General features: G+C 40.9%; 8 protein-coding genes across 14 annotated transcripts; 5 read left to right on the top strand and 3 right to left on the bottom strand.

Annotated features, from left to right (window-relative positions):
• Positions 1-4,949: 4,949 nt before the first annotated feature.
• On the bottom strand, positions 4,950-24,473 carry kcnk12 (potassium channel, subfamily K, member 12). The gene is made up of 2 exons (XM_030070687.1): positions 24,134-24,473; positions 4,950-6,072 (listed from the first exon to the last, which is right to left on the bottom strand). Exons 1-2 carry the CDS (start codon positions 24,471-24,473, stop codon positions 5,180-5,182), a joined length of 1,233 nt encoding a protein of 410 aa, XP_029926547.1. The 3' UTR covers positions 4,950-5,179.
• A 31,211-nt stretch (positions 24,474-55,684) lies between these two features.
• On the top strand, positions 55,685-63,440 carry msh6 (mutS homolog 6 (E. coli)). 2 transcript variants are annotated; one of them, XM_030070014.1, is made up of 10 exons: positions 55,685-56,066; positions 57,054-57,256; positions 57,403-57,578; positions 57,724-60,307; positions 60,945-61,228; positions 61,418-61,535; positions 61,855-61,944; positions 62,064-62,218; positions 62,876-63,075; positions 63,259-63,440. In XM_030070014.1, the coding sequence occupies exons 1-10, from the start codon at positions 55,798-55,800 to the stop codon at positions 63,338-63,340; spliced, it is 4,161 nt and encodes a 1,386-aa protein (XP_029925874.1). In that variant the 5' UTR covers positions 55,685-55,797; the 3' UTR covers positions 63,341-63,440. The 2 variants fall into 2 exon arrangements, with proteins under 2 accessions (XP_029925874.1, XP_029925873.1); XM_030070013.1 differs by having other exon boundaries at positions 57,051-57,256.
• Positions 63,441-64,570: 1,130 nt separating this feature from the next.
• Positions 64,571-83,487, bottom strand: fbxo11a (F-box protein 11a). 2 transcript variants are annotated; one of them, XM_030070015.1, is made up of 22 exons: positions 83,143-83,487; positions 80,527-80,654; positions 80,258-80,339; positions 78,608-78,752; positions 71,883-72,012; positions 70,611-70,694; positions 70,392-70,524; positions 70,202-70,308; positions 69,918-70,029; positions 69,702-69,808; positions 69,295-69,432; positions 68,768-68,985; positions 68,480-68,660; positions 68,128-68,250; positions 67,582-67,667; positions 67,359-67,435; positions 67,114-67,257; positions 66,286-66,396; positions 65,969-66,076; positions 65,710-65,818; positions 65,518-65,616; positions 64,571-65,403 (listed from the first exon to the last, which is right to left on the bottom strand). In XM_030070015.1, the coding sequence occupies exons 1-22, from the start codon at positions 83,228-83,230 to the stop codon at positions 65,274-65,276; spliced, it is 2,640 nt and encodes an 879-aa protein (XP_029925875.1). In that variant the 5' UTR covers positions 83,231-83,487; the 3' UTR covers positions 64,571-65,273. The 2 variants fall into 2 exon arrangements, with proteins under 2 accessions (XP_029925875.1, XP_029925876.1); XM_030070016.1 differs by having other exon boundaries at positions 78,608-78,749.
• Positions 83,488-99,265: 15,778 nt separating this feature from the next.
• On the top strand, positions 99,266-123,251 carry foxn2a (forkhead box N2a). 2 transcript variants are annotated; one of them, XM_030070359.1, is made up of 6 exons: positions 99,266-99,409; positions 113,470-114,047; positions 115,889-116,013; positions 117,185-117,234; positions 117,932-118,000; positions 119,307-123,251. In XM_030070359.1, exons 2-6 carry the CDS (start codon positions 113,484-113,486, stop codon positions 119,729-119,731), a joined length of 1,233 nt encoding a protein of 410 aa, XP_029926219.1. In that variant the 5' UTR covers positions 99,266-99,409; positions 113,470-113,483; the 3' UTR covers positions 119,732-123,251. The 2 variants fall into 2 exon arrangements, with proteins under 2 accessions (XP_029926219.1, XP_029926221.1); XM_030070361.1 differs by lacking the exon at positions 99,266-99,409 and adding an exon at positions 99,553-99,915.
• Positions 123,252-126,018: 2,767 nt separating this feature from the next.
• Positions 126,019-143,333, top strand: ppp1r21 (protein phosphatase 1, regulatory subunit 21). 2 transcript variants are annotated; one of them, XM_030070070.1, is made up of 22 exons: positions 126,019-126,691; positions 128,309-128,377; positions 128,954-129,100; positions 130,188-130,289; positions 130,393-130,557; positions 130,680-130,738; positions 131,232-131,326; positions 131,560-131,612; positions 133,139-133,288; positions 133,751-133,852; positions 133,938-134,026; positions 134,134-134,270; positions 134,428-134,520; positions 135,137-135,264; positions 135,862-136,014; positions 136,108-136,200; positions 137,233-137,487; positions 137,928-137,963; positions 138,711-138,827; positions 139,614-139,712; positions 139,851-139,979; positions 141,696-143,333. In XM_030070070.1, exons 1-22 carry the CDS (start codon positions 126,638-126,640, stop codon positions 141,723-141,725), a joined length of 2,355 nt encoding a protein of 784 aa, XP_029925930.1. In that variant the 5' UTR covers positions 126,019-126,637; the 3' UTR covers positions 141,726-143,333. The 2 variants fall into 2 exon arrangements, with proteins under 2 accessions (XP_029925930.1, XP_029925929.1); XM_030070069.1 differs by having other exon boundaries at positions 130,179-130,289.
• A 1,369-nt stretch (positions 143,334-144,702) lies between these two features.
• ston1 (stonin 1) lies at positions 144,703-152,532 on the top strand. The gene is made up of 4 exons (XM_030070071.1): positions 144,703-144,836; positions 148,930-150,882; positions 151,025-151,227; positions 151,345-152,532. The coding sequence occupies exons 2-4, from the start codon at positions 149,013-149,015 to the stop codon at positions 151,408-151,410; spliced, it is 2,139 nt and encodes a 712-aa protein (XP_029925931.1). The 5' UTR covers positions 144,703-144,836; positions 148,930-149,012; the 3' UTR covers positions 151,411-152,532.
• Positions 152,533-157,230: 4,698 nt separating this feature from the next.
• gtf2a1l (general transcription factor IIA, 1-like) lies at positions 157,231-164,038 on the top strand. 3 transcript variants are annotated; one of them, XM_030070073.1, is made up of 9 exons: positions 157,231-157,670; positions 158,300-158,401; positions 158,545-158,668; positions 160,346-160,395; positions 160,772-160,865; positions 161,220-161,755; positions 162,178-162,417; positions 163,112-163,201; positions 163,305-164,038. In XM_030070073.1, exons 1-9 carry the CDS (start codon positions 157,647-157,649, stop codon positions 163,410-163,412), a joined length of 1,368 nt encoding a protein of 455 aa, XP_029925933.1. In that variant the 5' UTR covers positions 157,231-157,646; the 3' UTR covers positions 163,413-164,038. The 3 variants fall into 3 exon arrangements, with proteins under 3 accessions (XP_029925933.1, XP_029925935.1, XP_029925934.1); XM_030070075.1 differs by having other exon boundaries at positions 157,610-157,670; positions 158,325-158,401; XM_030070074.1 differs by lacking the exon at positions 157,231-157,670 and adding an exon at positions 157,984-158,110.
• A 999-nt stretch (positions 164,039-165,037) lies between these two features.
• Positions 165,038-178,511, bottom strand: LOC115372843 (lutropin-choriogonadotropic hormone receptor). The gene is made up of 11 exons (XM_030070998.1): positions 178,210-178,511; positions 177,740-177,811; positions 173,064-173,138; positions 172,675-172,749; positions 171,638-171,712; positions 171,243-171,320; positions 170,975-171,043; positions 170,430-170,504; positions 167,218-167,406; positions 167,005-167,061; positions 165,038-166,898 (listed from the first exon to the last, which is right to left on the bottom strand). Exons 1-11 carry the CDS (start codon positions 178,371-178,373, stop codon positions 165,746-165,748), a joined length of 2,082 nt encoding a protein of 693 aa, XP_029926858.1. The 5' UTR covers positions 178,374-178,511; the 3' UTR covers positions 165,038-165,745.
• Positions 178,512-288,358: the final 109,847 nt, after the last annotated feature.

Raw genomic sequence — 288,358 nt, 5'->3', positions numbered from 1 at the left:
AAGATAACATCTGCGGCGTAGGAAAAACTACTCCAAGGTTTTGACAAGACACGGTGAAGTATTGAGCTTTCCTGCCTCCACTATGTGTCAGGCAGGTCAGCTGAGCAACAGCAGATCAGTGGAAAATTAGAAAAGAAACCAGCCTTTTTTTTTTTTTTTTGCAGTTTTGCTTGAGGCACAATTGAATTCTTAAACAAGAGAGATTATGTTATGTATTTCAAATAGTCTAATTACAGCCATATCGTATGTTCTCTCTCTTTTTTCCCGTCACTCTCCACATCTGTAACAGATTGCCCATAAACAGAATTCAATAACATTCATATCACATTAAGACAGAATAACGCTCAATTAAGAAAATCAAAGGGAAGCTCAGAGTAAATACCACAGTTTAATGTACCTCCTTTTCCTTTTATATAGGTTTTACTTTTAATTACATAAATATAAAAGTACAATCATTAGTATAAATGTGCAACTTGCAAACAGAATTAACTTGCATACATTAACTCAATGTTACACCACGATGCAAGCAACATGAGACGTACACCAAGGTGTATAATTATGCTGTTGTCAGTACAGCAAAAGGTCAGCATAGCCCTGGATCACAGATACCTGAAGCAGCTTTTAAATGCAGCTCTTATAGCATTAGTCTTTATGAATTAAAAAAAAACAAACAAAAAAAAAAACGAGGCCGTCTAACTACCGGGGCTCACGTCCAAGTTCCAGATCAAAGCTGTGAGTGTTTACCTTGTGAAGGATTAGAGGCGGTCAAGCAGGCAGCAGTATGTCATTCTGTTGGTGAGGCACTCCGCTGTTTACCTGACCGCAGTTGCACTTAAGTCGTATTAATTGTAAAGGACTGTGTTATCAAAACTGGCAGCTTTAATAGTCCAAAAAATGGGCTCTTAACAGTCACAAAATGCACTCTAGTTTGTGTGCTATTTGTCAGATGAAATTACAAGGTGTGTGGTATCATCCTAATGTAATGTACCATAATATGCTCAATAACGCACTGTACCAAGTCTCTTTAAAATAGAGGAGAGTCTCCGGTGTTGTAACTCTGCTGAATAAATGATACTGCGCTCATCATGCTACATGACCAGACTCACCTCGATCTTATTAAGACAAACTCTAAGTATCTTCAGAGCTCGTTAAAAGAATTTGTGACTTTCACTGGCGGTGTTACTGCAGACCTTAATCCCTTGCAGGATGGCTAGTGTCATCATCACAATCCCACATGTTTAACACTAACAATATAACCAGCCCTCAGTGATATAAATCAAATAGTTGGAGCTTGTAGATGCTGTCAATCCTTTCCTCTCACATGAAACTGTAATGGTGCTTTTTCCCACTCAAAGTGCTGTGGTGTAGGTATGTATCTAGAACATCCAGTGCTGTGATCCAAGTCTGCTATGCTGACCCATTTTATGTACAAATTGTGTGGGCTTGAAAATTTTGCATCATTTTGATGTGGTTTGGATTTCATGGTTGATGGCAACATGAGAGGAACTAATTACACTAAAAGAGAGGAGTCAGTGATATCACATTTAAGAAGCATTTATGTTGATAACAGGTACAAACATTCAGTAATTCCTAAGACCACCTGTCTCCTCTTACAGAAGATACAGAGGACAGCAGGGCAGTTAAAACCATTGCAATCAATGGAGATCAATTTTGCAAAATGCAAAAAGGATTGTATATTACAACACACAAGCTCTACTCACTATATTCTTTTCAATAAGGAATCATTTTTTTGTAATATGCAAGGACAAAAGTAAGGCAATTGATTTCAAGCCATGCATGCATTTTAAGTGAGCAAACATTACTCTAAATACTATGTTCAATGTCTTAAATGCTTGATGTATCTCAGGCTTAAGGAAAATACATTTTAATCGATAATGTATTGTATCGAATAACTTCTGTGGGGCCTATAGTAAGGAAAGCATTTTAAGGTACATAACAAGGAACATATCACAGTCCTTTAACGCTCATTTTCAGTCCTTTACACGTCAGACTGTTTCATTTTGGATGCACAAACATGCATGCATTCGTACACACACTCTTCTTGTCAAAGGTGAGTTAAGAAATTGTTGTTTAAGGATACAATTTAGGTCTGCCGCTATTGCTAGATAGATCCCAGGGGGGAAAGGGGCTGCTCGGTCAGTAAGAAATACTGGAAGCCTCTGCCAATGAACCGTATGCCACCACAGGGAAAATTAAAGTTCATATACAACATCATTGGGAAATAATCATGTCAGAGAAGTCTCAGCCTATACGGCCCGTTTTGGTGACATATTACAGAAAGGGAACAGTATTAAATTCAAAGTATGTTATTTGCTACAGTATCCCAATGTTCCTGCTTGCATGGTGTTTTCGTTGTGTAATGCTAACAGCGTATGGCAACGTATGTAGCCCATGGTATTGCAAGCTTCACATTACTGTCATTATGTTAATTGCACTGATTATAACAAATTCTGTAAGGAGGCATACTCAGAAGTTTTTGGGCAAAATACCATTTTTTCAACCTACCCAGACTGAGACAAACTGATCAATACCATTTTCACCTCTGTATGTCCAGTGATCCGGTTCATATGGGTAGCATTTCCTGTTAGCTTAGCATAAAGACTTGAAGTCTATAGGAGTCATTAGCCTAGGTCACTCAAAGTTAAAAAAAAAAAAATAAACGTACAGAGGCGAAAATGGTGTCGAACATCTTGTCTCAGTCTAGGCTAAGTCGGAAAAAGGGTATTTTGCCCAAAACGTTGGAGTATTCCTTTAAAGGCTCAACAGCCTGTGCTCACTCTGTAACCGTATAGTCCATGTTTTTCGAGTGTGGTTAAGTCATGATTCTGAATTCTGCATCTTGCTCAATCAGTCCTCTGCGTAAGAGACACGTGACAGTGAGACACATTCATATTCAATCATTCCTTATATTTGTCTGTAGATATTTGAAAGCTACGTAGAAAAATATACTTTAAAGAGTCCTCTGTTTTATATACAGCTATCTTGTATGGCTTTACCATAATGGCATGCAGGAGACTAAGACAAGCCTGAAGTTTCAACTACCTGAGTCATTTTCTCTATTCCTCGCGAGGAGGCTGGGGAGTAAAGGAAATTCACACCTATGCACGAAAAGCATGGAAAACAACCAAGGGTGGATCTAAATCTAATTCACGCCTTATTATAAAGCGCTTTTTAGGACATTCCAGTACTATATACAGTTATGGCGTATTTTTTATTCACAGTGTGAAGGGGTGATGAGCGTGAGGAGAGAGCCGAGGTCTGCAAGAAAAAGGAAGCAGGAGTGTATGGTGCAGCGTGTGTGAATTGAATGCAGATATTGACAGAGCTATAAAAAGGAGTGGGTGGACTGGGGGGATACAAGATGTTAAAGATGGACGCCAGGAAAAGTTGAGCCCTTGGCTTAGATAGGCTGTAGATTTGCATTTGGACGTGGATTCGAATGTGTGGGGTTTTCTTTCACTCTGTTTTCACACTACTGCTACTATTACAATGATTCAGACACGTATGCCGGCAATTTCAGCGAGTCTCACCAGCCCCTCACCTCTCTCTGACTCTCATCTTTGCACTTTCTGTGGGACAATTAAACTACCGGCTTCCTCCTCCCTCTCTGTATGAACATCTAACACTATCACACCGCATTGACTCACTGAAGAGATATTTGGCAGCAACAAGGCCATTGATCGTGCAAACTGACAGCGTAGCACCACATCCTCTACAAACACCTGCCATCTATTAAACCGTGCCTACACATTTGTACTGAAATCAAGAGGAAAAGCAACCTCCACGCGCTGCTGGATCACGCTTTGTTTAACCGAGCTGTAACAGCGAAGCCGGCTCTCTCGTGGAAAAAGTGTAAATGTCTGCTAAAGACAAATCGATGCAAGTGAGAGAATCCTTTGCATGAATGGGTAGTTTTCCACTCCCAGCATCTACAATTGACTCTGCTTGTGCCAACATTTTACATAATGTGCCCAAATCATCCTCAGTTTCCACTCCCTCATATATATTGCGCTTCAAACCAAAGAAATATAAACATACACTTCTCCTATACTCCATTCTAGTTCAGAAATAAGCATATATCCTAAGTCTAAAGTGTATTTGTTAGATTGCAGGGCTTCATATTTTTTTCCTCATTTGCAGACAGCTGTTGGTTGAGAAAGAGAGTTGGAAGGTGCCTTTTTTTTACCCTTCAAGTCAAAGTCTTTGGCCACTGAAACATGTTTTGAGCTGATAAGAGGCCCAGTTCCTCTCTCATGAGAAATGGGTTTTCATTCTCCCACTCTGCTCTTCTCTCCATCTCAAGCAATAAGAAAATTACTGTTTGAAGCCCAGTAATGTGGCGCACTGCAAAACTCTGTTGTCACTCCAGCCTTGCCTAAATCGGCTACATCATAGCAATGCACAGCAACTGTACTTTCCACCTGCCCCCAGAAATCAATCACCTGAGGGTAAAACTTGACTCGTGTCAAGGAAAGTGGGTTGTGCACAATCAATGGAAGGTCTAGAAATGGTGCAAATAATGCATGAGGAGAAATATAATGCATAGTTTAATATGTGCTATATCATCCAGTTATTATATTTGTCTTGAGATGTCTTACATCAGCATTCAGCAGGTACATTCAAATATACTGGCAAAACCTCAAAAGCAATAATGACTGCACTACCATTTCAGTCAAATAAATCTGATATATGTTAAGCATGTAGAGCCGACTAATTCTTCTATTGACTAACACTGATATTTCAGGGATTTTCAGTGATTTGTTCTTGGTTGGGTATGAGTTAGGTAGAGTAAAATGGGTGATTATGGCCTCCATGCTTCCATATCAACATATAGTGCTGTTACTTGACTCTGTGGTTCTCTCTTCATGTCATCAGCATCATATAATCTGGCATCATCATCATCGTCATCATCGTTATCGCCATCATCATCATTATCATCATCATCATCATCATCATCATCATCATCATCATCATCACCACAGGTTGTTACTTCCAGCCAAAAGTATCCAAATTTCATGCATATCATGCATACAAGAGTGATACTGACAATCCATTTCAACAACCGTGTTTTTGTCTGAGAAAATCAACCTCAGGCTTTGTTATGGAGGGATAAAGACCTCCCAGACTTTTCCCGCTGTCTCTAAAACACTCAAGTCCTCTACCTGGAGTTACTTGTCTCTGCCAGCCTGTTGTTCATGATACCAAGTGCACCGACCCCTCCAGAGAAACCATTATGGCAGGAGCTGCTGCACACTGTCCTGGGATATCCATTAGCAGACTCTGACAGCTGCTTCTGCATGATGGCCAGGGACACCTTGTTGGAGGCTGTGAGTTCTTTCATGGAGATCATCTCCCCTGATAGTCTGCGTCCCTCAGTATCACTATCACAAGGCCCATCTGAGTCTGGCGGCCGTCCAAACCGACCTTTGCGGCTCCGGGAGCCTGGACGGATGGCATTGCGTCGGCCAAGGAAGGCATTGGCCTTATTACAGCGCTGACAAAACAAGCAGCTCATCTTCTGCAGCATCCAGTTGAGCACCTGCTTAATGACAATAGAGATGACGTTGAAGAGTGAATAGATGCAGCACACGCCCATCAGCATAAACAGGAAGTTGGCTAGCCTGTATAAGCTTTGGTATTCATAAGCTCCATTCTGGCTGCTCACAAAGTCCCCAAAGCCAATGGTACTGAAGGTGACAAAGCAAAAGTAGAGGGAGTCCAAGTAGGCCCAGCCCTCCACTGGCGTGTACATAGCTGAAGCACAGCAGGAGATGGTGATGGCTGACAGTCCGAGGATCAGCATCACATGGTACACCGAGGGCTTCCAGCCCGGGAGGGAATAGGCTGAGAAGTCATGGTGGATGCCTGGTGGGAGGAGGCCGCTGTTCCTGATTCGCCGCTCCCTCACAGCCTTCATCACCACAGCCAGCAGGGTGATGATGCGTTCCAGGAAGAGGTTAAAGAAAAGGATGGTAGCGGCACAGCCCAGAAGCCCATAGAAGATCAGGAACACCTTACCTGCCACCGTCACAGGAGTGGTCATCCCAAAACCTGAAGAAATAGAAGGAAGACATCAAATATTTAAAGTCCCCTCAGGCTGAAAATAGACATTCACTGCACTAGTAAAGGATATTTTGACTGGTTTGAGATCAGGTAAGTAACAAATAAGTGATGATTAAACCAATATGAGGTGTTACAAATCACAGAGTTTATTTGTAAATGACTGTGTTTGCTGTGAAAAAGTCCTCTGAGAGTTTTCAAACTTCTTCATCTTCTCGACACCCAAGTTGACTTTCATTAAGCCACGGAACCCCATTTGCAGTTGTTTTGCCTTGGGGACCCTGTTATGAAAAGACATATTGGTTTGTGTTGAGTATTAAATTATTTTGATGATATACCTGAACACTGACATTAAAATATAATGTTATTATTCACACAATTTTGGTATTGGCAACAGTTTCAAGTGAATTAATTTCTAGTGGAATTAAACTATTTCTCATTTTGCTCATGACCCCATGGACACCCCTCAAGGACCCCTGGGGGTCTGTGGACCCCAGTTTTAAAATTGCTGTTCCAGTAGCTGACATTATAGGGAGCTTAACAGAGTTTGGTATACCTGAAATCAGAAATACTTTATTGATCCCTGAGGGGAAACTGGATAGAACATAGCTGAAATATAGAAAAGTACTAGTTAATAGAAAACACAAGCACTGCTAAATGACTTTTATTGACACACCTACTCAGACCAGACTGTATGTGCTTTCTTGACTGGAAAATATGGCTAGAAGAGAGGAACAGAAAGGGGGGAAAACAACAACAACTATGGACAATTTGAGCAGCCAGAGAGAATGCTGATTTAAAGCCATGAGAATCAGAGGAATCTGAATCGTCTGATCTCTAAATTCAAGGAGATGTTTCCGTCGTCCAAAAAATCAACACAGAACCAAAACAAAGAAAAGCACTTTTATACATTATAAAAGGATCCACTGAGACTGTCTGGTCTATTTGGATGTTATGGGAATTAAAAAGAGATTACAACAATTCATCTCAGTTTAACAGAATATATAGACTTTATTATGCTCAGTTTTATTTCTATTAAGTAATTTAGAGTGTATTTACACAGTAAGTTAACATATTAACAAGTATACTGCATCCTGTGTCCTACATCCTACAAAATGTCTTGGACGCTGCTATACTGTTCGTAATGCCACAAACCAATGCAGTTTATGATACTCCACTGTATGTATCTGTTCAAATGTATAGATTATTGTTGCATTGTTATTTGTGGATATGCAAAAGTCCACACAAAGTGAAATATGCCAACACTTTGATCATTTTCAGTTCAAGATGATATCACACATTGCACATATGCTTCAAGACAAAATGTGTTTGAAGATAAATATTGGCATATTTACTTTCATAAAATCAACAAAATGACAGCTACAAAATCTGCAGTGCAGTCTATTTGACCACCAAAGCAAACAGGCAGTCAACACTTGCTTTAATAGTGTTGCTGCTGAATCAGTTATGGGCAAAAGATCCCAGTGAAGAGCTTATGTTTTTATGTAACACATTACAGTATTTGGCATTGTTGTTTAATTTACATTGAAGTATCCATTTACATAATCTCTCTGGACTAAAAAATAAGGTCATATGGTTATATTGAGGGGAAGAGGGTGCCAGGATAAGCTAAGATAAGCTCTCAGCCTGATTTTTTTTAATTTTTTGGATGTGTAATTTGGCTTCCTGCTATCTTCTGATTTCTTAGTCAATTAGACTGCCTGTTCAAGCTGAGGAGAGGAGAGGAGAGGAGAGGAGAGGAGAGGAGAGGAGAGGAGAGGAGAGGAGAGGAGAGGAGAGGAGAGGAGAGGATTAGATGTTTATGGTTTCTGCTGCATTTTGAGTGAGCACTAATCTTGAGGAGTGTCACAGGTGCAGGATTGAGTCTGCAGCTGCACCACAGCCCTGATGCCAACATTACCTGATGAGTGTCTGGGTACGCTGTTTAATTCCCTCTATCATATCCTACCATATTATTCATTCATTCAGCACTGGTGGAGCATTGCACCATGAAAGGTGTCACCAGCGTTCAAGAGAATTAGGGAAATAATTTGGCTCAGTCTCTCTCACAAAGAATAAACACATATACGTGTGCGCGAGCACAAATTATGCTTTTATCACTACTGTGTATCCAGATAAGAATAGTGTAGAGCTGCAACCAACAACAGCACCAAATGTGGTACCCAAACAAGGCTGGCTGTGGAAATAAAACCATGAAATTACCCCACAAGAGGGCACAGGCTACATCAGTTCTGTAATATAGTTACAGTGGAAACACTCCAGATACACTATGTGCATTTGGAGGCTGGAGGCAGCCTTCAAATGCACGCACATGGATATTCATTACACATGAGCGCACCTGTTACACATGAACACACACACATACACAGTATCATGCCACAGAACAGCATATGGTGTGGTATATCAACAAATAAAAGCATGCTGACAGATCAACAAGATCACTTCTGTGCCAAGGTTAATTGATTTTTCCATCATTGCCACCTCCCATTTCTGTCTTCTCTGAGCGTTAGAAGCATTATTTTCCCTTTTCTTCTAGCACCCTTCTATAACTGCCCCTTCACTGTCATGTAATAAATGACATCAATATTGAGACAATACCTCTTTTATGATGCCCAAAATGGCTTTTTTGACCTTATCTCTCAAATTGAAAACCACTCTCATGTGGGCTTTCTGTTGACATGCTGGGCCATTTAGATCAACGCTGATTGTTACAGATTGTTTGAGATATACATGAGGGAATATCACCAGTCTTGTCCATGTGTCCACACACGTACATGCACCTCATGTCCTTGCACACAGACAGGAAAATTTCTACTTTTATCTACTACAAAGCTCAGTAGCAGACAAGAAGGGCACAAGTGGGTGAGAGGAAGATTTGGGGAGATCTGTCAGAGAAAGCATAGCTCAGTGTTTATTGTTAATTAATTAGCGCTCCAATTCACTCCAGCCCATCTGAAGCAAAGAGAGACCAGATTACATCTTCTCTGTGTGCGGAGAGATGGCCCTCCGCACCGTCTCTCATTACCAAGTAAATTACCTAAGAGAGGAAAAGACACCAGGCATCGATTCAGTGTCGCATTTCAAAGCCATTACACCAGACCACTGTATCAAGATGCATTAGGAACAAACACAACAATAATAGAAAGTAGAGAACAGGCGAACTAAAGCCAAGACGCTAGCACCGTGTGACTTTATTCATACAAACAATTATGCTACCTGAGGAACGGAGAGTACATTTTACAAAGTGTGGTGCCCCTTTGTGACATTTTTTCACTTATCTGCTATTTTATTTTCTGTTTTTATTATTTTTTGGCCCTATTTATAACATTAATATTAATGTATATTATATTATATTATATTATAGACGTTTTCTTTGTATTGTTTTGTATTGTTGTATTGCTACAATTTTAATGTTATTTATCCATAATTCAGGACATATTGTCTGTGTTCAGCTGTGGTTGTGTGTGTTTGTGTTTGCGTGGGCAGATGGATGGGTTGTGACACGACTGTGAAAGGAAGAACAAAAAATTCTTTCCCTGTACAGTTACTGTTCTATTTATTATTGACAATCCAAAAAAACAAAACAAAACAAAACAAAACAAACAAACAAACAAAAAAAAAACTATTTGAGCTTTCTTTTTGACATGATTATAAAAATTTAAAGTTGCACTGAAGGCAAAACTCAGCAGCAACAGGATGTGATCTTGACCAAAACACTTTCCTTAAAAATGGAGATTGTACAGCCAGATTTACCCGCCCTGTCACTCACACTCCCCTCTTCCCCTCCCCCTCCACAAATGCCCCCTCATTGCTGATTGGCTGGAATGGGGTTGTCTGGCCCGGTCCAAGCCACTGTGTTTGTTTCCCATTTCCAAACAGCCGTGGCCCTTTTTTTTTTTTTTCAGCGCACACACACAGAACGAACAGCTAGTGGATGGTGAAGAGAATTTCACTGAATTTGTTGATTTCAAATATCACAAATCTTCCTCCAAAACTGCTGACTCCACCTCTAATGTTTCCACTCGGCCCAGACCAAGATGAGAGCTTGATCAGGCAGAAAATCACATATGCGTTAATCCAATAAGATCAGAGCTGTGGGAGAGTATTTATTCATTAATATCAAATAAAGTATGCTCATCCGTATGTAGAAATGATGCTTTGCTCAAATGGCTGATGATGGTTGCACACATAATTGCACACTAGAGATTCAACCAGAAGGAAAATAATGGAAATGGTGCCATTAGTATTCATTAATTACCGTTTGACAGTTTTAAGAGTAGAAGAAGATGCTCTAATGGTTATCAGACTGGAGGGAAACAAAGTCAGGCAGCGTAAGGCGAGAAAATTATAGCGTTGTTGTTATTTCAGTGGTTAGGCCCCCTTTTTTTTTCACTATTAGCTGATTTTAAGCCACATGTGCTGAACAGCAATGAGAGGGTTGACACAATTTATACTGAGTGGCACTCATTACAGTCTAATACCAAATAACTATGCCTCACTAAATAGTCTCGTAAAATAGGGACCTAAACAAATAGCACAAATTACAGAATGTGTAGCTAATAGGTGTATTGATGGACTTTGCAAATTCTCTGCAATGCGTTTGTTAAAATTGGCAAACTGCTCCCCTTAAAATACTATTATATTCAGCCAATTTCTAAAGGAAATGGCAGAAAAAAACATACACAGCCAGCATCATATTATCAATATCTGTAGCACAAAGATATTGAAGGCGTTGATAACAGCTATTAAGTGTATAACCTATAAAGCACACTGCTTACATTCTCTTAAGCTGGAGGAGAGATAATTCCCCTGGCAACGAACTATATTGAATTGTGCTTTTCTATAGTATGCTTTGTGTATGAAAACAACGAAGCAATAGAAAGAAAAAAAAATCAGCGCAGGGCATGCAGATAAATCTCAAATGGGCACATTCATGAACGAACAGCAAATAGATATAGATTGTCCCATATGATGAAAAAATGAAACAAGGAATTTAATATTTACTGTAAAGTGTAGGTTACTGTATCTGATCTTTTTTTTTTCTTAAATCTTAGCACCTTCTCAAATGTGTAGCACATCTGGTGAAATCGTTGCTGTCACTCTTTGGACAACAAATGCTGCGAGAGGCATATTGATCCGTTTTGAGGGGAAACAGGCTCACAAGGTCAGTCCTCTGAAATGACACCATTAGGCCTCGAATCAGGTCAAGGAAGCCTGCATTTACTGATGAGCCAGGTTATAGAGAGAATATGTAGGGACAAAGGAACAGACAATACGACACAGAATCAAGAGCGGCTAAAAGTGTTTGGAGCCATGTTTCCATGTTTGAATGGTGGCCATGCACTCAGTGGCCACCTTATTAGCTCCACCTGCACAATAAAGTTTCTTTTTCTGCTGCCTATAATGCTCTGGTTTTCTTTTTGTCACAGTAATAGAGGTGTTCATTCAATTCTATGTTTGGCATTGAGCTCATAGTTAGTGGTGCTGTTACACTGGACTGCATTTTATTGAGAGCTGTTTCTACTATTCTGTCCCCCTCATTGTATATAAGTGGGGGGGGGACAAAAAATTAGAAACACCTCTCAATATAATGTAGTCCAGTACAAGACCCCTGCAAATTACAACCTCAGTAATAAACATAGAATTAAATTTACACATTCTCCACAGTGCTGACAAAAACTGAACATTATAAATTTTCTTAAAAGGTAAATTTTATGGCAGAGCTGCTGCACTGAGCGTATGTATTCATTTGTGTGAGCTAAAATAAGCACTGTTGAACCTTAAGGTCACTGTGCACCACCACAGACAACAACCCACCAGAAATAAACGCCCACACACATGCTGATGTTCTGAAAACACACTGAACGGGTAATTTTGTGACTGATTTGCAAAAAAAAAATAAATAAATAAACACAAATAAAATAACCCTCTCTATTGCCTTCCCATATCTACAATTAATATGCCACTTTAAAAACAATCTCCCAGCCAAACCAACTGTGTCCCAGGAGTGGCAATGGCCTCAAATTGGCCTGATAAGAGCGGCAGCAGAAAGTGCCATGCAAGCCCATTTCTCTGATGACTGTGTTTCTGTGACGAACAGGAAATCATTAGTCATGGGGCGGCGTGGCAGGGGTCTGTGGAGAGGACACGGGGCTGAGGAAGCAGCAACATGGCCAGTCCTCAGACATCATCACCACACCATCTGCTGAGATGCTGCCAAGATAACTGGCGGACCGGATAATAACAGGCGTATTCAGACTATCAACAAAAACCACGCTGCCGGTTTAACAAAATGCAGATGACAGAATGGACTGTATACAACAGGGAGTTGCAAATTTTGTTGCGCAGCTATGTCGTAAAACCACGTCACGCACAAATTAAACAAAGGCTATAATATATAGTTACTGCATGAGATAAAACACTCAAAGCCAACGTGTACAACAATGATATTTCCATGATACCCTGAGGCATAGCTGTGTGACTTTGAAATTCACACACAACTCACCCACTCACAATACAGGCTGTATGTTAATGGTATCTGTTATGCATGTCAGAGCATAGATAATCAGCGTTATTGTGCTACACATGGTTGTGCAGTAATTACAAATAATGGACTGAGGAAATCATAATGGAACATGAAGCTAACAATCATTAAAGCAGGTCGACTCAGACATAAATTACCAGAGAATAACAAATCAGCCGTACGTGCATCAGTCTTTCTCACTGTTGGGCATTGGGTTTTCATAAATCTTGTAAGCCTAAAATGTGCAAGGTTACATGCACAAGTTGCAGCTGCCAGCAGCAAAGAGCTCCTTATGACACAGTTGGCAACACCAAACCCCCCCCAAAAATGCTCTTTCTAATTTTGTGATTAGTGTGGCTTCGCTCCTCCAACACTGAATCAGTCCAGCGTTTTTCAATTGTATCTTGTATTTAATTCACTGGCAAAGAGAACCTGGAAGATTGATGACTCTGGCCCGGTCTGTATTGATTTATTGTCAAGAAAATCTGCTGCATCGCCTTTGGATCTACCCAGACATTTATTCTCTTTGCTTCATTTTTTTGATCCGTTTGTCGTCTTTAGAGAATTTTAAAAGCCACATAGAGGATAAAAAAAAAAAAGACTCAAAACACAAAGGCTCATGTTAGACAGTGGCACAGAAAGGTTACACAGTTCAATCAAACAAGATTAGAATTAGGATAAATGTCGCCTCATTGTCCAATTTCAAACAGTAACAGAGATTTGTCTTCTCATGCGACCGGAGTATCTGATCTCTTATCAGATTCATATGCTCTCCACGATGGATCTCAAGGCTGTGTCCTTGCAGTTCCCATTATCTTCTGGTGTATGCACAGTCAGTGTTTGAATAAAGGCTTAGCTCCATAAAGCCCTCCTGTATTATTCCCCAGAGTAAACACACCTGTCACAGGGAGGTTCTGAAACACTGACTATGGCACTCAGCTTACAATGAAAGGCCTCAGTGTCCTGCATATTATACCACACAGATATGGTGCTGCTACTCATCACAGTAAGGGTACATTAAATATATGTCTGTCATCTCCTAATTGTTTAGCGTCTGAGAAGGCCACAGGCGGTTCCTGATTTGTAACAAACACATGAAGGCACATGAAAATAACCAGATTAGATGACAACGGGATTTGGAGCACTTGAGATTCAGCAGACATTCAATTTAATGGTTGTTCATTAGTGCTAATGTGAAAGCAGGAGCCCCTGAAATTTAGAGCAGTGGAGAAAACTCTGCTTTGGTGTGGGCCTGTCAACTTACTGACAGCCTCAATAATGATCTTGGTTCCTCTCTACACAAACCACAGCCAGCTGCCTCACAGGAGCGCTAAGGTTACATCGCTCTGTCGCTCACAATTAAGTGAAGTTTTATTTTTCGATCAAAGAGTGTGCCAACCATAAGCTTCTTGCGTCTACAGCTCTAGACTGCCAGACTCTTTGCCAGAGGTTGCACTTGAATAATTTGGATTGATTGTACTATGAAACTAAAATAAAGCCATTTCACCAAATCCAGTTTACTGTAATACTGTGATCCTGGCATTTTCTGTGGATAATAACAACTCCGGCTTTGTTTTGTTTGCAGGAAGAAATCAAAATGCAGACCAAATCGATGCATGAGCGAGGCGAGAGGCTGAAAGTCAAGGAAGTGGATTGATGTCCTGAATGTCACCGGTTCCTCAAATCCTCAAACCAGCATGAAAAGAAAAAAAAAAATCTCACTTTTTTTTTTCAGAGGTGTGTTGGAGCAATTCAGTCAAGCTGAAACTACTCCAGTGAAGCTGCACAATGTCCAACAAAAGAGGAGAGTGGATTTCATTGAGCAGCTCTCAGGTCTGAATGCACTGTATGTACCTGTTATATGAGTGTGAAACAGAGCGTTAATGACAAGGGAAAGTATGTTATTCACTGGATAAACAAAGGTTTAAAAAAAAAAAAAGAAAAAGAAATGTTTTTCATTCTCAAATTTGGATGAAGTTCTAAGCAGAAATTTAGCCCCTAATCCTGGATTGACTTTTATTTTTGTTATGTCCCAAGCAGCATTGTGCCACACATACATACATACAACGTGTGTTACAGCTACTTCTTACTTCTCTCAAAAGTAATTGGATTACTTTACCAATTACTGCATAGAAAAAGAAATTAGTTACTATGGAAAGTAACTTTTGTGTTACTGCTTTAATTATTAGTACACACATAGTTTTATTATTTTAGTGTTACTGTGGCACAGTGTGGGACAAAAAAAAACTGCCAAATTTTATGTGTCAATGTACATATTATCTCTCTGATGAAAAATGCTGGAACTTTTTTTTTTTTTTTTTTTTTTTTTTTTTTTGTCTTGTTTGTTTCAGTCGAGTTTTAGTTGACTAAATCTACAGTGGATTTAATCAGTGAAAACAAACAGGTTTCAACATTGTCTAATGCGTCATTTTTACATTTCGCTGGACTTTCCAATTTAGTTTCTGTAAACACAGATTATTCCACATCCCCCTGTTGTGTATGATTTGTGTCTTACCATTAGTTTTGGTTTTCTCCCATTACAAAAGAAAAAAAAAGTCGAAATTACCCACTCTGCTGTTACTTACTGCTGTTACTCTGCTCTGCTTTTGAAAAACTGTCCAAACTTAATGAAACCAACGAGGAGAGGAAGAAGGGGAGATCGTAAAATTATAAGGAGCGAGATTTTAATTCATGTCCCAAATGAATTTTTATGGACACTTTTAATTTCACCAGCGGTGATTACCCATCAGTCCAGTGTGGTGAGTGTGTGTATGTGTGTGTGTGTGTGTGTGTGTGTGTGTGTGTGTGTGTGTGTGTGTGTGTGTGTGCATGTGTGTTTGTGCTAAGTTTTGCTTATTTACATGTCTGGCCACGTTTTGCCCAGGAGTGACATTAGAATGGAAAATTAGATGGATGGGCTTCGTGTGTCTGCTATTTTCTGCTGCTGCCTATTAGCCTGCTATTTTTGCACATCATTAAATTATGTAATTGCATTATTTAATTTGAAAAAGTAAGTAGCTACATTTGCGGTTACTGTCAAAAGTAGTGGAATTACAGTAACGCGTTTCTTCCAACGCTGGTTTCAAGTCTGAACCAGCTCTTCTGTTTGAGTTGCATGTTAATTCTCCTGATGACACACTGCTGTCCCATAAGCAGCTGTTTGACTCCCAGTGTAGGTCCAGGACTTCAAACTCCAGCGTGAAGCGATTATAGTCAAAGGGATTAGTCAGTTTTGTCAGCGTATTGTGCCCCTTTTTTTTTTTTTTTGGATTTTTTTAAAATTTTATTTTACCTTTATTCAGCCAGCAAGGTCCTTGAGATAAAATCTCTTTTTTGAGGGAGACCTGGCTAAGATAGTATACCATTACCAGGTTAGAAAAATAGCTAAAAATATAAAAATTGGGGGAGGGTACACCACACTGTTATGGTAAAAAATGAAGAATGTTTTAATGGACATTTGATATTTAAAAAAAATGAATTCAATAGGCATTTAAAAGTCTCACATTAATCGGCTTTGGTGTCAACATCTTAGACGACTTTTTTTTTTACTTTTGCCCAGCCGTGTTCTTTACTTTAGTAAACAAATTGGCGTGTCCTCCTCTTTGACGCTGCACTCTGCCTTTAATCTAAAGTTTTAATCATTTGGCTTTTCACTGATGTAAGGTAACGCTCTACTTGTCTCTTAATGTTCCAGAGAACATCAGATCATCTCTGTGTCTTGTTATTTGTGCAGTCTCCCATGAGATGAACTACCTCAGCATCTGGAGCGTTTATGAAAATTTTGACTGCGGTTCAAAGGAGAGCACCGGAGGCATCGGGGAAACTTGACATTGGATCACTGAATTTGCACATGTAACTTCATTTGAACACTGAAGTATTTTCTTTAGCTACTTGAGAAATGCAGTCACAGAGCTTGTCTGACTCCTGTCGTCCTGCCTCTCTGCACCCCTCTGAACTCTTCCCACAGAGGCAAAGTGAGTTTTTATTTCTAGGATGGCAGTGAAATTAAATGAAATGACTACATTTCCTTTTATTCCCCCCGGTCCACGTCTGAAATTTTCATAGCTTCCTATTGGATGTCATGCCACCAATCTGGCACTGAGCGTTGTGATTGGCTGGGAGCTACACACCCGCTGCCCAAAGGCCGACACCCAGAAGAGTCCCGAGCTCAGCAAAACAAGAAAATCAGGAAGAGGGCACAGTCTCACACACCAGATACACACACCAACACACACTTCTAGTGAGTCATAAGTGATGATTGACAGGGGTTATTTTTATATGAGTCTATACATTGTTTTGTTATGAAAATCCAATTCATTTTCCCTTTAAATGTTGAATGAAATTAATTACTTGTTAGTCAAGGATATATCCATTTTAGTGAAAAAATCTAAAATGGCGGCCCAGTTCATCCTGGAGAGAGACACCAGGTCAAGGAGATGCGGAGTGCAAAGAGCGCGGAGAGTTTATCATCTCCTTGCCCTGCCGGCGCAGAGAGCAGAATCAGTGAAATGCTAATCAGTTTAAGGTGATTGGAGCCTGGCAAATCTGCTGTGTCGGACGCAGCAGACTGCGTCCTCTAAAATGATCTTGATAGCTCCTCGCCGTGATGATATGGGTCCGTGAGTTACAGTATGTAGGCGGATTGTGTGCCTCAGCCCCTGTCTCAGCACAGATTTATGGCCCACTCTGACAGAGCGTGGAGGTGTGGAGACGCTGCGTACAGCCGGCCCGGACAGCAGCATTTAACCAAGATGGGGATTTATAGAGGCCTGCGCTTCTGAACAGGCTTGTTCTACACACACAGACACACACTCTCGACTCCCACAGTAGCACCCAAGCTGAAAGAGGGAGAGGGGGAGGATGGAAAAAAAAAGTGATGGAGGAAAAGAACATCTTCCATTTTTCAATGCATCAAAATGTTTTGTAATTTGGTACTTAATGGGATGGAAAACTCTTCATTCTCTGTCATTCAGCTGTTGGCTGGTTGAGTCTTTAAGAGGATGATCAATTGATTTATTACCAATGATGTTATCAGGTTCACTTGTGCAAGTATTTATTTATCTTTTAATCAAATATAATGAACCTTAATGAATGAATGGTCAGAAAGGACTCTGAGAGAGTTTGCATCCATTTCACCATGTTCCACTTTATACAGAGGAATATCATTGAATATCATGTAGAGAGTCTCATGCTGAAACAACCAATTGGCAGGGTTGTTCAGTCTGCGCATTCGCAACCTTCGCTCTTTCACATTTTACTCCCACTGCAATTAATTCCCCACCAAAAACCAGTAACAGCATGTTTCAGATTTCTTTCTGGCAGATTTAAGTTATGTTATGCAACACTGAGCGCTCCCCTCGTTTAGGCAGAGGTGTCACAGGCTTTCTATGCAGCGCTGTCATAGACCTCGGCTCCCCCTCTTCATCGGGGAGACAATTTCTGGGCTCGGCGTCACTCAGCCACAGCACGCAATCTAAAGAGTGCCTTTCATGTGATAGAGGGCCCTCTGTTTTCCATTTTTAACACTGACATTTCCTCCGAGCCTATGATTTCACAGAGCAAGCCAGGAGATCTAAAGAGAGGAGGAGAGGGGGGTTGGTGGGAGGGGGGGCAGGCAGAGACAGGAGCAGGAAAAAGGTAGAGGGGGTGCAGAGCAGGAAGCTGCATGGGAAGAATAGGGAACTGCACTGGCCAGCTTTAAATAGTTCTGTAAAGGAAACTATAGAGCGATCTCTTTCTAATTATGTAATTCTGAAAACACATGCAAGTGCTATTCGGTGAGATAATTACTATGTACCCCCAGAAAAAAAACTGACATGTAAACAAAGTGAAGTGATGACTGTAATAGGCGTAAAAAGAGAAAAAAATGTTTGAATATTTTGAGATATCTGAGGCGATACTTCCAGAGCTGGACTGAAAACAGACCACACTGACAGGAGACACAGATAGAGAAGAGAGAGAGAGAGACTCTGTTGGAGTAAGAGACAGAAGGAAAGAACTAAGAGCTTGGTCCTGTGTTTTGCACCTATAAATCTGCTTTCACAGAGCACAGCAAACATTTCCCACCCACCTCCCCCAGCACATTCATAACATATACCGACAGTAACGACAACACAGATGGTTTTGATCCGGTGTGGCGGCGCAGTGTAGTTAATCTAAATAAAAACATGGCATCAAAGAGAAAACACAGCGTGCCTTCAGGAAAACCGGGCAGCCTATAAAGTGACATTTCGCTGCACACGACTGCCGAACACACACTCCACCAGTCTGACTTTGTATCGTACCTTTAGTCAGACACCTGAGTTACACAGTGTGGTACAGTGAAGAGGGCAAATTTGGCCGGCAATCCCACACCAGATAAATGGGCTCTGGTCAGACAGGCGTGTAATAGCCCCGCAAGCTTCACCAGTGTGGTTCAACGAGACTCTCATCCCATATCAGCACCTTTTCAACCAGTATGAGAAAATAAGGATTATATTTTGCAAAAAAGCCCCAAAACACAAAAACAACATGTCTGCTAATTAATGCTGTAAAGGGATTAGTTTAACTCCCACGCTCATTAGCTCGATCTGGATTCTGAGTCGCCTCCTTTCCATATTTGAGCAAGGCTGGCCATCTGTCTGTCAAACATGACATCTCCAGTGACACAACTGATTCAAATTTTTATGGAAACTGGAGGAATGCTTCGTGTTGGCACTGTCCTCCAGTGTTTAAAAATGCCACACTGAGTAGATTCATGATGTCACAATAATTACAAATCAAAGTATCGAACATGACACGGATAGTTCTGCGATGGAGAGTTTGTGTGTTGATCGCCGAAACACTAGACAGAAGGGTCAAGTTTTTTTTTTTTTAATTTCATGCTAATGAAGCACAGATTAAAAAAAAAAAGGAAGCAACTGTGTTCACATGGCCTACTCTGAAACAGAAAGTCCACTCTCAGACACACTGATGGTGGTTAAACTGATGGTCTTGGATATGTAATCTTTATAATTAGCAGATGAAGCAGCATGCAAATTAGTGCAAGCCTCTTTATCTGGTCTTTCCTTAGCCAGCTCCAAACTGTCTGTGCTGTCAGTGGGCCTTAACACAGTTACAAATCTGAAGTGGCAGTGGCAGTCCCTGCAGGCTACTCAGGAGCCACAGACACTGACAGTGTAGCTATGGAGGCATTTTGACGCAGAGGTATAAACTGTCCTTAACTCAGGCATCATAAGTGCAAACGACATGAAACTGACTGGCCTAATGTGTGTGCTATAGGCAAAGGTCAGCATTTTAAACTTTGACAGGAAATAACTGCTACTTAACTCGCCCAGTTTTGATGTAAGTTGGAGGGATGATGCATCTTGTCACTGACTGGCCCAATGACGCCTGCTTTATTTGTGCTGTATGACTTCCTAAAACCTACACTTACTAAATGAGTGTGCATGGTCATGCATGGTCTTTTTCAGCAACACCCTGCTCCACACTCAGAGTTACACTCATCGGCCTTTTACAGTTTGCAAGTGAGCAGCTCCACTAGAGCAGCAAGAGGTCAAGTACCTTGCTCAAGGGCACATCCAAAAATCTCACTGAAACCTCACTGATTCAAACCCACAGTATTCATTTTGGAAACAGTGAAGATGAGTCAGACTCATGCTGGAATGGTATAGGCAGGCTATCAGAGCTGCTGGAATAAGTGATTTGTGGTGGGAGAGATGACACTTCCCCCAGTGTATCCTGAGGGAAGAGCGCTCCGTCATCTGGCTGCACAGCCAGGGCTTAGCTGGATTTCACTTTTTTTTTTTTAACTCCTTCCCTCTCAGACATTTTCCCCTCATTCTGCAGGTTACAGGCTGCGCTGAAGTTAAGCCAGGTCACATCTAACAGCAAACTGTGTGAGGATGTGTTGTGTTGTCTGTGTAAGACTGTCCTATTTTCCTTCTCTGCCCATCTGACTTCTGTGAGTGGGTGGATGTTGATGTGATGGAGCAGGCAGCTGTGCCTACTAGGGCCAAGAGGTAAGACAAAGTGTAGTCCAGGAAGAAATAGTCTACAACACTGTCTAAACTCACTGCTGAAAATCACATGGAAAAACACTTCAAGGAACACACCAACTTTCTGGGAAAGTCGCCTTTTGTCTATCTTACCCAGAGTCAGACGAGAAGATCAATACAGTTTCATCCTTCCACATCCAGTGTAAAGATAGTGACTGGCTGCCTGTTAACTGCAGGGGGAAGCCTCTAGCAAGTTATTTAACTGATACATCTTGTGTCTCAAATGCAGCCACATTCATTCAGCTATATATTTTTGGCAAATAACCGTTGATGCATCTGCTGGGTGCAGTGATTACAGCTGCACCACTTTAAATGTGAGTCGGGGGTTCAAGGTGTGAACTGTGCGGCCTCACACCAGATCAGGGCTGTTAATAACACCCAGGTGACCGAAGGTGTGAGGTTTTACACTGTTAGAAAACCAGAGACTTTGACAGAGACTGTGAGGAGCATTTCTTCATTACAGACCCAGATTCAGACCTGCATCTACTTGAGCTTGAATATGTAGAAGAGAAAATGCTACTTATGGACAGTGGACAGACATGACGGTAGGCTGAATCAGCTGAGCCAGCTCACATGTTTGACAGGCGATGCACAGCTAGTAATCACTGCGCCCAGTGTTTGGATAAATGGTTATTCTAAGATATTCAAAAATAATTCCACATGCAGCTACACTTAGAACAGCTAAGATTTTATTTTTGTGTTTTTCATTTCACTTGGAATAAAGATACAAGATTATCACTTAAATTACTCATTGGAGATGCTGGAAGAGGTGTTGCCCTCACTTCACATGAGCTAGGCTGGCGGCTTCCCCCCTGCAGCCATTCACCGAGCTAACTCACTTAGCATGCAACCCATCCCTGTCACTGTGCAAGACAAGCTCTCTAATACTGAATCTCACCAGATACAACACAAAGGACTTGCAAAAATAATCAAAAAATAGTCTTGATATGGCAGATTGCTATCCCCACTGTTCATTGGTACTTCAGTATTTGCACATTATTTGTCAAAAGAGTCCCAACAGCCTTACGATGAGACCGAACTCCCATTTTCGGTGACAGACAGACCACAAATGGCCAGAGAGAGCTGTCCTAATTGGCTGTAGTCAGCTGTCAATCAGCGCTGTCTAGTTATAAATGGAAGTCATATTAATAGATACCCTGTTTGTTAAGCAGACTCAAGTGCCCTCTTTAACGAGCAGTCAAACAGTAATGGTGCTCCTGCTGTGTCTAAATAATGCAGGGCAAGACAGCAACACAACTAAGAGTTGGATGCCGACAACACCAACAACAAAAATACTCTTTCCGAGTCTTCAATAGTTTCATCACTACAAGAACTTGACAGCCCTAAAAATAAAATGTCACTTCTACTGGATGCATTGGATTTGCAGAGCAATATAGCAAAATGGCATAGATCCAGCACAGTTGCACATCTTTACAGAGTTAAATGCATTTTAAAGTGGTAAATTCACCCCTTTATTTTATATATTTGCCTGCAGCATTGACTGAAATTGTTAAAAAAAAAAAAAAAAAAAAAAAGAACACTAGGCATGGTTGGTGGACTTAGCACGTTGAAATTAAAATGCCTCAACCAGTTATGGTTCCCCTTTCATTCTCCCGTCTGGAGGGACATCAGAGGGGAGGGAGCGTTCACTCCCGATATCAAGCCTCCACCACAGCAAAGTCAGAGCCAGGAAGAGTTTTGGAGGAGTGTCTGGAGCAGCAGGGGGATACCGCTCTGATAAAGAGATGTGCGGGGAGGCCCAAAGTCCCTTTCATATCACAAGCTCACAACCACGCTGAAAAACTAGCACACAGGCGGGAGGCGGGAGGAAGGAGGGGAGGACAGCTCACTGAGATCAAAGCAAGATGGAAATTCAGACATAAATCCGTGCAAGCAGGGGAAAAGACAAACACTGTGGAGAGATTCTCACCATCACCTTTTCTTCAGCATGCCGCTGAGTCAGTTTATATAATGGCTTGTTGGGGATGACTGCTGCCTCATGACATGCGGACCGGAATACAAAGGATCTCAATCTGCCAGACGCATGCACACACACACAGACCCTGTGATTCCCCACAGTGACTGGGTGAACAGAACACATTGCCTCCCAGGAGCAGTAGCTGTGCATTTGTCTCCTGGAGTGTATGCGTGTGTGTGTGTGTGTGTGTCTCAGAGAGAGAGAGAGGGAGAGAGAGCGGAAGAGAGAGAGACCAAGGCAGAGATGGGGGAAGGAAAAGAGACAGATGCAATAAAGCTCTTATAACAGGCATAAATAAAGTCCTGGCTTTGACAGATCCCCTGCCCCTGTGATCCCAGTTCTCCCTGAGCACATGTGTACACCCATTATTTTTCCTCATCATTTCCTTTGCCACAATTTTCAATTATTAGCAGGAGCCAGAGGGTGTTACAGTGTGTGTGTATGAGTGGACATGGGTGTGTGGACAAGGTCAAGGATAGAGCTGCTGTCAGTTCAAATTATTACCTGGAGCTCGTTTGCTTGCCTGTTTTCTTTCTCACTCACTCACTCACTGACTCACTGACTCACTCACTCACTCACTCACTCACTCACTCACACACTCACTCACTCACTCACTCACTCACTCACTCACTCCTATCACTGCCTGCTGTGGATGGTCTCTAGCTGTCCATCATTTTTTGCTACTATCAGTGAGGGAGGGGCGGTGGCGGCTGTCCAAACAGAAACAGGAAGGGTTCATACCATCAGGCATGCAGTGCGCCACACGGCTGGCCCTTAGGGTGGCCTGGGAGGGACACTTGCTCTTTTCTGACCTATTGCACAAGTAAATGTTAAATGAGGGGGAGCAGAAGGGGTTTCTCATTGACATTCTTGTTGGTTTGAATGAAAATGTGGCAAAGCGTACACCCATGGGTGCTGTCCTATAGACAGGATTGAGTGAGCCGTTCCAAATGGCAGGCAATTCTGATATCACCCCCATGCCAAACTCGCCCACAGCCAAAGTGTAACACATGACTGGGAAAAAAAAGTTAATCTGCTATTCTGTATGTAAGCCAGAGGAAAGAGAGCAGTCTGCAGGGATGGTAACTCGGGTCCCTTTTACACCCTAGGCAATCACTAATGACTCCTGTGGTAGCAGCAGGCGTGATGCTTTGACATAGAGAGCTAAAGAATTTATTTTGTATCTTTTAAGACATGGCAAGTTTCTCCAACTATTCTCCTAAATGTGCTTTTATTAGGGCAGGAGACCCAAATATTAATTTGATCGTTATTTATTTATCTCTCCACATCCCTTGAATGTCCCCATGATAATTGACTTACTGTTAAATTCACGGATATATTTGGTATCTGCACTTAAATGCACAATTAAAAGCTTATCATCAAATACCAAGAGGACACCTTGCCTGCAACCGCCGGGATGCAAAGGTCAGGGAAATCACTGAATGCTATTTCATTGCATTAGTGAGGCACTTAAACGCGGCATAGATCACCCACCTATAGTCGAGACCACAGTTCCAACAAAATAAAAAGCCCCTGTAAAATCCCATCGTGGCCTCAGAGCGTCAGCTCGGATCCCAGCGGCGATGGCAGCCTCGTACTCCCGCAGGAAGGAGTTGAGGTCCTGCAGGCTGATATTGAAGGTCTCACTGAAGTTGAGGAGCGTCCCGTTCCAGCGGCCGTGAGCCTGCAGCTCCGAGGGCCTCTCTATGGCAGAGAAGACCGCAGCGCCGCACAGCAGGTACAGTAGGATGAGGATGGCGAGCAGCAAGAAGCGGCCGTTGTCTTCGTTCAAGTGCAGGGAGCGGCAGCCTTGCAGTCGCTGGCCAGGCATCATCCAAATTTCAGCACCACTCGCGCGTCGGACAGCGACAAGCTCCACATCGGAGACGGCATTCACTCCCCTGCAGGTTTCCTCTGGAAGTCACAGCCAAGTGCCCTCTCAGTGTGTTGTGGGTGACTTCTACACAAAATTATCCTCTAGTTACCACACCACGTTTTCTCATTGTAGTTGTGAAGTGGTTTTATCTGTAGCTGAAATGAGACTGGCGGAAAAGCCCCACTTGTGGATATGCCAAGTCTGCAGAACCCCTTTGTTTCACAAAATTGTGGCTGATTAAAAAAAAGAAGAGTCCATCAGCAAAGCCGTCAGCCACAGCCTAACGGCTGTGGCAATGCAGTTGAACTGAAGTAGACTGCAGCTTAAATCCAACCAGACGCGCTCAACCCTTCTTTGCGCAAAGGCTGAGAATGGAAACGCGAGCGGTATCCTCTGGGTCGCTGCACCAAAATGCCCGTCCCGTATCTGTTGTACCACAGAGACGCTCGGATTCTTACAAGTTATAGTGGCACATTTAATTGCCCCAGGAAAATCCCGTGTCGATCATTACTGAACTCATCTCCCTTCAGTCGTCCCCTGACTGGTACGGAGATGTGCGGAGCTGCAGTCTTCATGTTATGGTGGATATGAGACACTGGTACATCACATCCAGTCTGTGTGTCTGGTGAGATCATCCTCGGCTATCCCGGAGACTTCAGTGTCCCACCACTGTCGACGAGGGAGCGGACGAGTTAAATAAGCGCTGCATTTGTCTGAGTTAAAGGAGCATCCGTGTGCATCATTTGTTGGTGTAGCGCGCCGACAACAAAGGATTTCCGTTTTCCCATTTTTTGCTGTGCGTGTTGCCTTGTGTAAGGACCCATGCGTACTCAGGTTGACTGGACTCACTGAAATCTGTTCTCACACACTGAGCCGTGGGCGCAAATACAGAAAGGACAGTGCACTCGCTGATACAAGCTGCTACAAAAGTTTTTCAAAGTTTAGGAATCGGAGCCAATTAAGTCAGTCGCGCATTACTTTATCAAACAAATAGTTTCCACAAGGAAGACTATATAGACCTTATATAGTCCACACTCTTACGACTACACATGGCCACGCTCCTCGGCGATATTGCACATCGATTATGCAGTAGTGGATCCAAGCAGAGGTAAAGCGATAAAGCGTCGATGAAACACAACTGGCCAGATAATCGGTCCCAACTATATCTGCGGTATCACTGTCATTACACCGCACACATGTCAGCCTTATTGAATCATGTGGTTTCATACTCAGTCTTGAGACTGTGTTTTCCATTAAAGTACAAATTGTTCAAAACACTCATCTTGTGTCAAGCACTTCAGTAAACACAGCAGCATGAGACAGGTCGTTATGAAGTTGAGTTTCATTTGGAAACAAGTGAAATGGTCTCACTCCTGGCACCCACACCCACACCCACACAAACACACACACACACACACACACACACACACACACACACACACACACACACACTTGTTTTATGAGAGTTAAGCGCTAAGCATTGCAGTGTACCCACACGGAGGCGGGGACGCGGTGGTGGGGAGGGATGAGCTGCGGCCGTCGCTTGTGCCAAAAGCGATAAGGAATGCGTAAAACACAAAGAGGGCAGTGCTTTCAGTCTCTGCATCTTTAACCATGCGGGCAAAGCCACAGTTTTCAGACCAACAGGACACGGGCGAACAGGCACTACACAACTCGAATTACCGTTTACAAAAGAGCAATGTCTACTTTTCAGCAGACGCGCATTGGAAATTCTAAAAAAATCAATTACAACCTGGAGTTGCTGATCCATAAAAACATCCTTGAAAAAAATCGACTGATCCTTTAAAAATGACACGTTATCCAACTGCACCGAAAGCAGCTGACCTCCGTTACAACAGTGTTTGGCCTGCACCTTCTGGCGCATATTGGTGTAGAGTTCAAAAATTATGTTTTGCAAATATCACAGTGTATTTTAAATATCACCGGATATTTGTGTAAAAACACGTCGAACTGTGTGCTTGAGGGAAAAAATTACTCTGGCAGTAATTAACACTTAGTTTAACAGTTTTCTTTTTCAATACAGAGGTCTGAGAGCCATGCTGTGACTTATATTAGTTGTTTCTCAAATGAGAAGATAATTACCGGGGGAGCTGAGCTGTATAATAGGTGACTGTATTAATGGTGCTTTCTAATCTAATTTGCTCACAAAGACCGAGGCAGGATGCAGAACAAAGACATGCTTAGCACAATTTCCATGGCTGCACATGGTCTGTCCTTGTCAATTCATTTCAAGAAAGCTGGAGATAGAGAGGTAATAGAGTTCAAAAAGTCACATAAAAACTTGAGTCCACGCTATCGATACTAGGCAGCCTCATATAAAGCTTGTGCTTTTACGTCAGCTTGGCTAGTGGATTATGTATCACGCTATCCGGCAAAAGACTTGGAATCAAAACATAAGTTAAAAGTGCTTTTGAAAGGGAGCGTCAGCAGCAGTGAATTAATGAATGGCCAACATCAGCGATGAATCCTAAATCCTGACCATGATGATGAGAAAATTAAATGATAAGAGGTATTTAAGGGAAATATAAAATAGATCTTTCTTATTCCCATGCCTTAAGACATTCACGCATTTCTCTACCCACTTAATCCTGTTGAGGGTCACAAGGGCAGATGGGAGGGGGCGGTGGGGATGTTGAAGTCTATACATTGGAGGGAAGACAAGGAAACACCCTGAATAGGGTAGATACACAGACACTCTCATCCACATTTATGAGCTATTTAGAGTGTTAAATTCATTTAATTGACTTGCACATTTGTGACTGGCAGGAAACTGGAGCTCCTGGAGAACATGCAAATGACACGCAGAAGGGGCATAAACTGAATCCGGATCTGTCTTGTTGCAAAGCCACAACACTAACCACTGAGACACAATGCAGCCATGCCTAAAATGTGTCACATGTAGCATTTTATGCATTTATAATACAGTATCATTGTCAAGTTAATTGTCATTGTGTGTAAACAAGTAAGGACAAAACCAGTGGTAGCATCTTTCTCATGTCAGTGGTATTTTTAATGCTAGTGTTTCCTCCTCTCCCTATCTAACCCCTCCTCTCTCTGCAATTTCTTCCCATCTCAACCAATTGTGAACTACCTAAAAAAGAAATACTTTTAAAAATGCATCAATGGTGTATTAATGCTAAAATGCTACACCTAGCACTTTGAAGACAGTTCAATCCATAGATGATTCACTGTGGCCAGAAGAAGGGTTTATCCTACCCTCTAATCTGTCATGTCCACAATTTCAATCCTTTGAGACTAAATTGTACATGTTCACTAGCAATGGATGCACAGTCCTAACAGCATGAGAATAATACTAGTCAATAAGTGGTGAACCCTTTTAAATGCCAAGGTCATGTGTTGAAGCAATTAGTGTGAGCATGTTGAGGGGTTAAGTGTACTCGAGCCATAACACCATACACACCTTATACAGCCTATCACAGGAGATACAAAGGACATGTGGGAGAGACAGAGGAGAGACAATCCTTCAGAGTGTAGTGAGGAGGGGATCTTCAGTGAATAAAGATGAGGAGAAAGGGGAGGACACACAATCACTTACAGCGAGATATGGAAGGGGGAGGGATTTCCTTTCACCCTGCTGAGCCAGAACCGCTTACACTGACTGAGAGCATATGGTGAGATCAATCATTTTGTCACTTTGAAAACACTCAGCACAAGGTACTTTACTGTTTAATTGCAGTATGATGCATTTTGCAAGGTCTTGCATGTAAGGTTAAAAGACGGGCCAATTTATGCTCATTGTCAGCTCTTTATTTTCATTCTGGGACTCCACTAGAGTAGCTTTGCATGATTCTCAGTTTTAAAAAATCCTCATTTATCTCATGCTTCCCCTTTATGCAGCCCCTCAGGTTGTCCGCTGTCTGAAACAAGCTACTGTTGCCCCTGTCTCTTTAAGGATCCCCCTCCCAAAAAGCCAACTTTCCTCTGATTGGCCAACTTCCAGCAGCCTGCCATGGTGCCAGTGGCCTTTTTTTTCAAAGAGGGTGGTGAAATTTTTTACCTTTTGGGTGGTCATTTTGCCTTATTGGTTAAGGTTAGGGTTAAGGCTAGGGTTAGGCATAAGTTGGTTATGACTTGCATTAGGCCACAGAGAATAAATGTAACTTCATTAAAAATCCTGTCACCCATGGGAAAAAAACTGCCGGTGTGGAGGTTCTGGAAGAAAACTGTAAACCCACTAAGGCCGCATTTCTTACTGAATCCAGATGTGTGTTTGTTTGTGCTCTAAAATGTAGCTTCCTTTACAATTAAAGTAACAATTCATTTCTCGGATTCACTGCTTTGTTCTCACTATCGCCACTCTCTCTCTTCATTCACTCTCTAGCTTGCTCAACCACCGCTGCTCTCTCTCTCTCTCTCTCTCTCTCTCTCTCTCTCTCTCTCTCTCTCTCTCGCTAATGCTCTAAACTCGCTTGTGTGCTGTGCCTGGAACAGATGACCGTATAAAATTCATTTCCAGCTGACATCAGCTTGTCACAAAACCTACTATTCAGCGCGTGTGTGACACCTGAGCTTTTCACCTGAGGATTACTTTTACATATGTTTACCTCATGATTTGACAATTCGACCACATTTCATACAAACCTACATGACAGAAAATAAAGAAACGCATAATAGCCCGCCCTTTAAAGCGGCAGGTGTAAAGCACTGAGTGTAGTGAAGAAAATATTGATTTAGATCTGCAATGATGAAGCCACTCTGGCAGAAATGGTCCTCTGAGATTATGCAGAGTCCTCTGAAATCACATCATCATGTGGCTTGTGGGCAACTGACTTACAATAGCTACATTTGTGCTCCAAGCGAAAGGTCAGCCCTTGAATTTGTGTCAGTAATTATTTTGTGGTGTGTGCATAATTTGAATGGATCAATAAAGATCCAGGGTACATTTTCAGTTTTCTCTCAGCTTTGCTTCACCTGGTTAGAAATCACATCTATCCCCTCAAGCTCTGTCCATGGTGCTGAAGGCAGAACCTGCTGTATGTTATGCAGATATGCAATACTGTATCTCTGAAGGTTTAATAAAACTAATCTGATGATGCAGAAGATTGTCTAAGTCTAGGCTGCATGCAAAATTTAAGCTGCATGTAGCTGTGGCCTATATCTCATTATGAATCTGAGATTTTTCCACTTAAAACACATCTCACAGTAATCCCTGACACAAGCACAGACAAAACCATGACACAAGCAGTACTTCTGTTCCTCAAACTTCATCCAGCTCCTGTGTGTGTGCGTTTTAATGAAAACTGTTTTCCCATTCCTTTCGCTGAGGAGGATTTGCCACCAAGAATCCAATTAGATTTACAGTCCAACGACAATAGTGCTGCCACCAGAAAATCCGGGGAGGTAAATTATTTGGCGGAGGTAGGTTTAAGGTGCTTCATTCAGTTCTTGGAGAGTGCATTTTATTCTGCAAAGAAATACATCCTGTCCAGCTTCATTCGCAGACCTGGCCTGAGGTGAATCCTCTTTGACAATGCAACGCCTGCTTGTCGTTTTGTCAGTGCAAAAATTGTGTTGCTGGTGATACAACAGTGGAAGGATGTTCAACACTTTGCCAGCTTAAGAGGAATTACAAAGTGACACATAAAAACATGTCAGGTAACATTCCCATAGTTGGGCTGCAAAGTTTTACTTGTGCTTTTATGACATGATTAGGAAAGGCTGAAGTTACTCTAACAGGTAAATATGTTGTCTGCTACCACTGATCAGACAAGGGAGTCTTAAGATTCTTAAAGAAGTAAGCTGTTGAAACACAGCATGATACTTGTCAGGATATGAAGCATTCCAGGCTGTGTGAAAGTTGTGTCATATATCATTGTAAAAGGAATGTAAGACGGCATTAGGGTATTAAAATTATTTCAGTATGTGTACTCTGAAATAACTATGAAGTTGAAGCAATAAAAGAATGAATGAAACTCTGTAGAGCTAACACCTCTCTGTAATAATCTGTAATAAAGAGCACAACCAGAGGTGGGTGTGGCCAACACATTGAATCAGAGGACACCACACCCTTTTGGAGAATTTGCATGGGAAAAAATGAAGAGGGCGTGGTCATGGCAGTGGTGGATGTGGCCCAATCAGTGTGAGAAATTAATATGCTCTTCTTTAGTTCATGACAAACCTTGCATCAAAATTTTGCGGTGTTAAACTAATGTGTTGTGAAGTTATGTTACTCTCTGTAGCAGGCCATGCCCACTACCACACCCACTTCTGACTGCCCCTCCCACCCCCAACACCCTATTCACCCCCTCCCCGAGATAAATGATAGTCCCACCTACTGTATCCCATCTCAGTTATGCTTGCATTACTTTTCACAAGCTGAATTATGTCCATATGACCTCACCCTTTCCTTCAACTCCTCAGCCTCGGCCTCTCTGTCTGCAGGATGGAACAAAACTTTTTGTACGCCCTCTAGACTATCATCCAGTGTTTTGAGAGGCTCTTCTAGTCCTGAACATATTTCTCTTATTGAAGCTCTAGTGAGAATTGTCCAGTCATAAGCTGGCAGTGATCCAGAGTGAGAGCCCTGGAGGGTCAGTGGCTTGTAGTTCGCCTTGGTTCCTCTGCATCATTATACCTTTTAGACCCACTCCTCTTCTCAACAGCTAACAGCTTTCAAGGGCAGCCAGAAGAGTGGAATTACAAACAAGCACATCGTAACTTCCTGACAAGCCAAATGGCACGGGGAAGAGAGAAGCAGACTTTTAAGTGTCTCAGGGGTATTTCAGTCAACATATTGCTAATACTTTCACTGACATAATCTCTTTATCAAACAGCACTTCAGTATAGGAAGCTGTTATGCATAAGGTGTGCCTGACAGTGAGTAAGCCTGCTCTGAATGCTTATCTCCCTGAAACATGCTCACATTACTACTGGGTCCTCTGCCTGCTACAGTCTAAATGACAATTTCTATTCTTTGTATGAATGTATTGTTAAACTTTGCATTACATATGCATCATATAAAAGTAGCTGTATTTAATGAATAGCCAATAAGACACCATGAGACATATCATATTTTTCCTTTTTCAGATACAATATGTATACACAGAATTGTATGATGTGCATAATATCAGTGAAGCAAAGGAGCCACGGTTATGAAAAATGTCAAATTGACAGCCGACATATGAAGGTTCTGAGATGTTAATTAATGAAAAATGGCTGATTGGACAGCCTTACATCCACAGAGCTACATTCCCAGGTATCGGGAGTCCCTTCAAGCTGCAAATTTCATGGTTCAGTGGTTCTATTGTAAACCCACTGCTTTCAGATAAAGCCAGCAGCTCAGCAAAGCCGCTCTCTTTGCATCTTTATGTGTATGTTTATTTATCCACAAATGCCAATGCTCAATTACCCCAGCAATGACTTATAAATTCAGCAATAACACCTAAGGCATTCATTTCTACTCCTGTTTATTACAGCTAGACGAGGGAGGATCACTCTAAGGGGAAAAAATGACCACTGGAAAATACTGATTCCTAGCCATGTCCCATGAGTAGTGATCCCTCAAACAGAAATTATTTTTGGCCATTCGAGATTTTAGGCTGTATAGTGAAGGAAGTGTGACTCCGCTTGGTTCATTTATCATGGTGACAGCAGCCTCCTATAGGTTTTACCTCCCTCCATACACCCCAGGTCATCTTTTCTATCTTTGTCGCACTCAGACTACTTTCCTACAACTTTTTAATTTAGATGTGAGCAGAAGATACCATTGTAGCATGAGAAATGAATACCATTTATAGCCTTCCTTCCACCAGATAGAGTGTGTCACGTATACCTGCGCTCGAAAATGCACACAAAGAGCCAGCACTGTCTTGCTACTGTGCCAGCATTTTAAAGTAGTATGAGCAAGCAAATATAATCTGACTTCTCTAGATAGGTTATAAATTTGTTTTAATTGGATTTTTTTTTATTCTGGTTGGGTTCTCCAATCACTAATATAATTGGATAAGAGTTTAACAGGCAGTCTGAATGGCTTAGTTCCAATCACTGCCTTAGCCAGCCTAATGGACAATATGGACATTTTAAGATGGCTTAATCCTTGAAAGAAAATGTAAAACAAATAACATGTGCTAATAATGAACTTCCCAAACAGAGTTAACACACTAAATGAAAGCAGTTGAGGGAGAGTGAGAAACTACTGTATGAAAAAAACAAAAAAAACAAAAAAAAAAAACAGGGCAGAGTCGTTAGTAAACTCCGTGTCTGCATTCAGTCACAGCCTGAATCTTCCCTTTAGCGGTAATCCCAGCTTCTTCTGATCATTCTGGCATCTCGCAAAATAGCTCACAGTATCATTCAGGCATGACAGTGACCACAGCAGCTCAAAAATGCTCCAGTCACACACCGGGTGTTCTGCAGCAGGCGCAGTGAGGGGTAAAGGAATTATTCAAGATACTGTGGAAGCGAAACCAAGAGCAGGAAAAGTATCTTCGAGGTAGATTAAACACAGTTCAGCTTTGACAAGGTGTGCAGGATTCTCCACGCGGCGAAGAGAAAGACAGCTTAATTATAGACTGGTGCTTTGTGAGAGCTTATTGGTTGCGAAATCTCTGTCTTTTTCAGGGCGATTTTAAAGACTGCATGTTAGCACTTTTTCTTGATGCTATTCAGATGCTATGGAAACAGCTGCCTAGAGGTCATAGTTGGGACTAATGATGTGTGAATATGTTCCACCTACACATATCCCCATAAAAGTGTTTCTTCCACAGTTCCATACCAGTGGAAATGAAAAAAAAAAAAAATTGCATCACACCAGGATGATGATTCTGCATTTGCTGCCAATAAGTAACAGCATGGCCGAAGTTACTGATCTTACAGCGAATGCCATTCCAGATGATGAGCTGCCAGTGTGATGTTTATGATTACGTGCTGCATGTATTGATGAATGGTTGGATACACAAAGTTAACTCTGCCGCCTACGCTGACATACAAAGGTACAAAGACAAAGTGGTCTGTGGATACCATGACCATTGGTGACCATATATTGACAATATAATTAAAGGAATCAGCAAATTTAAGAAAGTCAGTGCAACAGCTGAGCCAAAAACAAACAAACAAACAAACAAACAAAAAACAATATAACAGCATGGGCATGAAATCTCAGTTACTGTAGTGGCCAAGATTTAATGCCCAACAACCACACTGTTTGTTGTTGTTGACGTTCAGGTCCATTTAACTGGAATCAAGGTAGCTTTTACTCTAATTGATGGGCTTTTTGTAAGATGACTGAGAGCTCCTCATCTACAGATGAAACTCAACTATGTTTGAACCTGCGTGAGATACTTTGAGTTGTTTGTTTGTGAAAATTGGGATGAATCGGTGTAAGGGTGTTAATGGATGTGGAAGTGGTGAGGAGTTGTTAAGATGATTTTTTCACTAGCAAGTTAAGTTAAAAATTAAAAAAAAAAAAAAAAAAAAGGGTTGGAGTTTTACAACAGCATTGGCAGCACTTTGTAAAAGTCCTTAATGTAAATGGATTACAACCCATTGCAATCATCAGCGACTGTGTCTTCCAAGGCGTTCATCCAGCACGCAATTTACTTAATGAGCTTATCGCCACAGGGCCAAACCATGAGTCTTTCTGCCCAGTCAGGTGAAGTCAGAGGTTATCATGATGGCACAGACACAACACACGCTGAAGATCTCATCTGACATAAACACAGAGCAAGTGGCCATTTATTTTTGCTCCCAGGCAGCAGGTTGAGATTATGGCAAAATGTGACTGATGCTCGGCCCGTTCCTATAGGACATGATCAGATTACAGCTCCTTTCTTCTTCTAATGGTTTCTCTGTCTCAGCCCCGCCTCCGACAGGGGGAACCGCAGTTATCACCACGACTGCTTTTATCCACTGCCATGGTGCAACATTTTATTACTATTGGCACAGTGATAAGCAAGTGGACAGCTATTACCTCTTCCCATTATCCAACAGAAATTTCCTGCCTGTGTGCGTATTCAGGGTGTGCGTGTAGCTGCCCAGCTTTATCAAAGTCCACTCAAGTTTTCACCCTGACAGTGGTGGCAATAGCCAGGAGACACTGGAGATGTTTTAAAGGGCCGGTATGATGTTTGTCCAATTGCATTGTGAGCGACAGATGAGCCTCTCTCAGAAGTGGCAGATGCCTTGAAGCTTGTTTGCACGGAACAAAAGTGGAACTAATCCAGAAACATCTAAGTGTGTCTAATTAGACATCTATTCATATCAGTGTTGAGGCTAATTGGAACACACTCGATGGGACTCATGGAGATAAGTGACACGCTTCCTGCTACAGCTTGCCAGTGATTGTGCATCACTGTTTCCCCTTGTCTGATAACTATTAACAACAGGTTCCTGCATAATAAGGCTGCATAATAAGGCTATGAAAATGTTACAACAGTAACACCTTAAAACAGTGTATATCACATATTATGACTGTATGTTGACCTGTGTTACATGCATCCAATCAGTTTACTGTTCTGCCTTTTCATGCCACTCCCTAGTGTTCTCCGTAATCAATATTAGGCATTTATGAGATTTGTAGATGAGAGAACTCTGAGTGTGCTGTTCCATGTACCAGACTGTCCCTGTCATCTAAAATTATACATGGCTCTGGCTGCACAGGATGGCCATCCAGCTGCCAGCATTGAAATAAACATATTGGGTCCGACAGAACCCTTTGGAAAAATGACCAGAATAGCATTCATTACCTCTGGAGTGGTGGTAATGAATGCCATCATGTTTATCAAACATGGAAGTACCTGCAGGCCTAAATGATTACTACTAAACATTTCATTGAAGGCTCATCTGCTTTCGGCGTTAGCTCCCATGTTCAATTTCCCTTTTCGTGATTTCTAAATGTGTCATAAGCGGCATAGGGGAAACAAATTGCTGCAGTGGAGTCAATCCCTCCAAAGGACAAAATTCATCATTTCTTGCTCCCGCAGCGATTATGGGGAAAGTTATGTTGCACTGAAAGATGAAACAAAAGTAGGAGATTAAAAAAAAAAAGGAATTATCTCCTCAGGGTGAATGTGTAGTTTTGCATGAATCTTCCGCTGTAGGGAATGCCTTGTAATTGGCTCTGTTTCCTGGGGAAACTACAATTTAACTTCTTGTCGTTGGACATTTGGACCAACTTTACTATCAAGTGTTACTGGTCATGAGTAGTACTGACTCACCACTGACCTTGGCTGTGAGTGCAGATGCAGGTTTCCTATGATGATTCCTTCTCCTGGTGCCACAAGGTGGAAAAATGGGCTGTTAGTTCTGCACAGCTGAAGAGCCACATAACTCACCTACACAGTGGGGACATTCACATAACTCTGCTCGCTGTATTCATCACATTATTCAAAGACTCCAGATATAATTTTCTCCAGGGGGATACACTGATACACTGCACTAGCAGAAAATTTATCAAGCATGATTTAAGATTATTCTAACCCTTTGCCACATATGAAAACTGATCTACAAAGCTGTACAAATGACTGCAGCAATGGCTGTAAATCCACTCCCAATAACCCTCAAAAGTCACTAAAATGCCAGCCTTTACCCTTGACACTAAAACCATGAATGTTGCATTAGTGGAATTCATTAATTCATGCAAAGGCCACTTAAGAAGTCACAGGGTACAGCTTACTTGCTAACAATGTTAACGATCTCTCTTGATGCCTGTTAGTATTACAAAGTGTTTTAGCTCTTACCACATCACTGACTGTAGAAACAGCAAAATTTATTGAAGATGAGATGGCAATTAGAAATAAATTATGTTTATATGTTGTTTTCAGGCATAACAGGGATACATTTGTACGGGATATCAATCAGTGTATGTCCCACTTGCATGACATTCCATGTTGTTTTTGTTGTTTTTGTTATTTTACTGTTTGGAGTGGACACAAAACAGCAAGAACAGAAAGTTGAAAGCAGAATACCTGCAGATCAAAGTAGTACATTTTATACGATATAAAAAAATGCCTTTGAGTAGCTTTGTGATCACATCAGAGGGCGTTTGTGTTTCTTTTCTTTTTTCAAAAGCACTCTGCATTTAGGCCAGCCTTGACCCTGCCTCAAAAACCTGCAAATTGCCTCCCTTTGATTTCTTGGACAGCTATTGCTGACTTTGGCATTTGGCCTCAGCACACCTCCATTACAGCATTACGGCTTCCAGCCTCAGTGCTGACAGGCCATTCATTAATAAGCTGTATAAAAAGGTAAGAAAGTAATCAGCTACGTCTGTGTTGGACAGGCAAACAGAGATGGTCTTTATACCTATGCCATGTTTATTCCCATGCCAATGGCAAGACATGTGCCATGGAATCACGTTTCAAACAGGCTCTCCAGCCTGGCACAGCTTCACTGCGACAGGAGGCATGGGTACAAAACGGCCAGATGATGACACCATGGGAGGTGGGAAAGGGGCAAGAGCTCGTCATCATACCAGTTCTTAATCATAGGGTTATCAATCAGTGTCCAAACTAGGAAATTGTGAAGTCATTACATAAGCGTCAACACCAAGTAGACTGCTGCTTTTCTAACTGCCAGGATGGGCATATGCATAATCATATGTAAACCCTGAACCACATGACTTGCTGAGAAAGAACTAATTTGCTCTTTTGCTTTTATGGCTTTAAAAGTGGGCATGAAAGAGCTGCTCCATTTGCTTCTTGCACTTTAAAGGTCTTCCATGTTTCCATTATTTCCATAATTATCTGTCTTCCCTTGGGCTTTGGATCCTCCCCTTTATTAGCATAAAATCTACCCTGATCATTACACACATGCACACACACAGACATGCATATAAATACATACATTAACATAAAACACAAAGTGTGCATGAAAGCAGTTTGGTGAAGTGTGCTTTGGAGGACTTATTACACCCCTTAATGCTCTGTATTGTAAAATGAAAGGGTGGAAATCTATATGTCTGGCTTGCTTCACGACCCCACTGCTATGTAAAGGTGAAATAGTGTGACAGATAAATGTTATGTTTAGAGAGCTTCGGTGTGTGACAGAATCTGACACATAAACATGTTGCTGTCAACATCCACTGAGCTCCTGTGAAAAGGACAGTTCAGTCGCTTTGTGGAGGTGATCACGTAGCGGCAAGGGTCTTATTTGGCGTGGCGAGAGGCACAACTACAAGACAGGACCGCACAGGGCAAGTCAAGATAAACACTTTGGTATCATAATTCCATAAAATTAACTGTCATCCAAATTTTACTCAACTGTAACCCTTAGGTTTGTATGTGCCGCTCAAGTCCCCGAACAGCTTAGACTGGAATAAAAGACCCAAAGAGACTCTTATCAGCTACAATTATGGAATTAGATGTTCAGTACCAGAGGGGTGTCTGAAATGTTAAGGTTTCATGCAGAGAAAGGTCTGAGGAGTGATAAAAGAGAGATGGCTTTTAGGAGTGCCACTGTAGAAAGGAGCTCCTGGCACTGTTGGGCTGTATTGATTTCTCCTCTCAGTTCGGTGAGACACCAGCAGTTTAATGTCAGTATTTCCACTCTGTGCTCACTAACTCTCTCTCTCTTGCTCTCTCTCTCTCTCTCTCTCTACCTCCTGACCCCTCTGGTGTCCGCGTCTATCCTTCGTTCCCATTCCATCCTGTCTTTCCTGTTGAGTGCCCTCATATTTGGTGAAAAAGGATGTCTGTCTGGATGCACCCTAATTCTTCTCTCTCAAAAGAATTAGGGTCAGGTCTACACTTGCAGAACAGCAAGACCCTGTTTGCACCGGTAAAGTCATCCACCATGATAAACTTGCCTCCAGTTTTTGTAATTACTTTGAGAATTTCCTTTTTACACTTCTGAGTGCTTGATGGGCACAGCCACTTTGGCCACTGCTTACACAGCATAATCCTGTTAGAAAGGTACTTTGGCCTGGGAAAGCAATTCAAGTTCATATCCAGAATTAGAAGACTGCATTTATGTCTGTTCTGCAAAGTCTCTATGGTGACTGTTTAAGTGCATTTTATGTGAGCGCTCAACTACAAAATGTTATAAAGTAATGCTTAAATTTGCTTTCTCTTCAATACAGACGTAGGCCCAGTCCAGTGGTTTTTAGTCATGTGCCATCGTAAGCCAAAAGCCATCAAGTTTGCATCTCAACCCCCTGAGTAGCACACCTGAGCGCAGAATAAGAACTAATCTGTGAAATCAGCTGCTGAGTGTTTAGCTGGAATAAAAACTGCAGACCCTTCATTATCTCTGCCAGGCATCAGCCTAGAGGGGATCATGCATTTAGTTGTGTGTATCTGTCTGTGCATGCATGTATCTGTCCACAGCTGATCTCATATACTGCTAGCCCTGTCACCCTAATATATTAATCATGTCTTGTTGCCACAGATTCAAACCACTCAGAACCACTGATAGTTCACACGGCAGTGGGGAGGTGAAATCATAATTCCCACAAGAATGTTGATTTATATTAACACTGATTAATTATAATCATTTTCTGGTGGTTTAAATTGCTGGGATCAAATTATAGCCAATTGATAAAAAATGTTAATAAATTTTAAGATAACAGGAGGGTTAAAAGGGGCTGTGTGGTGTGGCACTGGTGGGGGTGCTTTTTGCAGGTTTGTGTATAACAATGATTGATAACTGATAATTTTATGTGAAAATCAATCAAAAAAAACAAATTCAAATGTGTATCCCTACGTACAATCATTGCTCAGTCACTGTCCACCCTTCCCTCTCACTTACGGTTGGGCTTTAGAACACCAACTATGCTCTTAGCCTATGGATCATTTTGAAATTAAAGTGCAGGAAAGCCAGATGAGTGATCCACACCTTAGCATCTTTCCTGTGGTGGAGCCACGCAGCGTGCTCTGATCCAAACAGAGGGTGAACTGGTGCCCAGGGTGGTGAGACTGGAGGCTTGATGCAAGACACTCCCCCTCTGTAGTTCTGGACTTCACCTCAGGCTGGGAAAGGCCAGCCCTCTGTTTGATGTACTTGACGGGAGGATGAATGGGAGTAAAAGATTAAGGGTATGCATGAGTGACCACCCACCAAGGGCCTGCGACATACTTTCAAAACCCACTTGCCACTGTTGGTTCAGACCTGTGGGTCTTTTCAGGTGAGGTCAATGAGCAGCCAGGGCTGCACCATGTCATATTATTCACAACAATACCAGTATAAATTTATATGTGAAAAAAATGGTCATATCATGATATCAATGATATAGCAGCACAATAACATATTGACTTATTTGCATACCCTACCATGTAAACACAGCTGAAAGCCAGAGCAGCCTCACCCTCTGACAAGGAATTAGTTCAGTGTTTTCCACTCCACCCCGGTATATATACATAATATTATTTTAAGGCTGTACCACCGACCCCTACCAGCCAGCTGTGTAAACATCATCCATGTAGGCTCTGGGGTCTCATCGAGCAGAGAGCAGATGTACCCAGAGCCCAAGTGATACCCACAACTCCTTACAGAGAAGGCTCTGTCCAATTGCAGAGTTCTTCAAGCTGGCTATAAGCCCCACGTGCATCACGGACTCCAGATGCTACTGTCAGCTGACAACATGGATGATGAAGTTGTCCTTATGGACCTCAGAATATCAGCCATGAGGATGCACCACCTTGCCCATGAGTCATTTAAATGAGGAAAGTGCCTGAACAGTTCGAATAGTACAGTAACAAACTGGCACAAAGTATTCTCCTTGGATTCTGGTGACAGGGCATCTGCTAGTGGCGTTTGATCAAATCCAGTGTTCAGTCAAAGCATTTGGTGCCTAACCAATCCATCAGTTTGACAACATGGGGCTCGAGGTAAGCCTCTACACTGCATCCGTCTTGTAGTTGTCTAATCAGAACCATACAGTGGCATGAGGTCTGAGCACAAACACAATGGGACTACACGAGTCACTGTTGGACACATTTAACCCCGTTTCCACATTTTCCCCAGTTTCCAAGAACAGAACTAGTGGTAAAAGTATGTCTGAACAACCTTGCAACTATTAGAGGCAGATCTGTACCACTATCCTAGGGAGAGTTGTACTGTGGTATATGAGGTCATTGCATCCTGGCACAGATAAAAACACTTCAGCAAAGCTGCTCTGTAAAGCCACAACTTCTGCTCAGTGTACCGGAGAAAAGTGGCCATCAAAAAGGATGGACTGTCTGATTTTAGAACTTCCAGTCCTAACTTCTATGTTAGTCTCCTCTCCTCGTTCCTCTTTCCTTGTGCTGTTGAAATCTCTCAAACACTGCTCATATACAGACACTGTTAACTTTATTTGCCTTCCGAGCCAGGAAATGGAGTTGGTCGCGGGTCACAAGCCATATAATTTCATTATGACTGGTGCTTGGACCGACTTCCAAGCTTTCTTTAATCAGGCCCTTTACACCCCAAGGTTTTCAGCCATGCCGCTGTTCAAAGGGATAAAATCCTATGGAAGCCTGGGGCGGCAAACAGCAGCTGATCCTATGGATCGCTGCTTTGAGGTTTTTTCTAAACTGCAGGGACTCGCTCAGCAAAACATGCACCGCCTTGCCTGATGTAAACACTCCCATACACATCACTCATCCACTTTTGGACCCAGACCATTTCATACCCAGGTGATGCAAAAGGAGGGAGCTTACTTTACTTCTTTGGTGGGATTTATTTTCTACTGGCAAAACAAGGTACTTTTGAATTTCTCACTGCACACACTGTATCGACACTTAGGATGCCTCATCTAAAGTCCAAAGTCCAAAATGGTAGTGATGGATCAGAGTCTGTGAGCAGCCCGAATCCAACAGAGACTGGTGTGTATATCGCAGGGTGAAAACTGCATCTGGATGAAGAAAGGAAGTGGACACAGTGGTAATCTCAACAACCTTCCTCAGCTCCATAAATGGACAGTCGTCATAAAGCTGTGTTCCTGTCCCAGCCAGTAATAGATTGGAGGATGACTGAGGATGGATCAATGGATGACAGGCAGGATGTGAGGAGACAAATGTGAACATTGGGAGAACTGGGAGACACAGGGGTGGGAGGACTTTAAGCAGAAAGTGGACCCAGGGAGGTGTGGGGGATGTCAAGGCCTTCTCCCAAGGCACCACACATCTTTCTGTCAGCTGGAAGGACAGATGTTTCTCTGTAAGGGCCACAAGCCATTATAGAGGGCTGGCACTGTACCTAGGCAGCCATTTCTCTTGTAGTGCCAAAAAACAACCCCCCCAAAAAAACAAATCCAACCACACCAACTCATTCTCCTCAGGGTTAGAAATCCCCTGCTGCCGCTACCACCTGCCTGCATCAAAGAGCTGCAGTGTGTGGGATAATGGGTGGCAAGGGAGAGCACGTAGGTTTGCTATTTTCAAGATTAATTATAAGCCAAAGATATATAACGATTTTTGTAATTGTATCATTGACTGTGCTGCTTGCTTCTCAGTCTTATCATATTTCATTGCACTGCTCAGTGGTTAGCCCTTGCAGCATTGTCTAATGTGTCTGGCGGCAAGAGAGAAAGAGCTTCCATATCTCCGCTTTCCTTGACTGCTCCTCCAGTCTCATTCCATGTGGATAACCATCGGTCATTAGCCAATATCAATACTTAATCATTTAGACAGAGCCATTTATTACATGATTAAACAACAGGACTGAGATTTGACATGCCAACTGGCCCTGTATAATACTCAAATAAATAAACATCACAGGCCTGAGTGCACAAATGCATATGTGTATGAACAAATAATGTTCAAGCACATAATGCCTGCCCACCAGTAAGCATTTCCATTCATCACCGCTGGCCTTTGCATCTTTTTAATTGTCTTCATTAAGTAATTGAGTCATAAACTAATAAACCTCAGGACAGATAATGTTTTAAGCCTCTGAAACCTGAGCAGATTCGCCTGATTTCTTCCAAAAACACGAGAAAAAGAGATGAGCAACTTAACAAGACATGGCCCAAAATTAGTAAAAAGTTATGAGAAAATTATTAATTAATTATTTAATTAATTTATTTATTATTAGGCCATTTTCTTGTAACATTTTACTCCTTTTGGTATTTTTTGGGGTCAATTGATATTGATCATTGTTTTTTCCCCAATGTTTTTGACAGAAATCAAGTGAATTTGCTCAGGTTTCAGAGGATGAACAGGGAACATATTTTGAGAAACTACATCTCTAATTAGAACCCTACATGTTACACGATGGTGCAGTATGAAAAATTGTCTATGGTCAATTTAACTGAGGGCCATTTAAACCCAAATGAAAAAAAGTGGACTAAGTATGTAATTAAATGGTTGAGTTATCAGCTCAACTCACTGGTAAAATATACGCGTTTTTGACTTGAGTCCAAGCAGTCCTCTTTCTTTCCAGCTCCTTTAATTTTGCATACAAATCCTAAAATCTAACCACCACAGGTATGATATACATTTTATTGAGTAGGAGGAATGACTGCTCCTTTAACGAAGTAAAATGATTATCATTTTATGAACATGTCCTTGAGGTAGCATAGGGAAGTATGAGGCTTATAGGAAGCAGCTTCCCATCCTGAAATGATAAGCAAGGAAACCTTGTCCCTGGACTCCTCCTCAAAAACCTCCTAACAGGGATCATATCAGTGAGCTAAATTGACCATGGTACAAAGACAAGCTGTCACTGGTCGGGAGCTGTAGAGAATCAATTATCACTCCAACCTTCAACCTCCTGACAGATACCTCGTGTCCAACTTGGTTCTCTCTTCAAGCATGAACCCCACTGCCTGACACCGCCTAATCACTCTGTGTAGAGCCGACCACCTGCTGTTTGCCAGCGGGCCCTCAGGTACCACGGACAGCAAAGACAAACCCACCTTTACTGCTGACTTTAAAGCAATTTTAGCCATTTTTGAGCACAAAGAAAGTAATTACTCTGCAAAACACTGCAGGAGCACAGCAAGGGACACTGTAAATCCCATCAGGCAACTGAGCAAATTGCCTACAACATATGAGTGCATGCACAGCGCACGCACTGTTCAGCACAGCATGTATACGAGTGCGACAAGCTCCCATATCCTTCACCCGTATGTCATCCACCTCCACCTCTTCCCTGTTTTCTCCAGTAATTGATGAGGATTTGTAAAACCCACTGAGGAGTGTGAGGGATCAGGGAAACCAACTAACTAAATCTCAGGGTGAGAAAGAGGTTTTGCCGTCTACAAGCATCTGCTTCGTCGCCTCTAGCTGCGTCTCCAAAAACAAACAACTAAGAGTTTGCTTGTCCTTACATAACTTCTAGTCATTCATTAGCATATAGAGGATCTACAATTGTTTTGTGGACACTTACTTAACTTCAATCAAGTCTGTAAGCTTTCCAAATAAACATTTTTCTTCAATCAACTGTGATGAAGTGAGGCGCACCACAGGACAATAATAATTGTAAATGAGCATACGGATTTAAAAGACGCCTTTGTTCGTATAACATCAGATTTTATTCATGTCAAGGCTGGCTGCTGCTTCATTGCTACCCAACACTTCAGAGGATAAGAATATATGTATTTTTTTTTTTTTTTTAATCCAAAGGAGCATTAAAAGGTAAATCAGTTTTGAAAATCAGTGTTACAAAGTGCTCCACAAAGGCAGCAAAAAATAAATTAAAATAAAATAAAATGAATAAATCAAATCATAAAATCAACAGGTTTTAAAAAATAATTTGGAGAAAACCAATAAAAGACAACGAGAAAAATTTAATGAAACATGTAAAGGATGTTGAGCGTCCGAAAAAACGATCTGCGGCATTCCTTCAGAAATAAAAAATAAAACACAAAATCACAAGTGCAGTTTGATTGGCTGATGCACTAAGATAAAAAAAAAAAAAAAAAAAAAAAAATCAATTACCCTACTACAATTCAGCAGGGATTCCACTGACTAACGTCCAGTGCTGGTGCTGTGCTGTGTAACACGCCAAGAAATCTCTTTACACTGGCAAGTGAACTCAGTGATGCATGAAAATGTATCCTACACACTAACAGATAATAACCAGCTCACAGTAATTAGGCGGCGCTCCCGGCCTCTGTGAGGCATTGTGGGCCTTTTCATCGGGCGCTGGGGGATTTGGAGAGTGCAGCCCGAGGGAAGAGATCAATAGACCAATAATGCTCCTCTACTCTAACAATCAACCGTCCTCCCCATGTCGTCCTCTCCTCACCAATCAGCCTCAACTGTGCCTCCCCACCTACACACTCAAGTGCTGTATCTGTTAATGAAGCCCCCCTCCCTTTTCAATTGTGATGAGTAAATGAGAGAGGAACACTAGATTGAGCTCTGATTCCCCGAAATGGGCTTAAAAATGATTTCTTTTGCAACACTTCCCAGGACAAATGGCAGTCGTAACAGTCAACTGAGACCATAAAAGGAAAAGAAAGTATCCAGAATTAAAATGCTGATAAGCAGGAATGTGAGGCAGTTAAATAAAGAAATAGTAATTTTGTGGCTTATAACCTTCTTTGGTCTGATCTATCACATCTGTGTGGCTATACCAGACGATGCTTAATTATATTGCAAGTAGAGCTTTCACTTTCACTTGAAAAAGAGTAGGAGCAAAAGTTTCTATATTTAATTTATAAAGTGAGCATCTCTCTTTCCTTCGGCAAACAACAGGGTGACTCAGATTTATACACAAACACAAACACACACACACACACACACACACACAAGGGAGAGTGCACACACAAGTGAATGAAAGAGACACAGAGGGCAAATAATAGCACACTGCTGATGTGTTTAAAAAGAAAAAAAAAAAGTAAGTACACCTGGGTCACCTGCCAATTTACAAAGAAAAAAGGTGAGAAAATCCCCAGTCAGCAGGAACAGAGCTTTAAGATGAGAGATATGTTATGATTTCAGCATTATTTCCACACAGTTTCCACAGGCAGCGGTGGAAAGTTCAAGCAGGGACGGTTCTTTAATTGCTGTGGGAAGATGAGAACTTGAGGGCTCTGGATGAGAGAACACAGTGGCAAAATGGGAAATGGGGTGGAGAGGCTGGGGGAGCAATCAAACTCTCCATTCCTGAAAGGCTGCCTTTTGGGGACCTGGCGACACTCCTCCTCTCATTCCTCTGTTTTTTTCCCCCCCATCCACTCTCTGAAACACACAGGCCCTAATAATAGCTTTGAGACGAGCAGTCTCCACAGCATTTGTTCAAGGCCCCGATAAGAGCTCTAACATGGTTTGAATGTTGTTGTTGGATGGTCTCTGTGTGATTCTTGGATGCAAATTTCCCTCACTGTCTCTTAAGCTTTCTGAAGCTAAACAGTTACTAAAATGCCAAACACAATGAGCAATGTGTATTATGGATTTTTTTTTTTTTTTTTTTTTTTGTAATATTCCCCAAATGAGAAGCTTGTCTTTGTACTTGAGAGTGCAGGATTTCCTTTGCAACATCGCTGCTGCAGGGATTCAAAGACTTTAGCAGTTTCAGGGGTTAAACCCAGGATTTGTTGTCTCTACTCACTGTAGAACAATGCTGCCATCGCATACTCTGAATGTGAGTGGGGCACTGCCGCCTCACAACACTTGTCCACTGAGCCACGTTTAAAAAAAAAACATCCTTAATTACAGCACTTAGAAGAAATCATTACTTGTTTAGATTTTTCCCTAAAGAGGATGAGAACAAGACTGATCCATGCAAACCTTGGAGGGCGAAGAAAAGTGGTTGTTTTTAGCTTGTCCTCAATTGGACATTCTATGTTAACCTATTGATTGGCTGCTGAAAGCGCCGCTGTAGCCGGCAGCCATGGAAAGCCACTTAGGCAGTATAGATGAGTGCAACTTGTAGCTTAAACTCACTGATAGAGGGAAGCTAAATGATTTTACTTCCAAAGTGGTTTAAATATATATGCATGTAATAATATATATATGAGGGAAAAGATAGCTCAGTGACTTTACTTCTGCTGTTGTCTAAATATGACTTACATAATAGATGGTAATTCAATGACATGAGCCAATTTCAAGGTCACGATCAAATTTTATTATCCCATCAGGGGATGTAGCTTGCAGACAGGCTTTACAGTAAAAGTCAATAAAACCACATTAATAATGATGAAAGCTCATAACGTAAAAGCATAGCAAAACTCGTAACAAGCCACCACGACACACACTGTTATAGTTCAGCATCAGCTGGGAGACAATCAGCCTGGCAGCCTTTTGTTTGGAGCCGGCGCAATATTTTATAAACCTGATACTTGACGTATGAGTTAAGCCTCTCGATAGAAAACAGAATAAATGAAAGCCCAGCTCTGTTTGGCCCAGTGCACCACATGTGATTTCAAAGTCACATCTATGTTTTATCTCTCATACTACCCAGGATCTCTCTGGCTATGTATTGCCTCTTTTTACCAGACAGTAAATGCCTTATTGTATGTGTGACTGCAAAAAGAAAAAAACAAAATAATTACAACAGTAAACACAAATATGCCCCAGAGAAGGATATATGTGCTAGGCTAAAACCTATATGTCTACTAAACTTTCATTTTCATTTTTAAACTCCAGTGAAAGTTAATTAAAGCCTCAGTTGCTATAAACATAGACATCTTTTTCACAGATAATGACCGAGAAATTGCTCCAGATTGTCCAGACAATTTAGTATTGCTACATTTTTTAGTACATGCTGTTTACGAACCACTTCGACTGGACTGTCTAGTATCTAGTCTGTTCAAATCAGCCAGGTTCAAATTTCCAAACCACACAAAACATAAAAACTGAGTCCTCTGGAAGTGTGACAGCATTAAGTGTGACTGTATTGGATTATTAGCAGGCTTCAGATTGTGGTGTGACACCCAGTCTTTAGAAATAAACGAAACAATGCTCATGCATTGTTTGTGGAGACATGTTTCAACGTGCAAAGCTGTAAGGGGAGCAATTGTGATGTGATGCTTAACAACCAGAAAATAGCATCTTTTGTTCCAGCAGTGGATTGCCTTTGAAGACAACAGGACCAGAACCGGACAAAGCGGAGGGTTGATAGCACATATCAGGGAGCACAACATGTTGCTTGGGGAGCAGCTCTTATTTACAGCCTATTTGAAAATCCTGCCAGTGTGCAGTTAAAGATAACAAGGACAAAGTGCCACTGGCGATGAGCTATCCGAGTAACATGCAGCAAGCTGACCTGTCGAATTGTCTCACTACAAATTACAATATTTGCACTCTTTTATTTAGAAATCCAAAGTGCAGTTTGTTTTCTACAATACAATGGCAGGCTGATTACATGATTGTCTTGGTCTGACTGATTTTAAGCCGCTAAACATTCAGGTTTCCTTGAGCCAACACACATCACCTCCATACAAGACTGACACCGAGCTGCGAAACAGCTTGATGCATCAAAGCCCCATCAAACTATAACAAATAAACCCTTTTAGCGTGGGCTGTGATCACTGACTTTTCCTGTTACGCTCATGTCTTTTGCCTGTGATTTCATCAATGCCTTCCATCCCATCCCTTTTCACTGTTTTGCTCTAACTTGTAAAGTGTGCATCAATTTTGAATCGGCCTGGCATATTTTAGCACTCTGAAGTGTAAAAAGGTAATAGTGAAAAGCGGACTGTTATTCCTAAATGAGAAAATCAGCCTGATCAACTTTGTCAACACACAGACTCAAGTGTGTGTGTGTGTGTGTGTGTGTCTGTGTGAGTGTCCAAGAGCAGCAAAGTTTTTTTTTTTTTTTTTTTTTACGTTTTTTACATTTCTTGGTGAGGGAGAAGGTCTACAAGGTAAATTAGAAAAAATATTTCTTATAGTAATATTTTTATTTAGAAAATCACTTTTAGTTTCTAAGCTGCTGGGTAATGATGTGAAGGTGATCAACGTATTCTCATGAAACGGTTCGTATGATATCGTACGAAAAATAATGCACAAATTTCCGTGCATATTCCTACGAATTTCCAGCAGCACGAGCGATCAGCGCGCCTGCGCGAGCCCCGAAGCAAGAGCCTTAAGAAAAATGGCGGACATTCCTTATATTCTCAGTGGAAAATGCAATATTTTAAGAGAGCTTATGCATTCAAATGCGTTTTGATAACATTTCTAGCGGGAAATGTGCATTTTATTTCCAAAATCTTCGTTCAGTTAGTGTATATAATGTTTTCTTTGTTAGTTATTACGAAGATTCTTTCAGTTTTCTATCGTTGCTATGGCTGTTGCTATGGACGCTGCTACCACTGTCGCTGATGTAGCTTCCGCTCGGAAGTCCCTTCCTCACTGACTGTCACCGTGGAAATCTGGGGAGGGAGGCGTGGGGTTAACCTGCTCTCACAGAAATCTGAAATGAGCATGACCTCCTAATAACGCATTGCGTGCTCCTCGCATGTAACCTGTTTTAATCGATTTCTATGGTTTTAATTCCGTGTGATCACCACACAAACGGTGTTCACTGGAAGTCGGCGAGATTCCATGACGTCACGCTGTGGGTGGTGGTTCATAGATCCCGGAAGTGCAAATTTAATCAATATTCCGGAAAAAGGTCTGATTATTAGCCATAACGTTGTAACCATCCAAGCCAGACTTACCACGAGCTATGAGGATGTGTAACGATGGCATGTGCTTCAGCCGAGTCCACAAGTCCCGTATAATATCAACTTTATTTTAAGAAAACACGTTTTATTTGCGATGTCATATCATGGAGACGCACTACATTACCCATAATCCTAGTGTTTATCAGTGACGTGTCTGATTTTACTTTCATCAATAAAGTCAATAAAGTGTAATAAAGTGCATGAAAGTTGATAATATGCTGATATGTTACGCCATTGAACACAACCCTTTCAGTCAGCGAAACAGAGCGGGTGGAAAAACCGCGGAAACGCGTCAAAATAGCACTAAAGATTTATATATATATTTTTATTTTTCATAACACATCTTTATTCGTGATATAAACATAGGCTACATGTTAAGGTTATAGTTTTGGTGTTGAAAAACTACCGTATGTATGTTTTTTAAACCTAATTTCAAACTTTTCCCCTAACCCGGAAGAGGCGTACCAGGACTACAGTCTGCGCGGAGTTGCAACACACAGAGGTGTCCTGCGTCATAGATTTTGTAGTTCTAATATCTTATGTCTATTATGTGATGTTGTGATCACTAATTTTTCAATCTTTATTATAGTTTTTGGGTGTGGGAAGAACGCCTGTTTGGTCAGATTTTATTTATTTTTTTCTTAAGATAGTAAAATCATGTTTTTCCCATGTTTTGACACTAGTCAGTGGCGCCCCCTATTGGTTTGCCATCGGGCATGATAGTAGAGGTCAAGAGCTTTCCAAAAATGTTGACCCCATGTCTGTGCCATTTTTTGTTGCTGCACTGTAAGCCTTTAAAAGTGTCTCAGGTGGCCATATTAAGTCAATGGGAAAATATGAAATATGAAACACTGAGTATTTTAAGGGGAAAATAAGCTTTGAAATGGTCCAAATTGAAAAGTATGACTGTGTTTAAGGCTAACATCAATATTATAAATAAATTTGGCCATTAAATACCCCCTTAAAGAAGTTTGACTGATTTTATCAAGCTTGGCCCTAAAAGAGGTCTGCAGATGTACACCTGAGACAGCCTTGGCTTGGAGCGCGATGAAAATCAAACTTTGTCACAGAACAACAATGAAGACATCGTTTGAAAGGTCTTGACCTATGGAGTAACATATCTCAGTGTGAGACCAGTGCGCAGTTCCTGACGCGTTTGACGCGTTTCCGCGGTTTTTCCACCCGCTCTGTTTCGCTGACTGAAAGGGTTGTGTTCAATGGCGTAACATATCAGCATATTATCAACTTTCATGCACTTTATTACACTTTATTGACTTTATTGATGAAAGTAAAATCAGACACGTCACTGATAAACACTAGGATTATGGGTAATGTAGTGCGTCTCCATGATATGACATCGCAAATAAAACGTGTTTTCTTAAAATAAAGTTGATATTATACGGGACTTGTGGACTCGGCTGAAGCACATGCCATCGTTACACATCCTCATAGCTCGTGGTAAGTCTGCCTTGGATGGTTACAACGATATGGCTAATAATCAGACCTTTTTCCGGAATATCGATTAAATTTGCACTTCCGGGATCTATGAACCACCACCCACAGCGTGACGTCATGGAATCTCGCCGACTTCCAGTGAACACCGTTTGTGTGGTGATCACACGGAATTAAAACCATAGAAATCGATTAAAACAGGTTACATGCGAGGAGCACGCAATGCGTTATTAGGAGGTCATGCTCATTTCAGATTTCTGTGAGAGCAGGTTAACCCCACGCCTCCCTCCCCAGATTTCCACGGTGACAGTCAGTGAGGAAGGGACTTCCGAGCGGAAGCTACATCAGCGACAGTGGTAGCAGCATCCATAGCAACAGCCATAGCAACGATAGAAACCTGAAAGAATCTTCGTAATAACTAACAAAGTAAACATTATATACACTAACTGAACGAAGATTTTGGAAATAAAATGCACATTTCCCGCTAGAAATGTTATCAAAACGCATTTGAATGCATAAGCTCTCTTAAAATATTGCATTTTCCACTGAGAATAAAAGGAATGTCCGCCATTTTTCTTAAGGCTCTTGCTTCAGGGCTCGCGCAGGTGCGCTGATCGCTCGTGCTGCTGGAAATTCGTAGGAATATGCACGGAAATTTGTGCATTATTTTTCGTAGGAATTTGTACGAACGTTGAATGAGAACAGCCTGAGGTGATGGTGTTGCATCGACAGGGCAGAAAAGATATTTTTATACAGCACAGTGTAAACTCTGGAAAAAAAAGACAGAAAAGGGAGGGGGGTCCTGTGAAAGAAGATATATACATTTCCACTTTCAAACCCTTCAAACTGTGCACAGTCAGAGACAAGAGTGTCTCCTCACCACACGTCTACACTTTTCTAGCACAGACAGATCAGGAAGACGGGGCACAGTATGAGAAGTGCCAGTCTCTGATATATATGAATGTTGTGAGTCCCTGATGTGAGCCCCCAGTGTGTGAACAATCCCACTTTGGAGGAATGAGACGCAGGCCAGTGAACTGAGAACCTGATGATCCCACCACTGGTGATGCTGGGAATATGACTAATGCCGCAGTCTGGTGAGAAAAAAAAAAAAAAAAAAAGCATATTTCAAGAGAGTTTAATCTTCAGGATTTCAGCACGACATAATGTAATGCCATAATGGATTTTTTAATTATTGCACCTATGATGTTGCAACTTACTCAGTAGTACATGTCTATATAAAACACATGTAATATTTCAATGTGTTTAGACACTGTTTTCAGATTTCTGGTAAGGGTCCATCCATCTCCGTCCATCTCTGCCTCAGCTGCACCAGGAGAACTCAATAACAACGCTGTACGCCACAACGCCCTGACCAGTAAACCATTCCCCACATCACTGCTAACCTTTTCTCCCAGTGAACTTGTGAGAATATTACTTTCAAATGTCAGCTATAAAGCCATCGATCTCAGTTACAAATCCTATGCATCGGTGAAGGTGCCCTGCAGCACAGCCTCTGAACAGGGCATGATTTGTTTCAACAGCTGCAATAATCAATATAGTTTGGATATGGGAGTTTATCCACACATGCACCTGCATCGGACTCACATACATGTGAGACTGAGAAGGTTTTGATGGGGAACATAATGTCAGCTTTTCATTATTGTCGTGGCACAGTGAGCATTATAATTCTTACTGCACAAAAATCACTAAAAAAAAAAAAAAAAAACAGAGTGTATGAGAGAAAAGAGGGGAGCTGAGAAGAAAGGAGTGACTTGTCCCACTATGTGTTGTGGATTAGTGAGGGAAATGCTAATTTGCCTCATAAAATAACTGAGATGTGATAGATCAAAACATTTTCACTACAGTGGATGTGTGTACTACTGCTGCAGAATAATGAACATCTTAACTAGAATGAGACTTACTTGGAAATGCACACACACACACACATGCACACACACTGGTGCACCCACATATGCACACTAGAACACACAAAGTATGTCTGGCTGCAACTCATGCAAACATATTGCCTGCGCCTGCCAGGAGATATATGAATTATAGCCAATTAAAATGAGCTGCAGCTTAATTTGATTTCAACTGAAAGAGCTGCAAAAATAAACACTGCCTCATATTTTGGTTTTAATCCACCAGTTATTACTGCAGTTGCTTTGCTTCCACAGGGATGACACGAGCATATGCTGCTTCATTGTGGGCTGGGGTGCAAGTGGAGACTGGTGAGTGGTGGAAGTGGTAGCGAGCTGCAGAAAAGTGTAAACCATAAAAAGATATATCTCCTCTGTTAATCTATATGTGCCTCCAATAAAACTCTGCACTTTCTCCTGTCAGATTGTGGATAAAACTTAAAGAATTTGAAATTAAATTGAAAGGAGTTTGCAGATTTGACCAGCATAGCCGAGAGGTCAGTGCAAGTCTGACAGACATCAGCAGGGGAGCACAGCACCCCGCAGGCGCAGTGTGAAACATTGGTTAGTAAAACCAGCGCTGCCAGGTCTAGTCAGATTTGAAACTGAAGCCAATGAAGAAGCAATTAGAAATGTCTCAGCCGGTGCGCCGAAGCAGAGAAGCCTATACTGGGATTAGAGTCAGATTTTGTATACAAAAAAAATTAGAAATCGATTTATTGGACTCCGCGTAGCCTAAAGGCTGATTCACCCCCCTGAGGTATTTATTAAAAATATGTTCTAAATCAGAAATGTGTCAGAGTTTAAAGCATCAGGATAGATCACATTGTTAACACTGCCAGGGTTCTGGGCTGGAAATAGAGCAGAGCCACAGATCATAAACATGTATATAAATTTGTCTTGCTGTGAGCATTCTCTATACGATATTCAGCGATATTTTGCTCCCTATGGAAAGGGGTAGGCGTAACAATCTATGGCTTTAGCCTGCACCTTCTCAGTCACTTATTATCTCTCTGTTATAGGTTTTCTAAAAGCTATTCATCATTATTATTGTGTTGTTGCTTTAAAATTCTGTTTATTCAGAGGCTGAAGTAAAAAAGATCAATCATTCAAAGTTTCCAGCAAACGGTGCATGCTATTTAACAAAATTCACTTTCCATGTTCCCATATGGGCTTTCATACCCATCATACTCAGCTGCCAAGAATATGTCAGTCAATCTAACTGCTTAACATTGTGGTGACGTGATTTGTAAACTACAGGGCGAACCACATGCCCTCAAAAACAATCTAATGCCTCCATATGCTGTTCTTTTCTGTTTTGTGCCAGTATAATAGGACATGATACCTTTTCATGATCATCACTGCATGTTCCTCATGTGCAAGAGCTGTTGCACAAGTCTGCAACTGGAGGATTCATTTCATTCTGCAGATGCAAGAGAGGGACATCAAGAAAGTTGGGCGCTCTATTTATGTATGAGGAAATTGGGAGGCAAGTTTGAGTTAAAAATCTGTATTCACCCGCTGCTGCATTCACACATTGCACATTCCTGACGCTACACTCTGTGAGACAAAAGAATGAAGAAAACCTGGGCATCGGTTAGGTGTGAAAATACTAGATTATGTAACGCTTTCAGCTGGAATACTTGTGCTACCTTTCCTGGAGTGTTTCTGTGTCACCGTCTAAAGATGCAGCTTCTGATATTCTACTGCGCTCTGCTGGTGGCAAACGACCAGCACAGATTAAAGACACTCGTGTCAAACTGTTGGCCAAGGTTTTTGCAGCTCAGACGTCTACGTGCACAAGCACTGAAGAGCCTGAAAAGAGGGGACAATATAGTTTAGCTGCATTAATGATTTGTAGCTGATGTTGCCATTAAATGCATGCAGTTTATGCTAAAATATAATCAAAATCTACCACTCAAGTTTGCATGATTTCATTCTGTCAGCTCAGAGGTTTTAATCTTTGGAAGTGATGAATTCCTCATAGTCATCTTATGCACCTCCGAGACATTTAAAAAAAAAAAAAAAAAAAACTAAGAGTTTTGACTTATGAAATATCCTCTGGGCATTTTCTTTGATGCTCCAGTGACAAATTGCTTCCGATAAATGTACTTTTGCACCTTGAAGTTGCATCCCAGGCCTACCATTTTACTATCCCGTTCAAGAACCTGCCGTGAAATGCAAATGACATGCAAGTTAGCCTGATCCATAGTGATCTCATGGTTGCTTTCCACCTAATTTCACCCAGTGGGTTACCCTCCCATATCACCTGTGCTTGTCAATAAAAAGGGATTTATGAGCTCAGGCACTAATCTTTTATGAATCCCCATACTGAGAAATCCAGCACTGGACAAATGCATGGGTTATACACTTTGAGGAGCTGTTCATCCACATAAATATTCTAAAAATGTACCTATTCTTGGATCTGTTCTTCAAACTGGAATGTGGACTGCCTGTTTTTCTGAAAATCATTGTGTTTTACAAGCATTAAGTGAGACCCTCCGTTTTTCACAACATGCTTCTGCATGTTTTTCATTTTCTGCAGTCATAGTTATATAAAGTAAGACACATAAAGCTGATACTGTGCACTGTAATATTCAGGATCTACAGTCTCATACTATAGCCCCACCACACAAGGCCACGGCGCTGTGTTAGTGTTTAAATCAGACACTGTCCAACTGGTGGCAGTAATGCACTTTAACTGCCATAAAACTCAGAAAAATGAAGAAGGCATGCGATTTATATATAGGACCGATATATGTCTGTGTGTGTGTGTGTGTGTGTGTGTGTGTGTGTGTGTGTGTGTAAGACCATACCCCAGCAGGAGATGAGTTTTAGAAAATAAAAAACAAAAGCATCAGTGGAAATAAAAACATGTGAACAAACCAGCATGACTGGGGACAGTCCTGGCTCCAGATTTTTTCCATTTTAAGAAACATTAACAATGCTTTGCTGCTTTAATTAGAGAAAAACAACTACATATTAGTAATTTGCTATTTTGTTTTTGTTGTTTTGTGGGTTGCTGAACTATACATTTTGATAAATAGTTCTCTAATTCTGTAATTTTGTGAGTTCCGTTCATTTTACATACAAGTGTATGCTGTATAAATTATAGCAGAGCGCAGAGAAAAGTGGGACATTTTCATCAACGAGCAAAGTGACGCATCTTGTTATTGTGTCATCTTTGGTTAAAGAACGCGCCCGTTTTTGCGACCACGTGACTTCCGTGTTTTAGTTTTCTTGCTTGCCATTGGACGATGTTAATTTCCACGCCTACTCCACACATGCGTCCTTTTCCCGCGAAGTGGAGCCTAGCTCTGTAGCTGAGCTGATACCACGAGACTGTCCGTTTCTGCAAAACAACATTTATTTACATTTTGGATGACTACAAAAAATGGCCAAGCAAAGCTCAATTTTCAATTTCTTCACCAAGTCTCCGCCTCCGGTGTCCAAGCCGAAGACGAGTCCCTCTCCCGTCGAGGCGGACCTGCCGTCCTCCGTGCACAAGTCCAACTCTTCCCCGAAGGAGCAAGCCAAACAAGCCGCCCCGCCGCAGCAGCAGTCCGCCAAGAGCAACAAAGCTAAGCCGAAAAGTGACTCAGAGTCTGGGAAAGGTGGGATCAGCAAACTGTTTGGTGGCAAGGCGACGGCCGTCAAGGAAAGGTAAGGGTGAGAGCTGTGCTGGGAGGCGTGTATTTGCTGGAGTCCGTGTTTTTGCATCGTGCTCCACCTTTCTCCTGCGGCTAGTCTGCAACATGGTGTGTCTGCGAGGCCCGAGACAAACTGAAGTGACTTACAGTAAAGACTTAAAGCACTGAAAGTCCATCAGTACTGCCTCACATGTTGACTAGGCCAATTGCATGTTGGATGGCCGAATGAAATGCTGTGGTTTGGCTGTTTGCTATGTTGCTATTTCCTCGTTCATTTCAACGGCGAATGTAGTCTTGTTTTAATTCCACCTGTCATTTTAAGCATTTCCAGACTGATGTAACTATACAGACTAATTCTGTGTCAGCATTATTTTGGTCTGATCGCTGCCCAGGCCGGCCTCCCTCAAACTTCACCCGTGAGATGTTCAGGCACAGAGAGGGCTTGTAAATGCAGGCCAGATTAGCGATCACGTTACTTCTGATAAACCGTTAATTTAAGATGACATGGACATTTTGCATCATCATGCCATTACATGTTAATGCACACCGATTTGGCCATGACAGCTTTACTGGTGGGATTATTGTTTCTAATATCCACTGGCGCCACCTATGATTAGGCTATATATACATGTGTTGTTTATATAAGATCAGTGTCCATCTAATGGCATGAACATTTTATTTTGTGTGCTGTGATAAAACTAATCACAAAAATTAAACAAATCTGGATTCAGATAGCCAGCTGCTCAAAAAGTAAAGTAAAGTTGAATTGCACTGAGCTGATTGCTGCAGGTCTCCAAAAGTCACAAAACAGTGAGTTAGATATATTTGACTGTCAATTTGGGATAATTTCAGCCAGACTCCACATTATTCTGACTCCTGAGTAAAACATTACAATGATAACAAGGATAAAGATGGGAAATCTGGGGTTATGTAACTGTTTTTTGACATGTGTCAGTCCGAGACTGTATGACCTAAATGTGTTTTTGTATTTCTTCAGCAGTCCATCATGCTCTTTCAGTGCTGGAGCCCTCGTGTGGACAAAACTGGAGGGGCACCCCTGGTGGCCGTGCATGGTGGTGCCCCAGCCTCTGAGTGGGCAGCAGATGAGGGGCCGTGGTCGGGACCAGCGCTTGCATGTCCATTTCTTTGATGAGCCTCCGACGAGGGGATGGGTCAGCACCAAATATGTTCGAGAGTACCAAGGTGGGCTTTAATTGAGTAATTGTGATCATGTCATAACCTATAGAGGCAGTTGGGCTTTATAGGCTGCAGTGAGTTATGTGAATCTTGAATATTATAATTGTTACTTTAATGGCACCTTATTCAGTCTGATCTTTCCTCTGTTTCAGGCTCTGGCAGCAGTGACGCTAAACCTGGCGGAGTGTTTTTCAGCAGCAAGCCTGTAATTCGCCAGGCCATGGAGCTTGCTGACAAAGTCATGTTTGACAGCCCTGAGAAGAGACTGAAGATGCCTCTGTGCATGGATCCATCAGATGAAGAAGAGGATTATGAGGAAGAAATGGAGGTGATACTTTTCCTGTGTTTGATATGAGTAATGTCTTTTTTTGTTACCTTTTTGGTCATAGCGTCACAGTATGTGTGTTTGGATCTAATGAGTCAGTAATGCATGTTGTTTATTCACATCTCTGTCATTGCTTGTGCTCTCTTAGCTTGACAACTCAGCAGTGACTGATGAAGAGGTCACTGAGGAGGAAGAACAGGAAAATGAGGAAGTGAAGCCATCCAAGCTCAGTCGTCGTTCATCCCGTGCTGCAGCGGAAAAAGGAAATAAGCCCAAGCGCCGTCGCATCATTGTAGCCTCAGACAGCGATGGATCAGACGAGGAATTCAAACCAGAAACTGCTGCGGCCAGCAGCGAGGATGAGGAAGAAGAAAATACTGTGAGCAGTGAAGAGGAGGAGGAGGAAGAGGACAGCCAAGAAGAATCTGAGGTAGACAGTCCAGTCAAGCCTACAAAGCGCAAACGTCCTCCAGCAAAGTCTGCCAAACCAAAACCCAAAGCACCCGCCGCCCCTGCTAATGCCCCTAAACGAGCTCCACTGACCATCGCTGCCGACGCAAAGTCTCGACTTTCTACCTTCTCTGCCCCAGACAGTTTTGAGAGCCAGGTAAACGGCTCAGGCGCCAGTGGAGGCGCCACCATTTGGGACCACGAGAAGCTGGACTGGTTGAAAGAGGGCAAGAGGAAAGACAGTCGGAGGCGGCGGGAGTCGGAGGATGACTATGACCCTACTACCCTCTATGTGCCCGATGACTTTATTAACAAAAGCACTCCAGGTATGCGGCGCTGGTGGCAGCTCAAATCTGAGATGTTTGACACTGTGCTGTTCTATAAGGTTGGGAAGTTTTACGAGCTCTACCACATGGATGCTGTGATTGGAGTGAATGAGCTGGGTCTGACCTTTATGAAGGGTACCTGGGCACATTCAGGCTTCCCAGAGATCGGCTTTGGTCGTTTTTCAGACGTCCTGGTCCAGAAAGGCTACAAGGTGGCTCGGGTGGAGCAGACTGAGACCCCAGAGATGATGGAAGCACGCTGTAAGACCATGGCTAAGCCCACTAAATTTGATCGTGTGGTGAAGAGAGAGGTATGCAGGATAATCACACGTGGCACCCAGACACACAGTGTGTTAGACGGTGCTCCATCAGAGAGTCACAGCCAGTTCCTGCTGAGTTTAAAGGAGAAGGCTGAGGACGAAAGCTCAGGTCGCTGCCGTACATACGGTGTCACTTTTGTTGACACCTCAGTGGGTTATTTCCATGTAGGACAGTTCCAGGATGACCGTCACTGCTCCCGTCTGCGCACCCTGGTGGCACATTTTGTCCCTGCGCAGGTGCTCTTTGAAAAGGGGAACCCATCTGTTGAAACACGCAAAATACTGAAGGCCTGTCTGTCGTCCGCTATGCAGGAGGGACTTAATGCAGGCACTCAGTTTTGGGACGCTCAGAAGACTCTTAAAACCTTGGCAGAAGAAGATTACTTCAAAGAGAGTGTTGAGAATGATCAGGAGACAGGCAACAATGTTCTTCCCACGGTTTTGAAAAACATGACTTCTGAGAGTGATTCACTGAGCCTCACCCCAAAGGAGTGCTATGAGCTGGCACTCTCAGCATTGGGTGGATGCATTTTCTACCTGAAGAAGTGTCTAGTGGACCAGGAGCTGCTCTCCATGGCCAACTTTGAAGAGTATGTTCCTGTTGATGTTGAGATGGAGAAAGCTGCCGGCCCTGCTAGCTTTTTTGCCAAGACTCGTCAGCGTATGGTCCTGGATGGAGTGACCCTTGCAAACCTAGAGATCCTTCAGAATGGGTCAGGAGGAACGGACGGCACACTTTTAGAGCGTTTGGACACGTGCTCTACCCCATTTGGCAAAAGGCTCCTCAAGCAGTGGCTCTGTGCTCCGCTTTGTAACCCAACATCCATTGGGGACAGATTGGATGCAGTTGAAGACCTGATGGGTGTTAAAGCTCAGGCTACTGAAGTTTCAGAACTGCTGAAGAAGCTCCCAGATCTGGAACGCCTTCTGAGTAAAATCCACAGCATCGGCACTCCTCTCAAGGGCCAAGACCACCCGGACAGCAGAGCAGTTCTGTATGAGGAGGTCACCTACAGCAAGCGCAAGATAGCAGACTTCCTCTCAGCACTGGAAGGCTTCAAAACTATGCAGGAAATCATCTCTGTCCTTGCACCAGTTTCAGCCGATTTTCGTTCCATGTTACTCCGCCAGGTGGTCCACTTGAAAACTGACAGTAAGGATGGGCTCTTCCCCGACCTTTCCTCTGAACTCCAGCGCTGGGAAACAGCCTTCGACCACCAGAAAGCCCGCACTACCGGTGTCATAACGCCCAAGGCTGGCTTTGACCCGGAATATGACCAGGCTCTGACTGGAATCAAGAACTGTGAAAGAGAGCTGCAGGAGTATCTGGACAGGCAGAAGAAGAGACTCGGCTGCAAGATCATGGCCTACTGGGGCACCGGGCGAAACCGCTACCAGATGGAGGTGCCTGTGAGCGTCCCCGAGAAGAATATTCCAGAGGAGTATGAAGTAAAGTCCACAAAGAAGGGGTGGAAGCGTTATGTGACCAGAGAAATTGAACGCCTTTTCTCAGAGCTTCAAAGCTTCGAAGAGAAGAGAGACGGTGCCCTGAAAGACTGCATGAGGAGGCTCTTCTACAACTTTGACAAGAACTACCAAGACTGGAAGACTGGAGTCGAGTGCATGGCTGTGCTCGGTAATTAGAAATTTAATTTATAAGCTTGTTAGTCATAATACATTCAGGCTTTTAACCGAAAGCATGAATAAAATTTGTCACCAGTTTAATTATTGCAGCAGAAGAACAACAGGGTGATTTTTATCGGATATACAGAAGGCAATTTCCTCTGCTGTTACTCAAGGAAAAAACAAAAGTTTTTGTGCTTTATGACTTGTGAGAAAGAATTGGGGCTGCAGGTGTCTGCTGCTCTGAATACATTTCCTGCAGATGTTCTTGATTGACTTGCATAACGTATATTTTAATTTGCCGAGGCACAGCACTCAGTGACTGCTTGTAAATGTTTTGGTGTCTCTGAGTAATTACATAAAACCCATAGTTTTAGCTGATTAGTTAGATTTTTTTTCTCCCTACCAATATAAAAAGTGTGCACAGACGCTTGCTGCTTACAAAGGAAGAAGTAATCATAGTTAATTGCTCATCTACTGTAGTAGAGACATAATGTGCATAACATACTGTAATGTCCCTGTAGTGTGTTTTTTAGCACTGGGCCATTTCTCAGCCAGGGGTTATGGTTAGTTGTGTTTTACAACAGAGCTGGACTGCTATGGTAATTAAATATGCTTAATTGTTATGCAATCGTGACATTTGCTTTCAGATGTGCTGCTGAGCTTCTCACGCTACAGTGAAGGAGGAGACGGCCCAATGGCCAGGCCACAGGTGCTGCTCCCTGAGGAAAATGACCAATCGGCACCCTTCCTGGACCTCACTGGATCCCGCCACCCGTGCGTCACGAAGACCTTCTTTGGAGATGACTTCATCCCTAATGACGTCTTCATTGGCTGCCCCGGAGGCAGCGAAGAGGATCAGGAAAAAGGGCATGCCTCCTGTGTCCTCGTCACAGGGCCCAACATGGGTGGAAAGTCCACCCTCATGAGACAGGTTGGTCATTTTCGGATGAATAGTGATTGCACAACTTTTTTTGGGCATTAAACATGAACATAAAACTACAGAAACTGCTAAGTGGGTGAAGAACTGGGAATCATTTTATCTGTACATCCATATGGACAAAGCAGGTCCATTTGAAGCCAAACTGCTTCATTAAAAATTTTCTCTCTGTTCCCTGTGCAGTGTGGGCTGATCGTCATCCTGGCCCAGCTGGGTTGCTACGTTCCTGCTGAGAGTTTGCGCTTCACACCAGTGGACAGGGTCTTCACCCGGCTGGGGGCCTCAGATCGCATTATGGCTGGTAAAATCCCAAATACCTGACACATACACGGGGAATAGGTCTGGATGATATCGGCAAAAGCAAACGTCACAATACTCTTTACGAAACACCTCCATCAACGTTGTGATGAAATTGTGGGATTGACTGTTGGTGCTTTCCATAAGATATTTACACATATATAGATATGATGACTAAGTAGGTGCAGGTAAATAATAGAGAAACTATAACAGTCTCATCTAATCTCATCCTATAATATCAATCAGATAGGTATCACCCAGATGTGGAAGTGAACTGAGCATCCTTTTCACAGGTTAAGTTGATATCATGTGTCTGTTTCCAGGGGAGAGCACCTTCTTTGTGGAGCTAAGTGAGACAGCCAGTATCCTGCACCATGGGACCAAACACTCACTTGTGCTTCTGGATGAACTAGGTAAGTCTTTGCAGCAGTGGTGATGTGAGAAGGTGGTAAACATCATATGCCAGGTGTAAACACAACACTTTTCTTGCTCTTGTGGTGAAATGGGACTAAGTTGTACCCCGTCTTCGTAGGAAGAGGCACAGCCACATACGATGGCACAGCTATAGCCAGTGCTGTCGTGAAGGAGCTCGCTGAGAAGATCGGCTGTCGCACGCTCTTCTCCACACATTACCACTCGCTGGTGGAAGACTACGCCAACAACCCTGCTGTGCGGCTGGGCCACATGGTGAGGATGCTCGTGCACTACAAACAAACAGCAGTAACTACATTCATGGTTTTAATGTCAAAGGCCTTGACATAATAAAATGTCTTGTGGTGTTTGATGTCTGTTTTAACTTTAACATTAGGGCACCTAAAGCATATTTATTTTGTTTATATGCCTTGCTTTTTGGAGGCAGTTTTACTTTTGAACTGGGCTGAACAATGTAGTTTACAAAAATCATTCTGTGATTATGTGATGTTACTAATATTAATGGAAATGATACTTGGGGCATATCATTTTATTTTTCAGACATTTTTAAATGTCACTTTTGCTGGGCTATGTAGCAAACATGTCTTAAATCTTGAGATTATTAATAGGCCGAGCATCTCTGGAACACCAAAATACATCTAAAATGGTATTTTGACAAACATATCTGTATCACAAAATTGCAGCTTCCGCAATTTGGACAAAATTTCAATTGTTCAGCCCTACTTTTGAATTCATATTTCTCAGTTTCACCCGTCACAGTCCGTGATATTAAAGACTGTTGGGAAGAACAAAATTTGTCTTCACAGCACATGCTCTCACCATTTCTTCAGTAAATTATGCGTATTCAGTGTGTGGTGTCCTAATGAGGAGTATTTGCATAAGTACTGTAATTAGGCTCATAATTTGTTCTAGGCATGCATGGTGGAAAATGAATGTGAGGATCCAAGCCAGGAGACCATCACCTTCCTCTACAAGTTCATCGCTGGCGCTTGCCCAAAGAGCTACGGCTTCAATGCGGCTCGGCTCGCCAGCCTGCCAGAGGAGGTCATCCAATCAGGGCACAGAAAGGCCCGGGAGTTTGAGAAGAGCACCATCAGCCTCAGAGTCTTCAAGTGCGTATATAACATCACCGTTCACACCTTTTGTGAGCAGTCATGTTACTGCAGATATCCAAAGCAACACTTCAGCTTTGTTTTTAAATTAGTCACTATTTTCATGAGTTAAGCTGACGGTGCACTTCTTGAATTAAGTTTTGTTTGCTGATTTTTTTTTTTTTCCCCTTCCCTCCCTCACAGGAAGCTCTGCCAGTTCGCTGAAGACCCCACACTGGGAAAGACACACTTTGCCTCTCTCGTTCAGATGATTAACAACCTGTAAACACAATTTGTTTGTATTGGAGTATTTTTTGTAGTTCACTGTTCCCAACATTAAATGAAAACACTACGATAATGATCTAATAAAGTTTATTTTTAAAAAATGACAATTTCTCATCTAGGAAATTAAACCCTTTTAATTCACGCTAGCGCCTACATAATGGTTATTGAATACTTCACAATATATTAAGTCTAGATGTTATGATACATGCATACATTTCAGTCTGTATGAGAACCCACAATCACCAGTACACATGAATGGGGGAGGGAGGAGGGGCAATGAAAACCATATAGCGCTGTACAGATACTTGTCTCAGCTTCAGTAGAGTAAAAGCCTTTGAAATTCTCCAGCAACATTGGCAAACAAGGAAAAGTTTCACTTTGTCAAAATAACGGGCAACTGTCAATGGTGCTTTCACAAGACTCGTCTTTCATGTATTCTCACATCTAATCAAAATTAAAAGACTTTGTGGTTGCAACATTCAGTCTCTGAACAGAAATCGTGTACCCTGAACACACTAAGGAGCAGCACTTCTGTCGTGAAACTGCAGTTTGAGAAACCATTTACCAGAAAAAAAAAAAAAAGACTTACATTCATTTCTTACACCAGACTAGATTTATACGGATTATGAGCCACTGTTTTAACCTGACAGCTTCATCTCTTGAAAGAACTTGTTTGTGAGATGAGTTTTATGACAGATGCACTGTGATAAATTGTTTGTCTGGCAAATGAATAATGAGGTTAACTATTGTAATTGGGGCACTCTTTCTGAATGGAGCAATCATTTTGTTAATAATGCTTGTCAGTCACCTCCAATAACTGGCTGAACTAAATTTACAGCCCTGATTTGTTATACAACACCAGCCTTGAGAAAAAAAATGATGGATCCATCATTTCGCCCTAATTCCTTGCCACAACTCTCTGAATGTGATGTTTTCCTTCTTGGTAAGTCAATACCACTGACAAATGTACACACAGCATGCAAAAACAAATATGTACTGAGTCAAACATCACAACTGTTCATTTTCAGTTTGCTTGTAAAGAAAAACATTTTTATGCTGCTGCTCCAAACAGATAAAGCCAAAGCAAGACTTGTGAAAGCACATTTTAAAATAGTCGACATTTTGTCTATTGCAAATGTAAATTAGTCAACGTTGCTGGAGAAAATGTTTAGTGTTTCCTCTCTTTTCTCTGTTCTCTTTCACAGAAAGAAGTTAGATACTGCGACATGAGTACAATTACAGCAAGGGTGTAATAATAATAAAAAAAAACTTAATAAAATAAAAAGACATTCAAGTACAGTAAGATTTTTGCATGAAAATACAAAACTACACAAAAAGCATTAAAATCAAATCTCAACAGTTGTCTTGAGGGGGAAAAAAAAGTTGAAGTGCTAGGTTATTTTTCCCGTACAGTTTATACGAGTGCATCGGCTGCCCAGTGATGGAAGCATAGTTGTATCAGGATCTTCGCCTCCATACGATGACGTCATGCCTCTTCCTGGGCGTCTGTCCACAATGGGTCTGTACATGACTGCAGTATCATTCACCCACTTCTCAAAGGCAGATGAGCCCTGCTGGCTCTCGTCCATCTCTCCGCAGCTTCACTTACCTGACCAACCCAGCAAACCCCCAAACCCTGAGTCAACTGCTTTATGCTCTTCTGCTCTGTCCCATCGATGTCATCTTTTTGTCAATTAATTGCAGGAAAAGAAAAAAAGCGAGGCATCCATAGCAGAACTTTTTTTTTCTTTTTTTAAATATGTCTCCTTTCAGCATATTCATGTCCAAGTCTTTTTTTAAAAAGTCATTTTATATGCTCTGTCAAAGTGAATCTGTAATTTAAAGTTTGGATTTCTTCCTCCAATGCAGAACTTAATAAAGAAAGTGTCTGTGTCCATCACTGCTGAAGCGCAAAAGGACCTTGTGTCCCAAGCTCAGTTGTGCTGCAGTGTATTAGACTCTATAGGGGGAGCAGAATCATACAGTGTGTCTGTGTCGTGAGTCGGCTCTCCAGCTAATGTGCAAGGATTTGACAGCGTCCCTGCACCACAGTCACAGAAAAACCTGCGGGAGAGAGGAAAACAAATTAAAAGTTTTAGCTGAACTCAGCCAAACTAAAAACAAGGAAACCATAATTGATACATAAGTGATGAGAGTGTGTGAGCTGAAAAGACGCACCTATCATGTCTGATGAACTCCACATCATGTCCTTGGTGGCACTTCTTGATGCAGTTCACACAGATGGCATTGCGGTCTGTTGTGTTACAGGTATGACACCTGGTGGGACACAACATGTTTGTCAGTCAAAAGTCATACAACAAATGGGGACACTGGATAGCTTGATGGTGAGGAGACACAAAGATAAATTACCTGTAAAAGTCGTGCATTGGGTAGCTGGTGTAACTTGAAATCTTGTACAGGCACTGACCTCTGCTTACAGCCTTTTCAATAGCATCTTGATTGTTCATTATTTTGTTATCTGGAGGGGGAAAAAAAATCACAGCGATTGTATAAGTTTAGTAAAATTATGCTTAGATCATTTCCATTTTGGACTTTCCAGGGTTTCTCAAAGAAATATATACCAAAATCTGTGTGACCTAGCAACACTGTTCATCGGCAGGGAGAGTACCTTTCATTGTGACATTGACACCAGATGCAAGAAACAACCCTCCAAAGCGGTTGTTGAAGATCTGATTGCCCTCCAGGGTTGCTGTGGCATGGTTGGTAATCTCAATTCCTAGTAGAAACAACACACATACACACACACACGCACACAGACGCACACAAAAACATCATGTAGAGTCACTAGTTCTCATTACAAAGACGAACCTCATTAGCCAGGGCAGTTTGTTTACGCTGACATATTGATCCGACTGTCAAAAAGCCAGAGTAATTAGATTAAAACATCTCATTAGTTTCAAAGTCAAATAACTACAGAATGCCCACCTGCAGCGAAACCATCAAATATCCTGTTTTTCCGCAGGATGGGGTGACTATTGGTGCTAATGAGGACTCCTGCTTGGGCATTTCTGAAGATGTCATTTTCCTCTAGCAAACCTGAGGAGACACACACACACACACAAAGAAAAATGCTGTCAACCCCAAACACTCATGCTAAGAACTTGTATCATGAATAATTAAAGAAATATAAGACACTTTAATTAGTATAAACAAAAAGCCTTTTAAGGCATAACAGACAATTCATTTTGAGTCATGTTCAGTCTTTGAGGGATGTGTGTTGATATGTAAAGTCTAGGCTGCATTAATAGCCTAACAGCATTTTGGCTGAACAAGATAAATTAATTGTATTATGTGTAGGTGCTCTGAAGTTTGTTGTGCTTGAGCGGTTATTGGATTAAGCCAAGAAAGGACTATGAAGCAAACACAACCAAGGGATTTACTGGCAGCCAAATTCTGTAGCTCGTACAAAAGAAATGCAGCAACTTGTTCCACTAGAAACTTCACGGAGATTTCAAGGTGATTTTTTTTATTTTTGTAATTCCGTAGCTTATATGTGAAGAAAGAAATTTGTGGCTAGTATCCTGCCACTTTTCATTTGACCCACCAGTGGCAGAGTACTAAGAACTGTTTTTAATATTCTTAAGAAGTAAAAGGACAAACGGGGTTGGAAAAAAATCCAAGTATATGATGTTATTGACACAACATAGCAAAAAAATGTGAAGATTTCACACTTGAGCCTTTTCTAAAAAAAAAAAAAAAAAAAAAAAAAAAAAAAGTCTATCATGAACACAATTTAGTACAGTTAGGCATTACCTCTTCCTCCGTTGAATATACAGATGCCACCGTCTCGCCCGTCATGGATTTTATTCCTCCGCAGTGTGGGGTTGCTGTCCGTCTTGATCCATACTCCTGCCATGGCATTGTCAAAGATCTCATTGTCCTCAATAAAGCCTAAGCCTGGAAAACATTGAATTCATGTTTTAGTATCAGGGAAAAGAGGAAGACGAGTGTTAATGGAGATAAAATGAAAGAGAGAGACAATACAGTCTGCTTCTTACCCGAGTTGTAAACCAAAATGCCCCCATTTTGGCCTCCCCAGATCTTATTCCGTCTGATTTTGGGATTGCTGCCAGTTCTGTCAAACAGGAACACAAGAGAGATACTTTATATTTGTTATAAATGCTTCCCTCACCTTCTGTACCATCTTAAAACAAACTGAATAAAACATTAGTGTGACTTATTTCAGACTTAACTGTGATAAGTGCAAAGTTTTTCACAAACCTAATTTGAACTCCAGAGTACATGTGATTGTAGATATCATTGTCTTCCAGCACACCATGGCCATTGTCATAGAAGTAGACCCCAACCTGTTCAAATGAGCAAAAAAACTTTTAGTTTCCCATTGCACTTTGTATTAACTGCATGTTAGGCATTCGGTTTGTGCCGGGACAGATCTTAACAACATGACAGTGTATGTTGAAAACAGCCTAAGATTCACGGGAGTGAATTCGAAACTAAATAATTTAAGATAGTATTTCACTCAACACAAAATGTGCACAAGACAAGAGCAAATGCAGGACATCACCTTGATATTGGTTATATTTCTAAATGCATTTCAGAGACACACTGTCACCCCCGCTTAAAATATTCATGGTATTAAGTTAAGCTTTTAAGCTCATACAATGTCATTTCACACTGCTTGATGGACAAGCGGGGCAAAGACAATTTCTTGTGTCCACAAATCCGATAGTTGTTTGATTACTGTGCAATTATTACTTTCATTTCTCGTCATCAGATTTGTTACAGGTCTCTAGGTGAAGTCCGTACCTGCTTCCCACTGTGTATCCTGTTCCTCCTCAGTACAGGTGTGCTGCCTGTCGTCACCCACACACCCGCCAGCGTGTTGCTGTACACCTCATTCTCCTCGATCACACCTTGTCCCTTTTCATGCTGCATGATACACAATTGACATATGTCACCAACATGATCCAAATCATGGTATGTCAATGAAATTTGAAAATACTATACCATGACACATAACTGTGCTCTAAACTACAAAATTTCAGTAATAATGCTCAACATACTCAATAATTATCCCTTCAAAGTGACTTCAAACTGCCATAACTTATTTCATGGGTTTGGTGTGTGTGCATATGCTGTAACCAGAGTAAATACGCACCACATAAATGCCGCCATGCTGGCCATCATGGATCTTGTTGTGTCTGACAATAGGGCAGCTGTTTGTCCTGATCTGGATTCCTGCCAAGGCATTACCATAAATGTCGTTTCCTTCGATGAGGCCTCTGCCATCACCAAAAATATAAACTCCACCTTGGTTGCCATTAAAAATGGCATTGCCCCTGTATTTGGATAAAACAGAAAATTTCAGTACCAGATACACCTGTACACTGCCTAGCCTTCCATTCAATAACTTTTGCTTAACCTGTGACAACCGGACAATGCTGACCTTATTGTGGGGTCACTGTTAGACGTGATCCATACTCCAGCAAAGTTGTTTGCATAGATCTTGTTTTCAATGAACTGGCCACGGCCTTTTTCATGCACATAGATGCCTCCAGTTTGGCCATGATGGATCTCACAGCGAACCACTGTTGGATTGGCGTAGGCCTTCACCTCAAAGCCTGCGATGCGGTTTCTGTGGATGTTGCAGCTCTCAAAATAGCCCTGCAAATGGTCAAGAGAAGATAATTATCTATCACTGACACCCCACTTCAGATTCCAAGTGTTTTGACAAACTGCAAAAAGACGGACAGCAGAAACATCCCCATAGATAAACAAACCCAATATCTGTGGTTCAGTGCTCACAAACTCAGAGGTTCTGTGTGCCAAAATTTTTAAAATGTTAATCCAAAGTGAAATATTACTTCAAAGGTTTAAGCTGAATGTGCTGCCAGTCCTCCAGCTGCCTGTGGAGAGCCAACATCAGATTTGTACAAAAACAGCAGAGACAGACACTGGAGAGTTTTAACTTACCATGCCATGGTCAAATGTAAAAACACCCACGTCTCTGCCATGGTGGATGTGATTTCGTCTGATGATCGGGTTGCCATGGTTTTTGACCCAGATCCCGGCCAGCGCGTTGTTGGAGATCTCATTGTCTTCATATATTCCCTGAAAATGCACAGTATTCATGTCAGAGGTATAACAAAATTACCAATATCACAACTTAGTCAGAACTTTTTAAAATGAACAAATTTAGGAAAAGCAGTAAAAACTGTAGATGTAGGCAGTAGGCAGTTTGCATATATCTGACCAATTTAAAGGCTCTTTCATGTCCACTTTTTATTCTTCAAATTTCATTTCAGTAATTTGTTTTACATAATTACAAGTTTGTTTTGTAGCTGTGGGATGCGTTAATGCAATAGAGAGGTGTATGGTACCTGTGCATGATCGGTGATGTAGAGGCCGACATTTTCACAGTCACTGATGTTGCAATGCTTGATTGTGGGACAAGCACCCTGGCCACTCACACAGACAGCTGACCCAACTGAAACAGGGTCAAAGATCATTATCAATAACACATTGACATTTTCGACAGTCAGAGCCTAGATTATAGCTTTGCCAAGATGAAACTGATCAAATAAGGGCAGCCTTACCCGTGCAAGTGCTGCGTATGATGCAGTGGTCGATGATGGGGCTGCAGTTGACTGTAATCTCTAAGCAGTGATGTGCATTGTGGTGCTGGGCGGATTTATCATCAGGATTGAACTACAGGAGACGCAACAACTCTTATTAACTGTGACAATGGTAATTAAGACTACAACTACTAATAATTTCGCCCCACAGTGGGTGGGTACGGAGGCAAACAATCAAATTATTCAAAAACAGCAGGATGTGCATGTGGCCTATTACACAAACAAAAGAGAAATGATCATCTCACCCGTATGGTCATATATCCAACATAAGCATCTTCTGAGCCCTCCATGAATACAAATGTAGAGTCTCTGGTGTTTTCAATAACCACTTTGTCAGCTACTTTTCCAGGAGCTATAAAATGAACATAAACGTTAAACCAGAGATTAGGTCAAACACTTTTAAGGAAACGTGACAATAACTTCATGCACACATACCTGCTCCGATCATTGTAATAGGCGACTCGATGTAGATCCACTCATCTGTGTAGATACCAGAGTGGACGAATATCAGTCCATCAAAGTGGGCCTCCTGACCCCCTCCAAGGGCATCCTCAATGGTGTCATAGTACTGAAGAAGACAGGACAAGTCAGCCAAATGACCAATGAACATTAAAACTGAAACAAGCTGAGAAATACTGCAAACAATTCACTTACAAGCATGTTCTCCCTTCCCTTATATCTGGCAGGATTGCTGTAGAAGTGTTCTGCAAAGCCAGGTTTAACATGTGCTCCTTTGTACTGTAAAGAAATTTTGAAATCGCATACTTATTACTTATGAAAAACAAGACAACAGAGGTATTCATTGGCAGCATTTTCTCAACTCCCAATCTTGGTCTGACATTACATCTTCAATGAGATGGGGGAAAAAGCCATCACTAGCAACACGCCTGAAATATTTTTGTGCAGGGAACACAGCCCCCAAAGGTCAGTGTATCACTGGGGAATACAATTTAAACACATAGTTCACCTCCAAACCCTGCATACTGAATGTCAACATTATGGCCTGTGGTGCTGCCCTTTAACATGACATTAACCATCTGTACACAGAGGATTTAAGGCTGCAAAGAAGCACCTCTTATGCAACAAAAATTTCAGTGTCAAGATTAAAAGCTAGCAAAGAGGAGCTAGTTTATGTCTGCTCTGAGCCACCTTTCAGCTCAGTATAAATACCATCCTGAACAAACATAATTTCAGTATATAGCAGCAATTTATGCCTCATGCTTACGTGCCACATACACCTCACCCCTTTTTTTTCCTTCAAAGAGAAAAAAATGTAGCGAACCTGGTACCAAAACATTACAATCTTGGATGAAGTTTCATACATCTGATACTGACATGCTTCAAAGCATTTCAAGAATGTGTTTGGGGTCTTTTTCAAATCATGATATTACTGATTAAAAACTAATCAAGCACACAGCCATCCACAGAAACACCGCTGTAAAATATAGAATACATCATACCAATCCCTTTCACATTTGTTAAAAATCTCATCAGCCAGTTTAGGTGTAGCGCAGTAACAACAACATGGACTATTCAATAAGAAACCACTGAGGGAACCAGGGGAAGCATGTGAATGAAATGAGCTGTACCAGATGCTTGGTGCACCTCCTTCATTTGGGGTCAAAGCTTTAGAAAGCCTCATGTGCCACCTCTAGTGTAAAGGAAATGCTACTGCATTGCTGCCATCGAAGCCATGGTGACTTGTCAAGGGCACTGCAATGTCCCATAAGCGGTGTGTAAGACTGCCAGTGTGTCCTTTGCTTCACACTCAGATGGTCCAAATGCAAAGTAAAAACAGTTTTCATTGGTCAAATATAATGCTGAAAAAATGACAATGTCGGCTCAAGAAAAAAAAAAAAGCAAAAATGCAAGATCTTATTGATTAATTTGACAAGTAAGTTAGTAAGCACAGAGGAGGTTCCATACCAGCTGCTGAAAACTTTCCTTCCATGGGTTTGGCTGTTCATACTCTTCTGGGTTTATCTGGAAGAACTTCCCTGCCTCAGGATGCATCATGGGCCGTGTGTACTCGAAAACCTCCATGTAGAGCCTCTTCCTGAAACATGAGAAGACACAGAAACCTTAAGTTTGTCATGATCACACGTATGGCAGGATACATAATACAGAAGATCTTGGCCAATTAACTAGAAAAAAAAAAAAAAAAAAAAACATTTGTTTTGTCTGCTCCTGTTTACAGAAAACACGACTGAATGACAAATGTATCTGAACAACATTTAGGGTTCAAACAGTTTTTAAAAAAGTCAAAGTCAACTACATTTCTGGTACTTTCAAAATGGGCTATGGAGATTTTATACCATCAAGCAGTATCACAAATTCAAACATCATTTCAATACTAAGTGCCTTTTGCAAAAAAAAAATACCCTTTTACTTGGGATTGAAACTAAATCACAAAACAGTATGTTAAAATGTAGAATTATATTATGATTTTGTCATTTCCAACTGGCCTGCTGAATGTGGGTTTTTTGTATTAAAAGGCAGGTGTGTACTACCACCCATATGAAGGTAAAACATGCACTGCAACCCAGTAGTGCACTTCGACACGTAATATTCAAGTATAAATAAAAACTAGTCACCAAAGAAATTCCTGAAGGTCTATTTTATTCTTCCTGACTGCCAGAGGCCCTGCTTAAATGTTGGATGTTGTTGTTCCACGCATGTAGGGTTGAGAAATTACACCAATAAAGTCAAGCGTGACAGCTGATGACGCAGGGCAGGACGTTTTTGTCATTTCTCTATGTCATTGGGGAATCTAGCCTTTTTTTTAATCTTCTTGCAGAATACAACACAGAGATTCAGTAGGTCTGCTAACATCAGTAGCCAAAGTTTGTCACCTGTAGCCTCGCAACAACTTGTGTATTGTTGCTTTGTCTTCTGTCCTCCAGAGTTTGTGACCAGGTTTGTTTTTTTGTTTTCCATTTTTGCATCTTTTACCCCTGTCTGGTGCTACCGCTGGCTTTGCAGTCAACACAGTCAGTTGGATGCTACAAGCTCACAATCACACACGTATTATACTCTCCCTTGTAAGAGAGTGGCAGAGTGGCGAGTAACTGTTCTTATTTTTCCATTTTGTAACACAATGTAGAAGCTGCTCCCTCTTCCTCATACCCTTTACCAACTTACAGTATTAATAGCTTTTTTCAACACTGACTATTCAAACTTTGAGTTGAGTTGCTCCGTGTGGAGCTTTCCTCACCGGGGACATTGTCCCCTCCAGCATTTTGCTGCTGCTACAGGGTGTCCACCACCATACACAAGTGTTTGGTGCATTAGGGAAAATAAAACTGTTAGAAGGGAAAATATTAGTGGCACTAAGGTAGGGCTGGGAGATACAGCCAACCATGTCATCATGATAAAACTCGTCATAACAGATTATATGAATTAGAATCTAATACTTGATGACAAATAATTGTTATGTAACGCTTAAAAGCCTACTTTTGGCTTCAGAGTGAAATCTGAAGAAACCAAAATGCTCATTGTGCTGATCTCCTTTTGCCAACCAAAACAAGTGTGCAGTTCCTGTGTTCCAGTGTGTGCCTCTTTTCCTGTAACTGGGTGACCGATCAGACTATTCTTGCCACATTATTGGCTGGTTGTCTCATTTGTGTGCCTGCTGTCTATTCACATTATTGGCTATTTGTGTATAAGGCAAGATGAAAAAGCCAACTGTGGGATTTTTGAACCCACAGAGCTACAAGCTGTTTGGAAAACATTTATGGACATACTATGCTTTTTGGACCTATTATAAAATGCCCTTTTTAACTTCAATAGTTGGTTCATTCACTGATTGATTGGTCAACATTATTAATACAGGACATTAATTTAACTACCACATCCTTCAGCAACAATGAGTACAACAACAGCAGCCAACAAAACACAAGAACAGTAATGAAATAGCAGAACAGTAATTAAGTGGCACACACAACGAGAAACCATCAAGACATCACTGTGAGCAGAAACAGAGTTAGTGTCCCTCATGCCAGTACATATAAAAGTTGCTCAACCTACAGAAAGGAGCGTATAACTTAATAGTGGTGCTATTAAGTTAAATGGAGTTTCAACTGACATGGGAATGAGAAGATAAAAACAGAAATTTCATTTTTGGGAGAACTATTCTTTCAAAAAAAAAAAAAAAAAGTCTTCTGGCAGCCCTTTGGAATTCATTAAAGTGTAATTACATTTGTAATTATGTGCTTGCCTTGAAAAGGCAACACATCTTATTATCCTGCATACTTATTATTTTTCTTTTTCTTTTTATTATAGTTTATTTTTCTGCAAATCCTTCGGCGCGCTACTCCTCCTACAGCTTTCATTTTAGACCCACACAATGAATTGGGAAAATGTGCGGCCCCATTGGGAGAAGTGTGCTATTACTTTTATAAGGAATCCGACTCACGGAATTCTCAAAATTCCAATTTTCCTGAAAATTTCGGCCATAGGAAATGAATGGACAAAAGTTTGGACGGCTCCAGGGCCCAGAGCTTTGGACCTGCATCCACGCACCAAATACGAAAAACGTGCGTCTTATGGAGAAGAATCAGTGTTTCGATTTTCAAACCGATCAGACTTTCCGTTTTTCCACAATTCCAGTTTGAAGTCGGAATTCCAAACGCAATACACACTAATGGAGTGAGCTAGAGTGGCATTCCTGAGGGCTAGAGTGGAGCAGCCCTGAAAATTCGCCTAAAACTTTTGTCTTAAACTTGCTCTGCTGGCCATAATTTTCACTCCACATGCATAAATTTGGGATCAAATTGTAGGAAAAATAGTTGTGCTTTGAAAAATGTAAAGACAAAAGCAAAATAGCTTCAACTTTTTTCATTGAGACTCTTAACGAGGCGGGAGTCCCAGCTCTCTCCCCCATTCAGTCCCATTATATCGGCAAAGCAGAGTCGCGGGAGGAAAGCAGAAACACACACGTTTCCAAATCGCCGTAAATCGGGCATTTTCGGGAGTTGGAAAATAATTTGACCATGGTTTAAAAGCTCAAAGCCTTAGGATTCTCGTGGTGCAATCCATTTTCTGCTCGGACTTACTATCGCGGAGAACGATGCGGTAGTTTGACCCGTGGTTTTCGGCGATCTTGTCACCAGTACCATTGTCATTGCTCCTGTCTGCTTCATAGAATGTAATTTCGGGCTCCGCCCCCATGAGCTCCAGTAGCGCAGCGGTAACTTCTTTACCTCTCATTGTGGAGAGCGGAGTTCAATTCTCCTCTTGCCAGGATTGGCAGATTGGGCTATTTTTAATTCTGTTGAGCAGGGAACAATCACGTTGGGCGTCTACTTCAAAATTGGGCTGCTTTTGGCAACATTTGGCTGCTTATGAACTTTCAACTTTCAACACTAATTCTGCATCAAGGTAAGAAAAAATATGGAGCCTATTTGTGTGACTGTGACTGATTTACGGTAGTTAAATAAATAAATACATAAATAAATAAATAAATAAATCTGCTGGAATGTGATACTTATCTCCAGTCTTCACCCACTCTACTGATCTCCAGTCTTAACTCTGTTTGTGACTGTATCTACATTTACATCCAAAGAGCGTGAGCTCCCTCTACTGGCAGCCCTGTAAATATATACAAAATAGATGTTATTATAGTTAATAATATTAAAATAATAACAAAAAATTTATGAACATTTTTGAGATGTGTTCTAATATCCTTCAGTAATAGTCAGGTAGCATAACAACCTTTTATTTATCTATATAATTCTCTTGGGATTTTTGGGGGAATTTTTTAAGATAAGGGATGGATAAGGAAGCCTAACAAGGTAACCAAGAGATAAGAAACACATTGGATGAAAAATAATTGTTTTTTGTTGGTATTTTATGGCTGATTTAAAACACGGGTCAAAACTGAGCCTAACACCGGGGGTGTTACCATGAAATCAACACAAGAGCAAGGTTAATTGTATATTTGAAGTTATTTACGAATCAATTTGAAAACTCCATTTTCGTGGCTGTGTCCCGCCCTCTCTCCCCCCTCCCCAGTCCCCTGCTGGCCTGCACTCACATTATCAAGCCCAAACGCGCTCCAGCGCGACTGCCCCCGGTATGCACGTCACATTGAAATACACACATACATTCATCATGTCTTCCTTTTAACTAACAGACGTTTTGTTTCATTTAAGGGGTGTTTATTTACCTTGACAGTTTCAGATGTAACTTCCTCCGTCTGTGTCCAACTGACAGCCGGAGCCCCCATTTATTTTTTATTTTTATTTTTATTTTTGAATCATAATAAGAAAAACCTGTTATTGTGGGACTTACCTTCAGTTGTGGTAAAGGGAGAACTGTCTATTGTGGTGATACCACTTCTTATCACAAGAGGGCACGCTAAGACAAGAATTACAGTCCGTCCAGACGCCGTGCTCGGCTACATTCGGCTGTAATCGTCAGAAGAGCTGCGTCCGATATGAACCAGGCTGCAATGTGTGCGTCTTCTGTGATGTATGATTGACAGGTAAGCAGACTGTTTAGTTTAATGGAAATGTGTGTGTGTGAAATAGTGTATGTGAGTGGGGTAGCGAGACATATCAAAGAGACTCACGAAGGAAATATATTATTTATTTGATGACGTGAGTAAGCTAACTGTTATGGCTAGCTCGCTCGCTAAGCGCTAATTACCCTTAGCTTGCTCCCGCGACCCGGAGCTAACGTCAACAGACGGTGGGTGATGTTTATTATTATGGAGTGCAAAATGTAACTAATATAGTCTGCCCCCTTTACTTGATGTCGTAGCACAGTGCACATGACGGTCGCCTTTGTTTTTATCTTGATCCCCTGTTGTGTTCGTGCTCTTTACATTCGGCTGTAATCATCAGAAGAGCTGCACGTGCGGTTATGAACCAGGCTGCAATGTGTGTGTCTTGTTATGTATGATTGACAGATGGAGAGTAAACTCGTCTCGACCACAACGCCCTTGTAAGCGTCGTCCTTTGCAAGTGTGCTACACTATATGACAGTCTGTGTGCGCGGCGCACCTGTCAGATCTGGTTGATTGTTATTATCGGTTGATTATTGATTGCGCAATGCCGCCGTTCGCATTAAACGATTTTGCGGAGGGAGGAGGACTGCATGATTTACGTCGTATCCACGTTCGCGTGCCCGACCGTGCATGTGCTTGTGCATGACATAACCACCGCGTGTCTTTGAGTATCACGGATGTGTGTAGAGCGGCGAGGAGAGACAGAGAGAGAGAGAGAGAGAGAGAGAGAGAGCAGCACGCAGCAGTTTGTTTTGAAGCTGAGGCGCGTGATATCAGAGAAACTCTAATACAGTAGACAGGCTCTGGTGATGTTGCGTGTAACCCGACATGCGCAAGGCAAGCACATTAAAGTTTCTTCAGAAACTTTCTATCCTCTAGTTACACTTTAACATTTATGCATTTGCTATTGATACAGTTGAAAAATAAATGTATAACCTTCATGCTACAGCACATCATGGACCTGAAGTTTCATTTTAGCACAGATTACAAATGGAATCTACTGTATATAACGCTTGATACTACATAAAGGTATACTTCACCCACAATATATCAAGTACTCAATATATCAAATACGCTGCCCTCAACCTCCAACTACAAAAGCTTCACTCACAAGCCTTCAAGGTAAACTCATATTCCATAAACTCCAGCCATCTCTGACCCACTGAAAAAACTGGGTCCTTGTATGATTTTACAACAGGGAAACACTAACAACAGTTACTTTTTAAGAGCACAAACATGTCATGCTGTATCATCCAAGTTCTGTTTAAGAAGTTGTAGACTTGTGCGGTGCCAATTATGGACCCAGTTTTTTTCTGTTGGATAAGAGACAGCTAGTGTTTTTGGAATATGAGTTTATCATGAAGATTTGCGAGTAAACCTTTCTTTGTTGGAGTTTGAAGACAGCATGCAGTGAGAACTTGATACAAAAATTAGGCATTAAGAGTGAAGCATTCCTTTAATCTCTTTAACTATAGCTGACACAGAATCGATTCAAAGCTGAATTTAGCACAAGTGCCCTACTAATAATTTGAGAAGAGTCTTCATCTAAAGTGTTTCTACAGCAAGGATAAATCAAGTGCTCAAATTTAGTCCAAACAGCTTAAAAAGCATTTTATATCAAGGACCTGTTGTCCCAGACAAACAAGCAGAGATATAATGTTGTTTTTACTGTCAAAATAAACTAACGTTAAAGAGCAAAGCTGAGAAAGCGTAGCTCTCTCTTCCCAGTTCATTTTCAACTAAAACAGCTCCAAACACAAATTTTGTGTGACAAATCACCAGTCATAGTGCACTAAGCAGTAAGCAACTACTTCACAACTACTGGACTGTTATCACAAGAGCCCAAACAATAATGACATGACACATTATTGGGCTACAAAGAAGAAAAGCAGCTGTTCGACCTTTTACAGACACAGCTCCAAAAACACAGAACACCCGAGAAAGAAGAAGCTACTGCTGCATTAACACAAAATGGCACATCACTGATTTTTTTTTTTGAAAAGCAGTGATTTTCATTATTGCACCAATTTCCAATTGTGCCAGCCCTTATGTTACTTAAATCAAGCTCTTCTAACAATCAGTTTGCAGGATTTAAAGCAGCTGAGTGAAAACTTAACAGAGTCCTAAGACCAACAAATCTCACCAGAGGATGGGGTCGTTGGCCAGCTCACTGAAGCGTTTGCAGACACATGCAGCACGGCAAAGGTCCTGCTCCAGCAGATAGGAGAAGATCTTTAGCACCACCTCGTCTGGAAGCTTCTCCTGCAGATACTGCTCTGCTGGAGCTGCTGGGAGGACAAATAGCCATGGAATTAGAATAAAAATTAAAAATTAGAGAGTAGCACACAGGCTTGGGGGATTAGAAGGCAGCAGTCATACTGCATGAAGTGTTTTATTTTATTTTATTTAAAAAAAAATAAAAAAATAAAAAAATAAAAACTCAAAAGGAGGTCTCTGTCCTTTGACTAAGTTCCCATGATGGGATCAAAAACACCTCTCCCTATTGATACCTAAGGATTTCTAATTAATATGACTTGCACTGCAACACACAAAAAACAGCAGCTTTTTGCCTTACTTCTTACTGCAAACCGTGGCTATTACCTTGTAACCGCCACCTAATTAGGCAGTCATTTTTAAGTGAATCTAGAGAAATTTACCTTACATATTGCACACTGACAAAACAAAAAAACATCTTCCCCCAAGGCACATTAAGAGTAACTGTTGCATTGTTACACTTTTACACATAAGAGCAATCTGAAGCTTCAAAACACCAGGCAGCAAAAACAATGCCTCTGCAGGATCCTCAGCCTACACTGCCCTATCCCGTGTTTGAAGAAGTCCATAAATCTTAACATTTATTTAACCAAACCAATCAGAATATCAGCATTGTTTTCACAAGCTATCTGTTTAGAGTGAAATTCCGACTAACTGAATTAAAAATGTTTACTCCTTCGTTCCAGGAAAGTTTGCTGTCTATTATTTAAAAAATTATGAAATCTTTTCCAATTGCCAGAAACAAGAGAAAGAGTTTAAAGCTCCAGACAATGAAACAGTTTGAAGATAGCTGATAACACACAACATAGGTTTGAGAGTGTCACAGCACCTTTTCTGATTTGTAATTGAGAGTATGTTGATAAACTGCATCTTATTTAAGATAGTGAACCTATTCATTCTTATGACTTGACATTTGACCTTGGTTCTCTAGTTTCCACAGTATGGATGAAGTTTTTCATGTTTGCTTACTATTTATACATTCCAAGTTACTAGTAAAACATGAATTTGTGAATATAACAGAGTAAAAACCAACTTTAGAGAAATACCCTCTTTTTCTGGCCTCACTTCAACAGTTTGAAACCCATTTTTCGGTTTCCCGCAATCACTGTCTTACAAATGTCATGAATGTGTATACAATGATTTCCAATGTGGCCTTAAACTTCTGATAAAACCCTAAACTTTGAGTTTACATTTAACAAAGTGAGCTGGAGTTTGTGGACATGATGGACTCTTCCTTGTGTATCATGGCAGTGTCATTTGGTACAGCTGAAGTCAAAGGTTGCAGAGTTTAATACAACATCTGGCCCAATGACGACTTTGCAACCTATTAGCTTGCTGCGTCTCATGCACTGTACTGACGCTGTAATCCGTCTGCCTGCCTTTTTAATGTTGTGGAATGCACAGTTAATATTGCAAGGTCACTGTAGTGATATAATGCGCCCTTGTGGAAAAGAGGATGTGCCTTTTCATGGCTTAACTAATTGATGGATGGTGTAAAATGCATGTTTTTCTTCATTACCTGGTAAATCTTGACACTTTCCTGAAACTCTGGGGCGCTTAGCTCGATGCCCAAAGTTTTCTGTGGTTGAAGTGGAGGCACCCTATAGATACAAAATTGCATTTCAAAATAAAATTAAACATACAAGTTATTCTTTGGCGGTTAAAGACTTTGTTTCATCAAATTCCATTTATCTTCTGGGGATGTGTGTTATAGCGGGAATAGTATTTTATATTAATTGAAAAACACAATCAGGCACATCTCGTTAGTGATGATTTTGTCAAACGTACCTCCATGTTTGTCTTTGTCGGACACACTGTTCTCTTGGGTAATAGAGACTTTCTTCTAAGCTGGTACGGACTATTCTGAGCTCCTGGACCGGATTCTTCTGCAACCATATCTGCAGGAACGTCCTCATCTGAAAATGGGGGAAAAGAAAACATTACGAACTTTGGATGTTATCCACATTACTAATACTAATATGACGAAAACACTGTTAATACTTGAAAAACAGAAAATGTCTTTTTAATATGTTGCCAACAGCATATTCATTCTCTCCTCAAAAACCTTTATGTGTAACGTAGCTTTTGAAGCCTACTAATTAAGAAAGTCAGTCATTTGAGAGAATATTTGCTCACTTTCTATCCTATGTGGTATAGAATTCTCTGGTGTGGAGCCCAGAGGCATCCTTCCTCGGCTATGCCAGGTCTGCATGCACGTTTTCTTACAGTTACACCACATTTATTCTACACACTCAGGACTACACACGTTTTATTATGAAAAAATAACCAACAAACCAAAAACATGCACATTTTTTCTTTCTACAAAGGCCTCACGAAATGTTAATGTTATTGATCCAACACTGAAAAAACCTACAGCATGCAATGCGACTAATGAGCAATGATGTGAATTTCAACCGTAAGCTACACCAGGAAGATTAGCTGTCACTATGTGGCAGCTAATGAGGATGCGACTATAAACAACAATAAACAGTTGACTAGCAGTTGTGCAAAGATGATCATGACTTGAGTTTTCAAACATTATTCGTCATTAATGTCCCACAATGCACTGTAACAACAGCGTCCCTTGGCAACTGACAATATAGAGTCTAGCAAATTTACAGGATGAAAACCCAGTACAAAAAAGATACTATGACTTTGTTATTTACCTGCTTTGCAACTTACAAATGGATCAGATCCTGTTAGCAGAGGGGTTTTTTTTGTTTGTTTTTTTTTAAATCAACTGTGGAGTCTACCTAGAAATCAGACACGTCTATTAATGAAGCCTGTTCACCATGATATGATGAGCTGATAGCTTCCCTAGGTGGGAGATGCAAACTCCGCCTGTTGCTCTGGTTGCAGGGATGACTCCCAGGCTACTAGACATGTAACCACTACAAACATTTTCTGTATAGCCAACCAACCAAGTTCTCTACAGCAGAGTCCTAAAATGTACAATGTACAGATCTGTCAGCTCTTGTCTCATGTTTAAAGAGAAACACACCCTCAATTGCACAGTGAGGATTGCTGACACCAAAAATAAGATTTACAAACACCGAGATTTCTAAACAATGCTTGTACAGGAAGCATATGCAAGATAGATCTATGAGAAGAAGCCATTGCCAATCGACTTGAAGAGCACAATTGAGCTACCCTGACTGTGAACCACTGTGGGGAGAAGGTACTTGCCCTGCGTTCCAAATCGCATACTTATACTTTTTACTTTTAGTATGTACTGCAGCTGCCCTTACAAAGTATGTAGTTTAGTATGAAATATGCATGCTAATTCTTTTTTTTCCCCCTACTAAATAGTATGGTAGTATGAGTATTGGAACGCAGGGTTGGTGCTACAGCAGTTAAAGATGGAGTGAAATCCAGTGATTTGAGATAATAATGAGCACTACAGAAAATGTTGCTTCTATGCTGACAATCACTCACCATTTTGGGGGAAAAAGGCCCAAATCAAGGAGATACCCTGTGCTGACTGCCTGCCATCCTACTGATGCTGTGAGAGTGGAGATCACACTGGAGATCATTTATCCAGCTAATAACATTACCTTGTATCAGGTTCACCAAACATTATTGATCACTGCCTCCAACAAAATGACTAGATGTCGAGTAAAATACTAGCTTTGTGCCATGCAAACCATCATTTTACAGCACTGCTGTCTGATGTTTACCCTGAATAGGAGCACGAATGTACTTATGTTAAACTGAAACCGAAGGAAAACAGATTATTGACACGTAACTACGTGTAATTGCAAACATTACAGTGGTACAATCTCCTATCGGCGCTGAAAAAGGTTGTGAGAGCTGGATCTTTTCAGCCGTCAGACTGGGGGGCCACACAATCTGCTAGCCAAACATGCTAATAACAGCTAACATTAGCTACGTTGAGTTAGCAATGCTACGGTGGCTAGCAAGCCTACTTTGTGTGTAGCTAATGTTATCCTTCCCCTCCTTACGTTTGTCACTAGTGGATCGTGCCAGCTATTAACAAGCGTCAGTCATTTTCGTAACTAACATCACATTAGGTGACTAAAAGCACACAACTGAGCTACTGTATGAGACTAGGCAAGCAAAGGAAGGGCTGAGTCTTGGCAAAAAGCAAGCCAAACAAAGCGCGGCCTGAGCGCTACGTACAGACACTGAAGCCTCGGTGTTTCCTGAGTGTCTTAGCCTCGGTGTAAGACTGGCCCTACTGTATGCTATTTAAAAAAAAAAAAAAAAAAAAAAAAAAAAAAAAACTTGTGGTTATCGTTATGTAAGAAACAGTTTGACGTGACTGCTGTAGCACCGGGTGATTAACAAAAACGCCGCATGCATCCTGTGTCCGGACGTGGAGTTTAACCCAAATGTCAACTGCATTAACCAGCAGAAGCTAATGCTAAGGCTAGCTAACGTTACCTCTTTCCTGGTGGTTCCTCTCGGGCTGCACCGGGCGCGGCCTCGACACTCGCCTAGGTCTTCTGCTACTTGCTCTGACGGAGTTCATTTGGGGTGTTGTTAATCTTGAAGAAATGTCGAACCCTTCACAGCAGCAGAGACGACGTTGAGCACATTATTTAAAACGTCTTTTTCTTTAACATTGCGCAATCTGGCCACCTGTCCCCGTGACTCCAGAAGAAGGCAAAAAAAAGGAAAAACAATCTCCCTTCCTATCTCCTGCGCTGCTTTTTCGTCTAGCCCCGTTCTGCTGTAGCAGGAGGAGCCATAACAGACAGGCACAGTCAGTCGGGCCTCTAAACCACATCACATGGGAGGACCTTCCGCCGTCACGTCGCGGTCCCAATAAGTGAGCTGTTCACGGCTGTTTGCACTCATCTCCCGTGATTGCTCTACTTAGTTTTAAAGCTTTATTTATCCATTGGAAGTGGACTCAGCAGTGCACCGGCTCACTGTAGTCCTCCACTGGTGGCCAGCGAGCAGCTCTACTGGAGCAGCTGGGGGTCAGGTTGCCTTGCTCAAGGGCAAACAAGTAGTACTTGTTGAGAAAGTGGAGGACATCCTTTTTTTGATCCAGGGATTTGAACTGGTGACCTTTGTGGTTGAAAACCCAACAGTGATTGTCCTCTTCCACACTTTTACTTTCCCCATAACTATGTAGAATAACACAGAATGAACTCAAAATCTGATGCAGTGAGGTGGTTCATTATATCAGCGTAGTCAGAGTACAATAAAAAGATCTGTACAAAAAAAAAAAAAAAAAAAAAATCTGTATTACCTGCTTTTATACCTTTCATTAGTCTACCTATTGTTACGGCCAAGACAAAATCCCTTCTGCCTTTTATTTTTGCAGTCAATATCTTTTACATCATTAAAACTCCATAATTAACGTTTGACTTCTGTAATTGTGTCTTGGACCTGCGCCTCCTACTAAAAAATAATCATGTACATTTAATAACGCAAACACATCATCGGGTTACATATCATGAGTACCGTCTGAATTACTTAATACTTTAGTAAATTAATTTTCCACATCTGACAGTCCCTTTAACCTGTAGGATGTTGGTGCATTTTTTTTTCAAGCAGCAGTATGTGCAGTCAGCTCCTGTAGGCCCATAGCCATTTATATCGATCTGTTTCTGCAGTGGTATCATAGAAATAGATTACCTGTGGTCCAAGGGTGTGCAATCTATAGAGTGGATGGTTCATAATCTCAGCAGCTTGTTTCTGACTCTGATTTTGGCTGTCGACAGTATAGACCGTGTCTGTGCAGAGTAAAGTTGCTTCTGAGTAAAAGTTATATGTGTTCTGGCCCTGTGTGACCAAAGTTAAATAAACTTCACTTTATTTGCATTGTCTGCTGAAGTAAAATTGTGAGTGACTTTTTCTGTGAGGACAGAGATGAATTCAAATTGGGTCTACAAGCCTATCCTTCATCTGCAAGGCACTTATTTTAAGAGGCCATATTGGCAAGCGTCCATATTGCTGAAGTGTCCTTGAGCAAGACACTGAATCCCTGTCGGCGTCAGGGGTGCTGTTGTGTTGCTCTGTGCTCAGGCGACCTTGCGGAGATGGAGGCAAGTGAGAGGAGAGATTCTCCACGGGGATTCATAAAGTACAACATTATTATTATGTCTAAGAGTTCTGCCAAATATACTTGTCTACTGAGTCCTCTCAGCCCCCCCACCCCACCCCCCCTTCTGCATCCTGAGCTTTCCTAAGACTTTTTATCCTCTCTTCCCACGTCATTTACCCCAGCTGACCCATGCTCTTTTCGCATTCCTTATTAACCTTTATTTACCCAGGGAAGATTTGCTGACCTGGTATGCTGTCTTACTGCTCTGCTTGACACTCATTCATATACAGACATCCACACCTTGCAGCGCACAGCACACGGGATCACAATGTTGTGCAGTGATGCAGAAACTGTATGACTGGAACTTAAACTGAAAGTATATAAATATATTCGGTGCAGCTCTGGTTGACTGGAGGCCAGGTATGTGATCATGTCCTTGATAACCTCACTCATCCATACCCGGCAAGTAATTTTTAGGATATTTCAAGGTGATGTCAGGATTACAACTGCAAGATTGTTGGGTGTAGCAGAAAAAAAAAAAATCTAGTACAAAAAAGTATGTTTCAGCGAAAAGAACAAGACTGATTCTCACCTTTCAACGGCTCTGACTCGTGGAGGCTTGGACTTTTGTCCCATCATGACTGAATACTGAGTAAACCCAAAGGTTTGTCACATGCTGTTTCTGTTTTTCCACAAAGAACGCAACAAAATAACATGATAAAATCTTTCTTAAGTTTTGTTCTGTAAACACATTAAAAAAAAAAAATGTCTTGCAAATCAGACAGTCTACTGAATGTAGAGTAGATCACAGCAGAAGTTGAGAGTAGGAGAGAAAGTGTGAAACAGCCATATGCCATAGTCATATAAACATGGTATAACTTATCTCAATGTTATTAAGTTGTAGAGGAGATAATCGATATCATTTACTACCTGATGTGTTTTTTATCATAATATATTGTAAATTGCAAGAATTTCCACTAAATTGGAATAGGTGCTCCTGAAGAGGCAGCAGTAATATGGAATATCAAATTTATTGATCCTTGCCTTAGGGAACACTGGAATTCGATTTTTTTTAAAGGTATATTAAATAAGTGTAGTAGATTGCTGTACGATGCATTCCAGAGAAATTTAAGTGCTGGTGTACAGGATTTGAGACACATATCAATGTGGCTGATCATTCTTGTCTGCATTTTACTTTTGTTTTGTTTGTTTGTTTGTTTGTTTTTTTCAGCTTAGCTACAATACAGCAGAATTTAATGCATTAACTTTGTGCACAAGCTTAACCACATTTTTTCAGTAGTTTCTTGATAGTTAACCAAATTTAGATCTTGACAATTTTTCCAGTAGTCATAATCTTTTTTTTTTTTTTTTTTTTTTTTTTAGCCAAAAAGAGGTAGATTTACTCTTCTCACTTCTAGGCTAGTAGCCCAAGACCAACAACAATTTCTTCCTATTTATTCAACCACCCATCAGAGGAATTTGTACACCCACAAAATGTCTGCACAACTACTCATGTACCGAGCTGTTTGTAAACTTACTACTGTTGCTGCTTATTACAATGATGTTTATTGTACCCAAAACGCTGTTTGTGCACTCTTGCACTGTTCACAATGTCGGCAGGACAAGTCCTCACACACTACACATCTTACAGCCTCGGGGATGTTTATGCTCATATGTTTATACTGCAAAGCAAAAATAATAATAAAAAAAAAGATGAGTGATTGATTTGTGATTATCATGTTTCAATCTCACCACCTTTTGTGTAATTCATTCATTCATTCATTCATTCATCTTCTAAACCACTTATTCTCACAAGGGTCATGGGGGGTTGCTGGAGCCTATCCCAGCGCTCACTGGGCAGAAGGCAAGGAAACAACCTGGACAGGTTGCCAGTCCATCGCAGCTTTTGTGTAATTGTCAGTGTTAAGTCATAGTGTCCAAACAATTTAATACATAGCAAAATACAAAATGGCTTAATGGAAACCAAACTGAGGACCCGTAGCATGAGAGGGTTTGAAAAGCCTTACTCTACAACACTTATACAGTATGCCTCATCCTACTCATAACTCCCTCATGGCACTCTATTCTTCACTATACTTCCTCTGCTGCTATATACTGTACTTTACACTATGCCTCCTTAATGCACACAGACTGAATGCTGAATCTGTTGGTTTTGAGTTGGATTTCATTAATGTGTCAGTATGTACTCCATTAATGTAGAAGCTTGTTATATATCTATGCTCCAGTGCCACTTAAGACAAAGAAGTGTATTTTTATAGTGCTTGGCAATTAATGTGACTGGGATTTATAGGCAAATGGGATGAGAATGAAACAGATAAAGATAAATTCTGTAATTGGTCCGTCTTTGAAAATGTGTTTTGACACTTTTGCTCATTAAGGCAGAGTGTGTTACGACCATTTTTGGATTTAATGTTGAGTCTTTGTGTTCCTCGGAGCAGCTAAAAGTAAAAATAAAAGTTGTAATAGAACTTGTAAATTGTGTCAGGTTGGGGAGATAATAAACTTGCAGTGTGTAGATGGTCTGCTGCCATGGATGAGACATGTAGTAGAATACTGTAAGCAAAGCAGTTCAAGTAGACTGTAAAAGGAGGAACTGAATTCAGTTTATTACTGATAAAGACAACCCACAATAGCTAAATAAATAAATAAATATCTGCTGCTATACAGTCTTTAATATAGCTAATAATGTAATATGTGGTCAGTATGGGTGGAGTATTTTAGTTGAGAGATGCATCAGTCTCAATTTTCTTTCCCTTTGGCTGTAAGAGAGCACAGTAACCATAAAATATTATGACCTTCAGTAGAAGAGCTTCACTGTTATTTCTCTATTGAATTAAGTGTGACCACATGAAGCTGCGCCTGTCTGGGGAAAAGGAATAATGGAGTTTCTTTTGGGTGTTAAAGGAGACAGAGATGGAGATGGAAAAGCCAATGTATTCCAAAATGTGTTTGATATTTTTTGAATGTTTTTGGGTATAAGTTTAGCTTTATTAACAGTCTTCTTGGTTTGTTAAATAAAGGGCCAATGTGTGTTTTGAAAATTGTCTGTAGCTGCACTGTAGGCTGGATGTCCACTAGATGTCTCCTCCTGTCTATCTCTGAGTGCTCACAGCATGCTGTAGGTAACATGGACATTACATGATGCCTTTTCTCCATTGTCTGAATGACACTCCATCTCTCTGCATGTCAGCCATTTATTCCCACTGACACTTAAATTGCTGTTCTTTTTTGCAGATACATGCTGAGCAGTCACTCCTGGCAGCGGCAGAACCAAAGGAAACTATAGTTTCCTTTCCAGACCCTTAGCCCCAGGCTGCTGCCATGACAACAGCATTGTTTTTCATACTGATAATGTCAACATGCCAAATGTATTGAAGAATGATCCCTTCTTTGTAAGCTTACATTAAAAACAACCACATTACTTTAACCTCTCATTCAGCTGAAAACTTTTGTCTTCTTACACCGCTAAACAATGTGATTATTCAAATGTTTGTTTATAGGATATCAATATGTGCCTGCGGTGACAACATGATAATTCAGAGGCCTTTTTTTCTGGCTCGTTCAAAGGAATGTTGTTCAATGACTAATTAACTACCTAAATGAGTCACAATATTGAGCTGCAAAAATACCCTCCAAATGCCTTTAGGTGGCAGCGAGCCTCATCACGACTGATTCAATGGGCCAAGAGTCCAGCTGGACTAGTATTGCTGGCCTTCTTAAATGTCTACAGTATTTATATCTTCTGCATATGCATCTGCTTGCCTTCACAATGTATTGTTTCATGCACTGGTGCCTGCCATCAACTCTAAGCCCACCAGTAGGACCATCTGTGCTTTGTTGCTCTCTAGTCATTGACCCATCTGTGGGTTTGTCTGTCTGTCTGTGGAGGTTAGCAGTCATTGACCTTACAGAGCCAGGAATCAAAAGTCAATTATTGAGAGCCTTGTGTCAGATGTTGTATTGCACAAAACCTTTGCCCGTGCTCCACCACGGGGTCATGATTTGAAAGAGTTTATGTTGTAGTTCTTGTCATATCCTTCGCTTGATCAGGCATCTTGTTAGCTATCGAATGCGCTCACATTGATTGCTTGTTTTATGAAATGCTGTTAATAGCTGCTCTTTTGCAACTATTTATCTTTTAATTTTTTTTTTTCATATGCCATACAGTAGGTTTCATTTATTGTTTTGTGGTGCAGTATTTCCATGTAACCCACGTGTTTGCATTAACTCTAGCTGGAAGAATTCTTGTCAATATTGCCAGACATTTCTCCTTGATTAAGATGCACCAACTCGCCTCTAGATCATCACCTGTCTCCTGGTGATAAAATGGTTGGGCTCAATGTTGTCATGACCAGAGGGAAAACTACTTTTTCCACATCATCTTACATAATCTCTGTTTAGGCATTGTCTTACCACCTCCATGTTTTATGCTGAATCACCAAACTACTTGAAAACATACACTGAAACAGTTCAGTTTACCTGAGACTGAAACACAGAGATCTTAACTGTCAATGTCTCTGCTGTTTTCATCACTAACCTGTTGGCGATATGATAGTGAGGCACATGTGTTGGCTTGGTAACCAATCTAGTATCCAGTGGCAACAGAGGTCTGTTGAGTACCGAGTGGCTCTGGATTGGCTGGTGTGCCCACCACTCTCCCATGTCACCAAGTCATAGAAGCACATGCTTAAAGCAGTACTGACAAATGGTAAGGCTGCATAAATTTTCTTAAGCGGTGAACATTTTGAGTGTGTGTGTGTGTGTGTGTGTGTGTGTGTGTGTGTGTCTATGTGTTTGAAAGGGGATGGGTCATACTAGCTGCTGATCTTACAATTGGTCTTTGTGTTGAACAACTTACTGTGTTGACCTGCAGGTGGTAGCACTCTCTTTCTCTTGCACACACACAAACGCAAAGACAGTTAGGGTCTATGTTAATGCACTTACTTCAAATAACCTTCATCTTTTACATAAAGAACTCTCATTAACCCTCCTATTATGTTTGGGGTCAATTTGACCCCATTCAGTTTTTAACGTCTCTAAATAAATGCTTAACATCATTTTTTTTGCTTGATATTTTATGACTTTTCCTAATTTAATGGATACTACCGGGTAAACATGAAATTCACACAATGATATGTTTTCAGTGTCCTGTACGCATTTTGTACGCATCGGTGGTGTTTGGGGTCAATTTGACCCCAGGCTGTTTTAGCTGTAAAAACACCGTTTTACACACATTTTTGGGGGGTTTTTTGGATGATATTGAGTTCACTATAACATGCAATTTGATAATCTTCAAAAAACTTCCCTCTGCTTTAGGGCCCTAAGCTAACATAACCATACCTGAAGTAGTACGGGAACCACTCATATGGGGGATATGGGGGGAGATACTGGGGAGGGGAAAACATAATACCTACAAGAACTTCGATATTTCCCGCGCTGTGAGGGTGGGGAAATATGGTTCCCACAAGGACATTGTTAGTTCCCACCACATGGGGCAGGAGCAAACATATAGAAGCTTGCACAGCAGCCTTCTAAATCATTTCTCTTGTTGCGCTGTGTACTCTCACTTTATGCTCTCTCTCAGTTGAATATGAACGCGAAGCAAAGGTTTTCTGCCAGTGAGGTTTTGTCAAAGCTCTTTGACAGTGAAAGTGACACAGAGGAGAATGTGTCTGAGACAGAGGATCATGTTGAGGAGGACCCTGGTTATGAGGCATCCTCCTCTGATGAGAATGAAACCCTCAGTGTTGACCCTCCTGTTGTCTCTCAACCACCAGCAGACACGTTACCTTCCAAAAATGGAGAGGTGTCATGGTCCCTCTCCCCACATGAACAACAGGGTAGACTCAGTGCTGCTAATGTCATCAAAATGGTTCCAGGCCCCAGCAGATACGCTGTCAGCCATGTTCAAGACATAAAATCAGCATTTGAGCTCTTTGTAACACCATCAGGTGGGGATATACTTGTGATGACAAACTTAGAGGGGAGGTGTGTGTATGGGGACAGCTGGAAAGACTTGGATGTGACCCATTTGCAGGCCTACATTGGGTTACTCACTCAGAAGTTGTGTTTCTTTTTCCTGGGGTCAAATTGACCCCGAACATAAGACATGTTACTATCCTTGATAATAGAAATTGTTTTTCTTTCCAAATATTATAGATAACAAAAATCTGTTCTTAGAAATAATATAAAACCATTAAAACACCAAAAATATATTTATTTCCAATTTTAGGTCAATCAGTGAGATTTTATGGTGATTTGCATATTTTTCCATAGTCGCGTAATAGGAAAACTGGATGTATAGGTGGGGGTGGGGGGGAGTTATGTTTTATTTAAAGGACTATTTAGGTAGTCAACAAAGAAACCTAAAGTACCTGACACAAAAATTTTGGTAACAATTTTAATTATAATAATTTTGTTGAGGTTTAAACTGCTGGGGTCAAATTGACCCCAAACATAAGGGATGTTAGTCAAATTTGAACATAACAGGAGGGTTAAAACATCAAGCATGTTTCAGGAGAGTCTCCATCCTTAGTCATCATTGCTCTTGAGTCCTATCTATGTCTGAAGGCATCCACCGGGACAGAGGCAGACACAACAGGATAAGCGTCTTTGTCTCGGACTCCTGTCTGTCAGAGACACCCCCCTCCCAGCCTCTCCCCTATTTGGGCGGCTGTTACAGAGAGGGCAGATGGCTCATTACCATAAATAGGACAGAGAGAGAGTGAGTGAGTGGGGCCGTGCACACCGACCAAGAGGACCATGCCGCCCAAAACCAAGGAAATGGGAGGCCGTTGCTAGGAGAGAGGGAAAACAGCTTTATGGCAACACAAAGCTGATTCCCCCATCCAACCTCATCTCAGCTCCCGCCCCCTCATTCCCTACTCTGGGGACCCAGCCTGAATCTGCTGGTCAGGGACAGATGGTCGATGGGCCCCAACGTCTCTACAGCTGGACACAGGCTACGCCAACACAGTCAGACCTGGCAGGAGTAAATCACACCTTATCCTTTCCAACCTATGAGGAACAGGAGCAGAAAGTGCTGAAGCCCTGGCCATCAGCTAAGAATAGATCCACACTTGTTGCCCACAGGAAACGCATGGCTGCTCAATAGATGAAACATGTTAAGAGTTTGTCTTCACAGTAGCCTAATCCACTGTCAATGTTGAAAATCCTTCATCAAGAATATTCACAGGTTGCCTCTTCCTTTTCGATTTCTTATGTCTTAATTCCTACAGAAAAAAAATGACGAGGATTCGTTTTGCCCAACTCTTCTATAATGAAATTATACAATAACACAAAAACACAACATCAGGTTTCTGGTTGAGTCTGACGTAAATGGAGTGGGTTTTTTTTCCCAGCCTGCTTCTGTTATTTTTAATCTCTCTTGCTACGGCTAATCTGAGCAACCCTATTTGAATGTTTGCCATTGCACATTGACAACTGCTATGTTTGTTTAATGTATCTTTCTCTATGCATAATAAAATCTCATTCACAGAAATGGGGTGAAGGGAGGCAATTCTTGCTACATAAAGTAATCAAGTCAAGACATCACCTCTGAAACAATGGCACATCTGCCATGGCTAGACCTCTTGTTGTAGGAACATGTGCAGTCAGCTGCCTCACAGAGGGAGAGGAAGAGAGATCTGAGAAAACAAGAGAATCCCATTTAAATAAATGAAAAATGTCAGATGTTAATGTTTTAGTGTGGAAATTATTGAAGTGCTGTGATAGTTCAGTCAAATTTGATTTAACACAAAATTTGGTCAGATATCTTTGTTAAAACGATTCTGGAGGTTTGTTGGTGAGGTATGAAGCATATAGACCGTTGTCCTTGAGAAACTGGCATGCAGCAAAGTGTGACGATACGTTTAGCGCCATTGCTTTTATGATTTGGACGGTGTGAGGGAGAAAAAGGACGACTGACCAGAACGAGCGGAGGAAAGTGTGGAAGCAGCATGACAAGAAAGCAGAATAGAGGCAGTCCTGCATCACCTACCCATCCGCCCTGGTTGCATAGGAACACGAGGGCCATGCCTACCCTGCAGACACACTCCTCTCCTCTCTCCTCTGCCACGCTTCATTACCCAGTGCTCAGCCAGGCACAGAGAGGCAGTGCACCACTTTCTCCACACTACAGCCATGTGCCCGCTTGCAGCCTCCCAGCCAGGCTCCCCATAGACCCAGGGAGGGTATACTCTGCCCCTCCGGCATCAGGTCACACTCACTGCGTTAAAGTACAGAGAAGACACTGGGAGATCTGCACTCAGCATTATACTACAAGTGTCTCTGCACCAATATGGTTGTCTTCCTATTCACAGCATTGAGAGGTGTACCTGTAATATCATGAATTCATGACTGCACATTTTTCACCTGTATCTTACACATATATCCTCTTGATTGCATGATGTCCCTCAATATTAATGTAAAATCCTCATGAGTTCATCGGTGCACAATTCATATTGCCACGCAGTAGGCAGCCAATAATTGTACTGTGCGTACATGAGGACGCACAATACACATGCGCACACATTCACGCTGCTGGTGGAACAATAGCAAACCCTCACACGTGTCGGAGCCCACTATGGAGCTGATGGTGCCAGACAACACTGCCGGGCACAAGACCACTATTGTCCCACCAGATAAAGTGCACTTGTGACCAAGACAAGGCGGGGTGGTCGAGATGCTGTGAAAAGATAGGAGTGTATGTGGAAGAACAAAGCGCTCGGTGTTGTGTTGTTGTCGTTGTTTACAGTGAAGTCAGCAGTCGAATGTTCATATAGATCCCAAGACCTCACATCACTGACAGAACATTTCAAATAGCATCGGTAAGTGGGACATAACATGTCAGAGTGGGTTGTCTTTCTTTTATCCTCCTCTACTTCACAGTTAATTGACTTTTATAAGTGTTCATTTGCCTGCAAGGAGCAGTCATTAAGAGTGAATAACAAAATTTAGCCAGGCAATAGAACAGCCCAGGATCAATGGGCTAATTCAATTACCCCTGCATGTGGTGTATTGTATAGCAGGGCCATTTGAAGGCCTTTATAAGGGAGTCATGCAGTTTTAGTGTGCTTAAAACAGCAAAGAGATAGCACTGATATTGGTCAATAGTGGGAGAACAAGCATCAGATGTTAACAACACTGGAGGCAATGGCATAAAAAGACCAAAGTTCAGTGTTGCTGTGTAGAGGGAAAACAAAACCGTCAATTAAATACAAAGGACTCAAAAAGCAGTCAAAAATGCTGGTACACTCAAATTTGGCAAAGCACTTTCAACAGATAACCAGTCACACATTACCAGAGAACCTATGATTATAAAAGGAGACTGGGCACTCCACCCACAATGGGAAAATTTGAAACACCAAACACAGCAGCACGTCAGCATAGGACACACTATCAGCCAATCACACTTTCAGATTTTGCGTTGATATTTCCGACAGCATGTACAAGTTGGGGGCAAGAGCTCAACAGCGACAGCGCTGCAGCCCAGACAAGACAACCACTGGCCTACGAGACACCATAGAAATGATACAGGTAAAAAAATCGAATGTGTGTGTTTTAAAAGAATCACCACGGCTTGACTACCTGCGTGACATGACGGTTTACTGTTACCATGGCAACGGCGAGGGTTTACCACAAAGCAGTGTCGTAATCGTGCTGTTTCCTGGGGCTGTGGATTGTGCAAGCCTCCGTGAGTGAAACATGTTGTCTTTTCATGCGACTTATGTCATTCAGAACAAATTGTGTGACTCCATGTTGTTTACAATTTGACAGTGTCACTAAATATGAAAAGCAGAACGTTAGATATACTCATATACAGACTTCCCATTCAAAGAGACAGGGTTCTGGTCTTTTCAAAAATCGTGCTGAAGTCCCACGTCTCCTTTTATAATCCAAGTGTCTCTGACATTACCGAAAGTGTAATCAGTAGGCTACTATAATACATCTTACAGAGTAATGTCATTTGATTACTTCAGATTCAACTACCTTTTGTATTACACAGCAGAAAGTGAAACCTAACAGTCATTATTTTGTGTCAGACCATTGCAAATTAATTGCAACTCACACGCAACTCAGTTTCTGGGCTGTGATTCATAATAGTCCAAGTTATAATGGATGTTCATCAAACATCAGGTTTTGTGCTTAAGTCATATTGCCTCTCAGGAAGTGTACTGAAACAGATGTTGTTTAGGTGGCCTCCCTTATGATACACATCATTTCTGGACATCAACAGAATTCACTTTTGAATTTGAATGTTTTAAGGTGGCTCCTGACAACATAGGAGGGGTGATACTGTACTAAATTAGATGGATGCATCAGGGTGAGGGGCTTGTCTTGCCCGAGGGCTTGAAATTCCTGGTGGCACTCCTGCTTTTCCCATCCAAATTAAAGAATTATCTCTTTGTTTATATCTCCTTGTCATTGCTTGCTGTATGAGGGTTGTTTCTCCATTATAAGAAGTAGTAAATGTTTTGTTGAACTGGATTTCATGTTTTCTCTTGTTCACTGAACACAGAATACTAATACAGTCAATAATATGCTAAAAAACAAAAAAAACAAACAAACTGCTAACAAAAATGGCTTACTAAGCAGCTAGTTTTACAGTCCTGTCTCATTAAACTGTTGAATACATTTTCATTGTGCCCTGGTTGGATTTCATTTACTATGCTTAGTTCATGATACTGGCATTCTTGGTCCTGCACTGGAACGAATCGACACCTGGGACTGTTTATACAACTGTTTGCCCAGTCTAGCCTGTATAAATAGACTGAATCAATACAGAATTACATGACATTTGTTTGGCTGTCGCAAAGATCATTCCTCTTTCCCGACATGTGGAGTATTTTATTGCCTCTGCATTAAAGGAGGTACTTATCATCTGACAGATAACAGACAATCAGAAACTGCTGACACAATTCATGAGGCCTGCTTAGCAGAAACGATTGTTAAACAAAGGCCTCCAGTAGGTAAACACACTCTTATATCGAGTGTAACTGCAGGCAAGAGAGGGGAGGACCTCTGGGGAAAACAAACCTGAAGAACAAAGACAGTGTTGCATTTAAAAGAAGTTGACCACGCCTGGTTGCTCTACTGACAGTTAGCAGAGGGCGTATACAATAACACTGACACTGTTTTTATTACAAGGGGGGGAAAATGTTGCCCCCATACTGCAGTGAGTTTTAATAAAGGAATCCTTAAAGATGAAAAAGTTGTCTGTGCTCCTTCTCAAACAAGCTGCTGTTTGAATTTGTTCCTTCTAGTGCAATTAAGCAGAGTGAGCAGCCGTGGTTGTGACTTCTGTTAGTGCGTGTCTATTCGCAGCAGGTGGGCTCTGACAGCTTCACAGACATGCGCTCGCCTTCTCGTCCTGCGGAGAATGCAAATACTACCTGTTTAACCAGTAACTAGAGCACACCGCCTTACTTATCTATGGAAATGAAGGTAAATGTCACGGCACTGTAGTACTCTGCGTGTTTGTGTGTGTCTTGACACAATTTAATCTGTTTTACAGTTTTCGACGACGACTCCGCCACTTCACTTTTCCACAAAGGTTCCAACTAATTAGTTCAGAGTGCCAGTAGTCTGTTGGTCCTGGTCGCTCAAACAACTGCGGGGTGATTGTTTTAACATCTGGCTCTGCTAAAAGCACCAGGACATCACAGTCAAACAAACATTAGCTAAGTAGACAAAGCACAAACCACTGACGTCCAAGGGAAATCATTTAGAACCAGCAAAATTACACGGCTCAGTTCCTCCTAATTGTGCACAGATATTTTAGGTAAAGTAGTTAATAGTCCCGTATGTTAGGGACAACCTGGATTGCATTTTCCAAACCATTATGTAAAAAGCGGCTATTTTTCTAAGATAAATGTGTGGTTGGGGTGGCAGTAGCGGTACCTGGATTGCATGTTTATAACCAAATACACAAGATGGATTATTGAGTGAGACGAGAGAAAGATGATTTTGAAGCAAGCAACTTCATGGTAGGGTTATTTTAAGGACTTTAAGGTATTTCGGCAAAGAGGCTTCTTCTTGAGAGCTGCTTTCTTCAGTTTTCTACAATTCTACTGTTTCGAAATTGGAAGCAGGCAATCCAGCTCCTTCCTGGCTTGCCACCAAAGTGTCCCTGTCCGTGTTCCCACTCCAAAAGCCGAAGCAAGGTGTAATGACAGAAAAAAATGGAGAGAGAACAACAAAGAGGACAGATAGGATGAAGAGCAGCATACAAACAAGGGTTGTGATTAAAAGAGAGTTTTATGAGCTCCACGCCAGCTGAAATGGAGTGCCGTGCGTGTGCAGAAGCTCTTATCAGCTCGGCAGCAGTAGGGGAGGGCCGGAGCTTCAACACTTGCACTCCGTAAAAACGGTCTGATTCATTTTCCGCATGAGAGGGTCTCACTGGGGCGGCATCGGACCAGCCAGGCCACACAGATTTATGGACCATTAAAGCAGCAGGCCTCCTGACCGCTATGCCACCACAGGCTGCCTGCTAAGATACACTGCACCCTCATTCATGATCACTCGCAACTCTCCATCACAGTCTAGCTTCCTCATTGTCCAACGCTTCATCCCCTCTACTTTTACTGCTTTGCATGAACTCCTCTCATAGTCTGTAATCCAATTATTCTTCATCAAAGTCCCTGTATACCACCGTGTCTTGCCTGCATTGATTTCAATGTTTTCTAGCTGTGCCATTTCATTATTCTTCCCTTTGTGCCTGTACTTTCTGGAATTCACCTATACCTTTTTCCATATTCTCTCATCTCACCAAATAAATGCAGCCTCCCACAATAAAGTGTGACTCTCATAAATATCCTGTATAGACTGCCTGTTGTATGGTCCAAGATATGGCACAATAGTGCTATGAACATCCATGATGGTGGTCAGAGGGGCATGTTGTTTTAGCCTAACAGTTTTAAAATCAGATTAGCACCATTGCAGGCACAGAGACTAATGGGTCTGTCTTTTTCAAGGCATCCTCAATCAACTCCGTTACCCTGGTGATTGCAGTATCTTGCTCTCCTCTCTCGTGTGTGCTAGCTTTGCAACTTCATCATCCCTAGGAGTGATACTGGAAGGAAAAATGGGGCAGAGTCTATGCTGCTTGCTGGCCCTAAGAATAGCTCGGTGTGCAAGAAAACGATGCCACAGCAACCCGAGCAAAGGCTGAAAATGTGAATGAATGAATGAATGAATGAATACGATGGGATCCAGAGGGCTCTGCCACTGGTGATAAAACACTTCACACTCTTCAAACAATTCCATAAACCAGTTCAACGGCTTTGATGTAGCAGGTAAGGCATCTCACTGCAGAGTAAATGAATATTATCATTCTGAATGCCATACCATAATTCACCTCTGGTAGTGCAAAATGTGTATTTATGCTTGCATTCACAGTGTACCTGAACAAAAAATAAATAAGCAGTTTGCTTGTTAACTGGTTGCAGTGACATGAATGATGCATACAAAGAAATATATATTCCAGGACATCAGTGACGCTCACACTCAGTTCAAAACTGCCAGTAACTCAACGGCAAAGCCTGTTTTTCAAGTTTAAAGAAAAGGAGGGGAAAAGAAGGGTGTGCATCAACAGGCTTGCAAAAGGCATTTACAGCACTGCTGCATGGGAGATATTTGAGTTGAGTTTATACACAGTAAAACCAAACAGAGAGGGTGTTAGTTCAGTCCACAGAGAGCTACTCATATAGGCCTAGAGACTGGAGTGGCTGAGGTGAATAAGGTATCACTATTCTGTGAAAGTTACAGTTTGCTGTGAAGTCCGTGTTGGCCAGTAAAGCGGCACTCAACAGATTCACAAATTTTGTCCCGCAAGCTTCCCTGCACTCCTCTGCACCTCTACTCCAGCAAGTCACGTTGCAGACAGATCACACACTCAAAGCAACTGTAGTCTTTTTTTTTTTTTTGGCAACAAATTGTATACTGTCGTCCAAACAACAGGTATGTGTTGTTTTGGAAAAAAGTACAAATTTGTTTTCCGTGTGTGTGTCTCACTGTATGTCTACACATAATGTTAGTTTATTGGTATCACCGTTGACTCTAGGAGGGGCCCTGTTGCAGGTTCACAATCATCATGGGGCTGGGTGTGGTGGCACCACCGCCGGCACATCCTTTATCTCCGCCTGGGGTGCTTGGTGTGAACACTCCTGTGTTTGTGTGGGACTGCTCACACATCATGTCTCACACCTTTAATCAATTTTAAAAATCACCCCATCACTATAACACATTTACCTCTCATTAGGGTTACTGGTAGAAACTGCTCTAGCCTATTTCCTTGTTCTAGCTATAGGCAGCTGGCGACAAAAAGTGAGAGCAGTGCACACAGCACGTTGCAAAACAGGATGGCGTGCGCGCTCGCGGAGCTCCTGCGCTGCGGCAGTTGCCAGGGGAGATAGGAGGGGAGGGGTTTTGATTGGCTGAAGTGGGCTTGTTGCCATGGCGACGGCGAGGGGTTTGGTAGCGTTGCCGTGCGCTGTGATCTGCGCGCTGCGTGTATGGAGGAAGCAGCTGCTGATCTGATCTCTGACATTGTGTGAGACAGACATCTGAATTAACTGCGCACACTTCTGCCTATTAACCATACCGCTCTGAGGCACGGCGTGCATGATTGTGAGTATCGGAGCATGTTTTATTTATTAGTAAATTAAAAACACCGGGGGAAATACCGTGTGTGTTTCGAACAAGCGGAAAGTAAATGTGGTCAAGTGACTTTGCTTAGACCAGCCAGCATGGCAGATCAAGCGACAGCATGTGGCCAGCTAGCTAACGTGAGCGATACTTCTGTCGTGCTGCTCTTTAAGGTCTGAAAAGCGTGGACAATCGAGTTGAACATCTACAACACAGGGAAATAACATCGGCGACACAGAAACACTTCACCCTAGATAGTTTGGGTGTATATTTATCGCTAGCAGTAGCTACACTTCATTTCCACAGAGCCGACGGACGCGACTTCGCCTCATGATTTCGGGCTGGGTGAGCGAAGGTTGGACTACAGTGAACTTGCTGTCGTCGAGCCGAGCTAACAAAATGTGATTAACCTAAAAAAAGAAATAGAAATACTTGGAAACGAGTCGTGTTTTGCCAGGAAGTGTTGTGCGAGGTCGACGTCGTCACGTGTAAGTTGGCTAGCATAATACTGAAGATATATATGTATATGTATATATATATTTATATGTATATTGTTAGCGGCTGTGTGAGCTTTTGTGAGCGTGTCGATTTAACGCTATAATGTGTGTAGCTTTAGCCTCGGAGCTGGATCCAGTTTCCGTTTTTGAGCGTTTCGAAATCTGACAACGACACAGAGAAGTCAGGGGTTTCTCCTCTGGAACTTGTTCGCTCCAACACTTGGTACTTTATCTTCTCCCTACAATAAAAATTGACCTAATTACTAAACTCGGAATCACGTGATACAACCGAATAACGCACAGTGCTCTCTCTTTTTCTTTTTTTCCCCCTCCGTGTGTGTGTGTGTGTGTGTATGCTGGGCTTTGAGACACAGGTTGCCATCATGACCTTAAACAGTTCCAAGTTTCATGTTGTGTATCGGCGGCACTACAGGCTAGGAGGTTGCACTAGCTAGCTAAGCACATGATGTAATGGATTATCACAAGATTGTCCCAGATACAGAATGCTCTACAAACAATGTCTGAGTGTTGGAAAAATCTCTTTAATCCAGTTGGGTTTATATTGTTGTTGAGTAGAAATTCACATAACTGCTATTATTCATCATTTGTCTGGTGTTGCCTGCCCTCTCTGCTTGGTTGATTGTGTGTGCGTGTGCGTTTTTTGTATCCACTAGACTAAACAAATGTGCTCTAAATTTAATTCTGTGCTTTTGAGTTTTTTTGGGGGGGGTGCATAAAAGTTATTTGTTCCACTGTGAGGTCATGATATTAATGTAGACTGTAGACTGACATTGTTCTCCTCTTGCTTGACAGTTAAGCCCCGGTGATAAAGGGAAAACAAAGGCAACAGAAGATTAAAGAGGGGGAGAAAAAAAAGCAGAAGTGATCAATCTGCCATTATCATAGTGCCGCAAATTCATGGGCATACTGTAGGTCAGAACCATCTGTTGTTGATGTTGATGTTGTTGTTGTTGGTCTGAGCATGGATTCTTCTCTGTACATGTTTGTATGTACAGAGGCCTCTGTGGGGTAAGTATTTTTGCCTCCCAGAATAGACTAGGGCATGCTTACTTTACTGACATTCATTACTATAAATAAGACTTGCCATAACCTAGTGATGCTGTATTGCTGACATGAACTGGTTTATATGAGCACATGGCTGCTAAAGTGTTGTCACAAGCAGAGCTGGGTCATCTTCAGTTGTGCACCATGATAAGATTAGTTAGATTGCTGGCACAAAACTCAGAATTATGTGTTTGAATCTTTCGTGCACTGAGGGCCTTTTTATGCTTCATTAAGAGGTGAAAAGAAAGCCAGCTGCTCAGTCTTTGTGAGTGTTGTGGTCTTTACTTATGGGGTCGCTAACTGAGCAGGATGGATGAAATGGGAATTTGTATAATATCTTACTTGTGAATCAGCTGCTGTGAGGTAGTGCTGACGCTCTTTTGCTCAAGTCCATCTTGATTAGTGTGTGCACAGCAGTGTCAAATTCACAACCAGTCAATGTTACAATTGATTACATCAGGCACAGTATCATTTGATATTGTCACCAGTGCCCCAGCATATATGTATATATATATATATATATATATTTTTTTTTTTTCCCACCCCCACAAAAATCTTGGGAAGAAACCCTTGGTTATTGGCCGGCTTGCTGAATCATACTAATTAGATGTGATCAGAGTCAAGGCCTCTTTATTCTCATTTGAAAACTTATACTACACCAATACAGTTTTCATGCAGTTTTTTTCCATAATTGAAATGTTTGCTATCTATTTTACACCAATCGAGCATGGTGATAAGCTTCCAGTGCATCAAATCTACCTCAAACACCTCTGAAAGCCTTGACGATGCCACACTTGATCATCACAACCTGTTAAAACTGTCACTCAATAATAAGTCACTCTATTGTACTTTGGCAATGACTCAGAAAATGTATGATCTCATCAGAGGATCTATGATATTACAATAGTGAAGACGCTTAACAAAAAAGACCACCACATTCAGCGTAGCATTATTATTGTGAAATGCATTTCTGAAGTGTTTAACACACGTTTGAGAAGTTGGCCATATAGGCTTCCGTCTGTAATGGTGCTCAGCATAGCATAAATATTAAATATCTGTTAAGAGGAAATATGGCAGATAGTGCTTTGTAATTCTACCCCTGTTAAAGGCGGATTGACGTAGAAGCTGCTTTTCAAAAATAGTGGTGTTGCCCTTAATCAGCCTTATCACACAACTCTGTACTCTGACCCAGAGTAAATGAAAGGCTCTTTCCTTTCAAAGTGTCAGTGTTCTTTGTATGTGTTGTGTATGAGTGAGTGTGGTTCTAGCATGATTAAGAAAGCTGACCCTGTTTCAGAAACCTTTGGGATTGCTAAGCCGGTAGAGTTTTCTCACCAATTGATATGCTGAAGAGAAAACCTACCCCTCATAGCTTTATAACCCACTGGAGCTCCATGACTCAGTCACATGTGACAGTGTTGTTTTATTGACTTTTACATTATCAGGTTGGTTTAGACGCTTTTTTTCCCACTGTAAATGGAAGAGGTGAAACAGATGCACAGACTGGCAGAGTAAGGAAGTTGATGGGCTTTGACGTTTACTTGCTCCCAGTGACTTTATTTCTATAATTACACTGCAGTGTGGATATGTCCATGGTTTGTGCAAGTTTAAAGTTGAAGTGATGTTAAAAATGCAGTAGCTTATGTTTTCAAGGAAGTGGGGGAAAAAATGCTTTGTTGTTTTCAGTGCCAGTAGTTGTCTCTGTGTTTTGGATTTATCACCAACTTGTGACCTCATTGTCGAGGCTGTATTTACAAATACGGAGTGTGCTGACCTGCCTTTACCTCACTTTATGAAGGCCCCTGTTCAATCAGGCGTCCGTCTGGGGTCTATAAAAATGAAGACTGCATCTCTGACTGCTGACATTGGTCTATCTGACCAGTGGAGTTGATGTTTCTAAGGCACCTAACACAATTTTGAAATGATTGACTTGAAGGTTTGAAGCTGTACATTGTTTTTTTTTTATTGCCTGCTCACATCCCTATCCCATCTTTGAGCAGAACAACCTGCTGGAAAAAGGCACACCCCCAAGGGTCTGCTACCTCCCTTGTCTTGATTCTGTGACATTCAGAGAGTACTAATCAAGTATAGGTGGTAGCTCTGAATTTGGGTTGCAAATGTGTACCTCTCCGCAGAGGCGTGTTGCTATCCATGTGTCCCCTCCCTTCTTTGAGCCACTAATTGTAAGGATTTTTTTTTATTATTACTATATTTTTTTCTGTTCTGCCCAGATGAGTTTATCAGGGCTCTTATTTTTTATGTTTGACATCATTTTAAATCTCCAGACAGGACCAGGTACACCTAAACGGGTAGCATTCCTATTAATCTGTCTGTGTCTTTTTAGCAGTTTGCAAGATAACAGTTGTCACTGTTTTACAATCTGGAGACAGTCTAATCCTGTCAACAAGAATACAAACTAGTGGTTTAGATTCACTTCTCCAGCAGTCTAAAACATACATGCCTTGGACGGGGATGTTTGAGTTTATACCTCAGCTTTTTCCTGCTTAGCTCCGTCTCACTGTGTGTATTTACAGAAGTTACACATGTGCAGTGTGAGTATTCCTGTTGTGGCGCCTGTCAGTCTACTCCATTTCTTGTTTTAGGTCACATCTCTTGATTGGTCTCAGTCGTTATGCGTTTACTCTATAGGGAAAGCCCCCCTCCCCTTTCCCCTGCCCTTCTAACCCCCTGAGTGTCCCTCTGCCCATCTCATTTTTGAGGGCGTGGACTCAAGACGCAGCCCGCATCAGAGCTGAAAGCAACGCTAATGTGCCCGTTTCCTTGATTGAGAGAGAGGAAGAGGGAAGCATGGCTGTGTCCTGTGTGACAATGGGCCTTTGTCTAGTCACTCCTGGCTGAATTAACAGGGTTTATTTAATTGAGATGGCAGTGTGATGACAACGACTCCGGCTGTTGACCGGCCTGTGCACAAGACATCAGGATCTTTTTAAGCAAGTGCAGGGCGAGTGGGTAATCTGTTGTCAGTTTAGGGAAATTTTGACTTTGGAACCACACATATTTAACAAAAATAAAATGTAAATTGAAGATCGAAAATCTGTAGCAGGCAGCTAATACAGCATACTGTATGTCTGTCTTAGCATGACAGCATAAAGACATGCTCTTTTAAACTCTGACTTTGTACTGGAAATGACTCCATCCATAAGCAAGTACAGAGCCCAGATTACTAGAGCATGTCCAGAGCTCATCTATTTTTATGTCCAGCATTGCCATCAGATCACCATGGTGACTTATGCGTACATAGCAAAAAAAAAAAAAAAAAAAAACAGTAGCAAGACTTTTGTTGTGGTGCATCTGGGTTCCATGCTTACTGTAATTCCATCCAGAAGCGAGTATGGAGAGTAGTTTACTGGAGCAGAAGACACAAGGCAGGTCAGCAGTCACGTGGTATTTGGGTAACAAATGACTATCTAGTTCTTTATGATTAGTAAAATGTCTGGTAGATGGTGCATAGGTGTGAAGTGTTTTGCCTCTTCCCTGTAAGTTGTGTGGCAAATTGCAAGGACAGGATTTTCAGTGGATGCCATTACAGTGATTTCCCTGCTGACACTTGCAGATGATATATTCTGTTTAAGTTTGCACTAATTTAGGAACATTATTATTCTCATCATTTTCCTAAAGGACTTTGTGGAGTTTTTTGTGTTGTGTGTGCTATATTGGTCAAAATTGCAGTTAGAAGGAAAAAAAAATATAGGCTATTTGCAAAAGTGCAAAAAAAAGAAAAGAAAAAAAAGTCACCAGAAATAAAACATGCTTTTGCAATAACATCCTGTAAATATTTTTTTAAAGGATTCTGACATGACTGAGGTAATGTGTAGTAAGCCTACAGAAAAAGATTTGGTGATCTTTGCTGTTTTCATGTTGCCTATGTTAAGTGGTTGTGGGTGTTTGCACACTGAACTCCAACCACATGACCCCGCGAGATAAGGTTTCAGTGTTGGCTGATGGCAGGCTTGTACTTTGGAAGGCCTTCACCTCTTTTGACCATGCAAATGTCCTATCTGTGTGTGTGTTTGTGTGTGTGTGTCGGTGAAAATCAAGACATATTATTATTTAGTAACAGTAACACATATTCAGTTAGTGTTGACTAAAAAAAACTACATTAAAATTGACTGTTGCTTTACAAAACTGTATCTGACTCAGTGTGGGCTGGAATGTTAATTCACAGGTTGCCTTCTAGACAAGGTCTAATTAGTCCTGTTAGCTTCCAAGTGTCAGAACTTATATTCTGTCATCATGTCTGCAAGGAGCCTGTGCCACCTCTGCTTAAAGCAACTCTTAGTCACCCTTATTTCATAGTGACATGAGCCCAGGGAATAAGCCTATGAAGAGTAATAGCCTAACAACGACAGACTAATAAATATCTTTATATTTATCAAGCCTGGTGATTTGTCAGTGTGCCGTAGTAACTTAAGCTCTGAACGAATTCCCCCTCACTTAACCATTTGGGAACAGTTGGTTGGGTTGGACTGCATCTTTGGGCCAGTTGACACACTGCTGCATGTTGACTTGACCGATGAAATGATCAGCAAAGTAAATACCGCTGCTTCAGTAAGTGCTACTGCCAGTGTTCTCGCTGGTCAGGCCCACTGTGTGGGTCTAGAGTAGGCCTGACTGTCTCTGTGTGAAGTCTGAGTTTGTTTTCTGAAAATGAACTTCCTCAACAGGCAGGAGGTGTTTCCTTCCCTCCCGGTCCTCTGTTTGAAACTGTGAGGCGAATACTGAGCACTTCTGAAACATGACTAGAGCAAAAACAACTGCTCCTTTGTATGGTGAGAATGTGGGGCCAATTGTAATGCCTTTGTGTGAGCTTTTTCATTGGCTTTCACCTCGGGCACTGAGTAGATCCGTTTTTATCCGTTGAGTAGTTTTATTTGAAAAATGTACCGTTTAGAGGTTGTGCTGAAACAGTTGCCTGATTGGGTCAGGTGGCAACTGATGTCTAATTTTAATCGTTGTGACATAGTTTGACCTTTCCATAGAATTGGATAAAGGACCGGCACTGTATTTGCTGCCTTGCTCTAACACATTCATATACTCTCTCTCCCTTTTTTCCCGGTCTCATTCACATTTTCAGAGCAATAAAATAGTTTGAGCCAGACAAGGTAGTCACCTAAATAGCAGTTTGAGTTTCAAATAACAGCCTTTGCCATGGGGTTTTGTGACACACCTTTGTGTATCTATTACAGAGGTGTAACTGGTTTGTGTCAACGTCTTGTGAAGGGGGTGTGGTGTCAGTACACCTGTACACAAGCTCTTGGCAGTTTCAGTCTGTAGAGTTCAGTTTTGTTTTTCCGTCTTGTTCTGCTGTTGTTTACGTAAACATAGTGAGTCGTACGTTGTAATCTTCTAGCAAAACTGAACTTTTTGCTGTAAGGCGTAGGTTGTGTAGCTTGGCTTTATGACACTCAGTCAGTGGTGCCGTGACATCCAGGTTGGTTGTGGCCTTTCCCAGTGCTCTTTGTCAGACAGGTTTGTGGAGAATGGGGGTAGACTGCTGGCCTCAGCACTTTCCGCCTGTATTGATCTCCCCACATTAGGCTCTCTCTTCATGCACAGACATGAGCACAATTGCTTCCCTTACAGCGTTGGCTGCCGTGGCAACTGAGTCCTAGTCATGAGATTGGCTCCCCGAAAACATCTTAACCAGGACCTCATCATTTGGGTGCCGCTGTTATCCATCACCTCCCTCATAGTTCCACATATATATATTTGATATATAACAGCTTGATTTGCCACTAAAGGCTATCTCCATATGTCTTTGTGTATTTTTGAATAGGCTAAGTGCTTAACAGGATAAAAGAGCAGTTTGAAAGGGAAAAATGTGCCTTGGCACCTGCTGTTAGTGCTTGCCTGTTTGCACATGAATATGATTGGACTGGCACTGTGCACTGAGCTATTTTAACTTGCAGATGAGCCATTGGGTCAGCAGCAGTGCAGCTTTGGTGTATTTTCAAGGATGAGCTGCAGTCAACAGGCCAGTCCGGCTCATTAGCTCCCTCTCCCCCTCCACTCTTTACACACTAGTGTCCTATTATCCACTGCATCCCTTGCTGCCTCTTGCTTTGATGTCTTTTCATAAGAGCAATGATAACGACAATAATCGTAACAGCAGCAATAATTGACCAACCATAATCATGGTAAAACACTTCCTGTTTTTGGTTGGATGCATGGAAGCTCTTTTGCCTGTCCACCCTGCCTCTGTTGATATTCAAAAATCAGCGGTCTGGAGGAGCCACTTAGAAGAGGATAAGTGCTCTCTAGCACCCAGGCGGCCAGCTGAGAGGTCATGGGGTGTGAAGATGGGTTGAGGTGATCCTCACTGGTGTTTTAAGGTTAATCAGTGGTCTGTTACTTTGCCCCGGGCACGACTTCATCTGGACTACAAGCAGCTGAACCAAAGTTACGACCATCCATGGTTTGCCTAAGACAAAAAGGACTCACATGAGGTGTTTACAGTTGACTCTCACTACAGAAAAACATCTCAGCTGCACCTGTGTACCGAACTCAAACCTGCTGCAACATACGGCTTTTTTTTTTTTTTTTTTTTGCCACACCTGTTACGGTACAGGGTGTGACGCAATCTCTGTCCTAAATGTTTCTCATCAGAATGAATTGAGTAACACAGTCATGGATCTAGACTTACAAAGTAACAAAGAAGAATTGAAACTGTTGGATTGCCTGCCACATGAGTGCAGTGTCATGAGTTTGAATCCTGCCTTCCTGTGAGCTGGCAAGGGATACAGAAATGCCATGAGAATCTTTTAAACAGCTTTAACTATAGCATAACCACTTTTACACATTGTCTACATGTGCCCCTAATCATGGCTAAATTGTCAACAGCTGATATTTGGCCTGTACACACAGCTCTAGCTCTGGTCTAAGATGTTTTTTATTTGGAGGGGATAATGGGGGAATTTTCTTTTGAAACTATAGACCTGTCTGTATGCCTTGTCCCTTCACTATTTTTTAATTCACGTGGAGTGGAAACCTGTCATGTCAAGGGATATCTATTTGTGTTTTGGGCTCTGAGCGGAGCTTTTCTTTTAACACAAATGGGCCGTTCTCTCGCTGCCTGACATATCTGATTGCTCTACTTTGCTGAGAGCTGTGATTCATCCAGACTGAAGATAACCTATAGCCTACCTCACCATTCAGTCTCTTCTCTCTCTCTCTCTCTCTCTCTCTCTCTCTCATACTTCCATAAAAGGACTTCCCTATTGTTATGCTTCTTCCCATGCTCACGCTTTCCCCTCTCCTCTCCTGTTCCCTTAACTTTGGCCTTGACTGCCTCCTCCATGTCCGTTTTTTGTGGGTTATCAGTATTGCCTTTATTCATCAAGTAGATGAGTGCACAAGAAATTTGACTTTGTATGTGGTGATGTGAAACAAGACAGAAAACGTAGGACTGATCGGTTAGAAGTATGCATTATGGATGCATGCAAAGTGGAAGAATTGATGACCTTAGATTTAGAAGTCACTCTAAACCGAAATGTGATTTCCCTGCACTGCTATGTTTATCCCCTCATTCAGAGTTGAGTGGTCATTTTATTAATGCACTAATGCCTCCTTTTCTCCTCCCATCCACACTGGCTGGCTCTGAGAAGCTGTTATATGTGTGTGTGTGTTAGAGAGAGAGAGAGAGAAAGCGTGTGCCTGTGTGTGTGCACTCCATCTCCTGTCTCACCCACTCTCCAAACTCTCTTTACAATTTGACCCAATTCCTGTCTTATCACAGCAGTGAAAATATATGCCTCTTTGCCCCACCCTCTGTGCCTTTCTCCCCCGCCATCTGACCCAGCTTCACCCCCCTCCCGATCCTGAACATCCCGATCCACGCCACACACGGGGGCATCTGATGTCCACACACAGTGCAGGAGGAGCATCTCTTTCCTCAGTGGCTGCTCACTGTCAGAACCAGCGAGGATGGATTAGTTATTTTCTTATTGACTCTCGTTTGGCAGATTTCTGCTCTTAATTTAAGGGATGGCATGGTTGTCATGGTGACACTGAGGACTTAGAGCTTGTTGTGAGCTGAGCCAGGGAATGATCTCTTTGTGCTCTTGGCCTCATCGACCACCGCGCAAGACCAAAGCCTGCCTCTTATGACATTACACACTCATTCAGATTTATTGTGCCAATCTGATGTTCAAATAAATGTGTTGACAGTATGCAGGTATCAGGGTAGCTGTATAACATAATGTAAATGGTGACAAAACAAATTGTATATTTCAAGAACACAATGGGCAGGTATTAGGCTAAACAATTAGCCATTAGAATTAATAATTCTTATTTTGTCGCAGTCTGTGGAAGAGGAACAACATGGGTTTTTGATTTGTCGAGGCAAAAGTTGGAAGTTACTTGGAAGACTATTGAATTCAGTTGCTAATGACAGTTTTAATTGTTTTTAATGAGATTACCAGATGGGATCATGGAGTGCAAGTTTGCTTACTTGAGAGAGAAGGTTGCAGATCTTCAGATGCCTGTGCTTTTGATGTCTGTGTAAGACCATCCAAAAACTTTAGATGCCAGGAGTTTTTCAGAGACTGCTGGCACCTTCCTGTGATTTGCTAACAATGCTGTTCCTAGACAGTGTAGAACAAAACTATTTCTGCCAGAACTGCACACAGGAACCAGATGAAATGAAGTCCAGATTTTGGTAACTGGGACACAGCATGCCAGCACCATTTTTGAGCCACTAAATGAACTTATTTGAGTTGTGAAGACAGTTTGTTGCACTCAAAGGAATACTCCAGCATCTTAGGCAAAATAACCCTTTTATTGACTTAATGAGTCTGAGACAAGATCTTCAATACCATTTTCACCTCTGGAGTTGTTGTAAGGTTTATTTTTCACTTTGACGGGCTAGGCTGATGACTCTGATAGACTTAAAATCTTTATGCTAAGTTGACATGACATATGCTACCCGTAGAAGTTGGAAAAAGTTTTCGTTTAAACTCAACTTAAATCAAAAGCATTTCCAACCTAGTCAGGGTATGAAATAGCATATTGTTCAAAAGATAGTTCCCGTTTGATTGGTCAAATCGGCGAAAAAATTGTGGTCGATAAGGCTGTAAAACACACCTTGACGTTGTGTTTGATGAGTTCATTTTAGTTGCCAACTGAGAAAACCTATCAGATTGCCACTGCATGTATTCTATGTATTGAAACATGTTGCACAAGGACAGCAGGACGCACACAGTCCAAAGGAACACAGACAAGATCAATGTGTATCTTAGTCTGCGTGTGTGCCTGTGTGTTTGAGCAGCTTGGGATACAGTGCTTATGAAGCTATAATGAAACACCAGTGCATTGGTCAGTTGTAGCAAGAAGATGTTCTCTATTACAGTGAGATGTGTGGGATATAGTGAGTGAGAGAGTCTATATTCCTAATTGGACCGACTGGAGATGCTTTGGGAAACTAAAGGATACACAGCGCAAGTGTCTCGTAGCCAGATGCATTTCTTTACGTACCCATAATAACATTCATTGGCCTCTTGGGCATTGTTGCTGTTGTGCTCATTCTATACACTTGCTGCAGTTAAAGGTTTAACAATGTCCCATGTTAAAACATAGTAAAACAGTAAAAAGTGTATGGCTACTCTTGGGGAACAATTTGACAGAGCAAACCAACATGTTTCAGTTGTAATCGCCATCATCAGGGTATGAGGATTACATGCATTGTCAACAATAAATATGTTCAATAGCATCTGAAATGGGAAAACCTCAGAGACCATAAAAAATACTATCAGATTCAAACCCTTAAGGACATGCAATCTCGTTGAAGAACTGTGTATTGTATTAAAACATAAAGGAAAACCTTAAATATACATCAATTGTAGCAAAGCTAAGCTAAAACCTGCAAAAACACTGCTACTGTTTTTTTAACATTAGCACTGATCATTTTCCAGTGCATACCATGCTTTTTTAGATATTTGGTTTTATTTATCCTATCATCGAGGCAGGTATTTGTTTTCATTCATTTCAGTACAATCCAAAAAAACAAGCTTGCAGAGCCTTGAAACTTGACTTTGACAAAAATAAACCCAGACGGGAAGCTAAATATTAACTGCTGCATGGTATTGAACATTGAATGCCTACGTTGATTTGAAAAGTGTACACATCTTCTGGTGCATTCATATGATGGTGGCGAGTATAGACAACTGGGACCTTCAAGTCATCTGCTACACATTATTAACTTAACATGCTATTTGGTTGGAAAATCAAACACAGAAGACAAAGCAAACATTGGCATCATGGGCAAAGGATGATGTGGATTTTGATTTCTTCTTGCTTAAAATAGTAATGACAGGTAGTCTGGCTTTGAAGCAATTAGGAAAATCATTGTTCCAGTAGTATGTAAATGCACCATTCCTCTGTCAAATTATTAAAAGATTTCCAATTAGAGGCATCAATACAACAAAATGTGCATCACCAGAAAATAGTCCCTCAAGAAAAGATTGTTTTACAGGTGAAAATTCAATTGAATTGCACAGATGTTAACAGGATTAGCACTGAGTTTTAAGGCAGGTTTACCACCTGAATGTGTCAATTTAAAGGACCAGGGAAGCCAAGTAAATATTCAAAAAATCAAAAAAGTATGGTGTATGTTTTGGAAAATTGCCTATAGTAATGTGAATTATGCAGGCAGTGTAGTAAATGGGCTAAAACATGCAAACACACACTGATCTGGTCCTTCAAAATTGAACTGCTCATTCATTCCATTTGGGTTAAGACTTTGAAAATGAAAGATTCAAAAGGCCTCTCTCTGCTTTCTAATGAAATTTAAATCACCTCCTTTTGGGCCAAGAGAGACCTTCTCAATGTCTTTAAAAGAAAACCCAACATATGATGCTTGGCTTCTTTAAAGTGGTGGGATATGGGATTTTTGACAGCCTCTCTCTCGGTGGACCTCCTGTGCTCAGTAATTCAGTCTTTCAAAAAGCGCTCAGTTTCACCTACATACACTTTTCCACAGGGGCATGAAATCATAGATATTACAGTCTTTGTTTTACATGTAAGGAAACTTAATGTTCACAGTCTTCCACTGACAGGATGTTCAAAACCATTTGTATTTTTTATATTTCTAACCTAATTTAATTGGCATTGCATTTTATTTTTCTTGTAGACCCTTAACATTTTTTAGTCTTGTAGATTTAAAAAAAAAAAAAAAAAAAAAAAAAATCTGTGACCTGGCTGTTGGGAAGGCTATATTTTCAGTGAAATTGGGTGAAAGCCTTTGATATTTCAAAGTGGATTCCTGTCATTGGGTTAGGGCATGAATTTAGGTTGAAAGGTCCTTTCAGTGGCCTGGACATCCAGAGGGTTTACATTCTTAGATATAGGCTAGTTCACTGCAAAATTAAGACATTCAAAATTGCTGTTTAGATAGTACAGTAGCATCAGAATCACATAATAAGAATACACTACATTACAAAGCCTGTATCTTTGACCCATTTCTGTTCGTATTGCTGTTCCATCAATCAGGAACATTTTTAAATACTGATGTCTGGTCTGTTGGCTCTGAGTTAGCCATTTTGGATAGACATATTTATTGTTGACAATGCATGTAATCCGTTAACCCGTGACCTTTTGAGTGTTCTGCAGCCCAAAATCTGTTGATGTTAGCTTAATATTAGAGCTATGTAAGATTGTTCCTCGTGAGTACTTTATTTTTTTCCCTCTCCTTTAGTTGTTTTTGATTAATGCATCTTGATGGATCTGAAGGTTTGGTGCAGACGAGAAAAAGTAGCCTCATCTCATTTATGATTTCTGAGGGGTTCTTGGGTGGTGCTCATTAATGATACAGGTCTGCTGCCAATGTCAAATTTCCCAGTGCTATTAAATGACTGACGACACCCCAGGTCTGCAGCCTCTCCTCACCACTTTATTTGGCATGTGTCAAGTTCAGCCTTGCTCCTGGCTGAATGCAGATCAGTGTTCAAGAGCCATCCACTCGGTGAGATGGAGGCCCTCCACTCATTCCTGCAGTTCGCTGTGATTTTTTTCGGATGGTTTCATGCTCATTTACACATAACGAGCAGCTGCGTCTTGTCTGAAATGAGGTGGGCGTCAAGGAGTGGAGCCTTAAGTCAGTTCAGTCGTTCAAGAGGACTCCCTCGATGGTCCTTGGCTGGAGTCAAGAGGGGAGAGCGGAGAGGCTCTGTCCTCGCAAGGCATGTAAGAGAGGGGCAGTGAGAGAGGGCCAGGAAGTGCAATGGAAGCAGACAGGCACAGCTACAGGGTTTGTGCCCCCCAGGGAAAACTTAGGAAAACAAGTGCAGCGCTTCGAAACCACATCATTCCAATGTGTCGCACCCAGTTATTTCATACTACCAACTATGTTTTGAAGTCAGCTAACCTTTAAAAACTGTGGCTTTGACAAATCTTCTGTTCACCCTTTCTGTGTTAACTATTTAACATTAATGACATCTTGGTTTTTTTTGTCTTTTTTCTCTTCAGACATCCTTGATTTAATGGGTCCAATCATTGGGATGTCGCCAGATAAGAAAACGGAAATTCCGGGTATGCAGGAGGAGCGGACAGGGCTCAGAGGTGTTTGTGGTGCAGGAACACTGCCCGAGGCTGAGTGTGCATCCAGTCCACTGGCCACCAGTCTCGATCGCACCGGGGGCTCCGAGGACGAGGAGCTGACCAACCTCAACTGGCTTCATGAGAACCTGCTCCAGAACTTCACTCTGGGAGGACCTGAAGCTCAGCCCAGCGGGAGCCCCTTCTTTGACATAGAGGGGGACCACGGGGCCAACCAGGGCCCGTCATCTTCCTCCTCATCTTCGTCACACAGTAGAGGCAGAGAGCGGGACTCGTTGAAGTCTAAGCCCCCTTTCTCTTTCTCTCTCCTCATCTACATGGCCATTGAGCAGTCGCCCAGCAAGTCTTTGCCAGTCAAAGAGATCTATGGCTGGATTCTTGAGCACTTCCCCTATTTCTCCAACGCTCCCACTGGCTGGAAGAACTCAGTGCGCCACAACCTGTCCCTGAACAAATGCTTCCGCAAAGTGGAGAGGAGCTTGGGAAAGGTATGTTGTCAAACTGTCTTAGTTTTCACATACACAACACTTGCAAAACTGAAAATTTGCAGTATTTATTAAGCTTAACTTCAAAGGTTGGTTGGCTCTTACAGGAGTAGTTTAAGTTTAGCTGATATTGTCATCTTGCTAAGGCAAGATGATGTGATCTGGTCTTTTCCACCTGTGCAAACCTTGTCTGCTTTGTTTAGCATACCACTATTGGTGAGCAGTGTGTTGCAGTGAAGAGCTGCAGTGTGGCTCATGTGACAGTGTCTGGGACTGTAACACAGCCGCAGGGACCTCTGACTCTGCTGCGATAAGGGTGGAATCCAGTCAAGGTCACAGATACTCCTTCAGAGGAAATGCAAACACAGCACACTAAGATAGGACTTTATCTCTTGAGGCACAACAAAGTAGTGCAACTGTTTCACCGGGGAGAGAACCAGCCTACAGTTGGAAACCTCACCATCACACTGCGAGAGGGCAGCAAATATGACTAAAAGTGTAGAGACGAGTGGGTAGGTAGATTCTTTGTCAGCCTGTCCTGGCAGAGTTATTTGTCAACCATACTCATTTCTGCTGTATTCCTGTATGCGCACAGAGGAAAAATGAAGAAGTTGTTCGTCTCATTTGCACAAGCTTCTGACAAATGCAAAAGCACATTATGCATACCCTGCACAAAATCCTAAACATGATTGTGAAATTAATAGGAAATGAGTGAATGATTTGTGGTTGACAATTTGTGGATCAAATTCACAATACTGTAGGTTGTTTCCATGTATGTTGTTGCTATGTTGGCTTTTTCACCCTTCCCATTATAAATAAGAGTTAAAGAATTTGATTAGAAAGGTGGCTGTCCTCTGAAACCATTATTGACTGTAGTAGAGCTACAGTGTCGAACATGTAATTAGCAATACTTTGTTAGCTTTGCGCTTCTCTGCTATAGTCTGCATTGCATTCTTCTGAAAGCAGTGGAAAATGAAGGAGAGGGAGAGAGAGAGGGATGATGTGCAGCATAAGCCATGAGTCAGACTTGAATACGCCACTTACTGGAGTGACACGTTAGTTGCCATCATGAGCTGCAGTATGAGTGCTGACTTGTGGCTGGCAGGGCCCGTGGTGCCAAGGCTGTGCCCGGCTGAGAGCTGATATTTTCCCACCATGGGAGGGGATGGTGGTTAGCGCCTAGCGAGTAGCAACATGGTGTGGTGCAGGCCGCTCAGCACGCAGGTGCACAGCATGAGCCCTTCATCTGCTGAGAGACTAGCACCAGTTTCACATGACACAGCCTGGTGGTTTCCGTTGCCATGGTGACATTTCCTTCTTCCTGCATTGGGGCTGGTTGGTAATCTGAGTCAAGGTTATTCTCCTCCCTCCCTCTCTTCCCTCCCTCCACCTCCCAGACTGGGTAAGAATACACCACCATGAGATAAGGCGACAGTTTACACACTCCTTTAAGCTCACCAACACACAAAGTCATTCCTCACATACTGCTCTTAAAGCAAATTTCTCTCCTTTTGTTGAGCTTGTGAATGACTGAAAGAAGTCCTGGTAGTGTGTGTGCTATTTTACAGTATTTTGATGATGTTGCATTCCTCAAGTTTGTGCCACTTCAAGTGAAGTGAGATTGAATGTGATCATATCTGACAGAGCAGCATGCTTTCAGTGCAGTCTAGTACTATATCAAATGTTACATCCTCAGGTGTCAGGACTTCTTAAGTTCCCGGTCGGATAACAATATCAAAGATTTAAATTAAAAATTTCATATATGTTTGTAGCCATGAGATTTTTACTTTCCATTTTGTCTAATATGGGGTGAGAAATTTGACTGCTCCTTCTTTTTACTGCAGGCCAATGGAAAAGGTTCTCTCTGGTGTGTTGACCCTGAGTATCGCCCCAACCTGATCCAAGCCCTTAGGAAGCAACACTTCCCTGCCGCACATGCCTTCTGCACACCACCCGCCTCCCCACCCAGGTGAACCTTCATCCACTGCTCATTCTGTGGATGCTCTGAGTATTGACTTTGATGCAGTAGGAAATTATTAGTTGATGTAACCAATATGTGTATGAAAATGTTCGTTATAAAAAGCATCACCTTTGTTCCCCAAGATTTTATATAAAGAGTTTGACTTGATATAACTAGTGAAGACTTGTTGGAAGACTGTTGATTGATCATTTCTTTGAATTCATTTCTTTGAATTCTAGACCCAGATTGGTGCCTTTAAATTCAGCTTGTGCTGTTTGCACATCAATTCAGAAGTCTGATAAATAAAATGAAAATGACTTTGCCTTCATGTTCACAGAAATACTAATTATACGCATCCATATCTTCTCCATAATTTAGTGATTGTTGATAACTATGGGTATTTCATATCTTTAGACAAGAGTTCTTTGACAAGTTGACGGCCAATCACACACCGGGGGTGACCGCACAAATAGAAAGTGAACAGAGCTGAACATGTTGAAAATCATAAGAAATTCTAGCAAGTGAAAGATGAGATTACCTGTCGCAAAAACGTGGTGGATCCTTGTCGATTTTTGTTGTAGATTATTTGTGTTAATTGAGAGTAGAATCAGATGTCAGCCTGGCAAAGAGCATTGACTCTGAACAGAGCTGTTTGGTACATGCCAATTAAATAGCCAAACTCATTATCAATTTATTACTCAGGAAATGTGCAGGTTGACATCCTGGTATTATACAATTATGACAACCTGCCATGTTTGGTAAGTGATTTTGGGAGTACTTCTCAAATGTAATTGGATAGCTTAGAGTCCCAACAAACTGGTTGCACTTGTTTGGTATGATGGAGAGTAGTGTGTTTGCTGGTACAAGGAAAGGTGGAACCAAAAGTGTAACTGATGATCTTTACTGGAATTTTTGATCAAATGTATAAACAATTCTCCTAATTTTAAGCTGATTTTGAAATGATGATAAGCGAATTTAGGTTCTGGTCATACAAAGGTTATTTAAAACTCAACTTCATTCACACTTTACAGCCCAACTGTGCAGAAATCAGGAAAATTGCATTTTTCAGTGGAATGGCTCTTTAAATGATTGAGAGGTTTGCAGGGCTACAGTTGACTTTTGTTTGCTCCCTTTTTGCATACTCAAAGCTGATTCCTCTTGTCGTTTTTGCTCACTGCAGTGCCTCCTCACCCCCTCGCCACCTCTTCCTGCAAGGCTGTTCATTCAAAGGTGAGACCAAAGCAGTCTTCCCATCTCAATCCTTCTCCCTGTCTTCATGGAAAAATACACAAGTAGCTTCTATTATAAAGTTTGGGTACATTAAATAAAAGACACCTACCCGAAAAGAATCTGCAGATGCTTAGAAATTCCAATCAATGCGATTTTAGCTTCTGTTTGTGCAGTATTTTGATTATGTTGCTGTTGCACATTTCAGTCATGGGACACTCAGCATCACTATGCTTTTACTCGCAATACTTGGTTTGCCTTGATGCTTTCAAGTCATCAAAGCCTCATGTAGATCATAATGGCAAGAGCTCCAAGTCTTCGTCTCAGCCCTCCTCCTCCCCCTTCAGCCTCATGGTTTAGTAACCTTGACGACAGGCAGAGGTTCTGCTGGTGCTGACTGTCGAACACTCAGTCTCACTGTTAACATTAATAATTTAGAGCCCCAGAAGTGAGCTACCAGGCTTTTAGACACTTTGTTAGATCTGAAAAGATTGGATGCACTGTAAATATCTATAGCTTCATTTTATCTTATGGTTTGTTTCGGTGAATCTTTCCATGTGCATATCCAATCCATTCAGTAACTGTTCGTGGGGTCAGAAGTGTTTTCTGGAAAAGCCCCTTCCTTGTTCTAGAGAGAGATCTCCCTGCCCTGCTTTCACACCCCAGGACTGACCATCGTGCATGTTCTCTCCTCTTCCAGAGTCTGACATTGATGCTGCCACTGCCATGATGCTCTTAAACTCTGCCCCTGGGCACCACGTCGACCCATGTAAGAGACTCCAAAACAAGCCATTCTTTCACCTGCCTTCATACTCTCTCCTCCCTCGCATACCACCCAACACTGCTTCAATCATCTGTTATTTTGTGTGTTATTTAATTTGCGACATGTCCCTCACCTTATTTTCCTTTTAAAGCATGTTTTTGCTTCTTTTCAGTGAAGGTTGTTAGGCACCTTAGTGTTAAGGTCTTGGGAACTACTTGTTAATGTCCTTTTATTTATTCAACATACTGTGGCAAACTTAATGTCGTGGTAATTTGAGGTGATTCTTGATTTGTGCAGTGGAATCACATTACCGTGCCGTTATTGTCAGCTGTATTGCAGGTGAAAGCCAATGAGAATCAATGTGTTAATGAGCTTTCACTTATTTAACAGCCACCATAGTCGGCGGTGCTTGGAAGCACAATGTAAAGTGAACCGTCAGAAAGAGGAAGAAAGCAAGATTTTTACCAGCAGAAATTTAAGAGATGATGTTTAGTCGGCAGAATCTGGGGTTTTCCTCCTCCAGTAAATCACCATCGTCCCCATACACTCGCACAGCAATTGCAATGTTAGCCATGGCAAAGTAAAAGTGATTTTGGGAGTGGCATTTAATAAACAGAACCATAATTAATAATATATATTAGTCCATTTCCTCATTGTTGTTATTGTTATTATTACATAAATTTACATTTCCAAGGACAGCACTGGTCTTAGTTTAGTTCTGTTTTTATCCATAGACATAATCTTAACGTATTAGTTATTAGCTTGAGTAAGACCCAAGTTGACTTCATTTTCAGTATTGAACTGGAATTACCTTCTGACTAAAAGGTGGTGGTATTTTTTGTGCAGTGGTGTGGTTTTATGAATCGCTTAAGGGACATACAAATGAGCAGAGGGAGGTGGCAGTGCCAAAATAGTGAAGCGGTAAAATTTCATGGTAAATCCTTTTTTATGAATGACGAGAATGCCTGCCATGGCGGTAGTGCACCCTCACGCAGCGTTAAAATTTCTGGTGCCTTTTATGAATACAGATCTGTGTTTTATTTTCCTCAAATTTTATGGTATTATTCAGCTGAGGTCAAAGATATGCCCATGCCTGCCCAGTTACAAAGTGTTGTAACCACAAGATACTTGATCGGAGTTGGTGAGGTGTTTCAAATTGCAGGATTAAAGGTGGTCGGGAGAAGAGACACTCATGCTGTCGAATTTCTTAGAAAATTTACTGACAGCTTATGATAAATTAACTGAAAATCTCATTTTCTTTGTTTTAAATATTTCTGTATGCTCATCTTGTTGCGTCTTCTGCTCTCTGTAGGCGATTCTGATAGTCCACTGGACCTGTCCAGACCTGACTCTGTGCTGGTGAGCAGTGATCCGAAGCAGGACCACAACTACAGCAGTATGGCCCTGCAGCGTTGCTCCTCCCGCTCCTCCTCCTCTTCTCTTTCCTCCCTGGACGAGGGAGGCTGCGACCGTGGGCAGAATCGTCGCGCCGGCAGCGAGGGCTTCCACAGCGATGAGGACTCCGACCTCTGGGATGAGAGGGGCGGCCACCAGCCTTCACGATGCGCACCCTCCATTAAGTGGCCCGCGGGCAAGAGGGCACGACGTGAAGTCAAGCCGGAGCTGGACGAGGAGCTGAAGGAAGCAGCCGGTTCTCTACTGCACCTTGCTGGTATACGCAGCTGCACGGAGGGCTCCAAACGCACTGTCAAGAGCACAAAACTGAACAGGAAATAAATTTTTTTTTTTTTCTTCCCATCAGACTCCTGACCCTGTGAACCCTAACCTCTGACCCCTGATCGTGTGTCCCAGTGTGCCTCCTTCTCCTCATCTGATCGCTGATTGGCCATTTTGAGCCTTTTTTGTTTGGGATATTCCTGTCCAACAAAACAAATGGCAATAGTATCGTTCACACAGGAGAACAAAGCCATATAGAGACTTTTGTAACTCGGGGGTAACTGGTGGGTTGGGTGTTTGGGCTGTGGAGAAACATCATAATACCTATCCAAAATGACCTGCCTGCTTCTGTCGGATTAGATGATTGTGATTCAAAGATTTTTTTTTTTTTTTCTCTGAAAGACAAAATGGGAAAAGCTGAAGGTTTTATAACTCAAAGCGTTGCATGCTTCCTCCTCAAACCTATATCCTCTTCCAAGTGAATATTTATGAAGCGAATGAGTGCATGTTTGTAACAAACAAAATCTAACCTCCTGGTGTAATCAGTTTCTCCTTTTTGTGCTGAAGAAAAAAGCTAATGTTTTAAAAGGAATTCTTGGTCTACAAATCTTTAGAGATGCAATAATTAATCCACAAGTTTAACTTTTTGACGTTATTTAATGGTGGTTATCTTTTCAGAGGCGAGAACGCTGGTTAAACTTTACAATTAAGAGAATGAATGGAGTAGTATTATGATCTTATCAGCTAAACATATTACACATGAGCTCTGGCTCTTTTCAGGATTAGCAACATGTGGATATAGTGTTACTCTGCCACTGCCAAATTTAGTTGCAAAGTTAGCTACTACTACTTTGCTAGGTTTTGTGAGGCCATCCCCGTGCCATACAAAGGAAAACTATATCATTGTTTTGCATTCTTCATTCTGTCAGTCCCTGTCATTCACTAGTATGTTTTTTCATGTCTAATCTTACAATATCACATGTATTGTATTCATGTTTCTGCTCACAACCTATGCAAAGTGAAGCAACTAATTTGACCACCTAATGGCATATGTTGACTGTGTGCTAGCATAGGTTACTCATAGATTTGTGTGTGTATCATACATCTGAGATGAGTGACATGAGCCCAAGACTGAGATGATGGGCATGACAGAGGAGTGTTTGAGATGGTCCAGCTAACTGGCTCTGTGTCAGTCCAAATCTTCTGACAAAACACTCATAACATTTGAGTGAATTTGGTTGGTTTTGTGAAAGAGAGACGCATCTCGCTCTTGCCACAGCTATACTTGACATGGGTTGTAAGAGTTTGTACTTGGTAGGGTTGGACTCTGGTGCTTTCATTTGGTCATACAGATTTTGTTAACAGGCAGGAGTGGACCCACACGAAATAACCGCAGCTTCTGGCCTCAACATTTGGGTGTGCTGTTTGATTATGCCTCCCTGTGCTAAGTTTTTGAACCATGTATGTAGGAAAATTGCAAAATTATCCAGCTAAATTTTCTTTTTGCTGATCTTGTGGCCGAGTAATTCACTACTTGGGGTGGGGGTGTGTGTCTGTTTTGGTTCAAGTAAAGGAAATGTAGAGGGTGGAGGGAGAGCAGACTGGAGTGTGAAGAATGAGAAGAGGACAGAGGTATCATCACGGCCAAAGAGAATTGACATTTGCATGTACAGCGCACCTGTGCAGTTGCTCGCAGGCGAGATGTTGCAGACTTGTGCTGCACTCATGTTGTGCCCCTAGTTCTGGCTGGCCAGTGTTGTCTCCTTGTTCTTCCCCCTAGAACAAAATAAGGAAGTGCACACTCTATTCTCAAGCTGTGAAATGGGGTGTTTATTGTAAGTTGATTGCATGCAGTTCAGTGAGGGGAAGTTGCAAGTGACTTATGTAAAAGGCCACAGTCCTCATTTGAGCTTTTATAAAAGTTGTGCACAGGCAGCATATAATACAAGAAAGCATGGAAGTGCACAACAGTATCAGACTCAAAATTATATTCTTCTCACATGGAAAAAAATTTAGATTAGATCACATTGTATTGCAATGACTGTTAGTATAGCTTGCATGGCCAGTGCCAAACATTTTCTTGTGCCACTGATGTGAAACTACAAATGTTGCGGTCACCATGTTCCCCTGTTCCCACAATTTAGCTATGTGATTTAGAGTAACAGTGCCCTAGTTTTCTGAATCATTTTAACAGGAAATGGGAGAGGGACTGTGACCAGTATAGTGACTAAACAACCCTTTGGTTTATTTTTGTTGCTTTAGAGTGGGAGCAGTTCTTAGAAGTAAGCTGCACTTCTCAGAAATAATATTTGCATACACTGGTCTTACTTAGCTGTGAAAAGAAAGAACAAATTGTTGTTGTTCATTAATCATCACCTTATTTATGACATTAATTTATGGGACTCTTGAATGCAGACTCTATCAAATACTGGTCATTTGAAATGAATGACTTCTCACTAGGCACATTTATATTCTCCCTCTGTGAAATCCTCTTGATAAGTGTTTTGGTTTTCTCCTGAGTTTATTTTACAGCAATACACCTTTTTTTCTTTCACTGTTTTATAGTGATTAAGTATTTTGCCAATGTCTATTGTCTTTAGAGCGGGTGTTTTCAATTTAACCATGACTGCCAGGTTTTCTTGATGTTTTGTTTTTGGTTTTTGTTAGACTGGATAGAAGACGATTAATTAACATATTGATCCTGAAACCTTTTGTTGCCAAAACTTGATGTACAGCAGGGGTAGACATTTCAGCTGAACAGACATTCCCCGTGCAGAATTTGTTTTGAAGCTGATGTAATCATTTTTACATTTATCTGACATATGGTTCATGTTTAGATATTTTGACTAAGCAGTCAAAATTTAAAAGTAGCTGTCAAATCTCACCACCGTAGGATCATCAACTTAAAAAAAAGAAGAAAAAAAGAAAAATTACACTTACTGCCACTGAAAACTCATGCTTCCAGGTGTTGCTGTGTGGTGTTAAATTTTGTTTTCAACACCTTTTGAAAACTGGAAAAGACTAACTTCGTCCCCCAGGGCTGCTGCTGTGTAGTTTCAGGCCTACATTAGAGTGTAGGGAGGACTGGTGAGAGATTATGGAGAGACTTCTAGAGGAAAATCTTACTCGTTCTTTCTGTAGCACTTGAAAAGGAAAGGCTCTGTCAGTCTCAAAGCGGCATTGATTCCCTCTCTGAGTCGATGTCGATCTGTGGGTGAGCTACCTAATAGTTATGGGGTCCCAGAACTTGTTCAACCCGAAAAGCTGCATACAATTGCTTCATTGCTTGACAGCTGTTATTGACTATTGATTATGTGATTTTTTTTTTTTTTTTTTTTTCAAAATTTTGTTGCAATTACTATGTTTATGATGAACATTTTGTTGCATTTGACTAAGTAAAGCTGCCAACCCAGTATCAGTTTGTGTCAGTCCTCTGCCATGTCTGTTAGACAGACACACCTTTTGGTTTTTGTATGCTAACCTCTGTTGATAAAATGTTTATAAGATTTATTTTCGCCAAAGATATGCAATTGCATTATATATGGTATTACAAAATAATAATAAAAACCTGTTCTTGTTATCACTGTGGGCATCTCTTTCCTTTTCAGATGAAACTGTTGCGCATATTGTCAGCACAAATAGGACATAAAAGATTTCTGCAGATACATTAGCCACATTTGTACTCTCTAAATCCTTAAAAAAACACTTTTTTAGTTCTAAATTTCTGATCAACATTGCCACCTACTGCGGTAGGTCACGAGATAAAAGTGGTAGCTAATAATAGTCTACTCTGAAAGATCTTGCTTTCTGTGTCACTGGCTTCTCAGATTTCACTTTCCCATGTTACAGCAAATATATTTTTCCCACCAAATCTTACAGTTAAGCTCTGTTTTGATTGAACAAGGCTGCGTTGCACTACATGTAGTGGCTTCACAATTCCCTTTTTCTCTTCTGCATGTCTTCTTGAATACATTAAAGTGGCACTTTGATCTTTGACAAGATGACAGTCAGTCACACGCCTGTGGTGACCACACATGTACAAAGTAAACAATGCTGGACATGTTGGACATCATAAATTTTAGCATGTGAAAGATAGGATAACCTGTGGGAGGGAAAAAAACGTAGTGGCCTTGTTGTAGATTGTTGTCGTAGATTATTTGTGTTAATTGATGGAGTGGCATCAGATGTCAGCCTAGCAAACTCAGAGAACCTGCAAATGTTAAGTTGAATTCAGAGCCCTGAATATAGACAGAACCGTTTATTATATCTTAATGAAATAGCCTGGCTCATGATCAGCTTTACTCTTGAGATATGTGCAGGTTGACATCCTGGCCACAATTTTGCCATCTAAATTCTGCTCAGAAAGATAAAAAAAATCACTTTTTTAGTTCTCTGGCTGAATTTCTGATCAACATTGCCACCTGCTGTGTAGGTCACAAGATTAAAGTGGTAGCTAATAATAGTGTATTCTTAAAAAACATCTTACTTTCCTTGTCACTGGCTTCTCAGATTTCACTTAACCATGTTACAGAAAATATTTTCTCCACCAAATCCCACAGTTAAGCCCTGTTTTGACTGAACAAGGCTGCGTTGCACTACATGTTGTGGCTCCACAGTTCCTCTTTTCTCTTCTGCATGTCTTCTTGAATACATTAAAGTGGCACGTTGCCAGAAATGCACCTTTCATCAATGTGGACCGCGAGCCTGTGCCTGTGATGGATGCATCATCAGATGTCCTAACGACACTTCCCTGTAAGTTAATTAGTCATGGAGGACTGCGGGATGAACACAGTGTGACCCTGAACAAGGGGTTGTCTGATGAGCCTCAGGCCCATTGGCACGGCTCTATTGTTCAGTGGAGTCCTGTGTCTACAGGAAGAGGGGGGCTTCTCCCTACTGACTGCCTCAATTCAGCTGGAAATCAGAGCAGCACCACCTCCCCCTCTCCCACACGGCCCTAGCAACCACGCCACGCCGACAGTTACCAGGCAACCAGACAATGCTGGAGCCACTGGCTGTGCTGTGCGCGTGTTTTTGCCTGTACACGTTTAAGATCAAGAATAATACAGCAGCAATGGAGGAAATGTGTGCTTTTTTTTTAGTACCAAAAACAGTCTTACAAGCATGCTTTGTCTTTATGAATGCATCATATATGGCCTGCTGTTATGAATCATTTAAAAGCTTGGTGATGGAGTGATGGCTGTGAAGGGATTAATGTGGATTAAGTGAAATAGATCGTGTGCAGGATTTGAATGAATGAGTGATAACCGCAGTGGATTCCACAAGCAACATCTCTTTGCACTTCAACATCTAAAACGAGGTCATCTGCGTTTTAAAGGGGGGAAACACAAGTACTATCCTACACTGGGGGTAGCCTGCGGTGACCCACTTGTGATTTTAGACCCCACACCCCCTGGGCAAACCACATCCACAACCAAGCCATGAATATGGAAAGTCACAAAATATTGTAAATATTGTATAAATTATGTAACACACTGACACAGTTCTAAATAGCATTTCATGTTTCTTAAAAGAAAGCACTGAGGCAGGATGACTCAGATGCTGCTGGACCCAGCTTATCTGGCTTAATTTTTCTGAGAAGCACATATAGGACACCACATAGGAGCACAATAGTCATGTTCAGACTCACTTGAATGTACATTAACTTAAGATAAGTAATATTATCTCAGAAAAAAAAAAAAAAAATCATGGCAATTGGTATCATCTACCTTTAATGAGCATTTTGCATTTACATTTTTGCAAGTCCATAACTGGAAATCAATGTTAATTTGAAGCTGTTAATATAGACTGCTTCACTTTGACTGAAAGGTGTTAGGGTTAGGGTTAGGAATAGAAATTTCGCAAAGTGCCACATGACTTCATGACCCTAGAAAATCACTGGCACCCATGCCACATGAAAAACTCATCTTTATTTATAGCATTTTTCATGCAAACAGCCTGAGGTGCTTCACATTGCCACATTAAACAAACAGACAAAAAATTAAAACAATTGACAACAATAAAAATAATGCTATACTAAAACTTACAGCAATAAAAACTAAGTAAATTACATAAATAAAATAAATAAATAAATATGAAAACCAACTACTAAACTGCAAAAACTAAGGCTGTAACGTTATTTCAAAATAAAAGTAACACAAAAAAAAAAAAAAAAACAATACACAGGTAATGGAATTTACACAATTAATATCAGCTCGAAAAAAATATTGATTGACATTTTTACTATTTTCTTTTGGCATAAATATTTTTCTGCTACACCTTTGAACGCTAGAGGTCGCTCTGCTTTCTTCTCCAGCCTTTTGGCGTCTGAACTCTGAACTCTCAGATTGTGTCTCCGGTCTCGTTCAAGGCTTTTTTTTTTTTTTTAAGGAGGATTAAAAAATGAAAGTATTTCGAGCTAATTGTAGGGAAAAGTGTCAGCGCTTTCATTCAGTTGTAACAGCAGTCACACTCTCATAAATCCAGTTTCCCTCACATGTTGTGTCACACGGCTGCTGTCGGTTGGCGCTACACGGTTGTTTTGTAGCATAGATTTGTTTTGCTAACGTCTCGTAGCATACCTGTTAGCTCGCTCACGGTAGCTAGCTGGCTCGGTCACTCGCTAGCAAGTTGGAACAACATCCGGCTCTACAAATTAAATCAGATGATCACCAACCTGTCTTTTCTCCACGACTTGAAGACTGTCATTCTGCCACAATGTGTCCGGCGTCACTCACACCGAATCACGGAGAAAGTCAGCTTAAAGAAATTACAACATCGAGCTAGGTAACCTAAGTTAGCTAGGTAACGAGGAACCGTTTTCATCGTCAACTTATCCGGCAACTGTCATTGTGAGTGAGTTGCTGGCGAGCTAACGGACGTCAGCTAGCTAGTTAGCTGTTTAGCTAGGATAACGTTATCGTATCAACCAGTATTTGGAGATACTTCATTCAAACTCCGGCAACAATGGCTGCAGATCTGCAGGCGAAATACAGCAAGTTGGCACAAGAGTATTCCAAGGTAAATGGCTTTATTTCTAATAGCAGTGCATCTCATCTTGGCTACAGCAATGCTGCTCTGTTAAAGTAGGATGAGTAAGGTGTCACAAAGTTTTAACGAGGTAGGAGGACAAGTTGGCCAGGTCTCGTTAACGCTAGTGTGTTGGTACATGCAAAAGGTTTTAATACATAATCAGTGAGTACTGGTGCTCTTGGATTTGCAAGTACATGTGGAAATCAACTTTGATTTGAAGCTGGTAATGTAAACCTCTTAACCTAATCCTCCTGTTACCTTCAAATTTACGAACTTTTGTCTTAGTTGTGGTCAGTTTGACCCCAGTAAGTTTAACCTCCAGAAAATGATTATAATATAAAAAAAATGTTACTCAGGTTTATATGTCATATTCCTTATGTCTTGTTGACTACCTAAATTCAACATAACCTACCCCACTGAACCTCCTTTATACATCAAAGTTCTTGTGGGAATCATGTGTTTCCCTCCCAAATGTCCTATGAACAGGACTGTTTCTGGCACTACTACAGGTGTAGTCATGTTAAGTTAGGGCCCTAAAGCAGAGGGAGGTTTTTTGACAATTACAAATGACATGTTATAGTTCCCCTGAGTCATTCAAAACAATGAAAACAAATTCGCGTGGCTAAAAACAAACCCAGGGTTAAACTGACCCCAAAGAAACACAGGTGCTTGAAAAATGTGCACAGAATATTGAAAACATATCATCATTAAAAAGTCACCAAATACTAACTCTACACCTAAATTAACCTAAAGTATTAGGGAACCTCTTATTGAGCACCTGTGTGCATACCACCATGAATAATGATGAATCATGTTCATGAGGCAAGGGATCATAACTGTACTGTCACTGTTAATTACATGATACTAGTCTGAAAAGGATACATGTTTAACAAGTGATGATGCTCGGTTGAATTTTGATGGAGGGGGGAGGTAACATTTTGTTGGCAATTCCCTCAACCTCAAGCTCCATAAAAGACAATTTGTTAATGAACAACCAGCTCTGCTTTTCATGACAATGAAGCCTCTATGGTAGCGTGTTCTCTTGGGGGCCGTTGCAGTTTTTCTTCTACCCTTTGTCTCTGTGTCAGCTGACAGCACAGGGACAGTCAGTGGGCTGTTTCCTGTTGAACTGCGATTTCTCCATGAGCTGAGCATGAGTCCATATCCTGCTCAGGACATGCTGACTGTGCAATTTTCATGCATATTGCCGTTGTAGTTTAACAATGTGTGTAACGGCCACAGAACATCCAGTGAGGAACAATGACATTTAAATGCTATGGTTGCTCTTCAGATTATGCAGAAAAAAAACAGGAACAACACAGACATTTAATAATGGGCTGCCAACGACCTGTGAACATGAGCAGGGACATAACAGTTCTCTCTAAACACAGCTCTGTCTGATTAGTCTAGAACTGAGGATTTTAAAAAATACAGGAATAAACTTATTGTATTTCTAATGCAGTAGTTACTTATTCGGGTCTTTTAAATAAACCTTGTCACTGACAGCCATTTTCTTTAATTAGGAGAGTGTGAGTTTCCATCTAAATCCTGACTACAGATACTGTTTGTTTATATCTCAGCATTTTTACCCTCATATCTTCATAGCTCCGTGCCCAGAACCAGGTGCTGAAGAAGGCAGTGGTGGATGAACAGGCCAGCTCTGCCTCACTAAAGGTAAAATAGCATTCAAAATATTCTACAGACTTCCTGCAGCCACATGTTGCACCTCCACTCCTTATGCAGGCAATGCATTGAGTCACATATTTAAGCCACAAATAACCTATGTTTTTGTGGACAATTAGGGCATCCCTGATTATGTCCAAAACTGTCTGTCCAGAGTGTGCTTCATCAGCATGAAAAGCTAGCCTCAGCTAGCCTCTCGCTGGAGAAGTGGTGTGGACAACTGTTTGTGCAAAAGGCATCCAGAAAGTTAGTCTACATTCAAGCTAACTAGGCTTGGGAAAATGTTGTAGCTACTATCAAGCTGGAGTTGAAAGCTGGAATTGGCCATCCATTTTCATTTGGGGCATAGTTGAGAGCACAGTATTGCTTTTTTTTTTTTTTTTTTTTTAATTTAAAGCAGTAGTGCAATTTTTTCCAAACAAAATCCTAATATTTGTTCAGCAGCACTGCAAAGAGTGACTTCATCATGTTTCAGTGGCTCCAATTAATTTGGTCAGCCTAACTTGATGTTTTGTGACAGGACATGTCTGCCTGTGTTATTCATCTGTGTATTTTCTCCAACCTCAGGACCAGCTGAAGCAGAGGGACCAGAGTCTGAGGAAGGTGGAGCAGGAGATGGACAGTCTGAGCTTCAGGAACCAACAGCTGGCCAAGAGGGTGGAACTCCTGCAGGAGGAGCTGGCTGCCAGTGAAGCCAAGGGCAAAAAGGGGAAGGTGAGAATAAGAGAATGGCTGCAGAGTTAGATAGAGAGGGCAAGATGGACTGTTTTTTTTTTTTTTTTTTGTGTATTGCATTGTATCCTGCTATGTGGGTTTTGCAGTGGTCATGAAATAGATCTAGGCAATATGGACAAAAAAAGTTACCATCATAAAATTTATCATATCATATAAGTCGATATCAATAATTGTTTTGATGTATGTCAGACAATTATTATGCCACATTTAAAGGATGCTTTTGGCTTTTGAGTGAAACCAGAAGGCTCACCATACTTCCCCCCTTTAGCCAACCAAAACAATACAGCATGCAGTTTATGTGTGACTGTGTGTCTCCTTGCTCGCAACCGGCCGTGCGACTGGACCTTTCTCTGTTCCTGCCACATTATTGGCAGGTTGTCTGCTATTTGTGTGCCAGCTGTCCATTCTTGCCGTATGATTGGCACAGTAGATAACCATGTTGAAATTTATTGACATTTTATTGAACATTTTTTATATTTATTTTGATGGAAAATATATTGCAACAATTATTGTTATTGTTGTTTTTTCCCAGCCCTATCATGAAATCAGTCTGGTTCCAGCGAATGGCATCAGGGTGTCTGCATGTCCTTAAAAAGTTCTTAAATGTCTTAAATTCAGTTTTCTAAATATTAGGCCTTAAAAGTCATTAGATAGTCGTAAATTTTAATTTATGTGGCCTTAATTTCCATCTAAGCATTTTAGCAAATTCATTCTATCCATCTTTTAATTTCTTTTTTTCAAAATTAGTGAAGTTGGCTTACACAGCTGGTTTTAAAGCTATTGAATAGTTTCTGTGGTGATACTGGTTATCAGTCATGATAATTATTCTTGATTATTTGAGGGAAGAAGCTATTTTCCTGTAATATTAGGATCTTACATCAAGATCTTGCCTATATTCAACCACAGCAGAAATTCTAAAACAGCACTTTAAGAGTGTTGCCAAAATGCCCCAATTCTAATCATGGAAGCTAAAATTATGACAATAATATCATGTACAATTAACTGTGCAATCCTAGTTTCATCATTAACATGCCCTATTTCATGATTTCATCTTCAACTCCATCAGACTAAAGGGGACTCCCCTTCACAGCAAGGCCTACAGACCCAGAGCGTTTTCGATGAGGACCTGCAGAAAAAGATCCAGGAGAATGAGCGACTTCATATTCAAGTAAGAATGTCTAACCTTCTGATATCACCATGTCATTGTTCTATATACATATCTTGTCAGTGTAATCCTTTGTATGTTTTGTGTCCTGGTATGTTCTGGTTAGTTCTATGAGGCAGATGAGCAGCACCGGCGGCAGGAGGCCCAGCTAAAGGCACGGTTAGACGAGCTGGAGAAAGACTCTGAGCAGCACCAGGCCGTTGTCGACGGACTCACCACCAAATACATGGAAACCATCGAGAGGTTGCAGAGTGACAAGGCACGCTTAGAGGTGAGAGTGAGCAGTCAAAAAGGCACAGGGCAGGAGGAGAAAGAAGCTGTCTGGGAGTGTGACTGTCAGTTTTAATTGAGTAAGTTTTGAAGTTTGTGTGTATCTCGTCTGTCCTCTGACAGGTCAAAGCCCAGACTCTGGAAAGAGAGGCAAAGGAATGTAGAATGCGAACAGAAGAGTGGTACGTCCTGCTTTTTTACAGTTTAAGAATGGCTGAATCTACCAGCATGGTAGCAGAATGTATAAAAGTGATTTGCAGAGTTGCTGCGTAACACTTTAAACATTACACATTTATAAATACAGTATGTATGTGTTGCTTGATCATTTTAGCACTTGCTTGTTGTAGACAAATTTCATTTCTTTATCAGTGCATGTTTGTTATGTAAACCTGAGAAACAATGAAGCATTTCATTCCGAATCAAAGTTGATGTGCTCAAATTAAAAAGCTTTGACTTGATTGCAGCAATTACTAATGATTTTTATTACTAGCTTTAGCTCTCGACTTAGTCACAACGTAACCCAGTTTTAAATGTCTATTTGTATTATGCTAGTTGGTGTTGCAATTTTGACTCAAACTGAATTAGAAGTTTAAATAATCTTTCTAATAATTATAAAATTATCATCCACAATGCGTCACTTAATCTAGTACATTCTGTTTCTTGTTCTCTTTGCAGTCAGCAGCAGTTGAGACGGTGCCAGTCAGAACTGAATAGACAGGTGAAGCAAAGCAGCAGCGTTATCCAGGAGAAAGTGCCCTTCAATGACACCAGTGAGTATCTGGCACTTAGACAGAAACAAGGGTTAGGTGCAGAACAGCCATCTATGATAGCACACTTTCATCTGAGCCTAGCAGTGAGTAGTGCAGTGTTACACCAGACTAAAGTTGTGTACAAATAGGAAGGAGGTTATTCTACTTGAGCAGTGTTTGTCAAGTCAACAAGATTCAGTCCAGCGATCAAGGTTCTGCTTTGAGTTAACTGCTTTTTCTCTCCCACTCTCCAGAATTTGGCGACTACAACAGCCTAAATGTTCCACCACACAATCGAAGGCACCAGGTGAGTGAGGAAACACTCTCTCAGTGAGGTAATTCTAGATTCACTGTGGACAAGTATTTGGCGTATATGAATTCTATATGAAAATATAGAACATGAGAGAATATAAACAAAGGGAATATATAAAATAAATAGGGTTGGGTACGATACACCGATACGACCGGATAACCGATTTTACGGGCGAGAGATACGGCTGTATCGGTAGCAGACCCCTCAATCGATACGAAATCCGCCATGAATCCTTAGATGAATCGATTGTAGAGTTGTGGATCGGATATCGCGAGACTATGAATCGGTTGCCTGAGGCTTTACAGTTTTCATCTCTAAAAACGCGAGAGCTCACGAAAGGACTCTCCCGCATGCTCCGTAACGTTAAGGGGCTTTCACATAGCGCGTGCTCGGTGCAGACCTCGGCCACCGCAGCCATTCATTGTGTATGTGATCGCGGGACGCGAGGGCGCACCGGTCTGCGCCGAGAAGGGCGCAGCGCGGAGCTGGTTGCCGCCCTGTGAGGTCAAATCTGGGTGGCACAACCCCTCCAGTCGTTTCACCTGCACCTGCACCACCAAGAAAAAAATTTACAACAACTGCACCAGCACCGTACGAGTCCAAAAGGCAGAGAAACTTTCCAGGCTACAGGAGCGCACTGACATAGATTGTGTCACAAAGCGAAGAAGTGCCACTCTGCTGTATTTTCACTGGCTAACAGCAGCACACTGGCTTAGCTTGTCTATTCAGAGAAGAGGTATCACTTTGGCTTATTTTTCATATTCAATCTATGTTATCACAGGAATGCTCCTGCTCATTCATTGTTGAATTGTTAGGTCTGTTTGATAAGTAATTTACATTTTTAAAACAAATAATAATTTAACATATTGTTAAATTATTGGAGTCAAACTTACTGGTAAACATCTACTCCTTCAAGATAATTTATTATGTTCTACAACTCATAATCATACACTAACACTAAATAGCGAGTGTTTGAGAAGCATATTTCCTCTGTGCTACAAAAGATCTGAAGTAAAAAGTGCTCTCTTGTTGTCATGGGTCTGGACAGAACCGCCTCTGGTTCCGTGCCCGGACCGCGGTCCATCATTTGGTGATGCCCAGTCTACATCAACAAATGTTAACTATCGTATTGTTTTTAGGGTTGTATCGAATCGTATCGTTCTTAAACCGTATCGAATCGTGTTGAATCGTTCTCTATTAAAAATATATCGTTTCTGAATCGAATCGTAACCCGTGTATCTAGATCTGTATCGAATCGGCCTCATGCCAGAGATTCCCAACCCTAAAAATAAAGCATATAGAAATATATCATTGTCTTAAGAATAAGACAATAAAGGGCACAGGAAATAATACACAAGTGTTCATATAAAGGTAATGTATTGAAAGAGAACAATACTAAATATAAAAAATAAGCCGTAGATCTGTGCTGTATGTTACAGTTTTAGTCATACAGATTGATATCTTAGAAATGGGACTAAAGACAGTTGTCTGCTGCTTCTGTGTTTTCCCTCTGGGTTCAGCTTAAGGCCCGGGACGTGGCAGGTCAGGCCGTGGGGTTTGTGCAGGATCTGGTTGCAGCTCTGTTGAATTTCCACTCTTACACAGAGCAGAGAGTGCACATCTATCCTTTGGACTCGTCCATTGAGCCCGTCTCCCCTCTTAACCAGAAGGTGAAGTAGCCACACTCAAGCAATACAGACTACAACTAAGAGCTAACTAATTTAGCCATATAGTACTTATCTACAATAATTTAAACCAGGGATTTTCCCACTTTTCTTATCTTCAGCTGTCCCAAGTTACCTTTTGTTAAGCTGTTTGGTTTTTGTCAAGTATGAAATGGCTTAGATGTTATACTTGATTACTGACAAATAGAGTCAGTGGTGAGATTAATGCATAATATTTAAATAATCACTCACTTTTTTGTATCATAATTTCTTGGGAATGAAATCACCGTTAAATTTAAACATCCTTTTTTTTTTTGCTGGGGACCACCTGAAAGCCCCTCATGGACCTCCAAACCTCACTTTGAAAACCACTAGTATAAATCACATATTACAGTATGCATATAACAGTGAGGTTAAAGGTAATGAAGCTCCTAGTATGAACTTAATGCAGAATTCTGCCCCATGCAGTTTTCCCAGTATTTACATGAGAATGCAGCTTATGTGCGCCCTCTGGAGGACAGCTTGCAGCAATTACACCAGAGCATCACAGAGGACACGGTCACAGTGCTGGTGAGTTGTTTTGTGTGTAGTATCAAGGTGGGGACTTTTTTTATGATTGATGATCAGCCGTTAACTTTGTCCTGTTGAACTAAAGGAGACTGTGGGCAAGCTGAGGAACTTCGCTGAGAATTTCTCCTCATACACCCACTTTCTGCAGAAGATTTTACCATATCAGCTGAAAAGGTAAGCACTCCCTGCAATTTTGTTTGCGATAATTGGAGTGTGAGTTTGTCTGATGGAGTGAGAGTGGAGGAGGTTTTAATGATGGTTATCCTCTCTTCTGATTCCAGCCTGGAAGAAGAGTGTGAGACCCCTCTTTGTACCACTGCCCTTGCTGTGAAAAACCAGGAGCTGCAGAGTGACATGAAGAGAGTAACGTCCATGTTTGAGAAACTACAGAACTACATAAACTTGTTAGCCTTACCCAGTAAGTGAAGTAGAAGGATAAGAATAATTATCTCACACCTTTTATGTAAAGACGATTTTTTTTAATGCAGACACATATGGAATCTGCCAGTTTTTACAGGAGAGGGGGCTGACATGATGTGCTTGTTGTTTTACAATGTGTGTATAATCTGTCTCAGGTGTTCAACAGGATGCCATGCCTCAGAGCAGCACCTCTGCCGTTTTCACCCAGCTGGCTGCCTGTCTCCACAGCCTTCACGATGCCATTAAAGGTGAACAGCACTGTGGAGAAATATTTCACCTGGAACCATTCGCAAACAGCGTGATACTGCACAAATATTCCCCAGAATAACTGTCATTCATAAAACTCTGCCTCTTTTTTTCTACATTCACAACAATATCCACCAGCTGATTTGCTGTAGAATAAATAACCCAAAGGTTTCTAGGGAACTTCTGTCACAGTGGGACACCAAATGGAATATAATTAAGTAGTCTGGCAGAGAGGAGTCACTTTTGTACATTTGGCACATTTGGCGGAGTGGAAATCTCTGTGTGTGCAGACTGCCTTTGTCTCTTTGTCTGTTTTGCTTCTCTTGTGGGCTCAGTATGGAGTCCCTGGCATCATGATCAAATGCACTCCAGAGACCCATCAGTGGGCAATGTGATTGTGAAACGAAGCCCCATAATGCATCAGTACACTATGTATCACTCTTTGGTCACACCCTATGCAGCAAGAGAGCTTCCCAAAATTCCCTTACTGCATAGGGTGTAACCCACAGATTATGAAACTGATTAAAAATGTCCTATGTAGCTGGTGAATTTGAAGAATGCAATGAATTCAAAAGGATGGAATTACGTGTCTGTCCTGCTTTGGCTCTGTGTGTCCAGAAATGTCAAAGCACTACAACCAGAAGGCCACCTTAGAGCAGGAGCTGCCCACTGTCACCCAGAAGCTGCGTACCACCACCGAGTGTCTGCTGGGATCTCTTGGTTCACTGACCAACAGCACTGGCAAGGTAAGACCAACAGGGGGCAGGCAGCAGCCAAGTTTCTTAATAATGTCTGTTCAAACAGAGCATGCTACTTTTATTGATTATAAAAGCATAAAAAGGCCTAAATGTAAGTGGCAGCGAGTGCAGTTGGATCGTGTCGGTAATTTGCTATTAATTTTACAACACAGAATCCAGGGCTCAGGTGGGTAGCATTGAAACGTTCAAAAATAGTGAGCAGATCACACTCTCTACAGCTGCTCCCTGATCAAAATGGTTTCTCCATGCAAACTGTTGGCAGAGATGTGTCTACTGATGTTAGGCACAGTCCAGTGGGTGGCAGCGGTTAGCCTTGGTTTCTTGTCCCTGTGTGAAGCCTCATAGATAGATACTTGGTGGCTTGAATTACCTTTCTATTGAGACAGCTGTACAGTAATCCTCATTGGAGAGGTCTTTAGCATTCCCTAAAGTAAACTCACTGTTGACTTCACACTGAAAGGATCATTAAATGGGATATAACTGAGAGATGCAGGCATTCAGCAGTGCTTCTGAGATTCTGTAGCTGTACAGTATCTGTACTGTGCTTGTTTTAATAATTGGCACATTAACCCTATTTTCTTACAGATTGCCACTTTCTTCAGCAACAACCTAGACTTCTTCACGTCATCCACAGGCTACGGCCCAAGAGGTGGCACAGTAGCCCTCAACCCCTTGCAGGCAGAGAGCATGCTGGCCAACAAGAAGAAAGCAGCTGCCTATATCCATGCTATTAGAAAGGTAAGTAGTATATGGTCAGTGGTGAGGATTGTGTCCATTAATAAATGTCTTGTTTTCTCACTGTTGTTCTGTCTCGTTTTGGGTCATATTCAGCCCAGGCCTCAGTCTGTTCCGTACAGAGAAGCCCTGTCGAACCGCCGCATATTGACCAGCTCCACAGAGAGTAGAGAAGGTCTCACTCAGCAGGTATGCCACTCATTGCTCATAACATTCTTTACATTGTTTTTTTTTTTTTTTTTTTTTGGTGTAGAAGTGATTCATTTTAAGATTTTAATTATTTTTAAAGCAAAGTTGCACAAAAGCTACATTGCACACTCCAGGCAGGGCCATTACAGTCACTCTAAGCACAGTGGTGCACTACCTCTGAAGTCAGAGCTTCCTAAAATAGAAACACAGTCAAAAATGGTGCCTCATACAAATTTATGTATACTCATTGCCATTTCATATTGTTGATTTATTTATACTCTGCATGAATGGGGGCACATGCAGATTTAAGAGCAGTCTGTGACCTAGGGAAACTGCAAATAGCAGGGATAAAAACTCAGACAACAAAAACAACAGCTGCAGTGAAGAAGGGACAAAGGTGGCAGAGTGAATATGCCAAATTAGAAATCATTAAATCCATAATGATTGGATTTGGTCCAAATGTGTCTTTTTGTCCATACAAGGTTGCAGAAATCTGTTTGGATAGCAAGCATTCCATTGCTTATAAATCAAGATGTTAGATTTTAAAGCCTAGTGAGCTTTTGCCATCAGGGCCCACAGGTTTCAGATGGATCTGCCTGAGGAGCTTAGTATAACAATTATTGTAACTGTAGAATTTTTTTTTTCATATTACTGCAACTGTTTTTTAAGACTCGCTTGTATGTGATAACTTTACTTTTATTGTTGTTTACTTTGATTCTTAGCTTTAATGGATTGGTACCTATTGGTTTTCAAATGACATCAAATGAATTACACTTCACATGTAATTCATTTGATGACTATAACCCTTGGTTTTATTTTACTGCTAAAACACTTTTTAAAATCTATTCTTAAATATAGATATACAAATAAAGCCAGTAATTGCTATTATCTCAGAATGTCTTGTTATATAGTCTCCCAGTCTCCTCTGAAATGACTGTTACCCTGTAATTTTCCCTAACCTTTGCTCAGCCCTCTTCCCACAAGCTCACTGTCCAACTCCTCTCCTGCCCCCCGCCCCTCGGCCTCCCCCAGGTGCAGCAAAGCCAGGAGAAGATTGCTCGGCTGGAGCAGGAGAAGGAGCACTGGCTCCTGGAGGCCCAGCTGGGGAAGGTCAGGTTGGAGAAGGAGAACCAGCGCATTGCAGACCTGGAAGCCCAGCTTGCAGCAGCTCTGGGGGGAAGTCCGACCGCACACACAGCCCTGGCCAGCACGTTAATACACAGCCAAGAGGATGCAGAGACGGAGCAGAGAGCCACAGGGAAAGAGGCTACGCTCTGCACAAGCCTGGTACAGTCACTTTATTGGGCGTTTGTTCTGCTTGCAGAAGATTTTTTCTTCCCAAAGCATGGGTGTATTATTATTCTCTCTTGTTGCTCCCACGCTAAGCTTGTTTTTCCTTAATAAAACCCAGACTTCCAATGTGCTGATGTGGCAAGATTGGAGAAAACTGTTGTTTATGCTAGAGTTCAGGCTGAGCTCATAATCTGGAGCTGCTCGCCTTAATAGTCACTATACCCTGCTGTCATCTACTTTAGGCTTAACTACCTGTTTATTGCCTTTTATTGTTGCAATATTTTCTAGGGTTAGTTTATCTTGGAAATGTTAGAGGCCCATCTTTATTTGATGATATTTCATGGTAAATGTGGATTCTACAGCCCCTCATCTAAAATAGTTTAAAAAAAAAGTCTCTGACATGTTTCTTCTTTGTTTTGCATTGTTATCACCAGGTCGGCATGCTGTGCACAACACCTACAGTTGAGCATGTGAGTTGTTCAGCTTATTTAACTTAACCATTCAGGGGGAGGAGTGCTTAAATAAACAAAGACACTTTTTTAAGTGCTGGTGGTGGGGAGTTTAGTGGTGATGATAGGAGTGAGGGTGGGGCAGTATCCACTTGATACCTCAATATTGATATCGTGATGCTATTGTTGGAATGAGTTGGTCCTTTTATAAGATGGTTACACATAAGAGATTTTTGATCATAATAATCATTAATAATGTGGATATGATGAACAAGCAGGTAATAATACAACAGCTAGACCAGTCTAATAAATCTAGAAAATAGCTTTTACTGGAATACAGCCTTTAAAACCAGGAAAAGGCATCATATCATGATACTATGATATCCACAATCCCAGATGATATCTTGTATCATATCACAGTATTGATATAATATTGATATATTGCCAAACCCTAATCAGAGTACATGAGACTACTTAAAATACTATCTGTTAAGACCAAAGTGGTGTGCTAGCACAGTGTTGTTGTAGCTCAGAGAAATACTGACATGTTGACAGTCCGAATATCAGCGAGCTACTTTGTGGTATGTGGATGTTCAGCACATCAGTTTCCAGCTGGTTGATGCCTGTTTGACCTCTACCGTACCGCCTGGTGTGGGGCTCTTGGGGCTCAGCGCTGAAAATACAACAAACAGGCTTTTATTATCATTACTCTTTGCAGAAAAAAGTAAACAACGCTCATCTAGTTAGATGTTGTGTCTATGACTGCAGATGGGAGACGAGGAGTCAAGGGAACAGCTGATAAAGACTCACTATATGGCCAGAGTCGGGGAGCTCACCACTCAGCTGCAGATTTCGGACAGCAAGGCTGTGCACTTCCACTCTGAGGTGAGGTTCTTACACAAATGTCTGTCCCAGCTGCTGCTGCTTATAGCACAGAAGCTAACCTTTTCATAGCACATGTAGCCTTTTATCATTGTGTGTCATCTACCAAGACATATGGAAAATCTTGCATGTCTGGCACTATGAAAAGGCCCAGATACATTTAGCACAGAGCAGTTACCCATGCTGTTTCCTCGTGTCTTCCTTCCCCTAATCATTCCAAAGCTATTTTTGTCTGCCTCTTCAATATGCATAAAGAGCAGTGGGCATGGAAACAGCGGCAAAAGTAAACACTGCATGACCTTGTTTGTTTCCTTATTCCTCCCTCTTTCTGCTTTGCACCTGTTGCTCACATCTGGATTAACATGTATGATTAAAAAAAGGCCCCTAACTTTGTTTTCTTAATAATATTACCATGTTTCACCTGAGAATCATAACTGAATACCTAATATTTTTAGTTTTACTGGCTTGATTTAAATAGTAGTGTAGAGAAGTAGAGATTTTTCCCAGTGACGTCCTGTTGCATTGTGAGTAATTGGCACATAAGTCATCTGCATCTTGTATCATAGCAACAGGAACACACCTGATCTTGAGTCAGTGTCTTAGTGTCAGTAAGCAATCACTTTTTCAAGCTGTGCTCTTGCCTCAGCTGTGCTTAACACTCAGATGCAAGACAATTTCTCAAAACAGTAATTTTTTTTCTTCAGTTTTTGATCGGTCTGTGAGTTTGCTGCCTATGTGTAATAATTACTAAAGGATAATTGTGTTTTTTTCCCCTATTCCCCTTTCTAGTGCCGTGCATTAGCCAAGCGTTTAGCAATCGCAGAAAAATCTCGGGAGACTCTGAGTGAAGAGGTCAAACTGGCCAATCAGAACATCACACGCTTGCAGGTAAAGTGCATACTTACATCACTGAAGAGTCTTCTGGCTAAATGTAAACCACAAGCTGACTTCCACAATCCCACTGTCCTGTGCAGAGGACATCCACAGTTATTACATCTCATTCCAAGTATGGTGTCTCCTATGCAGGATGAACTGGCTACGACCAAGAGGAGCTACGAAGATCAGCTGAGCATGATGAGCGACCACCTGTGTAGTATGAATGAGACACTGAGCAAGCAGAGAGAGGAAATCGACACGCTCAAACTGGGCAGCAAGGTACAGCTCTGATCTATCTCTGTTGTGTGTGCTCTTTCAAAATTAAAGCTCCCATTCAGGATTCGACCTTCACTTTCTGAAGTACTAATCCTACAAAGAAGTTTTTTTTTCTTCTTTTAGAACATTCATAACGCATCCTATCACAAATTGTGTATTCACATTAGCCAATGTAAACTATTTAAAGACATCATATCTTAACATCAGCTGTCACATACTGACAGACCTTGACTTTTTACAGACCCCATGAAATGGACTCTTCCTTTCTTGATTTTATGTAGGTCCAACAGGATGTTTGGGCAGGAAATGGTGCAGGGAACGATGATTCCTAAGTGCAAACCAATAGGATGTAGGTCTGGGAGAGAAACGCAATTTTATTTGCAGGGATAGGTGGATGAGAGAGGATGTTGAAAGGTTTTTGAAGGTTTTATTGGCTGAAATTTTAATTTACACCCACTAGTGCAGGATGATGTCATTATTTAAGATACTGCGTTTTACAGGAAGCAGAAGTCATGTGAGGTCATTTCATGGGGACTTGAACCTAATTCATGCAAGGCAAATGACCTGTAAAATACAGATAGCTTCAGGATTATTGAAGGATTTTTTTTTCAGGTTTGGCAGTGAAACATACCATTGTAAAATTTCTGTCAGTGGTGAGGTGAACAGGGAGGACAGTGGTGGTGCTGGAGCTGCTCCCCAGTGTGATGGGAAAAGCACCTGCCAGGACCATCTGAAAAAGCCATTAAGCTAAAGTTGCAGAGGTGGCCTCTCCACTTCTGCAACCTTAAGCCGCATTTTGACCGCAGGAACTTCCCCTAGGGACAAGGAACCTTTTAAGGAACTGTCTGTGTTTCGGCCGCAGGGACCAGGATCTAAATTTAGTTTTGGGAACGTTTTCTTTACCTCCAAAAAGTCCCTGCTCGGGGGGTTGGACTTTCGAAAAGCTCAGGAACTTTGGGGGTGGGGCTTGCAGGGATGACTGTCTCTGATTGGTCAAACACACACAGTGCAACAGCTTCAACTCGTGTATTGCTTCATTCATAGAACAAGGAAGAACTCTACTATTGATTTAGGACTTTGGGAAAGGCAGTGAATGAGAGAAATAAAAATGTTATTTTCTGATTGTTGCACGGTAGTTACATTCTAAAGCACAAATTAATAACTGTCAGCAGGATGAAGGAAACGGAGGAACATACACAGAATGAAGGAGAGCCGCAGGCTGAGAAAAACACTGTAAAACATGTCAGAGGCTGATGTAATTTGTCAACAAGTATGAGTTTTAATAGGTTAAATAGCCTGATGCTTCACAACTGTAAAAAAACAACAACAACAACAACAACAAAAAAAAAAACACAAACATTGCGTAAACCAGCCATCGCTGTTTCATATTTGAGCGGACTAATTTGCCTAATCTTTGCGGGGCTTCAGACCACAGTGGAAACACAGACAACAATGGCTGAAGGTACCTTTTAGCTCCCTGAAAAGTAGTCCTGGGACTATTTTACCCATGTGATTATTGTACAGTGGTGTTTTCCTGCCTTATCGCAGAAACCAAACCCACCCCTTGGTTAAGTTTTCAAGTACAATGTAGAGAGTAAAAAATCTAGGCTATTTCATCTTAATGTCTTCACCGTGTATCTCTGTAAGAATGAGATTGTCCCTCATTTTATCTTTTGGGTTGTAGCAGTTTGTGACCTCACGGTGCTCTGCTTTCTTTAGGGAAATGCCAAAAAGAACAAAGGTCGCTAGGCTCGTCCCGAAGCTGGCTCCATTTGGCATCACAAGGGCACCCTGAGGGAAGATCTGGAGTGTGGAGCCTCCCAGCAGCGGCCTGTCACTACTACTACCACCATCACCAAACCACCAGATGGAGAAGCTACATGAGCCGTGGGTTTCTCTGCTATCTGGTTACACAGATGGACTGGGAGGTGGAAAATGTCTCTTACAGAGGAAGTGTCTTTTTTTCTCTTTCTTTTTCACAGCACCAATTACAGCAGTATTTGTAAAAGGCTTCCTGAAGCTTTGAAGGAAGCTGCTGCTTGACCTTTTGGCCAAAGCAGGGTGGGAGAAAGACAAAGCGTTTCCCAAAGGGACGGCTGAAGAGAAACAGCTGAAGCCTTGGTAATGCTTACTGAAGTCAAGACTTGAAGACCAAACCCTGTTGATTAGTGTGTGTAATTTTTCTGTTTAACGTACGTGTGGGACTGACAGAAAAACTGCAACAGAGTGCGCTCTTACTGCTTATCTGTGGGAGGTGATCGAGTAAATATGGTGTGACTGAATGTGTGTGTTTTCATTATGCAAGAGAATGTGTTTGTCTAATTGTGTGACTGTGGCACCACGCTTTCGAACAAATGAGATGAGTTTGGTTTTACATTGAGATTTTTTTTTTTTTTTTTTTAAGATTTAACTGGAGAATAGTGGCTGTAAGGGCCTATATGGCAACATATAATATCCCCTCTAACAGTTGCACACATCACAAGCCTCTCTAACGAAGGGCTTTCCACCTGAGTGAACGAACAATTAACAGACACACTTGAATTCATTCCTAATTTTGGAATTCTCTGTCTTTTGTAAGTGGTGAAAACGAAAGATGTCTGCCTTGAAGCAATGATCAACTTTGTTTACCTGGAGGAAAGCGTTGGACGGACATAAAATGGTGTCAGTGTCTCTGTGAAGTTGCTGTGTAACATTAGTCATTTTATCACCAAAGTATGTACAGTATGGATGTGCACTTAGAACACTTGTGTAGCACAATAGTCTCTGAATTCATGTTCTATCATGTGTGGATAAAAAAGGGTTAATGTGAATATACTCTCCTTTGAAAAATCATGAAATACATTATTGTACTGTATAATTTTTAAAAAGGAATATACAAAAGAGGCATTTATTCTGAGGTTACAAATGTTTATTTTACAAAAAATGATGAAAAATGAAACTCAAAAATGTAAAGTCATGCAATGATTTTGGGATGTCTCATATGGTAGATGGCTGGTTTAAAAGGAGCTGTTATGGTGGGTTGGCCCCTACGCCGTGATTGTTGGTAACTGGTGGTTGGACAGCCTAATCTATGCCTTACGGCAGAGAGCATTTAAAGTTTACAATTTACAATACGCTAAAACCACTGGTGCTTGCAGTGGCACTGTGATGAGCTAAATCAACAGAGCGTGAACAGCGGTGACGTGAAGTTAATTAAATCCACGTTTGTCTATCCATACCTGCCAGCAAACCTTTTACTACAAAGATTTGCCATTAACCCCTCCCTTGAAACTTAATAAAAATAATACTTGTATCCTCACAATATTATCTGTTCAGAAGCACATAAATATGCGAAAGAAATAAAAAGCTTGCGCAACATCTGAATGTTTCATGTATTCAGATTCACTCTTATGGGCCTGTGAATTTGACTGACTGCATCGCAGGTTAATGGTAGCTATACTGAAGTGTTTGCCTTTAGAGCATATAAGTGTCTAATGGAAGGTTTGCATTAATCTTGGTGCTGGTGCCAAGGAGCATCTTATCTTAAAGAATAAAAAATTACACAGTTAATCCCCTCCCTGTAGATCAAAAGACACCTATGAAGGAAGTTATGAAATTGTGAGATGCCCTCTGGTCCAAAATATTTGTTTGAGTTAGAGAAGAGAAGGAGGTTGTAAATAGCCTAAGTAGAAATGGAAAAAGGCTGTAACACACTTTAACCACTTGAAAATGGGGAATCAACGTTTAGCTGAGCACATAAGGACTCAAGGATTCGGTGTTTGATGCTGTCATGTTATTTTTAACAGGGAAGAAAACAGCGTGTTCACTTTTTCCTATGAACATTCAACTGTGCCACAATCCAGCAATAAAAGATCACATCAAATAAAAATGAAAATCTTCAAACAACAAATGAGCACAACCAAAAATATCACCAGACTATAGGCTCACTAATTGATGTGGCATTCATGTGCTCTGAGTAAGCCACTACCTCTTAGCTCGAACTCTTGCTGCATTCACATGCCTTTGGTTGGTATTAAAAAGTATTTTTGTTGGCATTTTAATTTTAGAAATCAAGACAGTATAAATAGGACAGGGCAGAGTTCAAACTAGATTCTTGAGGAAAATAAAGATAACACAAAGCAGGAATCAACAAATACAAGTTGCAGTGCTTCATTAAAAGTGGACTCAATTGTTTTAAAGTCTATTCTCAATTTCAGCTGAATCTGATGGGAATTCAGCAGAATGTGCTTATTAAAAAACTTATTAAACTTATTAAATCTCTCACTTCACCCCAGTTTTCTAGTATGGAGAGCCTAAAGACTGAGTAATTGGTGTGTTTTTAAATGCTGCACAGTGTAATACTAGAGTCAAACTACATTTATTGACTTTAAAAGTACAAAAAAAAAAAAGTACACGTACACAGTTACAGCAATTAAAGTAGCACCTTCTGACCTTGAGAATGTAACTGATGTTTTAATTAGTTATTAGCCAAAGGTTAATGTGTGTGTGTGTGTGTTTTTTTTATTTTGACATGCTCTAAAACGCGTCCATTAAACGTCACATATATATAGGGGCAGTCCGGTACCACAGGAATTTCCTCTTTCCCATCCATATGCAGTACTTTGTGTGACGTTCACGTGAAGACCTCCTCTGATACCGCTCTTTCCGACAGCCCATGAAGGCAGCATCCGTCCCAGCCTGTTCACTTCTGTAGTTTCCAGTTGGTGTGAAGTCGGGAAGCGGAGCGCCGCGCTGCGCTGTTAAAACTCTACATTTTTTGCTCTGCCATTTTGGGGGAAAGCGACCGACATCCGAAATCAGACGTGTCCTGCAAAACAGAGGCAACCATGGCCTGATTTTGTGAGCCACAGCTGTGTATTTGTGAGTATTTCGGGTTCTTGCTGTACAGACGGTTTCTTTTAGAGAGCTCTGTTACTTACTTTGGGGTCACGCAAAAGAAACGAAAAAAAAAAAAATGTTTTGGTCCACTCCTCAAAAATGTTGGCTCAGTGGGACAGCCGTGTCAGTCATAGTGTAGCAGTGAGAGAATGGCGTATGCTGTGATAACTGTGCAAAGTAAAGTCTGGCCCAAAGTTTACTCACTATTTACACACTTCTCGCATCAAAACAATGGAGCATTTCTGTGCCAAGGAGTGGGCCTCTCGGCTCCGGACACGGGCCTGGCTGAGTTGTGCATGACAACTTCCTAATACTTTTTTTTTTTTTTTTTTTTTTCATTTTCTGCTGTTTTTACGAGAGAAACTCTATTTTATGAGTCATCGTTTTTATCCACCACAGTGCTGGATCTGGTTTCTGTGTTTAAATCGGCCTTTGCCAAACTCCGGGCTCAAAGATACATTTCGTCCATCAAAGTAGAGGAAAAACAAAAATGTCTCAGCTTCCAGGAAAGTAGACAAAACTGTTTTGTCCCACTCATTTGACAGTCATGCTTTAGAGATCTGCTTCCTATGCGCTGTTTACAACATGCAAAATCAAGATTATGTTTTGGCCACTAAATATACAAATGAATGCCATCCACATGAATGTATTGTGGTCTGTTTTGTTATGTTATGAAATGTATATTCTCGAGTATGTGCCTAAATGAATTTGTCCCACATGGGTTTACTTTGAGTTTTCATTTAAACCTTTTAAATCAAGTTGGTGTAACAAGTCAATAGGTCAGTGAGTGGAGTGCAGCAGGGTTATTTTCAGGGCTGGGTGACACATATGCCTCCTGTCCATGTTCACTCGATTTTTCCAATCATGTCAGTCTAATCTGGGACAAATCTGAACAGTAATGCAGGCAAGCTTGGAAGCAAAGGTCAGAATTAGTGTAACCTCAAGTCATAGTGTTGTTGTTGTTTTTTTTTTAAGTGCTGTGCTGTACAAGACAAGGAAGCAGCACCCCTAAAACTTTCTCTAGTGCTTTCTCCGAGTAAGGTTACAGGACAGGGGGCTCAGTTTGCAGCCAGTGCTCATAGCTGACCTGCTGGAAATGGGTCATCAGATTATTCAGCTCTGCACTAGATTACAGAGTCTCTGCGGTAACAGCAGGAATGCTTTCCCTGTCAGATTAAATAGGATAGTTTCTCTTGGCCTTTTTTTTTTTTTTTTTTTTTTTTTTTTTTCTGTAGTGTAGCTACAGCTCAAACACTTTACAAAACCATGAAGATTATGAGGCAACATCCAGACAGGCAAACAGGAACTTGTCTCTTATGTCCAGGAAGCAGCTGTCCTTTAATTCAGAGTTCAAATGTTCTAATTCAGCTCCGTTTTATATTTGAAACCACTGTGGTTTTCCTCTCGCTCATCAATTGTCACGAGACTGTTTAAAATAGCTTCCTGTCATATGAGGGATTTGTCCTTGCCATCCTTTGAATGGTCATGGTCATATTAGTCACCTCTAATATTCAATGGTAAGTCTGACATAAGATTGCTGTTTGGTTATAGCCTATTAACACATGGCTTTACTTACAGTATATTCAGCTTGAGGGAAAAAAAAAAAAACATGAGCGACGTTCTTTTTAAAAGTTACGTTTTCTTTGCTGCTGCGTCACATTATTGGTGGGACCTTGGCTGCATCCCAAGCTTTGAGATCATAAATTAGGCTAAAATGGTTTTGGTAATCCCCAGGAGTATTTTAATTTGTTTGTAAGTGGGCTAGTCAATTACTGTAATGAGCCTGTCTTAATCCTCACGGCCTCGTAGGCTCCTTCTTTGTCACTTTTTGCTTACTTTGCCAATCATGACACCGCAGTTTAGGGAGCTGCAAATTTGCTACATGTCTGAAAATTGATAAAATGTCATTAAGATAATATTTGTTGTCAGTACTCATGAGTGGAGTAGGCTGGTATTTCCTGTGTGCATAGCGGCTTGTCCCCAAGGAATGTGTGGAATGTCTTCCTTTGTCCTCTGTAGATTTAGCAGCCTCTCATTTCTGTGCTGCCTCTGCCTGGGAGAGCTGGAGGAGACTGCAGGCTGGAAGTGAGTCTGCAGGACTGTCAGTTCTGTGGATCACAGCGATCTCCCCATGGAGGACTCGTCCTTCTCTACGCCTGTCTCTCTGAACCAGAGCTTAGTGATTCCATAAGACAGGGGAAGGGATGAGTGGAAATGTCTGTATACCACTCCAAACATCCTCTCATTAGAATGATGTTCTCCAGTCTTTGACTGAAGCCATGTCAACCCATTACCCGGGATCAGAGCCCCCAGTTCCCTGTTTATTTATAGCTAGAGGAACTTGCCACTGGTTGTCTTCTTCATGCAAGTCATGGCTGTGATCTTGAAGGGAGTAGGGAGGCTGTAATTGTGACTTTCTGCTTTCAATTATTTTCCCTATATCTTTATGGCAGATGTGGCTTCAACACATTTGAGAGTGGCTTCTCCATGCCTGGTGTTGGCGTGAGCAGCGTTACCAGCACATCAAAGCCAAATTGTTATTTTGATTCTGCAGTGATAGACGAGCAGGAAAATTAACTGCTAGATTGTATAAAGATTACAGCATGTTTGCTCTCTGCCTCTGGCTGTACGAAGCCTGACATCATAGCGTAGCAGTATTCCCACAGTTAGGCTACGCCTTAGTATTTTAGAACTGGTGGAAGATTAAGTAATGGTTCCTGGGTATGTGACTTTTTTGTTGTTTCAGTGTTTTGTTTTAATATTTGGTTTCCCCCTTGAAATAATGTGTACACATATATGGCACAATGTACACAGCCCTTGAGTATGAGGCATTTGTTTTCCAGTTTTGTGGTCTGTACACACAGTGCAGTCGTGCATAACACAGTTAACCAGCTGTGTTCTTTCCACAGCTTCATGCAGAACCAGCTGCCATACCACATAACCTGATTCTCACAGTTGACTTCATGCTGGTTAATGAGGATGGATCTTTGCTGCCATGGCTAACTTTCTTATACTCATTTTAGAGTAGGCTTGCTATGAAATATTTAGGCTACATTCATTTTAAAGTATGGTAATTAAAAAATGCAACATTTCACCTCCTCAGCTTGCATTACAAAATCCTTGAACAGCAGATGACTGGTATTTACCACTGATTCCCAGTCCTGGTAGAGCCCTAGGCTGACTCTTTAAATAAAGTGGTCTTCAAAGGCGTTTTTTAAATAAACCTCCACTTTTAGAGTATGTAAAGAGATAAGCTAAATATGTGGTATCATTACTATATATCACAATGCTGTTTATCCCAATATTCTGTGTTATTTACATATCGTCAGTGTGGAACTAAAAGATTTTTTTTCAAACAGTATTGTCCTTAAGATTGATATCTGTTTCTATAGGTGAAATGAATGAAGGGTCCTGCTTTGTAGTACAAAATTTCAATGTGTGGTTTAGAATTACAGGTACAGAATCACAGCACCATTATACTGAGGCCTCACCCATGTATTATGATACATACTGAATTGTGAGGCTCCCAGCATCAGACCCACATACTACATTTTAGATTAAAGGCTTCAGGGAATGTGAAATGATTTTTCCATGCTATTCATATAGTGTGAACGAAGACGGTTCAATTAGTGCCTGTTTGTATGCAGGCCTCTCCAAAAGCAAGAGATAATAATAAAAAAGGCTTTAATCTGTCATGTCATTAAGAAAGGAAATCTGGCGCTGCTCAGCTGACAGCTACTTGCAGATGGATGTTGCACACTAATAGGATGCTAATTCCAGCTGTTACATCAAAATGAGCTTTAGTTAGTTGCTGTTTACAGATATGAGCCAGAAAAATGCCTATAGATTTCCTATAGAATCATCCTAGCTACTGTCCAAAGTACACAAGGTCAGTTTCTCCTTAACTGGATAAGACACTCTCAAATCAAGACTGAGCTGTTTTAGATTATGAGCGTTGCATTTTTGGATAGTCTTTAGATCGATTTTTCCTTTCAGCATCATACACACAGTGTCAGTGGTTACTGATAAGATACTGCCAATTTGAATGTCTAATTCTGCCAATTTTCTTGCACAGGAGAGGGCCTCTGAAGTGGGTGACAGTTACACCAACGAAGGAGGGACTGTTGTTTTGTACCTGGTCACCAAATAACCTCAGCCATGTGTTCTACAAATAATTCAAACTGGGTGACATTTGAAGATGAGAATACACCAGTCTCATCACCTCAGAAGCCCACACAGTCATCAGGACTTATCAAAGCATCAATACCCCGCCCTAATGGTCTGAAACTGGTGCTTCCGCCTGTCAGAGATCCTTCCTGGAGCTTCAGCAGTTCCCTGGAATCGCCTCAAATCCACTCAAGTCTTAATGGAAGTTCCTGTATGCCATGCAACACTCCCTTTTGCACTCCTGTGAGCGGGGTTCCTAACAATATGTCTCCATTTAACTTCAACACAAGGGAAAAGAACATATTCTTCCAAAGCTTCTCCAGCACACCTACCACATCTGTCTCCTCCCCAGGCCCAGAGGGAGCGACACAAACCTCAGATGGACCAAGCCCGTTCCCCTCTTTTCAGGGAGAGTCGGGACACTTCAATCCCTTCTGGGAGGGAACTAGCCACAATGCAGATTTGGAAAGTTCCTCCTCAGACTCGGAAACGGATGTTAGCCTACCACGCTTCTTTATCCGGACCAAAGATGGCAGTGAGCCACCACGCGACCAACTCCAGAGCTCATACTCCTACATTTGCCACAAGCTGGAAGGCCTACGAGCAGAAAAAGACCATGAAGCAGAGATAGAGCGAGATAGAGAGGGAGAATTAAGTTGCAAAACAGAACTAAGAACCGAGATGGTGAGGGAGGGTTCATCACAGTTTGTTCCTCGAGGTCTGTTTCGGAGCCAGAAAAGGGATGGCTGGTCTTTGATGCTCAGGATTCCAGAAAAAAAGAACCGCATGTCCTCTCGACAGTGGGGTCCAATCTATCTCCGCCTGCTGCCAGGAGGTGTGCTGCAGATGTACTATGAGAAAGGGCTGGAGAAACCCTTCAAGGAGTTCCAGCTTCTCCCTCATTGCAGGCTATCAGAACTTAAGCTGGAGAGCTATGGCGAGCCCCGCAAAATCCTCACCGTCAAAGTGGAACATTTCTCATACACAGAGAAGAAACGCTTCCATCCTAAGTTGGAGGTGACCCATGAGGCAGAGATAGAGCAACTGCTGAAGTTTGGCACCACAGAGCATGGCGACATGGAGGATCTTTTAGTCTCCATGGAGGAGGAAATCTTCAGGTTGAGTATGCCCCACCAACAAAGACGGAATTACGAGGAGCAGGAGCTGTCATTGCAGATTACTGATCATATTTGGGTACAGCTGGATAAGACTGGCGGAGTCATGGAGCGGGCAGCCTTTACACAGATCCACTGCCTCGCTTTTCTAAATGGGGAAGGGTATTGCTTTCTGGCCCTTAACGATCTCGGGCTGCTTCGCTTTGACTCAAGCTACGGATCCGAGGACGGTAACGAAGTCTGGATGGAGATCACTGACTGCCATTTTCACAGATGCATCAATGAGGCGGAGTTTCAGAGATCCCGGCTGATTAAGTTCTCGCCCCCTGACGCTTGTAGGGTGGAGCTGATGAGATACAAGACAATGGGTTTGGGTTGCACAGAGTTACCCTTTTCAATCAAAGCCATGGTCACGGTACAAGGTGCCTATGTGGAACTCCAAGCCTTCCTTAACTTGTCTGCGGCCTTCCCTTCCTCTGCAGGGACATTTGACACAATGCAGCCGCTCTGTGAGAACATAGTGATCCATGTGCCAGTACCAGGTGACTGGGTCAAAGTGTCACAAACAGTGGCCTTGCTGCGACAGAGATCACTGAAAGCCCGTATGAACAGAAACACCTGTCTGGGCTCTGTCAGCGCTGCAGAGTCACAGCCTGTAATGCAGGTGTCAACCGGCACTGTCAAGTATGAGAATGTATATTCAGCTATCGTCTGGAGGATCGACAGACTTCCTGCTAAGAACACAGGTAACAAATTCATTTCTGCAAGACTAAATTTCAGCATAAAACTAAAGCATAAGTGGAGATGTTTTTATTAGCTTCTTGTGCTAGTCCTTGTCCTTGACCACAGTCTGTGCACCATTAAGTGGCTCTGTTTTCTTCCCAGCAGCAGTGGATCATCCCCATTCATTTTCCTGCAAGCTAGAGCTGGGATCTGATCAGGAGATCCCAAATGACTGGTACCCTTTTGTCACCATGGAATGTGAAATTATGGGAGCTGTTGTGTCACAAACAAGGATAAAGTCGCTGGGCACTGTAAACGACATCCAGCCACAGAAGCATGTGACCAGTTGGACACGTTATCATTGTCAGGTAAGAAGTAACAGTCTTGCATAATGCACGTACCACCCTCAGTGTTGATGCTATTAAGATAATCAAATAAGAAACTGCTTTGCGACAAGTGACATTTACCTAAATCTGTGCTTTCAGGTGGAAATCGAGAAGAAATGGATTGAAACAGAATCACAGAGGCAATCTGGCTGCATGACACAGTGATCATTAAAGAAGTTCTGCAGAACGAGTTACTCCTTTGGTCCAGAACATTTGCCAAACTATCCTCCCACTGGTGAAAAGGGATGACATTTAATGCAGTAAACATAAATGAGGATTTTGTACTCGCTTGCATATGGTGTCTTAATTCATAACACAATTACACATAGCCTGGTAGTATTTCTCATGGAAAATTAACATTTTATATCCTTGTACTGAGACTGATTTAGTCTAGACCTATTGAACAATCTAACATGGTCCTTTTGCCTAGCACTTTACATGTACTAATTTTATTAACTGTAAAATTAACAGGTTATATCAATAAATAAGCTTGTTTTTGTATCATGCACTGCCCTCCAGAGCAACTGGCACCCTTAATAAAGATGAGTTAAACGGGCTGTATGAGATAAACAACTTTAAGCAATATTCTAGGATCAAAGATTTTCAGAAAATTAAACTAATATCTAGAGACAGAGATTTAGAAAAGTTTTTCTTTCTTCGTATTGATTGTTTTTCTTTATTATTAGCTAGTTTGGTGTTCCAATCACTCGCACTGGCCCTTTGTTGCACAGCCAGTTAAATTTGGCAGATTTACAAACTGAGTGAGACTCCTTTGTATTTATAGGTTATTTCTTGTGGCAGCGTCATGATAGCATCAGGCTATTTTGTAGGTTGCGATAAAAAGCGGGTGAATCCACTTGCAACATGCGACAGCATTGGATTGGCTATTCTTGAAGCCCTTATGTTGCTTTGAAGGGAAATATGACAAAAACCTATTAGGTCTTACATTTACTGAGCAACATGAGTGCCAACTTTATTTAAAAAGCTGCATTTGAGATAAAGAACTGATTTTCTACATTTTCTTAAATGAAATCCAGCTCATTGCCTGTGTTGCTTGCCTTTAATAGACTTTTGATTATTTTTACCATTGTTGTCTTCTGGAGGACTGTAATTTTATTTAAACATAACTGTATTATTTGATCCCTTTCCCTTGATGAGTTGCCGGTCGGTTTGATCAAGAAAAGAATGGCAAGGCCTACACTGATGACTTTTGTATGAACAGACAAAATGACAACTGGATTAAGCTGTATGTGATGTATGTCAGGAGTAAAATCTGAATTAAATGTATGTCTTATATCACTTCTTTGTAGATAAGTGTGAGGATTTGAAGAGGCTGTCGAGGCTTCTCTCTCCTACTTCCACAAAACAGTAAATCTCACCTATCATCATGCAAATTGTGCACTATAGAGGAAAAATTGGGCCTGTTTTTTAAGATTTCTGAAGTTCCACAGTTAACTCAGTCTATAAATTTAGCAATAAAGATATATTCAGCATAGTCTTTGTATAGTACAATGAGTTGAGCATGGCCCCACATTCACAAGTTTGATAGCAGTGAAACTGTTTTTTCTCTTCCACTGCTTGCTTCCACTTCCATGTTCTATATTCTGCAAGTTTCGCCCAAGAACAAATTAGCTCTTTCATAAAACTTGACACAAGCAAAGTCATCCCTCCAGGGTCAAATTAGTTCATGGACAAATTTAGCACTGTTACACTGGTCTACTTCCTCGTTGCTTGGGCATGAAAAATAAAAATCAAAAGGCAACTGACCAAAATGCAGCTGCACAGTACAATTTAAAAAAAAAAAAATGACTGTAGACCCACTTAGTTGCAGCGGCCTATATGATGGTTAAAACTCTTGTTTTTGTTGTAGCTCCCTGAATGGTTTTCTCTGACAGATTGTATTTCTAGCCATAGTTGGGATCCATATTGTAAAATGTAAAATTCAACTGCAAACCATAAACTGATGTGGCCTAAGGCTTATCAAATAATCGTCATCTGCAAACTAACTACAGTATACATACAGGTATACCATAAAAAAAAAATCTATGCATAGAAAGACAAATGCTGCTATTTCTGCTCTGAAAGTCATTTAGTAATACCATCATTTTCTGAAAATCTGGCCTTTTACTCAACACCTTCCTCATGGCCCCAAAAACCTTGGGTATCTTCCCTACTTTGTGAAATTCCCTTGATAATATAGTTTAATCATATATAGTAATGATAATGTGATACTTTAAATAATCCCCTTCCCATTATTTTTGTCCTTCACGTCTGCCTGCTCACCTGGAGTGCAGTCAGTGTCTCGCTCAAGCTCACATCATCAGGACGATGTGTGACGAGACAGGGGCATGAACCCGGTTCTTACCCGGTATTTACTTGCTTTTGGTTTTTGAAACTGTGTGTCTCTGAGTAGTTTCTACTGGTTGGTCACCACAAGGATAGTGTATCTCCATAAACTATAAATACACCTTGGTTAGTGGCATTACCCATAGACACCAGCAAGGGATTTAAAGCTTTACATACATATTTAACATAAATCCAACCTCTGTAAAAACTTGATGTGAAAGAGTAAGGGCTAATAAAATCCAGAACCCATTATATGAAGATCTCAATATGATACAACTTCATTAAGGGAAGATTCAAGGAAAGCCCCTGAGTCCAGTGGAGGTTTGCTGCTTTGTGACAGTTGTAGCTTTTTGTTTTCTTTTAGCCTGAACTGAAGTGACTGGGGTCTCCAGCAGCATCTCATCTTGCTGCCCCTCAGCTTCAGCGCCCTCGTCCCCACAAAGCTGACAGAGCGCCTTTGTAGAAGGCTTAGCCCCTGCCTCCACCGACCACGGCTTTTTTTTTATCCAGCTACGCAAAAGAAACGCTTGGAGCAAGCATGCACGGCTCCTGCTGTTGCTGTGAGCCGAGTGAAAACCCAAGTTCAAAATGCAGCTTTTTTTTCCCTAAAAGTTGAAATATATATATATATATATATATATATATTTAACTCCTAGCACTAAGCGCTCTGGGTGCTAAAAGAATGTTTAGCTCCCAGCACTGCTGAAAATGTGCATCAGTGTGTGTCTTATATTGAAAATAATAAGAAAAGAGAAGCCAGAGCTGGGAAGAGAGGTTTCAGTTGGTCAGCCAGATTAAATAACTACAGTGCCCTGAAACCACATACACAGAACCTTCTTCAACAATGATCTGAAGATGTTTTTTTCAAGCCAAGCTATCGACCTCTAGTAGTTACATGCAGAATGGGAGTAGTGTACATGTCTCATTAGTATAAGGTCATAAATCAAAACAAAAATTACTGATAAATTAATAAAACACTTTGTAAGCAGCTCAGTCACTGCATCTTATCAGCTGAGGCCCCGGGCACATTGGTGTCATCTCCCTGCCAGCGCACAATTCTCTGGTCCTGCACTTTCACACTAAACAGTGGACAGACAACAGCAAACGGGGGCTTCAACCAACACCCTGCCTCGGTGCTTAGTCTGGTGACAGGCGATGAAAACTCCTGCATCACAAATAAAACTGCTCTCAGGTTGGGGAAAGAAGCTGCTACATTTTGACTGTGAAGTTTGTCTACTCTGCTCCTCTTCGACAGGTAACCATATTTTTGAGCTTCTCTGTTATTTAAAAAAAAAAAAAAAAAAAAAATCAGTCTGCATGGTAACAGTGACTGTGGCAGGAGAAATCTGGAATCTGGATAACAAGTTTTCTTTCCCTGACAGCTCCCACAGATGTCAAACAAAACCTGTCCAGCTTGCATAAAAATGGCTGCTAGTCCACAGAAATGTATAGTACTAAAAAAAAAAAGATTCAGGCTGCAACTCCCTTCAAGGCATTTAAACAAAACTGATATGGAAAAGTGTTTGTGCTGCAGATGTTGGACTGTCCCAGCTGAGTGCCCAGGTGAGTGTTAATGACAGCTCTGGAGCCTGGACACACAGGAGTGTCACTGCTGTGGTTATTATGTGCTTATACTCTGCGACATGACAATCGTGTTTAATAAACTCTTTAAAAAGGGAGGTGCTGTCTAAATCATCTTTTAAAATGCTTGACAAGATATGTGAGCAGCTGATAGGGGTTACTTCGGTTACATGACTTCGAACTTGTCATCCTTTTTGCACTTCAGCTACAAAGTTTGCTGTCAGAAACTGAACAAAAAAAAATGGTTTTAATGACATTTTCATCAGATCAAATTTTTGCGGTGAAATATAAAGCTCACAAAGCCATTTTTTAGCTTTGGGTGGCAGCAGTGCTTGGTAAATTGAATTCAGTTTCCAAAGGCTTGAGGCTACTGCACCTTCGATATAACCTCAGCCTTGATTTTAGCCGAGCTGATCCTCGCCCTTTTGGCACTGATGAGAAACAATGCATCTATGGGAGAGGACAAGGGAGGAAGAGACCTAGCTCTTTTTACACTGCAAGAATTCAATTTTGTTGGGCAAGTTGTAAGAAACACAATGTAATATGGAATCCATCTGCCACTGCAGCCGGTGTGTGCAGTTAAAAAGTTTGTAGTTTGGAGAGAAGATGCATAGGACAGAAAAGGACACAGAATAGAGATAAATCAGAGTGTATGGAAAAGCTGTCCGGGTCAGAGGTCGTACCTCGGCGGTGTTCTCCTCCCGCTCCCTTCACATTCATCTGCGCCTCGCTCTGCATGAAACAAGAACAAGTGATGGATTAGGATGTCGAAGTCAACACCAGCCACCAGCTGCTGAGTTTGGCAGCAGTTTCTAAAAAAAATCGAACCAGTTGGTAATAGTGGCTGGTGATGCTTTTGAATTCAAGGATGGGTATAAGCCTGGTTATTCACAGGTTCTCTAATGTGGATGTCCTTGCTCCTGTTGCTGCAAATCTCCACAGAGAGACATTTCCAGACCTGCCTACGTTCACGGTCAACTTCTGTGGCTTCCCTGATCGACTGCCTTGGCAACAAATCAACATCTGAGCCTTTAACATCCTGTCAGTTGTTCTACCAGGGTCAGGGGAAATAAAAATGTGACAGCGCTATCATACTTTCTTTAAGCAACAAGATGGAAAAAGAAGCTTCACAAGCTGTTAATGGTAAACTGGTTAACATATCAAAGCACTGAGGAGTAAACACAGAGCCTTCATCAGGCACTGCGGTGCCCAAAAGTTGCTGCTAATAAAATATTAGGAGCTGTAATCCAGTGTGTAGACATCCCTTTTCCTTTTAAATTGGGTAACATACCATGAGTAAGCCCTGGCTAATCCTGTCTTGGAAACTGCATGACATACCATGCATGAAAATTCTAGCTATGTATCAGGTTTATTTTATGAAGTGCATTTATTTTACCAATTTTTTTTTGACATAACACATAAAGATGAGACAAGACCTAAATAGGAAAAAAAACAGATGCCCATTAAGAGTGAAATGTTGTACCCACTGGCACAAAAGCTGGTACAGTTTAATACAAGTCTACCAGCCACTTTTGGCAGCGAACAAACCACCATTAAAAGGTTCCTCTTTATTCCAAAATTGGATTTTGTGCAACTTGTGTGCTCCTGTGGCAACAGCATCACCCTCCAGTGCTCATACATGTTGCTTAAAAAACAAGAAGCACTTAATATGTCCTGTTTATTTCCGCTTTATTGAAGAGGGAGACACCACAGCACTTTGGTTTCCTGTGTGCAACCAAATGCCTTCAGTTTAGCATTCAGCCTCTGCAGCTGCTTATTGATGTTCTCCAGCTGAACACACACACACACACACACACACACACACACACACACACACACACACACAGGTACAAGAAAGGCCCAACACTTCTTAAAAAAAAAAAAAAAAAAACAACTAAAGGTCTGTCTAAATTTATTAATTTAGTAATTTAAAAAAGACACACTAAATTCCTTGATCCCAAAGTCCAAGCAGTTCTGATTCAAAACCGCTCACGTTCTTCCCACCTGTTGATAAATACACTTCATTATGGTGAGGTCGAAGTTGGTGCAGCACTTTTCATTTCCATGGATACTCGTGGACGCAAAGAAGAGGCTTACTGAACATTTAGGCGCTTTCATGCTGGTGCCGACGTTTTATAAAAGCAATAAGGCGCTTGACACCTGCGCCTCTCAGCTCCTCCAATTAAAAATCACTGAAATTCAAGGCAAGAGAGGCTCGTTGGAGTATCTGAAGAGCCATTAGATTTAACCCGATTTTAACCAAACAAACAGGAAACGTGTTATTTCCTCAAAATTACGGCGCTGTGTAGAGGCTGATTACCTTCACCTGTGTGTGTGTGTGTGTGTGTGTGTGTGTGTGTTTATCTCAAGCTGTGGCAAGAGCGAACACTTTTTTTTTTTTTTCCCATTAGCAGTGGTTAATTTCCAAGTCGTGGTTAGACCATTGTCGTTATTTCAGTAAGATATCTTCAGTAATGCTGTCCGATAAAGGCCCAGTGGTAAGCATAATTAATTAGAGATGTTTATTGTTTTTCCTGTAACCATTTAAATCTTGCATATTGTCATTACTGTTGGCATTTATGCTATAATAAAAACAGTTCAAATAATAATGATCATAGCTTTTTTTTTTTTTTATTTATTTTTTATTATTATTATTATTATTATTATTAGGCTAGCCTATATTAAACTACAACTAAATATCTTTTTCAGACTTCTCCACATAGCTTACAGGATGTAATCCACCACGCTGGGTTTTATTTTAGTAACATTTCGGCCTAATTGCTCGCCTGTTGTTCCGCATCGAGGTGGCGAGCAGTGTGAACATTAAAGCTGAAGTTTTAGGGGAGAAAATGCTCTTTAGCTGATCTTGTGTTGGCCGAAATAAAGAATAGTCAATACAAACTAGATTTTCACTTGATACGGTGTTTATTTCCGCCAGGTATCGTGGCAACATAAATTTGGTTGGTTAAGTTTGGTCCTCATGTTCTCCTCGTGAGAGCTGCGCACTCACTGGGGCTGATTGTGCTTGTTCAAACTATTTCATATTCCCAGAGTGTAAAGTGGCTCACAGCAGCCGCCCTGAGGAGGTTTTAAATCGTTTTTCTTGTGTTATTTTTGTTAACTATAGGCTAAACTCTACCTGTCCATAATAGATGATGTGATTGACAGTATGCGGGAGCTTTTCTTAGATGAAGGGCTTGAGGACCGCGTCCTTGACGATTTAAAACAGGTGAGCTGTTAACACTTTTTTTCCCCCCTCCTGATTGAATGTGAAGCAATTGCTAATGTCATCCAGACCAGTTCCCAAGCAACAGTGATTGCACTAGACTATATTACAATTGCAGTTAAGGTTGCTTGTTTCCTTATTTTCAGCTATGGGAGGCAAAAATGATGCAGTCAAAAGAAATGGAAGACTTCAGGAGGAACAACATCAACCCGTGCAACTTTGTGCTGCAGCTTCCAGTGAACTACAGCCAGACTGATGAAGAACTCACTGGTATATCAAGAAACGAGACAAACACATGTTTATTTATAAGTGGAGATATCAAACTAACACTGCCTTAAAGGTGGTTCAGCAAGGTGCTACTCCAAAATGCCGTGGTGTGGCTTCATTAGGCAGGTCAGTGTAGCAGAGAGCCAGCTGCCAGTGGTTTCTTGTAAAGGAAAAAAATATATCTCAGAAACTGTTTTCACTTAATATTTATCACCACAGCCTTCAAGGGTAACTCAGCAATAACACAAATGCTGGAAAGCTTCTGCTGCACTGCCCTCTAGAGGTTGAAATTTCCACGTATGTTGCACCTAAGGCCACACCCTGTTAGTGATGTGGGCCCAGGTGTTTTTAGCAGCTGTCTGTTGTAAAGTACCTGCCGCTACTTTCAACCCCTAGAGGGCAGTGCAGCAGAGGTTTTCTGCTGGTGTTGAATCACATTTGAACAAATAACTCTGGACATTCATCAACCCCTAAAACAATAAATATGGGAAAAGTTTCCTGTGGGATCGTATTTCCTGTAGTCCCTGCAGTGGAAAACCACCAATCTGGCAACAAAAAAATTTCCACCCCACATCCTGTTTTTGACGTGCAGTGTCAACCAATCACCAGGAAAAGATATGATATACATACACAGCCATGGGGCGGAGAATAGTACGCCCTTTGGCACATAGTAGGCAGCACTTTCTCATTAGTTCCCACACATTTCTGGAACGTACAGTTTTATGTGAGAGTAACAACTACAATTTATAGATACAACACAACAACAACAAAAATGAGTTTTCATTAAAATTTGTATTTCCAAACTGGAATCGCAGGAGGGCAGCACCCTGGTGCCCCTAATGCAGAGGTGTTGAACTATGTGCCATGGAGGGCTGAGAAGCTGCAGGTTTTCACTCCAACCAAAAACTCCACCAGGTGATTTCACTGATTTCCTTACCGTCAAGCTGAGTTTTTGGTTGGAATGAAAACCTGCAGCCTCTTGGCCCTCCATGGCACATGGTTGGACATTGGTGCCTAAATGGAACACACACCCTTCAATTAATCCTCAAAAGTGTCATGTCTAGATGGTAACCGTAGATTTGCAAAACTCTCACACATGAACAATTGATTCAGTGCAGTAATGTATGACTCTGCTTGCTCCAGGATACCAGGAGCTGGTTTAAAATATTCTCGTCTTGCCAAGATTGTTGGAGATGGAATATTTCACATTTGGGTGGTCAGGTTCCCTTATTGGTTAAGGTTAGGGTTAACTAACTAATGATGAACAATATGCACAATAAAGACACAACACGCAAAAAATAATCTTGCAAAAGCTTTGCAAATCTACAGCTACCATCTAGACAAGACCCTAATTTGTGAGTGAGAAAACATCAGCTTATATGCTACACACAAATAACATTATAGATCATATCTGAGTGTTATAAGTGTTTATGTATACCCTCTAGCTAGTATGTATTATGGAAAGGTTTGAAATTCATTTCTTGTGCTCTTTATGTAATTAAACACCAACATTTGAATTTAGTGAAACTTCTGCAGGACGTAGTGACCGTTGACAACACTGCTGATAAACGAGAGGTGTAAAATAGTTTCTGCAGCACTGAAATAGTTCAAAGATTTTTTTTTGACATCTTCTAACTTCATCTACTTTATCTCCAACTTTGCTCCTATTTCTATTCCCAGCCTCAGTCATGATCCCCACAGGTCAAAATGTCCACAGCTTTCCAGCCAAGGCAAGTGTCAACAAGGTCTAAATCCCTTCTCTGACATCATGTGGCTTTTTGCACAGGTCAAGTTCACCTTGTTTGCCTGATACGTGGTAACATGGCGGCTTGACATGGCACTAAGGAGTGTGGAGCAGACAAATTGGCATGAATATAGTTAAGGAGCATGAAAAAGAAGACGGCGTAATACTGGTGATGTGGGAATTGTGGTTTTTGGATACAATCAAGTGCATTGAGAAAAGTCTGCAGTATTATCGGTTTCATCAATTTTCATCTTAGGGGTTTAGATTTAGGTGTGTTTTAGTGTGATCATCAGGATGTGCTATACATCACGGGATTACAGAAAGTCAAACTGTATATTTTTCTTTGTGCAAAATTTTTGCAGAATAACCCAGAGACTCTTGCTACTTTCTCACTCCCTGCTGGGTTGGCTTACCCTGTGCAAATACCAGCTGGAGTCACTCTACAAACAGCCTCTGGTAAGGCACAACTTACCTATGACAGGTCTTTTTTGTTTTTATTTATAGCATGAGCTAATACAGACAGGTGAAAAATTAAAGGAAAAACCAACGTAAACTGCCTTAGCAAGTTGTTGGGCCACCACACGCCACCAGAACAGCTTGGCATAGATTATCCAAGTCTATGGGACTCTCCTGGAGGGATGGAGATGCAAATGTGAGAGTTCAGTGGTGCAGAAAGTTCAACAGTCTTCCAGAGACTTTGAGAATCTATGCCAAACACCTTGCTAAGACACTTGTTTTTGGTTTTTCCTCAGTATGTCACCTGTCTGTATGTAGAAATTTCATTTCACAATCTCTGTTTGTGTCGCTAAGGTCAGCTTTACAAGGTCAATGTTCCAGTGGTGGTCACCCAGGCCCCAGCAGGTCACCAGCCCCTCACCCAACCCACCCAGCAAGTCACTGAATGGAGAGAAGCTCCAGCTCCTCCGTTGGCTGTAGTCCCACCAAGCATGATTCCTTCTCAGGAGATGGAGCCACGCTCTGTTGCCTCTGTCACCGCAACCCATTTGCCCCCGAGTCAGCAGGGTGCACCTCTCCAGCAGACACCAGCTCTTGTTTCTGAGGGCTCACAGCCTCAACAGTCCCAACCTGGGGATCCAGAGGTCACTGTGGAGAACAGTGAGCCCAGTTCACAGCCTGCAAATCCCAGCATGGCCTCCTGTTCTTCAAGTCAGTTGTTAGACTTCCACATCGATACTGAGGAGGCTTTGACACAGGCGCAAACACTGCAGGCCACTGAGATGGAAGAGATCTTGAAGGAAGTGATTAAAGAGGAGAGTGATGATGTTGTAATTGCAAGCGATATAACCCCTCCGCAGACTGACAACCAGTCTGAAGCTGTTGTCAAGGTAATTGTGCAGGAGGATTAGTCCCTCCAAGCCCATGTCTGAAACAGGGATGTGAAAACCCAGGTGTCGAGGTGCAGGATATTCAGCTCTTTTGTGTCTCAAATGATCTCACATTAAGAATCTGAAAAGGATTTTCCATTTGTGACACAGTTGTCATTCATGCAAACAAGCTTTCTTAAGTTAAAGGCGATGATTATGGCTCGCTGAAGTTAAATTGCTTTCTAATCTCAAACCTCTGAGTCTTGCACTTAACAGCACGATCAACTGCCGACACATCAATCCAGCAAATTCAAGTGTGCAATCTCAAATTAGTCAAAGAATACTATTTCTGCCACAGGAGTTTGTTTCACAGACTTCTGCATTAACTCCATTACATGTTATCATTGCATAAATAAATGTTTTTCCTCATTATTTCTGCCAAGCTGGACTTGGACTACAACTACAGTGAACTGTCAGAAATTGTTCAGCTGGATGGTCCTGCAGACAACTCCGACATCGAGAAGGAGGAGGAAGTTCCCCTGGAAGAGAATGACTTTCTGGGTATAATCAATGCAGAAGCCATAAAGGCCCTGCAGGAAGTTGATGAAAGCAGTGATGGCAACAGCATTTCCTCCAGCAGTGACAGTGACGGCGCTGATGAGCTTGCTAATGTAGTGGAAGAGGTAAGTGAGAGTGAACCGTGAGGTGAGCAGTGGCCTGGTACAAATCTTCATGAGTCAGCCGATGTGGCTTCATAATTACAGTGCCTTTGTACTTTTCCTTAAAGGTCCCATATCATCAAAACACATTTAGTTTGTATTTTGTGTTTAGTTTTTTTTTTTCTTTTACTCAGAGGTGCAAAATAAAAGCTGTGAAAATGTGAAGTTGGTTACTCCTGCCATTTCTGAAGCTCACCAATAGCAATTTGCAAACCCTGGCTTCACAAATAAGCAAGAATTTGATCCATTATCCACGTCAAAACCGAATAACCAATAGTCTTTGAGGTTGCTCCTTCGCCACCCACTCCTTCCCAAAATCTGTTCCCAGGCTGCCGTGTGAGCTGATCTGCACTTAGCCACAATGTTCCCTCATGAATATTATTTACTAATGCGAGGCTACTTCCGCTTAGCACTGGTGTGTGGGTGGGACAGAGAGAGGTCTTCAGAATAGTGGAGTAAAACCAATACAGTTGTGATTGTTCAGCCCATGACAGAAGTGTTTGATAGACATGCATGAATGGTAGAAACATGCTTCCTCTGTGGGATCTTTAAAATCCCTAAAATAAATGTACTCTGGAATTATGCCTTCCTTACTACAAATGCATTTTTTAAAATCATGATTTTACCTTTTTTATTTCATTTATTTCCTGCTGAACAGGATCCTTTGAATTCAGGAGACGACGTGATCGAGCAGGACATCCCTGATCTCTTCGACACAGATAATGTGATTGTTTGCCAGTATGACAAAGTGAGAACATCTTTGTTTTCCCTCGGGCTGTATAATGTGCCTCTTGACAAAGGCAAATGCTCAGTAGTCATGGAAAATATTTTCAAATTATTGTCAATTGCAGATTCACCGAAGTAAGAACCGCTGGAAGTTCCATCTGAAGGACGGGGTGATGTGCTACGGAGGCAGGGACTATGTCTTTTCTAAAGCTATTGGAGAGGCAGAGTGGTAATGAGCTTAGTCTTTAAATCTACTGAGGAGATCACAATGTTGAAAGAGGAGAAACACATGATGTATTTAAATTGAGTAAATATAGAACTCTTGGTTGTATAAGAGAGCTAAAAAGGCAGGCAGTTTAGACACTGCTGTGCTAAATTATGGAGATACTTGTTTTATATTTATCATCAGTAGTTATTGAAGCATACTGTAAGTCTGCTGCAAGTCATTTAGGATGTTGCCACCAATGAGCTGCATGAATTTATGTTCTGTATTTTTATTTATTTATTTTGTGTGTGTGTGTGTGTGTGTGTGTGTGTGTGTAGGTAGCTCTCTGTATTCTAGGGGCAAAATATTATTTGACCTGAATTGTGTTTCCTCGGTCATGGTTGTGCTGCTTTGATGGTAACTAATGTGCTGCTTGATTTCCAACTATCATGAAGTTTTCTCTCCTTTTTTTTTTCTCTTTTCATCACACATCAAATATAACATAAGCACTCAAGCAACCATTTCTCTTTCTGTGCAAACCATGCAAAGCCTGTGTCGCTCGTTTTTGGTACTGTGTAGACATTTGGGTCCCTGCATGGATGACTGTCACTCAGTTTTATACTGAATATAAATAAGGCTACCAAAAAAGACATAGCCGAAGATGTTGCTGAATTTAACAAACATTATTTTTTTATTCGCCGTTAAACTAAATCTCCCATGTAAAATGTGGAAACTCCAGCTCACAGAGGGATGGTTTGCAACACCACCTGATTATGTATTCCAGTAGACATGTCACCACATTATAGAGGCCATTTATCACCAATTAAAAAAGCTGCGTAAATTGACCCCCGGGGTACGTTACATTCCCACAAATCCCCCGTATATGCAGCACATTCCATCCACTGTTTTGGGAGGGATATTCATTAGCTAAACCACAGCAGAGAATTTTTTTTTTTTCCAACCATCTCTAGAAAATAGGGTTACGCAGGATGGGGAGGCATAAATGATGGTAAGGGCCTAAAATGAAAACATTAATTATGAACAGAGTGTTGGATGATATTTTGGTGTGCATAAGTTACACTCATGGCTGTTACAGAGCAGAATGATTTATGTGAACGTGAGACAATGTGAATCTCAAAGTTTGGTCGCAGCTAGTCTTGACTAAAGCCTCTAGCTGTGTGCCAACAAGAGGCAGTTCAGCTGCCTAATGTCTCGCCATGATCACCATTATATATTAACCACAGTTATGCTAATTAATCCATTAATTGGGCTAATTAATGCATGAGGTAGCTAATTTCTGTGTCAACATAATTGTCTTTACACAACACAAGGGCAGTATTAATATGAAGTCTCTCTTAAAACAGTAAGGCGTTCCAGTAGTTTGAGGAAAAAACACTTTCTCCTCATTAATATGCACATTTATGCAGCAGGATGCTCCAAAATCTAATCAGGTCATCTGCTCTATAGTAGCTGCCTGTGGTGTAAGTGTGAAGTTTCTATTATGCTCTTGAGCTATTGTGTTGACAAGGCTGTCTGCACACACAGGCAGACATTACATGACATAACACCACAGCAAAATGATGGTCACTGGAGTGTAATCAGCCAGACCTGTCTTTTTTTTTTTTTTTTCTCACTGTTTTATTACAACACATATTGAACATTAAATGAGCAGTAGGTGCATTTACTGCATGCCAGACAACAGCTTTATTTAAATCCAGTGGGTTGTAGTAGCTGCTCTGGCATGTCCACAGTCTTCTAGTCGCAGTGCAAGTTTCTCAAGCTCCCAATAGATGGCAGCAGTGCTCATCAACTTTCCCAGCACAGCATAGGCAGACACACAAAAATAAAGCCTTCCATTTGATCATGTTGACTTCCCAAACCGTGTCCAAGCTTAAGATCCTGACCACTGTAGGCTCAGAATAATGAATACAGTTACATCTGCTAATTTCAACTAAAGGAAAATGCCTTTGCTCAGAACAACCCAGTCTCTCTCAGTTGGTGTTATGATCTGATTTGATCACAATGACAAAAAATGAAAACTTAAATATGCTTTTGGAGTGTTATACATAAATAGTTACCAGTTTTATCCCATTCACAGCTCAACCCAACTGTGTTTTAGTGAGGGGTTATTGTACAGAGAGGAAGTCACAGTGTCCAGTGTGACACTTTCAGTGTGAGGTTTTTGTCCTGAGTCGTGGATTTCTGGCCTTGCAAGCTGAACTAGATCAAACCTGATATGATGCCTGATAAAACTGCAGATCTCTTCATCTTGACCACGTATTGAAGAAATGTGACTGTTTTTAGCAAGAGGACGGACGTTGCCGTCTAGTTCATAATAAAATTCAGTGTTCAAGTTGATGGTCAAGTGGCTCCCTTGTTGAGAAAGCAGCCCTGCATCTTAATGTGGTAGGCGTAGAAACTTAGTGAGTGAGGTTTGCTGGTGGAAACTGTGTTATTGGCACAGGTGGTGTTCACAGCCAGGCTGTGTGTCCTGTAGAAGTTGGTCTTAGTGTGACAGCAGCCACAGCGACTCAACAGCAGGCACACATCCTTGCGGAAGGCCCGGGTGAAGATGGTGTACAAGAAAGGATTGCACAGGGAATTAATAGGATAAAAGAGGATGAGCAGGATCTTGGAGTGAGACACTGTTATGAGGGGTGCACGCAGAGCCGCAGAGATGGCAAAGAAGGAGATGGGTGCCATGCACAGGAAGTCAGTGAAAATGAGTACAGCCATGCGCTTGGCTATCTTGGTGTCTCCATGACGTGTGGTGAGGTCTGGGTTGTGGACGCTCAAGTAAATACATACGTAACAGTAACAGACCACCAGGAAAGCAACCACATTGAGAAACAGCACAGCCACCACGTAAATCTGGGAGCTCAGTGTGTCAATATCCATGGGCAGGCAGATGCTCACTTTGCTGTAACTGCTGACCCCCACAAGAGGGAGCAGGGCCACCAGCAGAGAAAACCCCCAGCCGACCGCCATCATGGCTGTCACATGCCGCATCCGTAGCCTCTTGTTCAGATACATAGCATTGGTGATGGTGTGCCAGCGTTCAAGGCTAATCACAGTCAGTGTAAATACAGATAGTTCACTCGCAAACACTGTCAAAAACCCTGAAATGCCACACCCTGCGCCCGTCTGCCAGTCAGTGGCGTGGTTATAGTACTCTTGGTGAGAGTGGTAGTCCATGAAGGCGATGAGCATCAAGTAGAGCCCCATGCACAGGTCGGCAAAGGCTAGGTTGCACATTAGAAATCGGGAGATAGTTAGCTTATGGTGACTACTGAGCAGGATAACCAGCACGGCCAGGTTACCAGTCACAGCGAAAACGGCGATTATCCAGGTAAGCGAGCGCAGGAAGGAATAGCCCAGCAGGTCCTCGCAAGGGTTAAAAGCATCCGGCTTTGGTGTGCACTTGATGAAGGGGCTGTTAAGACAACCCAATTCCAGGTCTGGATACTGAAAGTTGATGTCATTAATACCATTCACACCATCTGCAGTGGGCTCCCTGAAGAAAAGATAGAAGTTAACAACCTCAAGGAGACACGACAAGTATGCAAAGACATTTATAAAATCTATCTGCATAATTGCATTTGGGCAATGAAACAACTTACATAATGTCTGTGTCGGTGGCATCACAAAGTTTTGTGAAGTTCTTGAAGGCGTTTTCCCTTAAAATGTAAAAGAGGGAGGCACTAAGGTTAGACCAAAGAAAAAAATATGTGAATATGATCTAAATACATTAGGATAGTAGTCACCAGAGAGGACTTTTATTGTTCAAACAGCAGTGAATAGCTCTCTCACATCTCTGTAAGTGTGTCGCCTACCTTTGTTTCCGGCGCCATGTGTGGAAGGCGCAGCAGTGGCTGGGATAGGTGAGCTCGGCTTCCAGCAGTTCATCCAGGCTTTGCAGCGGGGGGAGGCTCTTCAGAGCATAGGCAGAGCTCGCTTTGAGAAACCTTACCTGCCTCAGCCCTTTAGGGGGCAGGGAACTCAAAGCTGTGGAGGAAATATCTCTGCGTAACACACACAAAGAATGACATGCATTTCAGTAAAGACTTGAAAACATCCACCACAACAAAGGAAAAACAAAGTCTTTTAATAGCGCTTTGAACTTCCACTGGCCACCAGAACAGCTTCGATTCACCTTGTCATAGATTTTACATGCAATTTAAACTCTGCTGTGTGGTTAAAAAAAAAAAAAAAAAAAAAAAAAGGTTTCCCACACAAGGTCATCATTTTGTTGATGGTGGTGAGAAATGGTGTTTTAAGCATCTCTACAGAAACTGAATCTGCAATTATGATTCATTCTATTCCTCAAAATATCTGACATATATTTAACTAAAAAAGCAATAATCTTTCAGGGTATCATGGCTGAAATATTTCTCTCTTGATATGTTTTGATGAAATTTCTCGTCCACCTTGGGGGAGGGAGGCTACAATGCAGTGCTGGTGTATTAGAGCTGCCTTGAAGGAGCTGAAAATAATTAGGCAAGGGCAAGGCAAGCGGGTTTACACAGAGAGGGTTGAAGGACAGCTGTCTAATCGCTCCATTAGAGCCGTATGGAACGGTATGAAATGCATCGCTGGTTATGGAACTACCGTGGTAATATGGCACCGCCCTAATAAACCATGACGACACCTCGGCTTATAAAAAGGGAGTGGAGCCCTTTGTCAGCTGGCGTGACTCTAATTTTTTAAAAGCTGACTGTTAGTAAGACCAGGGAGGTGATTATTGACTTTAGGAGGAAAAAGGAGGTCTCCCCGGTCATAATTAAAAGGACTGAACTGGAAGGAGAACACTAACGTCCGGGTGAAGAAATCCCAGTCCAGATTACACTTCCTGAGGAAGCTGAGATCATTTGATGTCAGAGAGAAATTCCTACATGGTTTCTATGGGGGAGTTCTTGCAAATATCCTCTTTTACACTGTGCTTTGCAGGGGTGGCATCAGTGGAGGACAAAAACAGCATAAATAAGTGAATTAACAAGGCAGGCTCTGTTATTGGCCTGCATTAGGGCTGGGTGATACGAACAAAACCAAATATCACAATATGTTTGACCGAGTACCTTGATATTGATCTTGCAATGATACTGTAGGGATGACTACTGGTGCTTTTGCAAAATTTACACAAGATTGTTGCTATTCTATTCATGAGTCTGTTATGTTCAGGAAAATGCACCCCTTTACTGTAATTCAGCCTTTTATCCCAGCCATATCATGATATTATAATAGCTATATATCATATCAATATATTACCCAGCCCTATTCTGAACCACGTTTCACTTAAAATAATCTTAAAATAATCTGTTAGTGTACAACTGGTGATCCATGGTTCAACAGCAGTTAAATTCCTTAATAAAAATAAGTAATCGCCTCTAGAGGGTCGAGCCGGTCTCGATTATATCTGTACTTGGTTGGCACTTGATTTGTACTTTATGGTACTTAATTTATTGTTCTCCACTGTACACGACTTGTTTCTTTTTTAATGACTGATGTGCATGGTTCTGGTTCTGTCACCTCTCTTGCCAATGATCATGCTCTGTCTGTGACTGCTTTTTAGTTTTATGTTTCTGTTGTTGGGAGTGATAACCGGTTAACAGGTGGCAATGAACTTCCTCTTTAGGGATGAATAAAGTTGCTGATGTATCTATTAATCTGTTTTATAATGTAACTAGGTGTATAGGGTTCAGGTCAGGAGGTGTCATTTTGTTTTCTATAAACCGTGGGCTTGTAAAACCATTTGAGACTGTAATAGTGATTAAGGGCTCTACATAAACTTGAACTTGAACATCTACATGAAAACCTTTATGGAAAGTTTGATATATCTGATATAATAAAAAGGTCAGGGGACAAAGAGTTTGGGGTCGAAACATTGTCTTCTTATCACAATAAATGTCTTGGAGCAGCACGCTGTGGTGGTGACACCTTTAATCTACACAGCTGATTTTTTATCCTGCAGCAGCACTAAAAGGTGGATGTGCGTATAATCTTTCTTGAATCTCTGCAGAATCTCCCACGGGTGCTCACTGAGGCTGAAGTCTGGTGACGCAACTGCATCATCATCAGGCACTGAGTGACTCTGAATGCACCATCAATGCAAGTGTAAAGAAAATGCTGTTATTATAAAAGAAATGCCTCATCATTTAACAGAGGTTATAGTCACTGGCCTTTACTTCACCCACAAAGGACTAAAAGGAATTCAGCTTTAACACGATACGCAGTCGACATAATTTGTTCCCTCCATTTACTTTCCTTTATGTGGGTGATCACTTGTAACCCAGAATTGATAAGATTCAAAAATGTGTTTAAAAGGCACTAACTGGACCCCATACATGCTAAGAAGACTTGTGGCATTTCCTGTGTATCAATGCATGTCACACACACTAATTCAAAAACGAGATAAGAGGAAACATATCTCGAGTGGTGGTTGCTTGTAATCAGAGACCTTGTGAACTGTACGCTCCACAGTCTTGGGTATTTGCTTACTAATCAGTATTCCACAGTCCCGTCTTGTCGGTTGTTAACACAGACAGGCTGTCTCATTTTTGTCACCATTTCCACCCCAATGTTTATACAAGAAAATGATAAACACTGTTATGAATATTAATATCACTTCACTGACCCAGTTCAAATACGGGAGCCTTAATACTGTTTGTTTTAACAACAAAAGAGAGGCCGTGCATGAGTTTCCTCCCACGTATTTAACTTTGCCGCAGTCACAATTTACTGATGTCGGGTGTAAATGAAATTTTATATCTCTTAAAAAAAAAATCAACTTGTCACGGACTGAGAACAACCTAATTTCCAAGCTGACCACTATTCTATTTTTTTTTATTTTGTTTGTTTTGTTGTTGTGCATAGTCAATTGGACCAAGATATAGGAAACCTACACTAAGAGGGCAAAGAAAAAACATGCAAACATTTTAACTTTATAATTAACAGTAAGTGCTCAGAGCAGTGAAGACTCCCAATCTAGTGGTGTATTATTACTATTAATTATAGTATCATTATTTGGATAACTGTACCAGTTACTTACAGAGAAATTGGTCCAAAGGCTCCTTCGAATGCATCTTTTTGAATTTTACTGAGGTATTTGTTGTCTCTCAAAACTCTAAAGAAAGAAAAGAGTCACACGTGAGCTGCCAAGTGCATGAGGTTTTTTTTTTTTTTTTTTTTCTTTGTGGTTGTGGTTAACATACAATAAAAAATCTGCAAAGACACAGGCGTTAGGCCACAAAACCCAAACTCTGGCTTTACACACTTATTGTTTTCATAACTTGACAATGAGGGAGATGAGCATTATTTTTAGATGGCAGGGTGTCAGGGCATATCTTGTCTCCATCGACACAGTAGCAGGGCGCAGGGTAAGAAAACAACATCAAATCAATGTTTTGTCTTACATAACGTTTGTTTACTGGTACACTCTGTTTTTTTTTTCTTGATTAGAGAAAGTGTCTGACCTGAACAATAAACTTAGCAGCAATCATCTGAGTCCATTAAATGCCGAGTGGGGCGGCAGCTCGCCTTTGATTCGCCTTAGTGTGAGGCAACTCAGAGAGTCTTTATTATCAGGATACTTACAGTGTGTTCAGCTTCGTTCCGTTGAATGCATGGGATTTTATTTCCTTGAAACTGTTTCTAACCACGTTCCTGTCAAAGACACATTGTCACAAATTTTGCCGTCAAAAGCACTGCTCACAAAGTTCACAGGACTGAACATTCAATTACGTAAGCATAAGGCCAGGCCAGGACAAAAGCACACTCTAAGCAAATTGCAACAAATGTTTTGCTCCCCGCTCAGCACAACAGAGGAGCGTGGCATCACAAAGAGCACGACTTGTGTACTCACATGTCGACATATTCCTCTGTGATGCCCTGGAACGAGTTGGCAGGAACGGTGTCAATCCTCATGTTGTCTGCCATTTCTCTGCACATGGAAGAGTTGACATTTACAGAGAGTGTAGAGTTAAATTGTCAGCTATGCTTGAGACAGAATTATTACTCCGCACACAAAAGAGAAGCCTGATGAACTGTGACCCACTTGGATAATTTAGGCTAGACTTGGCTGCACCATGACATTGATAGATAAAAGGCAAAACTGGGCTCAGAATCAGCAGTTCGAGCTCCGCTTGAAGACGGCACGGCACAAACACAGCCGTGTGAACGCAGACACAAGCATGCGGTTTAAGTCTGCTTAAGGACATGCGTTTTTTTTTTTTTTTTTTTTTAAATGGGACTGCTCACAGGATAAAATTTGGCGCCAAGGAGGAAATAGTTGTGAAGTCTGGGAAGTGTATCAGCCCCGTGTTACCGATGCTCCTGCGAAGACAAGAGTTAGAGAGAGAAATGGTCACAAGCCAATTAGGCCACATCTTCAAAGTGGCAAGAAAATGTCAACAATTCTTTCAGTTGGTAAGAGAAAACAGGTTTCTGGATAAAGTACAGAAAAACACTCACACAGTGGTTTATAATAATACACCACTGCCTGCTTTTGACCTTTGATAGCTGATCTCTAACAACATTTCTAACAGACTGACAACCCTCTGAGCGGCAGTACAGATGTGTGTAATAAGAAGTAGTGGGATAACTAAGTCGTGACATGACCCTGCCCATATGAGCATGTGTCCTCGCCCCGATCGAGACACGAGGACAAAGTCTCTTCTCGGCTACAGTAAAATCTGCCTGTGAGAGTTGCCTCGACGTCTGAAATATCCAGACGAGTTAATTACATTGTGGAACAACATGCTGAATCTTATTCATAATATCGCCTTCGCCGTCCAATTTGCAGTCGAAATAGTTTCAGTTGTGTCAACAAATGATTGAACAAGAAAATTACAGCAATTTTGGCCAATTAGCAGAAATATATTCACTTTGCTACTTCTAATGACTGTAAGGCTGTGCCCATTCGGTTAAATGTTTGTGTATTTTTATATTTTGCCATAATTAACATTGTTAGGTGACAGCGACTGGGTCTGTTTGTACTGAAACTGATTTTCGCCTTTCAGCCTGAATGGCCACAAATAAATAGAAAAGTCGGAATGCTCATTTTAGATGAGCTATTAAAAAAATACACAACTTGCATACTTAAAATACATAATATGGAAAAATCTGTACAAGTGATTACCATACAGATCAGTTTACCTATACTTTTGAATGCAGACTATAGTGTTACCTCACACCAAATACTGTGCAAGGATATTATAAAGCAAACAAAACCATTACAGCAATAAATATACTGTGAAAAATGCAAATCTGCATGCAAATCTGACTCATAATCTTACAAGTATTCAAGCTTGGGCAGGTCAGTGAAGGCCCCTTTCTCAATAACCCTCAGACTGTTGATATTCTGAATTAAGCTACAAGGAAAAAAAGAAAGAGAAAAAAATATTAGGACATCCAATACTGTTATGAGAGGATTTCGACAAAACACATAGCAAAAGCATCAGTAGATCAGCCGCTCTCAAAGTCAGGGATTAAACACACAGTTTTGTAATTTGAGAGAACTTAATCCCATCAAGCCAACATGAAATGCAAAACAAACACCGGCTCTTCGAATTAATCAACGTCCATCAAGGCCCGCGTCATTTCTTTTCTTTTCTTTCTTTCTTTTTTTTTTTATGTAAGCATGACTTGTTCGTGATTCTCTGTTTGAAGCTGAAGTGTCACTTACATTTGAGCCAGGCTGCCGAGAGACAGGAACGCATGTCTTTGTATCGCCGTGATGCAGACACTCTGGGATATTTCACTGCGGCGTAAAGAAACAGCTCCACATCAGTCAACAAATTAACAGACTGTAAACAAAATGACTGAAAACACTTTAAATTTATGAGACGCCTCGCACTAGAGGAGCTCTCAGGCTGAGGCCAATAAATACATCATAGTTTCAAGTACTTTTTTTACTGGTTCACCATATGGAAAATAAAATAAAATAAATAAATAAATAAATAAATAAATAAAAAAACAAAAAAAAAACAAAAAACAAAACCAGCAGTGCCTGGGTGCCTTGGATTTCCTTCCTGAATGCAGTTTCTTTTAAAAAATAGGACAGGGTTGATTGATACTGGAATGCAATTCATGAGGGAAATATTAAAATGCCTGTACCAAAAAGTCATACTTCCAGACCACTACATATTCCTCATCTCCCCCTCACGTCTTTGGAAAGCTCACAACATAGATCACGGATGCATCTGGGCCAGGAGGACCAAGCGAAAATGTTTAAAATGAGGGCGCAACAAAGAGCCGAAGCAACAACCAAAGTCAAGAGGACACCTTGATCTGTCCTTGACGACTTTGTTTTCCGACAGCGGCGCTGCTATCTTCCGTTCCGTTCCGAGCCGGGCCTCGTCACTTTCCTCTGACGCCTTTTATGTAATTATCACTGTGCTATATAGACACCCACTCTACTGTAATCAACCAACACTTTTCTCAGATTAACATAATTCTGATTACATCTTAAACTAGGGAACAATTAAATAAGACTCCATCTCTGTATTGCTTATATTTTCTTTTATCCTCGCCTCTGATTGCATTATGTATAGCATCATAATTACCACTTGCGAACCATAAAAAGCTATTTCAGCTTATCATCCAGAGGAGGCTACAGCATGATTTCCAGTTTGCGTCATGGATGACAAACTGTTTGAATCTCCTCATGTCAATCTACCTTCACACCCTGTGACAAAGACTGGCTGCAACAAGGGGAAAAATGTATCAGTAAAATGTGATGTATCAAAGCCGCTTTCAGCCTCTCTGCAAATGTTTCATTGTGGTATCAGCTGAGTTCAGCTTGAAGAAGGAATTTTAGTTAAAAGTTAGAATGTATTTTATTGCTTAAACTTGTTTTTTCAGGAAAAAGGCAATCAAATCACCCGTTGTATTTAAATGTAACTATCTTACGTGCTTTTACTGATAAACCTTCCCAGAGCAAAGGCAAAAAAACAAGATAAACCCCTATCAGACACTCACTTTCAACTAATATCTGCTCAGTAAACTGCAGCTGATACATTTACTAGATGGTAAAACCCATCCAATTTAAAAATTCCTGTTGTTCTTGCGGTTTTGGATGTATCACTCGATGTTGCAAATGTGGCTACTTCATCCAAGGGGGACAATTAGAGAACAAAGTCTCAGGATGTTTTGTTTTCACCTGTTTCTGTCTGTCCACAAGGTGAGAGCTCCCAAAACGTTACAGATTAGTGGACAGATCGCCCTCTGCCCAGAATGAGTTGGTCAGATTTTGTTGATGGTCTGGATCTGGGATTGCTGCCATGAGAGGATTTTCATGTTTTAGTCATGACCGTTGTGCTGCGTTCATGCGCTGGTGGGAGCCTCTGATATCTGGAACTTCCAAGTGAACCCCATGAACAGCGTGGCACTCGTGTGCTTTTTTTCCTTGGAAAATCAAAGTCAGCAGCGATTGTGCCAACTTGGCGACTTGTGACCACCATGAACAATGTTAATGTGTTGACTCCCAGAGCATTTAGCTCAGTGTAAGCCGATGCCAAATTGCGCTACTTGCACATCAAGTCCAAAAATGATCACAGCACTTACCATGCTTAAGAGCAGGAAGTGCAGCGAGTATATTAATATGAAAATTAGCATACGCCATCATCTGAAGACCTCTGCTGACTTTTTGGGCAGCTATTAGCTACTTTCCCCACAAAAGGGTTGGCAGCCCTGCCCGGAAGGCAAACAATTAACATAAAGTGTTATGAAGGCTGCAGTTTTTCGAGTTGGAGAATTGTTAAGCGTTGGCGGAGGTTTGCACTCCACTGAACGCCTTCGATGAGTGTGATGTCAGCTCGCCGGCTCCCGACTTGTTTTGTTTCCTTCATCTCCGCTGTGGAGAATACAGCTGGGCTACTTGGCTTGGTAGCAACTGCACTGCTCGCAGACACCGTATGTGTTGTCTTACGATCCTGTAAGGACTGTGGCCATCGCATGAAGACTACGCTTGTTCTCCTGATGTGTGGCATCTTCTGAATTTCATTTGCATACAAGAGGCGAGGATTCTGGGGGTTGTATGAAAACTTGCAGCCAATGTGAACACTTAAAGTTTCACACTAAGCCAACTTTTACTTCCTTGACTTAATGGGATAGTGGCCGTTATTTTTTGTTAAACTAACTAACTAACTACACAAATAAATCAAGCAGTCGTTTGATCATGCATGGGTATAGAGGAGTGAAGTATGTGCTTTTGATTGACACTTGTGCAAGGAAAATGAAGCGATCCCAGTAGTTAATAGATGGTGTGAGGCAGACTGAAATGATCTACTGTTACATTTATTTTTTGAGCCTTTACCTCCAAAAGAGCCGCATGCTATTGTAATTAGGACATGCCCCAGTGCCCATTTCCCCCCTGAATTGCTATGGTTATGCCCAATTCACCTTTTACATCTTTTCCAATTGATTCTCAGTGGAGCTATACATCAGTGTGACAGACAAGATTAGGCTTGTAATAATCTCTTCCTTATGCCCTCTCTCTCTAAGAGACAATGTTGAATGGCTGTTAATATAAAATGTGCCGCCAAAAGAAAAACATTGGATACATACTTGCAAACTCAGTGGCATTTATATGTAATCCCATACTGTATGGCTGTGATGACATTAGCATGCAGGTGGTAAAGAGTGAATGAGTCTTTGCCTGCATCTGCACTGCAGACTCTCCTCGAACATTTATTATGCTGTTTCCTTGATCAAGGCATGGATAGTAAACTCCAGGGCGAGACATTGCCGTCGAAGTGAAATGTAATTACATTATGAAGTAATGACTGTGATATATAAACGTTCACCTCTTCCACTGTTTGCAATTATTGTAAGCGGCTCAATAGAAAAGCGTCTGGTAGATGCCATGTGTTTAATGCGGTGGTCAAGTGTTTATTAGTCAGAGTTCAGTGTTCACGCAAAGAAGTCATTTTGAGCATTAAGTGCAATGATCCTGCATAAACGCCCCATGATGGCCCTCTGTGAATAACACAGCATCTGAGTCTGCCATCCTCATCCAATCAGGAGAGCCAACATGCTCTCAAGGCTTTTTTAATGCCACGTGATAAGGAATATATACCGGTATCTATTTGCACACACATGAGCAGGAAAAATGAGTCTTCCAAAGGAAATCACCTCATCAAAGATAGTGATACACTGAGTAAAATCTGCTGAAATCTGTCAGTTTTTCCCTCTCATGTTGTGCTTCACTGTTACAACTCCAGCTCTCCACCTTTCTGTTTTTGAAATACTGTATCTTTTTAGGGGACATTCACAAATAGAAAATCCCTGATTGAAATAACAGCACAAGATTCTCTACATATGTGATTTGAAATGTTTTCTCGTACAATATGACCCTGTATGTGGGCTACATAAAGATGCTCAGTATAAACTTAAACATGTTATTTTGTGTATTGAGGCCCCTACAATGACTGGCTGCTGTGCTGCTGTTCAGCGTTTGGTCCTGAACATTAAAAATAGGCATTTGTGCCAGATTTCATGCTTATTCTGTGAAGTGATACTGTACATATTCCATACACACGGCTTACAGGTGATGGTGCATCCTCCCACATATCAGGACCCAAGAGGGCTATACCCAGTTTTATTCAGCACCTTATGTAAGTCTTACAGTGTTCAGGACTCCACTGTAATTCAAAAAAAGATATATAGTGTGAGAAACTGTACATGCTCTGTGCACACGGCCAATAGGTGGCGCTACAGGCCTCTATAATTGCAGACTGAGACCACAGCTTATTTGACTGTATTTGGAACAAGTGAATTTGCATAAACCGGATTTCTTGGTTCCTTTCAATACTATACATACTGCTGTAGAGTTAATTGGTTTGTTCTAATAATAATAATAACAACCCGGAGCATATTATTAATTTCTGTGAATGAAATGAAACTGAGGGGAAACTTAAATTAAATAAAGATTATACTAAACTCAGCTAAACCATTTAATCCTTTACTTTTGCCGCTCAAGGCAAAGAGTTCTGGAGTTAAAGCTCTGCTCGTTTTGATGATCAGAGTTCATGTTGGGTCATTTGACCCTCAACTGAATCTGAGGGATAATGACCTTTCATAACATGAGTTTGATTGCTTTAATCAGCTAACAGTGGTGATCAGTAAATCTGAAATTACAAATACTTTTAGTGTAAGGTCTCTCTTGCTGAATCCCATTTGCATGTTTCATTAAATATAAACATAAATATAAATTTGATGGGTGCCTGCTCTCCTTAGCCTTTATAGTATCTTGTTTTAGACGACTTGCACCTTTTGTCCCTTAGAATTTGGGGCGAAATGACATGAACTGGCCAATAAACTCCAATAAATATCGGCTAAATAAATAAAAGATGAACTTACATGATTGTGATGTTGCTGAGCTCTTTGAAGGCATGCCTGGCAACTTCTTTGAAGGGCAGATGAGTGAGCCTCCTGGAAGATTTACAGATCAATCTCAAGTTAACTCCACCATATACAACTTAAATATTTAATTTCCTCAATAATTCCCTACAAGAACTACACCATAGAATAACTTTTACTGGCGCACTATTAGCCCGCGGAAAGCTGCAAGTTCCTGCAGGAATATTATAGCCTAGTGACATCATATAGATTTAGGAAATTAAAAATATCATTAAAGTATGGTAAAGTCACTATTAACCAACTCGTGAGCACTACAGGCAGTGTAATTCCTGCAGGATTGTTACACTACAGAAGAAAAATCATCTTCAAGTGTCGTTAGGCAAAAACTGACTCACTATTAGAGGCTCATAAGTCTAAATTGGAATATTTAAAATATATTAGAGAGATTTCGGAATTGAAGTTCAACTCACAGTCTGGATAGGTGTCCCGTCCGGGAGGCCAGCTGAGTGTCTCTGGTGCAGTGAAATGTGTCCACACCACAGCGGCAGATGGCCGGACAGGTAAAAGCCCAGCAGGGGCGCACCGTCAGGATACCGGACAGCGCAACCAGGAGCCACACCGCCCGGGGAGCCATGTGCGACCGGGGCCACTCACAAAGAGAGAGAGAGGAGGAAAGAAAAAAAATCTGAAGTCCCTCTGCACAAAGTGGAAGATGGTACAGTAGGCTGTGAAAAAACTGTCTAACTTGTCATGGCTACAGGCGAGAGGCTGAGAGATCCGCAGAGTTTCCAGTGCGCTTCCTGATCTGCTGATACCTTCGGGTGCTGTCGTAATTCCGAGGTCAGACGCGCACCAGCGACCCAACAAAGCGATAAAACAGAAGGAATTCACTTTGATGGCCGGGATGTGACGTTTAGGGGGGTGGAGAAGTCCGACGCCCTGTCAGCGACCGATGTCTGAAGTGATGTGTTAATCAAGTGGTGCTGTCACACTTTATTTTATTTTGTATAAATCAAATTAAAAATCCCTTATTCGTCTACTGCTATTTTTTCCCTTTTCATCTTGTTGCTGCTCCTCTGCACGGTTTGATTTCTAAAATATAACAATACAACCCCAAACCTGCTTTTGCAACTTGGTTCATTTTTTTCATTACTGATGACAAACAACATTTGAATCCACAAGTTGTATATTTACAGTCAACAGACGCTAGGAGTTTATGAGGAGCACCTTAAGGCAGCATTGCTCATTCACAAGGCTGATCAGACCTGATGACCTGCTGCATCACACGATCTTACTGAAAATTTGTATTTACAAAGGAAGAAAGAAAGAAAGAAAAGCTATACCTCTTTCAAAGATGCAGTCACGAAATGCAAGCGCCTTTAACGCAGAAAGAAAACACAGAGGAGAAGCTGATAACTCAAGCAGCGACAGCAGGCTCTCCATCTGTGAGATTTACTGTATACACAAGCTGAAGCTGCAATATTATTTATGTTTGCTTTGAAGCCTAAACACTGCAGCAAAATAAACTTGTGTTTTCACGTATGCATCTGAATTCACAGTAACTCATATGAGGACCTCACGCCGCCGCCTTTTCCTTCAGTCGTGTCTGTCTGTTGGCCATCTGTTTGCAGCAATGTCCCCCAAAATAAAGTTCTCAGGAAATAGCTGCCTGTGTCTACAGTGTAGTTGTGCTTAATGAACAAAATATGATGTAACTGACCTCTGTGCTGTTTTGGGAGCGGGAACAAAGGGGGTGGGTGAGAGCTGTCATGAGCGTGTCCCTTCACAGATGTTTTTTAGACGCATGTCACCTCCATACAGCACAGTGAGTTCTGCTTGGCTCCAGCGGCAGCAGGCAAACAGAACAGATGACCCCCTCCGACTTGAAATGTTGTGAGAAGAATGAAATATGGAGTGAGTTTTCACAACACTGACACTAGACTCCATTTTGGTGGTGATGTCCCAACAAATACATGTAGGGCATGGCCTTGTGTGACAAGGGTAAGTTACAGCAGCATCTTTTTTTTTTTAATGTGCTGGACCCCTGACATGACCTTCATCAAGCTGTGAACCCCTGTTTGAGGTGATTTTGCACCAGGCACTCTAATATGAGAAGATATTTTCCTTTGTGTTAAGTATGAAATTGTTTAGATGTCATACTCTGACAATGACAAATAGATTGAAAGTGATTAAATGAAAAAAACAAACAAACATTTTTTGTATTGTAATAATGTCTAGTAAGTTAAAAAAAAAAAAAAAAAAAAAAAAAAAAAAAATGAAATTCAACTCATTTTGCTGCCCAAAAGGACCCATGGCTTCTGGTTTCCCTTCCTGCTACTTCTCCAAGGATTACTACAGCGCTCAATGAAATAAACAAATGTGAGTGGAGAGCATATGTGTGTGTGTGTGTGTGTGTGTGTGTGTGTGCTTGTGAGTGTGTTTGTGGCAGTGGTGGGGGACTGTGGAAGCTAATGGTGCAGCCCTGCGTCTATTTGTCTTGTATAGTGTAGATCGGGTGCCATGGCTCCATTTAAGCATAGCCAGGGATAAAGGTGAGGCGGTGACAGGATGCTCTTGTTTCTTGTTCCACTGGAAAATCCCCCTCCATGGCGAGAGCCTGTCAAAATGAGAAAAGGTGGGTGAAAAAAAATAGGCATTAGGTGATGGAGAGAGGGAAAAAACAATTCTAAAATAAAAAAAAATAAAAAAAAACATTTTTTTGTAGCAATGTAAGTTTAAAAAAACAAATACAGCAAAACATGTTCTACAATCCACAATTTTACAGGAACTACATCACACTGAAAAAGACTTGCTGTAGCGCTTTGTTTGTATCAGGATGCTCGCGGCTTATCCCCCCCACACACACACCAACAAGCCGGGGTCCAATTTACACCAGCTTGTACATGGAAGAGCTCCATGTCACCACCTGCCTTGACTGAATCTTCTCTACTTCCAGCGACCCTGACCCCATTTGCAGCTTTCTCTCCCTGCTTGCCAGTGTAACCTGTGTCAATAGATAGATAGATAGCCTGGCAACACTTTCTTCTCACTGCTGCTGTATAACAACCCCCCCTCCTTCCCCCCCAAACCCTTATACATGTGCAACTCCCTGGAGAAGTTGCTGCCCAGCTCTGTGCACCAATAAGGCATTCCCTGCAAGCATCTTCACCTACAGCACAGTGCAGCGATAAGAGTATGTGTAACCCATTAAATAAATTACCACATCTCCACTTTGAGACGGCATGACTGATTTTATGCAGCTGAACCTCTTCTCCTATGAATCAACAGGCATACTTGGAATCATACACACCCACATACTAAGAAGGTCATATACAGCTGAGGAGAATCTCCCTGAGCAGCATAAAGGCCTGATGGTATAAGATTAGGTTTACATTACAGTGAAGTTTCAGTTCCATAATTGCCTGACAAAATGTGACAAGTAAGTGTTAACACCCACTCTAATAGCTGCCCTGAGTAGATTTGTAGATTAATGCTACTTTGCAAGCAGTAGCCGTGCTTTATTGGCTGCTATGTCAACTCGCAGTGCTTTATGGGATTTATCAGCACAGCTGGAACGACCCGTTGTTGAATGCACTGTTAATTTACTTAAATGACTAAGTGCACATTTACATGTAGCATATTTGGAGCAGTTTATTCAAACCACTGGAGCGTTTGTTCCTTTTGTTTGGTTTGTTGAAGCATGTGAGAGCAGCACCACTACAAACTTGGGTGTGCAGCAAATAATGACATTGCAATGCCTTAAATTGAAAAACTAAGCAAGTCAAAACAAATGTGATTTCTGCCCCTGTGACCTAAACTACAGATGATGAACTTGTTCATTTTATGCTCCTCCATAACAACCATGAACACATGAAAAAATAGCTTAATATTAGCAGCACTGATATCATCCATTGTCTTCTGTTTATAAAACTGCTCATTTTCAGGTAATTTTCTTATATTTTAATTGTTAAAGTGCAATTTAAAGAAAAAAGGAAAATATAAATGTAAATGTAAATGCAATGCAAAGCACAGTTGTAAAGAGCTTATGCAGATATCCCTCTATGATCAACCAATCAGAGTTTGCAACCTTGAGTAGACTTGAAATTGAGCTTCTTGGGTGGTAAGGTGTAACCTCTGCAAAGACCCTTTTCAACCCCAAATGTGTGTCAGATAGCATTATTTTAATGGTGTAACTTGAATCCTACTTTGTTCTATGTGGTCAGGTAGGAGAGTGATTTAATGAAAATCTTGAGTTGGGTTTCTGTCATCATGTGGAAAGTTCGGATAAGTTTGGTTGCAGTGAAAAGTTTCATGCGCAACGGTCAACTGATTACACAAAAGTTGCGTGTAACGTGTAACATCAGCTGATAAAGACACGTCACACACCACCTAGTGACACCTCTGATGAAGGTGGAAACTTACCGCTGAAACATGTAAGGTAAGAAGAAACCTGTTTCGTGTCTGATACAGATGGAACTTTATGATCTATATAAAGTGTAGACACTATGAATCTTCATGGACTACACAAAAGATGCATCATGTAAAGCCAGGCTCACAGCAATTTTCTTGGAATAAGATTAATGCTGCGTTCACACCAAGCGTGTTTGGCGCAGCTTATTTGAATTTCCGTTGTGCAGGTGAGCGCGCTGCCCGTCGAATACGGGCAGGACCAAACAACCACCTGAAAATGCAACACTGAATGTGTGATCGCACCCTGCTCTGTCACCCTCATGTTGCTTTATTACGTTATATGAGTTGCTTTTTTGGGGAGAGCTTCTTCTTGGCGGGTGGCTGTTGACCTGTCAGTGTCCCGCTGATAATCACAACCCGCAAGGAGAGCTGGAGGTGTGAAGGAGCAACAACACAACGCAACACAATGCAACACAACACAACACAACATAAGGCAACATAAGGCAACACAACCCAGAAGAAGCAAAAAGAAAAGCTGACTTCAAAGTGATGGATGCAGCCATCGGTGTCAAATGCTGTTTGCTTGCTATTCCTGCATAAAGTGACATTTTCAGAGTGGTAGTTCAGGGGAGAACACACATCAGTGTGGCATTTTAGGTAATTGGCAATAAGAGCAATCAGCGCCTGAGAGTCCCTTTTATTTCTCACTGTATTGTGGCTCAGTGGGTCTCAGCCACTGTACCATTACAGTTTTCTGTCAGTGTTGAAGAAAGTCAGTGTTCAAAGAAAATGGCTACATTTACCTCATTAATATTTCAGATTAACATACTGATAACGAAATGTTTTGAGCCATGTGCGAGTTACTCACAACCCAGTCGCTCATAGTATGGACTGTCGCTCTCGTATGATTACGCTGCATGAGACTTATGCATTGTGGCAGTGAATGGAAATTTGTTTCGCTGAAGGTTGAGATTAACTCATGCACAGCTTACACAGTATTTTCCTTGTCCAAATTGTTAGTGAATAAACCAAACCAAACAAAACAAACAAACAAAAAACAAAACTCATGTTGCAGTGTACCCTGTTTCACAAAACCACAAGTTGGAATTTCAAAACTACATTTGGGCACAATTATAAATTCATATGTATTTTGTGCATCGGAGGAACAAAATGATGTTTGGGCTGACATGGAAAATAAATAAACAAACAGAATTATCATTTTGGCTTCAAAACTACAACACTCAAGGCAATACACTCAAGGGCAGCACCCGAGTCTCATATCAAGGAAGTGATGGCCAAGGAGAGGGAAACTGAGCTGCGAGAGTTCACCATGACAAAGCCAAGATAGCAACACAGACACACACACATGCACACGCACACACACAGACTCAATGCACACATACACTTATACAAAACACCATCCACTTTATTAATCCTCCATGTTACTAAAGGGTGCGTTTTTTGAATGTTATGAGTCTTGGGCGCTTTCACTTAAGCAGGTTATAATCATTTCCATATGCCCTCTAATCATTCTCCCTCGCTCCCTCTCAAAAAGAAATCTTGCAGCAGGAGCAACATGAGGCTGGCATGTTAATGAATGTGGGATAAACAAGCAAGCAACAAACAGGGGAGTCATTATTATGAATTATTAGGCTGAATTTATGCAGTCTTGTTTTTAATGGCATATAACCTTGAGGCTGTCCGATCTTGCTCTCTCCCCCTCTGTCTCGCTCAATTCCCAATTACACATGAACACACACATGCACACGCACACACACGCATGCATGCACGCACACACACACACACACACACACACACACACACACACACACAAACACACACACACACACACAATTTGTAGATGGGGCAATGCTCCTGACACCTTATCAGGTTAGGAATGCACGGGTCCTTGGACATCCAAAATGCATCAGAGAGATACTGCATTAGGAACGTTAACCCTTTCATGGCGCGACCAGAAACGGAGTCTTATCCACTGCCACGTCCTGAATTTTATTCACCATAAAGTCAGCCTCATCACACAAGTAGCAAAACGCAGGCTCGAGCCAAAACCTAACCATCGTACAACCGAGACGCTTTCTGTTTGTGTTTAAATCAGTGAGTCAGAGCTGTCATACACACTGACACACCATCACCTCCTCCACCATCATGTTCCTCTCGGCGTTATATAATACATACCATCCTCATTTGCTTCACTGCTTGTAGTTCTCCAGTTTGATCAACAGGTGTCAGAAATCACTTTTCTATTATATCATCTGGGATTATGGCTCTGGATCCCAAATGTGAGGAGCCAGCTGGTCTTTGATCACTAATTCATTCTGATCCAGAGCTAAAGAATAATAAATGTTGTGAAAATGGGACATGGGCTTGTTACAGCTTCAGTGGAAGCTAGCTAACTTTAATATGATCTTAGGGTAGTTACAGAGGTGGATTTTGTTACAGATCTGTTTTTTGAGTTCGTAACTGTTTGAATATTTTGGAGTTTTGGCTGCTGAGGGCAAAATATTGGTATTTTACAGCCATGCTCCTGTATTTGTTACAGTAGTGTAACAGTTTAAAACATGAATTGTTTGAGCAGCTTTCTGTTTGCGCTTCATCAGATAAAAACCCCATACATTTCGATGGTAATGATTTGCTCCACAAATTTAACCAGAATTTTGTGACCTCAATTAATCATGCATCTATTTGGAAAAGAAAGTAAGATAAGCCCTCCTTTCTTTTCACTTTCATTTGAGGTTAATTACCAGTCCACTGGACGGACGCTGATCTCTGGGCGGGAGCAGGCAACTTCCCCTCATTGTCACTCTTGCTGCCTCCTGCCAAAACCTTATTTTTGAACACAAGTCTTTTGAGACAATCAGCAATTTTCATTTCCACTTCAAAAAGCAGCTGCCACAAAACAGGTATCACATTTGCAAATGATTTACTTTGTATTCTGGGAGACTTGAGGCTTGACTGAGGTACTAAAACATGAATTTGGAACAAGTTTTGCTTCCCTACAAGTCCAGACACAAACCCTTGAGCTGAGAAGTCTTTATCTGATGTAGAATCCAATCTTCTCTCTCATGCCTATGGGCCCTAAAGACAAAAAAAAAAAAAGAAAAAAAAAACACTGTAATAAGACACATATTGCAAAACTTCGTTCAAAGTTTTGAGTATTTTTTGCATCAAATATATAGATATTGTCTTGACATTAGCGGCAACCCAGTATTAAAAATATTTTATGCTTATTAAAAACACTTCACTCACAACTTCTAGCCATCATGTAATTCCAGCAGAATATATTTTTGGCCGCTACCAACATCAAAGGATCCCTTTTGAGGCCAGCTGGACTGTAGTGGTAGTGATGGGACTGGTGGAATGTGTGTGTGTGTGTGTGTGTGTGTGTGTGTGTATGTGCGTGTGTATGTGTGTGTGTGTGTATCCGAGGGGGGTGGGAGAGTGGGAGGCTTGGAATAAGGCCCAGCCCTTGGCATATTTGTGTTGATAAACACATCTTAACACACCTTTTTTTTTTTTTTTTCTGACGATCACAGTATTTAGACTGAAGAGGAGGTGGGATTGAGACGCTCTGAGAAAACTCAGCAGCGGCGGGTGTATCTGCACCCCGGCTGGTCGATGGAGCGGTCCACCTGGTTCTGTCAACTAGTTGTTCCAGCTCATTCTCTGCAGGACATGTGAGAAGGCACTGTGTGTACCTGGTGGGCACAGGCAGAACTCTGTGGGCGAGTCTGGCCCTGGGACGACCAGCACCTTGGATGAATTATCTGATTGGAATGCTCTGCTTTGATCCAACCACTTTTTGCTCTCTATATTTAGACGATAGAAGGCATTCCTGATAAAGAATACCAGTCTTAAATTCCCTCTGGTGCACTTTGGATCTGCCAGAAAGTAATGATGAGTGCAGGATGTGTCTCGAGAGTGCACTGGTGGCTCTGGGAAAGTGAAATATCTCTGATTCAAAGGCTGGAGAGAGCGAGACAGAGAGCAATCAAGTTTGTATTGGAGGTTACAGTTACATCTGCTGGGTTGCTGAAGCTGTAACACTTGTTTTTTTGCGGGGTAATTGTAGATATTATTCTATCTTTGTTCATCAATAATTTAGTATTTGGGTGCTCTTTGAACCTGAATGGCTTGTAAGCAGGAAATCTCCCCTCTGTTTCATGTGTAATTTCGAGGGGACAGCTGGTGGAGGCCATCAGCATACAAAGCAGCTGTGACTCCTGGTGGTGGCCACTGAATTTAGTCATTAAAATCTGACAATTTGAAAGGTTGAAATACAAATGAGCAATGAACTACTACACATCATTTAACCCTATAAACCTTATAATGAAACAATTGGAGATGGCGTAGAATTGTATTTTATTATGCCTAACTCCAAATTTGGGTGTGCTGCATTGAAAGGGCAGTTTTAGAGCTGATATGATGGTTGATGTTTGGCCGAGGTAATTTCAGTGCATTTATATGGTAGAGGTTTTACAATTTGACATACTTCATCCTAGTTAACTATGAGAATAGTTGTAACAGATAAAATAGGCTTTTGCTGGGAGATGGATTTCACAACTATAAAAATACTATATACTATATCCATATTTGTGACTGCCTGCTTTACACAATTGGTTCAGTTTACTTTACTGGAATTTGTTGATTTACATTTGATTCACTCAAATTTGTTTAATTACAATTTTATGGATACTTCTGTGAAAACATATTTACATTACATCACTTTATTACATACCATAAAACGACTGACAGCAAACTTATATAACATACAACTTATTCTATATTCATGGCTGTATGTATGGTCTACAACTTTGCAAATGGTTGCTTAGTTTATTATGTTTTCACTGTTTTTACTTGAGTTGAGTTCAACATCAAAACAATTGCTTATGTTACTTACGATTAATTTAGAAACATCAGTCATTCAGTGTGACAAAAGTGTTTACATTGTTTTTTAATGGCTGCAGAGGATTGAAAAAGTTGTTATTTCTAACTGCAGGTTTTTGATGGGCAGGTTATGTTTTTTTTTTTTTTTTTTCCCTTCAGTGCAAAGCGGTGGAATTGTTGAAAGAACGAACATTTTTAAATATCAAAGGGGAAAAAAACGGCTCCATCCATATCTTATCTAGAGTAGAACAAAAATATTTTCATTGCTTCCATATGTACCAAGCTTTTATCCTCTTTGCATCAAGGGGAAATGATGAAAAAGGTGTTGATGTCAAACCAAGAAGTGTTTAGCGATGTGTACACGCTCAATTCAAAGCCCTCATACCTTCTCTGAGTCATACAGAGGCATCAGCCTTTGAGGTGACACAAAAGAGCTCCATCCATCCAGCTGAAAGTGAATAAAACTGTAATTAACAGGCAGAAAGACATACATGGGATGGGAGACACAATACCAGCAAATGCAGCAGCGTATTCTTGTTTTATCTTGCCACTGTGTTTCATCTTAGATGCTGTTGCATTTTTTTGGCTTCTGCGATCTTCACCATCAAACTTGTGTAGATCATGAAAGTACGCGAGGAGTAGAAGTTCTTATGCTTTTTGGCAACTTGAGAGACAAAAAAAAAAAAAAATGAAAGTGAGTGTACAGGCATTTTCAGGGATTTTTCTGAATGTTTTCACAGTTTACACATGGGGGTTTGCATACATACATTTGCATCATGTGATCAATATATTATCTCTCAGAATAATCTGGCCTTGACCATCTTATCATATTTCATGGCTTGTTGTGCATCAGGTATATTGTAAAATCACAAGTTTGTCGATGAAATTACTCAATCTTTTTTAGTGTGGCCACTGCCTTTTATTCCCAGTGCTCATATTTTTTCATAGCCTATGATATACAGTGTCTGAGCAATGTTTTGAGACACTGTAGATGCTATTTTATTTTAAATTACTATTTTTTTCTTACTTATAATTACCAGAAATGAAAATGAATCTCTGTCTGAGAGATAAAGTTCCTGGCCTGCATTGCATCAGAAAATTCCCTCATTGTAAAGAAAATGTTCACAGGCATGTTTACTTGTAATTCATTCTGGATTAGTGTGGACTTGGCCTAAGAAGGTTAGAATGTGTGTTTGCATTTGTAATCAATGAATTACAAGCAAATTACAAATGCAAACACAAAACACGACAAACATTCTTAACCATTTTAACTCGACTCCACACTAATCCACATTAATCTAAAGATGCCATTTTCAGGGAAAATTGTGACAAACTTCATGTCAAATTGAACCCTTTTCAAAAAGTTATAGAAAAGTGAAAACACTTATTCAGTTTCTTTAATAGTTATGCACAGAACAGCACTTGTATTACTTTGCCTGCTGTATTGATTGTTTTGGTTCCAGCCAGTATAACATGCCTGCTATTCTGCAGAGCCAAACCAGAGTTTTCAAAGTTATCCATTTGGGAAAGCATTTTCAAAAAGCACAGTTTTTTTTCCTGGACAAAAATGCCATTTTGTTGTGGATGGAAGGGCAAAATGGAGAACTAAAAGATGTGTTTTCATATTTCTGCGGATTAGTGTAGACTTGGCCTTAGTGGCAAAGTGCAGTGGTGTGGATTGCGACACAGTCGAGTAACTTGCAGAATTGGTTACGCAGGTGCCTCAGCCGTATTGAGGCAGGATGCTCAAATGGGTACAACGACACAGCTGGGCCTACTGGTGGTCAGCAATAGTTAAGCAACTTGGGCAGCAATCAAGCAGCTGCAGAGCAAACCAATGTACGCAATGAATGAGGGTCTGGCAGTCCCCTGGTTCAGATTCAGTCTGTTGCTGTAGAGTCATCCATCCAGCAAATCTGTTCCCCTCCTAATTAAGTTGAAAAGGGGAAGCGAGAGGGTCATTAAGCACTTATTTATTTGGCAAACCACTGGTACAGAACGGCAATTGTATTCCTCTCACCGGGTCATATAATTGGTCTGAACAATGATAAGCTTAGCACCATGCAGCGTGATGGGCAAGGGCACTTGGAGGTGTTGTAAATTGTGCTATGTCTGTGGCACTCAGACTTTGATCATTACGTCCTCAGTGGGGAGTGGTGCTGATGAATACCCGCGCTGACCTCAAAACCACTGAATGCATTTTGGGAGCCGTTGCTAAAGTCAGCTCGCAAATGATACTTTATTGCTGGAAATGAAAAGAAGGTAGGTGTCCTCTGAGGAGCGGCGATATCGAGTGAGATTACATCACAAAACGAAAGAGAGAGAGAGAGATGGGGGAGAGAGAGAAAGAGAGAGAGAGAATTCAATTTGGGGAGAAGTTTATCACATGGACAGAGTGGCCCTTGTGCTTGTCAGAGATTGGGAGTGAGGGCCGTTAATCACGCCACATGACCCACATCTCCAGAGCTCAAGCTTTGGGTTGTTTGAGCATCCTGCAAGCTGAAATACAGTCATGTCAGGGAAAAGGTCAATGACATTGTTAGGAAGCCCTGTGAGGGACAACTGAACAGGTGCTCTATATGGGACAACTAATAAGACATTATTTTTCCTACATCCACATTTAGGAAAACCATCAAGTCCCTCTGGCCAGGACATGTGAAGAGAGAAATCACAAATTAATGACAAAAGCAACCATCCCATTAAATGTGTAGAATTTTTAGAAACATGATAGTGGTTTAATCATGAGTTTTACTGTCCTTTTCCCATTTGACAAATGTGAAACCATGTTAGATTTTACCAGCCATGACGATCAAAGGATTAGAAATAATACATTTTTGCAATTGGATTTTTTTCATAAACTTTCTTGCACAATTGCCGTCTCAGATCATAACCTCTGTTAAAGGTTGATTCTGGTTATTTTCAACCGGGTTTTTTTTCCCATCATGGTGACTGATTGAGCTGAAAATGTCACCGAAAGCTTCCATATCTCCACGTTGCCAGGAGCACCGCCATCCAATACGGACACACAGGGCCAAGGCAGTAACCTAATCTCAATGGTTGAAACCAAAAAGCGATTAAAACATGTCCTTTCAATGCAATAACACTCACACCGACGTGGGACCTTCCTGCTTCCAAAGACTGATAATCCATTGCCTGAAACTTATTTCAGTGTTAGATATGCTATTTTAACTACCATAATCTCATAGGCACTTGAGAAATTCTTCATGTTGAATGATAATAAGTTATTTGGTAAGAAGGCTCAGACTGAAAATGCCAGTAGCTATACTTTAATTCTGAGGCTGTATGGGCAAAATGCTGCTGTAACTATAACTATAGCTGTAGCTGCTAACTTTGGTGGCCTTGATTTAATGCCTGACTCTCTGAGGCAAGCTAGCTTATGAATAATTGTAAATGTTTTGATTGTGTGTAAAACATCAGGCAATTTGATAGCTTATATGCAACTACTTTTTCCCAGCTGTGAGAGAGCATGATGAATGTTTTATTATCATAAAACTAGAAGAAACCAGATGTAATGATAGCAGGCAGGTTAAGTGCGGCGAGCTTCTGTTCTGTATCTGTTTGGCCGAGTGTCATCCCACACATTGTCCCACCAGCAAATAAATTGTCTTCTCTGCAGGCTGCATGGCCCCTCTCTGCCCAGAGTACCATACTGATTCCTCAAATGTCCACTAAAAACATTATGATATATTAGTCTTGCATGGTATTAACAACTTCTATCATGTGGTACATTAAGCTAATGATAGGTTCTTCCAAATGCTCAGAGCAAACATTTGACTGAGTGATGTTGAGACAGCAGACTTAATTTCATGAAATGGCAATAAAAACGCTAAATGGCAATGATGCAAAATATTTTATTGCCACGATAGAATGAACAATCTGAAAATCTTTTTTAAATATGGACATTAGTTTGGTATTATTATTATTATAATTTTTGTTGTTGTTGTGTTTAATTGGTCCATCCTGTTTGACATTGCTGGGAGCTCTTTTTTCCCTTCTAAATATTGTTTTCATATGTTGTTTAACTCGGAGTCATTCCTATGCTCCCCAAATTTACATTGCCACATTTTGGGAACATCAAAGGATCAAATGATCAAACAAAGGATCCTATGTTCCCCAGTTCTTCATATGTGCTCGCCAAGGGTCCTATGTTCCCAAGGTTTCAAGTATCCACGGTACTATATTCCCAAAGTCCTATGTTCTTAAGGTCCTGTCTTCCCAAGGTTCTATGTCCTCAAGGTCCTATGTTACAAGGGGCCTATGTTCACAAGATCCTAAATTCCCAAGGTCTTATGTTCCCAGGGTCCTATGTTCCCCAGTTTTACATATGTGCTGTCCCAGGGTCCTATGGTCCCAGTGTCCCATGTTCCCAAGGTCCTATGTTCACAAGGTCTTATGTTCCCAGGGTCTTATGTTCCCCAGTTTTAGATATGTGCTGTCCGAGGGTCCTATGTTCCCAGTGTCCCATGTTCTCAAAGTGCTAGGTTAGTAGTGTCCTACACTCACAGGGTCCTATGTTCCCATTGTTGTATATTCCCATGGCCCTATGTTCCAAAATTTTGCATATGTGCTCTCCCAGGGTCCTATGTTCGCAATGTCCCACGTTCCCAAGGTCCTATGTTCCCAAGATCCTATATTCCCAAGGGCTTATGTTCTCAGGGTCCTATGTTGCCCTGTTCCATATATATCATAATGAAAATATAAAAAAGATGTCCCCAATTCAGTATTCAGGGGGTTAAGATTAATCTGTGTTAACAGAATATTGAACTGGGGGACACAGATTCACTCCCTCCACATGTTCATGACACAGCTGTACTCTTCAAATTTGTGGGCTTCATCGATTTGGTGAATTGACAAAGCATTTATAAGCTGCTTTATTTTATGTCCTATGCTTCCTGTGATGTTTCCAGCTGATTGGAATTACATGTTGTTGAGCCAAAGTTTTTTCCTCGTAATTGAATGCTAGCAGGAGCTCGTCAGCCTGTGGTAGCTGCTAAGCTCCAGCCGTACCTTGCTGAATACAGTAGTAAAGCATGTTTAAGTGATGTGAAGTAATGACTGTAAATAATCCAAATTTTGCCACTGTTAAAGCTCCTGTCAAGAAGTAGAGTGTCAAGGCTCACATGTCAAGTGAAGTGCCATGGGGCTGCACATACAAATGCTCCAGGGAGGTTGAGGGTGAAGGGTTTGGATCAAATTGAAAAATTTAAATCAGATTGGTAGCAGTGGCCCACTAACATATTCAACTTTGCTACTTAAGATGTTACTGAAATTAATCTCCAAAACACCCCTTAGGCCTGCATGTGCATCTGGTGCATGTGGTAAGAAAGATTTACACCTTGTATTTCAGCTCATTCAATATTTGTTTGTAATAAGCTTTTGTACCACTGAGATTTTACACAATGTTTTTTTTTTTTTTTTTTTTTTTACTGCTGAAATCTAGCTGTAATTAAGGAAGATCATGCCACATTCAGCCTCATAAAATGTGATAAAATAAGCTGTGCATTCTAAGTACATGTGCATTATGTTAAGAATGAAAGAGTCTTTGGTGAAATGGCCCTTTGAGACGTGTTCACTGTTTACAGTCATTTTGGGAAGCACTGTTTTCACTGTTTTATTGGAATAACTCAGCTGTTGGCCTTGTGATTGAGGGTAGAATTGGCTGGGAGAATGGTACGCTGCACAATGTGAAAGACTGAAAATAAAACTTGATAAAAAAAAAATTCTATGTTGAAAGAGTTGCTTATTGTGGATGTTCACACTGTTTCTTTACCCTGTGAGCCACATTTATTTCAGATTTTAGTAACTGAAGTGTGAGGATACAAGAGAGGAGGTTCCACCTTCTGTCTCTGTGTCCTGTGATTAGTGACATACAAAACACCCAAGTGTGTGGAGTGAGATATCTGGAATAGATTTTGTTTTATTACTGTGGGCCTTCCTAATATGCATTTGCAGGTTCAGAATTAGTTATATGCCAATATGAGTCAAGTGTAAAGTGTAATTTTCTTGACACATGTGCACTGTAAGTGTTTTTCTCAAAACTATAACGGCTGAAACATGGTGCTGTAGGTCCAAAACCAGCATTATATACATGTAAATATAAATGGTTGCTTCTGGAGTGTGCACTTTTTGTCTGTGTTTCTCTCTTTCCACAATGGTTTTGATGTAATATCTAACAGCCTGAAGAAAGATTTGTTCCTAGATGTCCATTTGGCAACTATCAAATCCAAGCTACATCAGATACGGTCTAATGAATGAGTATTATCAGTTCAAAAATAAGATCAGTTTTTATCCTAATCTTTGGTGATCTTTTGGGTCAAATTTCCAGTTTTGAAGAGAAACCATCCAAGATCTGATACTTCTGAACAGCTTTTGATAAGCAGAGCATTTCCCTAGGGAATTCAACCATATTCTGGCAAATCATTTTGGGACAAAAGCATGAAAAGAAAAAAAAAATGTAACTGAAAATCCTGTCCTTCATATCTGAGCCAACAACTTAAACTGCACAGTTGAGCATGCACACATTTTTGCTGTAGCAAGGCACAATGTAATATGCAGTGTTTACACTCCATATTCATTATATGAATTGCCAAAGCTTTGCAAGTTTGAATTAAAGCTCCTAAATCTGCAGTTCTCCCAAGGACACCTCTGTTACACACAATCAGGCTTTTGTGAAGTGACAGTGCATTTTTTCCCCCCTGTGAGACATTCTTATTCCATGTGATTTCAGGTATATGCACAAACCCTGACATTAAAACTTTGAAAAACTGAAATATCACTGATCTTAATTTCTAATCAATTTTTTTTCTTATTCTTATTCTTCCTTATTCCTAGGCAGTAGGGTGTCATCTGGTAGTCTGAGAATTCTTGGTTCAATTCCCAGCTCCTCCAAAGAACATGTTGAAGTGTCTTTGAGCAAGACACTGAACCCCTAACTGCTCCTGATGGAAAGGTTGGCACTAATGTATGTGAGTGTCTGTGTGTGTGTGTGTGTGAATGGATGAATGTGAGGCAGACATTGGCTGGTTGACTAGAAAAGCACCTTATAAATTCAGTCCATTTACCACATCTCTTTATTTGCTTTCTGTCCTGCTGACAATCTGGCAGGTTGTCAGATAAAAATGGGCCCTTATACATCATGATATTGAAAAGCATGTATATGAGTGTGTGTCTAGGCAACATGTATATACCAACTCCAGGAGGAAGAAAGTCTAACAAAAATCTACAGTCAGTCAGATGAAAGAACATAGATAGACAGATAGGTCTGAAGATTTAGATGTAGATGCATATTTATTATCAAGTGAAAAGTGACACGGTGAAAGTGATGAACATTTGGGCGATCAAACCATCATCAGCACAAAAACACACTCCTGTACACGTTACATGGAGTGAAATCAACAAACAGTGGTGACTGATAGGAGTGAGATCAGCTGAAGGAAAGGACAGCCAGCAATTGAACTCATCATCTGGCAGGTTATGATTCAATAGCCCACCGGGAAATGAACATTTACATTGGAATTTACATCAGGAGGCAACTGACTACATCCATTCAGCTTCTCAAGCTCTATCCATCTATCTATGTGGATCTATTTGGTCAGATTACTAAACTAGTGAAAATGGTTACATAATAATAAGGTCCACAGGACTGGCAAGCTCAGCTCCAAGTCTCTAAGGAAACAAAAAAAGAGCAGCAGTAGTTAGCATAAAAGTGATAACTCTTAATTAAGACCTTCTGGGGGGAAGGTTTTGATGTAGAAAATCCATCTGTTGGATGACACAAAAGCAGAGTTGAAACGAGATGACCGGCTCCTTGAAAATGTCTAGTATGCGATGATATGGGATCATAGGGTGCGTTTGACACCCGTCTTGACAGGTCTATTTGTGTTGGCCATATACTGAAGTCCACAAGGGCATGAAAGGAGGTATGTAGGAGGACAGTTTGCATATGCACATTTGCTCCTCTTTGAAAAATACTGGCAACATTGCATATAACCTCCAACTTGAATTTGAACATGAATCAACTGCAGACAGCACTGACACCAGTTGTACGATACTTTGATTGTGGATTATGACTATGTGAATAGTCAAAGTCATTGTTATAGATGTGGCGTACAGTGATGCTTTATCCTGGGATTACTCCATAAACAGGTTCGATAAATACTCGTGCTGCAAAACAGTGATTTCTCCAGCTTCTGCGCCGCTCAGCTGACAGTTGTTATGGGATCAATCTGTAGCAGCATTATTATTAAAGATGAGGAACTAATGCCAGTCATTGTCGGCTGTGGAGTCTGGAAGTGCTGCAATCAATCCTGATTGGGAGAGACATGGAGAAGAGAGGGATGCTGGCACTCCTGATATTTAAGGGGGTCAAGTGCCATCGATCGTGGGCTTCCATGGAGACACTGTCCTGTCATTGAGAAGACAGATTAAGCTCTCAGTGCCAGCACATGTTTCTCCACTGCCTATCGCATCCTCACATCCTGTCTGACTCTGACTCACGTCCCCAGGAGTTTTCTTTGTAGATCACCTGGCTGCTCTTTTGGCATACAGCACACTCTCAGAGGTATATGACACAGAAATGGAGATATGATAAAATTTTGTTGTGGTTGTTTTCAGCCATTTAGCTTATGCATTGAAGGGGCTAAATTACCCTCAAAAGGACTGATTTTGTTTTCAAATGTTAGCATGTAATTTCTATTGAAGAGATGCCATCTGTTCCAGGTTTAGCCACTTCAAAAACAAATTAGTTTGTGTGTGTATACGTCTGAGTGCATTTGAGCACATTGTCTGTGCATGTGTTTGAGTTTCTGCGCTTGGTGAAATCATGCAATTGAGTTAAATGCAATTCCGTTAAGAATCTCGAAGAAAGAAAGAAAGAAAAAAAACATGCACAGGTTAAACTGTCTTTTCTCCCAGTGTCAGCTATTTAAAGCACCATTGCGCTCATTAATAAACAGTTTTTTTTTTTTTTTAGAGTGTTGTTGTAGAGAGGTGGAATTTGGTGTTGACAAAATGCAGAGCAGCATGTGGCAGTGGAACATGGGTATGTGAATTCAGCAAACAGCTGCTATTCCACTTGTAAAAGATTGGCAAGGGTCCAAACTAAGCAAAACTGAGACACCAGGGGCTTTTCACAGGTTTCATCAGTGTGTTCTCACCTTCATTTCATTAATGTATGTTTTATGTACACAGACAGATGAACACATTGGTCTCTTGGACCCTAATCTCTCTCATACATGTGCTGAAAATAAAAACGCCTTAGAGACCCCTCTATTAGCTTGAATGGTATGCTATGTTTCCTAGAGGAACAGTTAATTTTTTTTCTTGGACAGATTTTGTAGATATTTGTATATTCAAGCATGCAGGTTTTTTTTTTTTTTTTGGAAACTGACCTTTTTGCTTCACATTTAGAGGTGACAACATGAAACAAAAAGAGGAAGAAAAGTGCTTTTATTGCGATAGCTTATAAATCCCCCCAATTAGTGAAGCAGCGCGGCTCTGGAGGAAAAGACTTTGCTATTTTTTAAGGGTATGATATCTCACAGGAAACAGTCTGTGTATTAAAATAATCATCATTGGCTTCCCTCAAGTACAAATTGTCAGTGGACTGCAGACGTTTGTGCCTTGCATTTGCGTGTGTGTGTGTGTGTGTGTGTGTGTGTGCGCAGTGCTGCAGTATAGTTACTTTCAGCTGTACACTGACAAAATTATACTTTAATTCTTTTTTTTTTTTTTAAGATAAAATTGCTGTTGTAAATGACCAAGCATTTGGAACTCGGCTGTATTTTAATATTTGCACGTTTCTCTGATGGATTGCATGGATTTTGCCCACTTTCCTTGGGAGCATAAGTTAGTAATTCAGTGAACCATTACAGCTTTTCCTGCCTCCCCCTCCCATCATCATCTCCCTTTCTCCATGTACCTTTCCCTCTGCTCTCTTTCATGATGTTCAGACGATGACCAGCAGATGTCACAAGTGTTCCTAAAAAAAACCTGGGTGTTCCTCAAAAGTCAGAGAGCCATTATTGTCATAAAGCTTGTTCCGCTGCACGTTTTAACATGGAATGCGAATGCTATGACACACATGTAGACAAAACACAAATATGGCGTGCTCTTGTTGTGCTTTCGTGAATTTAAATGAATTATGAAGTTAAAATAAGGAGACTTTGAGGGTTTTTTTTTTGTGTGTGCGTCTACGTGTGTGGGTTTGGGTGGGAGGCATTTTAGCAATATCAATGTATGTTTAGTGGGAATGGAAGCAGAGGGACAGAATGGGTGCAGATAAATGTAGTGCTGCAGCTGTGAACTAGATAAAGAAGCAGATGCAGTAAATGAATAAGTGACAGAAGAATGGTGCTGGGATCGACCAGAGAGGGGAAAAAAAGAAGAGAGCGGGCGTGAAAACAGACTTGCAGAGGGGGAGATAGACAAGCAGGCAGACAGACAAAGAGACAGACAATCCAGCTGGAACGTGCAAATAAACACGAGTACCTGTACTGTATGGTTAATGACATGGTTTTAGAGATGAAAGCAGGAACAATGCAAATAGCCCTCACTCCTTGCAGTTACCATGACGACCATGCACCTGAACTTGGAGGTAAGTCCCAGGAGAGGTCTGCAAGAGGGAGAGGCGGGACAAGAGAGGTGTGTGTCCTGGTTTACAGTTTGCCAAGTGCTCCGGTGTCTCTCTCCGTTATATAGAAGTCGCCCCCAGTGTGCTGCAGCAACGGCTCCACTGGGAGCCTCAATTTAAGAGATGGGTTATTCGAGAAACAAAGCAACTAAAGGGCCGCGGAGCACAAAATGAAAAATTCGATATCAAACCTGCACAGGGTTTTAATTGCTTGTCTTTCCTCAAAAAGTGTTTATTTATTAAAGCCTCTGACTCCACTGCTTTCTTTCTCTCGTCAACTAGCCACCCCACCTCTCCATGTGCCACACATATAAAGGATTCTCTTTGATATGGCTGAACTTGGCTTACCCAAACCCGGAGTGTGATCAGGTATCCATACTGAACCTCAGACTGCCGTCATCTGAATGCTGTCTTATGTTGTGGGTGGTGACAAAGCCAGCAGGATTTCTCACTTCCCGGGGACTGGTTCACTGCTGATTTTCACACACACAGAAAACTCAAATACTGAGCCATGCACCAGGGGAACAGCTACTATCAAAAGGTAGAGCTAGAAAAAGGTTTTTATTTGGTTCTGTTTACTGTTTGGGCACTGCTGTGTGTATGTGTGGATGGTCACAAAGGACGTTTATTCTCAAAATGCTTATCACTTTAGAAGAACAGGCGAGCCAGGCTTTATCATTTTATTGCATATGCAAAAAAATGTAGACACTGTTGCGTCAGTCAGGGAAAATGTGGCTTTTAAGCTTTCTAGACAACATCAATTATGAGGTTTTTTTTTTTTTTTTGAAAAAAGGTAGTTTATGTAGCATTTAATTAAAAGCAGAGTTTACTTAGTGTTTTACAGGAGGTCAAAACAACAACAACAGTTAAATTCCTTCACCGCGCCAGCAGCTAAGGGAACATGATTTGACAATACAGTCCATATTTAAAATTTATATCCTTTATATCACTTTCTCTAATAAATAGTATAATGTTTATAGTTTGTTAAAAGTTAACAGCCATATTAGCCGGATGCCTTCCCCTGTCCTCACACACTCATGCACTCACACACTTAAAAACGCTGATACCTTACAAATACTTGAAGTGAGTGTGCTATCACTGCATGTAAGCACATCTTCTTTCTCGTACTAAATCTTGTAAAAAAAAAAAAAAAAAAAAAAAAAAAAAAGGTAGAATGTGGGATTTTAGTCATGGCAATTAATTTCCAGTCTGCACCTATCTTTATGAAGGTAAATTTTAATTACTCATTTCAGGTTAGTTAACGTCAAGACCGCAGCACACTAAAGATAATTCGCCATTCGTTAATCTTGAAGTGGGGGGAGGGGGGTTTATAGCAGCTATAGTGGTGAGTGCAGGCGATTTTGTGACAATCAGACCGTAATTATGTGTGGGGAGGCAGCCAAGCGCAGCATGGCCCAATGTCATTAACTTGCAGCCCACCTCAGAGTGAAAGGGGCTGCAGAGGGGAGGGGGGGTGTCGTTATTTTCTATTATTCTGAGAGGAGCACAAATCCAAATGAGCACAGATACAAACGCAACTAAGCTTGATGCCACGGGCTTAGCCAACTGTCTGACATTCAGCAGTTAAACCTCGGTGTAGTGAAAAGAGTGGGGTCACAGGGATAATATTGCTTGAGGAACAACGTGAAATTTCATTAGGTCTGCTAATGCCTCCCTGACATTAGTGATAAATCCTCAGCTGCTTGCTAATAGGTGCTAAGGAAGTGGATGTTTGTGCAGTCCGCGGTTACTGTACTACGTCTGATGGCAGGTAGTAGAGGGGCTTGGCTGGGATTCAGAGCTACGTGCTTATGAGGCAACAGCAATAGCGGGTTGTTGCACCCTGTATGTGATCGTGACAGCTCTGCCTCATTTGGCAACAACATACCGAGGCAATGAGACATTCTTGCAGCTCTATACCTACACAGTACCATGACTACCCTGTATCCTGGACGGTGTATGAGAAAGTCTCCAGATCCGGTTTGACTCAGAGCAAAACTAACAAAATAGTTACAACATAAAACAACGCAATACATCCCACAGTGCCACGGTAAAATGCCCACATGATCCTCCTCCACTCGGCCATGCTGCTTTTCCAGCGTTTGGGACAGGCTGTCTGGTATTCATAACACACATTTAGGAATTATGGATGAATTTTTCATGGACTGACGGATCGGGACCTAGCCTGAAACGCCGTCGGTATTGGATAGTGTTCACTCTATAACACTCATACCAATGCATTGATACCTCTCCTCCCCTTGAAATGTCAATGCGAAGTGATCTGAGATTCCATCCATGTTTCCTGAAAAGGAAGAGTAAGAAATCGAAACGGGCAGAGCAGAGTGATTGTCTTACCAATAAGTGCTGATACATATTTTAATCTAATACATATTTCAGACATCAAGGGCAGTGGCAGTCATGCAAGTAAGATGGCTGTGGGACGCTGTGGGGGTGGAATGGGGGGGAATCATTTTATTTAAAAAAAAAAAAAAAAGGAAAGAAAAGAAAAAAAGTGTGTGGCATAGATCAGCAGAGAGAGGATCCAGCGGCGGAGCAAGGTTCATCTCCTTCAGCCTCCTGCTGAGCTGCTGCCAAGGAAACATCACCTTAGACATGTGAGGCGGGGTGCCTGATATCAGTGACAGATATCATAACAAGTGGTTGAGGCCATCTCTTACCCTGCCCCGAGGGTCTCACCTGACTTTGCCATCTTTCTCTTTCTTTCCAGTCTTTCTTTCCAGTGGTTCTTCCATTTCTTCCCTCCAGCCCACAACACAAACTGGTGCTGCCCAAAAAGGCAGCCGGGCACAGGTAGACGAAGGCCAACACACAGTGAAGATTTAGGATGATTGTCTTAATTAGACCCTCTGGGAGCTCAGATTGAATGATTTTGCCAGGGTGATGATACTGATGTACAGGTGTGAAAAGGCCAACCGAGTGTCTATGTACCTGCAAACCGCCGCTTTCAAATGGACTTCTGCCGTTGGAGCTCACAGTTTCTGCCCAGTGAACAGGACACAGGAGAATATTGTTGTTCTTTTTGCTCAAATTACTGGAGCCTCCATGTCTCTATGGGGAAATGAATACGCTGTTTGAATGTTTGCCCATATTGGACTTGGGCCTGGGGTTAACACCATTATGTTCTCAGAGGGAAAATTGGCAGAAACCTGGCAAATGAACTGTATTCTTTTTACATAAAAGATAAACAAGGGTGCAAGCACCAACTAAATTCAGTTTTCATTATTTTTAATGGAGTTTTTTTTTTTGTTGTTGTTGTTGTTTACTGTGGTTTGACTTAGTTTAGTTTAGTTTGGTTAATTTAGGGTTAGAGTTATGGTTAGGGTTTGTTTCATTTATCAGAACAATAAAGGGAATAAAAAAATAAAGGAATCTATATCATATATGAATATAAGATGTGGATTTTGTATCAAATATTGCATTGCTTTTATTAGTTATTGTGAAAAAGAAAAAGAAAAAAACTGAGCAAACTGGTAAAAGCTACTTCTACTGTGGAAGAACTGATGCGGTTTAAAAAAAAATTAAAATTAAAATTAAAAAAACTAAAACCTTTGATTCTACTGTGGGTTCTTTTTATACTGTATATAAATTATAAAAATGAATTTTACACTAAAAGTACTAAAGAAATAGCAATAATAAACATGAGGAATGAGTGAATATTGAAACCAACTTTCAATTGAAAGATTCAGGTTCCAGGTGTTGGCAAACATCCGTCCTGACATAATTATTATTATTATTATAAATTGTTGGTGTGTTGCATTCCAGGAATATCAACGTGCACCGGACCAATGAGCATTTTAAGGAAGTCGGCATGGTGACAGGCAAATTGAATGGGTGTGTCTGCACAGTCAAACACATATTGTGGGAGTGCAGACTTTTGATTAAGCCTTCCTAAATCTGTCTAATGGCGTGCAGATCCTGTCATTATCAAAATGACCAGGACAACACATGGGCCAGCTTGCTTGTGCTATCACACAAGCTGTGGATGTCCAGCGTGTTTGTGTGTGTGTGTGTGTGTCTGTGTGTGTGTTGGCCTGTGTGCATGCATATGTCCGCACAAGAAATACTCATTAGCTTACCACACGCCTCTTGCTCACTCAATCTTATTCAACTTACTGAAAAAAGTTGCCAAAAAGTATACAAAGCATAAACAATGCATAATAAAGCAAAAACAAGCTGTTATTATTGAATGGCTTAGCAGGAACAGACACTCCTCAAACATGGTGTAGAAATTAATGAGGCAGAGGTGAGGCAATGTACGAAAAAAAAAAAAATGAGGTAGAAATCTGAACGCGGTGTATTTTTTCCCCCCCTGTATGCTAATGTATTGTTAAAATTTAAACTTTTCTGCTTTTATTTTAGCAGCACTTGACCTGAAAGAACATGCATAAGAGTTATGTAGACAAAGTGGATGGAGTATTATGCGGCCGCAGCCCTCGTAAAATATATAATTTAAAGTTAAGTTTGATTCGGAACTGTGTAAGTCTCTGATCCAGGACACCTCCACACAAACTGGGCCCTAATTAGACACTTTCAGAAAAGCGGTAGTAGTTTTTGAAGCTTCTGTGATGGAGATGACAGCTCCGAGACCATAATAAGCAGGTTAGTTTTGTGCTGATTGCAGCACTCTCTTTTTGAACTGAGCAATTGTGAATCACTTTTTACTGCCACAGTGAGTGGACTGGACGCCAACAATTACCTCTTGAATCCAGATAATTTTCCTACTCAGCAGGCATACCTTTAAGAGTAAAAAACTGGTAAGTATTAGGGAGGTCTAGACACATTACAGTGTACCCAGTTAAACGCTTTATGTGACATTTAAAGTTTCTTGGAAGGGTTCAAGTATGATGGTGCAGGTATGACCAAATTAATAATCAAAAAATGTTTGGAATAAAATAATCCCTCTTTCCTTTGTGGCATTGCAATTATCAGACCCATTATTGTACCATGGAGGGGAAGAAGGTGTTATGACTATTTACTTTTGAACTGTGAATACCTGACAACCTTTTTTTTTTTTTTTTTACACATAGCTTCTATGTACATTCCTGCTCACCATCTAGTTTAGCAAGTTACTTCTGCATAGCTTGTGCAGAAACTATTGTTGTATTTGGTGAATGGAAAAAAAAAAGAGCCATCTAAGATAATACTGCAGGTATTTTTTATGTTTGTTTTAAATAGTCTGGGTATACTTTTGTATTTGAGAGAATATTTGTTGATTCGATAAGTTATTTTTGCAAATGAGACAAAATACAGAGAACATTATTTTTCTTCCCCCTTATGTAAATATCAAACTGAACTGAAACCAAAACTGTGACCCAAAAAGTGGTTTGTTGAACAGAAACGTGCAATGAGTTATGACTAAATTAATCCCTCTTTTCTTTGTTCCATTGGCATTCCGATATGATTATCAGACCCATCAGACAAGCTGTTGTTGTGTTTGAGGACTGAGAGGGCCACAACACACAGCTCAGTAGACAGCGTCCAATGGGAAGCTTGTATTTATGCAGACATTAGTGTCTAGTGTTTGCTTTCCAAATTGTACCAGTTCCTGTCTCCTCGGAGAGAAAGGTGTTGGGTCGGATCCTAATTTAGACCAATATATTTAGGACCCTGGCTGCAGGGGGAAGCGCTGTCATGGCAAGATTGATTTTATCGAGTCAGCACAGAAGTGTGTATATGTGTGTATGGGGGACGATGGGTGATGTAGGGCCTCTCCACCTCCATGGGGAATTGGAATGGCTCTTACCATCTGCTGAAAACAGTCAATATATCCCAAAGCATCATGTAAGACCTGCCCATATTCCTCCCTGATTGACTCCTAAGGTCGCAGGAGGCATTAAGCATGAATAGCCAATTAACATGCATGCCTTCACGAAGTTCCAATATCTCAACTCTTTCAGCGACCTCGCTTGCATTTTAGATTTACCTTTGTGAATCAACCAAAGAAAAACGTGGTTTTGAAATAAAACTGACCGAAAATTTTCTCATGACGCAAATGACTTAAAAAAGATAAAAAGATAAAAAAAAAAGATATTAAAATCAGTTCTGAGAGGCACCTGAAGATGTATGTCAGGATGCTTGAATAGGCATGAAGATATGATAAATGCTGGAGCTGGGCTTGCCTCTTCCTGCTCGGTGGTGTAAACATTCACTGGTTTAGAGGCGCATGTGAGGCAAGTTGTATCCCTTGATCGCAGAAGGCTGCAGCTTAGAGCTGCAGTGTGCCTTATCTCGATCTCTCTCAGGCTGAGAACCTTTTTGATGCTCTGGTCCCGTATGCCTGATCACTGAAGAGCCGCTTTTCTGGGAATTAATCATTATCTGTCATTCACTGGAATGTTCTGAATGCTTTATCAGCGATATCAGTGTTTCCTGTCTGGGAGCACGATGAGGGTCTCCAGTTTCATAAATAAATAAATGAATAGATAAAAACAACAACAAGAACAACAAAAACAACCAACCAACCAACCAATCAAACAAACAAATGTAGAGCTAATAGTTTCCTTATTCCAAAAATGTCTAAAATAAAAAAAACTTTAGATTATATTTAGTTTATATTTTGATCCAGTCTGAAAATGGAGTCTGAAATGACCTGTAATTTATCCTTTATTGCACAAGGTAATGTAACTCTCTTGAAACACCATGGAAAAAAAATGAACGTGTACACAACATTTTAGAAATAAAGCAAACATTCCCCAGTGACGGCTATTTTGCATCCTAATTGGACTAAACTGAAAGGACTAAGAAAACACTGAAAACAATAACTAAATCATAAACATAAAAACAGGATCTCAGCCACACCACTGCTTAAAATAAACCAAAACTGAGATTATACTCAAATATAAATAAACAAATAAATAAATGAAAAAACAAACAAACAAACAAACAAACAAAAAAAAAAAAAAATCAGCTTATAACAATGTTTGTCCACTTTATCAGGTCCACCTGTACAGTCTAATGCAGCTCAATGAAACAGCTCTGCCATAAATTCTTTTAACAAAGTTTATAATTTTCAGTTTTTGTTGACATTGTGGTGAATGTGTAAATTCAATTCTATGTTTATTACTGAGGTTGTAGTTTGCAGAGGTCTTGTACTGGACGACATTACACCGAGAGGTGTTTCTACTTTTTTGTCCTCCCTATTTATATACAAGAGGGAGGACAGAATATTGGAAACACCTCTCAATAAAATGCAGTCCAGTACAACAGCAGCACTAACTATGAGCTCAATGCCAAACATAGAATTGAATGAGCACCTCTATTACTGTGACAAAAAGAAAACCTGAGCATTATAGGCAGCAGAAAAGGAAACTTTATGGCAGAACAGTTGGATTGGATTGTATTAGATTGTACAGGTAGACCTAATAAAGTGGCCACTTTGTGTATAAGACAGTGCACACCAGGAGCAGCTTCTACACGGTTACCATTTTGTTTTCATGTATATTTCAAACTCGACTTGATGACCGAGGTCAGACTTTGGGTTCTGTTGTCTAAGCAGTGCACAATACAGTACAAGGCATGCTGCCATACTGTAGATGCCCAAAAGCAACAAAACAAGATCAGTTCCGCATGACGAGACACACGGATGATGCCAAAAGTCTGTGGCTCATCTCGTTCAGCGGAGCATGAAGGGTGCAAGCATTAATAAACCACCAGACACATTGTGAGGAACAGGCAGAATGCATGGAATGATTTATAAGATAGAAAAGTTGGTAATGGTTTGGGGGTAAACAATAGTGTCCCTCTGGCCTGGTCTGCATTTCATGCCGTCGTGATGAAGCTGTCATAAGCGCACACCGCTCTGGTAATGCAATCCTCTGGGGGATGCTTAGTTTTAATTTGGATGTCAAAGGAAAATGATTGACTTTTATTGTTTGTGTATGTGTGTGCATGTATGCGTGTGTGTGTGTGTGTGTGTGTGTGTGTGTGTGTGTGTGTGTGTGTGTGTGTGTGTGTGTGTGTGTGTGTGTTTTTGTGTGCACGCACATGTGCATTTTTGTCTCTGCTTATCTGTCTGTCTGTCTGCTTTCAGATGTACATGCATATCGCTGCTGTTGGGTGAAAACCTCATATCTCCAAAATGTCCATGTTTTTGGTAACAATAAATAAATAAATAAAACTGCCTCAAAGCAATTTAAAAAAGGATTTTAAGGCTTGTTTGTTTTCCTGACAAATGTGTTGCAATGTGTCAGTTATTTTCATTATTTTATTTTTTTATTGATAGTCCTTTTTATGAAGTCATTTTATCTACATATCAACCCAGCTCAGATTTGACATTTAACCCTTTTCAGAAAGTTACATATTTTCCTTTGCACAGTCTGCAAACTAACAAGAAAAAAGCAGTAACTTCCACTTGATCTCTCTCTTGGTTGTGGGTCTTCATAGAAAAGTTGTTTTATAATGATTGGATATTGATGCAATGTAAATTTGAGGGCAAAAAGAGATAACAATGCCACAGGCTAATAAATACCAGTAAATGTTTTCCGGTGAAACTTGCTGTTGTTGTTGATGATGTTTCTTGAAGTTAGTATGTTCACACCAAACACAATATATACTGTACTATGCTGTGAATAAAATAGGGACACCATACACAAGGGAAATGGGAAAGGGAATATATATTATTTAATTCAAATTCCAAAAGGAGAGAAGTGGTGTGGGTGAACAGTAACTTCATTTCGATGCAGTGGAAAACAAAAGCAGAGTAGAGTAACTCCACAGTCATAGTCAGTGAAATTACTGCTTTTTGCCTTGCTTTCTCTAATGTTTATTGCACATACACTTTCCTATTTTCTCACAAAAAAAAAAAAAAACAGTAAACAAAGAATATTTGCCCACAATATAAAGCAAGGTCTTTACCGGTCCAAAAATGACAGTAACATTTTTGACGAAAAATTAAGTTACTGCGTTTGCCTTTACACCACAGCATGATGCCTAAATGAATGGTTAAAAAAAGAAGTTGGAAATAAAACATGAAAATATCCATAACAAGGAGTTACAAGGTTTTGCAACAGTAATGGTATGGATGTTTATGTTCTTCTTGTTTTATGTATGTGATGACTAGATTTCATAGGTTTGGGTAATGTTTAGGACTGGTGATGCATTTCATAGCCTGCTGCATATTTACAATACAGTCTTGGGTCCCCATAGCTTTTCAGCGCTTTTTTGTGCGGTGCACTACAGACAATGTGGATAAATAGCACTACACTGCATTCAGGGAGCTTACTGACTGTATTATTCTCCTTGTATATTTAGAATCAGTTGGGGAGGTGCTATTGTTCAACAATAATCGCAAGAATCATAATACAAATGTGTGAGTGAGTACAAATGAAGAAAATACATGAAATTACTGGGATAAACATACAGGGTGATGAAATGAATGTAATCGCAGTAGGATCACAGCAGGAGCAGCTCATCAACAGGCGTAGTTAGTATACAGAGTAGTCCCCGAGTGGTAAAGCGATGTGGCATGAAGTGTGAAGCATTTTGTATCCTCTTGACAGACGACATCTCTCGAGCAACAGCATTTCATGAAAAAACGGTTGTTTCTGTCCTCTCACATGAAATCAATACTCTTTGATAGAGGACCCCAATACCAAATAATGGCATCACAATGCTTCTCCAGAAATTCGGAGCCAAGTCATGGTACCAGTAAACCGAATTCGGCTGAAAAGGATGTAATTGTTGTTGTGTCGATTCTGACCTGACAGACAAACACACAAAAAAGGGAGAGAGACTTCTTCATAGACCCTTTAATGTTGTTATTATTAAAGCTTCCCTGGAAGGCGTAAATATCGACCTGAGTGTAGACTCCTTCACAGACCAGTGCACTTTGCTGTGCCGCCCTGCTAGTGCCATCAAATCAATCAACCTTTCTAATTAACTGCATCCAAATGAGGCATCCTTTTCTGTGCCTCCAAAAGGACCCCTTTTTCCACATCACCGCCCCTACCCAAGGATGTTGTGCATGTCCTGAACCTAGCATTATTGCTTCCTACACCCCGTCTGCAACCCCACACGCACCATCATCAACAAGGCGCTCAATCTCCTCTCTTTGACCACTTTTTAAAGCGAGCCAAACAACAAACATGAGTGAGACCTGTCAGTGAAATTGATGGGTGTCAGAGCGCCTTCTGATTTTTGGCGATTCCACTTGTCTGTCTCCTCGTATGGACTTACCATCGTCACTTTAAATTGCTCTACCAAAAGCCACCAGCACTGATCTAATTAAACTCCATAATCTCCTGATTTTGTTGATCGACTTGCCCTACTATTTTGAAGCATTGTCATAGGAGTTTCATATATGATATGTATACAGAATCTGTGTGAGCAGTTGTGGATGAAAAAAAAAAAAAATCAAGTAATTCTTTGAGAGCTGATGAAACAGTAAGCTTGGGAGGGAACAGCTGCTTAACAGTGCAAATCATACCCGTGCCAGCCGTCTCTCGCTCTCCTTCCTGGTCTCCTTAGGTGCTCTGTCTCTTTGTGCTGCGTCTGATGGAGCTGGGGAGTGGAGCTCCTCTTAGCTCTACCCCCAGGGCACTTGGAGGGGCTCCAGATGTGCTCCTCCAGAGACGGCGACCGTAGCGTCTCCAGCATTACTCCATGCATCCGGCTCTTGTTCACTTCATTTACAATCAGTCCACATTTCAAACTCATACGCAATCTAAAAATCAGCTTCTTTTTCTTTGTAACATTAATTGAAAATGCAAAATGTAATCAGATCAGCTGAATAAAGATGAGTGGTTTAAAAGATGGGAGATGTGAGTGATGATTCACATGGCTCTACATGAGAAGTGGAGAGGCTGGTTGAGATAATGGGGATGTGGTACGATCAGTAGATGAGCTGCTAATGGTCTATTTTGGCAGACAATTTGGCTGGTCCCCCGGCCTCTGATGCTGGCAGCAGTTATCTTATCACCGAATGATTGAGTTTCTTTGAATTTTCAAATGCAAAACCCAGTTGTTATTAATTAGGACAATTGCTTGCCTGTAATCTTCAGCTAAAAATACGCCTCGATATTCAGCGTTATTCTACAGCACAGTCTGTCTGTCAGGTGCAAAACCTGTCACAGACACCTTTGCCCCTCACATGAAAAGTAAGAGTCTAAATGTGGATTTTTTATAAGTGAAGGCTATTGCAAACATACGTCATGGAGAGATTAGGCCATTTATCTTTCTGGGCAGCACAATGCAGAGAGGAGAAGCAAGGCAAAGGCAGTATCATCACAGAAGTCAGACTGACTTTTAACATGTGCATTCACAGCAGGACTTTCAACTACTCTGCTCTTTTTTTCCTTCTCTGTAAAAAAAAAAAAAAAAAAAAAAAAAAAAAGCCACTATTCACGTATTACACTCCCAGTCCTCAGCTCCTGTGATGGCCAGTGACAGTAATTTCCTCTCCTGCTTTCTCTTTCCAGGTACAATTCAGACAGTGTCTGTGCCAAATCGTCCTTACCCGCCAAAATTTAAATGGGGATTAATGGAAGCGGTGTGGGGTGACAGCCAAATTGACTCACTGGGCTGGTATCCAAAATCTCCGAGTTCCATTACTGGGCACAGTATTTTTACAGACGCTACAAATGTTATGTGAGCGTGAGAAGACGGTTGAAAAAACATTGTTAACAACTACTGTATTTAACTACTGCAGAGAGGGTTTCTTTTTATATCGGGTGCATCCAATGGTTTAGGAATTATTTTGTGATCATGTGGTGTAATGTAGCCTTTATAATTTTGGTTTTCACAACATATAGTCAAAATTCTTAAAATTTTTGGTTGAAACACCCACATCATATTCTTATGATCTGCTTCTGTGCTTAACAAAGCCCTTGCCACTGATAAACCACAGAACTAATAATTTGCTGTGTGAAGCGAGCATTTCCCTGAAAATACATCCTATTTTCCAGCAGAGAGACTGCATCATGCCGAACAATTTCAAGTGATTCATGTGATCAAAACACAACAGTGCTGCTGCTTTGAGGAAAACTAACGTGGACGACTTTATTACGGTGATGAAATTTACCGGTGTGGAGAAAGTTTGAAGTTTCAGAAAGTTAAGTATGTACATTTTGTAAATGCTGCGCCAAACTCACTGCTATGGCCCTTTAACACTGTTGAAATGTTTTAGACTGGATGTTTAGTTTAAAGGTCTGAGCAATTGCTATTGAAAGGCCAGATATGCCAACAGCAGAGTGCATTTCAGGTTGCTGGAAGAGCCTAATTTCAAAGCGTCTGTCGGCTAATGTGTTTTCCTCGCACAACAGCCTTCTCTCACACCGCTAGAGCAGTGACCCCAAAGCATTTGATCAAGATTTGACCTCTGCAGTCCCTCTTGAGCTCCCATTCTGTAGAACTGGCCAGTCAAAAGGTGACTCCAAGGACTTGTGCTAATGATTTCACTGTCCAATTATAGATATCGCAGTGAAAGAGAGACTGCGTTTTGTTTGCACACGTCGGACTTTCTGGCGTCCGGCACCTGCGTTTACCTCATTCGACCTCCTCCAATAAGGAGGATATTGCATAATGCACCGCGTCTGGCTGATCCGCCTGTTGTTAAGAATAAATACACAAAACAAAACAAATGCACTCAGACATAAAGGGCTCCTCTTCTCAAATGTTGCAGTAGGCGAAGGGTGCCGGTGATTTCAAAGATTGCCGAGTCTGTTTTCAAACAGATCAGGAAGTACAATGCGAAGGCAAATTCCCACATATATTCAAATTCTTTATTGCATGACATTAAATCTATTTTTTTTTTTCATTTTGAATATAGCTGTTGTGTCTGTTTCTATGGGGAATGCTGATTTTTCTTTCATTCTGTTCTCAGAGTGACGAGGACATCTAGGCTTTATTTCACAGCACCACAGCTTGTGTCTTCATAGTTGTCTCAATAACTCCTTTTAAGTACCTGCTGCTATGCGTTGTTTTTCCCTCGTTATCGGCAAATTACCGCTCTCTCCTTGTTACCATGAAATAGTGAACCTTATGTAGATCAGTAAACAGCCTAAGGCCCCCTACCCACTTGAGCTTGACTCTCTCTTCCTGTCAATCACATATAATTGGCTAAACAACAGCAAGACATGGACAATTTATGAATCATTTCAGGGAAAATGCTAATCGAAATGGACACACACACCGACACCCATGTGCTCATGCATGTCCACATCCAGGGACACATGAACACAGAATCATTTAAGTGAACAAGATGTTACAGTAACTGTGTGAATGGGGACCTGCGAAACTGTTTGAAAAGCAGTCCTAATTCATGCAGATCAAAGTGTCCAAAAATCTAAAACGTGATGGCAGCCTCCATCACTGAAAGCAGATGAAACTTTTCTGCTGCTTTTACAGGTGAGAATAATAGTTACATTTTGAGTGCCAGCCGTACGATGGGGATTTGATATACACCACCAAACTTTGTGCTTTTTAAAACACTTCACTCATCGGCACAGTTTTGCCCAACATCTCGTCTGAACTCTCAATGCACATCTATCATGTGGCATGGCTTGATGTGCGTGCACCGCCCCTCACCAGGACACACTTAATGTGACTGGTGATTCAGCCCACAATCATTCCACTTCAGGGCAGCAAACTCAATGAATTTCAGGCAATAGCAAAACACATTTTGGAATCATTCAGGAAATGTACAGTTTGTGCAAGGGACCCTCACAAGGGAAAACTGGAAAGAGCAGTGCTGTATTTTCTTGTTAGGAAACAGGGTTCATTTGAACTGGAACTCTTTTATTTATTTATTTAGTTAGTTATTTCATTTCTTTTTTCCCCTCTCTGCTGTTTGCCTGTATTTTGAAGATGGGAAGATATATGACAGTATACCACAAACTAGAATCAAAATCTTCCTGGCACAGCGCATGGACAGCCTTCTGAGAACTGAGCATTAGTACAGCCCACTGGGAAATGAGTATCTCCTAAAGCATCTTGAGAGCCACAATATATGTAAATCCTGTAAGCGAAGCAGTGTCCATCATACTGTAAATGCCCACAAGAAGACAATGGAGACAATATATATAAAAAAAATATTATCCAATGCAAGAATACAAAACTCTATTATTGCACATTATTTCCATGCTTAGCTTACTGTCATTAAGACAAAACAATTAGATAAGGTACTAAATCATCCAATTCTAGCTGCACTTCAACAAGTCGATTGTGCTCTGCTATTGAAGGAATCTTGTTTTAAAACATTTTAGTATTGTGTATTGTGTCACCATTTTGTAGGTTTCAAAGATCTCATGATATTAACAGTTTAGGAACATTCAGACTGTTACTGTGGCAGATGCTAAACTGTTTTTAGGTATACCCCAACCCATAAGCCTTCCTGAAGCACATCTAGGAGGCATATTCTACCCATAACTTTCATTCCTCTAGGTCTATTTTTAAGTGACGTGTTTCCATGGTAACCTGCGGTGCAGGTATTATTGCTTGTTGAAAGTGGTTTTTGAGGTCTAGCCACAGAGTTTGAATCAAATAAAATAGGAAAGAATCAGAAACAACAACCTAACCTGCAGTCTCTCTTCTTAAACTGCAAACTGAGTGAACACATGAAAAAAAAAATCCTTTGAACTAGTGATCTGAAAGAGACAGGTGGGAAAGGGAGGTGAACATGAGCACCAAACTGTTGCTCGCTAGATGGAGGATGAGATTTGGTTATGAGTTAAAAAGCTTTTCTGCCATTTCCACTGTTTGCCAGCAGGGTATTTTCAAGGCTGACCCAGTGTTCATTACCGCATCTGGAGTCGGCTCCGTTCTCTTAATTCAGAAAAAGCATCATTTGATCATGAGTCAGACACAGGCTAATTCAACAGGCACATTGTATTTGAGGCAAAACTAGAAAATAAAAATATTCATCTTCCGCCATTGAAGTGCATGAGTCACATCTTTTATCCAGAGCCTCCATTCTTTCTTCAGAGCCTTCAGAATGAATAAAAATGATGGCTTGGCTGTCAAACAGCATTTCTTGAACCCTGTGATGGCGCAGAGAAATTGGTCAGGAGAAAGGAAATTGATTGTATTGACTGCCAACAGTGACAATGAGAGAGTGAAAGTTTATTGTCAGGTCAGTCATACTAGAATCAAGGGAGAAGTCACTGCCTTTGCCTGCCACAAGATGGATGGGGTGCAAATATTGCTCACTGAATCACATTAGAATCCATCAACATCCAATATTAGAACTAAAACTGATCGACCGATACCCTTAAATCATTAGATATCATCAATTTTTGCAATGGTGGTTGCATCCCATGAGTTGTCTGAATTGTTGCAGTTACCATTTTTTAGTGGAGCCTCTTTCTCTCAACATGTTTGTGATATTTTAGGCGAGATCCTTGAGAACAGGGTAACAACAGCGATAACAATGCAATTTCTAGTTCAACCTATAAAAAAAAAAAAAAATAACGCATTTCAATTGTCAACGCGATTCACAAAAGGTCAATGAAGGAATTAGTATCTCATTTCTACAATGCAATTTCTTTCTGTGTGATTGTTGAAATGAATGTAGAAAGGAGCCCCTTTCCACTGTCAAATTCTTTTGTATCTGCTCTGGAAATATCTTGACGTGATGTGACGTTGTCAAAGTTTGGCCAGTTACCCATGAGAGCAGAGAAGACAGATACACCACCAAACAACAAAATGGACAATAGCTTTTTTTTTTTTTTTTTTTAAACAGTGTTTAAGTGTCAGAGGGTGGATTTTCCTTTAAAGCATTGCTGGTTTCAAATTTGTGAGGCAGATTTCAAGGACTACAAAGGGCGGCTGCTGTACCTCACTGTTTGGAAAGCATAAAAGGCTTTGGGATTGGGACTGACCTATTAACATTACTCCAGACACTGTAGAGCTGGGTCAATGGGGACAGGGAGAAGAGAGCTCCACAGCAAAACATGAACAACAAAAAGTGGAAAAGGCTATATTCTGCATATCACACACAGAGGCTGGCATTTAGTCACTATGAATCATAACATTTATAATTTACAATCTACAGCTTGAACATAGACAGCACTAATGTCAAGGAAACCTAGTTCTGTTGTGCATGTTATATGAGCATATCTATCTTCCCTCTGTAGACTACATTATTCTACTTTCTTGCAGCCTTGTGCTGTATTATGCTTTGGAGAATTTCAAGAAAACGAACAAATCCTAACATGGGAGACAAATACATGTTTGTGTTATGCTCAGTTAGTGATGCCATGACATCGTAGAAATGCAGGCGAATAATTTTATAACAATGATACTGTATAATAAATGACTAATTTTGAAAACTCAAAATGGGAAGGGGGATTATTACAGGAAATGTGTTTTTCCTATTTTTGTGATGGAAGTTTCTGTCTGGGATGTTGTTTAATGATGTTAAAAGATGGTGATGGCACGCCTTGCTATTTAACGAGGTTCACTGCAGGAAACATTTTAACTAGAAAAACAAGCAAAATGGAGTTGTTTTGTCAAAACTGAGCCTCATCAAAAATCAGGCAGCCATTTATAATGTTATATATATATCAGCCCAACCATGCTTTAGCCAGCCAGGGAGGAGGGCGGGGCCACCAATACAATCAGCCAATCACCAGCCAGTGGCTTAGTAATAATGAAAGAATGGCTTGTTAAAAAATAGCTAAATTGCCTTAAGTATTTCTTCAAAATTTTCTTTTGCTTAAATGTCACAATTGTGTTTTTAGACAACAGTTCATAATATAAAATTGCCAAAAAATTCAAACACACCCACCCCTTTAAACAGTAGGTAAATGTTATGAAATCTGGTATATATGTCCCCGACTGAAATGCTGAAAATACATGACTTTTTGTAATATTCCTTTTAAGTCACCTTGATTATTCTTGTCAAATCTGATACAAAGCATTGTGTTCTCCCTCCAGCCAACAAAAAGTCTATGGGTTGGTTTCATTCCTGGTGTGAGTCACATAAGCAGCAACCAGTTAAGAGAGCCGCTGACAGTTTTCAGATAATAATTACACCAGACGTGAAACAATAATGTCCCTAGAATTATTCAACAGTTGGATTTTTGTCTGTTGTATTCCAAACAGTCAGAGTAAGTCCAGAAAGACGTTTGGACAAGAATTGGCAAAAAAATATATATATATATGTGGAAATTGGGCAGGATGAATTCCAAAAGCGCCAGTGACCTGTGTAGTCACTTGACTGAAATGCAAGTAGACAGAGACAAAACATCAGGGGTTTATCTCTTCAACAATACATGCATGGTGGGGGATTGTAATGGCCTAGAAATAGAAATATTCAGTGCAGATGCTGGAATTACAAATATAAAAGTCTGTCAAGATTTTTTTTCACGGTTACATGCACTTGACCCTTCCAGAGAAGTCCCACAGATAATTCTGAGCCGTGGTTCCACATGTTGGTCTAAATGAACCACTGCAGGCCATATTAGAAATTGTTATACTGAATATGCGTGGGATGTAACCAAAGCAGTGCTATTTATCATTAGGAAGACAGCATTGCTCGTAATGATTTTGAATCAACAATTATATTTTTTGTTTACTTGTATTATCACATTGTTTTGGTGTATCATTATGTTATTTCGTTGGCATACATTACAGCTTGTGTTGTCTGCCTTTGGCCGACAGCCTGTTTGGCTATCTTTACCAAGAGTGGCAACGATCCTGGAGGATACTGTACATACATTGCTACTTTTTTAGAAATCCAGCATACCCGGGCTGTTGCCTGGTGCCTCGGAATATTGTGTATGTATATTTAGCCAAGGTGCTTTATGAGTCATGGCCATTGTTTTGCTTTGCTGTGCCTCTTGTGTTACTAATCTGACCAGTTGCTAAATCTCTGTGATTGTCCTGCTGCAGTGAGTCAGTCAGTTCCCAGATATAGATGCTTATGTTTTTTCCTCTCGTGGATAATCTTATCTTGCTTTTTTTTTTTTTTTTTTTGCTCCTCATGCCACTCCACCCCCATCCACTTCCCCACCTCCCACCTACCCCACAAAGGCAGGAGTATTAATCAAAAGAACTGTGTCTCCCCATTCCCTCCTAATAAGTGGAGAGTGAATGCATGGCTGCTTCCATCACAAATAGCAATGAGACCTTAGACTCCATTACCATGGGTTTGTTAATTCATGAAGTGGGTTTCTTCGCCCCCTCCTTACAGAGGTCTTCATTTTCAAATGCTCTTTTCCTTATTCTCCCTGATTCTTGATATATTTTGTACCTCACTCTTTCACTCCTATCACTTCATTGCCACATTCGAAGCAGAAGAAAATCATTCCATTAAGAGCGCTTCTAGCCCATAACAGGACCCACTTCATAATTCATCATTGTAATCAGTCACAGGGGTCATCTGTGCCCCAGGCGATGTGCACATCTCTGGCACAAAGGAGCCTAAGTGGCATAGCTACCTGGACCACCAGGAATAATGGAGAAGCTATCATGACACTTACAGAGCCTTCTACCTGCTAATGGACTTATCTGAAATGGCATGCGGATGCAGTCTCATATCATATGGTATATGAACGTTTGCAGCTCTTATTTTAAGGTTCTCCTTTCTCTCTGCCACATTATTCAACATCCATTGTATCTATGGATAGGCTTACATAAAAATCCATACGCTTCCTCCATATTTATAGTTGCAGCATCCAATTTTCCCTGCGCTGATCTAAAATTTACAGATTTAACAGGTTAGACTGCTGCCAGCTAAGAACACTTCTAAGTATTGGTTTGGGAAAAAGACACATGTGGCCATTTCCCCCCTTTTTATTTCTAATTGCTCAGGTATTGGGTAGTTATTAGGATGCAAAGACATGCATGACTGACAGCACCAGAGTGCTCTGAGGGAATGTGCAGAGAGAGAGAGTCAGATGTACGTTGAAGAGTAAACTCAAGTATATATTCCGGCACAGTTGTTGTTGTATGCTTAAGTCATCTATAACACAGTGGCAGTGTGACTTCATCTCATTAATTCCCTTTCTCTTAATTTAAATAGTTCACGTCAGAGTAAAAAAAAAGAGCTCCTTTTTCACACTATGTAAAGATAGCACTAGTGAAAATAAACTGAAAATAATCAATAAAATCACAAGTACTTTAAATATATGCTTCAGTGCAGCCCATCCATCAATCCATTTTCTAGCTGCTCATCCAGGTCAGGGTCACCGTGGCAGCAGGGAAAGCAGAGCAGCCCTGATGTCCTTTTCCCCAGCAGCTACCTCCAGCTCCTCCTGAGGGACACCCAAGCGCAAGTTTGGAGAAATAGTCCCTCCACTGTGTCTTGGGTCTACCCCGAGGTCTCCTCCCCTGTCAGCTGTGCCCACACCATCTTCAAATGAAGGCACCCTGGGGGGCATGCCCACCAGGTGTCTGGATCACCCCTGCTGGCTCCTCTCGGCATGGAGGAGCAGCAGCTGGAGACGGAGGTCCTCTCGGATCACTGAACTCTTCACCCTGTCATGCAGAATGAAGCTAGCCACCTTGCAAAGGAATCTTACCTCAGCTGCTTGTATCCATGATCACATTCTTTCGGTCACTACCCAAAGCGCGTGACCACAAGCAAATGCTCGAACAAAGATCGACCAGTAAATCGAGATCCTTGCCTCGTGGTTCAGTTCCCTCTTCACCACCACACAATGCCTGCATTATTGCAGCCGATGCCCCCGATCAACCTCACAATCCTTCTTGGCCTTGCTCATGAAAAACACGCTAGATACCTGAACTCATCCACTTCTCCACTCAGTGCGATCCTATTGTGGTGGAGTGGTTTGTGACCTTCATTGAACTGTGGAGTAATACTGTGTGGATACCTAAACCAAACTGGATTAGATAATGGAACCAAATAGTGATTCAAGACCTCTATGACCAGTCCAACAACATCTAAGAGAACCTTGCCCAGAATAGGGACACAGCTGGAACCAGGCCTAAGAGTGGATGGCCAGGTTACCGTTATGGGACTGGATGCAATACCCGTTGGGAAAAGGGCAAGGGCAGAACAGAATTAGGTGTTTGGGATATTAATTTTTTTTTTTCCTTTTTTGCATGTGTGAGTGTGTGTGTGTGTGTGTGTGTGTGTGTGTGTGTGTGTGTGTGTGTGTGTGTGTGTGTGTGTGTGTCTGTTTTCACTAAATCAGTTACTTAAGCAAACATTTTACTTTGTGACTGATCCACAGAGGGAGTGCAGATTAATATCATGGTTACATTTTCCTGGTATTGTTGAGCTGGCTCTCTTTAGTACAGGCACTAAAGCCTTAAGGCTGCAGGTAGCTGATTTTATTGTATTAAGTGGCTGAGGCTATTGTGCCCTAGCCTTCCCGCTGTCACTGACATAGATTGAGGGCCTCGGTAATATTTGCAGAGGCTCATTTGCACTCTGTGTGGCACATGAAATTGCCATTGACTGCAATCTTGCAAGCTCTCAATAGCTTCACATCGACAGTGCTTGTTAAAACCACACCATGAATAAGTCCTGGGATAGGGACACCTGCCTCAGGGGAGTCCAAGATGGCTAACAAGCACATTAGGTATGGCAACTATGTAGTGCACATTGTTTACAGCCACACTAGATGAACACATGCACACGCACATGCATGCACGCACGCACACACACAGACACACACACCAATATAGAACTGAAATGCATTGTTGAAGGAAAATGGAGAGGTAGGGTTAACGGGAGGAGTACTGTAAGTAAAATTAGCTTATTAAGCAAAACACTTAGCAGAGGCTACAGCCTCCAAGTTAAGGATCACAAACTGTGCAATAGCTTCCAGAATATCAGGTAGTCAGGATAATGATTGTAAAGTGGCTTTGTGGTAGCAGTCAGCCGTCACCCAACAAGATAAGGGTTGTTTGTCGTGTCTGATGTAGTCTATAACAAAGGAAAGCTTGTGCATACAGTTCTTCTCTCCACCTCTATGCCTCTGCGCTACTCCTCCTCTGCACTCTGGTGCATTGCCAGAAAATCAGATTTCTCACATGGGCAACTTCTCTCCTACTGAGAGATTATTTCAATAAAAAATAAACTTCCCCCGCAAGGCATGATCACAGGCCAAATGATCCTCTCAGGGAATGTGGCTTTAAAAATGAATAATGCATGTATTCTATGTAAAATTATATCTAGCTTACAAGAAGAAAAAAAATTAGAAAAAATGTCTTCCCTACTGCCCCTTTTTGAACCATTTTAAACCATCAAGGAATCAATAATAAACGTTATTTGTATAGTGCATAAGAAAGTACATGTGCATAATTACAACAGGGGACATACAACACAACTGTTGTAACAGCACTGGTAAAATAAATTTTAATACAGATAAGACTTGCAGGCTGCCTGTGGCTGCCTGTTTCACTGGTGTATGCCTCAATGGAGAACCATGTGCAACACAAATAAAACACATAATGGCCATGGAGCTGTAACCCAAAGATTTTATTTAATAATAATTATTTAATCATTTTTAGCATCATGAAACATTTAATCACTTTAGTATCATTGACTATGCTCCCAGAATTCAAGTTCTTTAAAGCATGTGGACACCCAAGAACTGAAAAGAAGCTAAAGATACACCAGAGCGGAAAGCAGATACAACAAGTCTCTCATATTGTTTCAGTAAAGGTTAGGTCAATATGCATTGGGGAGCATGCTATCAGCTACTAAAAACATCATTTTTATATTAAAAAAAAAAAAAAAAAAAAAAAAGTAGTATAATGTATAAAATCATGGATGATAGATGGATCAGTGTCCACAACAGTTGGATTTTATATTCATCCCAAGCTCCGTATGGTAAACTACCAAATTGATTACATATAAGCAAAGAAAATATCATTTAATATTATGACTTGCTGTGATCTCTGGCCATGACACTATGACATGCAGTATCATGCAAATGGGTACAGGAATGGCTATGAGAGAAGTATGACAAATGATAGTCATAATTAACTGTAATGGCTATAGATAAACTATGATGAAAAAACTGTGACAAATGATGCAATGAGTTGAATTTGACATAAAAAACCTTGGTAAGTCCCGTAATGACTATGATATGCAGTGACAATGACAAATGGTTCCCAAAGCAAATGCTCCATTTGGTCTCTGTGTAACATTACCAGATAATTCCAGTATTTTTTCATGTGATACTGAGATGGCTATTTGGGCTGAGAGAAATCCGAGAAGCAGACAGAAGTGTAATGCATCGTTTCGTTCGCTGGTAATAGCTACAAAAACATCTGCTACACTTTGCCACAGCTAATGCTAAATGAATGAAAGTCAAATATTTAGGGCATGCTTTTCATCCAGCCTTTATTTATTCATTTTTTCTGTCAAAAGGAAGCACAAATGTAATTTGTATACACATGCATCCCCATCCTCAATAAATAAACAAGTTAAAAAAAAAAAAAAAAAAAAACACCACAAATTAAAAGTACAGTTCCATGTTTTGCCACTCACTGTCACTCTCTCTCAAGCGGAACCATGAATAGCTCTCCTCTGTGTGAGTGGTAAGTCATCCATCTAGCCTCATTCTGCTCCCTCTGTTTGTTGTTAGCAGGCAGTGAGGGGGAGAGGGGCTCTGGTATGAGCAGAAACATTTGCCTTTGGGATAATAATGTTTAAGTCTGCCTGACAACTTAAACATGGCAAATTCTCACAACAGATTACACTTCTGAGTCTGTTTGCTTACATATTTACACATCAGCATTTGAAGGTTGAGGAGGTCATGCTCACTGCTGGTTGATTTACAGATATAATTTTAACTTCTTTTTTTTTTTCTTTTTTTTTTGCAGTAATCATGTTTCCCTGTTACAGGAAAGTGGTTTGACTGTGGTTTGCGTCTGTCAGATGGGCATCTTGTCAAGGTATTAAATTATCATCACATTATTGAATGAACTAATTATACCTTCAAATCATATCACACTAAACTCCACATGTGAAATGGCTTGAGACTGAGCAGTTCTACAGAATATGCTTGACTGACTGGATACAGGGGAGTTTGAGTCACTTTTTTTTTCTTTGTCAGGTAATTTCATGCTATGCACTAGAGTCCTCTGCTTGTGCCTTCTCTACTATCTCCACAGGCAAGATCAAAGGTGATCTTTGATGGGATGGACAATTCATTCCACCTTGACAGGTGGGATACAGTCAGGGATGCCCATCAATCAAGCTCCCATCAAACTGTCAAAGACGTCTCTTGATCAATCACTTGGGGAGGAGGAGAAAACTGGCCCCTTGACAATCTAGAAGGTAAACACAGATACGAAAATAGTACCTCCTTCAAACCCTCAGCTACTTATGTGTGTTTATTTGTTTATTTTCAACGCAAGGATCTCTCCTCGCAGTAAAATACAATATCCCCCAAAAGAATGTACCAGTGAAAAATATTATGCATACTGTACGGCTTTTATTTTCGTGAGTGCCATCGATATCAACTGAGCTACTCAGCAGAGAATAACAATATGAGGGATCGACCCACAGTTAGGAGTTGGCATCACCGAGGTATCTTACAATGTGGTTTATTCCATCAGTGGTTTCCTTCTATATTTATTCTCCATTGCAGAGGGAGTTCAATTAAAATGCAAGAAAGCAAACAGAATATGGGTGGTTGTGCAACTGCTTCTTTGTGAGCAGACTGGCATTCATTGTAAAATGACAGTAAAAACATCAATGCAAGGCGTACTCATTACTTAGGGGCTTTCACTCTTATAAATATTCATGACCTTAAATAGTCACTAACATTTTTGATCAGGCAATGCAAATCATGCTTTCATGGCCTCTTGTAGCCCTGGTGAGTTTAAGCTGAGTTGATGAAAGTTACATCTATTGATAACTCAGGGCTTTGCTAGAAATATGTGTAAGAATGTGGTGAGAACACTGTATATTTCATTGTATTGGTAAAACACTTGTTTGTATGCATGGAGTTCCTCAGGCTTCCTGAGACACAAATGGATTTGATAATTAGACTTAATTTACTGCGAAAAAGAAATGAAACAACAACAACCAGTGCTTTTTACAGTGTACAGTTTCATATTTATGATGACACAGGATGTCCTAAATGTGTTGATGTATGCGCACTGTTACACACACATATGTGTGGCAAACATTCATAAATATGAACACGGATGCATGAAGGCAAGCACATGTGAACACATACACAGTCACATGAATATACATGCACAATAAATAATTCTATGAAAGGCTGCTATTCATATTTTATTGAATCGAAAGGTCATATCCTTGATGTGAAATATATTTTGGGAGCTTGGTTTGTTATTCTGTCTAAATTTTTGCAGGATCTAGGAAAAAGTGTTGAATGTTGATAGTCTTGAGAGCCAGGCTTGTCTTGCAAGGAGAGGTGATGTAAACTAGGTTACACTTGGTTTTCCATTACTATGTTGTCTTATCTTGATGTCTTCCCTTCAATGAGTCCCCAGTGACACAATGTCTGACATAGGACGTAACCCTTCTGGTTCTCATCGAGGGAAGAAAGGCTAGAGATCAGCACAGGTCCAGGCCGGCGCAGCTATATAGAAAGGAAGTCCTGTATATTTGCTGTCAGAGACATAGCAAAGAAATGTCTTTCCAGTGTGAAGTTTTACGTTATATTTATTTGTTCAAGACTTCAAGTTGCTGAAGCTTGGCAGCTTACATACCATTTCCCCCAGAACTGTTTAATTTGCTGAAAGCCACCAAAGTCACAGCCCTCTTTGGAAAGCTCTTTTGTGAATTTAACCTAATACATAGAAAAACACATATTAACATAGAAATTCCCCTGACACTATGCAGAGCAGGTCATTTGTCTTGCTGAATAAATGAAGGAGGTAGAGTGGAGTGTAAGTGGAATGACTGTTATGGTATGTAGATATACTGCAGTATAGTGTTTTTTTCAGTAATGTCGTTTAAAAAATGCTGAGTACTTTGTGGTTTCTTTTTATCAGTGGAAACCTTCACTGGTTTAGATCCTGCATAGAACAGGGTTGCGTCATCTGCATACATTGTAAATCACTGTATCCCCGCAAATGCCCCAATATTGCAACACCACACCGCATCTTTCTGGGCCCACATTCAACCTGCTAGGTGATGCAGTGGCAGTGCTACGGCAGAAAACAGTTCTGCCATTATTGAAGCTAAGGCACTGGAAAATTAAAGTAGAGCCAGAACCAACATGTGTTGTTGTCCGTCCTTCAAAACAATTTTTCAGCGTTGTATCATCACTCAAAATCTTGTTGTTTTTCCAGTCTGTATCTACTGTTTTCAATTTTGGGGCAGTAGCCTTCACTCCTGGTTTAGTTCTAAATTAATTCTTGCAACAGGGAAGGATTTAATATAAAAACTTGGGAGATGTATCAGGAACAATAAATACCACTATATGGGTAAGAATCTGTACTATCACTTTTATATATCATTATTTGGTTGTATGCCTGATTGTAGCTTCTCCACTTTTTGATAAAGAAATCATAAAATTAGTTACCAATATCAAATGTCTTGGTGATGGAATGTCCCTCATATTAGAGTTCTCATATTCTGCCCGAACCCGACCCGACCCGACCCGACATTTTCGGGTCGGGTCGGGCCTAAAATTTACGTGAATTGGGCGGGTCGGGTCGGGCTTCGGGTTCTGTGGGGGATTTTTTTTTTTTTTTTTTTTTTTTAAATAAAAAAATAGAATTATGTGTTCTGTTATTGATTATGACGTTTCATTTTTATGTGACTGGTGGAGAGAGTGAGAGACTGGATTGGATTTGGAGGCTAAACTTTCAGTGACAGACAGACAACCAGCTGTGCGAGCGCAGCGCAAACAAGTGAGAGAGAGTTGCAGCAGTATCCGGCTGTGCTGGCAGACTCGGCAGCAGGGACGGTTTCTGCTATGGGCAGTGCAACTGCCCAGGGCGCAATCTAGCCTACTTGGGGGCGCACGAGAAAAAAAAAAAAAAAATCTCCAGTTTTCTAGACTAGGCTACCGTATTGACCCGCACATGCCGCGGCACCATCAGTCGGTATCAGGCGGGCCAGCCGCGGCACCATCCGGTACCGCGCCCACCGGTCAGGTCTGCCGGATCTGACAGGTGAGCTGCCTCATGCTGGCCGGTGCCGCGGCCGGCCCGCCTGATACCGACTGATGGTGCCCCGGTGCCGCGGCCGACCGGCTCTGTTAAATAATGGCGAATTTGGCGATTTTTTTTTTTTTTTTTCGGGCTTTATCGGGCTGTCGGGCCTAAAGTTCGGCTAATTAGTCGGGTCGGGTCGGGCCTCGGGCTGGCCCAGTCAGGCCCGGGTCGGGTCGGGTCTTAATTTTCAGGCCCGATGAGAACTCTACCTCATATCCCACATATGCTGCAGTCCTGAGTGACTTGTTACATGCAATTTTTAGTGTCAGTCATTTTGTTCCCCATGATTTCCAGAAATTCGCTTTTTTATGTTATTCAGTTTTGTAATTTAGTTACAACAGAATTCTCCATCAAACAAAGCTCCATTTCATGTACCTTTTTCTTTGCGTGGTCCTTTTTCTATGAGGTGCAGTTTATCTACCAGTGGCATCAAGATGACCATAAAATCTCTCAAGGCAATGTTTGAATCACTCTCTTGACACACTTCTGACCATTGTGCACATTGTACACCACTCACCAGCAATGCAGCATTAAATCTTTTATATGACCTGTGAAATCATATATAATCTTATTTTGTGCCTTAGATATTTTTGTCCTACTTGCCCACCACCACTTATAAAAGTGAGCACAGCTCAAATATGTTAGTGAGAATCTGATCAATGCATGTTAAAGATTTAACACCCTCCATAATTGGAAAGTGTTAAATCTTGGGTAAAACGCCTCCCGATTACAAACATTTTGCCATCAAGATAAGCTTGTTTATGAGTAGGCAATGCAAGAAAAACAAGTCAATATTCAAATCAGTCAGGAACACTCTCACCATGAGCTATTTGCTCAAATGTTTATATAGCTGTATTTATTGGTGCAGGTTCTGCTCTCTTAGGGTGTTCTCTATGTGAATCCAAGCAGCATGCTGAAAAATTTGTAGGAATCAACTGGATGTCTAAGCTGCTCCCGACAGCTCCTGCTTCTTTTTGTGCCGCCTGCACCCACCCACATCTGCAAACTTTTATACCATGTATCCCCCCCACCCACCACCACCACCACCACCACCACCACCACCACACTGCATGTCCTCACCAATACCTTTCTATTGGTTCAGTTTTATACAGCAAAGATTTACAGCTGGCTGAACAACAATGGACATCAATAGGGGCCAATCACAGTACTTAAAACTGAAAACTCCCCCAAGCTGGCAAGCCGGACCACATTAAACAAATGCACATCAAATGACAGGTGTCGACAGTTTAATTAATCCCAGCCATGGAAGTGCCAGTTTGTATGGTGGAAAGCCCGCATCATGACTCCATTTTCAAACGTGCCAAAAAAGAATAACCCGCACCAAGATCTGTTGCTGGATTCATAGGTCTGTCCGCCTTGAACAGACATCTGCCATCAGCCTGCCAACCGAGTATAGAGAACAAAACCAAGTAGACACTAACTATGTTGACATGCTGAATATATAAATTCAACAGACAAAGTGTATAGAGGATAACAGAGAGATAAAGGGGAGGTTGGGGTGGTGGAGGGAGTGGGCAGCTCAAACAAACAGCGTGTTTGCATGTTTGGGTACCATCTGTAAACTGAGCACAACACATCTAGTACTGGGGTGTATGTGCATGTGTGTGTGCGTGTGTGTGTGTGTGTGTGTGTGTGTGTGTGTGTGTGTGTGTGTGTGTGTGTGTGCTATTCTATCCAGTAAAGCAGTTTTCCGTGAGTGAAAAAATGTTGCTCACTCACTTCACATACTTTCTGCCTTTTGTCCACATTAAAGCAAAAGGAGGAAATAAGTAATTATATTAACATACTTTGATTCAGTTTTTTGTGTTACAGTAGTTACTTTTTGCACATGCTGTGCTGTAATTTCAGGTTTTTCCAATTAAAGTCAAAGTTAATTTTTAAATTTTACTTAAGTAGATTTTTACACAGCACAAGTATTTTCTGGCCACTAGAGGGTGTTGAGAGCTCAAACTCTGTGCATAAACACAAAATCAGCCCTGCTGCTACTTGGATTATTTTGTATTTGACCCCTAATTTGAAATGTGGACAATGTGGTGCTGCTTGGAGCCACAGAGGTGCTGGTGCAACTGATGTGAAATTTGGATGCGTTTATCTGCAGAATGTCCGGTTTCAGAGCAGCTTTGAATGAAGATGAAGAGGAGCGGGGTGGAAGTGATAGAGGGAGAGCGCTGGCTTTAGTTGGGGGAGGAGTGGGCGGAGCTACACTCTGGGCCACAAATTGACAATCAAAAGCCCAGCAACTTGGTGTTGGTTTAGATAATTAAGGGTACAAAAGTCTTCATAAAGCACAGGTTAGTTCCAGAATTGTCAACTGGTTCTGAAATCGCAAACTGTATTTCTATGTGAATCGGATGGTTTAGTACTATTTCCAGATCTGATTTTGCCCAACAATTATCTTCATTTCTTGCAACATAAAGAATATGAAGTATCCGACACTAATGGAGGATGTCACTGTACATAATGGCTATCTTGGAAGCCAAGTTAGCCAACTAAGAGCCCATTTCAACAAAAAGACTCACTCAGGATCCCAAATTCTAGCAAATGTTTGTTTAGTTATTTATTGTTTAAAGGAGGTCATCCTTTTCTTGTTTGTTTGTTTGTTTCCATGCAGAGGTCATAGATTGCAGAATGAACTGAAAGCAGCTGATCCTCATGGCGCACAGGTATTATTATCTTGGTACCCTGTTATCACGGTAGGCTACCTTATTATTATTTTACTTGCCCCAGGAATGCACTGACAGATTCAGGCTCCGAGAAAAACCCCAGATCAATAACAGGACACATTGTCAGCATCCATTTAACTCTGAAAAATCAACCCTGTATCAGTGTTAAGTCTCATAAATTAATTTAACACTTTTGATACTTTTGAAAATCTGCCCCAGGGCCAACACAAAATAATTGTCACTGAAAAATCAACACAAATCAACAAGGACAAGTTTGCTGTGTATCTTCAACACTGAGCCTTTCTGGTTTTATAGTTACACTGAAAGAAATACAACAACAAGCCTTTTTATATCAAGCTATCATATTATACAACTATTTGACAATTTATTCTGAAAAACAAAAGACACAAAAACCTATTGAATTTTTATATCAAATCTGATTACTTTGCCCTCCTGGAAAACAGGAATTATCTAAAGAGGTGATTTCTTTGTCCTACACAGAAACTGCACCCCAAAAAAACCCATCACAGATTTAGGAACAATATCTCCCCCCACACGTGCCATCAATTAAAACCATGTTTTTCTCCCCCCATCCTTATGTTTCACCGTAGTTTCATGTTTCCACAGGAAATACATCGATTAAGTAAGATTCTCCCAGAATGCAGTTTCACTGTGGCTGTTCCTGCACTGTGCACGTCTTTCAATTGCCCCCTGCCGACTTTCTTCCCATTTTTCTCCCCTCGAGGCAGCACCGACTGCTTGTATCTCACTGTTGTAAGTGGTCCATGATAGCGGGGCTACTGAGGCTAGTGGTCTAGTCCTGCCTGCTGATGAGCTCATGATGTTGGCTTTCCCCCAGGACTGAGACTGGAGGAGTCGGTGCTGACATCGTTCAAGGGGATATAAAGGACTATAGGTGATGGTATGAGCTCCTTGTGCTTAGTACTGTGATTTCAAGCCTGATATTATAGCCTATGTACTTTGGCCGTAACTGACTGAAAAGTTTCTTAAAGGATGTTTTGGAGAACTGTACCGTGTGGTCAGTTTAATTGCTTCCACACTGACAAGGATGCTGACATGAGCAGAGTAGGGCATTTCTAGTGTTTTCCACAAGACCCCTGTGGAGGCAGAACGCTGACAGGACCATTTCTAGCCTTCTGACGTAAGACAATGTGGACATAAACATAAAAATGAGATCACACTTGCAGCATTGTCTCTCTGAAATGCATATATTTCTATAAAAACAGCCTCCTAACAGCTGCAAATATATGACAAAACGCAATGCAGCATTGCGTGGTTAAGCATGTTATCTTCAGGACAATTTAAATGAGGTCGACCAGGAATAAATTGTCATGCCAGCACACACAATACCTTAGTCCCAAACAAAAACACTGGACAAAGCTTCATGCTGTAGAGTGGAATGCAAAGTCTCACCTCTCATGCATTAAATCTCATATTCTTGAAGGGATTGATGCTTCTAACAATAGTTCACTAAGCCCAGCTTGCGGAGCCCTTTAGCCATAATTGCTTGTAGCAGCAACATTTTGCTGCAATAACAGCTTGCTATTGTAAAAAGGAGAATTAGAAATTTGTCAAAATACAATATTTACTCTGCCTGGCAATCAAAGAATACAATAACAAAGCTTTGGACTTTGGAACTATTTCTTTTTGTAAAACCTCTGACATTTTCTCAAATGAAGTTCATGAACAGCCATCTTCAAACATCAGTTGCCTCAGTAATCACCAAAGCAATTCATCCTTGCTGAAAAACTGAAGCTGAAATACTTGCTGAAATGAATGTACATTTTTACACATTTTTATCATTTAGGTATTGGCTTTCACATTCAGAGCAACTTAAAATGAGTGCAACAGTAGAGTAAAATTAAATTCACAGATAACCAACTTAACAAGAAACCAAGAGTGTAAGAGCTTTAGTGCCCCAAAGTATTCTTGTGAGAGAGGCTCTACAAAAACAAATAAAAACAGCTAAAGGGATGCATATAAGGCTTTTTTTAGAGGAGGAAAATGAGGGTGAGTGGTGATGTGGGATTTTGTTTTGAAGAGAAGAATTTTCAGCTTGCAGTAGTCAAAACTCGGCAGTTCTGACCAGAGCGGGAGGGTCATTCCACCATCTGGGAGCCAGGATGGAGGAGAGTCCAGTCTGGGTGCCCAGACTGGTGAATAGGAAGGAGAGCTAACTGTCAGAAAGCAGATCACAGGCTGGCGTGCATGGCTGGACCATGGCCTGGAAGGATCTGGTTGCAGCTGCCTTAGCAGCCTTACATACCAGCACCACGGTTTTGAATTCATGAAAGGAGTGCAGGAAGGAGTGCAGGAGAAATGCTCTTTAACTTTGGGGGGTTGAAGACAAGGTGAGCTGAGGGGCAAGTTAAACGAGTTGGGGAGGGTTTCTCACAAGTCTGGTTAGGAAGGATTTGCATTAGTCCAGTCAGGGGATGATTAAAGCTTGACCAAGGAGGTGGACAGAACCCCCTGCTGAGGAGGAGTCTGATCCAACAGATTCTGTAAAGTGCAAGTCATCAGGGATTGGTTGTCACTGCAGTGTAGGCCTTGCTTATTATTTTGGTTTCATTACTGCAGCTTGTTTTTTGACTGAAAGTACTTGACTCTTTGGACAAACCAAAACCAAAAAAAAAAAAAAAGAAAAAAAGCCAGGCAACAAACAGGACAGGAAGAATGTCTGAGGTGTTATTAATATGCTTATTATGGGTGTAAGCACCCAGGCAGAAATCCAACGATGGGATGCTCCATTAGTGGCAAGAAAAACAGTATGCAAGATTCATCGGAATGCAAGCTTGATCTGTTAAGTGAAAGAGACAAACCAGCAGCTAACAGGAGACAAAAAGTGAGGCCAAAGAGAGCCAAAGTCATAGAGCAATGGGACTAGAAAAAGAAACTGAAACTGAAGACTGCATAAAAAGCATGTATCTGTAACGATGCTAGCAGCTGTAATGAATAAATAACTAAAAGTCCATGTATTATTTATGAGGCAATTTCTGCAGCTGGAGTGAAAATAGTTTTAAAATGGAGAAGTATGGTTATAGTTTCTAACATTTCTGTTGTAGAATACTAAACACGGGAAAGACACTGATAGAGGTGTCACTGATCTATTGCAGCTGCTACAGTCACAAATGAACTTGCCACTATGGTACTAATGACATGCATGCAAGAATAATTTGAGCACTCACATGCAGACATGGAGAATGGCATGTGGACAAAGACACAATGTCAGCCGACAATCAGCCAACATCTTACTGACTTTAGCGGGTAAATACAACCACAGAGAGCGACTAGTTAACAAGAAGAGCCAGACTAACACTGAAAACCAAGAGCCCTCATTGCATCACTGCATCTAGGCAATCACAAGATGCACCATGTGGTGTTAATTTCGATCAAAAAAAACAAACAAAAAAAAAAAACAGCAAACATGATTTTTGCACACCAAATTGCATCATTTTGTTCTGTGACTGATTATTTGGTAGATTTGGGCAGGATCATTTTCCGTAAAGCCCATTGAGGCACGCTGGTGATGAAGAGCTGTATAAATATTTAACTTGACTTAGCTATGATGAGGTAACCTTAAAATACTACTGCATTAGCGCCGGCTCGCACCTCTGGAAGCTGATTGCTATTTACACACACTGAGCAACTAACTACTGCTACAATTTGTCTGTGATCTCTATCAGTCTGTTCAATGTAATTTAACACTGGATAGTTTCCACAGCTGACAGCACTTCTGATCACACAACAACTTAAGCATTCATCACTGGTCAGATATAAAAACAGAAGTACACAGATACACATACACTGAGACATGTAGAGGGATGCCAGGACTATAGCAGCATAGCATGTAATCATGTAAAAGAGATTAACAATCACTGGTGCACAGATAATGACATACACAGACTCTCAGGGGTAAAAAGCTGAGAACAGCCCACCACCACCACCAAACTCACACCCCCACCCCAAAAAGAACTAATATTAAGGTCAGCCTAGAGGTGTGCTCCCTTTGAGAGAAGTTTTTGGAGAAATTGATATAAAATCACCGTTTCTGCTGTGTTTTGCCTGAAGGATCATGACATCCTTCCTTTGGTGAGACGGGGTATGTCATTAGGGTCATCAAGTGAGCACCTCTCATTAGAGATGTCTGATTGAATCAGGCCCCACCACACTTCCAGCAGGCTCACAGCAGACACAGGATGAACATCGACCTCACACAACCCAGCTCTGTCATTGAAAAACATTTTCCTATTCAACCACTCTTTCACTTCATACTTCTTTCACTTTATATTTGTATTTGGATAGCTATGTGGATTAAATCAGGCAAACTGGAATTTATTCTTCCAAATTAAAGTGCCCTGTGGCTTATCAGTATGGAGCAAGTTGTAGTTGGGAACCTCGCTGATGTAAACTCTCTAAGTGAATGGGTGTCACCTTTGTTAAAGTACATCTCTTCTTGTTCATTATCTTTTTCTTCTCCCTGTATCTAAATTCCCATTGGCCGTTGCCAGTGTCGCTCTCATTTTTCAGTGTTGGTGAGTCTTGTACCACTTGATTCCACATGATCCCGATCAGACTCGGCCCAACAAAATCAAACAAGTTTGAAAAAATTGCATCAGGCGAAATAGCCAGGGTTGGCAGTCTTGTGCTCATTCACACAACAGGATAATCTGTGCTGACGATTGGGCCCAAGTGGGGCCCAGATTGCATCAGCAAACAGGGAAGTGTATGGCCATCTACTCTTGTTACCATGGCTAAGTTATGATACACAATATGGTGCATAGTTCTCTTAGTCATGATGCTCTCTCTCTCTCTCTCTCTCTATATATATATATATACACACACACACATATGTACACATCTTTCTGCTCAGAAATTGCCTTTATGTCCTGAAATATGCCCTGCTCACAAACCCTTGCCTGACTGGGTGAACCAATAGCAAAAGCAGATGTGGCTAAAAATCCATAGTAAGTGTCTACTTATTAATAATTCTTGCTGCATACAGGAGAGGAGCATTGATCCTACTAACTGTCTTTAGAATAGTTCTTTTAGAGAGAGTAAAAACTTTTTCTTCTTTTTCTTTATTTAATATATAATGTTTTATGACATACTCAGGGAGCAAACTGCTCATTCAAACTTAAATACAGTAAAACTTTTGAGGGAAAAGGAGAAAGCTTTAGCTCACAGATATGGAAAAAAAACGCTTGCCTCAAGGACTCCCTTTTGCTTTGAATGTGTATACCGCTGATGATAAGAGTACTGCAAGAATATAAGGCAGACAACAAAAATCAGAGGACTTCTTCTCAATCCAGTTATGCCCATTAGTTGCCCGTGGTGATACCTCTCTTTGCAGTGGCTGTGGCTTTGTTAAAGGAGATATCTGTGGGTGAAGTTCCAGGAAAAACAAATGAGTCACTCGGAAAAAACTGCAAGCGCAAATTAATTACAGTCGACTTGTGATCACAAATGAAGAAATGGTTTAAAACACAGTAACCTTCTTCCAATTAGACACCCAGAGGCAAACACACATATACGCTCTCGCTTGACCACACACACACACACACACACAAACTCCCTCTGCAGTCAATTTTCTCAGCAGTTCCCGTTTTATGTGCAGAACACTTTTGCCCTCGCTGCAGAAGGCATCAACTACATTCGGTCAAGGTCCATTCAACATTCACACGTTAATGCCACACGATTATTCAGATGTGCGACTGTCATCACACCTGTCATTATTCTGCTGAGAGCATACCTCTGCGGACAGACTGCTGAATGATGTATCACCTGTCGACTTCGAAATCACCACCGCCTTCCATTAGACACTCTCTCACCTTGGAACAACGGAGCAGGGGTGCACAGGTGTGATAACTTATAAGAATTCACCCCCTCCCCTTCCCCATCCACTTTTTTTCCCCCCACTGTATCCTGCCAGAGTGCTGTCATGGCACCTGTCATCTCCAGTATGTCAAATTTCATTAGTGGGGGGAGTCAGTGGACTCCTCACAGCACAGCAGGCAGCAGGTGGCCTGGGAGACTAACATCAACTGTCCTCTCGCCGTCCTCCCATGGGCCACCTGAACACTCGATAATGCCATCACTGCCACTCTCACCCTACTTTGACTTATCTCTTTTGCATAATAATACTAATATAATGACACAACCCCATTACATGCCATAGCCTATTGCAGCATCCGTCGACAAAGGCCGGTATACTCATTACAGCGGCTGATGTTCCTCACACATACGTCTTTAGGCTAAAGAAATAAAGAATTTCTTAACACAGCCTTTAAAGTGTTATTGAAGTAATTATAAGTGCTGTGCATGATCATTTTTTTCCTGTGGTACCGCAAAATTAAAATGTGCCAGCATTCTTGAATTCCTAGTGTTTCATTCCATTCCCTTAATTCCTTTTTGTGTCTGCCTGTTAGTTAAATGGCCTTTGGTGATTTACCCTTATTATGAGTCAGACATACACTGAATGTACAAAATATTAAGCAGACTCACTCTTTTCATGGAGCATGCTGACGAGGAGGTGAGTCAAGGTAAAAGCCGTAATGCCTTATTGATTTCCCTTATTAACTCTATACCAGTCACAAAGAAGGAGATGTAGATACGGAGAAATAGGCAAGATAGAGAAGGACTTTCAAACTTTGAGATAATTGAAATCTGGATTATGCAAAAGTGGCTGCAACTCAATAATAGGAAGATTGTGCCTGATATCTTCTTCATTTTGTGTGTATTACTGCAAAGAGCGTATTGCATTCATTTAAAAAAAAAAAAAAAAAAGTATTAAAAAATTATATGCGAATTTAATTTTGAACTAATAGTCAAAACAGTTGTAGCTATGGCTCCACAAGAAACACAGCAGAATATAGAAGGGGACACAGAGTCTGCTGGAATGCAGGATATATTATATTCTCAGACAATTATACAAGTAGCTGACCAACTTCCTGAAATGTATGTCTCAGGAGAAAATGTATAAAAGGTGAAGTTTAGCATAAGCATGATAAAGTGGAAGGCAAAGACACAAAAGTGGAAGGAGGCAGATTATTTTTGTGTGTCTGTCTCACTTGGCGATCTCTTTGTCCCTCTCTGGCTGGACTTCTGACTGATGCCATTCACTCTTATTATTCTGAATGTTGCAGGAAACAAACCACTATCGATTTCTACTTCTCTCCCACTGATTTCAGATAGAAATCTATATGCCTTAGTTCCTAATTGCTCCAAAGTGAAAGAGAGCAGTCCTCTGAGAAATGACAAAGATTGATGACAGAGACGTTTTTGTAGTTATTGAAACAAAGCCTCATCCCATAAATATTTAATACTACCCAGACTCCTTCCGATTAATCAAAATCTGTGATGCAGTATCTTATTTCTTGCTTTGTTTGCCATTGTGCAAAGTGGGCTGCTCAGCGGCGACCATCAGCCCACACATTTTGTTGGCTCCACGTCCTGCAGTATGGTCATACTGTATGTCCAAACATATTTTCATGATTTGAAAAAGCAGTCTTGGATTACAGTCTAATTTAAATTCAGAAGAGGGGACATTAAATTAGTTCAGGGGCCACCTCCAAGGTCTTCTGCTGCTTCTTATTATTTACTACCTGCTCACTTTATCTGTCAGCTGCAGGCAGAGTTACGGCTCCCAGCTTTAAGTACCGCCCAACCCGGCACTCTAAAGCACAGACATTGACTCAGTACCGAGCCAAATATCTATTCCATCACAGATGCTGGCATAAAGACCCTGATAACAAACACTTGTTCAATTGAAGCTTTATTAAATTATTGCGGCCTAGCTAACAGGGATGTTGAGGAACTGCTGAGCAGAAAATAGTTTGCAACATTTATCAATACAAAGTATTTTTCCACGTAATCACACCATGCCTCCTTAGTTCACATATTAACCTGGAGAAGCAGAATTTTAAGGGGTAAATCTATTATTTTATAATTCATTGTAATGCCACACTACCTTGACATTGCCTTTGTTTCATTTACATCTGTGCCAGTGGTTGTTTTGTGGCTGTTTTTTTACCGTGCCCAAAATCAAATAGCCCCGTAGGGATTAATAAAGTTGTACTGAATTGAATTGTATTGAACTGCATATGTTGAGGGTGCAGTGTATTAAACTTTTGACAATAAATTACATTCATATTTTTTCTTCTGCTGCTACTGTTGAGTCTTTAAATCAAGGGTGGATGATGCAGTTAAGTATATATGTTGAACAGTTGCACTAAGTAGTGTAAAACAGCATTTTTTAAAATAAATGTCATGAAATTAATTACACAACTTTCCAAGACAAGTTAAAATTTATTACAACCCAATATCACAAAGTATTTCCCAAAGGGCTGTACATATAATAAAGAGCAACAGTAATCATTTCTGGAGTAAAAAAGAGGTTGTTATAGAGACAATATAAGATATGATAAAAAAAAAAAAAAGGGATAAATTCAAACCTTATGGGGAAAGAACCCCAGAACATGAACACTCAGCTTGCGGTTATTTTCCTCAAGTGGCCCATTTCTGCTGCGTGTCCTTCAGAGCTTGACCTTGGCGCTGTCTGTTGGAGGCTGGCTCCAGCTGTTCCAGCAGAGTTTATCTCAGGCCATAATTACCAATGACAGGGTCTCAGGGAGGAAGTTGTCTCCCCGGCAGATAGACAGCTAAACACAGTAGACAGGACAGTGGACGCTGAAGACACCTTACAGCTGAGGAGAGACCAGGGGGAAAGAAGAGATGGGGTGTGAAACTGGACCGAGAGAAACTTCTGACTCTAGGAGGCGGTGCGATAATGAAGCAAGTCTGTGCATGCAAATATACCTATCCATTTTTTTTTCCATACAGCTCTGAGAAATTGCTTTTGGATCCTACAGTCATATGTAAATGTGGTTGGAGATGCAGGGGGAAGTTTGAGACAGACAGCGCCTGCTCATGGGTTAGCTGAGTCATCACATATGTGTTTCTGGCACAGGTTTTCAGTTGACTGAGCGAACCGAGGAGCTGCTGAGGGGCCGGCAGATTAAAAACATGCTATTTATCTGGAGGAAAACAATGTCTTACTGTTCTGATCCTCCTTCCTCATTCCCTCTAATTCCTCTGTTTTTGTTCACGATGAGGCAAATGCTGTTCTGATCCCAGTCGGGCCAGAGGGGCCGGCTATTAGCGATGACAAGCATGCAGACATTTCATCACTAATGTCTCAGGAGGGGGGGGTGCCTCAGTTCATGTTGTCCTTTTCAAGGCAGAGTGGACAGTTCAACAGCAAATAATTTACCGACAGTGTGGAAAGAATGAGCCGGCACAGTGTGCAGGAGACAAAAGAAAGACACAGATGAGCCACAATATTCTAAGTTCGATCTAAGACGGATTTCCAGCTACATTTTTTGACAGTCATAATTGTTCATAATTGTTTCTTAAGGATATAAGTAGCACAGGGAAATGGGAAATGGTTAGCAGTCAGTACGTAAGAGCAGAGAACAGATAAAGATGTCCCTGCTTTCACATGCTAATAAAATCACCTCTGGGATGTGTTACTCTACAGCTTAGGTTATATAATACACAGATTAAAGTTTCTCTGAGATAGAACTTTACTCACTGAGACAAAGTTGAACTTGTTGGTTTATATGGATAAACTGTGTTTTGTTGGATATAAATGGTGCTACATGATGTCCATATAATATCTCATTGTACTCGGTATCTCAGCAGTTGAAAGTTAGTATTACCTGGTGCTTTGAGAGCTGCATTTTACCATAAGTTTGGTTTCTCTAATCAGTTCCCTGTGATTTTTGTAGTTTTGTAGTCAATATACATGGCTAACAAAGACATGTTTTAACCCAAGTGGAAGAAATTTAACCCACTGTAGGAATGACCTGATGCCACATATGCCACATAAGTCATGATGCAGCTGCAGTGCGGTGCCAGGATGGGCATTCACAGGTAATATTTCACAAATTCTTTGAAAAACCTCAATGACTCTTCTGTTTTTTCATTGTTGCCTTATCTGTCTGGTACTTGAGTGTCTAACTGCATGTTTGTTATCTGTTGCATTTGTTAATCCCCATTTCTTTGAACCTAAAACCAAAGCGCTGAAGCGAAAAGAACAGAACGTGTTCAAAGATTTCCTAACTACATACTGCTGAGAGCCACTGATTGAAAAATGCTGACCTGTGTGCATAAATAGCATGAAAAGAAAGAATAAATCAATCAGACCTTTCTATTATCCCAAGGTCACATAAAGATAAAAAAAAAAAAAAACACAAACATGTCAGCAAACATGATGCATGTACACTGCGAAGTACATGATAACTACAATTACACACTGTTTGTCGACTGTTCATTAATTAAAATCAGAAGATAATCTGCAGTTTCTCATGTCATCACCAAGCACACTAATAATAGCAAAATCTCTCGTTTTGACAGGGAGCTGGAAGTACAGTAGCAGTGGCTACAGCAACCGAAGCTGCCATAATGTGTAAATGTCAGCGCCACAGCAAAGACTCAACATGAGATGAAAGAAACCGTCAGCCTTTCAAGATCACAAGTGGCACACAAAGCATTTTGAAAAGGAAAACTAAATCATATTTGGGCGGAGATGCTGAGAAAATAGGCCTAGCAGTATTTTTAGGTACACCAATATTTTTTCCAAATTTAAAGTTAAATATCCGAGATAATAAACTGCATAAACTAATAATTAGAATATTAGAATGCATGAACTGCTTTTTTCTAAATTAATCTTCCTTCTGGCCAAACAAGCCAAAATTTTTCCACTATGGGAAGATACACATATGCAAAACAAACAAACAAACAATAATAAAGATAGAAAGAAAGAGAGTGGTCAATGTGTAGGTAGGGCACAACATCCATACACTATGCTTTTATTTTTAAAATTAATCACATAATCAGAGCTTTTATTCATTTATGATGATGTAGAACCAGAGGCACTATCTCTATCTCCCTTCTATTTTTGACATCTTCAGTTATCTTGTGTTCACCCATTAAATGGAATCTCTTCGCTGGGATTTTTTGGCGAGAGTTTTTTTGGTATTGGTATTGAAAGCACGAATTAGGAAAGAAATGTTTCAGTTATTTCTACCCTCTTCATTTGCTCATCCAAAACTGACAGTTTTCGCTTTCATGACACTAAACTCTCCCTTTGATCTGTAGATATTTTTATGTGTAATGATTTAGTATTTCATCACTGGGAAAAGGCACTCTATCGGGTTTCAGCCTGGAGTTGTGGGTATTTGCAAGACATTATCTTATATTAAACAAGCCAGGATCAGTTTCAGGGCAACTTAACAGCCTGTTTGAGCTTGTGCTTGGTATCATATTTTCTGCTGCACAGAGCTTGATGGTCGCATCAGTATAGTTTTGTATTTCAAGTGCTTTGATGCTTTCTTGTTAATTTAGACAAATGTTGTTGTGATAACTCCCAAATCAGCAAATCTTTACCCAAACCAGGCCTCAGCGGTCTCTGCTGCCGTGCAGCTTCGTCCTCCTGCTCTTTGACAGAGCTGATTTGGGTGATTCAAGAGAAAAGGGAAACCTCATGCACACTTATTTTCATTCTTAAGAAAATATATGCTCTGTTATCACTTTTAGTATTCATGCAATAGAATTTGGTTTTAGGTAGAATAAAAGTTGTTGCAGAAGTTAATAATGCACTCAAGGTGATTTTCTTATGACATTTTACACACTGTAAAATTCATCAATTCATTTATCAAAAAAAAAAAAAAAAAAACTAATTTCATGAACATTATGATGGCACATTTCTTTTTGCACATTTATGTATTTTACCACATTGTGTTTTTCTTGGCGTGCTGGCTGATGAGTGTACTTGGACAGCTTCTCTGCTCAGGCGGCTCGAGTGAGTGATGGAAAAGGGTTGACCGGCTCACAGATTCTCGATGCAAACCTCCAACACAGCAGAAACAGTTTTGCATGCCCATAATGCACATGCAGTCACACTGATGAAGCTACACGATGGCTATGCTGTATAAAAAGAAACATCCACAGCTTATTACATGTACATATATAACATCGGTGCTGTGTTTTCAATGCATCAACAAGTCTCTTTATTCTGCAGCTTCCTTCCCTAACAGCGATGAGAGGAAGAAACAGGAATGGGTTTGAGAAGCCAGGGTGAATAATTTTAGACTAACTTTCTACCTGTTCATTGCATACACACTGATAACATACAATAAATATCTTTGATTGTAGTATTAATAAGCAAGGTGTTATTTAGCTTTTTATGTCACTCAGGATCGGACCAAGGAGTTTTTTTTTTTTTTTTTTTTTTTAATATTCCTCCCGAGACTTGGAGGAATGGAGACACCAGTCTTCACCCCACTCTTATTTTTGATTAATTTGTGTGACCTCAGTCTCTCAGTGTAGTCCCCTCATCTTGATGTTTGCCATCAGTTAATCTAACATGGTGTAAACAGATACCTGTCTGCAAGTGGTGGGGAAAAAAAGCAAAAACATTCCACACTTTTCATAGTGGTGAGAAACAAGATCCTTGTTATTTCTCCTGTGTGCTGCGTCTTTAACACCTGTCAGCAGTTGGAGTGTAGAAAAAACAAAAAACAAAAACAGAAACACTCTCAGAGGCCTTTTCTTTTCCCGTGTCTTTTATTTTATTTTTTTGACAAACTTCTTTGAAAAAAATGACAACAACAACACCAAAAAAAAAAAAAAAAAAAAATTCACGGAGCGCCAGTGTTCGATGCTTTTCTCGTCAGTAAAGACCCAAAATGTATTCTTGTTTGGTAGTCAAGTGATTACAAATTTCACAAAAGTTGCACCTCACTCGAAACTGCACATTATCTGTGACTGCACGTTGGTGCTGTGGTTCACAAACACAACACAACTTCCAAATCAGACAAGGAAGACCTGAATTATTCTGCGATAGAAGCTTTAATGATCGAGACAAATAAATATATAAATGTTGTTATGGACCACGCTGATACGTAAAATAGGGATTAAACAAGTGGAATTGTGAGTGGAATATGACCAGTTTGAAACTCTGGTAAAGTATGTGGGGGAAAGTTAATGAGACACACTGTCCCCTCTCTTCAACAAGTACTGCTGAGTCTGCTCAGTCAACTTTCCCCGGGTAATTAGAAAAAAACCTAAGTGTTGTGGTGCATACTGCATACTGCAGAGTGCAGGGGAAGAGGATATAGAAAAAAGAGGCTGCTTGGTTCAGAGACACGCTGCACTGTTGACAGGGTGAGAAGTGCAACCTTCTCCCCTCCACCTGTCTTTCTCAGCCTCAACTCACAAGTGCAGCCGGCAGGGTAGGGCACGCAACACCGACGCACCCCCAAGAGCTCAGCCAAGATGAATAACAAGCATGGAAACTGCAGCCACACTGCATATTTGTGGCAGTGACATATAGACCTAATTAATTATCAGTGTATTTGAATATGATCTCAGCTCTCTGACTCCCTTGTTGTTCAGCTGCACTCACCTACTTTATGCAGAATAAAATAACATTGGGCTAGCTGGCATGCCAGATAGAGTTAGCAACTGAACCACTGGCAAATACAACTTATAGCGTGTTATGTATAAGCACTGCTTATATAATGTGCTTCATTATAACATGATAGAGCATGCTGTCTTCATTAAACCTTGAATGCATGACCCAAAATCCCTGCACAAATGCACAAAGGGGGTAATTGATATGACAACATATCAATTACTCATTTCTGAGGAAGGGGCTTATCAAGCAATCAAATGCTTTTTTCTGAAATTATGAAAACAACAACAACAACAGTAATAATAATAATGACAAAATTCCATAAAAAATATAGTCAGTAAAGCTTCTTTTTAGGATGGTGCAGTCATACCATACCAGCATTTTTTCCAAAACCTAGATCAAGAAATATGAAACTGTCATAGATAAGGGGTTACAAACAATATCTTTGAGGAATATATGAAGATGAATAGAGAAGATGAATAAGATGAATAGAATAAAATGTTTTCATGGAAAAAATATTGCCCAAAAACACTGTTGCACATCGATTTGACATCATTTATGCATTCTAAAGTTAGAAACATGCGTCTGTATCCCAGAATGACTTTCCCATCGTGCAACACCATTAAACCTCATTTGCATATGAAGGTGATTTTCTGTATTAAAATCATTCCAACCACATTTCAGAGCTATTATACGACTGACAAACTCAATTTTGTGAGGCAAGGCGATGTTTTCTGGAATCCTAGCAGAGCGCACATGCACATCCACATGTATGGATCCCTTCACCAACAGGTGCACACTCCACACTCATGTAATTGAGGCTCAAGCTACACGTTAAGTCAAATCCATAACATTGGCGCTGAAGGTTGGAGTGACTAAGCTCTGTCAATGAATCAATAAAGCACCCTTTAATCTCTTTCCCCTGATTGGTGATGAAGTCTCCCGGAGAAGAAATAATGCCTTTGAACAGAGAGGATTCAGACTTCTAAGTACAGAGCAATCTCGGATCAAGGACGTTCTGTTTTCTACAGGAGGTTGTTATCAACGCAGTGGGAGGATTCTGTTGTAGGGGCTTTCGAATGCCCCTCAAATTTCTATGTGCTTGTGTGTTTGTGTGTGCGAATGTGAGTGAGACATGGAAAGAGAGACAGAGAGAGAGACAGAAAGAGAGAGAGAGACAGAGGAGCGAACAAGAGAGAGAAAAAATTGGAAATCTGACAGGCCAGCTTGTGCTCTTGCCTTTTCTCTGTTCATAAAGCAAGGTGCCCTGATCATGCCCTTCTCTTTGTTGAAAGACCCTATTCAGAGGAATGGCTCGTTTTCACGAAGGAGAGGAAAAAGACAAAAGTGAAATTTCTGTGAAAATACAATAATGTACATCAGACACTTTCTTCTGAGCATGTTGAGCAACTACACAAACATAATTATGCCAGGAGTGGAATGACCTTGAAGATCAGTGAAGCTGATGCAAAGCTCCTTTGTGCATAAAGATAACTTCCCAAAATTTCAAATGTGAAGGCATCCCTTTAAGCCAGATGCACCCATGCCAAGTGGTCGAGCCTCCTGACTTACTGCTCTAGTATGAAAAGTTGCTGCTTGTTAGAACAATTTAGAATCTGTTCTTTTCTTCCAAGGGCAATAACTTTTAAGGATCGCTATGTCAATTTTCATCCCTATCTCTATGTACACCATACATACGCCATTACACTTGTCAGTACTTTCACTATATTGAAGGAAGGCTTTATTCACTCCCTCAAGTCCTACACCTGATGATGCAATCAATGGGTGAGAAGTGGCAAGAAAGACTCATTTCGGCCCCAGTACATCTCATCTTTTTTTTTTTTTTTTTCTTTTCCAAGATAAAACTGAGACTCTGAAACCAGGAGGGCTAAAGCAGTAATCTAATATTGGTTCTGCTTGACGCATGACTCGATCAACAGGTGCAGGATCTGGGATGCTGAATAAAGTTTAGCAACATGACAACACTAACAACTGTAATACGCATGGTGTAGTATGACAAGTGCATGGAGACAAGGTTTAAAATGGACACAGAAGTCTACATTTATTGCATTTGTCTTTCAAAGGAAATATGCGTCCACTGATACTCTTACACAAGTAACTTATCATCAGGTTGTAACGTTCAGAGTTTTCCAGGTGTTATTACAGGCTGAACTGTTGTAATTTCCTTTTGGGTTCTGTCGAGGTTCCCTCCACCTGTTGTGTCTACCTTTTTATTTCAGTCAGTGAGTCTTATCCCAGAATGACTTTCGACTTTCAGTTCCCTGTGTATGTGGAGAGATCAACAGGGAAAATTACATGTTTTTCAAGTTGTGAAAAATTGAGTATGTTAAGAGATCAATACTGTGGTGTGCCATGCCTGGTTGTTCAAGTTACACAAAAAGCCATCGACAAAGAAGGCACCCTATTGGCTGCATTACACTCCGGTGTATTGAGCCTACTGCAAGTAAAGAAATTGGTGTCTCTGCCTCTTCTACAATGCATTTCTCCCTCTATCATTGTTGACCAGCAGTGCAAAAGTGTGAGCCAAGAAAGAAGCCCTTGCTGTTTGATTGAGGGACCGACACTAAAACCTTAGACTCAGCGAACCTGGATAAAATTGGGCAGTTGTCCATCCGCTGTCATTAATCAGCTTTCCTACCAGCCAGGACTATGGTAGCACTTCCAAACCTAATAAATTGTGCACCTGTTAATACAAAACTGCTGCACTTGCTCAATCTACAAGCAACTAGAAAAATAATTCACATGCAAAGAGTCAGCTATGCGAGCCAGTTCTGAGAGTCCCCTGGGGTAAGCGAATATACTTCAATATAAGCCGAGGGAGTGGGTCCAGTTTCATGGTATGAATTCGCAGGCCGGGCAGTCTTATAGCACCCTTTTCACTTTAGACTTTACAGCCAAAGCGTTTTATTGAACAAGAAGGAGACACTGAAGCAGAATGTACCAGTGAAATTGCAAGAAAGAAGTGGTGAGAGAGAAAAAGAGAAAAGAAGTGAGAGGTTAATTAGGCTACTTGCTTCACAAACATAGACTTGACTGTGCGTGGAAGCCATGTTTTTACAGTTTACACAAACAAAAAATCAAGCAGGCAGAAGTGTATACCAGCAGGGGAATTTCCAACAGAGCAGCGCCAGTCCTAATTGAGCAGCCTTCTCGAAGCTGCCCTCACCACTGACAACTGGCAAAGTGCAGTAATGTGTGCTGAGGCATATATATATATGTCTGGCATAATTGTGTAATAGCTCAATCAATGTGAACCCTTTATTTCCCAACACGTATAATGCAGCTGCGATGTAAAATCAGACATAAAGGAAGGAACTTGAAGGAAGAGGCCTGTATTGAAAATGCAGTAGTGCCTGCAATAACCTGAATTTCTTTTCTACTGATACCACAATGATATTATTGCATGGTTATTATCATCAAAAGAATATTGTCAATAGGCAAATTTTGATATTGTCCCAGCACAGTGGTCACCCGCATGGATTTCTTTTGGAGTCCAAGCCAATCCTGTTTTCATATTTGGCTGACTGGAGAGAGGCATTTTTATTTTATTGTTTGTTAGCTCTCACTTCAGGGGACTTTGTTTTTGCGCATTGTTTTGGAAGTGCAACAGGGCACCCAGAGAGGACAGCAGTCATGTATTAAATGCACAATTTAGAGACTGTTTCTTTATATTAAGCTCTAATTTACAACATTACCGAAGAGCTATCTGGTTCAAATTTGCGGGCATCTGCCAGATAAATCAATTTCACATTTTAGCAAATAGATTTATCTGGAAAACACTATCTAGGAGAAACCTCGTTATACTGATACTTAATGAAATGCGGGAAGGATGAGTCATTTTTCTCGTGTCCTCAGTCAACATCAGCAGCAAGACACACACAGACACAGACACAGACATAAGGGATATGTACAATTATATATACATTGTCAAAATAAAAAAAATCTTCAATACAGTCTGATCTGTCAGCCAGTCCTCCTTAATCAGGCCCAGACTTGGCTTTTTTGGACCCTAAGGAACATTTGATTTGGTGTTCACTCAGCTGCCTGACCTCTGGTGTGGTCAGCCCAACCTGCAATTGTCAACCTACCAATCATAAGTCAATGTTACTCTTTCAATCTATCAATCAATGCAAATTACACAGTAGTAAAGGCAAAGACTAAGACTAAGGATTTTGAAAGTTTGAATTCCATGTTACTCACCGTGAACTTAAAGTGAAACTTTTACAAGCTAAGAGCGTGCAGAGATGCAAAATAATTTTTTTCACTTCTTATCAAACATTATCCAAACCCCAAACTTAAACAGGGAAGTCAGCATATGGATCAGTTTGTCGGTACTGAAGTTAACTACTGCTGTGTGCTCTGTGAGAACAATTACAGTATGTGTATCCTCATTTCACCGTAATCCAGTAAATAGGTACTATATTCAGTGGAATGCGTAGTTTGTAATGAAAAAAACAAAGCAAAAAAAAAAAAAAAAAGCGGTTACAGAAAGCTCAGTGAAGTGTTTTGGCTGCATGATAATTTAGCAAAAGGGTAATGCACTCTTTCACACTTGACCTTTTGTTAACACAACTGTGGAAAACAATTAACTAGGGACAGAAGAATATTTTAGGATGCCTTTATAGTGACCTTCATCTTGACACGACTAACACTGATAAATATGTACACCCCTGCACGGGCGCATGTTGGATGGTGTACCTCCACCAGTAATTAAGTAGTTTCTGCAATGATGTATACATTACAAACATTCTGGCTACACAACATTTCTGAGCATCATTATTCAAAATTCACTGACCTCCAACAAAAATGTCTTGTGTAATTTGGGCGGGTTGGGAGCCTGCTGTGTGCTAATGATCGAGATGAGCCTCAGTTTAGGCCTTATGCACAATCCATGGCCCACGTATAAAAACATAAGTGATAGTGCAGTCCACCATAAATGTGCATGCTGACTCAAATTGCCTCTGGATGTCAGGTAAAAAAAAGGGCTGGTCAGTATGTGGCAGAGAAGCTTCTAGCCCTCTGATTATGCTGCAGTTAGGCATTAATCCTGCTATTAAAGCATATCTTTCCTTTCATTTCCATTGTGCGACCACTGCAGAGAGCTGAACAAACAGCTGTGAAATGATGAACAACTGGAAGAAAAAGTCACCACAAATATGGATTTGACATGTAGCGACTCTTACAACAGAATTATCTTGTGATTGCTGTTTACACTCAGGTCAAAGTCAGCTGCTTGAAAGTCTTTCAGACAGCGCCCAACCACGCTTCCCCTGCCAAAATCTCACACTTAACAGTGACAGACTCTATTCAGGATCTATTCTCAGTGGCAGCAGGTTTCCTCGCCCTTCTCTCATTCCTGCCCGAATTCTATGCGATTACCCACATCCCAAACATTTCTATATAGATCCGGTACAAATTTGGCATCCCGACGCTCAGGAGTTGCGCAGGGTACACTTCATAGTACGTTAACCCAGTTTCAGAGGATTAAATCCTGTCTCACTTCACCCACGTCCCCACCCTGAGGTCTGCTCTCACCCCCTCTCGCCCTGTCAAAAAGCATGCTCCATTTCAGGGCTGTGGTGTTTGTGAGTATTATCTGTCTGCCACTATGGACAGGATGAGCCAAGAACAACATGAGTAATAACTAAACCTCAATTTTCTTGTTGGAGATGGTTTTAAAACTCACAGCATGGGTGTAGTCTGGGGTATATCATTAAGCGTATCAGTCTCTTATGCAAACCTCCAGGCGGTATAAATGAAACCTCTCTTAATGGTCCAGAGAACCATTTACAGCCAACAAATGCATTGTCTTTGTCAACTAAGGGGAAATTTCAGTGTATCTACTGAGTCTATTATTTTTCTGATGGCAATAACACTATTTCTCCACAAATGGGCATATACACTAAAACAGTAGTTCCAAAGGATAATTAGGGGGTTTGGATACGCTTAGATGTTTTTTTTTTTTTTTTTTCCTCCATCTGGAGAGGTCTTTTAGCAAAGCACAGCTATTTGGTTCTTGAGGTTAAAAATTGAAATAAAAATAATTTCCAGAAAAGGGACAGGCAAATACCTTAGTGATACCAAGCAGAAGTGGACAAGTCATTGGACGGCTACTGCATACTAAACAAAACATCTATACTACACGAAACAATGTGCTTTGTATTTGCTGTGTTGATTTGTGTGTTCACAGTGCTCTGTCCACAAAACTATTTTAATATACAGCCATGAAACTGAAAACCTGAATGCTCACTGGGGCCATGAGACACTGAGACACGGATATATCCATGACCTTGACTTTGAGAAAACTGCCTCGCATCTATTGAAATCAGTATTTTTGTGGATATTCTTCACGTTTGCATCACATTTTGATTCTGTCTTGGTCCTGTAGCCCATATGTTAGTTAGAGCTGCATAATGCAATACTGGCAGCTGTCGGATACCATTGGCTAATTAATTTAATGGGTGTTTGGCACTCCTATAACTTTTGAAATCTGACGAACATTTTCTCTCTAGTTCACCCTCCCACAAATATCGGATTGCTTCAGGGAGCGGCAAACTAACCTCTGAACAATGAAATAATTTAGCTAACAAAATTTGACCAAATAGGATAGAAAGATCTTAAAGCTGAAGGGGAGATCCATTTTAAGATTAGCCTCTGGATTCTTTATTCAGTATGTACAACTGGGCGCCTTTGACAAACTGGCGAGGCAGCAGACTTGCTCAGGGTATCTATCAGTGCTGAAATACATGATCAATAAGTTCTTCCAAAAACTGTTGGAGAATTTGAAACCAAATGAATTCATGAGTGGCATGAGGTGGTACAGTGTGTCTCAGTAAATTCAAATTTAATTTCTAGAGCTGAAATTGAATTGCGAGAACTGAAATTGGATTTTGAGGGCTGAATACAGTTTGCAATTCAGTTCCAAACTAATGAATTCAATTTCAATATATAGTTCCACTGGACACTAAAGGCTGAACTCTGTGCACCCCATGTGGGGCAGGTCCTGTTGGATCCTGGATGTTCTTTGCCAAAAGGGCATGATAGGGACTTGAGTGCAATCACAAAAGAAAACACCACAAAGCTCTTTTTTTCTCTTTTCTAATCCATTGGATTCAAGTTCATTTATTCAAGCTTGCATGTAATTAACTAATTAACAAAATGACAAAAAAAAAAAAAAAAAAAAAAAAGACATTGAGTTTGGACTCACATTTAATCATTAATTTTACTACATTTAATCCTTCTTGAGATCTCACTTGTATTTGTGAATTTAACATTACAATTACAAAACCAAAAGAAAACTCCGGGCTTGAGACTTGGGCTTGGGCCTGTTGAACCCTCTTAAAGATAAAATGAGACAAACAGTTCCTTCAGAGTTTGCACATGAGTTTACTCACTCAATCACTCCAGCACAGTCTCCCAGCCAAGCCAGTGACTTGTACTAATTTCTCATCTTCTTCATGGGGCTTACACACTCGGTCCCACAAACACACACACAAGATTTCCACACAAAGATAAACATGATCCAAACAAGCAACAACTGAACAATGCCGAGAAACTTTCTAGCCTCCTAACCCACACTTCTGGGAATACCGAGCAATGAACCCATTAAGGACAGAGTCTGAGGATTAAGCAACTATCATTTTTAACACTTACACATACACACTGCACACACACACTCCACAGGCTAAACTACAGGCTGCCTGACTCCTGTGCTCTTTGTTGTAATGGTTTGTGCATCTCAAGCCCGTCACAGTTGCCAGTTATCCAGTTCATCAAACAGTTGCCAGTTATCCAGTTCATCCAACTCAGCAGCAGGAAAGCAACAAATCCTGTCCCATTCAAAGTTTGGTATAAAATGCTGCCTAATTCAGTGCCTCCTTTGGTCTGGTTTCTGAAACAAGTAAAGATGTAATTTTACATTAGATAGGATATCCCACAATCCTTTGTGTCGCATAGACAAATAAGCTCAACTGTCACACACCTGCAAAGTTTGTATATAAATGTAAATTATTATGACTTCAGTTTTTCTTTTCTCCTGAGAAATAAGTCACTGAATATTTACATTTTTAAACATCTAACATGTATTTCATATGTATTCTATCGAACCCATTGGGTTGCATTAAGATATCTGATGAATTACAAATGTAATTATGACTTTTCTATCTTCAATTTTGGTGGTTTGTTATATCTCAAACGGAAAAAAAACACAGAGCAGAAGACAAATTAGGTGTCGATAATGGAGCAGTAATGAGCAGCGGTAATGACAACAGCTGTCAAATGTGTTATCGCAGCAATGGCATGACGTACGCTGCCTTGGTCGTCTGTCTGAGTCCTTCAGAGGTGCTTGCCATGGATGCTGTCTCACTAGGCAACAAGGCAGCAGGAGGCTGCCTTGTGTTTGGGACACGGTGCAAGTTAGAGCAGCTTATTTGCATTCTGCCCGTATCACCGTGTGTGCACCTGAGTTTCAACAGTCCCCTCACTCGATATGTGCAGTGAATTGCACTCATGTGATGGTGCAATTGTCCTTTGTCATGTATGATATGCAAGACATGTTGAAATCAGAGGGAACTCACTTGTAACAACAGAAATATAACAATCATATATGCTCCATGAATCCCACACTTATCAATGAATTGTGCGAGAAGAATCAGAGAATCACCATCTGAATCACTAGGCTCAAGTGTGGAGGAAACACACCCCGTTGACAGAAAATACTGAAACAAAAAAAGGCAGAGCTGCATGCGCGTCGTACCCTGAACGTGATTCTTGCAACCCATGGGAACTGAATTCAGACATCTGATTGGAGATTATCTGGAGGTAATGTGAGAACTACATCCAAGGTGAGTACTAGTGGTTGCTTGAGGATAGTTAACATGGAGTTGTTTTTCCAGGTGCACAAACCATTACAACAAAGAGCACAGGAGTCGGGCAGCCTGTAGTTTAGCCTGTGGAGTGTGTTTGTGCAGTGTGTATGTGTAAGTGTTAAAAATGATAGTTGCTTAATCCTCAGACTCTGTCCTTAATGGGTTCATTGCTCGGTATTTCCAGAACTGTGGGTTAGGAGGCTAGAAAGTTTCTCAGCATTGTTCAGTTGTTGCTTTTTTGGATCATGTTTATCTTTGTGTGGAAATCTTGTGTGTGTGTTTGTGGGACCGAGTGTGTAAGCCCCATGAAGAAGATGAGAAATTAGTACAGGTCATTGGCTTGGCTGGGAGATTGTGCTGGAGTGATTGAGTGAGTAAACTCATGTGCAAACTCTGAAGGAACTGTTTGTCTCATTTTATCTTTAAGAGGGTTCAGCAGGGTAACTGTGCACTGTAAAACAACAACTGTCCTCTTTGAGTAAACTTCAATTTCCATCACATCCCAGTGACCATTTGCCTGCTGATAACAGACCACTGTTATCACTGTTGTGTTCTGATCTCAACCACCACTTTGTGTGAATGCAAAATTACCAGGAAATACCGTTATGACGAGTTATACTACTGCTCTTTTTACGTGCAATCCAAAGTATTGTCTAATTTGGTATGAATTATACACTTGCCTTGATTTTCATGCAAGTATAAGTTGCAAGACCTTCTGAAGATGAATTTGAGAACAAATGCAGGCCTGAGACAGTATGAAAACGTGCACTAGGCTATCACTGGGCTACATTTAGTTGAGAAGTGTATGTCTGCAAGATGTGTGTGTAAAAGTTATAGTACTTATGACCATTGTTTCAATGGTATTTCCAAGACATTTTTCTTTTGTGTAGTAGGATACAAATATAGGCTCTGAAACCCTATAGGCTAAACAATTCCAAATAATCTCACATTTCGTTTTAGACACAGCAAGCCTATGAGATTCATTTTCAGAGCTTACATTTGCAACACATCTAATCAGAGGCTCATGAAAATGGATGGCTTAAATATTTGTTATATCACATTTCATATTGCCACTGCAATATCCATCAAGGTATCACACATCACATATTTTCACCATATCATGCAGACTTAGTGCCTGGATAGAGCCCTAGCTGCTTTGAGTTTTACTGTGTTACTTAAATTATTTGTATTTTCAGTATCCCTGTGGTGTCAAGAAGTTCGTCAGTTTGAAACAGCTTATAACCTTCGAATTAATACAAATTAATCCTTTAATTTGTGTAAAAGAAATTTTATATCGCATCTCAGTGCAGATCTTCCTCTCATTAGAAAACTGACATAAACATGCTTAACCACACTTAAATATTTCATAACAGCCTTGATTATGCACTAGTTTCAGTATAAATGGCCTGGGGCGGAAATGGGAGAAATAGTAAGCAGCTTGTATAAATTGTTTAGATACTCAGATAGGAAAGGAACCAAACATACAGTAGCTGTCCCCTTGCTTGGTGTAACAAAAAAGGGACTGTCTTACACAAAGTGCAATATATTTACAGAGGCATGAAAGGGCATAGATCGAATAATGACTCCAATAACACATAGATTTGTCATAGTTTAAGTTGTGTACAATATTGGTCAGGTTTGCATCGTTTAGGCAGTCGACAGGACAGGTCAGTCATTTGCCCTTCCACTGTCTCTACTGTCAGTGTGTCCTGTTGGCTGGCCTGGAGAAGGCACCATTGTCCACGTGTGCATCAAAACTTTGATGACGACTAACACACAGTGATCCCTGTTCAAGCACAGTCTGTGCACATTCCCATTTGTTGCAGCACACACTCTCAATCTCTGTGGGCATGGCTATGCAATATCTGCACATAACACCACCAATCACTGTTAGCCTGAGCCTCTCCAGCCCCTAGCTCCATCTGTCCCAGCGATTCCTCCCCCAGGGTAGCTGCTTGGTTCAATTTGTTCTTGCCGCCTGTGCAAAATCTCCGCAGCAGTGCCTTGTGTTTCATATAAGAATTGCTGAAGTGTGGACCCCAGTAATAACACTTAAAAAAAAAAAAAAAAAAACAGCCACAGGCGATGGACATTGCATTAGTAGGTTCACTTTGTTTTTAGGTGGTATATTTTTAATGCCGCCCTGGACAAATGGCAAACACAGGTGAAATGACGTTATGGAGAGACAGGATCAGTAGAAACACGTGGAATATTTTCAACAACCTCAAGTGTACTCGCAACATTTTGGTGCCAGTCTGTCAAGACTAAAGACTAAGGGCTTCTTTCTAGATTCATAATTTTGCACTGATACATATCATAGCAGCAGATGAATTTCCATGGCCATATGCCGGCTGGTCAGTCTGTCCATCTGTCTATCCATCCATCTGTCTGTTGTCAAACAGGATGTCTCAGCTGATATGTGAGACACCCCTGGTCTGATTTTGACGAGGCTTGGAGGAATGATGCGCCTTCACACGATTTACGCGGTTTTAAAAATCAGCCTGGCTTGCCTAAGGGGAGTGCTATGATATCGACACTGTACTGTGGTTCAAAAATGACACTGATTGGTCTGATGTGGACTCGATAATTAAAGGCCAAATTTTTTCAAAATCTGAAAAGCCATTACTGCTAACAATCAGTCCAGTTTTGTTGAAACATGAAGGGATGATGCATTTTGTTGCTGGTTTGCCTGAGGGCAGCCTGCATCATTCATGAAGAATGACCTGTTTACTTGTTTGAGATTGGTTATGAACATGTAAAACATCACTTAGAACCAAGGTTATTACAGTCCTGCATTTTTCATTAGTTTTTATTTTTTATGTCGTTTTCACTTTTTGTTTTCCATTTCAATTTAGTTTTAATTAGTTTTTAAAGCAGGTTTGTGCAGTTAGGTTTTTGAAAACGCTTTAGTTTAGTTTTAGTTTAGTTTTTATTAGTTTCAGTGTTAGTTTAAGGCTTGGGGTATTTATCAGGGGCGAGCTTCAAAAAAAGTTAGAAAAAATATTGTATAATAAAAACTCAACAAAACATCATATTTAAAAAATGCATTCACTTAGGGCAGATGAAAAACCAAATAAATTGACAGAGATGAAAATTTATTACATTTTCTCCATTTCAGTTTTCTTCAGTTCATTTTGTAAACACAGTACAGTTAGTTATTGTTTGTGTGTGTGTGTGTGTGTGTGTGTGTGTGTAAAGCCTCGTTTTAAAATTTATTTTAGATAAGGAAAATGTTTTTTTTTTTTTTTTCACATTTAGGTTTTTTTTTTATTTTCATTAATGATAATAACCTTACTAAGAACAGCAAATAAAGGCAAGTTACCTTAGATGCACTTGACCAGGAATTAGTTTGGAGGCAATTTTCTTTATTGTAGTGTTTTTGTTATTGTCATTGTAGTAAAGTGGACCATCACATGAAAGAATCAGTTTAGTTAAAACAATTGGTTTTGCTACAACTAAAGCTGAATGAATTAGACTGCAGCAGGATACTGTTGGACAAACAAGAGGGTTTGTTCCTTTCATCTCACACACAATGCCTCTGCTTCCTGTTCAAGGACCCCAAGCATGTCTGCAATCAACTACTGTGCAAACAAATATTCTCCATGTTGACAATCAATCAGTGAATTTGGCTGGAAATCAATCAGTTGTACATGTAATCATAACCAAAATTTACGATCACGCATGGATGTCCGCATTTCATTATGTTGCATAGATGATGTAGGCTAAACCATAAAACGACAAAAACTGCAGCAGCGGATATTCATTTTTGTGTGGATTATGAAATAATGTTAAAGCTGTCGTATAAGTAAATGATACAATGCCATGGAAATGAATGCGTTCATTAGTTACGGGGGAATACAAGCCATCCCTTCCCTCTAAATCACATGCTTATTTTCAGGCTGTCCTTTGTTGTAACATACATGAATATAATTTTAGCAGAAAAATAAGGACAGGGATAGTAAAGTAACCATGTTATCTGGGGAGCATAGCCCATGGCAAAAACACTGCTCCCATGTTGATAAGAATCAGTGGTGGAGCTAGTCTTGTTTACCTCATAGGAGAATGGCTGTTTGAATTTCTGCCTGATAAGGGACTGTTGAAACACCTAATATGATCATTGGGAGATAAAGTAGCATGTTTACGAAATGAATTTTTGGTCATGCATATTAAGCAAAACTATTCAGTGTGTAATGCAAACAGAGGTATAACAATAGATACACTATATTTGGCATGAGAATGACTTACAAGTTTGCACTATTTACTTTATTTGAGAAACACTGGCTGATTATTTTCAGCGAAATATGACTTTAAAAGCTGAATTTACTTTTTGGAGGTGGTTTTTGTTGGACTTTTTTGTGGAATTTAATAGCTTTCCTTCCAAAAGCTATAAAACCTGTGGAGGTTAAATAATAAATCAGCACAGATTATTATGAATACAACTGGTTGATTATGTCCATTACAGATGATGAATACTAAGTGTCATAATACATTTAAGGAATGACTCACGAATGCCACCCTAATACAAAACAGCACTGATGTGACAGTTACATCCATAGACAACATTTCTCTTTAAATATATTTACAAACCACTGTGAAATCAATGTTCTAATCTTGAGCTGTTCTAATTAACACTGGGCATGATATTTAATAAAAAAAAGTGGTTAAAGTTGACTCTGTTTACATCTAAAGTGTTTTTATCGAGCCAACAACCAATCATCCTTGTACCAGCCTTATTGAAGAAGGCTGTTTCCATGCAGCGATGTACATTCAGACAAAGACAACAGGCACATTGATGAAAATATCTGGAAAAGCAAGATTTTGGTCAGACTAATTTTCATGTGCTCAAAGTATTAACTCTTGTGGTGCTTAAGCCGTAGCATTATGGTTGTGTTCTAATGATCTAAGCACATGGTCTGAAAAGCATGGTGCAAGTGCATTCAGGGCGTGTCCAAGTCCATTTTTGCTATTTTAACTGCAGGAAAAGGGGTTGTTGAGCCAGGTGCATAGTTCAAAAGGGTTGTGCTTAGTCTCTAAATTTATCATGGGTAAGTTTTGGGTGGAACATGCAGTAAACCAATTGGAGTGTCATCTCCCATTCCCTTTAAAAGCCATGTGCACTTATACCTTGGGGAATTGCCGTTATAATTGCGGTTTTGACAGGTAAGAAGGAACGCGCCTTTGAACAGCAAATGGATCTGCTAGTGTGCGAAGTGAAAGTGTGCAAGCAGAACAGTGGGATTCCACCAAAGCTCCCTGAGGTGAAGCAGGTGTCCCCGTAACAAGCACCTTTGGGTTCGCATTTCTATCTTGATAATGCACCCTTAAAATAACAGTAAAAATCGTGCCATTGACCTGTTTTTGTTGATCAGCCACACAATCGCTTTCAACTGTCTAAAGATAGCAATGCACCAACAATGCACCTGACCACACCTCATTTTAAGAGCAACACACCCATGGGTGCCCAGATGGACGAAAATGCATTTTCCATTTACACAGCATGAGCGCTGGATGGGACATTGACAACTGTGCTGGTTGGAAAGTAGCAAAGAGACTTGGCGTCTTGTGCTTGGATCTTGTATCTTAATTCCTCACTTCCTCCCTTGTCTGACCTCCTTGCTAGAATCTTCCAGCTGTGTGCTCTCCCCATAGCACTAGTGGCCAGACACACATGACTGCACCTTGTATGACTCCTCCTGCTGACTCCTGAGGTTTGTGGAGGACCTCGCCACAGTCGACCTAATCATCAGCACTTAAGAGTGCATCCATTGAGGAGAGGTGGCCCAGCCGGCATTGTAGTGCCGCATACACACACACACACACACACACACACACACAGACAATAATTTGGAGCCCAATGCACTTCAGCCAAACCTGTCAGAGCAGCCATGAATATGGTTATGTTGTGCAAGTTCCTGGAAACCATCATCTCACTGGAGATGGAAACATCTCTACCATGACTAAGAGAGGCTAGAAGTGGATGTATTCCCTGTACCAGCTAAAACTAAATATGTCACAACCAACCTGGGTCTGGTTCCTCGGGTCATCATCAAGAGCATCTTACAGAGTCTGATTTGTCTCTGCTTGCTCCCACTCTTAGGCAGCATTTCATCTGCATTACTGAGAGGCTTACTGGCTGCCAGTTTCTCTCCCTTGAGGACCTGCATAATGTCAAAGTGGAGAAAGGGCAGCGAAGTTTGCAATTGATCGTACCCACCCAATCATCTTCCTGTTAGCGAAGCTATGCTGTGGCAGAACCAGTCCAGCTGCTTTGGTACCACCTCACTTTAGAAAGTGCTTAACAATGTACTTTCTCAATAAATGCCTGGAAGGCCTTGATCATCTCGCAACACAAATGAATCACTCATTCTCCCCCATAAAATGACTTGATTAACTGAGTTTGTGGTCCTGTGTCATTTGTAGATAATTTATGCTGTGTTTGCTCTGTCTTGACACTTTACTTGTGCACCCTTTTCAATGCCTTGCCAATAACATATGGAAACAACCCATGTCTCTCATCCTTACAGCACTGCTACTCCAGTCGTAGACAAGGCTGCTGTGTAAATTGTTTGACCCTGAAGTTGCTATCTTGATAAAGCTTAGATTATGTTAATAGCAGGAGAGAGGGCTCACACTCAAAAAAGGAACAAGCAAATGTGTTTAAGTTTTAATTTAGAGGAGCAGATAAGATGTATAATTAGTGTACTAACAGGTAGTCATTCATTACCTTTGAATAAATATCTCTTTCATTGTATTGTCACCCAGCAGTCCCAAATTGACTACAGCCTCGTTCTTCTCTGTTTCTACACATAAACAACACAAATTGTAAAACATAACTGGAACAATACACGAATGGCATCATTGACTTACATCATTGTTACACCATATATTGACAAATACTGCAAGAAAAGATAACATAAAAAACCTACATTAAAAGCAAAATCTGACAGGTCAGTGACTCCTTGGTTTCAGGTGGAAGAGAAGAATCACAATAATAAAAAAAAAACATGTTAATCTTAAATTTAGACACACAGAACACCTCTGTTAATTTGTTTCTACGACATTGTCATAGGGTGAAAATATCAGGCTGCAAAACTCTTCATAAACCAGACAATAAGACATGCATGTACAGAAGAGTGTGAACAGGCTCCTTATTAATAACATCAGGAAACAAACTTCTGAGTACATAAAATCCACCTTGCCTCTAATATTAACAGCAATTTTATTTTTACATTATTACACCCATTCAGCTTTAGAGGAACTGATTTCAAGGCTTATGCAGTGTTTTTCTGCGTGATTCCCAAACAAAAAGTGACTTACTGTGCTGCTGTTGACTTGAAATTACATTTACTCAGATGTATTTTCAATTTCCTGGAGGTCTTAGAAATGCAATATTTATTACATGCAGATATGAACAAAAAAATAACATGAGCAGTATAATAGGTAATATATGATCGTATGTCATATCTCCTACTAGTGAGAGCAGACAAATGCTTTTGTGTGTACAACTACAGGATGTACAGTCTCTGTAGGGTAAATAATGGGATCCTTGTATGACTGCAAGCTTATTTATATGTATATCAGCTTTTGCCAACTTATCTTTTATGCCATTGGTATATTTGTGCATGAATAGCGAAGCATATGAAGGTCATAAGTGAGTCATTTTGTGAGCTTGGATTTCTTTCTTTTAATCTCTGATTCTCTTAACTTTCCTCAATGCCTGCATGAACAGTTCTTCAGGATACTTTCGATCATGCGACCTTTCAAGCTTGCTTTCTGATTGTTCCTTAACAAAAGCTTAATTGGTACAAATTCTTGCAGGTCTTTACACAGCTGGTCAACAGGTTAGGCTTTGCTTTTCTCTGTTGCAGGAGGAAACTGGACCACCAAGCTGCTTTGTAGGGTGAACATCTAAAAGGTTACTGCAATATAGAGTATTTTCCATACTGAATAGTGAATCTTGTGATGTTCTGTTGTGGAAAATGTAGAGAAATTAAAGTACTGACTGTATGAATAGTTACGATAAATATACTCATTCTCACACTTTCCCATCTGTGGGCATCTTTATACAGAAGTTACTTCTTGTAAGCACAAAATGAGTTGATTTGCTCTACCAAAACAACAAAACAAAACAAAACAAAACAAACAAACAAACAAAAAAAAAAACCAATAAAATTCAGCCAGAGTATAACCTGCATGCACACACACACACGCACACGCACACGCACACGCACACGCACACACACACACACACACACACACACACATACAAACCTGTTTCAGACAGCTCCACCCCATCAAGGTGACCTGTCATACTGTTAATCATCCTTAAAAATCAATTACAAATACTTATATTTTACAAACCAGTTAGCTGTTTATGAACCACTGTAAACAGCTGCTGAAAATAAATAAATAAAATAACACCCACAGCAAGTTTGAGTCTTGACTGAAAAACCAACTGTTGTCCAGTGCTGTAGGGAGACTAACCAACCAAAAGAGACAAGCTGTCAGTCACCAAAAGCTGTGAGGCAACTCACGGCCGTTGCTCCCTCTTAGCTGTCTGCGCAGCAGCTGGTATCCAGGCAACTCAAAGTCTTGGTTGGTTAGGGAACAACTCAACAATCAAACATTTTCACTAAAGTTTATCTTTGTTATCTCCCTCATCTTTGTTTATCTCTCGCCTCAAGGCTGTCAGGAAACTTCGAAGTGTATCTCCTCCTCAGCTCCACAGATTGTTTTAGTTAGTATTGATTAGAAGAAATGTGGATTTGTGGATTGCAAGTTTCAGCAGAGCAGATTTGTAACAGTAGTTTAGACATATTTTGGTTGCCTAGCTGCATCATACTTAATTTCCAGTTCTGATTTGATTAACTTGTTTTTCATTTTTTCAGTTTGTAGCCAACAGTTATCCGCTCCATCTAGACTTCTTTCTTTAATCCAGCATTCATAAACGGGTGCTGCTGTGCTTCTGAATGTGCCCTCTTGATCGCTGAATAGACTTGATGCAGTGTTTACCCTGCCTTGACCCCCCCTGTGAGCGAGGTCAGGTGGTATCATCGTGAAGGTCAGGGCTGCAGAGAGGCGTTGCACACATTGTGGAGGGTATTGCCAACAAAGTGATGCATTTCTCTACTCTGAGATACCATACTTTAAGATTTGCTCACAAATACATAAGGCAAATAAATATAATTTATTTACAATTCAGAAAAGAATTCAACTTAGCTTCATAATTTAGAACATATACAATACTGCATACTTATGTCTAATGACACTTTTTATGAAAAATAAAATAAATAGTAGAATGTAAAGATGCCAAAAGTGTGTCAGTATCCCAAAATATAGTTCTTACAAAATAAATTATTTTTATATATTTATGTTCTTACTGATTAATTGTTCTTGGTTCCTCTTGTTTTTTTCCCAAATGTATATATATATATATTTTTTAGGTGATAGTGTCAGTATTCCCACAGATTAAGAGCACAATAAAGTGAGGAGTATTCATATTATTACTGTATATTGCGTACTGATGAAAGTACACAATTCAAACTACATTTTTTTAAAGGTGCATTCTGCAAAATTTATTTAAGAGAGGACCCTCTAGACTCAGCTGAAAAATGTGGAATAAGCACATATTTTGATGGTTTAGTCCACTTTTTTCCACATTTGTGCCACATTTTTCATCAATTGCAGTGAGGCACAAGACTCTGCACATCTGGGTAGCTTTTGAACCATGTCTGATTGTTGTATTCGATTTTGAAGACGTTGAAAAAAAAAATAATACTCGCGCCAAGCTGGGTGGCACTTGGCTGGGATGCTATAATAGTGTTACAGGAAACAATATGATATATATAGTCAGTGGCCACTTTATTAGGTCCACCTACACATTCCAATCCAACTGTTCTGCCATAAAGTTTCCTTTTCTGCTGTATTAGAGGTGTTCATTCAATTCTATGTTTGGCATTGAGCTCATAGTTAGAGCTGCTGTTGTACTGGACTGCATTTTAATGACAGGTGTTTCCAATATTTGTCCCCCTCATGTATATTAAATAGGAAGGACCAAAAATTAGAAACACCTCTCAATATAATGTAGTCCAGTACAAGACCTCTGCAAACTACAGCCTCAGTAATAAACACAGAATTCAATTTGCTCATTCTCCACAATGTGTGTCTGAAACAAACAAACAGACAAACAAACAAACAAAAAAACACTTTATTTTAAAGTATCACAGACAGACTTAAGTTCAAATCGTAAATATAGTTGTGACGATTGGATGAAGTAGTCCTTGGGTCCACATTTTATTGGTCACTGGCACTGATCTGCAGAGTAATCAATAAGAAGAAAAAGACTGACCTTGCTGGAATCATCCACCGTGGGTGTAAGGGAGGATGGAGATGCGGATCGTTTGCTCCCCAAGCCAAAGGTTAACAGGAGGGCATAAACCCCATAGCAAATTCATAGGAAATGTTTGGCTTAATGCATGAATAAACAGTCTGTCACCCAGTGAACCACAGGAAGGCAAAACCCGATATGTCATTTGAGAAATCGAGGCTACAAAGTTATCTTCCTTTCACACATACTTTACAGAGAGACGTGATGTATGTTAAATAATTACAAATATGGCCTCCATCCAAGCAAGTTCAATAAACTCATAACTTGCGGTATCTGACATCTCCTTTATGCGAATTGAAAGTTTTAATCTTCATCTCATTTGGCCATTTGACTGAGACAGTGATTTGAAGCCATCCATCTCTGTAATAAACAGTGTTTTTTTTTTTTTATTACAGATTCAATTGTTTTTTGTTTTTTTTTTCTGTAAAGGGATTATACAAAATGAAAACAGAGGAACTGTGATGAAAGCACTATTGCTGTGGTTTTGTGAAGCAGCTCTTTGACTTGGATGATCAAGACTTGGGGTGCAACGACTGATCGGCCAGCAACGGAAAATGGCCGATTTTACGCCTCAGACTGGAACCAGCAGCTTTTTCAGACTATAAAGCCGACTGTAGTAGTTGATGTGGCATCGCACTGTGGCCACACTAACTAGCGAGAACATTTGTGAATGCACGTTAACGTATACAGACAACAAAACACATTCACATGCAGACACTGATTATGCTCAAATGTCTGTTTACATGCACTTCTCCATAGGTTGGGTTTCAGTAGACTGCAGCCGCCAACCGCAAAGGTTATTTTATTTTGTTTTGAACTGTTTTGAACTGTTTCTGACATTCGATCTTGCAAGGCAGATTAGATACCTCACACTTTACACTCAGCTGGCATTCACCTCTACCCAGTATCAGCTGATACCTAAAGTCCAGGTATTGGAGAGTCGGGTTGGAACCAAGAGTTTGAAAAGAGAAAAGAGAAAAGAGTTTGGTTTAGACTTTATTTACCTGGTGGTGTTGCCAGCCTATAGTCAGCCATAGCAGCCTACCCCCTTGCTTGCAGCTAGTGTGCGCATTAACATGTCAGTCGATGATTGTGTTAAGAATTCCTGAAGTAGAGGAAAATGCAGTATGCTATGGGCTGCTCAAGTAGAAATAACCTTTTGCAGCGCCAACAGAAACGACTTCGGAGTTGATAGGACTGACAGGAACTTCTTTGGATCCACCTTATTGCAGCCCTCCTGTTGGACAGGGGCCCAGATGTGCTTTGTGCTGTGATAAACTCACCACATTCTGTCCAGCTTGCAAGGCCAAGCAGGCTCTGAATTTTTCGGTAACCATTTTCTGGTGATTCATCACTGCCTTAGGCTTCAAGGTATTAAATAAACATCTCTTTAACACATCAAAAGTAAAGATATTTGAGTCAAATATTATATAGCCTCTTAGGTTTTTTTTTTTTTTTTTTTTTAAATCAATCATCCAATGTGCTTTCACTCAGTGTCTAAAGTGTCTTCATTATAGCATCTTTAAAACTATATTTACAACAACATTGCAATTTTCATACAATATGGTCATTATTTGGGTTTTTAAGGCATGTTTGATGCAAGTCTATGACAGCAATGAATTCAAACAAAATGACAAGTGGAAAAGCTATCTGACAGCCTCCCCAGGTATTCACCATGATCAAGGCCAGAGTGACATATAAAGCACATGTCTAAAACAATCACATTAGCCTTTGAGCACTCTGTAGTGTATGTAGTGTAAATGTTTTAACATGTTGGACTGTCCTAGATTACATTAGCAGCGTTCACTGTGGAAACGTCTATATTGGTTGACAAATCAAGCCCGATGTATTTTCACTCACACAGCATGTTCAAACCACAGGCTGTGTGGTTGTTTGGAAAAAACGGATCATTGCCTTGATCATGGAAGCTTGTACATACCGTAATAGACCGTGATATATTAAGCTCACTTAAAGGGCTTTCAAACCATCATCTTCATTTTAGTGACGTTATCTCAAAGCAAGCTTGATCTTATTCATAACAATAATCTACATCCCTAGTCTTCTGGACTAGGCACAGAAAAGGTTCATTAAATCGCATTTTCAGATATTGGATCACATTTCTTTCGTAACTGGCTGAGCAGGGAAGAGGGGAAACGTGATCTGATTAACAAGCATAATACGTATAACTCACAAAACATGTAGAGAAAGAGAGCGATAAATTGGAAGATGTAATTTCAAGAGCTTCCTGGAAGATTATCACACCTGAATATTAGATAGCCTCTCTCCTTTGTATCCAGTATATCCATTTTTTAAAGCACATGTTCTTACCACCTTGAGTAGGCATTCATCTTTACCCTCTTTCTTTAATTGGGTGATAAAAATAGGCTGGGACTGAGTTGAGCTCATTGGTTAATGCTGGCATGTGCTTTCTTCTTTAAATGAAGACTTTATATTTTTACCTAGCTTGCTGTATTGTGCGCAGTAATCGCACACTCTTACCAGCTTGTTTATGACCTTTGCCAGAGAATAAGTGGATGAAAGACACCAAACACACTCCTCGCAAAGCAAAGGTTATACATTAGCATTATGCTTGAAAGGCTTTTTTTTTTTTCTTTCTTCCCTGGCAGCCATCATGTTTCCAGTGGCTGTATTCCGATGACAGATGACAGACACTACTTCATAATGTGCTAATGTGGAAATTTGATTCCAGATAAGATGGTGGGGTGGTGATGTGCTTGTACCATAAATGAGGTCAACTCAAACAATATGGCCTCTCCTTCTGCAGTCTGAAGTAAGAAGAAAAAGTCCAAAAATTCACTAAAATGCCCCAGTCATCCAAATTATTTCACAGACCATGTTGTTACTATTCAGACTGAAATGACTAAAGTCAGCTGACCCCTCTTGTGGACATGCCATTTGAAGTCATGTGGACAAATTACAGATGAATGTCTCTATCTTCTATCTAAAAGAGCCACTTGCTCCAACAGACAACACCCGCACAGTATCATACGTCTTTCCAATTTTCCCTTTATAAACCTGTGGGTGTGTGGTATGTTCGCTGTGCAGGAGGAGTGTAGCATCGAACTGCCAAGCTGTATCAGTTTCTACAGCTCGGTCTGAAATGGTGGCTTATTGACTGATGGCCTTGAATTCCATACCTTCCTTAACTTCAGTGTAGTACTGACCCAACTGAGGACTCATCAGAAGGTACCGACTCGTGGAGATGAAAAACATGTACAACACTAATACTACAATTTCCTGTGCACCTTGAAAAATCTAAATATTTCCGCTCGCTGAAACTAAATATTGTCATCCAATATTGACTGTCAGTACTTGTACATCATTAGATACCTTGTGCAGGGTTTAGCAATAATCCATAAAGTGAAGCCTTTTTCAAATCTGCCTGAAATGCACCACATTAACACAGTAGTTGAACTCAGAAAAGAGAATTTCAGCTAGATTTAATTGTTTATTGCATACTGCAATAAGGAGATTGCAGATTTTTTTTCTTCTTAACCTGTTTATTGCTCATCTATAGTAAGACTGACCAGATCAGCGTGATTAAATCATCAAGCTTTTAGAGGTCTTCTAATCTTTTAAATTACAGCCATTACTCCTGTATAAACGTATATTTGAAACTTCAACCCCCACCCTCCAGAAATGTGTTTCAGAGACATCGCAGATTCAACTACCACTAATTTTGAAGCGATTCTATTTTTTAGGTATATTTTTAGGTGTATGTGCCACCATATTTAGTCCAACACTAGCCTCATAACAGACATTAATATGCTGGTGAAACAGACTGCTGTAGGCCGTTTGCTACCCTGCACACCAGGATGCTCTTGCGGCAATACTCATTAGTATAACCATTGCATAGTTAAACAGCCAGCCTTGCACAGGGCCAATTACACATGCTGATCACATGACAGTTTTAAGGTAAATATGTACAGTGCTCTAATGTCTTTAATAGCACAAGTAGTTCACACATATGCTCACCTGCCCTGCAGTATGTACACTGTTACTATTAAGACCTTTAAACGCCCTAAAGTCCAGAGGCCAACAGGCAGAGGACTTAGATTATTGAAGACAGAGGAAACACACAAAAGACTCTTGACAGCATAAAAAAAAAAAAAAAAAAAAAAAAAAACCTCAGCAGGGAGATGCACCTTGCGTGTGCATTAACCATTAGCCCAGGCTTTGACTTTGATGCCGTCAAGAAGACTTTGAGAGGTACACCTCCTAAATGGATTCTGCGGGTAAAAGAGCGAGACAGATAAAGAGTATTATCTTGATGTGATGTGCTAAAATATTCACCACTGTAACAGGGCTCAATTCCTATCTCTGAGGGCTTGGCTTTTCTTGGCTCCAGACTTGGCGTCAAAGAGTTCAGCCGACTTCTCTAACAATCTTGTATTAAGCAGCTCTCGCGAACCCTTGGGCCCGGTTCCAAGCCCCCCAATAAACCTGTCAGATACTTTTCCCTTGAAGTTGCATTGGGATTTCCTTACCAGCTTGCAAGTGTGTATGTCCTTGAGTGTTTCTTTGTGAAATAAGAAAACGCGACATATGTAACAACATATAGGAGCGGGCACATTTGTTTGCTGGAGCTTGCGCTTAGAGCAAAACAAAAGGGTTTTAAAAATTAAAATGGTAAGTGAGAAATGTAAAAGAAAACAAACAAACAGGCAAAAAAAACAAAACAAATATATATAGTATTGGTTGTATGTCATAAAACTAAGTTTCACTTGCTGATGATGGCCTCTGACGTTATCCACATGCAATGTTTACACTGTACATCTTTTTGCAGAGCTCATGGATTGATAAAAATCACGCTTGAAATTGCCTGTCTTCATGGGTGCAATGATTTATAAATGCCATTTCTGGACGTGGAGTTGCTTTTCTATTTCACTATATCTTTTCAGGATACTACTGAGAGACGGTTATGCAATTTACATGGCTTCCCCACACAGAGCCAAAAAGTGTTGTGTATCACTTATGAATATTTTAAATTATACCATAGAGGAGTGAAATCCACGTTGTGTGTTTGCACATCGAGCTTACAGCTCATTTTTGATTGGGTCAGAGAGAACAACAATGGTTACATGACACTGAATGTATCTATGCTGTGATTCATTAGACTCCATTGACACCACATTTGCTCATTCTAGATAAAAGGATTTCAGATTGACATGGGAGATTAAAGTGAGAAATGAGAAATTTAAACTCTGAAGGTAAACGGGATGGGGAATAGACATTTCATCCTCCCTTCATGTTGTTGATGCCAGCTCTAGGAGTGAACAGGGGCTGATCACAATGTAATCTGCACGAATCTTGAAGATCACCCTTTCGGTAATGGGATACTAATACTTATACAAGTACAAGGTCAGGTGATGCATTGATGAGCATGCACACATGGCGTGGCACACCCCTTTATGATTGCAGGAGTTGCAGGCCCTGCACACAGTGGATGTCCTTGCATGGGAAAAAAAATGACAGATGTGACTTCACTGTAGCTCAGACCTGACGTCATTTCAAAGTGAGGAGGAAAAGGACGGCGTTTCACTGCTGCTTGACATCGTATGACATCGCGGCTATCGCTGCTTATTACGTATATCGATCCACAAAGCGGGTTAGCTTGTTGCTGGAGCTGAATCATATCTCCCTTCCAGAGGCCCTACTGCTACTGGATTATGGTAGATTTTTATCTTCAATAAATCTTAAATCATGAAGCTGTGAATGACACCGCTGTGATTAATTCTCCTCTGAGATTTTTTTTTTTTTTTTACTGTCAGTATTTGTCCCGTCCCGTCTCTTTTATGATCGGTTGCTTGTTTTATAAATGACAGTGATAAGCTCTGCATCTCAGCACAAGTTCAACTTTGGATGCCGTTCTGCTAGGAAAACGCAAACGTCAGCAGCGCTCCGCATTTAAAAACAGCGAGACACGAGGCAAGGTAAAAGGATGCCTGTCCCGTGCATGTTTACATTGGGAAACAATTAAAAAAACAGCACGTGTGATATTCTGACATGTACCCTTGTGTGCATGGGCCCTTAGGCGTTACGTGCCACATCTGCAGCAAAGGTATCATTTCCCCTACTGTATTAATATTGATTGATATGCTTATGGCAAGTATCAATATTTTTTTATTTGCATTTCAAGACGACTACAGGGAGATCGTATATTGCCCCCGCTATGTTGTTGTTCAAATAAGCTGCTTCAGAGAGAATGACAATAACGTCTTGAGCTTCATTAAATTATTGATTTATTGGTTTAATAGATTGAAGGATTTTAATTGCTTTGACTAGTTTTAAAAGCAAGTAAAAGAAAGCAAAGGACACACAGGTTTAGCATAATAACGTTATTTTGGGATTAATTCTCTCTCAATTTTGCATGATACAAAACTACACAGCTCTCTCTATGGGCCATGTTCCCTTTGGCGTGATACCACCTGGAATGCTAAAGATGACCCGGTATGAATTTGCTGCTGTAGTGGCTCCCATCCTAACAGTTTCCCCCTGGAGTGAAGCAGCTATGAATAATGAGATGAAGCCCCATGCATTAATGTAACAGCATGGCCCCTAAAGGAACTCGCGGTAGCAGGTGATTGTTCGCAGCCTCTGTGGGACTGTCAGTAAACATGTGCCCCCTGTAGCGTGGGGCGCTTTAGCTGGAGCAACCTCCCTTGCCCGTACCCCTCACCCTGCATCCTGGGAAATTATGGATGAGTTTCTGCCTAACCCCATAGCAGCATGTTAGCTTTCAGGCCACCTCTGGCTAACAGTGATTTATGAGTACACATCAACATGAGCATTGCTTATAATACAGTGACATTTAAAAGATGAAAGAGATGAGACGTACATCGGGGTGAACGAACACATTTGAGACTTTTTACTGCGGAATTAAACAGAGCCTTTCTGTGGGCTATAAGCACGCAACGCCCAGAATTTGAAATGATTGACATGTGTTACCTTCAGTATGCCGGATATTATTCATACGCTCTTCTAAGTTAATATTTATGAGAAGATCGCAGAAATCACAACTGGTGTTTTCGAAAAGTAGCCAACTAACAGCTAATACATTTGATGTGATAATGACAGAAAATTGATTGGAAATTAACTGGTATGAATGATGCTCACAAATTATGTGTTACTGATTGGCTATGATGAAACAATCATGCTATCAGCAGCACCGCATAGAAGATCTTCGTAACACCGGAACGAGCTCTTCATGGTAGCTACGTGCTGCACTCAGGAACATGAATCAAATATTATGTCAGTTTTCATTAGCTGCTCTTTCAATAGTTGAGTCATTTCTCAGAGAACTCGATTTATTGATTTATTGAAAAGTCCTTCTGGGCAAAATGACTGCAAGGAGTAGTCCTCCTCTTGGCTGACAAAATAAAATATGTGAAAAGACTAATGAGAACTAAGAGCGCTCACAAAACATGTATGACACTTCAGAAATAGTCATGTATTTTGCATTGAAATTGGCTGAGAATAATAGTCTTTTTTTTTTTTTTTTTTTAGACTGTCAATAAAGAAAAAAACATCCTTGGTTTACAAGATTTTAGAAATATTAGTTATGGTGCTATGGTTTATGAGTGCCATTATAGCCATGCAAAATAAATAAATAAATAAATAAATAAAAATAATAATGATAAAAGAAACTATATCAGTTTAGCAGTGGGGGTTCTGGCTCACTATTTGCCATAAAATTAACAAGCGCTTCTCAAGAAGCGTAAATGTTTTCCCCACATTAAACAGTTATATTTTCTATAAAACAAATGTAACGTAAGAAAGACAATCAGCAGATAGCGATGGTAAGGACACAGAAATTAGTCACAGATGTTAGTGTGCAGACAAACATGGAAATAATAACTGCATTTGTATTTAATGTCCCAGATGTGTGTGTCTGTTGTCTGTTGCTGTTTTTGGTGTCGTAAAGCGATCAAAACCTCTCCGAATGTCGTTATTCATAAATCAATTTTTGCGACGCTTTCACCGATGGGTAATTACATGACCGGAAAATTTGGAATCACACACAGTAAATCACACTGGGGAAGACAAGATCACGCTGCACTGTTGCACTGTCCATGCAGACTTCTAGAGAAGTTTACTCCTAATTTAATAGTGCAGGAACAGTAGCTCATATTGCTCCATTGCTCAGGCATCTATGCGTACAAACATGGAGTCCCTCAGGAACAATACTGAAGTTCCCATGACAGCATTTCAAACTGTTGCAATGGTTTCCTGAACAATGCACAGACCATTAAAGGCAATGTTGCCTCAGACAGGTAATGGCTTTATTACATTTTTGAGGCCCTTGTTATTTCAGAGTTAAATGTGATACACATCCTGTAGATATATAGAGGCAGTGCAACAGAGTCAAGCAACAGAGTGTGCTGTGTTAATAATTTGTAAGAACTAATACAGAACCAAGTCTTAGTTATGAGAGCAAGACAGATGCCAATCTTCTCAAGAAACAGATCCAAGTAGGTCCTTCTCGAGCACGAAGGTTTGCCATAAATAGTTAATGGCCAACAGCTGCTACCCTGCATGTTTCTGCTTTGGGTATAAAGTGTGTTATGAATTAAGTTCATTATTATGATCTCAAATGAACGGGGAGGTGGGGTGTGTGTGTGTGTGTGTGTGTGTGTGTGTGTGTGTGTGTGTGTGTGTGTTTGTGTGTGTGTGTGTGTTTGTGTGTGTGTGTGACTTTGACATCCAAATGGAGCTTTATATCACAGCTATAAAAAGAATTCTAAACAAGGAAATGCAAATAAACCCGACAATCCACGAAGACAGCCTTACGTTAGGTGTCCTTTATCGTGAAATATACTTATGTATTTGTCTGATAAAACATTTTATAAGAAAATACATCTCTCTGAGATATTATCTAAGCCAACTTTTAGATTTAATTTAAGTGCAGTCTTACATGTTTCCTTGTCATGTTATGTAAGTGCAAGTGCAGCAAGATTTTTAATAACTATTAATGCCCTAAAAAATAATCTCTGTTCATTAATATCATATTTATATGTTTTTCCCATGGAAAAAAAATAAACATAATGCCTTAAAATGGCTTAAATGTAACTGTCCAATTTGCCCTCAATAACAATGCACAGTAACAGTGCACAATATGTAAATAGTCCCATTCCCCTGCCTGTTTGCACACAGCCCATTGTAACTTGTATCGCATGTGATAATCTATCCATCTTTTTGATCTTTTGAAAACACTTGTGAAAGTTGTGCTGTGCCATTCAAGTCGTTCTTGTTGATTTTTTGAAAATAAAACACTCTGGTGGTTGGTGCTAATGATATGGAAAGCAGCACCCTGGCAATTGATGGGATTGGTTCCTTATTTTATGAGGTCATAAACCTTGTCCTTGGGCAAACTGCAGTTTCAAAGTGGAAAAACTCAGCCTGACTACTTATTTTGCTGCTGATGTGTCTTGTAGCATATGAAAAACACCATATGGATTCGTTAACAAGGTTTAAAAAAAATAATTTTCACCAGAGGGGGTCTTTAACAATCTATTTTGCTGTGCTTATTGCTGCACAAGCAAATTCACTTAATACAAGATGTAATGCAATTTTTTTCTGATACATTTCTTTCATTTATGGACATAAATTCAATCTGGAGTAGAAAGGTTAAAAATGAACAAAATGCTCTGACTTTAAGGCACCAGAATATCTCGAAACTCCCATTGCAGCACTGACACAAAAAAGTTACTTAGGATGTCTGTACCTCCCCACCACACTGCCACTGCCTACACACAATACCTCCTAAACCATGCTTGTTAAAAACACACACAAAACAAAACAAAACAAAACAAAAAAATAATTGGAAAGTGTGGTTATCCAAAAGTTGTTCAAGCGATCAAAGTTTTTCCATACTGTGCATATGAACACATATCAACCTGCAGATGTGTTTGTATGCACACAATATTTCTACCTAATAAGATACCTTGCTGCTCTTGTTTTTTTTTTTTTGTTTTTTTTTTTTGTTTTTTCAGATTTTGTAGTGGTTGGTTTTGCTTGCTCGAGGGCAGCATCAGGCTTGCCGTCAGAACGCTAGAAATATGTCACTACTCTCACTTCACTGAGTCTGTGGGAGAGCTGGAGTTGGCAGTGCTACATGATGTCTGATGTTGCTGGGTTTTTGTTATATCTTCCGCAGTATATGTGCATGATGTACATGTACAAGGAAAAGGTGAATGTATTCTTTTATTAAGTACTGCAAGTTTGAAACCCAAGCCATTTTATACCTTGACTTATTTATGGTTTTAAATGATGATGGTGACAAATTCGGTGGGGTCTGCGAGTGTATTTACTAAGTTGTAAATGATACAGAAAAAAAAGAAAAAAATGGCCAGACCTGCAGGGCCAGCCCTAAATGTTAATATCGCTGAGTTACACTGAGAGAACTTGCACGATTCGTGGGCCAACCAGTGACGTCGCTGGTAAACATTAGCAGTAGCAGTGATGATGCTGCTACAATTGGTTGGCCGCATGTTGGCCCGTCCCCATTGGCCGGTGCTCATATTGGAGTTTTCCAACTGGCTGTTGCTTTTTCAAATTGGTACAGCAGTTTGAGTCAGTGTGCCACATTCACATTTCTTTACACATGCAAAATTACTGCTGGACTCACAACGCGTGCATACCAGTCATTTTTGTTTTTACCCCTGTGTGTATGTTAGTGAATCAGGATCATTCTAGACTGAAAGGCGCATGACTACAATTGGTCATTAGCATATCCCCATTTCTCTATATAAGGACAGCTTTTTTTGAGAGAGATATAGCTGTGGAGACAGCTACAAAGCCACTGAAAAGAAGAAATATGGGTCATTGCAGAAAAAAAAAAGATTGATAGGGAGAAACAGATTCGTAACCAGAATCAACAAAAATCTAAATGATACCCAACTATGTAAAATTGCAGTTGGGCATCTAATATCCAGGAATTCACATTATAGACATTACCGCAGACAGTCTTTGTAACAAACTGGCCAAAATATTGCACACTGACCATACTCGGTCCATCCATATACTAGGCTTTTACCCAGTCTTGTCATTTTAATGAAAGCCTCCAACCCACACCATTTTTGCACCTTGACATCTTTTTGATTCTGCTCTAACAAATGAGATGGTGGTGGCAGGTTTTGCAGTGTGTGTGTGTGTGTGTGTGTGTGTGTGTGTGTGTGTCTGTGAGTGTCAGTGCACATATGTTACCGAGTGTGTGTGAGATTGTGTTGAGGGGTCGTTGTTGCTTTGTCCCCTATATGTCTGGCACCGAGCCATACTCCTCAGCAGAGGCTTGTAGAGCAGAGAACAGAGAGTGGAATGGTACATCGGGGACAAAATTATACTGCAAGGCATTGTAGCAATTAGATAGATGAATGACCATGGGTTTTAATTAGAACACTGGGTACACATTCCACTTCATTATTCAGTGGAACCAAACTAATTCTGCTGCCCAACAGCAGTGAGAAGCCCGGATGCCCCATCAGCACTCTGCTGCTGATAAGAGCACTGGGGCTTTGAAAGGTGGTGACATAAAGAGGAGTAATGCACTCTCATCAGAGGAAGGAAGAATCCTCAAAGAACACTACAAAATGAGGTAAAGATACAAAGTACTGCAGTTCTCGTGGGTGAAAGTATTTCCATAGGTGTTTCTGCACTTTGCATCAAGAGTTTCTGGTATCACTGTATCCAGATATTAAACTAATTATAACCCCGTAATGTTGTGAAAGTATCTATCTCAGTACTGAGTTGATATTTATGTAGTACCCAAAGGATATTTCTATGGGATGTCATAGCAGGTATTTTAAAGTGGCATTAGGAAACTTTGCATGCTGCACCCCCAAATGGCAGTGAGATATAACTATTTGAATTTTGAACATTTCTAAACCCAGATGTCATGCAATACGATGCATACTCCTGGGACATAAATTTCTTCTGGTGGCTGACAGGGGTGGAGGTGGAGAGTGGAGCTTTCTCTGCAATATGTCTGGATTTTTCTTCTTAAGTTTTGATTTTCTACATGCTGTTTCCTGGGGATACAAAGTAAATAATCAAAACCTGACACTACTGTTTGATTTGGATAAATGGAGTAACTGTATGGCAACCTTACCTAGTGCAGCTTTAGTGGCTTAAGTGTTTCTGGGCAAAAGTAATGACAAACAGACAGAATTTATATTTGGTAATGCTTGTAACTTGTAACATGTATTTTTCATTACTTGCTACTAATTTCAAAAGTATTTTTTTCACTAGTTAGCCTGGGAGCAGCAAATTACTCATTACTCATTGGATTACAGATCATATTACTTTCCCCACTTTCTGCACTTCCAAAACTGGCAGTTGCATTCTCTTACTTGAAAAGATTCAGCTGAACCTCAATAAATGGTGTAAAATAAATAAATGCTCAAATACCTAAATACCAGTCAATCCATTGTTACCAAGGCGACTGAGAAGGCTCTGAAAATTGTCAAGTCACGCAGCCATTTTGTTTTGATTGGGAAAATCCCCTTACCTCGCCAACACACACACATATATCCAGGCTGATGATAACTGTGTGGAGCGACGCTGGTCTAGAGTTTAGTCCATCCATGTAACTAAAGATCAGCTTTTATGTTTTTCAGCCACGCTGTCAGCCAAGCACTGCTAAGGCATTCCCCTTCACTCTCCTCCTACTTGTTGCTGGCAATAACAGAGTATTACAACTTGTTGTAGATAAATATGTATGCCTTGTTTCTTACGGTTGTTGAATGATCTAATAGTTTTTGCAGCGCCTTATCTACAAACCTAAGTCAACTGTGCTGTGCTGTAAAAATATTATACCAAAATATGATAAATGAAATACTGTTTTGCTTGTAATTCTTTCTACTTAATTTGCTTTTAGTCTCTTGAGTCTGTTTATAGATGCAGATGACAATGATGTTAAAACATCATAAATTCACATTGTGTACCTTTGGATGAAATGAGCGAGGATACATTGTCATTTGTCTTGTTTACCCTTACCTAGGAAAGTAATGGTATTGGAGTATTAATATGGTACTGAGTAAGCATGGTCCCATCATGTTTCATTTATCTATATTGTTTGAATCAAATTGTGCATCAGTGGCCCTCGCTGTAGTCAGCTCCCTCAAGTGCTACCCTCCTTCATTGGTGCTTGATTCACACTAAAGTTCACTACATGTCTTATTATGTGCACCGTGGTTAGACATAGTCATTTATTCTTCTTTTGTTTGAAAATTAATTTGTATTGCAGTAATGGGTCCAGTGTAATGAAGAGCAGCATATGGTCCTGGTTCAGTCCGTGGCATAAAGCATATTGAGAATATGCTTTTGCACCGTTCACCTCATTTTACAGACAACTACTTTATTTAATATCAACAACAAGGTTAGATGACACTGCCGGTAATTAGTTGGGAGTCAGTTGATGGCTTTTTAATTGCTTAGCAATGCACCACTATGATGTGTAGCAATAAGCGAGTGCCACTGCGTCCTCTTTGTTGCAAACACAGCAGTCCATTACATTCAGGACTGCACTATACTGTAAACATGATGGGACTGCTATGCCACATGATAAAATGTGGAGCAACTTCCAGTTCCTTTTTTTTCTCCTTCTGACTGTGTCAGCCAAACAATTGTCACTGTTGTTGACATCCTCTGCTCTCCTATTTTGGCAAAAATGTAAAACATAGCAACGTAGCAACACGAAAGCGCTGAGGCTGCACTTTCCACCTTGATTTTGTTTTCTCTTTTTTTTGCCAGCTCCAGTTGGCATTTCTCTAAATTGCACAGTGACCCCAATACCTTGGGCACACACACACACACACACACACACACACACACACACACACACACACACACACACACACACACACACACACAGAAAGTGCTGTCTTGTCCCAAACAGCACTGAAGGCCCAGGGGACATAAACAGGTTATTGCTGCACATGGGAGGCCATTTATTGTTGCTCCCACCAGTTATCCACCCATACAGGTCAAGATCAGAGGTTCCTCGTTGATCAAAGCGAGACCAAAGGTGAGGCTGCGAGGCTTACAAGAGGTTATTCAGATAAATTTATGTTATAAAAAGGTGAAGACAGGATGAGTAGGGGTTTCCCCTTTGCCATGAGACGAAATGGACATGGCTAAATGTTTTGTCGAATAAAATTAGAAAGCTGATAAAAGAAATCTCCTCAATTTATATTCATTGCCTGGCATCTATTCAGAGAAGATGAAACCGGCACCCTGTTGTACTGTGACATTTTTCATGCATATCACAGGGATGTCATGTATGCTCTGGAAACCAAGCACAAGCATGGTTGCCTTTTTTTTTTTTTTTTTGTATTATTTCAATATCACAACTTAATTATCTTTGCATCTTAAGATAGCAGGTGTTTTCAGATGATCATTATTTAAGTATCCTATTATCATGAGGTCACTACCATTTTTTTCCCCCCAGATCACAACTTAATTAGATAAGGACTTAATTAGATAAGGGTGGCCTAACTGATTATGAGTGCAGTGTCTGCCACTTTGAAGTCTACTGATCAGTCATGATCCCTCTGAAATAACCTTCAACTTTAGTCTGACTAAATTGTGGCTACACTATCAGGATTACTAGGCCAAGTCAAGCCCTCATGAAGGCAACAATGGGACAAAAGTTGTGACACACACACACACACACACACACACACACACACACACACACACACACCCTGTTAGTTTGTTATCTTGGGATAAGTAATTATGCTGTAATCTCGTAATGGAAGTATTTTTTATTGACTGTCACAGTGTTCATGGCAGAGCCAAGAAGGTCACATATAGTACATTTGCCAGCTGAACCCAAACTTTCAAATACATGAGCATCTGCCTGATAAGACCTTGACCTTGACCTGTGGCACCACAACAGTTTGTAACCCATCTAAAATCATTTACCTTATGTAGTCAATATCTTCAGTCAAGCATTTTAGATATAACATAATTAATGATGAATTTCAGTTGCCATCACAAGAAAACATCTTGATATAAGTCTGATATATCGATGTAACAAGTCTGATATCTTGGTGTAACATGATAATTAATCTCAAAATAGCAACGTTTAAATGAAAACAAACAAAAGTAAAACAATCACTGCCACTCTAGGCTCCAATATGCATTTAGTGCATTTTTTTTTTTTTTTTTTTTTGTCGTGAAGACGTGACTTCCACAAAGGAAAATGCAGAAAGAGATCTTTGCCTTGTCCTAAAGCTCCATATCTCACAACTATGAGAGTGTGCTATTCACACTCTGAGTATGAGTAACTGAGTCAGAAATACAGGAAGTGGAGGCAATAAATCAATAGCAGGTCTCCAAAATTTGGTGCAAAGGTATTTATCTAGAAAGCAGCCAAACTGGCTCTTTCTTCAAATGCTCCATTTATTGTGTTGTGAGCTACAGGTTGTAGTTGAGTATAGTGACTGAACAGGCGGTCAAAGCTTTCCTCTGATTCATGGCCTGCTGTTTCAGCTGCTCAGTCGGTCAATCCAAGGGATCTCCAATAGATTAGGGTTTGAAACAGCACATTAATGAGAGCCATCGGTGAACACTGACTGGTTTAAATGTTTTTGATATTTAGAGCTGCAGTGCCTGCAACACTTTAAAAAAACAAAACAAAACAAAACAAAACAAAACAAAACAAAACAAAACAAAAAAAACTAGCATTAAATTAGAAGCGGTCTCATATGAAGAAGAGTAAACAAATAGATACATTTAGGAATAGGTTAGCAAGTGGCTGCTGCAGCCTGTCACTCGTTTGTGGCGTCACATGTTAATCTGCAGGATCACTATCACCCCTCTTCTGCACTGATCTGATCACAGTTCAGAGACAATAGATGGAGGTATGAAGAGTTTTTTTTTTTTTTTTTTTTTTTTCTGTGACCCTGGTCTGTAAGTTAAAGCTGCAATATGCAACTTCTCGCTTTGAGGCAGGGAATGTATTGTTAGTCCTGCCCTCCTCCCCCTCAGCTGGTCAAGTTCCCGCCCCCACACTTGTCACTCATCTTGATGAGCTGTCTCCCTTGAAACAGCATCTAGCCTGAGGCTTAGGTAACCTGCATGTTCTTTCATTTCTTACTGCTTTCTGCCATTGTTGATAGCCACAACTGAGCTCCCTGCTGGCTGCGCCCACAGCAAGACATGTACATGCCTAAGAATGTCCCAAGTCTCACTGTAAAGCCAATTTCTAGCAACACTGGGCCACAGATCCTCATTTAACATGATGCTGTCCCAGTGACCTCCGCATGCTGTAGATACTGACTTTTGTTCTTGTTCATTTAGCTTTGAATTATATGACTGTCTACACTCAAGCATACATTTTTAATACACTAAATAATAATGGGCCTAATTCACAATTTTTATTATTATTTTTAATTACTCTTTACAGTCTAAAAGGGCTTCACAGGCTCACATGTTTAAAACAAACAGGTCGAAACCCCCTGACTTAATCCTCATAGCAGGCAAGAAAAAACTCCCCCAAACCCCAGCTATAATTATAAAATAAACACGTGTTTTTTTTTAATCATAAATAACCAAAGAAGGATTATCATAACCATAATTAAATTAATACCATATAAAAGGTGGTTCCACTTATAGTATACTGGGATTCCCTTACTGGAATAAGGCATATAAATTTGTTCAACTGCAGAGGTGGCAAGTAAAATTAAAATGTACAGGCTCTGAAATGTACGTAAATATAAAAGTAAAGCATAACCCTCTGAAGGACATTTCTACAGCCCTTTTTTTGAGAACCATGTATTTCTGTTAATTATGAATGAGGTAATAGCAGTAAGTGCAAATACGTGCACAGCTAACTGAACCTCATGTTAAATTAATACAACTCGAAGACTATTAAACTTAAACTATCTAACCTCAAATAAATGAAATGAAAAAAAAAATCAATATATTGAAAATAATGAACATTAACTTCATTCCAATGTGCAAATCAGTTTTCAGTGTCAGAAACACAACTCGAAACATTATTAACAACACTACAAAACACCTCAGGTCTAATTAAGCCTTAAGTAAATCCCCTCAACTCTACAGGACTACCAAAATCTTTTATTCAGCCTCAGCAGAAGCTGGTTCTCAAAGTTCTTTGAATCAAGGTGGCTGTTTTAGGTCCAAAATCAGTTCTTCAGCGCTAAAAAGCCTCTCACAGGCTGCTGCGGCAGGTAGCGGTGCGTTGAGCCTCAGGCCCCTAGTTTCCCGGCGCAGCGCGGGGTGGCGCAGTGAGGCGAACCCCGGGCAGAGCTAGTTTCGACCGGCGAAGCAGGAGAGGCGGACAGTGTCCAAGTTTCGCAGACGGACTTGCGCGGAGATGGGAGTGGCGGCGCAGCGGGGGGAGGTGTCAACAGATTCAACTTGGCGCAGTGACAGTTTCGTGCCAAAAGGCTTCGCCGAGGTGCGCCAAAAGCTCGCCATCTGAAACCACGTCTACTTTCAGCGCAAGGCGGAGCGGAGCTGGCGCAGTGGAAGTTTGGCTGCCTGGCGCACATCACCAAAACCTCACAATCAGCACAAACGGTGCCAATCTCCTTTCATCTGACATCAGTTGTGACGGGACAGCTGATATGAAGATATATGTATGTGCTGATTGTGATCGTAGCATTGAATAGTGTTTTTTTCGGTATTTATTGCATTGTTCATGTGCCTGACATTCCGGAAGCCTGCCTGTGAGGTTTTGGTGACGTGTCCGCACTGCTCGCCGGTCTCCGCTCCGCGCCTGTCTCCTGAGCTCCGCTCCGCCTGCGGCAATAGACCTCCATGTCAGCTGTGTAAACTTTCATTACGCCTTCGCGCAGCGCATTTTAAAGGCGAGGACAGGGGCTCATTTGATTGGTTAAATGTGAATCAGCTGTGTCAAACCCACTCCACGCCTTCTCTCCTCCCTTGCGCCGGTAGGAGGGACGGTGGAGTACTTGCGCCACCGAGCATGGCGTACCAAACTTGGAAAATCCGCCTGGCCACACCCAGTTGGCGAAGCGCATCTGCGCTACGCCCCCGCCTCGCCAGGTCTGCGAAACTAGAGCCCTCAGAGACAAACTGCTGGGAAAGTTTTCAGGACACCCATGGTATCAGCTGGGCGAGCCAGGTAGGACTCTAGCTGCTTGGTGATTTCTTGAACACTGCGCTGCTTGATGCTGGAAAAGAAGTCCTCCTCCTTTGAAGAATGGGCAGTGTTACCAGGAGGCATCACAGGTTGCTCCCTCAAGCTTCAGGCCTTTGATGGAATACAAAACCAAAGAAGGATTTCTCCAATAAACATCACCTTTGTAACACCTGGATGAAAATTAGATGATGGAATTAGGTTACAGTATCCTAAAGCTGAGATGTTTTGTGAAATGAGGATTACTACAGGATTGCAAATTTGTTTGCACAAGTGTGAATGTGACCTTTACTTGCTATTGCATGGAAAACAAATACTCAGTATGTTATGGATACTTCAAATGCCAAAGTCTTAGGCATGCCTTCATCACTTGTCCAGCATGTCCTGAATGGCGGCAGCAATTATCTCTGGATCAGCACGCATCTGTCTAGAACGCCTCTCAGGTCCTGCGGGAGGAGAACCCATCAAAGGCCCACAGAACCTAGAGGAAGGTGCTGGAACATAGCCTTGAGTAGTGTTATTGTATAGGCATCGGCCATCCCGTCTGCACACTGGCCTCTCCCTAAAGAACAATGGCCACCTTTGGAAATGGGCTCATGGTCTTATTTTGTGAGAAACACAGGCTCAGAACCTGTCAAAAACAAAATAATAAAAAATGCATTTTATTGATTTAGGTGAATAATGTATGTAGCACTTTTCATACTCAGTGGGAAGTTGTTAAAAATAGCTGATATCCTTGGCTGTGAGACATGTGTTAATATATATGATTACTTGATATTGCAGTCAGTGAGTTTTTGAAAATGAAGTTTTTAGTGCACTACACACAGCTGTAATGGCTCCTTCTCCTTGTTCTCTCATGAGCCTCACAATCCTTGTCTCATATGGCCTCAAGAGCTCGAGTTTGCAATGTTCTTCGATTGTCTCTACAGCTGTGGTGGATCTTCCGCTCTTATTCCAGAGAGTCCAGCACTTTGAAAACACTGAGCAAGAGAGCCTCTTGTAGGCTGCATCGGCATTTGCTTCTGAGGCGTCAGCTGTTGCCACCAGGTTGAGATGGTGGCAGGCACAGCGATGGTGCTTTGGCAGTGGGTGTTCCAGGCTGTCATCTTCATCCAACATGGTACCAGGTTCAACAAACCAAACACCCACAATAGCCCCTTTTCCACCAAAAAACACCTGGTGCTAGTTCGGAGCTGGTGCTAGAGCCAGTGCTTAACTGGTGCCAACAAAGAACCGGTTTGCTTTTCCATCGGCCAACAGCCAAGCGGAGCCAAGTTAGAGCCACGTCATTACGTCATCGTAAAACGTGATCACGTGGGTGTGTGAGATGCTTGCTTGGAATCACAACAACAAATATGGACGACCCACCGTAGCGATGCAAATACTGCTCGTGTGTTTACAAGCCTACATTGTGGTCCAGAGGCGAAAAATGCAATTATTGCCGCCTACCCATTGTATTTGTGGTCGGAACGAACGGTGAGTATGTTTAGCTTTACGTTTATAGTGATCGCTGCTCCCGTTTGAGTCTGTAAGTCCGCCCACCAATGATGCGGTGGGCCGCGTCATCGGTTCTTTCTCTGGCTCCTGTTTAGCCCCTGCTCGGAGTTGGTGCTTGCCTAGCACCAGTTTGGAACCAGTTTGGCACCAGTTTGGCCCCTGCTTGGGCGGTGGAAAACCCAAAAAACTGGTGCTAAGTCAGGCACCGGCTCCGAACCAGCCCTGGTGGAAAAGGGGTAAATGTCTTCACCCTCTTCTTCTTCTTCCCTGTTCTCTCTCTTTACTGTTTGACTTGTCCTTGCCCCCTCAAGTGGTTCTGTAATATTATTTTTAATTTAACTCTAATACTTTAATGCTTTTATAAAAGTGGAGCCATTGTCAGTCATTGTGCATACAGTGTTTTCACAGATGTTGTACTCTGTACATATGGCATTCAGGGCACCATTGAGTGTAGAAAAGGTGTGTGATCCTTTGAGCTGTTTGCATGCCAGAGCAGCAGAGCATCTCTCCAGAGTTTCAGACTCTATCCAGTGTGTTGTGACACCAAGGAGAGTCTGCGTCTGTGTCCAGTGATCAGTAGTAGTAGCGATGAACTCAGTGTCACTCGTGGCAGCCTAAAATTTAGATTTTTTTCATTTCCAGTGTTGCTTTCCCAACTTTGTTTTTCACGGTGCTGCGAGACATTACAGCCACATCAGGTTGTAGCTGATACACAAGAGTTGTAAAACCCTGCTGTTTGCCGGCCTTGAATGACAAAGTTAATGAGGACATCGTCAACCCTTTTCTGTGAAACTCTCAGTTTTGGCAAATTTAAGTCGCTTGGATGATGGGTCTTCCACTGACATTGATCTCCTTTTCACAGCAGGTGAAGTGTGGTTTGGTACCTCTCCAGGTGATTCACATGCTTTCTCAAGGACTGACAATGTGCACATGAACGAGCCAAAGCCAGTGACAGAGAAAAATAACTCACAATAGGTGATGTTGCATTAGTTTAGTGGTTTAGTCAGCTGCATCTGAATCAAAAGGTTGCTGGTTCAAACCTTGTCTGTGCCATTTTCCAGTTTACAGTGAATTTCCCTGGTGGGTCTGAGCTGTGATCTTTATTTGGCAGTAACACCAAACAAGGATAGCGACAGAGGACCAGCCAACTCACTTTCTTTTCATTTATTCTTTCAGGTGGGTGAAAGCACATATAGACCTACACTTTGCTGGAAGCCTACAGCTCACCAAGTTTTAATGCTCACACATGAACAACAAGCCAAGCCAGTATGCGTTTAAGTGTAAATACAACAAAATTTAATCGCCTAAGATAAAATAAGATGGTGTGAAATCATATTGACCCCCACCGGGGAAATTCACGAGTAATTGGAAAATGGCACAGACGAGGCTTAAACCAGCAACCTCTTAATTCAGATGCAGCAACCCGCTGAGGTAATGCATGTTACTAAATGTAATATGGGCTACCTATATCCATGCCTATCAGACTGTGAGATGTAATGTGTTGATGTGGTGCATGTGTGCATATAAGATTACATGTACAGAGGGTGTGGCCAGAAGCTCATGGTTTTTACATTGGCATAAAACCCAACATATTTGCAATCGTTCTTAGAGTTGATAACTTAAAAAAAATCTTTTAAAGGCAGAATGATTAGGATTTTCCCAAAATCACAAATTGATACACCAAGGGATCACCTTTTCTGAAACCAGTCTTGATGTTGGGATGGTGCGCAGTGCAAAATAAAAATTAGCATAATTCCTCTCAAATGTATTAACACTAAAGTAGCAAGCCTGTTTTGAAAAAAGTAAGGAGTAGAAAGAACATATTTGTGTTAAAATGTAGGTAGTAAAAGTAACATTTCGTCAGAGAAATACATACTCAAGTAAAGCACAGAAACATCTACTTAAGTACAGTAGCAAAGTATTTATACTTAATTACCTCCCACCTCTGCTTCATTGGGTGTCATGTTTTTCTTTATCCAATTACGCTATTGAGCTATAGTGATGGACTATTTTCAGTAATCAGCTTGTGATGTGGTTTATGCAATCTGGTAACCAGTAGCCAATAATATGTTTTTTCCACAGTCTGGGTGGTGGTGGGGTTATTTTAAATGTGTCACAAGCTGTTGTTATGAATTCATTAACTGTCCTTGCCTACAGTGACAGCAGTGTGTTGCTCTGAATGTTGGGAGCGCATTAGTCTGTTGTGACAGAGAACATAACAGGATGACACTGCTCATGCAGCAGTAGATATTGATTTAGATCAACTCTTCACATCTGTAACCACCGACCATCTATTTTGTTATGGCGGCACTGAAACTGTCGCAGTGTGCCACAGATAAGCCTGTTTTTTGGAATGACTAATTACCTTTTTTTGTTTTGTTTTGTTCGAGGAATATGAAATGGGCAGAAGAATTAAATTTAATTACAAAACTCTGTCTATTAAAAGGTATGCAAGCAAGACACGTGATTCACAAGAATGTCTTAGCAGATGTGACAATGGCAAGGGGAGACATTTATTCCTTCATTCATTTTCCAAACCTTTTATCCTTTTATTATGTTTTTTTTTTTTATCCTTCTATTATGGCCACTGGGTGCTGGAGCCTATTCCAGCACTCAGGTGGGGAAACACCCTAGACAGGTTGCCAGTCAATTGCAGGGCAGACACACACACACACACAGACACATTCACATACACATTCACACCTAGGGGCAATATAGTATCTCCAGACAGTCAGATAGTAAGACTTGCATGTCTTACTGTCTGACTTACATGACTGTGGAAGAAAACCGGAGCTCCCGGTGGAAACTCACATAGACGCAGGGAGAGCATTCAAACACCATACAGAACGGACCCTGGCTGGCCGACCGTGAATCCACCCTCGGACCTTCTTGCTGTGAGGTGAAAGTGGTAACCACTGCACCACTGTGCTGCCTTCGAGAGGAGACACTATGCAGAAAGTAATGTCTTCTCTGCAGAAACTTTTTAGATTTCAGCATTAGTAACATTTTTCCTATTTTTACCCGTCGGGGCCCCGTTTATCTTTTTTCAGTAACTTGATTCATTCTCTCCACGACCACATTTCTTTGCAAAAGGGCTTTCCTTACGTGGGTAAATGGGTTGTTGTAGTGTGCTAATTACAAATTGTGTGCACACATCCATCAATTAAAATGATTATACGTGCTCACATATGTGCAGGTGTAAGAACTAAATTGGCTGGTATGCATGTACTCATGTTGTAAATCTTGCAGCATTTCTGTGTGCACACTTATGCTGTGCAGAAAATAAGACCGTTTCGATGCACATATTAGTAAATGAGGTCCAGTGATATTAAACAATTCATTGTTTTGCAGGGGTCCTCTTGTGTTCTCCGCAAAGACGGTTGGTGGTCCATGGACCTCATGTGGAGCCACAGTTGCAGCATGATCATATCTCATATCTTATTTGATTGGGAATGTAATCAATTTTCTTCATGTCTGCCAATTACTGCTTATCTATCACTGCAGTCCAGAGAATTTCAATGAGTCACAGCTGGACTGGAGTGACGTTGTACTCAGTGAATGAGGTGTCAGGGATAGACATTAAAATTTTTAAGCACTGGCTCCACGGGCCACTAAACTTCTAAACATGCTGGACGAAGTGCATTTTGGGTGGCCTAAATGTAATCATATGCAAAAACAACAGCAGAAAAGGCAAGTTAACACAGTTTAACACAGCTTTTCTCAACTGTGGCTCTTCAAAATGAAAAGACATTGAAAAGGCCAATTGAAAACTCAAGCTCTTTGTAAACATATGATACACAGGCTATATTCTCTCTTGGTAGAGTCTTTTTCACACACATCCTCCATGCCTCTGCCTCATACACACTCCTGCTCTTCCCTCCCTCTATCCCTCCTTGCATTGTGCCTGAATCAGTCATGTCTGCAATAAAAAACATTTTAAAAAGAAGTAGAAAACATACTTATAACAAACAAATAAAAATACTACTTTCAAATCCAGGCATCCTCCTGACTCTCTTCCCTCTAACCTGCCATCTCTCTAGTGCACCTGCAGCATTGTAGTCACCAGCGTCAGGCCTCTGTGTACAAATGGGTAAAAGTTTATTGAGCATGTCAGCGCTCAACCCTGACCGCCAATCATTTTTCCACTCTCTTCAGTACTGAGAATCCACACTCACATACTGTTGTGGCCATCGGACTAACTTCAAACCTCTTCGAATCTCTTCCCGTGATCATCCCGTAAAATTGTTGGACGGGCCTCAAATGTAAACTGACTTGGTGTTGGTGCTGTCCATACAACTTTAAATCCAACCCTTATCCTGTACCTCTTGAAGTTTGCATCCATTTCTCTCCAGCACAGACGGAAAGTGCTGGCAGAGTGTGGTGATGTGGTGATTGCCATACGCTGCCAATTCCTCTTGGTTCTTCCTCTTGGCCAAGCGCAGGTGTTGAAAACCTGGGCAGCTGCAAGCAGGTGTTGATCGAAAATATCAAACCGCTCTCTGAGGTACTCTTCCATACTGTGAAGAACTTTCTTTCTCTTGTTTTCAAGCTTCCCATCCTCACGGCCAACCATTTACACCTCACAGAAAACTCCCTTCTGAGCTTCTTTCAAAAATGCATCAAGGTGTGGCTCAGGTGGAAACTGCGATGCGGTGAGAGAAAGATAAGTCTTGTCCATAGCCTGATGGACATCACTCAATGTTTGGAGTTTTCTTGCAGTTTTAAGCTCAGACATGACAACTGATCAAGAACGTCCAGTAAAAAGAAGACAAAGTGCAGGGACTTGTAGCTTTTCAAAATGTCTGCACTGTTTGCCTTTGCCTCTGCTCTATGCTCAAAATGTGCAAGCACTGGCCAAACGATGTTGCATAAAGCAGCGATTGCTCTCTGAAGATGAGGAAGCCAGTGGACATCCGCCCCCCAGACTGACAGGTTTCAGGACTTTTTGATCCACTGCCTCTGCAACATTCTGGAGATCTCTCCATGCTTTGGGGGTAGTAATGGTAGATCTTCAAGACCTCTTTGACCTGCCATTCAAGCCCTGTTTGACATCATTGATTTGTGCAGTTTTAGTGCATCAAGAGCACCCAGTTCAAGTTTATGGGCCAAGTAATGGATGTCTGGCAAGCAAGGGATCTCAGCCTTCAGTTGTGCTGTCACTCCGTTTTTCCTCCATGACCACTGTGCTATCTGAACCAAAACAAACCATTTTCTCCCTCCAGTGTGGGAGTCACAAACACAGTGACAATGAAACATATTGTCATTTTTAGTATTTAGCATTCAGGTCTTGAGGAAGCTGCCACGGCCCACACCAACCATGAGAAACAACCTCCCCCCATGCCACCCCTACATACACACACACACACTGCACTACACTACACCTTCCACTTGAAACATAACTTAGATCCAAACAGTGACAGATATAAACAGACCTGCAACTATCAATCAAAGCACAGCTACATTAATGCAGAGAGGAAACCCTGGTCTGATGCTTCACTTGACAAATGATGGTCCACAACTGTCCAGGGCTTCTGTACTTCTGCCTCTGCAGCTAGCAGATGGGACTGAAAGAATGGAAAGGTGAAGGTGAGGGAAAGGTGATGGAGTGGTAGCGACTGATTTGTCCCTAACTCTGTGTTCAGTGCTGTAAACTGCATGGGACATGGGAGAGACCGGATTAAATTGTTAGATCAGGTTAATTATGGACAAACTGTATGAGACAGACAGAGACCCTGCTGCTGTGTGAGACATCAGTGTGTCTGTGATTCACTAACAGAGGCTGCACCTTTCACACATTCACATTCACATTCACATCACTGTGGCGGGGTTTTTAAAATGCCCGATTATCACCACTGACAGAAAAATGAAACAAATCCTGTCATAAAGGCATATTTGAGATCAGATCATCATGAAATAGAAATACCACCATATCCATCCCCGTGTCCATCTACGCCTGGTGCTTAGACACTTAGACAAACTAACATTGGCACTAAAGTCACTGTGTTTTATGATCAGACACACAGCACCAAACCAGACAAAGTTGCTTGCAAAATAATAATCCAAGTAAAGTTCCACCTCCAGGCTGTAGAAGCACTCCTGTGTTTGCACACAAAACGGAGGCAGCATTGGAGGCTACGCCAGGCCTTAATGTGTGCAGCCACCTGTGTGCTCGGCTGGCTGGCAGAGACAGCAAGCCCACAGCGCTGTTACACCTGGGATAACTGCATTAGTGACCCAGATTTTGTTATCATGGTCTATACTCTGCTATGTGTAAAAACAGAAAAGCCCAATTTGAGAGGGAAAAAAAAGCTCCATATTGAAAAACAAATGCTGGAGTCATCTATGTTTACCTTGCACGTACAAAAATGTACCACAAAAAAACACACTAAGCATAAATTAAAGCTATCTCAGACAAAAATGCCACAAAAACGCCTTCAAAAGATTAAGTATTCCCAAGGCCATATTTAAAAATAAATAAATAAATAAAAAATCTCTCCTCCTCTCCCATAACCTGGTCATGCACTGTGTCTGGTGTGATATTTTGCAAATAAAGTCCTGTGGGTGTTGCTGAGCATGTGTAGATATATACTCCAGAGTACACCTCAGTATCACCAATCTTTGTTTTTACTTTTTCAGCCTTAGCATAACATATTGTGATTTGAGCTGGTAATTGAAGGAAACCTCTGCCTTTGTAAAAAATGGTCAAGTTTGGGACCAGGATCTACTGCTGACATTATTCAGTTGCTTTTTGGCGTTTACTTATTCTTTAAATCTTCTAATTCTTCAAATCTAAGTCTACAAGCCTGGCCCCAGCTTCTGCATCATCCTTGCTACAGGATCAGGGTCACCTTCCATTCATGGTAGTTTCACTGAATAACATGTGTTTGGGCCTTATAGCATTCTACTCAAAGAACCTGCTAACAACAGTGACAAGTGTCTTTCCTTGCACAAGACAACAAAGGCTGCTGCTTTTGATGTGCCTGATTTTTTGTTGTGCAGAAAAAAGCTTTCATTCACAGGGATAAAGCCTGCACATCGTTTGCACATTTGGCCCTAAAAAAAAAAAAAAAAAAAAAAAAACATGACACACATGAGAAATGGCCTAAAATAGGCAGTGGTTACATTGCGCTCCAGCAGCCGAACCAAGAATATCCCCAGACTTAGGTTTTTAATGTGGTAACTCTATAACATTCATAATCACTTTCTACACAAACTCAAGCATCGGGTCTGTGCTGATTATTTTTTATTTGTGATGAGACATTTTCTCTTTTGCGCTCCCAGAGGTCTTGGTGATTTAAAAAAAATAAAAATAAAATATATATATATATATATATATATATATATATATATATATATATATAATGCAATTAAATTATATTCAGTATTTATCTTTTAACTTGAAAAGCTATTGTTTGATTTTTTTTTTTTTTTTGATACATGTCAAACAACACTATTCTAAAGGAATTTTGTCCAGAATTTATGTCCATGTTGAAATACAGTGATCTACAAAAACTGTTTTCTTAGAAACAAAACACTCTATCAGATCACTTACTATATTATGAGTGTGTGTGTGTGTGTGTGTGTGTGTGTGTGTGTGTGTGTGTGCAGGTATCCGTTGATTTGTATGCCGTGCTGTGGTGCTGTACACACTGCATGGCTGACTGAGGCAGAGACGACTGCAGTCACATGAGGATGCACTTGTGAACAGGGAAGACCCTTGCTGTAATTATGGCAACTCACTGCAATGTTGACAGCATCTCTGTGTGATGCTGCTGCTGCTGCTTTAAAGGCAGAGGAGCATGCGATTGAGCAGTATATAGGAAACGGCCTTGCCTTTGCCGTTGTTTGTGTTGATTTTTGACAGTGATGAATCAATTAAGAAAGCAGCAACCTCAAGAATATCCTTGTTTCCCAAGATTAATAATAAATTGTGACCTTGTCCTGGAAAATAAAAACCACAGCAAGGCACCGACCTGAATACAGACCGAGGCCTAGAGGAGAAGGAGCCTGGACACATGACATTGAAAAAGCTGGGGAGGAAAAACACTTCAGATAGTCTTCATTGACACAGCTACATCCACCATATCTGTATTTTTTCATCTTTCTATGCTGCACATATTACTCTGGAATGCTGACAGAACCGATGCAAAATAAAACCTCACATAACATTGATCCTAGGATATTAAATATTGATTTCAGCATTACGATGGATCCCAGAAGCAGAAAATGAATTTCATTTGAAAGAGCATATTTAATTCTATGAACAAAGATCGTACCCGCTGGCACAAATCAATCAGGTGTTCATTATCATCGTCATCATCATCATCATCATCATCATATCATCATCATCATCGTCATCCTCCTAACCAGCACTACCACCACCGACACCCCAACAAAGACAATTACCAGCTTCATCTTGCAGGCAAAATGAATGTGACTCTTGTGCTAATGAGCTTTATCCTCTAACGCTGTGATTCAGTTGGCCAACAAACTTCAAATGTATATGTGCTTGTCAGAAAAGAAAAGAAAAAAAAAAATACATATATATACAATATATCTATGCAGGGTGAACTTTTTACGCCATGAACTGTGCTGTTTGAATGAGTTCATGTTTATTTAAAGGCCATACTACCTGTTACAGTCTGAAATGGCTTTACAGGACCACAGTTTATAGAAAACTAACAACAACAAAAAAAAAGAAAAAGAAAAAAAAGAGAAACATTTATCTAAAACCTCAGACCCAGAGTAAGAATAAAATTCCATGGAATATCACACATTTGAAAAAAAAAAAAATCTGCCTTCTGTGGTGGCCAGGTCTTTGTAAGAAATAGGTGCTGTACATCACATTTCACTTGTAGTAAAACACCTGTCTTACTATAAAAAAAAAAAAGCAAGTAAGTACAGACTATTTGCAATTATTCTCGACTTGTTTCATTTTGACACAAAAAAGTCCGAACAATAAATTTGATCTATCTTTACTGGATTTATACGGCAGCTTTCTCAACTTAAAAACCAGTACTTCAACATGGTTTTAGCTAGTTATTTTTTTTTTTTTTTAAGTGGAAATGTGCACACATCACTATGGACAGGTTTCCTCATACAGTGTCCCCACCTGCTCACCAAAACCCGTGGACTCAGAGTAATTTATTCCAGCCAAATACAGTAAATATTAGCAGAATAAAACTGTTTTGCTTGGATGTGTATTTTGTGGATTTACATTCTTGTACATGTTTCCTGAACATCATCAAATTCCACTGTTTTCAGCTTCTGGCCACCACTCATTTGAATAGCCCGAGGCTGCTATCAATGATTTATGGTGATAGTTATTTGAAAGAAAGAACATCTATTTTATGAAAGTAGCCTGTGTGAATCTTGTTGTGTGGTGGATCATTTGTGGGGTTTGATCACTTATTTTAGAGATTTAAAAAAAACGGCGAATTTTAATAAGAAATCAGAAGCAATTAAATTAGCA

Source organism: Myripristis murdjan, chromosome 15, assembly GCF_902150065.1.
Source record: "Myripristis murdjan chromosome 15, fMyrMur1.1, whole genome shotgun sequence".
In the NCBI taxonomy this organism is placed as follows: domain Eukaryota; kingdom Metazoa; phylum Chordata; class Actinopteri; order Holocentriformes; family Holocentridae; genus Myripristis; species Myripristis murdjan.
Note: the sequence above shows the minus strand (reverse complement) of the source record. Positions and strands in the feature narration are given on the sequence as shown.

Excerpts from the sequence above, each read along its gene's own strand:
- kcnk12 (XM_030070687.1), bottom strand. The coding sequence starts at position 24,473 with ATGATGCCTGGCCAGCGACTGCAAGGCTGCCGCTCCCTGCACTTGAAC. Across the intron at positions 6,073-24,133 it reads AACTGTGGTCTCGACTATAG|GTTTTGGGATGACCACTCCT; the intron begins GTGGGTGATCTA and ends CTATTTCTTCAG.
- msh6 (XM_030070013.1), top strand. The coding sequence starts at position 55,798 with ATGGCCAAGCAAAGCTCAATTTTCAATTTCTTCACCAAGTCTCCGCCT. Across the intron at positions 57,257-57,402 it reads ATATGTTCGAGAGTACCAAG|GCTCTGGCAGCAGTGACGCT; the intron begins GTGGGCTTTAAT and ends CCTCTGTTTCAG. Across the intron at positions 60,308-60,944 it reads CGAGTGCATGGCTGTGCTCG|ATGTGCTGCTGAGCTTCTCA; the intron begins GTAATTAGAAAT and ends ATTTGCTTTCAG.
- fbxo11a (XM_030070015.1), bottom strand. The coding sequence starts at position 83,230 with ATGAACTCCGTCAGAGCAAGTAGCAGAAGACCTAGGCGAGTGTCGAGG. Across the intron at positions 70,525-70,610 it reads AGGGAAGGGAGAACATGCTT|TACTATGACACCATTGAGGA; the intron begins GTAAGTGAATTG and ends TGTCTTCTTCAG. Across the intron at positions 70,030-70,201 it reads TTGGATATATGACCATACGG|TTCAATCCTGATGATAAATC; the intron begins GTGAGATGATCA and ends CGTCTCCTGTAG.
- foxn2a (XM_030070359.1), top strand. The coding sequence starts at position 113,484 with ATGGGTCCAATCATTGGGATGTCGCCAGATAAGAAAACGGAAATTCCG. Across the intron at positions 116,014-117,184 it reads CCACCCGCCTCCCCACCCAG|TGCCTCCTCACCCCCTCGCC; the intron begins GTGAACCTTCAT and ends TGCTCACTGCAG. Across the intron at positions 117,235-117,931 it reads GCAAGGCTGTTCATTCAAAG|AGTCTGACATTGATGCTGCC; the intron begins GTGAGACCAAAG and ends CTCCTCTTCCAG.
- ppp1r21 (XM_030070069.1), top strand. The coding sequence starts at position 126,638 with ATGGCTGCAGATCTGCAGGCGAAATACAGCAAGTTGGCACAAGAGTAT. Across the intron at positions 139,713-139,850 it reads AGAACATCACACGCTTGCAG|GATGAACTGGCTACGACCAA; the intron begins GTAAAGTGCATA and ends TCTCCTATGCAG. Across the intron at positions 139,980-141,695 it reads CGCTCAAACTGGGCAGCAAG|GGAAATGCCAAAAAGAACAA; the intron begins GTACAGCTCTGA and ends TGCTTTCTTTAG.
- ston1 (XM_030070071.1), top strand. The coding sequence starts at position 149,013 with ATGTGTTCTACAAATAATTCAAACTGGGTGACATTTGAAGATGAGAAT. Across the intron at positions 150,883-151,024 it reads ACTTCCTGCTAAGAACACAG|CAGTGGATCATCCCCATTCA; the intron begins GTAACAAATTCA and ends TCTTCCCAGCAG. Across the intron at positions 151,228-151,344 it reads GGACACGTTATCATTGTCAG|GTGGAAATCGAGAAGAAATG; the intron begins GTAAGAAGTAAC and ends CTGTGCTTTCAG.
- gtf2a1l (XM_030070073.1), top strand. The coding sequence starts at position 157,647 with ATGCTGTCCGATAAAGGCCCAGTG. Across the intron at positions 157,671-158,299 it reads TGTCCGATAAAGGCCCAGTG|GCTAAACTCTACCTGTCCAT; the intron begins GTAAGCATAATT and ends TGTTAACTATAG. Across the intron at positions 160,866-161,219 it reads CACTCTACAAACAGCCTCTG|GTCAGCTTTACAAGGTCAAT; the intron begins GTAAGGCACAAC and ends TGTGTCGCTAAG.
- LOC115372843 (XM_030070998.1), bottom strand. The coding sequence starts at position 178,373 with ATGGCTCCCCGGGCGGTGTGGCTCCTGGTTGCGCTGTCCGGTATCCTG. Across the intron at positions 173,139-177,739 it reads CTCAGCAACATCACAATCAT|TGAAATATCCCAGAGTGTCT; the intron begins GTAAGTTCATCT and ends TTTACGCCGCAG. Across the intron at positions 172,750-173,063 it reads CTCGGCAGCCTGGCTCAAAT|CTTAATTCAGAATATCAACA; the intron begins GTAAGTGACACT and ends TTTTCCTTGTAG.